Source organism: Lissotriton vulgaris, chromosome 7 (genome assembly GCF_964263255.1).
Source record: "Lissotriton vulgaris chromosome 7, aLisVul1.2, whole genome shotgun sequence".
Lineage (NCBI taxonomy): Eukaryota > Metazoa > Chordata > Amphibia > Caudata > Salamandridae > Lissotriton > Lissotriton vulgaris.
This window is the reverse complement of record NC_141695.1, coordinates 1,077,402,746-1,077,691,103: the sequence shown is the minus strand read 5'-3', so window position 1 is coordinate 1,077,691,103 and position 288,358 is coordinate 1,077,402,746. Positions and strand designations below refer to the sequence as shown.

General features: G+C 46.2%; 1 protein-coding gene across 1 annotated transcript; it reads left to right on the top strand.

Annotated features, from left to right (window-relative positions):
• Positions 1 to 59,848: 59,848 nt before the first annotated feature.
• On the top strand, positions 59,849 to 281,617 carry LOC147702947 (serine/threonine-protein phosphatase 2A catalytic subunit alpha isoform). The gene is made up of 7 exons (XM_086931523.1): positions 59,849 to 60,130; positions 139,093 to 139,302; positions 162,381 to 162,554; positions 185,844 to 185,933; positions 226,290 to 226,451; positions 247,959 to 248,077; positions 280,895 to 281,617. Exons 1-7 carry the CDS (start codon positions 60,029 to 60,031, stop codon positions 280,965 to 280,967), a joined length of 930 nt encoding a protein of 309 aa, XP_086787649.1. The 5' UTR covers positions 59,849 to 60,028; the 3' UTR covers positions 280,968 to 281,617.
• The last annotated feature ends 6,741 nt before the right edge of the window (positions 281,618 to 288,358 follow it).

The following is a 288,358-nucleotide window of genomic DNA, read 5'->3' as shown; positions in this document are numbered from 1 at the left end:
CACGCAAGTCAGCACCATCTTTAAGTAAAGATAAGTGTTGCATAATTTCTGCCAGTGTGGATGTTTGTAGCCATTCAAGGCATAGCTTCCCTACACTGTATGTTGTTACTATCCATGGATGTTGTCTCTGGGAATATCTAGGGTCTGGTCTGGTCATTTTTAACCCCTGTATTTTGTTCAGGAATCTGTCTTGACAGATATTTGTGTCTGTAGGCCAGATTAACCACTTTTTCCAATCAGGATGTGCTCTGTTTTCATGTAAAACTTGGGATACGTCTACCTCAATATCTGTGGTTGCATTATCAGGTATTGGCTTTGGAATAGACGGTTTGTTAAGGTCTTTAATCTTGGCTAGGCCAAGACAGGTAGTTTGTTGAATTGTGTCATTCAAGAACATTATTTGTTCTGGGATCATGCGGGCTCGAAATAATGCTTCTAGGCCTTGTACCTGCCAATCTTTTGTACCCCAGATGGTTTTTGTTTCAATGTTGTTTTTCCAGAAATCAAAACCAAATGTAATCATTTTTTCATAAAATGCTTCTGAATATATCAATTTAGTATTTGTCAGCAGGGTTTTTGTCCCTGTTTTATCTAACAGTTTATAATAAAATGTTTCTGCATCACTTGTGTTAAACCCTGAGAAGTATTGGAATTTCTCATAGAATGTTTTTGAACCTGCATGATCCCAGAACAAATAATGTTTTTGAACTGCTTTTAGGTGGAGTAGCACAATGTTCCCATTGGTTATATTTAAAAACATTTCTAGGTTGAGTAGATTTATGCAAATAGTGGTCTGCATAATGGGTAAAACAATACATCTGTTCATAATTCTATGAACCTTGCAAATAATCATGTTCTGTAAATTTTGCTGACAAAACTAAATCTGACATATTATTTATGCTTTCAAAGTCCCAATCATCAGAGAATGTACTTGGTTTTACGAAGTCACTTAATGAAACCTTAAACTAATGAGGATAGTTCAAGAGTTCGACCGGTCCATATATTTCGTAATCTGTTTTGTCCCAAACTACCCCGCCGGGTATTGGAATGGCTGTGACATTCACTGATGATAGTTCTCTTTCCTTGATGTGAGATGACTTGTGTGGCTTCAGAACTAAGTTGATGTTCTGACTTGCTGTGTCCATTGTACTGTATTTTCCTTCAATTAATTTTCCCAAACAAAGTACCATGATGAGCCAAAGCAGGAGGAAAAGTACACCTAACACAGTCCAAAATTCAATCCATGGAGAACTAAGATATGTTTCTTTGAATTGGAGCAAGAGTTTTGTTGCTTAGTCTTTAAATGTTTTTGTTTTTGGTGTTTCTTCTTGTTCACTTGGATCTTCAGAAAAGTTATCGAAATTGATAAAGTAGCCAGATGCAGTTCTGTCAATTGTTGGAATTGTCTTTTCAATTTGCCTTTCATTAGCTCATTCTGATGCTACATCATTGTAGACTGGTGTTTCATGACAAACTGTTTCAATTTGGGTTTCAAAAGGCACAAGTTCCATGTCATTTCTGCATAGTCCTTTTTTGTTCACTGTAGGTTTATCACATGTGATTAGTCTTTCAGTTTGAACCTCTTGGATACTAGCAAATTTGGGTATTCTGTTATTTCTTGGGAGTCCACTGGGCCTACTACTTATTATGGGCCACATGATTGTGGTTTTACCAGGTCGATTGATACAACTTGGTTCTCCTTTTTACCAGCAAGGGGCGGTAGTACCACTGATCTTGTTCCGTTGATTTCTAAGACAGGTACCGCTTTTCTGTAAGAAGGCCCAAATTCCTTCTTAACTGCTATTTTCTCTCTGACCAGATCCCCAATCTTTGGAATCCAGATAGGTCTTGCTGGGACAGGTGGTGTGTCTTCAGTGGTTGTTGGCTGTTGTTTTAACTTTATGTTGCTCAGGGCTTTTCTTGTTTCATTTAAGTCCTGTAAAACAGCCAAACGATCTTTGATGTCAAAGCATTTTTTCTTATTTTCTACCACTGAAGCATGACTATCTAAGTCCTGAAAATACATTCTAGTTCCGAACAATAGTTCGTACGGGCTGAAACCTTTTAGAGAATTTCTTTGCAAGTTATTAAGACTACGTTGGACACTTGTTAAATGCTGGACCCACCCATCACCCGAACTTAATACCTTTGCCGTTATAGATTGCTTTACGTCTCGTTTTTTTCTTTCCACACCCCCGTTTCCCTCAGGATGGAAGGGACAAGAGAACTGCAACCCAATGCCCATGCTGGTCATGGCCTCCTTATAAGCTCGAGAGCTAAAAGCAGGACCCTGATCAGAATGAAGCATGGCAATTGCGTATGTGCCAATAAAGGCTCGCAAATCTTGTATACCAGTTCTGGCGTCAGCCGAGCGCTGGGGCCACATTTTTAAGTGAATATAGTCTTAAAAGAAATTAATAGGACGCTGGATTTCATGAGTAGATAGCCCTATGCTACCTACAGAAACGGCCATGGCATTACTCCGGTTGGTTCGTTACTGCGGTCTCTGTTGCAGTCTGGACAGCTTTTTGCAAATTTATAATGTTGCAGGCTCATCCCTGGCCACCAGTAATTCTGTCAGAGATTCCTTCATCTGTTTGTGCCTTGGACCTACACCCATGTGTGCGTCTGCAATTAAAAAGATTCTCCGGTTCGTGTTTGGGATTACCCTATCCCCCACTCCAGGGATTCGAGCAAAAGGAACAGAGTTTGCATCAATTACGTATGTATAATTGAGTGGATAGTTCACAGGTAGTGCTGCACAGTTGCCTTTTGAAGACGTTTTTACCGCCAGCATGGTTTTCCCAGTCTATGCTTTTTTGTGGCTACGGAAGCCGGTTTAGTTGCTTCCGCTGTGGCTGTATTAGCCAATGAATTCCCTGCAACGTGAACGCCATCACGTTGATGACTCAGAGTGTGTATCACATGAGTCTTTTGTAGTTTCCTTCAGTAAAAGAACTACTTGTTTCCAAAGCATTTTATGCTTGATTGTGGCACCTGTGTCATCTTTGTAATAATTTTGAACCCAGTTCTGCAAATCATTATTGTAAGAATTGACGCAAAAATGCGAATCGCACACGATTAGTGTTGGGAATTCACATTCTGCATTTTCAAGCGCCATTTTTAAAGATCTGATTTCAGCTCGCTGAGCCGAACATTTTCTCAGTGATTCCGTTTTTGTTATTTTCGGTCTGAATTTACCGCTGAGCCAGCGACCTTTAACAATCGCACAGGCTGCATTGTAAGATTTATCATCTACATTGTAATGCTGTACAAATCTGTCTGTATAGATTATACAAGAGTACTGTTGGAAAGGCAGAATTTCGATTGGCAGAGGATATTCTTTTTCATATTTTAAATCATTCAGTTTTTTCATGTTCGGGACAAAATAGTATGTCTGCAGCAAGAGAATTTTCCCACTGTATCCATTTCGGATCTAGTGCCACTGTTTTTAGATTTACTGGGCTGAATAGCGCCTCAAAGGCTGATTCTGCTGTAAAAACAGTTATTCTTTTGCCTTGGGCTAGGGCTCGTTCTCTTGCTACAGCAGTTTGAACTGCCTTTACAGTATTTTCTGTGAGACTGAATGTTTTTTCTGTTTGTGTGTACAAATGTGATTTGTAAGCTTTTGGTACCGTTTCTCCCTCATTAGAGGTCAGGTACGTGAATCCGCATCTTCCTGGGATGACCCAGATTACAAGGTTGCGTGTATTGTCTCGTGTTTCTAATTTTGTTTTAGCTAACATGTCTGTTTGCAGTGATCTCAAAATTTCTGTGTGTTTTTGAGTCCAGTTGATTGGTTTAAAATCAGGTTTTATTAATTTATAGAGAGCTTTAATCCTCTCTGCATAGTTTAGAATGTAAGTTCTTCCGAAATTCAGAAAGCCTAGAATCGATTGTAAGTTCTTCAGCGTTTTCGGTGCTTGGAGTACAGCGCACTTCTCTAAGAAGTTGTCTGCTAGGCTTTTTTCTTCACTTGATAATTCGTATCCTAAAAATAAGTCAGTTAGATGGGCAATTCGTGACTTTTTAAAGTTGAATTTGTAACCCTCTGCTGCGAACCCAAGTATTATGGTGTTCACTCTTTTCAAGTGAGTATCCAAGTTGTCGTCTGTGAGATAAATGTCATCGACATAAGATAATGCCTCATCATCATACATTTGTAGTAACTCTGTTACTCTGGCTGAGAATAGTCCTGGGCTGTTCTTGAATCCCTGTGGGAGCCTACAGAAATTTTTCTGTGACCCCATTATTGAGAAAGCGGTCAAGTACCTGCTTTCTGGTGCAATATTTTGACAAAAGAACCCATTAGAAATGTCTAGTGTTGTTTTGTATTTTTTGAGAATTTGAATTTATTTGAATTTAAAAACATTTCTATAGCGCACTTTTACCATGCGGTTTCATGGCGCTGTTGGATTGTGAGAAGCTGGCAGGAGCAGAGGGGGATTAAGCATTGTAGGCTCGAGAGAAAAGAAAAGTTTTGAGACCCTTCCGGAACTCCATATAGGAAGATGACATGCGGAGTTCCGAGGGGAGGGAGTTCCAAAACGCAGGAGCAAGCACTGCAAATTTCGTACCACCAGTCTTTTTCTTGCTGAAGCGGGGGATAGTTAACAGAGCCTGATGAGTGGACCTAAGCTCTCGTCCAGGTATGTAGGGGGTGATGGCAGAACAGATGAATTCCGGGGCGGTGCCTGTTTTAGCCTGGAAGGTGGTGCAGCCAAGTTTAAACAGGGCGCGCTCTTTCACCGGCAACCAGTGCAAGGCCTGCAGTAAGGGAGTGGCTCGATGGTATTTAGGCAGGCCATGAATCAGGCGGGCAGCCTGATTCTGCACTAGCTGCAGACGGCGAATGGCGTAAGCTGGAGCGCCGTTATAAATGATGTTCCCATAGTCAAGGCGCGAGAGCACCATGGCCATCACTATAATCTTTAGGGCGGGTAAAGAAAAAAACCGAGAAATCTTCCTGATAACTCGAAGGGAAAAGAAACAGGAGGAAACAACTGAACTGACCTGGGAGTGAACGGAAAGTGAAGGATCCAGGGAGATGCCGAGGGTCTTGACCTTGGGAACTGGGAGCGGGGGAACACCAAGTGAGGAGGGCCAGTGAGAGGGGGACCAGGGGCTGCAACCACCTCTGGTCAAGACTAACTCCGTCTTGTCCGGGTTGAGTTTGAGGTGGTTGCAGTTCATCCAATCCTGGATGAACAACATGACGGATTGGACATTTGAGGCAGAGGAGGAGGGGTGGGAAAGGTTAAAAATTAGCTGGAGGTCATCGGCGTAGTTGAACACCGTGACCTCAAGCTGCTGTAACATAAAAATGAGGGGGTAGATGTATAAATTAAACAAAAGAGGGGAGAGGGAAGAGCCTTGGGGAACTCCACACGCGACCTTACGAGAGGCAGCGGTGAAACCAGCAAGATGGACTGCCTGAGCCCTGTCACTCAGGAAGGACTTGAGCCAGGCGAGGGCCAGGCCCTCTATGCCCGCCGCCTTGACACGGGTGAGGAGGATGGAGTGGTCCACCGTGTCAAATGCGGCGGATAGATCTAAAAGAATGAGGGCCTGGGGGACGTTGGTATCAATGCCCTCGCGTAGGCTGTCCATCACTGAGATCACTACCTTCTCCGTCGAGTGGAGGGGGCGAAAGCCCGCCTGCCGGGGGGAGAGGCAGTGGTTGGCTTCCACGTAGGTACTCAGGGCGCTGGTTACGTGGGTCTCCAAAACCTTAGCCAAGTAGGGTAGAAGGGAGATGGGACGGTAATTTGAAGGGAATGAAGGGTCGGCACCAGGTTTTTTTAGAATGGGAATAACTGCCGCAAATTTATGGGCAGGGGGGACAACTCCGGATTTAAGTGAGTCATTTAATAATGTGAGGGGAGGGGTAGGACAGTGTAGGAAGACTTCACGCAAAATACGAGCGGGGGCAAAGTCTAGGGGGGAACCGGACTTTACCTTTTGAAGCAGGGGAAAAAGTGTAGCTGTGGTCAGAGGGGGGAAGGAAGTGAGTTTGGAAGTGATGACAGGGGGGGAGGGATTGATGAAGGCCGGGGAAGGGGGAGAGATTTTAGCCTTGATCGTTGCGACCTTGTCAATGAAAAAATCGTTGAGGGAGTCGCAGAGTGGTTGAGAAGGGGGGATCAGGGCCGTGGCTCTGTTAGATGAGGCAAGCTCATGTACTGTGGCAAAAATCTCTTTGGATTGAGATTCAGCTGCTAGTATCCTGTTTGAGTAGAACAGGGTCTTGGCATCAAGTATGCTTTGTTTGTAAACTTTGAGCACAGAGAGGTAGATGGTTTTTTTGGCGGGGCAGTATTCTCTTCTCCAAGCGCGCTCTGCTCTGCGTGCGGCTAATTTCTTCTCCTTGAGGTCGGGGGTAAACCAGCGCTTGGCCACATGGGCGCGCTTCACCGTGATCCGTCTCAGGGGAGCGAAGTCGTCGCCTGCCCGGGTCAGCCAGCCATCGATGGTAGTCAGCTTGTCTGGGGCGGCGAGGCCCGAGAGGTCAGGGCAAGAGTTGACCAGGGATAAGCAAAAGGATGGCATATCTGCCTTACCCCATTTTCTAGCCCAGGTGTTCTTAGGGAGAGGAAGTTTAGATACTGGGGCTAGCGCGAGGGAGAAGGAAATGGAAAAATGGTCCGACCAGGAGCAGGGGGAGATGACAGGAGGAGTAGTAGGGATATTTAGGGTCCAAACCTGATCAAGCGAATGGCCATGGACATGTGTGGGGCTGTGGACGAGGGAACAAAAATTCAGACTAGTCATGAGGCTGGTAAAATCTTTAGAAAGGGGGGTTTCGGCGGGATCGTTAGGCCAAAAGTTGAAGTCACCCAACACCAGCACTGAGGAGTTGTTAATAACCAGTGTGGCGAGGATGTCTTGAAGGCAAGAAACAAAATTGGAAGTCGCATGAGGGGGTCGATAGATGAGAACAGCCGTGAGGGGGGTCGAGTAAGAGCTAGCACGAATTATTAGGCAGTCTACCTCAGGGATAGAAGGAGAGGGGAGTATTTGAAAGTGGGAGTCAGTATGTGTTATCAGGGCTATTCCGCCGCCTCTCCTACCCTCCGGGCGATCCGCCCGAATGATGGAGTAAGAAGGGGGGAGTGCGGCTAGGACATTGGGAAGGGAATCTGCCTTGAGCCAGGTCTCTGTGAGAACAAGAGATCCGGGTGGTGGGAGTCAAGGAAATCGTGTAGCTCATGCAGATGGCTGATAACAGATCGGGTGTTGAGGAGCGTGGCAGTGGTATTGTAGGACGGCGTGGGGGGGGCAGGCAAAAGGGAGCGAGTAGGCGCAGCGGCACAAGGCCGAAAACAACTTTGAATAACGGCGGGGGGGGCAGCAGGGGGGCTCGTAAGGAGGTTTAAGAGCTGAAGTGAGTTAGACACAGTAGAACTAATAGTGCCAGGGATCCAATGAGAGAGAAGCTCAGAAGAAGTATAAGGCAGCGGGAGGGCATAAGGGGAAGCCCCCAGCCCCGGCCTGCCGCGGACGGGCGCAGGCGGGCAGGACTCTGGCTTGACTCCGGCGAGCCTACGGCGCGCCCGCTGCGCTCGTCCGCTGCGCTGACACATGGGGGACATTTAGATAGAGGAGCAGCGTGGGGGGAGTGGCGTGGAACTATGTTATTCATTAGTGCCGCACTGTGCGAATTTTGTACCGCAAATGTTTTGCAACATGAGTTAAGGTGTCTGTAGTCCAAGACTAAACAATATGAATCGTCTGGTTTGGAGACAGGAAACAAAGGATTGTTCATTTGAGAGGTGCATGTTTCAATCACCCCTTGGTATTCAAGTTGATCTAAAATCTCCCTGACCTGTTTTTTAGCTTCTTGCTTAATTGGGTACTGCCTTTGTGCAGTTGGTTGACATTTTAACTGGATTTTGTGAGGAGGAGAGTCCTCATCCCATCCTACATGATTCTTATATAATGCAGGTGCTTGAGCTACTGCCCATTTCCTTGCATGTATATATTTAGTGTGAATTGAAATATGATTTGAGAAGGCAGGCATAATCATTTCTTCGCCATGAGGGCACTCCCTGACAAACTCTGGTGGCCAGTCTTTTTCAGCTAATAAGATGTCATAGCCTTTTGAGAGGTTATCCCAAAACATTATTTTCCTAGTCTTATCTCCCTCTATATGCAGTGTTATTTCGTATATCTTATGAGGTTCGCTAACTCTGGTATCTGCAGTTTCCACTTGAATGTATTCATTCGTGTCCACTATCTCCAGATGATTCATCAGGATCTTGCGAGCTATGCTGATTTCTGCTGCGCTGTCTAGCATTGTCTGTGCCCACTCTCCGTTTTTCAGCTGTGTCCTCAGTATTCTCGGCATGTTCGGTTACTCTAATACTGGCTACCTTCTTTCTTGGAAATTGTAATTTTTTACTTTGAGCAGGTTCCTTGTCTTTGGACTTGGTGTGCTCTTCCCTTGGTTCTGACCGTCCTCTTCTTCCCGATTTCTGCGAAAAAGATCGAGAGGGACGTGCATCATTACTTTGATATCTATCAGGCTTTTTCAAGTTATCCCTATTTCTAAGGTTATATCTTTTTTCAGAGGGCTCCCTCTGGGGGGACTTGTGTTCTCGGTTTGGAGTTCTTTCCCTCCGTCGAGGAGACCTTCCTCTGGACTGGAATCTTTCTCTTTAGGACTGGATTGTTTATTTCCATCCCAGCTCTTTTTTGGAGTATTTTGATTATTTTTAATAAATAATTTTTCTGGATTTTCAAGTAGTTGGGGTTTTACTGGTTTCCCACCCAAACTATCTCTACCTAGTTCTTCATAGCATGTTTCTATGATTCTTGCATGCTCAATTGGTTGATCTGTTATATCTGTTTCTTTCAATTTTTGGCGGATCGCTACAGATGCTGCTTCTCCTTTTATGTTGGCTAATAATATAGCCGTACCTGCTTGAAGTCTTTCAGTAATTTCATACCAAGAGTTAAAGCAGGTTCTGGACCGTATTCATTCTGAATTTGTTTTAGCACATCTGGTATTACCGCCATGGACGGAACACCATGTGTTTTTGTGTAAATGGAAGCAAAGACTGTGCCCAAGTGTCACAGTCCTCCACATGTGGTGCGACCCCCCATTGGAAGGCAGATAGTCAGAATTCTGTGTTTCTCAATAGGGGTAGTATTCAGGAATACTGCCTCTATTTGAGTTATTTTCTGTGCTAACCAGAATGGAATTTGTTCCCGTTTTGCTGGTGTTTTTCCCAGTATGTTCTGTGGTGTAATTTTATTTGTGTTCCCCTGATGAGGGGTCAGCTGTTGAATGTTAACTGCTGGTTGGACTGTTGCTGTCCGCATTACATATTGGACTAACTGTCTGTGAATTTTAATCAGTAATTTTAGCTGTGCTAAAAGTTCTTCTCTTGACATTTTTTCAATGTCTGGATGTGGTGTGTAGCTGGCTAGAACCGGCCACGTTGCTCCTGGTCTACCTAGTGGACCGAGCCTGGTGATGTGATCATTATGTTTTAGGCCGCCTTTAAACCAGAGCAGGTGCGTTTGGTATTTTAATGGAATTTCAATCTCCTCGAAAGGAGTATATTCTTCTGGTGGTTCCTCTATTTTGTAATAGTGGAACTCGTGTGTTGTAGAGTTTGCCGCTGGAAAGTTTATCCATAAATAGAATACTTCTGTCTGCCGATATTCGTGTGCCTCTATCACGAAAATGACTGTACCACCTCGCGCTTTAAGTCCATTTTCTATACGTTTTAAAGTTATAGTTTTTCTTATGTTGACCGGAATGAGGATAGCATTCCGATCATTCTGTAGGAGACTCGTGTCATCTTCCATTAGTTGGGCTGCTAATCTAGCTGCTTCCCTTTCGTCTTCACTATCTGGCATTTTACTGTCAGAAAGGTTTTTGTGTTGCAGATCAAGTTTCAAGGAGACAAAAGTTTAGGTGCACTATAATTTGGAACACTGTATCTTTCAATGTTGACTGTACCATAAACTCTACATAGGAATCTCTTCCTACTAAGTTCCGGCGGATTTTAACCTTTCCCTCACTCCAGACGTCTATTGGAGTATTTATGGGAGAAAGGGTCTGTGTGAAAAAGCACGACTGAGTTACTCTAACGTCTTGCGTTAGTTTTATCGCCTTACCAAACGTTGCGCGCCATGTAGTGTAGTTCCTATTTTCCCTATAGGCCCTGCGCATTGGAATAACATAAACAGCAGTGTAGACGTAGGACTGTGGTCTTCTAGGTCTCTACTGACTATGTTAGACTTAATTTAGGTTTGCGCCAGCTAGCTCAGAGGTCACTGGAAACTTTCTTGACTGAATAGGAAGTGATCAGCTTCCCTGGCTCAGAGAAGAAGGGATTCAGCTTCCGACAACCGCATAAACATGACAACTTTGCTCCCCAGAATAAGAGTCAATCTCTAGAGTCGTGTGAAACAATAGACAGCTATTTCACTCAGTCAGACGTGCGTTCTTAGTTTCACCAGAGTGCAGAGAAGAGAGAGACGGGCGTTTTCAATAAAGGGTATAATTTATTGAACAGTCTTCCTTCTCATGCAAGAGAAATGGATTGCCACAATTGCAATACTTAATATAAAGTAAATTATGTATAGTAAAAGGAGTATTATGAAATAATACTGTAAAAGCATTGATATGGTTTCTTAGCCAAAAGCTACTTAAAATGAATAAAATATATACAATATATACATTCATATATACATTGGCTAATGACTTCAACTGGTGCTTCTAACTACGCCTACCCCGGTGTACCTGACCTAAGCCTAATACGTGGGAGGGAGTAAGTAAGTAGCAGTTTAAGTTAAGTTGGTTTTGCCAAGAGTCTGATCCAAGAATTCTCTCTAAGGGTTTAGTCAGCACTGTACCTTTGGAATAGAATGTAGGAGGTCTGGTATCTCCCTCTCAGGACCCGATATCCCAGTCACCCGCTAGGGTAGGCTGGAAACGCCGGAGCTGGATTTTCTCGGCAGGAGAAAAGACAGCGTCTTTCTCAGCGCGTCAAAGAGGAGGGGCAGCGTCCGTGGGCTTCTCGCGTCTGCTGGGCTCTCTGCAAGGGGACAGCTGTTCTGCTCCAGAATTCACCACCATGTGTTTGCTTAAGGCAACGTTGGTATATTTATACCTGAAAGGTGCCGAGTTTGACGTAAGGTTTGGACATAAGACGTCAATAAAGATGTCACTAAGAACTGGTCGTTATTACAGTGCTCGCAGGAGTTCTATTACAAATCAAAACAAAGCAAGCGGGGCTTTCCCAGGTTGCTGGGGGTTTGGTGTGTCGAAAGAACTCGGTGTGCTCTCTAGGAATCTTTAAGGAAGTAGATTCTGCTGTGTCATGGACTGCAGAGGCGAGTTACTGAAATATGGCTCTGATTATTATGCCATTATAGGGATATTTATTGATTATAGCCGTATAGGGGCATAAGGTCACAATATTGAATCGGGTTCCTAGATAAAACACATCACTTCAAAGGCGACACTTTGAGTCAATGTACCTTAAGATGCGCCACGCAGGGCAACAAAAGTGTTGCAAAGATGGTGATGCGTTGATTCCTTCCTGCATTTCCGGGGCGATGGGGCGAGCAATAAAACTTTGGTGGAAAGAAATAAAGACGCGTTTTTCTTCTTCATGCGGTGCAATTCTCTGATGTTTCGAGAAGTCTTGACTCGATGCATCAGCTGCTGCGGCGACACCCTTTTTCCGTGTTGCGACGACTGTGGCTTTGGCGGTGACACTCTTCTCTGACGATGGAAGACGCTTCCGCTCGATGCGAAAGCTGCAGCTGCGACACCCTTGTCCCTTGATGCGACAACGGCTGCTCTAACGGCGGCACGCTTCTCTGTGGATGCGAGGCGCTTCTCTTGATGAGGTGCAATGCGACAGCTACAGCGGCGACATCCACGATGCGATGGCAGCGGCTGTGACAAGGTTCTTCTTCGTTGCGAGATGCTTCTCTTGATGCGGTGCAATGCGATAGCTACAGTGGCGACTTCCGTGATGCGACAGCAGCGACTTCGACAAGCTTCTTCTTCGTTTGCAAGACGCTTCCAGCTCCTTGTGACACGCAGTCCCTCAGAAGGCCCAAAACAGCAGCAGGCACTTCCAAAGAACTCTTGGGGAGCTGGTGGTTGAAGTCTGTTGTCCCTGAGACTTCAGCAGGAGGCAAGCTCTTCTCTCGCGCCTTTGGAGATCCTTCACAAGTTGAATGAAGTGCACACAAAGCCCTTTCTCCTTTCTTTGGCAGTCAGGCAACCACTGCAGCCAATCCCCCAAGCAGCACTTCAGCCTAGGGATAGTCTCTCCTCTGTTTCATCAGGTTCCACTCCTCAGCAAAGATTTCTTCTTGTTGTCCAAAAGTGTTCTAACTGTCTGGGGGTTGGATCCCCTCTTTTATACTACTTTCCTCTTTGTTCTCTGAAGGCAGAGAGGCCTTTGCCTAATCCAAACAAGTTCTGGTTAGTCCTGGAGCACTCTGTTAACATAACTCCTTCTTTCCTTTCACAGTGCAGGGCAGAAACATCAGACACCCCACAGGAGGTGGAGCCAGCATTGTGGAGGGAAGGCACAGCCCTGGAGTACTCTGTTGACATGACTCCTCTCCTTTCACAGTGCAGGGCAGAAACATCCGATGCCCCACAGGAGGTGGAGTCAGCATTGTGGAGGGAAAGCACAGCCCTGGAGCACTCTGTTGACATGACTCCTTCTCTCCTTTCACAGTGCAGGACAGAGACATCAGACGCACCACAGGAGGTGGAGCCAGCATTGTAGAGGGAATGCACAGGCCTATTCAGGTCCCAGGTGCAACTCCTCCCTCCCATCTAGATGCAGATCTCTCTCTTCACCACTGGGCTGACTCATTCTGTCTCCTGGAATACCCCAGCCCCTGTCACTCAAACTCCAGACAAGGAATATACAACCTATCAGAGGCAGGCTTGGATAGTTAGACAAGAAACAAGATTTTGCAATGCAATATGTCTCGCATTAGGAAAGTTTGAGCTATTGGTATTGTAAATTACACATTTTTAAATTGTGTGTTGGTTTTGAAAATAGCGAAATTAATCGCTTTGTTATTTACAATGCCAATAGTTTTAACTTTTGCAAATGTGACACCTGTAGCATTTGTAATGCAATATGTATTGTATTTACGTGACTTAGATGTATTGATATTACAAATAACAATGGCTTTTAATTTTTTTAAATAATTAATACTTAAAAGTTATTGTAATTTATAATGGCAATAGCTTAAATGTTTGTAAATAACTTTTGTAAAGATTATGTTCAGTGTATTTTATTGTGACGAAAATCCAAGAACAGAAGTGAAATATTAACATCTTTTTGTGACATTTGTAATAAAGCTTGAAACATTGAGAGGACATATTTGAACCAGTTTTTGTTGAATGGTTGCACAGATTGATGCTGTGGTGGCGCTGAGTGATGTTGTGGTGGCGACGAGTGATGCTGTGGCGTTCAGTGATGCTGTGGTAGCGCATAGGGATGTTGTGGTGCCCTTGAGTGGTGATGCTGTGGTGGGGCTGAGTGATCCTGTGGTGATGCGATAGATTGACAGAGTGAGTGCGATAGATAGATAGAGGGAGGGCGATAGATAGATAGATAGATAGATAGAGTGAGGGCGATAGATAGGTAGATAGATAGATAGATAGATAGATAGATAGATAGATAGATAGATAGCGACAGTAAACATCCCGTATTCGAGGAATTTACTGTGTGCAATTTTAATTTTGAATCAACGTTTCGATGTGCCTACTCGCGCACCTGTGTTATGCTACTAATATAAATGAATTTGCAGATGTTAATCACTGTAACCAAACAAAAGGAGGCAGACATGTGGCCTCTGGCTTCAAAGGCACAATACCTGAGTTAGGATCTTAGTTCCTGCACATAGGCAAAGCGTCTTATCTGACAGTTTTGTGCTTCCTGAGCGGGCGGGCACAGTGAGTGCTGAGAAGCCAGACTACCAGTGTGCTCATTGTTTTGACTGCCTCCTAACAGTTTTTTTCTATCCAGCCATTAAGTGAAGGCACCTCAGCAATTTAACTACACCACATATTTCTGCGTGCAACATGAAGTATCTGGGGTCTGATTCCAGTCGGGACGAGTTAGACGTTTATCCTTTTTTGACCAACAAAGTCAGTTTTGAAATGGACAGTAAAATAAATAAAACACACAGCACGCCTTCTGCTGTGGGCTCAGAGACGAGAATGGACAGGGAAGGAAGGCCCGGCAGAAGAGCTGTTATGTCTGATGCTTGTGGATGCCTGACGCTTGTGGATGTCTAATGCCTGATGTTTGTCGATGTCTGACGTTTGTGGATGTCTGACGCTTGTGGATGCCTGACGCTTGTGGATGGCTGACGCTTGTGGATGGCTGACGCTTGTGGATGGCTGACGCTTGTGGACGGCTGACGCTTGTGGATGCCTGAAGCTTGTGAATGCCTGAAGCTTGTGAATGCCGGAAGCTTGTGAATGCCTGATGCTTGTGCATGCCAGACCCTTTTTGGATGCCTGACGCTTGTGGATGTCTGATGGGTGCTGCTTGTGGATGCCTGATGCTTGTGGATGTCTGATGCGTGATGCTTGTGGATGCCTGATGCTTGTGGATGTCTGATGGGTGATGCTTGTGGATGCCTCATGCTTGTGGATGCCTGATACTTGTGTATGTCTGATGCTTCTGGATGTTTGTTGTTTGTGGATGTCTGATGCTTCTGGATGTCTGATGCTTGTGGATGCCTGATGCTTGTGGATGCCTGATGCTTGTGGATGTCTGACACTTGTGGATGTCTGACGCTTGTGGATGTCTGACGCTTGTGGATGTCTGACGCTTGTGGATGTCTGACGCTTGTGGATGTCTGATGTTTGTGAATGCTTGACGCTTGTGGATGTCTGACGTTTGTGAATGATTGACGCTTGTGCATGCCTGACGCTTGTGGATGCCTGGCACTTGAGGATGCCTGATGCCTTTGGATGTCTGATGCTTGTGGATGCCTGACATTTGTGGATGTCTGATGCCTGATGTGAGGGTGAGGGGGTGTGAGGGTGAGAGTGTTGTGAGGGTGAGAGTGTTGGGAGGGTGAGTGAGGGTGTTTGAGGGTGTGTGAGGGTGAGGGGGTGTGAGGGGGTGAGGGGTGTGAGGGTGAGGGGGTGTGAAGGTGAGGGTGAGTGAGGGCATGTGAGGGTGAGGGGGGTGAGGGTGTGTGAGGGTGAGTGGGGTGAGGGTGAGGGGAGTGAGGGGTGTGAGGGGGTGAGGGGGTGTGAGGGTGAGTGAGGGTGAGGGGTGGTGAGGGTGAGGGGGTGTGAGGGTGAGGGGATGTGAGGGTGAGGGGGGTGAGGGGGCGTGAGGGGGTGTGAGGGTGAGGGGGTGTGTGAGGGCAAGGGGATGTGACGGTGAGGGGGTGTGAGGGTGAGGGGTTGTGAGGGTGGGTGAGAGGGTGTTTGATGGTGAGAGGGTGTGTGAGGGTGAGAAGGTGGGTGTCCGTGGGTGAGAGGGTGAGTGAGCGGGTGAGTGAGGGTGAGAGGGTGAGTGAGGGTGTGTGTGAGGGTGAGGGTGTGTGTGAGGGTGTGTGAGGGTGAGGAGATGTGAGAGTGAGGGAATGTGAGGGTGAGGGGGTGTGAGGGTGAGGTGTGAGGGTGTGTGAGGGTGAGAGGGCGAGTGAGGGTGAGAGGGTGAGTGAGGGTGAGTGAGAGGGTGTGTGAGGGTGAGTGAGAGGGTGTGTGAGGGTGAGTGAGAGGGTGTGTGAGGGGGTGAGGGTGTGTGAGGGTGTGTGAGGGTGAGGAGGTGTGAGGGTGAGGAGGTGTGAGGGTGTGTGAGGGTGAGGGTGTGTGAGGGTCCAAAGTAAATGGTGGCAGGGCAGACATCATAAGACAGAGAGAAACACAAATGTTAAGATAACAGTGCTCGAAGGGGTTGTGAGAAGGTGGAAATAGGATTAAAGGAGAAAGGATGAAAGTTAAGTAGGAAGAGGCCAGAAAGGAGACACAAAGGAGTGGATATTGCAGCACGGGGAAGCAGCTTGGAGTGCAGCACTGCACAGCAGCTTACAATGGAGCACGGCGCACGTGGCAGTAGATTAGAGTGCTGCTGGGCATACTGGGCAGCAGCTTAGATTGGAACACTGGACACAGGGCAGCTTATAGTGCAGCGCCGCACACAAGGCAGAAGCTTGGAGTGCAGCACCGCGCATGGGGCTACAGCTAAAGAGTGGAGCGCAGCGCACGGGAATTGCTTGAGGACCTTGGCAGGGAGAGAGCCGCAGTAGCCTCACATGCTGCTCTCTAGGATCGGCCTCATTGATGCACTACTCTTTATGAGAGCCGTGGCATGCCCGAAAGCTGCTGGGTGACACCAGTCTAACTGCACTGACAGAAACACTCAAGTGCGCAGCTTCCAAGGAACGCATGTTAGTCTCCCAACAAAGAGTCAGACTGTAGCGGCCATTTGCTATCTTTTCTGCTGCCATTGTCATGCTCTGTTGCTTGCAGATAGTCAGATGGCAATAGAGGCACTGTGAGAGCTGGGGTTGGCGATTAGGGAGGTGGTGGGGAGGGGTTAATTTGCAAAGCGTGATGGTTTTGGAAGACGGAACGGGGACCCCCAGAAAACAGCGTGGTGCCTACACAAATGCTCAACTAGTATTGTCTGCAGCTGCACTGGCGAAATATAACTCACACCACGTGACTGGCTGCTGGCAGAACAGAGTTGACATGTCACAGGGGACCGTACAGTGGACTAGATGATAAACAAGCCATCTTACTGTCTGTGGATATGGGAAAAATTATTTTTAAAACGCACGTGAACATCTTCAAAATTAGGTCACATTTCGAGCGTAAAAAGGAAGCAGGAAGAAATAAACGACGTTAAACACAGGGAATTGTGGAACTGTTAGCCTACACTCCAGCTCCATGAAGTCCTGTCCGCCGTATTTTTCACCCAAATGTGTGAATTACTTGATACTCCCAAAATAATAATGTTAAAAAACACATGAAATTGTACGAAAACAAAAGAATTTACAACGCGCATTAGATATAAATGATTGATAGTCATGATCACGGAAGGTCTACAAAATCGGAGGAGCACTTTTTGATGCGCATTCGCTCCAAGGGATTGCTCGACCAATTGATGAAACTGTCCCATTTCAGACTACTTTACACTTGGAACATGCTTCTCTTTGATCTTTCGACTCACTGTTTACTATTATCAGTGTAAGGATGAAACGCAACGTCTTCACGATGGAAATACTGTATAAATCGTATTTGTGCAGAGTGACTGAATATTATCACTACGAGGAAAGACGAAAACGTGTTTAAGAAGGCAACAGGAAAGAAGAATTAATGAATGGAGGGAAGGAAGGAATGCATCAGGGGACTGAAGATATAGAAGGAAGGATTTAAAGAACAAGGGTGTGCGTTTTAGGGCCTGGATTAAAGGGGGAGCTGCCAAATCCCTAAAAGCTGAGACTGCGGGATACTGTTGTAACATTAGGGAATAAATTAAGGTTGTTGCATTTAGCTATATTACAGCTAACATTAAATTATATGAAAAAGTATTGTCTCTGGGCACAGTTAAACGTGTTTTATGTAAAGTGCTCAGATAACCTTATTGTGTAACACAACTCTATCAAAACAAGCATTGGCGCCGCACGGCTGTAAATCTGACGCCGCGCGGCACTGAAAAAAACAAGTTGGATGGGTTGGGGGCGGGGGAGAAGGGGAGTGAGGGAGTGGGAGGGAAGCGCTGGCTCTCGGCATTGCGTGGGCGGGGGCACATTCCTTTGAAGTGTGAAGCAGGCAGGCGACTCGGGAAGCAAATGGAAAGCGCGTGCACGGACACACATTCACTTGACGCAATCCGCCTGGTTTAGCTTTCCTGGTTTCAACTCAATAGTCGCGACATCTGCAATGCGCAAGCGCATTGGCAGAGGTCGAGACCTAAAAACCTACTTTCCGAAAGTGGCATTTTTGAACACAGTGTGAAAATCAACTTCACTAAAAGATGTATTTTATCATTCTGAGTTCAGGCGTACTAAACTCAAATTTCTACCAGGTTCCCTGAGTCAGATAGGATTATAAAATGTAATAATCTAACTGCCCATTCCGGCCTATGGAGAACAGGTGGCCTTGCAATAGTAAAAAACAAAAATGGCTGTAATTCACTATGAGGACATGCCACACACACCAGGGGTTGTCCTACCTTTTACTTACAATGCACCCTTCCCTTGGGCCTACCATAGGGGTTTCTGATATGAAGAAAAGGGAAGGTTTAGGGACTGGCACGTGGAAGCACTTGCCCAGTCTGCATGGCAGTACCAGACTGCACACAGGCTCAGCAATGGCAGGCCTTAGACACACTTTAACAGGCTGCTTCCGTGGGTGGCACGATCAGAGCTGCAAGCCCACTAGCAGCATTTGGATTACCAGCCCTGGGCACTCCTTTTACACTGTACTAGGGTTGAACAGGTAAACCAAAGCAGCCAATCATGGAGGCACTAATCCATACATTAATTTACAATAGGGAACACTTGCACTGTGGCACTGGACAGCTGTAGCACAGTGTCCAAAGCATCTAACACCAGCAAAAACACATAAGGTAACAGCAAAAATGGAAGGGAGGCCCACTCCAAGGTGCCAGGTCTAACAGGAATAGATAGAGATTTAGAGTTTGGAGTCTCTGGATTCACAATTTAAAAATAAATCTTTTGGTAACGCTGGTTTTTAATTTACTTGTCTGAAAATGCCACTATTAGAAAGTTGCCATTTTCTAGCTTATCCACTTTGTGCCTCTGCATGTCTGCTGAATACACGTCTGGGTTAGGATGGCAGTTGGGCTGTTTGTGCACTCACTCTAGGCAGTCACCCAAAGGGAGCTGAGGTGTGCCCTGCATATCCTGATGGCCCATCATCAGGCTGATGGGTCTTCCTGAGCTAGAGTGGTGGGAGGAGTTGACCCTGCTGACACCTGAATATGGCTGGGCATGTCCTCACACAAAGCTGTCTACCAACCTTAAACAAATGCATCCATTGATTTTGATGGACTAAAACTTGCTTAATCATTTAAACGTGATACTTTGACTTGTATATGTTGGATTTTTGTTGTTTTAGTCTTGTTTTATTTAGATAAATATTGGTTATTTTTCAAAACTGGTGTGGATGCCTTTTGTAGTGGGTTCACTGTGTTACGGGTACAGGTAGAAAGGACCAATATGTTCATTTCTAAAAGTTTGGTGGGACCCGAAAGCAGGTATTCTGTGACTGAGTATTCAATAAATCAATCAAAATATTTAAAGAGCATGTTATTCACCCTTGAGGGTCTCAAGGAACTAGGGGGGGATGAAGCAGCTACTGATCGAACAGCCAGGTCTTAGGAAGTCTCCTGAAGGTCAGCAGGTCCTGGGTCTGTCCCAGGTGGATGGGGATGGGGAGGGTGTTCCATGTCTTGGCCGCGACGTGGGAGGATGATCTGCCGCCGTTAGTTGTTCGGCGGATGCTTGGGATGGGGGCGAGGGCGAGGTCAGCGGAGCGAAGCTGGTGGTTCAGGGTGTAGAAAATGAGTAGTTCATTGAGGTATGCTGGTCTGGCGTTGTGGAGTGCTTTGTGCGTGAGGGTGAGGATCTCGAAGGTGATGCTCTTGTTGACCGGGAGCCAGTGCAGGTCTCTCAGGTGGGCAGTGATGTGGCTGTGGTGAGGGGTTCGGAGGATGAGGTGTGCAGAAGCGTTTTGTATGCGTTGGAGTCTTTCCTGGAGTTTGGCCGTGGTTCCAGCATAGAGGGCGTTTCCGTAGTCCAGCCTGCTGGAGACGAGGGCTTGGGTGACCGTCCTTCTGGATTTGGTGGGGATCCATCTGTATACCTTGCGGAGTATGTGGAGGGTGTTGAAGCAGGAGGAGGAGACAGCGCTGACTTGTTGGGTCATGGAGAGCGTTGAGTCCAGGATGAAACCTAGGTTGCAAGCTTGGTTGGTGGGTGTCGGGTAAGATCCCAATGTTGCCGGCCACCAGGCGTCGTCCCATGCAGAGGGGGTGGAGCCGAGGATGAGGACCTCCGTTTTGTCAGAGTTCAGTTTCAGACAGCTGGTCTTCATCCACTCTGTAACTACCTAAATTCCCTTGTGGAGGTTGGATTTGTCGGTGGCCGGGTCCATGGTGAGGGAGAGGATCAGCTGGGTGTCATCGGCGTACGAGATGATGTTGAGGTGGTGCGCTCAGACAATGTTGGCAAGAGGTGCCATGTAGATGTTGAAAAGGGTCGAGCTGAGGGATGATCCTGGGGTACGCCGCAGGTGATCATGGTGGCTTCGGATCTGAATGGGGAGAAGGACTCTCAGGGTTCTGCCGGTGAGGAAGGAGGTGATCCAGTTCAGGGTTTTGTCACGGATCCCTGCGTCATGGAGGCGTGTGCTCTTTCTACTTACTGGGCAATAAGAAACTGAAGAAATTTCTCTGGGGATGGATTTTGTGATGAGGGCAGACAATAACCCCCTCAAAGATGTATTTTGTAAGAAAACATTGGATGCAGTATTGGGTTGTATTTGCAAATGGGCTGTTGCCTTTCAAAACTATATTTTCAAGGTCGAATACATTCCTGGGGCAGAGAACAAAGTAGTGTATTGTTTGTCACGCTTAGTTCCAGGACAGGCTTATTCTGAACCTGAGGAGGAGGGTGACATTTGGGATTTAGGCAATTGCAAAGTGTTTGAAGTCACTGATGGTGTTGTTAGTGAGTTAGAATAGAAACCTCTTTTAAATGAGAATGCAACTTTACATGAGGTGATAAAGTTAGTAAGGACAAGTTGGGACTCCAAGAAAGATGTGAGTGAAGAAAGTTTTAAAAAGTTTTGGAATGTGAAGGATGAACTGTCTGAAAGTGATGGGATTCTATGGAGGAGTATGGGGTTAATTTCTCTTGGTAAAGTTAGAGAGAGAGAGGATGTAGCCTAACTGCTAGGATGATCGACCTCAAATCTGGGGAACCTGGTTTGAGTCTCGGCAACAAATCTCAATATCCTGTGATTCGGGGCTAATCACTTAATCTTCCTGTGCCTAACAAAAATGAATGTGTCTGTCTGTAACGAAACTGGTGCTCATATAAAGCACTCTGATACCCGATACCTTCGGGTCAAGTTTGCGCTATATAAAACTCTGAGAAAAAAAATCTCATACAGCTGGATCATAAAGGACACTTAGGAATTTCTAAAACCAAAGAGAGGATCCAGTTGCATTTTTGGAGTCGGGGAATGGACATACAAGTTGAGAGGAGTGTCAGGGAATGCATGGAGTGCTGTTCTAGTGACAGGATTTGCAAGATGAGGGTTCACCAATGATATAGAGAGACACCCCTGAAAGCGTATGGCAGGAAGTAGCATTAGATGTTCCAGGACCCGTCGGAGGAAAGACTCGTCAGTCGTATGTTTTAGTGTTAATGGAAATGTTTTCAAGCTGGCCACAAATATGCATCACACAATGTGTAGAGGTAAGTACAGTAACTGCCTTTTTCAAAGAGGTTTTCAACAGACAAGGACTTCCGGATAGTATTTTAACAGTTAATGGTGTCCAGCTGGTGACTAAGAAAATGGAGAAGTTTTTATCCCTCAGGGGGATTAAACATATAAAGTGTTCTCGCTATCAGCCCGAGGCTAATCGGATAGTAGAGAGATTCATTAGAGTTTTAAAGGAGTCTATTCAGATTTCTAAAACACAGAACAAAGATTGGAAAAAAGACTTATGTGAGAGAGTTGAAGTTTATCATTTGACACCTCATTCTGTCACAGATAGAGTGCCCTTTGAGCTTTTTAGGGGAAGGGCATCTAACATAATGGTTAAACTGGCATGGATGCTATGTAAACAGTCTGCGTGTGTGTTACCTGTCGAGGATGAATGAAAGAGAAATCAAAAGGAGAAAGTTAGGAAGAGGAAACAAAACTTTGACTTACAAAAAGCTGTCAGTCACATGGAGATGAAAGTTAAACTTCCACAGAAAAACTGAACTTGTTAATTTTCTTCACCCTCTGGTGAGAAAGGCTAATTTTGCCGAAACGTGTCTGACGCTTTTAGAGTGTATCAGCCAAGTCAATAAACTTGAATTCCAAGCTACGAGGAGTGCTATTCCAATTGTTATTCACGAAGAAAGAGTCAATTTATTTAAACACGCCCGGGCGCAGGTGCTTTGCGAGCACCCCTGGCGTTTGGGCTGCACGCTGCCATCTACCCAGATTTAGAGGAGGAATATATATATTTGGGATATAGAATGTGAAACGTATGGGAGAGAAGGTGAGAACTGCGAGGAGCTGGTGTACATCCTTGAGTGAAGATTGATGCAATAAACATCTTGGAACAACACTGTTGTATATACATCCATACTACAGCTCCTTTATGTACTTGGAATAAATTGGTCTTATTCTTACCTTCGAGTCTGATGAAGCATGATTTTAAAAATCATAATACACTGTACATTTACTGATTAAAGACAGGAAAAGCTGAAAGAGCACTTTGCACATGTCAGACACAGTGACACATAAAACTGAGATAAGTGTAGTAGGAACACCATAAAAGCGTGCTTTAAAATGCAAGATGAAGAAAACATACATACAAAGCAACACTAACACATATATATATTCACAGAAAAAACCATAAGTTTCAGGCACGTTATAGTTAGGAATTAGCATATTAAAAAAACCTTAGAAATTCACGGAAAAAAACAAAGGTTTCAGGGGTGTTATAGTTAGCTGGACATTTCACTCACACAAAACCATTGAAATTCCTCTGTTATAGTTAGTTCTACTAGCTATAACTCGTGCGCCCACAATCCACTGCTGATGATGTCACATATTACATCATTCATTACATGGTCAGTGACATCACTGATGACATCTCAAATGACATCACTGATGACATCACTGATGACATAATCCATGTGACAATCTGATACACCTTATTACACAGTAGTATAAACTATAATCACTCAGTATAAAATAAAAAGTAAAATTTTTGAAACCATTAACACACCAATACAAGTTTCTAAAAACCCACTTAGAGATTCCTAGGTCTACACACACATCTAAACACTCATCTAAAAATTAACTCATACAAGATGTTACAAATCAATAGATCACTATATCAACATTGACACACAAGCGCACATCCTACTCACTTATACAGTCATCCTACTCACTTATGTAAACTATTGATCACACTTACATTTACTCAGCTACACACTTACACAAACACTACTTCATTTATTTATATAGATAGTAACTCGTATTTAGTGTCTTATAAAGTCACTATTACAAGTATACAGTCATCCATACAGCCATTTGCACAATCACTGACTCTTATGTATAGTTTTTTATATACAATAACTGTCACATACACTGCCTTTTATTTTTTCTACTTCGTTGCACAGGTGTCACTAAGAGATATATTTGCTCATGAACACAGTTATAAACATACTCACTCACACAAACAACTGTTTCCACATGCACTCTTAACCTCATATACCTAGTGAATCATCTATGCACACATCTTTGTACAGTCACACACCCCCCACCCAATCACACACACATTCACTGTCCCATACAAATACTCACCTAACTAATCAATATCGAATATATACTTTCATGTAGCTAGTAACCAACACTATAAATTAGTCACTTAAACAGTCAATCACACTGCTACTAAATTATCCATCTAGATATGTATATATACACTCATTCTTCAATGCAGATTGCTATATATATATAATACATATTTAAATATCGAACCAAACCACATTCACTGGATGATGTCATCAGTGATGCCATTTGAGATGTCATCAGTGATGTCACTGACAATGTCATGAATGATGTAATATGTGACATCATCAGAAGTGGATTGCGGGCGCACGAGTTATAGTTAGTAGAACTAACTATAACGAAGGAATTTCAATGGTTTTGTATGAGTGAAATGTCCAGCTAACTATAACACCCCTGAAACCTATGGTTTTTTCAGTGAATTTCTAAGGTTTTTTAAATGCTAATTTCTAACTTTAGCGTAACTGAAACCTATGGTTTTTTAAGTGTATTTCAAAGCTTTTTTAAATGTTAGTTTCTAACTATGCCTACAGAGGTAGGACATGTGAAGAAAGAAGAAAAAACACACAGTAAGAAGAAAAAGAAATGCAGAAAGAAGCAACAGAAGAAAATGAAGAAAAGTGCAGGAAGAAGGAAGACGTGCAGAAAGAACAAACAGAGGAGCAGAAAGAGGCTTTGTTGCAAAGTCATCCGGTAGCCTCAACTTTTTCAGATGGGTACTGGTGGTAACTGACTCTGACTAACCAGTCCTAGAGACAGTGCTATGCTAAAAGACACTTAGAATACAGTTAAAACACCTACATACACTAGGGAACACTATGCGTTGGGGTACCCCTGTTATTAGCATGACCTCCTCTGTAAGCCCCTAGTATATAATAGCGCAGGGGAAATAAAACTACCTCTTAAAACGCGCCACTGGGCGCGTTTGCACACTGGTGATAGGAGGGGGGCTGAGCTGATGTGTGCAAACACACCCTGTGGCTGTTTTAATTTGGGGGATAAAGTCCCCTTGAATCCTGAGTGTCCCTTGAGTACAACTAGCCCATCAGGTATCTCTAGTTAGCACCACAGAGCTGCATTGCAGAAAAAATGGGCACAGCCTTGACCACCACTCTGCAACCCAGCTCAGTGGCGCCTACTGGAAGCACCTGGTGGACTAGTTGGCCCCCATGGGCCCTCGGGATTGAATGGGAATAATTTCCCCAACTTAAAACGCGCCATAGGGTGTGTTTGCACACGTCGCCTCAGGCCCTGTCCCCTCCCTTTCCTGTTGTGTAACACGCCCTGTGGCCGTTTTAAGTTGGGTGTTAACTTCCATGAATCCTGAGGGTCCCTCGGGGCAAATTAGCCCACTAGGTACGTCCAGTAAGCACCATTGCAGATAGGTGTAAAAAGGGGCACAGCCTGCACCACCTCTCTGCAACGCAGCGCAGTGGTGCTTACTGGAAGCACCTGGTGGGCTAGTTGGCCCCCAGGGTCCCTCAGGATTGAAGGGGAATTATTTCCCCAACCTAAAATGCGCCACAAGTCACGTTTGCACACGTCACCTGAGGCCCCGTCCCCTCCCTTCACCGCTGTGTAAACGTGCCTTGTGGGCGTTCTAAGTTGAGAGATTATGTCCCCTTGAATCTTAAGGGTCCCTATGGTCAAACTAGCCCACTTGGTACCTCCAGTAAGCGCCACAGAGCTGCGTTCCAGAGAGGTGTAAAAAGGGGCGTGGCCTCTGAACACTTGTCTGCAACGCATCTCCGTGTCACCTACTGGAGATATCTGTTGGGCTAGTTGGCCCTCAGTATTGAAGGAGTTAATCCCCCAGCTTAAAACGCACCACGGGGCACGTTTGCAGAGTTTGAAGGAAAGGGGCGTGGCCTGAGGCTACGTGTGCAAACACACCTTGTGGCGTGGATTAAGTTTGGGAATTGATTTCTCCTCAATCCTGAGGGTCCCTGGAGGCCATCTAGCCGACCAGGTATCTCCAGTATGCGCCAGAGAGCTGCGTAGCAGAGAGGTGTTCAGAGGCCACTCCTCTTTTTACAACACTCTGCAACACTGCTCCTTGGCGCTTACTGGAGCTACCTGGTGGGTTAGTTGGCCCCCAGGGACCCTCAGGATTGAAGAGGAATTCATTCCCCAACTTAAAGTGCGCCACAGGGTGTGCTTGCACACATGTCAACTCAGGCCCCGCCTCCTCGCGTTTTAATTTGGGGGATTAACTCCCCTTGAATACTGAGGGTCCCTGGGGTGCAACTAGCCCACCAGCTACCTTCATTAAGCTCCACAGAGCTGCATTGCAGAGAGGTGTAAAAAGGGGCATAGCCTCAGACCACCTCTCAGCAACGCAGCCCCCTGGCGCATGCTGGAGGTTGCTAGTGAGCTGATTGGCCCCCAGGGACCGCCAGTATTCAAGGGGAATTTGTTCCCCATCTGCAAACACGCCAGGGGCGCATTTGCAGAATACTCAAAGGAGGGGGCGTGGACGCCGGTGGGATTCCGGTCTTTTTTTTATTTATTTTTTAAGAAGGGGGGCTGTGTGGCCCCCCCTTCTTTTCCTAATTGTCTTGGCCCTGGAAACCCCATCCCCCAGGGCCTGCCCTGAAATGTTTTTATTTTCATTACATTTTGGGAAGGGGGCGGTGTGGCCGCCCTTCCGAGGCCACAATCTGGATGGGGTCCCAGAGGCATGGAACTCAAACGGTGGAGAGTTGAACAGCCAGTATATTCAAGGTATTTTAAGTGAAATTTTTGTCAATGTTATTAAAGTGCGAGGATGCTGCCTGGGTGGCGTCTCTTGTCGTGGACGTCAATTAAACGTTAAGAACTGTGATCCCAACGGATGTTGGAAGCATCCCCTGGCACTACACTCATATGTGGTTAGAATACTCCATATCAGTTAATGTAAATACCGGTTCATACTTATTTTCGTGAGGAAAAATCTTATTTTATGGTCATAAGTTCAAATTTCTTCTTCATACAGTTCATTTGTACAATTCGTTGTTTTCAAATGAAAATAAACACTTATTCAGTCCAATGCATTTCGGGCTGAAAAGCCCTTCATCTGGGACATAAAACTAGAAGCAAGACAAAGAAAAATGTGCTATTCAAGTCACCATACATTGTCAAAGTCGAATATATATATTCAAAAGTCGAATAAACAAAGTGAAAGTTTGTGGCAAAACCATGGTGCAACCCAATGTGCGCTTAGTGACATAAAAAAGCAAAAAACAATCAACATCACTTACGTGTTATTCTTTCAGAATGACTAAGTCGTTTCAGTATGCCAATACTGTAAAAAGGAAAGAATATAAATGCCCTTGTCTTTTGTGTTATAGTAAAGGGTAAAAAATGAATCTACGGGCTTCTATTTAGACTGTCAAAACTTACTTAATGGACGCTCAGCGTCTCTTCGACATTTAGACGGTCCGCAAACACTTCCTCTTCTCCCGCGAAGCAGCCAGAATTGGCGGTCTATCGCGGTAGATGTAAGAAAAGTCTGCGGTGTATCCTTTGTGTAAGCTAGCGCGATTGGTTGGAGTTCCGATCACGTGGTCGGGAGTCCACCAATAGGAGGCTGTTCTCAGTGGAGAGACGCGCTGGTCTTCAGTGTGAATGAAAGGACATAAATAAAGTTATCGCGTATGCTAGCGAAACGTAAAAGTAAGAAAGTGATGTGTGGTAACCAGTGTTAAAATTGACACGTCGTGCGAAATGAAGAGATGAATATAAATTGTCTTTTTCAGCTGTTGTGGGGATAGATAAATGCAAATGATTATGTGTTGGAACATAAATAAACAGTAAATGTTCAGATCGGCCAAAAGTTTACCAAACTGGAAGCAAGGCAATGGGGACCCAAAAAAGGGGCCTATGTAATTATAACACATTATAAGTAACACATAAATTCAGTTCGGTCATTCAACCCATTTGGTTTGCTGGAATTCAATAAATAAATTTTATGATTCTCTCTGTAATAGAAAGCGATTATTGTCTCTGCCTTCTTGTTTTTCCACTGTTTCTAGTACCACAAATTGTAATTGGGAAACATTATGATGCGCTTCCCAATGGGGCTAGGAGGGCTATGAGCCCCGCACAATTTTTTTTAAGCCCAGGGGGGTGGCTGTCCCCCAACATTATATTAAGAAGCTCCGGGAGTGGCGGTCCACTTGCTGGGGGGGTCTTTGAGCCCCCCCACCCAGATATGTTCAAAGCCCCGAGGGTGGTGGTCCTCGGGGCTGGGGGCTGGGGCTGTTGAGAGCCCCCCCCCCGCACCTATTTGAAAAAAGCCCCGGGTGGCGGTCCCCTGTACATTACATTACCAATATTGCCCCTGGGATTTGGCCCCCGGGGGGCTCAATAGCAACGAAGCTCCGGAGCCCGCGCTTCGTTTTTTTTTTATCTGCAGGATCCGCGCCCCCTACGCGGACTTTGACGATTTAAAAAAAAAAACATTTGGGGGCCGTTGGGTTCCTTGTGGGACCCCCTAAGCAGGATAGGGGGTCAGTGTATTTCTACACTGCCCCCTTTTTGCGTTTTGCGCATTTGTTTTGCGCAACTAACTGGAGTGGAATTCTATATCCCGCCACCTCGGCTTCCCTTTCCGCGGATCGGGTTTCGCTCATGGCCCTGGAAATCGGCAGGATTTATATGCTGGTTTCATTCACAGGAATGCAGCGCCAGGGCAGTTGTAGTCTGTAATAACTCACAGAGATTCGTGGAATAGATTTGACTCCATATGAGGCCTTTCGACTTAGAGCTGCGAGCTCTTAATATTGCATGCAGGCAATGAAACAGCATCATAGTCTGTAAATAGTTATTAACCCGGAGGGGATTACGTCACGTCACGCTGTCGCTGACCCACGAGGGGAGCCGCCTGCGTGCGGACACGGTATCACCGGGAAGGCTGTAGGTCTCTGCACCGGCAATAACGCCCTCTCCTGCTATGTATGGTGTCCATGCCCCTGCACCGTTGCTACACTACTCCGCACTGTGCCAGCACTACTGCCAAACAATGACTCACTCTTCACAGCGTGCAGTGTACCCACTATAACCACCCATGCACTGTATAGTGCAATTACTACGCTTCCCTTGGCACAGTATGTATAGTGCCCACGCCATTGCCAAGACCCGGTCCCCCCCAGTGTGCAGTGTCAGTACTCCTGCACCCATATTACTATATCTCCTTTACTTTATGATGCCTGCACCATTACTACACCACCTCCTCGTCCAGGTATAGTGTCCTCTGGAATTAACTCCTCCAGGCTGTAGGTTCCAACACCCCTACATGTTCCTTCACAACTCAGTGCACTATCTGTTGCTGCACCCTGAAACAAGCACTGACTTCCCCTGCACTGTGTATGGTGCCAGACCCCTGCACTGTTACTGTACCACCTACGCACTATATAGTGCCAGCAGCCGTTGCACAAGCATTGATTCCCCCCCACTGCATGATGTCAGCGTCCTCTCATAATTACTACAGGATCACCTTTACTCTGTGATCCCAGAACGCATTCACCATTAGTGACTTCCCCCACTACATTGCGTGGTGCCAGTGCCTTAACACCAGTATCACACTACCCCTGCACTATATGATGCCGTGATCGTTGCCACATCATCCCCAAACTTTCAAGATATGAGCGGACCGGAGCACCCCACAAGTTTTGAAAATTTTGCGAAGATTCGTCAACCGGCGCCAAAGTTATTGCAAATAGAATGTTGCGGATTGGAAAATAGGTCCTAACTATAACTACCTACTGGCGACCGCCAATAGGTAATAAACAAGTTGCAATTATAAGAGTTTCTTATGAAGATTTTGTTTATTTACGTTTACTGATTAAATCTGATATTAATAAGTGGCTTAGTGTTTCTAATGCTTTTTGTTAGCACACACCATTTTGAAAAGTCAGTGTGTCGAAACTAGGTATGATTTTTTTATTTCGCATAGTAATACTACAGATTCTATATGAAAAGTGAAAAACAAATTTTGTAGTATATACTTAGATTGAATGTTGTGAACTTACATGAATGTTGGGAAAAACATTGGAAGTAGGGTATATCTAAAGTTAGCTAGTTTCATGTAATAATCTCTGGTGAAACTTCTACTTATTCGCTATTTGAATTGATTTTATTACACTATATTTGATATTGATTTAGAGTGTATTTCATTTAAAACGTGTGATACTAACTTAACAGCTTTTTTTCGAAAACGGTTTTCCTCTAATCTTGACCTTGTCCCTGATCTAAAACAATGGACCATTTACAAAAAGTGAAATGCTGCTTTATTTGTTCTGGACATGTATAAACCTTGACATTCCTAAATGTTTCTTCAATGTTCACAGTGAACTATTCCTGTGGGAACAGGATTTCAGCTGTTGCTATAGATGGATACTTTGTATTTCTTTTTCACCAATATTAGGCCTATATGGACTCACATATCTTTTGTTTCTCAAGACCAGCATGAGAAAGCATCTCACTGATGCAAGTGTCCATAAGTGACATTATGTGAATTTGTGTAGTGGTGGGCCTGCACACCTAGTTTTATCAATATTTCACCTAAAGTCTGCACTATATGTGAGTTTTTGCGTGCTGACAAGTGTGGGGACCCGTGCCCGAAGCCCTCAGATAACCAATGAATCGCTAGAGAGCGTAAGGAAGACCCTACGCTACTCGTCGCACAGCTATGGGCAGGGGGCCTCTGTAAAGTATTCAAAGATCAAACATGAAAGTTATTCATTTTACGTCCTGGTTTATTTTTTTGCAATAAACCATGATTTATCATACAATTTCAATACCAATGTATGTCATATAATTTTCTAGTCCATTAAAACAAGTTATACATTGAACTTGTGAGTTCTATAGTCATAAACTCATTTCTATCAGTTGAAAACATTTTAGTTTACAGAGCTCAAAGTAATACCAAATGCATTTCGGTTCTAAGCTGAACCCTTCATCAGGTTATAAATATCACAATAATACAAGGTTTCTTGATGATAGTTGTGTGGTTCCTGTTCGGATCTAGAACACAGAAAACAGAAAACATTTTTTATTGTTACTTCACATTTCCTCAACATGCAGTTACTACCTGCTCTATGTTGATTCAAGATAAAACTGGGGAATGACACCGCAGACACCAAAGGTTAGAAAAAGGTTAAGAAAAGACACCTGGTACTAAATGAAATAAACAACGCCACTCGTGTAAATCGAAAATAACATTCTAAAAAGTGCATCACTACCGATATCTGAAACTGATAATCGACAAAAGGATCTGTGTGATAGTGAAAATGTAATGTAAGAGAAGTTTCCTATATTTCACCTAACGTGAAAATAAAACTATATTAATGTGATTATCACAGTGCTCGTGCTCATAGTAAGATAGTTGGTCTACTAACACATGCAAGCAAAAAGTAACCCAATACTCAAATATCTCTTACCGAACACTCCGTTTAAAGTTTTCAAAGTATTCAATATATGACCGCAAAGCAAACCATTGAATGAGACAACAGAAGTCCTGAAATAAATAAACACTACGCATAAGAAAGTACCCGAGTACTCTAATGTTCTCAACTGATTGCGAGACAAACAAAGGTGCATACCTGACTCTTCTTGAAAAAACCTTTAGAGATTCAGCGCACTTCTTCGTAAATAATAATCGTACACACGAAAGGAGGTTAATTCACCATCTACCCTTGTTATCTTGGTCTGTCAATCCAAACCGAGAGAATACTTTCATGGGCACTCACCAAATTACGCGGAACGCCGCCATAACGTCTCCTCAAAGGCTTAACTCGTAACCCAGGTCACATGATCGGAAGTGTTTAAAAGTTCTACCTGGGAGCCCCAACATCAAAAATGGACTAGGTGTCCAACAACACTAAAACAGGACTACTTACTCAAATACTCGAAGGAATTCGAGTGCAAGTCTACTATGTTTGAAACGAGTCAACCAGCACTCAGTATTTCATAGAAAGAAAGATTATACGTATGGTGACCAGTCACGATGTGCAAGCGTGCGGAAAAAATAAATAGTTAAAGAGTCCATGCAAGATGAATATAAACTGAAGTAGAAGAGAGTTTTAGAAGCCCAAAAAGGCAAACAAGTCCATTCTCAATGACTGTGCGTCATCTTGGTATTTTGCTAATCCTTACGCAAAATATTAATACTCTTGAAATACACAAAGTCAAAAATTAAATTAAAGAGAAGAATAAAAGGGCAGTGCATTCCCTCACAATCTAACAGGTATGACAATGCAACTAACATTTACCGGTAACATAATAGTTCATAGTGGTCATTAAGACCTCCTGGTATCACAGTTCCTAAAAAATGTTTCCAGTGGGTTACCCTACGTGCCAGCATTGTATTATGATCTATACCTGTGTCTGGTGGGATACATTCTAAAATTGTGTATCGCAATTGTGGGATCGTGTGAGGTGTTTCTATCCAGTGTCTTGCCAGTGATGAATTAGTGTTTTTTTTTCGGATGCGACTTTTACGTTCCTGTAGCGATCGCCCTTAGCAGAACGGCAAGTTGCCGCAGACATCATGTTTTAGGTCATCTACGGAAAAACTACCAGTCCCAGAAGGCCAAGCGGCGCTGGGAACAGGCACAATGGGAAGAACTTACTTAAGCTCCGCCCTTGGAACAAAACGGGGCTTGTCAATCCTGTTCCTGGTTCGTTCCCTGTATGTTTGTGCAGCTGGAGTTCTGTCCTGGAGGAATCGTGACTAGCCTACTTGTCAAGAGCAGAGACCCGCCACGACGACGAAGTGCCTGCGTGGTCAGAAGAGCAAACACCCGCCGCAACGACGAAGTGCCTGCGTGGTCAAAAGAGCAAACACCCGCCGCGACGACGAAGTGCCTGCTTGGCCAGATTATCAGTGATTCAACGCGTTCCTGTGAGTACAACAGATCCGCGCTTGTTTGGAAACATCGAGGAGAGCGGGCTCGCTCTCTTCTGCTACCTTTTATCTTTTTGTCCGTTTAAAAGCCTAAGTTAATACTTGTGCAGGTTGCACTACTCTTAGTTGTTATCATTTGGAATCCTAGAACTACAGGCGTGTTTGAGCCTGCCACAACGCTATTGCTATACTTACCCAAAAGGAGTATTTTGGGTTTATATACAAACATTGCCTTGTCTAAAAACACTTACCGAGGAAAGAAATACTTACCAGATTTTCCTCGCTGGATCCGGGTTGGAAAGTGCGTTAACTTTTCACCACCTGTGGATCAGACAAATCTTCCCAGTATAACCTCCAGACTTCATTTCACGGAGTATCCATTCCCAACAGTGGTAAGTCCCGGAACACGGGGGATGTTGGGGTTATTCGAGGCAGTACAGAATTACAGATTTTTCTCTCTGTCTTCTCACCCACCTCCAGGGAGGTCGTCCCAGTAAAGCCGCTGAACCTAGACACCGAACTGAAGGGATCCGATACCCCCACATCCTTCTACCTAAATTCCTTGCGGCCTCCGGCTGTGCGCGCTCCAATAACGTGATTGTCCCATTGTTGGGTGTTGTGCAGTGGGAGGTAGCGAGAACAATCATCCAGTCGTCCCTGCTGGGCATTTTATTCAGGTTAGTGGCGCATGCGATTTCTTGCGCTGCTTTCAATCGTTACAGATTGACAAGCCCAAGAACGCTAACCAGCCCGGACGATGGATACCAATACTGTCCTCACTTCCTTGTTGGAAAGTTTCACAGAGTTACAAACCGAGGTCCAGACATCTTGTGCCGAGAATCAAGCCTTATATAAGGAGGTGTCGGACTTGCGCAGAGAAATGTCCGATCTTGCCCATAAGGAGCCGAGTGCCAAACCTTTGATTCGGCCTGCTACCTTGTCTCCTCCTCCTTCATTTCAACCTGGAGGAACGTTTGCAGCCCCTTCTACGTCCACGGACGCCACCCCCACGGTACACATACTGCAGACCCATGGCATACCTCTAGCTCCTCCCGAAAGGTATTATGGAGACCCCAGAAAGTTTGAGACATTCCTAAACCAATGTCGCCTTCATTTCCTCTGTAAGCCTCAAGTCTTTCAGGAGGAATCATCCAAGACCGCCTTCGTAATGTCCTACATGGGAGGAAACGCATCCAGTTGGACCATTCCTTTGTTGGAACGGAATGATCCTGTACTACACAATTTTGCCGATTTCTGTCTTGAATTGCGAAAACTGTTTGACAGAAAGTCCCACATGTTATCATTAGACCGGGAGTTGATGACATTACGCCAAGGATCACAGGATCTGTTATCTTATATTACGACCTTCAATTGTCTCATAGTAGAGACAGACTGGCCGGCCCAGAAACGGATCTCTCTGTTCTATCAGGGCCTTCGGGGGGAACTGAAGGACGTACTAGCTCAGGTGGTGCAATTGCCTTCTACATGTGAAGAACTTATTGATTTAACAGTACAACTGGACCACAGATTGTTGGAACGGAGAGGGGATCGGAGCAGAGGGGACGCTAGGTATTCCTATCCTCTAGTCAGACCCCGACAAACGGGTGAGGAAAAAACCAAGCCCCAAGAAGGGCCAGAACCCATGCAAATAGGAGGAATCCGGGGGCCCCTTACCAAGGAAGAAAGGGACCGGAGAAGAAGACTCAAATTATGCATGTATTGTGGGAAAAACGGACATTTTATTAATGAATGTAGAGCTCGGGTTTCTACATCAGGGAAGAACACCTTTCCCAAAGCGCAGGCCACCTTGAGGATGGAGGAGCCGTCGGAAAACTGAAGGTCTTGGATCAGACAGAGACCACTGATTCAAGACTCCAGTCCACTCCGGTCTCCCCTTATGTAGCTAACACCCTTCACCCTGCAGTAGCACACATGAATATTAATGTGTCTCAACAGGTGATCAATCAGAAACCCTTCCAGGTTGACGCCCTGTTGGATTCGGGGGCCACAGGAAACTATATTGATCAAGCTTATGCCATTAAAATGGGTATCCCCTGCGACAAGAAAATAATGCCCGAGATGGTCAAGGCAGTGGATGGCACAGTCCTGTCGTCAGGACCTGTGACTCAGCATACCCTGGCATTGTTAATGGAATACGGAGCCAATCATTATGAATACATCCAATTCGACCTCATAAACGCCCCTCAATTCCAGCTCATTCTAGGCATGCCCTGGCTTACCTTACATGACCCTTCCGTATGCTGGTCAACTCGCACGGTAAGGATGACGTCCAAATACTGTCATGAACATTGTCAGAACAGGGAGATTCTCCACAGTTTTTCCGAACCCTCGCCTGCCTCTTACTTAGCGGGGGCCTGCTCAGTCGACAGATTCTGCTGTGCCACGGTCTTACCGGCTAAGTACCATGAATTCGCTTCTTTATTTGACAAGAAAAAAGCTACTCATCTGCCTCCACATAGGGCATATGATTGCCGTGTGGACCTTGTTCCAGGTGCAGATCTCCCCTGTAGTAGAGTGTATGCCTTGACAGAAAAGGAGACACAGTATCTGAAAACCTATATCGATGACAATTTGGCCACTGGGTTTATCAGACACTCCACCTCCCCTGTGTCTTCTCCTATGTTTTTTATTCCCAAGAAGGATTGTGAGGAGTTACGTCCATGTATAGACTACCGAGCCATCAACAGGGTGACAATTAAAAATCGTTATCCATTGCCCTTGATTCCCGTTTTAATGGACCAACTCAAAGGGGCACAGTACTTCACTAAACTCGACCTTCGAGGGGCCTACCATCTTGTGAGAGTAAAAACCGGGGATGAGTGGAAAACGGCATTCAGAACCAAATTCGGCCTCTATGAATATCGAGTGATGCCGTTTGGCCTCTGTAACGCCCCTGCCGCCTTCCAGTTCTTCATGGACAAGGTGTTGCGGGGGTGTTTAGAGTCTTTTTGTATCGTCTACATCGACGACATTCTGGTTTATTCTGCCACTCTCCCAGAGCACATCATACATGTCAAGGAAGTATTGGAGAGGCTGCAACGAAATTCTTTGTATGCCAAACTTGAGAAATGCCTTTTCCACGTCCAACAGGTGGCGTTTCTGGGCTATGTGATCGATGCCCAAGGGTTTAGGATGGACATGAGAAAGGTCGAGGCCATTCTTACTTGGAAAACACCGCAGACCGTCAAATCCGTTCAGAGCTTTCTTGGCTTTGCCAATTATTATCAACGCTTTGTTCAGGATTTCTCCAAGATAATACATCCAATCACGTCCCTCTTGAGGAAAAATGTTTTATTCCGATGGGGGGCAGAAGCAGAAAAGGCTTTTCAAACCCTCAAGGAGAGGTTCACTCAAGCACCTATCCTTCGGCATCCAGACCCCCAGCTGCCTTTCATCCTCGAAACAGATGCCTCCCAATATGCTCTTGGCGGAATACTGTCACAGCGTCACCCTACCACCGGACAGCTTCATCCAGTGGCGTTCTATTCAAAGAAGCTCACTCCTTGTGAAATAAACGATACCATCACGGACAAGGAGCTCCTGGCCATTAAAAGAGCATGTGAGGAGTGGAGGCATTACCTCCTTGGGGCCGTGCATACCGTGGAGATCATTACAGATCATCGCAATCTCCTGTTTTTGAAAACAGCAAAGGCCTTGACGCCTCGTCAGTTGAGGTGGACCCTTTTCTTTTCCGACTTCGACTTCGTTATCAGATATAGACCTGGAACTCGGAATGGTAAGGCAGATGCTCTCTCTCGATTGGGGGAGGATGACACATTAAGTCCTGTTGAAACACCTTCTATACTTCAGGGCATAGAGAACACTGAGGCCTCCTTTTCGTTGATCACCTCAGACGACTTCCTTGAGGACGTCAAAATCGCCCTCACAGACCTTGACATACCCGCATGGGTACTTGAAGAGCCAGATCATCGCTGCGAAAAAGATCAATTAGCGTACCATCACCATGCTTTATACATTCCCCGAATTGAGCTGCAAAACAAAGTGATGGAATGGGCCCATGACTCAGTACTGGGAGGTCACATGGGGGTATACAAAACAATCGCTACCGTGGAACGATCCTTTTGGTGGCCCAATATCCGTACTGATGTGAAGGAATATGTAAAAAACTGTGCGGTTTGTGCGCAAGGTAAATCGTGTCATGCTAAACCAGCAGGGTTGTTGCACCCTTTACCTATTCCGTCCAAACCCTGGCATATCTTGTCCATGGATTTTATTGTAGAAATGCCTCCATGTGAGAAACAAACAGTCATCTTAGTGGTGGTAGATCATCTCACCAAGATGGGACACTTCATCTCTCTACCGGGTTTGCCTACCTCCGGAGAATTAGCGAAGGTATTCTTGCAAAACATTGTTCGTCTGCATGGGCTACCAAGTGTGGTGATAACAGATCGGGGTACACAATTCACCTCTCGATTTTGGAAGGCGCTATGTACCATCCTACAGATAGACGCTCGCCTATCATCCAGCTACCATCCGCAAACGGATGGTAAGACAGAACGGTTGAACCAAACCCTAGAACAATACCTTCGATGTTTCACCTTACAAAACGCCACCGACTGGACCACCCTTTTATGGTTGGCGGAATTTGCGTACAATAATGCAGAACACTCCACTCTGGGATGTTCTCCTTTTTTCTGTCTGAACGGATTCCACCCGAACCTACTTCCCTTTGAATGGCCTGTTAATTCCCTAGTTCCCGCCATCCAGGAACACCACGCTCATCTCCGGGCAATCTTGATAGAGGCTCGGAACAATTTGAAAAAGGCTCAAGACGCCCAGAAAACTTTCGCTGACAAGCGAAGGTCCCAGGAACCCGAATATAAGGTAGGCGATAAAGTCTGGCTTTCTACTCGTAACTTGCACCTGAGAGGAGTGAATAAACTGAAACCTAAATACATAGGTCCGTATGGTATCTGCGAGGTGATAAATTCAGTGGCCATGAAACTCTCCTTGCCTGTGTCTTGGTCCATACATCCAGTTTTTCACGTATCACTCCTACGGCCTTGCCTCCCTAGTGTCCGGTTGCCAGAGCGCCCTGGCCCTGTGGAAGTGGAAGGGCAGGAGGAGTATGAAGTAGGGTCCATCCTGGATTCTCGTATATTACAGGGTCGGGTCCAGTATTTAGTCGAGTGGAAAGGCTACAGGCCCGAAGACCGCACATGGGAACCTGTGGATCATTTGCATTGTCCTGATTTGGTTGCGCTTTTCCATGAACGTTATCCCGGTAAGCCAGGACGACCGCCGGGACGGCAGTCCTCGAGAGGGGGTTCTGTAGCGATCGCCCTTAGCAGAACGGCAAGTTGCCGCAGACATCATGTTTTAGGTCATCTACGGAAAAACTACCAGTCCCAGAAGGCCAAGCGGCGCTGGGAACAGGCACAATGGGAAGAACTTACTTAAGCTCCGCCCTTGGAACAAAACGGGGCTTGTCAATCCTGTTCCTGGTTCGTTCCCTGTATGTTTGTGCAGCTGGAGTTCTGTCCTGGAGGAATCGTGACTAGCCTACTTGTCAAGAGCAGAGACCCGCCACGACGACGAAGTGCCTGCGTGGTCAGAAGAGCAAACACCCGCCGCGACGACGAAGTGCCTGCGTGGCCAGATTATCAGTGATTCAACGCGTTCCTGTGAGTACAACAGATCCACGCTTGTTTGGAAACATCGAGGAGAGCGGGCTCGCTCTCTTCTGCTACCTTTTATCTTTTTGTCCGTTTAAAAGCCTAAGTTAATACTTGTGCAGGTTGCACTACTCTTAGTTGTTATCATTTGGAATCCTAGAACTACAGGCGTGTTTGAGCCTGCCGCAACGCTATTGCTATACTTACCCAAAAGGAGTATTTTGGGTTTATATACAAACATTGCCTTGTCTAAAAACACTTACCGAGGAAAGAAATACTTACCAGATTTTCCTCGCTGGATCCGGGTTGGAAAGTGCGTTAACTTTTCACCACCTGTGGATCAGACAAATCTTCCCAGTATAACCTCCAGACTTCATTTCACGGAGTATCCATTCCCAACAGTGGTAAGTCCCGGAACACGGGGGATGTTGGGGTTATTCGAGGCAGTACAGAATTACAGATTTTTCTCTCTGTCTTCTCACCCACCTCCAGGAAGGTCGTCCCAGTAAAGCCGCTGAACCTAGACACCGAACTGAAGGGATCCGATACCCCCACATCCTTCTACCTAAATTCCTTGCGGCCTCCGGCTGTGCGCGCTCCAATAACGGTGATTGTCCCATTGTTGGGTGTTGTGCAGTGGGAGGTAGCGAGGACAATCATCCAGTCGTCCCTGCTGGGCATTTTATTCAGGTTAGTGGCGCATGCGATTTCTTGCGCTGCTTTCAATCGTTACAGTTCCACTATTCGTGTTTTTACCTTCCTGCTGGTTCTGCCCACATATACTAGCCCACACAGGCATTTTATGGCATGAATATGTGAATTTGAACATACGACTGTCTTTCAATGGTAGTGTGATGGTAGATCACATGAATTTGCTAGAGACTTTATAAAAGAGGAAACCCCAAAAGAGGGCTTTGCGATACGTTTTCTTTTCCCCTTGAGAGAGGATGCTATGCTGATCGATATTTGATGATTACTAAGTACTTTTTGCTTACTTTGGACTATCTTGATAATGTTACAGCTGGTAGCTGATAGACTGGAACCTTCTTTGCCAAACCATTTTAATTTCCTTTTTTTATCCTTGTTTATGCTAATGGGCTTGCCCTTAATAGACTTTAAATCTGAAACCTTTCCCCTTCCTTGTAGGATTTGAGCTGTTAGACAACGATCAATCCTTCCACTTTGATGGTAGTGGGACTCTGTAAACTGATTCTGATAATAACAATCTGCTAAAGCCTTGCCTAAATGCTTAGAGCCTTAATGCAAGCTTAGTATTCTTAACTGAAATTCTCAAAAGCTTGTTTACGGCTATGAATTTTGGTTCTTTAATAAAATAACCAAATTAATCTAATATCTGTCTGAGTCTATTATAGGTTAGGAGGTAGAGGAGGTCATTGAACAGAGCCTGGGATCTAAAGCCCCCGGGCCTGACGGTCTGCCTATTGACCTTATCAAAAGCCACCCAGATTTTTGGGCGCCACTACTCTTAAACGTTTTTACCAATTTAACCAATTGCCCTATACCCCACACTTGGTCCTCCAGTATTATAGTGCCGATTTTTAAGAAGGGGACCGTTCAAACCCAAGTTGCTAAAGGCCGATCTCCCTGATCGATAATACCTTGAAAATCTTAGGGAGGGTACTGTAAACAAGATTAGGTCATGGGCCGATGAGTGTCAGATTTTACATCCGTGTCAGTTGGGGTTCAGGAGTAACATCAGCACTGTGGAACAATGCCTTAACCTCAACTTGATTATTAGCAAATATAACATAGCTAAGAAAAAGCCTGTATATCTGGCATTCATGGACCTTACGTCGGCCTTTGACTTTGTTAACAGATCTCGACTGTGGATAACCCTTTCAAATTATGGATTGGATGAGCCCTTGTTTCTTTTTTAGCTTATTTGCACAAAGATCTACACGCCTGGGTGCCTATTAGTAAGGATGGTGAGGTCTCATCATCCAAATATGCTAGCCATTGTGAACTCAATCTTCCATATATTGAAGAGTACATTAAGGCTAGCCCAACCCTATTTTGGTTGAGAATTTGGAAAAATCCCGCGGCTCAACTAACCAGAGAGATAATCTCAGATTGCTTGAAATGTGAAAGGGGGATGGATATACCATGGTTGGCTGCGGTTCACAAAAGTTTAGTTAGTGTGAACCTAGAATCTGTATTTTTAAACTCCTCAGACCTTGGTACCATCAGTAGTAAATCCCTTCAAAGGACGCTCTATTCATCATATAAAAGTGCTAGTTTGGCCATAGAATGTAAAGAAAATGTCAGTGGCTGAATACATGCATATTGAGAATGCTATTCCTGCGGTTTCTAGTTATCTGTTAAAACCGATTGGCCGTTGGGAAAGGGGTTTACTCTTCTGGCTGAAGACTGATACTATGAAATGTATGTTATATTTTCCTGTGGGTTTTACTACTAACCTTGACCTTCTACCCTGTCCATGCAATAATCAACACAAACAATCAATGCTGCACTTTTAATTTTTTTTGTTCTTATTATCTAATTCTCACCAAAAGGTTTTTGATCCCATATTTTAAAGCTTTACCTGTGAATGATTATAAGGCAGTTTATGGGATGCTGATCGAATGAGTGAACAAACTATCATTCTTTCTGACCACCTTTTAAAAGACTTACATTTTAAAAGTGTTACTGTGTGTTTATTGTGTACTTAGCTTTTAAAAGAACTAATTTTTAAAAGCGTAATTGCGACTTGATAAAAAACCTAGCGAATGCTCACTTAGTCATCAAGTTTCACTCCCCCCACTGTCCCCGCCCCACGAACCCTGCCCGCCCTACCACAGCCGACTTGGTGCTGCCGGGGACTAGAATCTAAAACCACCATCTTTGGTGAGGAGCAGGCGAGCGGCACAGTGTTCGGCCCCTCCCACCTCTACGGTTACAAATGAACACCCCTCGCAGGAAGCGCAGCGGACGAGCGCAGCGGGCGTGTCGACGGCGCGTCGAAGACGCGCCAAAGACAAGCCCGTCTGTGCCCGTCCGCGCCTGCACGGGACTAGGGGCGAAAGACTCAGCCTCACCGGCTAGGGATAGGCCAGATATATTGCGACTGACCTACTCAAAAGACAATCTTCAGCTTCTCAATACAAAACCTCCACAGGGCCATCCTCTATGTGCCAAAGTGGAGCCTGCCAACATCATGGGCCCGTTCGGCTGTCAGACTTGCAGATGGGTTAATAAACCTAAAGATGATCTAACACCAAGAAACTCTTCTAATCTTGAAATATCTTGTATCTATTTGAACACAAGATCACTCCCTAAACATTCAATTGAACTCTGGGACACTCTATATCAATTGCAACCGGATCTAGTCTTCCTCACGGAGACCTGGCTTGACACCCACAGCACTCCGGATATTGCAACAGCGCTCCCCATAGGGTATAAAATCTTAAACCTCACCAGACCCAAAAAGAAGGGAGGAGGGGTAACCTTGCTATTCAAAGAGAAGTTCACTTGTATCCAAGAAGCAACCAAACAGGATGGCAAACATGAAGTAATGATTTATTCAATCTTTTTAGGCACCTATCTACTGATGGGAGGAGCTATCATTTATAACCCTCCAGAGAGCACAGTTGAATTCAGTACTCAGCTTCTCTCTCAGATTCTTCCTGCTTGTCTAAAACACAAAAACATCTTAGTATTAGGAGATTTTAATGTACACTTTGAGTCACATACTAATTCACTTACCAGGCATCTTGCAGATAACATGAAAATACTACAACTAACACAACTAGTCAACCAGGACACACATAGAGCGGGACACAGGCTGGACCTGATATTTACGAATATCGAGACCACCACTATTAATAATATTGTGCCTCTTACATGGACCGATCACTATAGGATAGATTTTAATATCAGCCTACCAATTAAAAATACGAGACCAATGACACAAACTCCAGCTACAACTAAAAACTGGAGTAAATTCTCATTGGAGAAGTTCCAACAGCAGAAATACACCAACTACAAAAAAGTATCGGTGAAGCACTTGAACATTGCTCAATAAACTCCACTAAATGTAAAACCAAGCGAACAATGTCGGAGAAGTGGTACGGTCCAGATCTCAAGGCACTTAAAAGAAAATGCACTATGCTGGAACATAAATGGAGGTTAAGTAAAACTATAATTGATAGATCCATTTATAAAAAAGAACTGAAAGCCTATAATGCAGCTATACGGAAAGCAAAAAAAGATTACTTTTCACAGCAAATATTAGAACACAAACACTCCTCTAAAGAACTTTTTAAAATTTTTAGAGAACTCTGCAACCCCCCCAGCCTCAAAACAAATCTGTCACCCTCACAGGAGGGATGTGATAAAATTAGCAATTACTTTTTTGATAAAATAGATCAAATGTATTCATCCTTCACCAGTAATGACCAGGAATCGACCAAGCACCATGCTGATGCAGAGCCTTTCCCACTGGCCACCTGCTCTGCCTTTGGCCCTTTTTCAGAGGAAGAAATAAACAAAGTTATGTCAGAAATTAAATCGGGTTCCCCATTAGACCCATGCCCACACCACATTTTCTTACAACTAGTTCCTCTAATTGGTCCAATAGTGACGCAAGTACTAAACCAGTCATTAGACCAAGCGGAATTTCCAGCTATCTGGAAAACAGCAGTTGTGACTCCCTTACTTAAAAAAAGTGGGTGCGGACATAAACAATCCTGGCAACTAACCGCCCATTTCGCAGTTGCCATATCTTTCAAAAGTATTGGAGAAACTGGTGAACAAACAGTTATCAAACTATCTGGAAACTAATGACCTGCTTGATGTTTCGCAGACAGGCTTTAGGTCGAACAACAGTACTGAGACAACTCTCTTGGCAGTACTGGATGATATCAGAAGTCAGGTTGACGTAGGTAAAACGGTGGCCCTGATATTGTTAGATTTATCAGCGGCTTTTGATACCGTATCCCATAACCTTTTAATACAAATGTTAGCCGCAAAAGGACTACAGGGAAAAGCCCTGACCTGGTTGAATTCTTTTTAATCCGACAGATCGCAATCTGTCCAATTAGGCAGCTATACCTCTACACCTTGTAAGATCAAGTATGGTGTACCACAGGGGGCATCATTAAGCCCAACATTATTTAATGTTTATGTATCATCACTGGCCACTATTGGGAAGAAGTGGGGCGTTAACATCTGCTCATATGCCGATGATACACAACTAATGATTGCCTTAAATGGTGAAGAAGATCCCAAAAACAGACTGCTTAACTGCCTCTCCGAACTATCCAGCTGGATGCATAATCACTGTCTGAAACTAAATGCCGATAAATCTGAGATTTTATTGTTCGGCGGTTCCCAAAAACTTTGGGATGACACCTGGTGACCCAACATTCTTGGCACCCCCCCCAAACCAACTCAGACGGTGAGGAATTGGGGAGTTCACATCGATAATGTACTGTCAATGAAAAACCCTGTGACAACTATCTGTGGTAAAGGCTTTGCACTACTGAAAATGCTACGAAGAGTGTTTCCATGGATTCCCCTGGAATGTAGAAAGATCTTAGTATAGTCACTATTAATTAGTAGACTTGACTACGGGAATTCCCTATTCGTTGGCATGGCGGATTACCTATTTTCAAAATTACAGCTTGTTCAGAATGCGGCAGCAAAAGCGTTATGCAACAAAAGAAAATATGACTCCGCTACAAGTTGTTTGAGAGCCTTACACTGGCTGCCAATGAGAGAAAGAGCCACTTTTAAAATACTGTGCATCACCCACAGAGTATTGCACAAAACCGGCCCAACCATCCTAAAAAACAGAATCAATTTCTATGTACCAAATAGAAATCTTCGCTCCCAACACACAGCAAGAGCGATAACTACCCGAATAAAGAAGGTTAGGACGGGTGGCCGTGCCTTCTCACACTTAGCTTCAAACCTGTGGAACAATTTACCGACAGATCTGAGACTTATTGACAACTACCTTACCTTTAGGAAAAAACTTAAAACCACACTGTTCCCTAACACTCACTAAAATTATAAAATTATCATCGACCAATGCCAGCTTTATGTACATTGTTTATTTTAGCGCCATGATATCCTTTTAGGATGAATGCTAGCGATTTATAAATACTTTTACCATTACCATTACCATGGTCATTGCTCTTAACAATGATGAACTAACCTTTCGGGTTGGTTCTTTCCTGAATGCAGCCGTGTGCATCCGTAATTCAATGTGCCCCTGCTGAATTATAGCACTTTATCTCTTGTTTTTAACCTGAACCACTATATGTTTTTTTCTTTTTGTATCGATTGTCTCATTATGAGTCTGTGCACTATATTACTGGAGGCCCAATTTTAATCTTAATGGATGTCTTAATTGATTTTGTGTTTTTGTACTTTTATGGATATGTATTTTTATCCGAATAAAGTTTATATTGATTGATTGATATTATAATTTTATTGATTCCTCCATTAAACTACGCTATTTTACAAATGCTTTAAAAGTATTGCAGGGCAAATCTGCGAACTCTGCCCGATGAAGTATTACTTCTTTTGTTCTGTGTTGCTATTGCAAAGCATTTGGTCTGCATAATTCTTGCGGGACAACTTATTTGCTATACTTTGATTCTTCAGCTTTTGGGAGTTGTGTACCGGTTAGACCTGGCACCATTGGCGTGGGTCTCCCTTCCATTTTTGCTGTTGCAACATGTGTTTTTGCTGTGTTAGATGCTTTGGGCACTGTGCCACTGCTATCCAGTGCCACAGTGCAAGTGCTCCCTATTGTAAATTGATGTATGGATTAGTGATTCCATGTTTGGCTATTTTGGTTTACTTGTCAGACCCTAGTTTAGTACACTGAGTGTGCCAGGGCGTTTACTCCAAATGCTGCTAGTGGGCCTGCAGCACTGGTTGTGCCACCCACAGAAGCAGCCTCGTAAAATGTGTCTAAGGTCTGCCATTGCAGAGCCTGCGTGCAGTCTGGCACTGTCATGCTGACTGGGCAAGCGCACCCACTTCCCAGTCTCTAAACCTTCCCTTTTCTTCATATTAGTCACCCCTATGGCAGGCCCATGGGCAGGGTGCCTTGTAAGTATAAGGTAGGACAGGCCCTGGTGTGTGTGGCATGTCCTAATAGTGAATTACAGCCATTTTCGTTTTTCACTATTGCAAGGCTACCTGTTCTCCATAGGCCAGAATGGGCTGTTAGAATTGTTACATTTTATAATCCTAACAGGCTCAGAGAACATGGTAGAAATTCGAGTTTAGTATGCCTGAACTCAGAAAAATAAAATACATCTTTTAGAAAAGTTTATTTTAATATTCTGTGTTTTCAAATACCACTTTTAGAAAGTAGGTATTTGCTTGTCTAACCATTCAAACCTGCCTCTGCTAGTTTGTGTATTCCTATGTCTGGTGTCTGTGAGTGACAGGGCTGGGGAATTCCAGGAGACAGGCTGAGTCACCCAGTGGTGAATAGAGAGATCTGCATCTTGATGGGAGGGAGGAGTGCACCTGAACTCTGAAGAGGGCTGTGCCTGCCTTCCACAATGCTGGCTCCACCCCCTGGGGAGCGGCTGATGTCTCTGCCCTGCACACTGAAAAAAAGAGGAGTCCTGTAAACAGAGTGCTCCAGGACTGTACTTGCCTTCCACAATGCTGGCTCCACCTCCTGTGGTGCGTCTGATGTGCATGCCCTGCACTGTGAAAGGAAAGGAGAAGTCGGGTAAACAGAGTGCTTCAGAACTGGTTTGGACTGGGCAAAGGCCCCTCTCCCCTCAGAGAACAAAGGATTTCTGGGTATAAGTATTGGGACCCTGATCCCATGAAATTAGATCACTTTGGACTACAAGAAGAAACCTTTACTGAGGAGACGAACCTGAAGAAACTGAGGAGAGACTATTCCCAAGCTGAAGTGCTGCTTGGGGGATTGGCCTGCAGTGGTTGCCTTACTGCCAAAGGAACTTTGTGGACTTTGCTTTCAACTTATAAAGGATCTCCAAGGGCTTGGAAAAGAGCTTGCCTCCTGCTGATGTCTCAGGGACAACAGACTTCACCCCCCAGCTCCCCAGAGTTCTTTGGGAGTGCCTGCTGCTGTTTTGAGCCTTCTGAGGAACTGCGTGTCGCAAGGAGCTGGAAGCGCGACTCAACGAGAAGAAGCGGGTCGCCATCGCTGTGCCTGAAGTCGCAACTCCAGAGAAAGGAGGGTGTCGCCGCTGGAACTTTCGCACTGCACCGCATTGGAGAGAAGCGTCCTGCAATGAAGAAGAAGTGTTCGCCGTCGCAACTCAGAAGGAGGGTGTCGCCGCTGGAGCTGTCGCACTGCACCGCATCAGGAGAAGAATCTCGCAACGAGGTCGGAGCGTGCTGCCGTCGCTGTGCCTGCCGTCGCAACTCCGGAGGAGGGTGTCACCGCTGGAACTGTCGCACTGCGCCGCATTGATCAAGAGCACCTCGCATCCCCGAGAAGCGCGCCGCCGTCGGAGCTGCTTCCGTCGCATCTTGGATGTTGCCGCTGTAGTTGTCGCTTCGAGCGGAAGCTTCACGCATCGTGGAGAAGAGCATCGCCGCTGGAGCTATTGCCGTCGCATCGTAAGGGTGTCGCCGCTGCAGTCCACGCATCGAACCGAGAGCTTCTCGCATCCCCGAGAAGCGTGCCGCATCTGGAAGATCTTCACGTCTTTACTTCTTTGTATCTGAACTTTGACGCATTTTCCATCGCTGCGACATAGCTTGTCATGGAAGCGCAATGCAACTTAAGGTGCATTGACACAGTGTCGCATCTAAGAACTGAACTGAATGAAGCTTAAATGTACCATCTTAAAGTAATCATAGTGTGTATTTTTGTCATTTGTGGTCCTGTGTTAACCCTATATAAAGTCTACTTATTTTTTATATAAAACCTGTGTGGTGTCCATTTGTAGTGTTGTCACTGGGTTACTGTATGTGGTCACAACTGCTTAACTTACAACGCCTCCGAAATAAGCCTTGACTGCTCGCGCCACGCAACCTAGAGGGTGAGCAGGGGTTATTTTAGGTGTGTAATCCCCTTTCCCTGACTAGAGGAGAGGGTTCCTATTTGTCACAAGTACCTATCTGTGCCAACCAGAGACCCCCAAATCTAACAGTACTGTTGTGAAGTAGATTCGCCGTAGAATGAATATATTATTTAAATAAAGGAAGTCCACAAGAATATAATTATTTGTAAGTTTATTTCTAAAGAAAGGAGCTTGTGCGGCAGTGACTACGCAGAGTCACGGAATGACAATGGCACCGGGTGACGTCAGCTTTATACATACTTTGCATACCTATTAGCGCGTGCCTAACAACCAATGGGAGGGAATTCCTGATCACAACAACTAGACCATAACATCTCCTTTTCTTAAGGGAAAACAAGGTTGAACATCAGAAAACTGTAGGTGGAGGACTAACTAGTACAGGGGGAGTTGCCCAGAATTAAGAGGGGGATGATGGATGTGATGACCACATTACTAAATAAAATGATCTTGCTAGTACGGTATATAAGTGTAATGCAGAGGCTACGAGGAGAAGGAAAACATGGGTTGTAAACAATACTAATGAAATGTGTAACCTAAATAAAAAGTTAGGTTTATGTACGAAATGAATTATGCACAATATATGGCAATTACTATATGTGTATAATCAACAGAAAATAAGAACTGACACACTTCCTATTTGACAAAAAAAAATATAGGGTGCATTAAATAAGTGCATTATCAGAAAGCTACATTTTTTATATAATTAATGACATATAATGAGAGGGATTCCTCTCTGCCTTGGACGCTGTTGCTACATCTTGCAGAGCCTTTTGTTTTAATTTCCTTCAACCCACTTCTTGCGGTACCCGCTCCGCGGGTCCCGCTTCGAGGAAGGCGGACTCACAACCTTAACGAGGGAAAGAGAGAGAAGCAGGGCTGCGAGCTGTTGCTGGCGAAGGACTACCTGTCCCAGGAGCGCCAGCAACCTCCCCAAATTGAGACCAGCTGGGGCGCTCTCCCTGCCGGCTCCTCCCTCGCACCAGCCGTGCTGAAAAGCCTTTCACCCTCAGCTTACCGGTGGATTCCTCTCTGCCTTGGACGCTGTTGCTACATCTTGCAGAGCCTTTTGTTTTAATTTCCTTCAACCCACTTCTTGCGGTACCCGCTCCGCGGGTCCCGCTTCGAGGAAGGCGGACTCACAACCTTAACGAGGGAAAGAGAGAGAAGCAGGGCTGCGAGCTGTTGCTGGCGCAGGACTACCTGTCCCAGGAGCGCCAGCAACCTCCCCAAATTGAGACCTGCTGGGGCGCTCTCCCTGCCGGCTCCTCCCTCGCACCAGCCGTGCTGAAAAGCCTTTCACCCTCAGCTTACCGGTGGATTCCTCTCTGCCTTGGACGCTGTTGCTACATCTTGCAGAGCCTTTTGTTTTAATTTCCTTCAACCCACTTCTTGCGGTACCCGCTCCGCGGGTCCCGCTTCGAGGAAGGCGGACTCACAACCTTAACGAGGGAAAGAGAGAGAAGCAGGGCTGCGAGCTGTTGCTGGCGCAGGACTACCTGTCCCAGGAGCGCCAGCAACCTCCCCAAATTGAGACCAGCTGGGGCGCTCTCCCTGCCGGCTCCTCCCCCCTTAGCTCAAATAGTTTAATAGCAGTCGAAGGGTCCCGCTGCGCGGGAGGGCGCCGGGAGAAGCCCGGTACAAGGGCGGGACCGACTGCGACCAACAGAGACTGATAGAGGCTGGGCTGGGTCACATCCCTTTTATCTCTTATTTAGGTTAATTCTGGTAACATTTATAACATTTATTACTATTCTCACTGTTCAATATTATATTATTGTTATTCATTGGATTGTATTGTGACCCACATTTGTCCAATCCCCTCATATATAAGATGACTACTAAGAAACTAAGATCCGGGCGAGTACTAGTCGGTAGAGCTTGTTCTAAAACCAAATCAAATCCTTTGCGAAATAGAAATGGGCCAGCTCTACAAGTAAAAAGTACATGCCAGTTATATTCATTATGGGATAAGGGTAAAGACAAAGTGGATCGAGAAGAAGTCATTTCTGAAAATACTATTATTAGTACTAAAGGTCAGGTACAAGACTTCTATATGAATAAGATAGATAGTATCTCGCCAGCTGTTACAGCCCCATTTCACCCTGAGGTGTTAACCTATAAGAATCAAGAACAAGATATAGTTTTCCCTCCAGAAACTCAAAATTTGGCAACCAAAGTGGTAGATCAAGGTTCCCCAGTAATAGCTATAGTTCATAATCCTTCTCCCTTTTTAAATAATGATCAAAATATATGTCCTGGTTCGTCTACCCCGCTGCATATTCCTTCAGAGGACTACACTCTTCCTGATATTAATCTTGAGTCCCAGAAAGTTTTAATTCAGAATCTTACCACACGACAGGATATTATGGCTACTCCTGTGTTGCATTTATACAGCAGCACACCCTCTCATAAATCTGATTTTTCTACCCCAGAAATGAATCTATTTGTTAGTCCCTCCCACGACCAAAATCAAGATAATGATCGACATAATTCATACGCACGAGAAAATAACGTAATCTCCGATTCCTTAACTACCCTAGAGCGACTAATTTCTTCTATTTTAATGCTTTTGGAAAAATTAGTAAATGGATCAGACAACGTCTTTGATACAGTAACCCTGATCCTAAAGGCACTATTGAGTAATCATACAGGACTGGAAGATATCATCTATCCAAAAATAACAAATTTCCCTAAAAAATTAGGTGAGGAACAACAATACGAAATAAAGGATAAAATAATTACTGATCTGCCTACTGCGTCTGATCCTCTGGGTAAGACTAATACAGACCTTATAGCCCCGATCCACTCTTCCATTCAAAGGAATGAGAATCTAATTAAAAATAATTGTGCTGCTCTTATTGGACAAGAGATTAAGATATCTCCACTTATGGAGAATAAAGAGTGTAATACCTTACCTCCTATCTTTCCTATTTTTTCCCCCAAACAAATAAAGAAACACTAAATCAGTTGGCTTTATCGGACAAAGCTCCTCCGTCAGATGAGAATAAATCCGAAATAATAGTATCTAAAAAACAACGAAGGAAAAAAAGAAAATTAAATCGTAGATTTTATAAAAAGAGGCAACGGAAAATTTTTTTTGAAAATGTTAAAGATTCTCTAATGAACAACTCCAATCTTGTGGATTCGGATCCTAATTTATCGCATGAACAAGTGGCAAGTCCAAAGGTAATTTCTACAGTAGTACAACAAGAACTAATAAGCCATATAAATCAGCAATATACTGATGTTCAACGCACTATTGTAAATGATTTAAACTTAATCCCCGCCTCTGATTCTGTTTCAAGAGCAATTCTTGATCCCTTGGCTATTCCTTTTCCACAAGTTGTTGTATCTGAAACTACATGTAAGACAGCCCCCAAGATCAGAGAACATGTAGATACTCTCTTTCTTGATTTTATTCCCATCTTTGATCCAGACCTTATTTTAAATAGATCTGTACTAGTTAATTGCTTTCAGGAAATAGAGAGTTTAAAATTAATCCATTCGGCAGATATAGACGTTGTAAATCTAATAACTTCGAAAAATGGAAAGATAGCTCGTGTGAAATTTTACTCTAAATTGGTATTAAATCATATTCTTCAGTGGGCAGAAGAATTTCAAATAAGAGGAATCAATGTTGATACCTACATACCGGCCAAAATAGTCGGCCAAAATTGCAAAGGATTGTTAACCTATCAGGGGTTAAAAGCCTATTCTTCGGACAGTCTTCCTGTAAAGACTGAAGAGTTGAAAATACGGATACTAAAAAATAAGCGGCAAGTGACAGTTAATAATCCGCTCCCGTTAAAACAGACTAGGGTAAAAGATGCCGATTTTGAGTGGAGTTGGTTACCCTCTATTCTGTCGAATAAATTGGGTCTTTCATCCGGAGTAAATCCTAATCTTTAGCGATAATTTAAAAATAATTTCATGGAACGTTGCTGGTTTAACCCAGAGTTCCGATAAACTGCTATTTTTAAACTCTTTAGATACAGATATAATCTGCTTACAGGAAACCTGGCTGATAGGGAACTTACCGGTTGTGAAAGATTATTATGTGCTGGAGAGTAGTGCCACTCCCTCCATAAGAGGCCGAGCGAAAGGTGGGCTAGCTTGTTTATTATCAAACAAAATTAAATGGAATTATACCCACTTTGTAGATTCGAACAAATTATTCCAGGCGATTACTTTAACAAATTTTGTGAATGATGGTTCGAACAAATCAGTCATAATAATAAATGCTTATTTACCTCCTGACTTAAAATATAACTGTGGTATTAAGAAGATCTGCTCTTTTATCCTCAACTTACAGGAATCTTGTTCCCCCCCATACATTATACTGGTGGGTGATTTAAATGCAAAAATATCCAATGGAGCTTTAGAGTTATTTAGAAATAAAACAAAGGAGGAAATGTTCCAGATACCAAAAGCCATATTCCCAAAGAACATTAAAACAAATAAAAGAGGGAAATTAATCCTGGAGAGCTTAATCGAAACAGACTGTATTATAGCTAGGCTTTCCTGTTTTCAGTTTCTATTTTTGGTAAATTCTGGTGGGGTTTTTTCAGTGTTTTCAATATCTTAAAAACAGTTGTTATCAGTGGTTACACATTTTTGCGCCACAAAAAACAACAGAAAAAGTGTTTTTCAGGTGTTTACGGAATGTTTTGCTTTTATTATTGCTTGCTTTCTGCACTGAAAGAACATGGTATATAGACATAGTATGTATAGTGTATGTGAGGACCAAATAGATTTTTGAAAATGAATCTTATTGTAGTACACCATACAATACTAATTTGGGTCATGTGCGCTCGCTCTTTCCTTCCCATGTAAACTTCGGTGAAAATGCCTTTCAGCATTCTTAGCCCCTTGGGCTGAGAACCATCAGCTAATGGAAACAGTTGGGATGATTCTTTCTTTGATGCCACATAAAGCACAAAATGATAAATATTTGCGTTTTAGTTCATGTGCATAAGAAAACAGTGCACCAGAATGGACTAAAAAGTCAATAGCATCCCTCATTAACTCTGAAGATTGTAAAGATGCTTTCAGCAGGATGTATGTCAGTACAACGCGATCTTTTAGATTGCGATACTTGACAACGCTGCCATTACAACGCAAGTCGTTACAACGACTTGAATTGGAGGGCGTGGATTGTGGAATATTATAATTTTATATTTCAACACCAGTCCACGTAACAGTAGGGAAGGTGTTGGAATGGAATATAAAAAATTACAATATTCCTTAACCAACAGCGCCATCCAGCGCAAGTCGTAGTAACGACTTGCGTTGTAATGGCAGCGTTATTAAGGTAGTGAGGTGTAAACACCGCATTGTAAACAATGTTCCCCTTTCAGCATACCATCAAACAAGTGGCAAGGATCTCCTACAGGGAATCACTTCAACTCGGGTATCAACTTTGACAGGTCATCACACAACTTTTTTATATATCTAGCTGGATCACTGCAAATACAAACAATATCACTCCAATCTTTGTTGACTTGGAAAGAACTTTTTTTGCAGAGCATTACAAGTGACACTGTTAATGTTTTCCAAACGTCTTATGTCATGTTTTCACCACTATCCCAGATGCTTGGTGATATATATACCTGTCACTATACCTTGCATTGAATGTTTAAAGCATGAGGTGTTGGAAATTCACCTAATATCAATTCTGACCCACTAGAAACTATGGTCTGATGATTTAAGAGTTTTTACCCATTCTCTGTGGGTAAATGTGATGACACCTATTAGGAAAGTTTTTTATGAAACCAGCCATTTTACCTATCAGTGAAAGAATCAAATGCAGCCAAAATATCAAATATGAGTTTGATATTTCCTGATTCTCTGCAGTTTATAAAATAATTAAACTAGACCTAAAACATGAAACTAAACCATGCATCTTCAGACCAAAGGCCACAAAACTGAAAAAAGTAAAAGGAAGAAGAAACAATATTTTAGTGGCATCCCTAAAGAACAAAACTCAAGCAAAATAATGTTAGCCAGTCTTTCTTACTGCTAGTTGTATAACAAAGTTACATTGTATTGACCCCTTCAGGAAGAAAAAAATGACTCATTCACTCTCTTTTTCCTTTCTTTCAATGGCATTTAGTTTGTGGTTGTGCAGGTGTTTTTTCAGTGTTTATATGTTTTCACCGGTGAGGGCTATTTTTCTTTCAGTGGGGTTTTATCAGTTATTATAGGTTTAAACCTAAAACCCCCACAGCCTAATTATAGCCAATGGGAGGTTTTCCTCTGACAGCCCTGCTCATCTAACACATAAATCAGGGAATGGTGGTTCGATTTTGGATTACGTGATTGTCGATAGCACATTTTTTAGTTTTTTGAAGGACTTGATAGTGTTAGCCACCGATCTTAGTGATCATAATGTTTTGGGGATGATTTATTGAACTTTAATATTAAAAACAGGAAGTGCTACTGGAATTCCGTGACTATTAAAAATCTGTCCAATTTACTGGAATATACAGTAGATAACTTAACTTTATGGGAAGGCAGAGAACTAGGCTGCTTTACGTCATTTTTACAAATCTTAAAACTAAAAGCTCAAAAGCCTCTAACAGCTAAGGTAATGCCCAAAATTCCCTCTGATCTTCTTAATTTAAATAAGGAAATTAATACGTTGGTAAGGGCCCAATACCTTTTTCCCACCCAAGACCGTAGACAAAGAATCTCACTTTTGAAGAGGAGAAGAAATAGGCTGAAGGTCAGATTAAAATGTGAGAAGGAAGATGCTCTTTGGTGTAAACTTCGTGAAGCAGCTAAGAGTGGTCGAACTAAGACTTTTTGGTCATTAATCGGGGAGGGTTGTGGGGTGAGATCCAGACCTTCTCCGATATCAATAAATGAGCAGACTTGGGTAGATTTTGTTCAGGGCCTATATAGTAGTAATGGTGAGGAGTTTGATCTTAATAAATTGCAGGAAGATTTATTTCCTTATGATCCCCCTTCCGAATTAGAAATTGAAGCCGCAATTAAAGCTCTCCGTTCGTCCGGTGAATTAGGCCCAGATGAAATTCCAATTTCAGTATTGAAAACTCATAGTGCCTTATGGGGGAAAATTCTATACCCTGTTTTTAAAGCTTGTTATAATAATGGCATTGTTCCACACTCTTGGAAAGGGAGCTTGTTAATCCCTATCTACAAAAAGGGCGCCAGGGATTCACCTGAAAATTATAGACAAATAGCTCTCCTAGACGCTATAGGCATGGTCTTCACCAAATGTCTATTGAATTCTATAAATGACTGGGTGACCATGTCCGCAATTCTCCCATTAGAGCAGACTGGCTTTAGAAAACAACACGGTACCTTAGATAATTCTACCGCTCTCCAAATCTTGATCGAAAAATATGTCACAGTCCGTAGAGGAGGTATTTATGGAGCATTTATTGACTTCTCTACGGCCTTTGATAAGGTGGAAAGAGTTTTGCTTTGGAGTAAGCTAATAAAGTTAGGAATGCCCCCGAGCTTATTGAAACTAGTTATCGCACTCCATACAGACACCTGGTGCAGAGTTTTAATGGGTGGTGATAGAGGACTTTCCAGGATAATACCTACCAATAATGGGCTTAAACAGGGCTGCCTGTTGGCGCCCCTGTTATTTTCCCTATACATTGCTGATTTACCTAAAGCCATATTATCTACGAGCAATGGTATTGCCCCTGTATTAGGGGGATCACCCATTGCATGCTTAATGTATGCCGATGATATTTTAATTCTGGATCTCACCCCAAAGGGTTTGAATAATCGTTTAAAAAGTTTGAACTCCTACTCCGAGGCCCACTTTTTAAAAATGAATACCTCAAAAAGTAAAATAATGTTCTTCTGTGGAAGGAGAAAACCTAAATACATCGATTATTACTGGTCTGTCGGGGGTGAAAGACTAGAAGTAGTTAAATCCTACCCCTTTCTTGGGAAGATAGTCACGAGTAATCTATCAGAAAAAACCCATACAGAGAAAAATGGTAGGAAAGCTCTCGCTCAAGGGAAGAGTCTTATCTCCTTATACAAAGCGACAGGTCGGAGGCATTTTTCCATATTGCTCGAAGTCTACCGGGCAAAAATCCCCGCATCTCTAATCTACGGACTGGAAATAGTGGACATGGCATGCTGGAAATTCTTGGATTCTATTGAAGGAAGAATTCTTCGTAATTTAGCCTCTGTAAATACTGCAAGCTCTACGTCTTCGTTAAGACAAGAATTTGGTTTGCGTAGTGCACGGTCCCAGGCAGTAGCGAGTGTGGTGCGATGGGTTTTTAATATTGCTGAAGGAAAGCCTGGCACCCTGAGGTTTCAAATAAAGAATGAGTTGTTGGGTTCCTATAATGTTTACTCCTCTATTGTAAGGAACTTCAGACAGGCAATTTCTTTATTACAGATAGATGAACAAAGTCTTTTTACACTATCAGCTCCCCAACTAAAGTTATCTTTAAAGACCTCGTCTTGGGAGTTGAGTTTTAGAGCTGACAGTACGATCCGAAAAATCTAAGAGAGGAATGTTCCCCCTCGGTAACTCTTGTGAAATTAAAAAACTTCAACCATATTTAGGTTGGAATCTTCCTCATGCAGTTAGGCGATTTATTTTTTTGTTGAGATATGATTTACTTCCATTGAATTGTTTATTGTTTAAATGGCATGGTGGTACAGATATCTGTGATCTTTGTAAACTTCACTCCCAGGATTTATACCATGTTGTTTTTGTTTGCCCAGCCCTTATGGTACACAGACAAAAATGGTTAAAACCTTTGTGTTTTCAGCTGGGTATTTTTACTGCTTATGATTTCATTGTAGCTATGTTTAATCCTCCAAACGAAATGTTTTGCTTTAAATTGTTCTCTTTCTTTAAATGTTTTTTAACATTGTATTGACATTTCTATTTAATTATGTAATTAATGTTGTTTTTTCTTTTTATTGATAAACTGTTATGTGGATCTCGATAGAGTTCCGTTATCATAAAAAATAAAACTTGAAACTTGAAACTTGACATATAATGACAGTATGAATGAATAGGTAATATAACGTCGAAAAGTTCCATGACTGTAAATAGCCCGTAAAAATTTGAGTGGCAGAAAGGTGGTTCTGCTGGGACAACCAACTGGAAAGGAGCTCCACATTTTGGGATGGTAATAAAGTCCTTGCAAAAAAAATACATAAGAAGATACTGCGGAGGAGAAAACCGAAGACTGGTGCCACCTACTAGTGTATATTATAGCTGGAAGCTTGAATACTGATACATGAGTAAAATATAACAAAAAGGGTGATGTATAATATCTACATGCCCGATATACACACCTCAATGGCTGCAATAAAAATACATGTAAGAAAACTTAACCTATATTGCATAAATCTACTGTATGTGAGTAGGACGATAATTAACACTTTATAGAATACATTCTATATTATGTAGAGCCACTCCAGTATGCGAAATATGTAACGATAGATGGATCTCGCCCTTCTGTTCTTAATCCCTAAGGTCGAACATTTGAACCGTGAAAATACTTACGCAACAAAATGACTAATCCAGCTTCTAATAATAAAAAAAATATATAAGAATATTGTCAGAAATATAAGAACTTCAGAATTTAGATTCCCTTCAGTGTATTCTCGGAAGAGCTGCCAGTAAAATATTAGGGTAAGCTAAACCTAACTACCTATATAACAAAATAATATGTGCGAAAAGGGAGGAAAATATGACATGACTTATTATTTATATGCAGGAGAAAGAGTTTAGATCACATGACCTTCAATAACTCACATTGAATATATATATATATAACATGTATGCAACATCTGACTGTATACTTACTTACGTGATGGCTTCTAGTTGAACACCTATAGGAATGAGATAACAGAAACAGGAAACATACCCTACTACCCAATAGTACTCTGTAAGTCACCTTTAAATCCCTTTAATGACAGATGAAAGGTGTGAACTATGTAGATGATTATATTAGATAACGATATTAAAGCACATATCCTCCTCCAACTCATCCACCATATTAATCCTTGCATCATCATTTCGCCTCTGACAAAAATTTCCACAGACCTTAGGAAAATGCCCTATTTTTTGGCATTTGGCACATCTTTTTCCTGTAGCTGGACAATATGTGGAATCGGCCTTATGGTTCGGGGAACCACACCTGAAGCATATTACAGGGGAAGGATTAGAAGCATAGTTAGGGTTGCCATTTTTTCTAATATTACTATCTATCCTTCTTCTGTCATTTACCAACGCTATTTTTGAATTAACTGATTCATTTGTTTTTGCCAATTCCCTTCTACTTTCGAGTGAACGTTCGATACCCTTGGCGATATCGACAACCTCTGCCAATGTAGGTTTCTTGCAGGCCAATAAACGTTCCTGGATCTTGTGCTCAAAGCAATGGAACACAAATTGATCTCGGATGTAGATATCGGTCATGTTATCAAAATCGCATTTTATGGCTAATACCCTTAGATTTCCTATGTACTCTTCGACATTCTCGGACTCTAATTGTTTTCTTAAGGCAAAACGATGTCTGCCCACCATAATGTTTTCATCTTCATCAAATTGTCTCTCCAACCTCTTAACTGCCTCCTGGAATTCATCCAGCGGAATAAATTGACCGGGATCTGGTTCATATTCAGGAAGACTTACAAACATTTCTTGACCAGCCACCCCCAACAACCCAAACAGAATAGCTTTTTTTCTTTCTGCGTCAAATTTCTTGCCATTGATGGCCACTATATAATTCTCGAATGCCCTATACCAGCTCTTCCACTTCATAATTGGTTTACCAGGAATTTCCAGGAAGTGGGCAGGAGCATTGAATATATTTTCATTAGACATGACTTCAACTTTGACCTCCTCCTCTTTCTTAATAGATAAATTAATGGTGATACAGACACAACTAACAAAACTGAAATGAACTGACAAATGCCAGGCTCAATAATGTAAGAGAATGTTGAAAATGCTAAATATCGGCACCTGAATCATAAAAATAAATATGACACTCTCTATAAAATACTTATAAAATCTTGTGATATGACAATTTAATAAATATATTCGATGTCGGAAATTATTTCGATTAGTTCATGTGAATTTTCTTAATGTTCCTGTGCACTGAACCGGCGCTAGTGAGCTCGGTGAATATACCACTATTCAGTGCTTGAAAGAACCTCTGACGAGAATTGGAAAAAAACTTGTCGCTCAAAATGGCGGCACGTACTTACGTCAATGACGTATCGACGCGCTATGACCAGCTGCTCACACTGAAGCGGATAACTGAATGCGGATGAGGTATGCGTCACCTCCAGCTGACAGTTGGAAGTAAACTGTCAATTACGCTTAACAAACAAATTCCCTCAAACGCCTCTCAACACTTCTTGATGTTCTGAAAAATACGTCGGAATCTTTGTAATGCCGAATAATTTAAGCACAAAAACTTCACAAACATCCGCACTTGCCTTTTAGTTATCTTTCAGACGCCGCCCCGACAATGAATTTTATTTCAATATCACGACACCGCTTTCCCTTCAGAAATCCTGTTATAACAACTCGAAATGTAGAAAGAAAGAATTACCGATCAGCCTTGAATTAGCTTAAGAAAGAAATGCCTTAACTTGCCTTGAAATGAAATGTAGAACTCCTGACGAACTTCGAAACGAACTGTAGAACCTCTGAAGAAATTTCCACACAAGCTCCTAGTGAAATCGCATCCCGTACCTCATCGCCATTTGTTGTGAAGTAGATTCGCCGTAGATTGAATATATTATTTAAATAAAGGAAGTCCACAAGAATATAATTATTTGTACGTTTATTTCTAAAGAAAGGAGCTTGTGCTGCAGTGACTAGGCAGAGTCACGGAATGACAATGGCACCGGGTGACGTCGGCTTTATACATACTTTGCATACCTATTAGCGCGTGCCTAACAACCAATGGGAGGGAATTCCTGATCACAACAACTAGACCATAACAAGTACCTAAATCTGATCTCCAATTTGTGAGTTAACTGTCAAATAATGGTCCTCATCGGACAGCAATGTGGTGTTTTGGCCACCCTAGTTTGCACTCCTATGAGTAAGATTCATCAGTGGATAATTACCTCTGTGGTAAACGAAAATGCTGCAGGTTGTCAAATCCTAAAGAGCCCAGTAAGTAGAGTAAGCTATAATAATTTCACCACGCTTGCGCTGCAACAAGTGTTTAGCAATCATTCTTTACACGCGTACTCTCCCTTAAAAATTGCAAGAGCATACACTACAGCACGAGTTATCTACTAAGTCTTGAATGAGATGTGTGTACCAAAGAAAGGAATGGAATAGTACAGGACTTTCCGTAACCCCGAAAAGGACAAACGAACGAAAGTAGCTCGACTTCAGTGCGGCAGCCATTATAGAACAGGTTTCTTCCTCGTCTTAGTAAACAGCCGGAACGACCGAAGACGAGGACAATTTATTGATTCTTGGTTTTCCAACGTTTCTTTAGAAAACGGTCGTCTCTGTAGCGTTTGCTGTGTACTTACGCACGATATCAAAGTCACCCAAAAACAGATATCCCTTGTTTTTCCAACATTTGGGCGGTCTACTGAGTTTCCAGTCTTTCGTCTATTTCCTTTAACAGAATTGATTGTCCCTTTTCGCTGTCTATAGCTGGACGGCCTTTGGCACTGGGCTTACGAAGGAAGGGCGCTGCTGACGCATTAGAGCCACGCCTCCTTAGCGCTTTCCGGCCTTGCTGGGGCTGTCTTTCTTCCTCCTCCTCCGAGCTCACGGAGGGATCGGCGCCGGAGCTTAGTCCTCGGAGAAGGCGCCGTGTCACCCTCTTTTATTTGAATCGAGAGCTAGACGTTGACCGCCATGGACGAGAAGGTGTTTTGTAAAGAGCTGGACCAATGGATAGAGCAGCTCAATGAGTGCAAGCAGCTGTCCGAAGGCCAAGTGAAGACCCTATGCGAGAAGGTGCGAGGGAGGGGTGGGTTGGGGGCAGGGCGAAATTGCGCTCGGCAGGCGAGGGAGGGCCTAAGGAATGAATGCACTCTCGGAGTAGTAAGGTTAAGTAGGGGAGGAACCCACTGCGAGAATAGGAAAGATTGTTTGCGCCAGCTTATCGAGGGCCTTATGGACAGGTGACACCAGTAGGCTTGAACTGTTTTCACCTCCGGCTGACACTGAAGACAATCGCACACCAACATGTCACACCCACCGCGTTCCTTAACGACGTAGGCAACATTTCCTGAGCTCACAAACTGGCGGACCCCTCGGTGTCGGGGCAGTTAATTGCTTTGGGCCATTGACCCGAAAATATTCTTTTTCCTTTGGCCTTTTATTACAATGCACTAGACGTGAACGAAAGCTTTAGCATAACTTCAAGAAAGTGGTCTAATGCATTTGAATACTTGTCAAATATTTATTTTCTAAAGCAACTGTGCTGTGTCACGGGATTGGGAGTCCGGCTTTGATGCGATTGGGCTGTCGTTTGCTTATGAGAGTAAGCAGGTGACAGGCAGGTTATGGGACTGCAATCCCTTTGATCGGGATCTGAAGGGTGAGTGGTAAGGTAAGACGAGAAGTGAACTGAATTTCTCCTGTGGAGTGAAGGGGCGGCCAGTCCACGCTGCCTGTAACCCGTCTCCCCATTAATGTTGGGCGAATCGTGGCTCCTCCACCCGTTTCACTGTCTCCTTGGTTTCGTTGTGTTTTCTATCATGCTCTATGTCCGCTCATCCTCAAGTTCGTACATCTCTTGCATAAATCTCCCTGATTCACTTATTTCTAGGCTTGGTTCATAGTTTGACAGCAGAGCACGCGAATCCTTCCATCTTAGATATCCCTTTAGGTTAGACTGCATTACCACACTTTGGCCATCATTACAGTGATCCGGTAATTAATTGATGGGAAAGTTATCGCACCTGATAACATCCGAGTCGGAATGTGATAGTGATAAATACCACATTTATTTCTCTGCGAAAATAGAACGTGGAGTTTAATTCATGCCGTTGTACCACATAAATATGTTACAGTAAATACTAAAAAAGAATCCTCCGATAAATCTCGGTTACTATTGCGCTATTTGCATAACAGCAGAGACCACACATCGCAATTCGCCGGGCGCTGTAATAAGGGCCATGAAAACAGTCAAGGGCAGCTGTGCTCCCCTCCCCCTGCTTTGGTATCTGCTCTTAAGATGGCGCTGCTGTTTGGAATATTTCGCCTGCAGCTCGGGGCTGCTCGGCAACAACTGCCTCCTCAACGCTAGGACAGGACTTCCCTTTAGATGATCGGTTCCCGTCCTCGTGGTTAGGTAAATGCAACAGTAAATACAGATGTTCAGTGGCCACAATAACATGCATAGCCGTGCATTGTAACTTCGTTGGATACTCTGTCGGATTAATGCTCGCATTTCTTCGATTCTCTCTCCGATACTTTCAGTGAAACTACTGCAGTAAATAAATGTGGTCACCACCACCCTTTCTACAAGCTGAAGAAACTTGCAGCAAACAAGACAACCCTTCCATTAGAGATGATTCAAATTGGTCGTATCGTTGCGTTTTAAAGTGCTTTTCTAAAACGCGTTTCATTTAAACGGTGCAGTTCTCTTAGCGAGGTGTTCAACAGACTGACATGCACGTCTTTAGCTATATCCAGAAGAAATATCCATCTTTATCATATTTGTTCAGTGAATGGCTATACTGTAACCATGTAAACTGAAGTTCTTTATTGTGTTTTGAATCAAGGTTGATGGCTTTTTTTGTATTTGCCAAGATGTATTAATTGCCTATTAGACAGTTTGTTATTCGAAACAGAATCATACTAATTTCTTTCAAGTATCCAGTGGTAGCACTTGACGATTTTGGACAGGTGCCGTGTAAGAGGAAAACTGTGGTGAACAATATTATTGCCAGTGATATTCTCCATGAGTGAATATGTTGGCAAGCTCCCAAATATTCACTATAGTTAATTAATATTCCAGAGTCCTTCCTGTTTTGTAGACTACTCATGCTTTCTGTGGTATTCGAGGCGTTACCAATTTGTTGCAGTGACTGCAGGATGCATAGGTAGTTAATAATGCTCCTAAGATGACTTAATTTGATACAAGAATATCTGCTCCCCAGTTCCCTATTTTTTTTTTTTCATGAAGGAGGAATGTGGTACTGGAAGCACCCAAATATCGGTTCCATACCTACACTTGATTTTAAGACCAAGAGCTTGGTTGCAGCATACAGAGGGTGTCTTTTGACATTTTGAAATGGTCTTACACTAAATGTGATTATCAGCAATTACGTTATCTGTTTGTGAAGGTCTCTGCAGTGCTTGACAGAACTTGAACCCTCTTAAGGATTTTGCTTTTGCTAAAAGGGTTATTTTCTTAACATTATATAAAAGCATTTGGTGGACACACAAGAGTAAAGTCATGGAAAGAAGCCAGTAGTTCTGGTCTCTTTCTCTTGAAATGTGTGTTTTTGTTGTTGTTGCACAGACAATACTGTGCTCTTAAACAATTTACAGATAACTAAATTGTCCCCCGTTAAACCTTTGAAATAGGCAAGTTACCTTTTCATTAAATACTGGTTAAACCTCGCATTAGAATTAGTTATGTGGATGCAAAATAGACCATGCCACTTAAGGGCTGTGTATCAAGTTCGTTCAGTTACTTACAAGTTCCTTGGTAAGAGTGCTTTTTGCACAGATAATCACAAGAGGTGTGAGGAAATGTTGAAGAAACAGGCGATTACCACAAACGGGTGAATGGGGTACAAGGAGGAGTGGTAGAGTTGGAATGTCAAGTGTTATGTTTGAGAAGTTAGGGGTGAATGTCAGGAATCTGTATACTTTCGTGGATGGAGGAGAAAATTGCCTCAATGGAATAAAAGAATGGGATGGCTCTAGAACGAAATTACATAGAAGGGTTTAACATAGAGGACAATGTAAATGGGTAGCTTCTGAAACCTTGATATGGAAACTAGATTTTAAAAAACCTACACAGAGGGGAAGGTAGAAAGGAACGAGAAGGGGCAAGGAGAAAGAGATATGGCTAACCAGGAAAAGATTGGGACCGAAAAAGCAAGTGTCATAAATTGAAGGGATTCACTCACTGAGAAATATGGGTAAAAAGACTTAACAGGCATGAAATATATCCATTAGTGCCAGGACCAATATTTCTTAAATTACCACTCCCAGCTGAGAGCACCTAACTAGAACTCAGAAAATTATTAGCATGATGATATCCACATTGCTGATGAGTGGCAATAATGCTCTATTAATTTGTTTTTTATATATATCAGATGTGTGTGGTGTTGCCTTCCTATGTTGTCATTCTACAGTAGCAAGGCACTTTATACACTTTTGATAACCTTTTGGAGAATGACCTACATATGCACCCATTCCTTTCCTAAAAGATTTGTAATTCCAGTGAATAGCTTTTAGGTTTTTACTAAGGTTTCAGCCTCATAAAACAGGCAGCAAGTGAGATGCTCATATTAAAATGCTTGTCGGCATGAAGGTAAGCAATGGTATCTTATTTTCAAGTAACAGAAGACGAAATGTAACAACATTTCTCAAATAAATGCTCCTGTTGCCCAAACCGGATGACTTCCCATTATGCCAAACTGAAAATTACTCTTCACTCCCCCGGTATTTTTTCTCACCTGTTAAGGTTGGTATCGTCTTAGTGGGGAATGCATAGATTAGATTGTTGTAAATTCAAGGTGCACAGGAGATGAGAATACCCGTTCTGTATATAACAAAATATTGCCTTCCTTTTATATATTATTTGTTCTGCTTTGATTTATGGTGCAGTTGTTCTTGTTAATTGAATGCAATTGAATGCTGCCCTGCTGTTCTTGTGTGAGGAACGGGAACTTGAGTTTGAACATAAATATACATTTTTGTCTCCAGCAGATACGATGTTTGAGGTTCATATTGTAATAACTTGATATAAAAAGTAGTCCACCTCAAACTCGGTTTCGTTTTACAACATTGAATCATTTTGATTTTGGTGTTCCATAGAATTCTGTGTTCTTTGGTTTACCGGCTGAAATATGTTGCCCTTTAGGCTTACCATTAACTATATAATTCCGATATTTTAATAATTTCACATCTGTTACTTGTGTCTTAACCGCACATTCTGGCATTGGGCTCGCAAACAGTTCTGGGCAGATCTCATCTAGTTTTTTCTGATGGTTTTACACGACTTTAGGGTTTGGGCCTTGGTCCTTTGTGAGTGGACTCCATATTTTAAATACCGGTGACTTAACAGCACTTTTCGGGGTTGGCTTACTGTCACTGCAGGGTTGATTATTTTTCGCTATAGGACTGGGGTTAAACAATGTCTATACGTTTTTTTTAATTTGTTTGCTCTAGAGGAGACTCCTATCAACCCCCGCCCTCCCATTTTTCGAAGTTATCACTGTCCATTCATGCAAGCCTTGGTACATATTTCGAAAAAGAATGAGATCGTTGACTGTTTCATTGACTTTGAGAACGGCAATAAGACTTGGCTGCTTGCAGTTCGGAGCTGAACTGCAGGTTTTACTGGTTTGTATGTGCTACCATCGAAACCATGCCTTGTGCTCCCAGATTCTGTTCTCAGCATATGATGATGCTACATTTGTTGCTCAGGACTGCAGCACGCTCAGGACTGCAGCACACTCGGACTCATGCCTGACACGAATCCCCTTAATTAATAATGCACAACTGTAGTAATACCCACTTACAGGATCCACCAGAAAGAGCGTTGAGAACACAACCAGAGAGAGGCTAGTTCTATAGGAATGCAACACTATTATACCTGTTATACAACTTTATTGAGAGACATGTTTTAAGGGCTGTTAATAGGCAAACTGCTCAAATTGTGTAATGATGAGAACTTTTGCCTATCTATTCAAGTTACTTGAACCTGACCAGGTTTGTGGCTGAGAGATGGAAAACATGGATTTTGCTTACGTAGAACACACCTGACCATTGTTTCTAGATTAGCTTTGTAACCTTGATACTGTTGAACGCAGTAAATATTTTGAGTGCAAGCCCATTGTTGGAATATAGTCGAGTTTCTACAATTATTGTCTTAAATGCTTATTGAAAAATGTACAATTTAACAATTCATTTTAGAAATATGCATTTTGTTAACATTATTCAGCTTTTTTTTTTTTCCTTTCAACTCCAGCCCCACACACGCACTACACTCACTCATACAATAAATCACATAATATACATTCTATGAAACTCAGAAACCAGGCAGTCTTAAAAAGCATAGTGTTCCTCATTGGGTCATGCCAGTGGACCGTACAGCAAAGAACAGTTGATGCACATTTCATGGATTATATTTTCTTACAATCACCGACCTCAGGACCGACTAAAGTTAAAAACCTTTATACATCTGCTGCAACGAGGACCTGGGATATCCAGACAATACAGAATATTTACAACTTGATTATACCCAAATGAACACCAAGTATCCCCACTTCTGTGTGTGATAAAAAGAAGGAAGGAGTGTAGGCCTTTAGGACCATTTCCCACATCTTACCGTACTCTGAACAAATACTTATGTAGTGCTTGATCAATATATTCCCACAGTTCGTCATGACCTAACAATTTTCTCATTCATACTTTTAAGGAGCCATTGTAAGTCTATGAAAAAAGGAGAAAAAATCCATCCACTAATTCATTAAGACATTGCACATCTTTTACCATATCAAATGACTTTAATATATTAGACCTGCTGTGTCTCTGATGCCAGTCGCCTGGGTCAAGGGGAGCTGTCGTGGAAATCTGGAGGAGAGGACGACTACATCCCCAGCCTCCCTAGTGGCTTAGCGTGCCGCCGACGCCACAGGACCAGCTGTGCCAGCAGTCTACAAATTCTAACAGGGGCCCATTTGACCTGCTATGCCCCTGCTGCCGGTCGCCCCTCGCCTGGGGCAATGAGAGGTGTTTGTGGAAATCGGGAGCAGAGAGGAAGAAGACTACATCCCCCAGCCTCCCTAACTTGCCACCAACGTCACAGGACCAGCCTCGTCAGGAGGCGCCTACAAATTCTAGCAGGGGCTCCCGCAGCACAACCTGCTCGGGGGCGTGCCCCGGGCTGCGCCCAGGCCAAGGGCGGGCCTGTCTGCGGCCGGAGGAGGCCAGGCGGGGCCAGGCCCCTTAGTTAGCTCAATCCAGATACTGCCTGGTCGTATGGAGATCAGTGTGAAAAACCTTGCCACCATTACTGAGGTACTTTCTTTTTTCCTGCTGCCCTGTTTTGTCCACTGTTTTGCTCTTAAGTAGCAAAAAGTGCGCCATTGCCCCTCTATGCTCATTAGCCGAGGTTGACCTCTTCTCACTCCGTGAGAAGAGGTCGCTCCCCACGCTCCCTGCCTGGATATCGCAGCGCTTGGCTCTCACTGCTTGCCTTTAAAAATATTGCTGCTTGGGTATTGTAGCGCTTGTTAGCATTACTCGCTAAGATCTTGTGCCTGCTATTGTCCTTTGCTCACATTTCATTACTCGCTAAGATACTGTGCCTGCTATTGTCCTTTGCTCGCATGTAATTTTTGGCGCTCGCATTGCTGGACTTTAAAATTAATTATTATTGCCTGATTGTGCTGGTACCACTGCCCATAGCGTCATTCTTCTGTGTGCCCCAATCTCATCGTGTTTAAGGTTTGTTTTCGCTGCCATTTTGTTAACCCTCTCAGCTCTTAACCCAGGCAGACTCCCAAACTGCTACGCTGCCGCTCCAGGACACAACCATGGACCCTTCACCTGCCTCTCCTGCAAGTTCGACTGCATCAGGATCCACACCAAATCCACTAACTCCAAACAGAGCTCCAACACTAACCACCTGAAGTGCATCCTGCTCAACACCCGCTCGGTCCACAGACACGCCATTGAACTCTGGAACCTACTCAACACTACATCGCCAGACGTCGCCTTTCTTACAGAAACCTGGATGAACGCCTTATCAGCGCCCGACATCGCCATAGCCATCCCGGACGGCTACAAGATCATCCGAAAGGACTGCACCAACCAAACAGGAGGAGGCATCGCCATCATCCATAAAAACACCATCCGCATCACGACCACTTCAGACGATGACCTCACTACCGCCGAACACCTTCACTTCCAGATCCACACCGACCCCAAGACCACACTCAGAGGCACCCTCATTTACAGGCCACTTGGACCCCGCACACAATTCAGCAAAGACATCACTGACTTCCATCAGCCCACACGCCCTCCCCTCCGAGGACTACATTCTACTGGGAGACCTCAACTTCCACCTGTAAAAGGAAAACGACCGCAACACCACCACCCTTCTGGACAACCTGGCCAACCTTGGACTCTAACAACTTGTTGAAACCCCCACCCACTATGCCCGGCACACACTCGACCCAATCTTCACCTCCAGCAAGCACATCTCCTTCAACCACACCACAGCTCTCCATTGGACAGACTACAGCTGCGTTCACTTCAACTACAAAAAAACCTCGACCCACAACCTCCCACAACCAATTCCCCGAAGAAACTGGAACAAAATTGCCACCGACCAGCTCTTCACATCGCTTCACCAAAACCCTCCCGCCAAGTCATCGGACCCAAACCAAGCAGCCACCAACCTCACACAATGGATCACCCACAGCGCCAACGAACTAGCACCCCTGAAAAAACATCAAATCATGCAAGGTAGCAAAAAAGCCCCCTGGTTCAACGATGACCTTAAGAAATCCAAGAAGTTCTGTCGCACCATCGAGAAAGCCTGGCGAAAAAACCCAACCACTGACAACCTGACCACTTTCAAGAACGCCACCCGCAAACACCACCAACTGATCCGATCCACCAAGAAAGCAGCATTCAAGGATCGACTTGACGACAATGTCCACAACAGCAAGGAACTATTCAACATCGTCAAAGAATTCACCAATCCCACCGCCGGCACCAACGATATCACTCCCTCCCAAGACCTCTGCAACTCCCTAGCCTCATTCTTCCACAACAAAATCGCCGACATACATAACGGCTTTGAAAACCATTCCGAAGACCAGTCCACTCCACCCACCTGCGAACCAAAACCCCCCTCTAACAACCTTTGCGCCTGGAACCCAATCACCACTGAAGACACCATCTGCCTGATGAACTCCATCCACTCAGGATCGCCAACCGACCCATGCCCGCACCACATTTTCAACAAAGCAGACTCCATCATTGCTCCCCATCTCCGAGACGTCATCAACTGCTCCCTCAACTCCGCCACCTTCCCGGAAAGCTGGAAAACATGCCGAACTCCGCGCCCTCCTGAAGAAACCCATAGCAGACCCCACTGAACTTAAGAACTACCGCCCAATCTCGCTCCTCCCATTCCCTGCCAAAGTCATTGAGAAAGCCATCAACAGTCAGCTCGCCGCCTTCCTCAAATCCAACGGCTCCCTCGACCCATCTCAGTCCGGCTTCCGAGCCAAACACAGCACCGAGACTGCCCTCATCGCAGCAACAGACGACATTTGAACACTACTGGACAACGGAGAAACAGTTGCCCTCATCCTACTTGACCTCTCCGCAGCCTTCGACACAGTCTGCCATAATACCCTCATACAACGCCTCAGCAACGTCAGAATACAAGGAAAAGCATTGGACTGGATCATCTCGTTCCTCGCCGGAAGAACCCAGAGAGTCCGCCTCCCACCTTTTAGATCAGAGGCCACCGAAGTTGTCTGCGGCGTACCACAAGGATCATCCCTCAGTCCCACCCTCTTCAACATATACATGAGTCCCCTCACATCCATCGCACGCCAGCACAACCTCAACATAATCTCCTACGCAGACGACACCCAGCTGATCCTCTCCCTCACCAAAGACCCAAACACCGCCAGAACCAACTTACACGAAGGAATGAAAGATGTAGCCGAGTGGATGAAGAACAGCCGTTTAAAACTGAACTCGGACAAAACGGAAGTCCTCATCTTAGGCTCATCCCCCTTTGCCTGGGACGACTCATGGTGGCCACCGGCCCTGGGAACCGCACCCATACCAACAGACCACGCGCGCAACCTAGGCTTCATCCTAGACTCCTCCCTCTCGATAACCAGACAAGTCAACGCCGTCTCTTCATCATGCTTCAACATCCTACGCATGCTCAAAAAAATCTTCAGTTGGATCCCCGCCGAAACAACAAAAACGGTCACCCACGCACTGGTCACAAGCCGACTGGATTACGGACACACCCTCTACGCCGGAACCACAGCCAACCTACAGAAAAAACTCCAACGCATCCAAAACACCTCAGCTAGACTCATACTAGACCTCCCCCGCCAAGCTCACATTTCCGGTCACCTGAAAGACCTCCACTGGCTCCCCGTCAACAAGAGAATAACGTTCCGTCTCCTCACCCACGCACACAAAGCCCTCTACGACCTAGGACCCGAATTCCCCACCCGCCAACTGCGATCGTCTAATCAAGCCCTCGCCGCAATTCCGCGCATCCATAGATCCACCATGGGGGGAAGATCCTTCTCCTACTTAGCGGCCAAAACCTGGAACTCTCTCCCCACCCACCTCCGCCTTACACAGAACCACCTCTCCTTCAGAAAGCAACTAAAAACTTGGATATTCGATAAGTAAACTACCCCTCTCAAGCTCCTCGAGACCCCCTGGGTGAGTAGTGCGCTATACAAATGCTAAACTTGAACTTTAAGATCAGGACCCTTTTGTACCCTTATGTAAAGACTGCAATATGGGAAAAAGGAAAACACCAGCCTTTCGGGGGAGAGGGTGTCCTACGGGATGGAGTCTGTATGGTTGGGAGTCTGTATGGTTGGAACAATTGTCTCTCTCTTTTTTTTTTTTTTTAAACTAAAGCAGCACACGTGATTACACAGGAGTTGACAGAGAAGATTATCATTGGAGACTGGAAAGCGCTCCCAGGAGTGTGCCACTGACAGGGATGAGGCACAAGTAAAATCAGCGGACACTGTGGGTCCCTTCGATGCCGTATTAAGCACCCTTGATCATGTGTCTGTAGCCCCGATGGGCCCCCGACAAACTTGAAATGTCCCCCAATACCCGGACAGCTACACCAACAGAGGAAGATGATTTGGTATTAGACTTCCTCCCGGCCAAGGGAAAACAAACAGTCTGTAACCAGTCAAGTAGGAAGTCTCCACGGACAAAAACTTAATTATTGATTGCTGCAAATCTTGAACAGTTATTGGACTGTTTATTTGTAAGACTGGAATCAATGACAAAGGCCCTTTAAGCCCCAATAATATTGAAGGTGGAAGAGGTTGAGAAATTAATTCATGATTCTATTGTTACATGTAATAAATATACTGTGATGCCTGAGTTAGCGGGGGTGTTGGATGCTCCATGCTTAAGGTCTTTCAATTCGAAGCAAACCATACCATGCTGATGTCTCAATGGCCCAATAACCGAGGAAGCTCGTAGTGGTAATAGGAAGTCAAATCTGACTAAGGAAAAGAGTATTGCAACCAGAGGAGCCCAGGCAGCCCAGTTGAGTGTGCCTCCTAATTGGCAATGGCAGCTACCTTTAAACCCAGGTAGGCCTGACAACATAACCAACACAGACACAATTCTACCATTGAGTAACCACTTCCAACCCCTAGTTAGTCCCCAGGGCTTGGATGAAAACGACTAAGGTGTGAGCACAAAACCAGCCAGGGCACATATTTGGCCAACATGGCTCAACACAAATCCATTTTTCTAGCCCAGGAACCAATTGATAATTACCCTTGTATTCTTCCTACTTCAACCCCTCTTCCAGCTGTTCGAAAAAAGGTCTCTTGTGGAACATAGCGGGACTAAGGACAAAAGCATTTTCAATGCAATAGGTCTCGCATTATTAAAGTTTGAGCTATTGGTGTTGCATTATTTAGCAATGCCGATAGCTAAAATTTTAATGATGCAAGACCTATGGCATTGCATATGCTTGCTCTGCATGGTAGCATGTTCGAGAATTTTAGGTGTCTGACTGCACAGTCGTAGATGGTCTGAGTATTGTACTAGGACGTGACCTTTCTCTTTATATTGTTGCAAGTATTGATGACTCGGTGCTAAGTCTGTTTAATGTGGGTCTAACTTGTTTATTTAAGATGTAGCCCAACACTACTTTTGTTCCTTGCTTACTAGGTAGCAAAACGTGCAGTTTTAAAATAAAGTAGGGTTCATGTTTAATGAATGACAGTATCATGAGTTTACAAACATTTTTTGACTCCATGTTGATCTAAGAAAAAATCTGTTTGTTACAGGAGTGATCATTTTTTTGTGCATGAGCAATAGGTTTACAAACAAACTGCCTTAGATAAGCGATAGCGATCTGACATTCACCTTTACAGATGGAAGTAACTGATTTTGGGGGAAAATATTTTCTTTCATTTTGGTCCCTAATGAACATTGGATTTAACCGTAGTGGCCTCCTAACATTTGTAGAGCGGAGTGGGCCTAACGACTAGGGCGGTCGTCTTTGAATCTGGGGAACTGGGTTCGAGTCTCTGCAACAACGCTGAACAACCTGTGATTCGGGGCAAATCACTTAATCTCCCCGTGCCTAACCAAACAAGTTTAAGTTATTGTCATTGTAAATGACTATGCCTTTTATGTATGTTTTGAAGACAAAAACTTAAAGGCATAGCCATTTACAATGGCTCAAACTCGCGTAAATGCGAGACCTATTCTTTAGAAGGTCAACACAGCCAATGTGGGAAGCTCTCTGATTTGTTAATGGTGGCCCACTTTATTTTGGTGCCAGAGATTACTTTCTGACCCTGACTGGATTGCCCATTTAAACCGCATGCAGACTGCTAAAAGTATTTTACTAATGCCCACCCATTGACACATTCAGGTATTTACCCCATTGTATATACAGCGCGTCCTACCTTGAATCTTAAAAGGTCATAACAGGTGTGACTATTACCCCCCCCAACTTGGATGTATTAGCAACTCGGCCAATCACCCGCTTATCTAAGTTATGAACTACATGTATTCTTCGGCAGAGGTAACCTGGCGTGAGCAGCCGTTTAATCAGCAGTATTTTAGAAACTCAGCAGACTGGGAGATTTCAAAACTGTGGAAAATGCAACACGACATTCAATGTGTAGAATTCAAGGGCACATGTCAGCGTGGAACTGCAACCACCTCCATTATGGGATCAAGAGGTTTTATTAACCCCTTCAGTGCTCATGACGAGCCTAGGCTCGTCATGCAGCACGGTGCTCGTGTGCTCATGACGAGCCTAGGCTCGTCATGAGCCGTGGAACGCTCACACGCGGGGCTAATTTCCCCGCTGTGCTGAGCGTTCCATTGCGCGGGTGGGTTCATGACGAGCGCGGCCCCCCTCCCCCCCGCACCGCGGGGAAATTAGCCCTGCAGTGAAGGGGTTAAAGCCACAGAAGAAACTGCAGTCAAAACTGGATACTGACAATATTTTAAAGTTTGTCCTCACAGTGGCGATAGACGAGGTGTTTTATTGTCTCTTTTGAACACCTGAAAGATGTTTTGCAAAAAGAAGCACTGGCCTCAATGTGTGTGTTTGTGTGCGTTTGTTTGTGGTTGGGGGGGGGGACAGGAGAGAGGGGGGGGGTATCACGATCTCCACTAATTAAATTAGAATTTCAGGAACAATATATTTTGTGTACTTTCAGGAAAGCAAATTCCTTCCAGGCTCGGGAACAGCTGGGTGAAGATTCATGGTTTTGCACCCAGCTTCATCTCAAACATGCTCGACAAACCTGAAATTGAGCAAAACGACTGTTCAATGTTTCCTCCATGGAAGAAAAGGCAACCTAGGCTCCGATAGAACAATGTGAATGAGACATACCAAATGTATGGGGGGGGGTGTCAGCTTCTAAAGGGCATAAGGGGCACAGAATGAAAGGAATTGTAAGCCAGTAGTTGTAGGATCCAGGAGATAGTAGGATCAGCCCCCTGAGACATGGTGGACAGTAATAGCAGTCTCCACTCTCAAGAGATCAAAGGTCAAAGAAAAACAATAACATTCTGTAGTAGACCCAATGCTAAATTAAGCGCCAAGCATTGGCTTCTGTGGTTATTTTCTACTCTCTAAAATGATTTAGGTTTCGGGGTGCACTGCACCTTGTAAAGATACCAGGGTGCAGAAACCCTCCATTGCATAGGCGGAAAAAGCTGCATCTGTAGACAAAACACTGGAACCCCCCGAGAAATGCAAATGACACTGCGGCCCAATGGGTCCTAGATATGAAATCTGGCCCCGTGCTTCCCAGCGCGTTTGTTTTATAAATGACTCCAACCCTAATCTGTCCGGCTGGTGCTTAACATCCTCTTCATTTATATACACCTCCACCTGACATTCTCCGTGCTGCAGTGTCGCACAGACGGGCGCTTAAAGTCGAGGACCGCATGAGTCAGCAGATGCAGCGCAATAATGATGTACAGGGCTATTCAAGGCCAACCAGGATCTTTGAGACAAAAGACTTCAACAAGCCAAAGAGCAAACATGAGCCCAAGTTCAGCCTCTACTAGCACTGGGATGGCTGTGTGGATGCTGCTAGCCCAGGCTTCTGAAGCTGCAGAAAAATCAGGTGTGACCCCGATAACCTTTAAATCGCTGCTTCAGGAGTGCGCTGTCAGAAGCTATGGCTTTTAGAAAAATTAAGAGAAAGCTTTGCTGCAAAATGCGTGGGTGATGACACCTGATAGCACAAGAAAGAAGGCGAGAGCGCAGAATCTGATCTAACAATAAACACAGAAGAGCAGGGGCAAGGGAGCTGCGTGCGCACCACAGAGGGGCGAGGGAGCGCGGCAGCTAGGCAGACGTGCGCTGCTGAGCGTGCTAGCCACCTTCGGGAATGGGCGGAGCAAAGGCGGGACATGCGCCCGCCTTTTCCCAATTGCGTGCTGGCTTTTTGAAAAAAGCACACGATAGCCAATGGCAGCAACGGAAAGCAAAACCACATGCAGCTTTCAGAACCCCCCACAAAAGGGCTCTTGCTGCGCACTGCAACGAAGGCGTGAGCCCTGAAAAGGGCAAATCCAAATTGGGAAAACTTTCTCTCTACATACCATATCCTTGCCCTTCAAGAAACGTGGGAGGCCAACAATTGTTTTTATCTAGATGGTTTTAAATCGTTTTGTAAACATGCTATCCCATCGAGTATGGGCAGAGCTAGAGGGGGTTTGCTTTTAATTTTTTCACTTAAACTTTCTTGTAAAGCTCATATGATGCAATGTAAATCACATAACTTGTTAGCAGTAGGATTATCTTTTAAGAATCGTGCTACTCTGTTAGTGGTACATTTTTATAATTCTTTTTCTAGAGAACATGAGTTAGAACACTTGTCAGATTTTAGAGAAGTTCCTTGAACACTATGAGGAGGGTAAATCCGCCTATTATGATTTAATAATTTTAGGGGATTTTAACATTCATCAGTGCTATTTAAATTGCATTTTAAAGCCGGACCAGAGGGAGTCTTTCCCTTTATCCAATCATTTTGAGCATACACCCTCGTTTATCTTTTTGGAAGGCACTCTTTCAACTCGTAATCCATATTGCCTTCAGCAAATAGATAGGCTAGCGTCATTACCTACTTACATTAGAAATGAAAGGCCCAGTACTATTGACTATATCTTATTGTCTGCACCATTAGTCCAGACCATTGAGGAATTAACTGTTAACCCCTCACACTTATAATTCCACTTTCTGCCATTAAAACTGAGGAGACCACTACTTGTATCACAAATAAGGTTATCAGCGCCAAAGATCAAGCTTGCAAGTAAAAGTGGGAAAGGATCGTCCCATATAGCTTCCTGGATAATTTATAAATTGTTCCTGCCCTTGAAATTCAATTTTGCCTAGACCCATCTACACATGGCTGAACTATCTTAAAAGCCTTTGAAATATTAACTAAACAAATATCATCTGACCTAACTGTCATGAGTAGGATCAGATGCTCGAAGGTCGAAAGGTGGTTCGATGGCATATGTTCAAAGACCCATAGGGAGCTTTTACAGGCCATAAAATCCACCCCAGAGATTAAGCAGCAATTGGGGGCAAAAGAAAGGCTTATAAATTAGCAGTCCAGAACAGAAAGAAGCAGCTGAGAGAGCAGGCATAGGAGGCTCTGGGTCAAGCCTGTGTGTTGAAAGATAGTTCTAATTTTTGGTCGGTAGTTAACAGTCCTTTCTTCTCTGAATCTCCAAATTCAAACAATGACTGTTTAATTTCGGCCGACCAATGGGTACAGCATTTTGGTCATATTTTTAGCGACACTAACTTTGGAAAAATTGAGGAGCACAGGTAAGGTGAGCAAACTATCACATCTCTCCATTTTAGTATAGAAGAGGTCTACAACGCAATCGTATCTACATCGGTAGGAAAGGCTCCGGGCCCTGACGGGGTCCCAGCAAACTTGTACAAGGCCGACCCCAATGTCTGGGCTAGAATCTTAGCACATGTTTTAATGCTCCGTGTTCACATGGTCTTCCGATAACCTTGAAGAAAAGGCAGTCATCGTTCCCATTTTTAAAAAGGGCGCACAAGATGTGGCTGCATGTTACAGACCGATCTCACTTCTAGATTCTGCGGCCAAAATAATGGGCAAAGTCCCATTAGACCCCCTAACGACCTGGTTGGACCATTTAAATGTCGTTTCAGATCTGCAATATGGCTTTAGGCCGGGCAAAGGGACTTTGGACCAATGCCTAAGTTTACATCTAATGGTAGGAAAGTAACCCATTGAAAAAAAGGGAATATTACATTTGGCCTTCATGGACTTGCCACAAGCGTTTGTGTAAATAGATCCTAATTATGGTCAATTTTAAGTGACATGGGTCTTGACCTGGAGCTGATGTCCTTTTTACATACTATTCACGAAAAGAACACGGCTGGAGTGAGATACAATAAAAATTGAGATTTGTCATATTCTTGGGATGTGAAGAGAGGGGTACGTCAGGGTTGCATTCTGGCCCTCCTCCCATTTACGCTCTTTATAAATGAGCTAGGGTTTTCTTTAATAGCTAGCTTACAGACATCCCTAGGGTTTGTGACAAGAGGATCCCTGCATTACTATATGCAGACGATACGGTCCTGCTAGCCAGAATTGCAGTAGACCTCCAACGACTTTTAGTTGGTTTTATAATTTTTATGGACTCTTTAGACCTGTCTACTAATTTTAAGAAATCGCATACTATGTCCATTGGCACTCTAAAGCGCAGGTCATGGGGTGCAAAAATTATGCAAAAAAAGAACACTCTAGCGCCAGCGACAGGAAATCACTAAATATTGCCAAAAAACTAGGGTCCAAACCTTTCCCTGCCCTGATGAAGATATATAAAGAAAAGTGCATCCCTATGGCAACCTACGGCTGTAACAATTGGGGCTAAAAGGAAGGAAAGGATATTCAGAGAGCTGAAGGTAAGTTCTTACGTAAGCTTTTGGCAGTTCCAACCACCACCCCGGCATTTACATTACACGAAAAAGTTGGGTTGGGTTACATCTCGGATGAGTTGGCAGTAGCCCCCTTGTTATGCTGGCTGAGAGTATGGGCCAATCCTATTAACTTAAACCAATTAATAATTACTCACTGTGTGGCACTGGACAGAGCCGTGCATATCCCCTGGATAAAGCATATAATGGACTTGACAAAATGGCTCGGTTGCCCAGACTTATACTATAGCCCCAAACCTATGGGCAAATCTACACTTAGGGCCATTAAACTACAGTTTTTAGACAAGCGTCTGGGTCTCAGGGAAGAAAAGGAGTTAGCAAAACCAACGGTGAGAAGATGCATCACATTACCTTTGTGCAATCAAGTCCAACCATATCTACTCGCCGTTAGTAATGCCTTTCATCTCTTCGTGCTAATCAGATTTCGATTACATTTGGTTCCCTGGCTTCTAGCTGTACCCCAAGGATTTACCTGGCACCTTAAAACCTTGTCCTTGCGACAATTTCTCTGAGCAAGATACCTTACATTTTTTCTTCTGTGATTAGTATGCTTTGTTGCTTAAAAAGTTTATATTCCCATTACTCAGAGATTAGCACTTTCCTCAAGTTAAGCCCGTTTTGTTGTACCTCTAAAAGCCTCCCCTATGGTCTGTTTTGGTGTTGCAAGTTTTGTAACAGGAGCCATGAGTGCAGGATAAAGTTGTCATTTTAGTTATTAGTTTTTAGCAGTTTTTTATTCTAGTGCACCTTCTATGTAAGTATTGGTACTTATGCGCACATATACTTACTTTCTAAAGCGGAAGGGGCCTCAAGGTCACCCTTCCAACTCCTCATTAGGTGCCGAAGACCCCATTCCATGGGTCCTGTCTTTCTTCTTGGTGAGTGCCCACCCCCAAACATTAAAGTTGGGGGCTGCAGGAAGTGATAGCCCCAGAGCCTCCTATGATTCAGCTGGTTCCCTACATGCACCCATCCTTGCTGTTCCTGCTTACGTTTCTGGGGGCAGGGAAGGCATGTCTGCTCCCACCTGATGGTAGCTTAATAAATGCGCCCGCTGGGTGGGAGCAGACACGTTTCTCTGCCTTTGCTAAAGCTGGTAGGGAAATTAGTGGTTCACTGAGGTGGGCTCCCCGGGACACAGTAATTAAGCTAACTACAGGCTATGAGGTCCCTCTCCCTTACTGTGGCATTCCGGCCCCAGAGGAGGGTATCTCCTATTAAGCTTTGGGGAGGAGGACGCACATCCCACTCCCCTGATTAACATTTAGCTTCAGTAGGTGCCTGGGCATATTAAGGCTAAGTGAGTGGGCAACTCTCCCCCACACCTTATTTTAGATCATGGCCCGGTGTATTTTTTCTTTTTTTAGGACTTTGGACTGAGTCCTAAGATGACTGCCACCACATCCTTATTGATGTGGCAGCAGCCTATCAGATCTCATCATGAGTCTGTTGGCTTACGGAGCTTTAATGGTGCAAAATATGTGACGTTTTTGAGCATTAATTGTTCAAGAATGAATTCACATCAGATCCCAAAAATCGCTCTTTTTGGACAAAATGTAGCTTTCTACCAGACTTGGTGTACATCCGTTCAGCTGTTTGGGCTGGAGATGTGACTAAAATTCGTCGAATAGCGCTAAAGTTATTAGCAAACCAAAAAATGCTTTAGTGGTCCCAAGTAGAACTACCCAGTGGCAAGCACCACTGGGGTGAGTAACTGGCTTGCTTGTTTTGAGTAAATTGTGGTTTTAAAACTCGTTTTTACTACTTCAGCGCATTAAAAAAATGTATTTACACAATCTTCCTCTTACCCGCAATTTAAAAATCAATGTGTCACTCGAGAACCTTTTGTTCTCCTCTTTCGGTCATTCACGCTGGTCTGTTGCCGGTTTACCTGCCTCCAGTGAACACTAGTGTAGTCTTTATTCGTATTAGGCTACTACCAATATGGCGGCGCTTTAACCCCACGTCCTGTCATCCTAGACTCACGAGGAGCTCGCTAGTCAGGGCGACATTCTTGCCGCATTCTCGCTGATACTGACACCTTAAATAACGACCTGATGCAAGCGCGCAGCGCACACGCCGCAGAGGCAGTCCTGTCCGCGACCAGCACCCAGCTATTATGCTGCAACTGATATAATTCCGTCTAGCTACCGTAGGTACACCGCTGAGGAACTTATGGTATTCAGAGGTAAAACCTCTTCATCCTGTATTGTGTGCAACTCTCTTCTGCATAGATTCAACTGCCTTAGTTGCCGTTTTAAGTTGAGACCTATTTACTCTAACTCTGCCACACCTTCATCTAGAGGCAGAGATATTCCCGTAATGGAAATTTTCCCCCCCAAAGGTAGGCAAACATCTCAACTTCTGGAGCAACAATTGTCGCTCCCTCTCAAACAAAGCACACACATTCGACTTTCTGTCCTCAATGATGCCCGATGCTTTGTTCTTGACTGAAACCTGGCTTCACGCCAGTTCAGGTCCAGATGTTGCCAGCGCCCTTCCTCCTGGTTATGTCATCTCCAGAAGTGATCGAGGAATTAAGAAAGGTGGTGGGATCGCTGTAATTTTTAAAGACATCTATTCTTGTAAAGTTGAACCTCAACCTTTTCCAGATTGTGAAGCTGCTCGGTTTAAACTGGCCTTTTCCCCTCAAATGACCTTATCGTGTTTGCTTATTTATCGCTCTCCGGGGAATCCTAAGAACTGGTTGTCTACATTTTACGACGTAGTGGCCCCTCTGGTTATGAAGGCTGCGAATTTTACTATCTTGGGGGACCTCAACTTTCATCTAGAGGACTCCCTGGACACTGGGAGCTCCACTTGGTTGACTGATCTTGACACTCTCAACCTACTGCTGCATAATCGGGGTCCTACTCACCAGGCGGGTCATTTGCTGGATCCTATGATCTCCAACTTGGTGTGGGACTGTGGTGTACCTGCACTTCCTCTGGGATGGCCTGATCACCATGCCATCTCATTCAAATTAGTCACCTGAGGGGATATCTGGTTGACCAGCAGTGATGACTTGGGTAGTAGGCGGCCCTGGAAAAACTTGGACTTGGACTCCTTTAACAATTTGCTAAGGGTAAATCCCCCGGACACTAACTTACCCTGTTGCTCTTTGAACATTGCGGTATCGGACTGGCTAGCCAAGTCTATTGACATATGTCTGCGTATGGAAGCAAAACGAAGTTCGACTCGCCATCCTCCTGCCCCATGGTTTAATAATGAGCTAAAGGACATGAAATCAAAATGTAAACACTTAGAAAGAAAATGGCGTAAGACTTACTCTCTAAATGGTAAGTCTGACTATAAAGCCTCTTTAAGCAAATACCATCTGGCATGTAAGGTGGCGAAAATATCTTTTGTGTTAATTGCCATCTCCACCTCAGTGAACCTTCCACGGGCCTTATTTTCCATGGTCAAGAAGCTGGCAGGATCTAACACGACTCCACTGCCTCCAGCCTTAGATATACCCAATGCAATGATATTGCAAATTACTTTACCGCAAAGGTTGAAACAATATATAGTTCATTAAAGACCCCCAATTCTGTGAATATAGTGAGTTCCCTGACCAAGATGGCAAGCGGGAGTCCTCATTCTTCAGCAACTAAGATCTCTACATGGTTGCCTTTCAATGATGAATCCTTCTTGGACTGTTTAGCCAGGGTAAAATCTGGCTCCCCTTTAGACCCTCTCCCCGCAAATCTTGCAACAGCTTTCTCGAGAAGCACATGGTATTCTCAAAGCACTTTTAAATGCTTCTTTACGAGAATCGTGCATTCCCCTTGAATGGAAACGTGCAATGGTAGTTCCTTTTACTGAAAAAGTCGGGAGCGGATCCCACGGTTATGACAAATTTCCACCCTTTCTCACTGCTGGCGGTCCTTTCCAAGATACTGGAAAAGCATGTTAACTGTCAACTATCAGCCCATGTGGAACGTGCAGGCTTTTTGCACCCATCCCAATCTGGGTTTAGAAGTCATTTTTCTACTGAAACCACTTTGCTGGGGGGTCACAGAAAAGTTGCGCTCCTGCTTAGACAGAGGGGAGACCACGGCGCTCATTTTACTCTATGTCACATTCCATTCTTTTTAAGTTTCTCCAGTCAGCAGGAGTTGTAGGGCCTGCGTTATCTTTGCTGTCCTCCTTTCTTAGCGACCGTACATTTCAAGTTTTCTCTTATAAATCTTCATCTACCATCAGGTCATCTGCGTACGGAGTTCCCCAGGGGTCCACTCTGAGCCCTGGGCTCTTTAACATCTATGGGAGACCCCTGGCATCAATTGTAGAGGATGCAGGTTTATCCCTCTTCTCGTACGCCGCTGACACTCAAATCATCTTCTTCTTGTCCTCTACCAAGGAAGGGTCTCCTTCTTCCCTTTAAGTTGGTTTACGGCGGGTGTCGGAGTGGATGAGTGCTAACTTGTTGAAATTAAATTGAGAGAAAACCGAGGTGGTTATTCTAGGTAAACACAAGCACCTCTGGGGGCCCCAACATTGGCTATTGGAAATGGGCTCTCTCCCTCAAACGGTTACCCAAGTTCGTAACCTGGGGTTTATCCTCAATAACACCCTCTCAATGCGGCAACAGGATGTCAGCATTGCTTCCACATGCTTTACTATTCTAATATGGTTGCGGAAGATCTGGATGCTCCTGAAGGACCGGGTTTTAGAACCCAGCGGTGTCGGGGAGAACGCCTGAAACCTTCGAGTTCCCCTGTCTTGGCAAACAGAGACACGGGATACTTCTTGATGACTTCAAAGACCAAAGTTTATTGGCTGCAACCAGGAACAGAGATCTACGAAGCACACACGGGTGGTTCGTCAGAGACTGCACAAATTCAATAAGCGGAGCATGGTCTTTTATGCCAAAAATCAAGCCTCAGGCAACATTACAAATTAGCGTTCGGTGCATACAAACTGACCAATGACAGTGTAACATTTTGAAAGTAGCTTATGACGGCAAACTCAGACAATCCCTTTTTCTGTTGTCCAGCCCACCAAAAGTGACCACGTACATTCCAGATTTCCTGTTCGATCAGGCCGGACAAACCCATCATAAAGCCTCCAACCCAAATCAATGATTGTCGTAAAGGAAAGGCAGAAGCAGTTTGGAAAGGAGATAGAAAGGTGGGAGCAGTGTACCATAAACTCGGGCACGTCCTGCTTTTCGAACTTTCAGACCAGCTGCTGAACAAGGAACTGGCTCAGCGAGGTCGGCCTCTGGCAAGGAGTCACGGCCAGGTCATTCAGAAGTCAGCTAAGGCGTACGTGTCTCAAGGACTCGTTCGGCCACAGTCATTGGGCCTATGTTAGGGCAACCACACAAAATGGCTGCCGTGTACAAAATGGAACCCGGAGGTTCAAACTAAATCCTTAAATACAGAGTGTTCTCCTATATCGATTCATACGAAAACACTCAGACACGATACACTCGCCATTTGCGGTCTGCTGACACCAAAATCGTCCATTTCCGACTATCTTTAGTGAACGGGTTCGGAACCATCGAACCCAGTTCGCGAATCACGGAACCACATGCTCTCTGACTCCACTAAAAGAACTGTGGTCCAGGCGCTGATCACCTCACGCCTGGACTACGGAAACGCTCTGTACCTGGGGGGAAATCAGGAGGTGCAGAAGGAACTCCAGGTTTTCCAGAATTCGGCTGCCCGGCTTGTATGTCAGATCCCAAGGAGATCATCCATCTCTCCTGTTTTGCCGGATTTTCACTGGCTCCGCATTGAGAGCCGTATTAAATTTAAGACCTTGTGTCTTATTTTTAAAATCAACCACGGGTATGCCCCTCTATATCTTAAGGAGATTATCCACCCATATGTCCCTTATCGGCCCCTACGCTTTAACACCTAGTTGTAGACTATCCAAAATGGGTGGTCGTTCCTTTGCGTTCCTCGGCCCTAGATTATGGAATTCTCTTCCCTGGTCAATGAAGCAGGAACCGTGTTATCTTAGGTTCCGGCGAGATTTTACGACCTTCTCTTCTCTCAGTGATGAGTGATCTGGTTATCCAGTTGCAGTAGTTTAACTACCTGCGCCGGGAAACCCTGTCCAGGGTAGCTGTGCGCAATATGAATTTATTTAATAATAATAATAATAATAATATATTTATAATATATTTTGAGGATGTGTAAAGGCTGAATTAACTAACAAATGTCTAGGTTCAGCATTTCTAACTGTCCTTCAATGGTCTTCTTACAAGCATGAATGAGAGATGCTTGGTATAATATGATGAATAATAAACCCATTATCAAGCACTACATAAGTGTTTGGAGCAGGCTAATGTGTGGGTGATAGTCCTAAATCACTGATTACTTTTCTTCTATGTGTCACGCAACAGTGGGGCTACTTGGTGTTCACTTGGATGTAGTCAAGTTGTTAGAATGTTTCAAATGTCCATAAAAGAGTTTAAATGAAAAGTATTCTGTATTCTCTAGCTACCACATGTTCTTGTTGCAGCGATCAATTAAGGTTTGCAAACTGTTTTTCCTGAGGAAGGTGATACTAAAGAAATATAATCTATAGAAACATTGTATGGTCTTCTGGCAATGAACCACTGTTGTGAAAAGAAAAATAGTTTATAACTTTCCTAATTGGTGGTGCAATATGCTTTTTTTTGACCACTGTTTCTGATTCTTTAAAAAATTTTATGGAATGGTATAAGGTTTGATTGGGATGTGAGTAGTTAGTGTGTGGGGCTTGTGGTGAAAGAACAATTCAATGTAAAGAAGGTAATACTATTTTTATACACACAGTATAATTAAAAGAGTATTTTGTACATTTTGGTTCCTAATAATATGCAACAATCATAGAATACTTCTCAGAAAGCAATATAAGTTGAGCGGGGTTTGTGATATGTTGTAGGTCTTGCTTTCCAGATGGGATTAGCTGTCTGTTTGCAAAATATGTTTTGTTGGGCCATACCAAAAACTAGCAGTGGGATTAGAACCTGGCTTTTACTTACTGTTGGATTTGTCACTCATTTGCAGCCTTCTTATTCATTGGCTTTGCTCTAACCCTCTCCTCGAGCATTTCCTCTATACCTTCAATTTGATTGGCTGGTGTGTCCTTCCACTGCTCTCATTTAGGAAACTGCGTTTTTCTTAACCCCTTCCATGCTCATGACGAACCCCAGCCGTCATGCACTACGGTGCTCGTGTGCTGATGACGGCTGGGGTTCGTCACGGCCCGCCCCTGTTCGTGCTGTTTTACAGCACACCAGGGGAATCGCGGCCGCATAGAAGGGGTTAAAGTGCTCACCTCGTGAGAATGCATGTGTTTTCAAGATCTCTCCCTCATCTAATGCCTACTCCCGCATATCACCTCCCTGAGAGCTCCTGGTCATTCCCTCCCCCCCCCCCCCCTACTTGCTGTTGCCATGGTTTGCTGCTATTTCAGGATGAGCAATGTTGCTCCAGCTACCACCTCTATGCCCCCAACCACCACCATCGGGTTGCCTCTATGCCCCCAACCACCACCATCCGGTTGCTTCCTGATCCTCCTTGGCTTTAAAAAAAATATATAAATTGCTTCTGTCTGGTGTTCTTCCCTTCTACTCTCCATTGCTTCAGAAATCAGTTTTCCCTTCACTTTTGCAAAGTTACTCCCCATCAGTGTTGCAAGCTCATCTACTTACTACCCATCAAGGAAATGCAGATCTGTCTAACCTCTGTCTCTGTGCCTTCACACTCATGGATGTGGGATGTTTTATGTGCAGAACCTTGGGAAATCTACTCTCTGATGGCTTGATGAGGCCCAGTTCCTGGCACGGAAGCTTTTGGGTTCTCTCGCCGCTGGTCCTTGTGCCCTCTATCTTTGAGGGAAGCTGGAAACATGAAACCTTTTGACTTTAATGTGGAGTAAATGCTTCTACCATGCTTCTGTAACGTAATCATTAGTACAAACTTGTGAACCCAAATAACTAATACAACACAGGTTGCATTGAATAGTTTAGTCAACACACTAGTGTGTTTTGTAGCAGTGCGACCTTCTGTCACGCAAATGGGTAGAAATACACCCAACACGACTGCATGCTTCTTTATGCAGATCTTGTACACAATACTTTACTACACTCTTGTATCTCATTGCTCATGCTGAAGAGGTACACCAGACAGCTGCCAACCCTGCCTCATCGCACCCATTAAGTGCAGCATCAGTGCTAGTGTCTGTGGGCTGTCTGTTCATTCGAAAAGCACATTTGTCATTCTGATGTTCTGGTCGTATTGCTGCTCTCTGGCCATCATGCACTGGACTCATGATGGTCTGCAGATAGGTCGAAGCCTACTAGATAGAGTAGCTGTATGATATGCTAACATTTACGTGACATTTGGAAAACTTCACTGGGAATGCCTTCCGCCCATTGCTTGTCATTGGATTTTTGGTGTGTAACTCACATTTGCTAGCTTTATTTGTTTTGGGCTGTCTAGCTTGTTATTCTCTTCCCCAAACCTTATTTATTGTATTTTTTTCACCAGTACTGAATTTTTGTAAACAGGCTTTTAAATCATGTTCTTATCTTGTGACATTTGCTGTGCATTCAAAGCTCGAGGTCAACGTTCAGGCTACGTCTTTCGGGGAACTTGGTGTTTGCTTTTTTCCCTCCAACTTCAAAATGAGAAGATTTATTCATGCTGGCTGCACGGGGTGTGATGTACAAGTTCATATATATTTTTTTCTAGCACAAAACATTTAAACGTCTGTAAATGAACTGTGCAGATGTTTCAGAAAATGAAAAGCTCAAATGAAGCATATTTTTGGGTTATTCTGAAGTGTAGTGGAATCAAATATTTTAATACGATCAAAGCAAATCACTATACTAGGTGGTGACATTTCCACAGTGTCTTTTTGTTCTCTGCATAATATCTGTCTGGGCAAATGTAATAGTCACTTCAATTGGAGATGTGTTGTCTGTAATGGCAATGTGCTACCATACCAAGCATTCTCCACTTTACCTCACACACTCTGCACCGCTCCCCACTGTGCCACTGCACTCTACTCTGCCACACTCCACTCTACGTCACTTAATTCAACACTTCTGTACTCTACACCACTCTTCTCTGTATCCATGCCCCCTACACTACCATTCACCTCTGCACTGCACTCTATGCCAATCCACTCTAAGCCAATTTCCACCACTGCACTCTACGACACTGCATTCTATACCACTTCACTCTACTCTGAAACCATTTACCCTATACCACTCCCTTACTCAAAACTAATACACTGTTTGCCACTGCACCCTATGCCAATCTACTCTGCATCCTGGCACTGTACACCACTATACTCTACCACACTTTATGCCACTGCACGCTGTACCATTGCACTACTTTACTCAGCACCACTCTACGCAACAGCAGTCTACATTAATGCACCCTGCACTACCATGCACCACGCCACCCCACGCTAATCTACTGTTCACGACCACACCTGACCCTGCACTTTACGCCACTTCACTCTATGCCTCTGTACTCTACTCTCTGCCACTGCACTCTGCGACTGCACACCACACCCCTGCAATATATGCCACTACACCTCACAACACTTTGTGCGCCACTCTAAATCACTTTACTCTTCACCACTGCACTCTACACGAATGCTCTTAACACCCCTCTATTCTAGTTCACTCTATGCCACTCTACTCACTAGTACTAGCAAAAATGTGGGCAACCCAATAGACCCTTGGAGGCTTGGGTAAATTGAAATCAGTAGTTGGTAAGAGTGCCTACAGGGAGTTTTTTTTTAACTTCTAAAATCAAAAAGATAAATTTATGAAGCCCCACTTTGGCTTATTACAAGTGAATTAACAAAGTTAATTATATTTATCCAAGACGGATTTATCTACAGCAAATGAAGAGAAACGGTAATATGTAAACCGGGTGTAGACTTTTGGAATACAAATTTATGTAAAAGATTCTGTTACAAAAAAGGGTACAAAATGTGAGATACATCGATTTCACAGGAACTGTTTTCTCAGACACTTATGTTATAGCCCATTTCAAATATTTTCAGATGAGTAAAACCTCATTTTTTGAATAATAGAATCTTATAGTACTTATGCTACTACTGGGATATTTTTTAACCAATTAAAATAACAAACCTCAGCATATGCAAAGCTAATAGCTCAAAGTTTCACTAATGTTAGACCTATTGCATTGCAAACTCGTGTTTATCTTGCAAACACAATCTGCAGAAAGTTGTAAAGACCTCTTTGAAAATGGATATCTGTGTTACTGGGTGCAGTCGCCTGTTTTCCTGTGAAGGCCTTTCCTTGGCTCTCCCATGTGAGTCGGCTCTTGAAAAGGCAGAAGGAGATGTGGTAGATGGACTATAAAAGGTTGATCTTCAAAAATAAAAAAAGGTGCATTCCCTTTTATACACGCCTCAAACTGTACATATTTTCAGTATGGAAAAAACAATTCTAAATCCTCACATTGGCAAGAAAATAGTTTATAGTACCTATTCGATACGATGTTCCTACAGAAAAATTAAGTGGCTTGACTGAAAGAGCAGTGAAAAAAGATTGAATCACGATTGATCCTTATTCAGTAAGAAAAGGAAAATTATGTGACCGGTTTCATTACCTCATTTCGGTCTTATTTTTACTCTGGTTGACGCTGTCAGGGTACATATTGCACCTCAATAGAAATGGTTTAAAACCAATATATAGCAATAAGCAACAAAATGGTGACCAGTGAACCTTTGCAAAGCCCTTTCCTCTGCACAGCAGCATGCGATGCTGTGTTTTTAGTAACTTTGAACCGAATGAGCTAGAGACCATTTTTTTGTTGTTGAAATCTGCGGATTATGCAGTAGATAATGAATTGTGTGGCAAATGCAGCGAATCCAAAATTACATGAAAAATGCCATGGATAAACGATCTCATAATTCCAGTGGCCGTGCTGATCACCTGTTACCACTATCAATTTTTTTTAAACGGGGGTGTGTGTAAATAGCTTCATGAAATACTGCAGGCCAGGCCGCTCCCCTCCTGCCGCACAGCTCCACCTGTCTGCCTCTCCCCCCTGTGCTGCCGCTCTGCCGTGAGTTCAATCCTACTGTTGCCCCAGTGGGATAAGTGTCTCCGCTTTTGTGCCGTTTTTGCCTGTATTCTGTGATTGTGTCATTTAATTGCTGTACTGTTCTGTCTCTGCTCTCCATTTCGTTTTTCCCCCCGTTTGTTCCTCATTTCCCCCTCCTCCTTTTGCCTTCTGCACCCCTCGCTCCTTCCCGCCGCTGCTCCCCGGCTGCCCCGCCCCCTCGCTGTCCACTCGCTGCCCCGCTCCCGCCTCCCAGCTGCTCCTCCCTCCCCTCCTTAAATGGCGGCCGCTGCGCGGCAGTGTGAGCGACCCCTGGCCTTGCTTGCAGGCCCGGCCGCTTCCCTCCTGCCGCACACTCCACCTGTGTGCCTGTGCCTCCCCCCTGTGCTGTTGCTCCGCTGCGAGTTCAATCCTGCTGCTGCCCCAGTGGGATAAGTGTCTCCGCTTTTGTGCCGTTTTTGCCTGTATTCTGTGATTGTGTAATTTAATTGCTGTACTGTTCTGTCTCTGCTCCTTTTTGTTTCTCTCTCCCCCCCCCCCTGTTTTCGCTGCATTCCCTCCCCTCCTTTTTTTCCTTCTGCACCCTTCGCTCCTTCCCGCCGCTGCTCCCCTCCCGCTGCTCCCCTCCGGACCAACCCCCTGGGTGTCCCGCCTCCCAGCTGCTCCTCCTTCCCTCCCAGCCTCAAATGGCGGCGGCTGCGTGGCTGCGCCGCTGGCGTGCCAGAGGCAAGCCTGTCTGAGCCTGGACCGCGCCTAGCGCTAGAACCCCTGGCCCACACTACAGCCACGCCACCAGACCCCGCTACGACGCTAGCACCCTCCATGCCGGCCGAGACCACCGCTGCTTCCAGGCCAACCCGAAGCGCACCCACGGACCCTTCTCCTGCCACACCTGCGACAGAACCACCAAACGCCCCAGGACCGGACCCAACCACCTCCGCTGCATACTCCTCAACACCCGCTCTGCTCGCAAACACGCCGTCGAACTCTGGGACCTGCTCGACTCCTCCACCCCAGACTTTGCCTTCCTGACCGAGACCTGGTGGAACGACTCCTCGGCGCCCGACATCGTGATAGCCATCCCGGACAGCTACAAGATCTCCTGCAAGGACCGTGCCAACAGAAACTGAGGAGGAATAGCCATCGTCCACAAGCCCTCCATCAAGGTCTCCACCCACTCAGACAACACCCTCAACACCGCCGAACACCTGCACTTCCGGATCCACACCGACCCCAACACCACCCTCAGAGAAACACTCATCTATAGGCGCCCCAGGCCCAATTCAGCGACTCCATCGCTGACCTCGCCAGCACCCACGCACTGGCTTCCACCTCGAACAATAACGCCAACTCCGCCACCCTGATCGACCATCTCGCCAACCTTGGCCTCAGAAAACTAGTCACTGCGCCCACCCACTCCCCTTGAAAACACACTGGACCCCATCTTCTCTACGAGCACCCACATTGCCTACCATCACATCACCGAGCTCCACTGGACCGACCACCGCTGCATCCACTTCACCTTCAAGAAACCAACCACGCACCACCGCACCCAACTGTTACCCCGCCGCTGCTGGAGCAAAGTCACCAAAGACCAGCTGACCACCATCCTTGCCTAGAACCCACCTACTGAGCACCCAGACGCCGCCGCCCGCAACCTCAGAACATGGATCAACGACTTTGCCAAGACCCTCGCACCACTCAAGAAACCCTCCAACAGTCACACCAGCAGGAAAGCCACCTGGTTCACCGATGAGCTCCAGACCTCCAAATGCGCATGCCGGAGACTTGAGAAGAAATGGCTACACGAACGCACACCGGACAGCCACGCAGCCCTCAAGGACGCCACCCACAGACACTACCACTCCTCAGACTAGCAAAGAGATCCTCCTTCACAAATCGCCCGGAGAACAACGCACACGATAGCAAATAGCTATTCAGCATCGTGAAGGAACTCTCCAACCCCAGCGTCAACACCAATCACATCCCGCCCTCACAAGAACTGTGCGACTCGCTGCCACCTTCTTCCTCCGCAAGATCGTTGATGCAGCGAGGTCTAGGCAAAAGACTGCGTACTACAAAATATGCGAACTTGGGGAGCGAACAAGTCAATTGTTAGGTTGGCTCGAAAAAAGCGAGCAGGAACAGAGATGGGTCCGCCAATTGAGGACAGATGAGGGAGCAGATATAAAGTACTTGCAGGAAATAGCGGAAACCTATGCTGACTATTTTGAAATGTTCTTCACATCCGTTGCGGAAACCACAGCCCTCGATGCCTGTAACCTTTTTGGCACTATTCAGGTATACTGTCTCTTCCCAGCTGATTGGGACTCTCTCGAAGACATCACAACTGAGGAAATTCAGATAGTCATCCAAGATATACGGTCGGATAAGGCCATGGCCCCCAATGGGCTTCCTATCTAATTATTCAACATGGCGGCAACGAAAGTGATGCCCCACTTATGCCAAATGTATCTAGATAGCTATAATAAAGGACATTTGTCAGCGTAGATGCAGCTCACCACAATAGTGGTCATACATAAAAGTAAACCAGCAGATGACTGCAAATCCTATCGACCCATTTCACTTTTGACAGCAGAAGCAAAAATTCTTGCTAAAGTATTAGCTAACAGACTCATCCCCATAATTTCTAATTTGGTACACCCTGATCAATCACAATTTGTCAGGCCGCAACACTGCCTCCAATCTACGCTGCCTTCACAGGGTGATGGGTAGAATTGGCATAATGCGCTAAGACGCAGCCTTGCTAACGCTTGACGCCAAGATGGCTTTCGATACCATTGTATGGTCTTTCCTATTCACGGTACTGGAACGCATGGGTTTCTGCCCAAACTTTATCACGTGGATCAAGCGCCTGTATACCGAGTCGCAAGTGCAGATCATAGTAAATCGACATACATCAAGACTAATTCACTCGGGGAGAGGAACCAGGCGGGTGCCCCCTATTACCTTTAATTTTCGCGCCGGTACTGGAACTGCTGACGACATGGGTAAGAGAGGACTTAAATGGACAGAGGAACACGAAGACAAGATCTCCCTCTATCCAGACGACCTACTCTTATATATGGCATCGCCCATCCACTGTATACTGCATATATTTCGAATTTTTTTGGCAGCCACTCAGACTATACAATAAATCGGTCTAAATCCCTCCTTCATATTATATGGGTTAAAACCTAGGTTAATACAAATATATGGCATGCCCGTGGCAACAGACTGGTTCCGATACCTAGGAATTTATGTCCCCGCCGACTCCATACGGTTTTATGACCCCAATTTGTAAGGTCCTTTAAGCCAACTACGAGCCAACGTCTAGCACTGGCGCACCCTGCTGCTCTCCCTCCTGGTGCGAGCTGCGCTTTACAAGATGCTGGCTCTACCCATATATATTATATATATATATATATATATATATATATATATATCTCATTCCCGGATTCCTGATTTGTGAATATTGAAGGTGATGTGCTCACATTGCTATGGGATAGGAGGGCACCACGGATCGCCATGCCGAAAGTAATAGCGAGATGGTATGGCGGTGGGATCGCACTACCTGACCTCATTGGGCATCCCAAATGACAATACTTAATCAATGGGTACACGGCCCGCAAAATGACCCGTGCCTTAGTATAGATAGATGGCTAATGGGACCGGGAGGATACTGAAGAGTACTGTATACTAACCCTAAAAACCTACAGCTCACTGGTCCAACAGCTCGCACCGTAGAAATTCAGCATTTAGTCACACGATCGTCACACAAGTAACCCCGTTTTGGGAGACCGAGTGGCTCGGCCACCTTGGCACTTGCCCCGGATTCAATAAGTGGGATCTGATGGGTATTTCGGAAGTGAAAGATATGTGGACTAAAAACGAAATGGTAACCTTTGCAACACTGCAAACGGAATACCAGCTGGCGCAGGCCGAAACTTTTAGATACTTACTTACAAATCAGTCCTGCCCTAAAAACAGCTATATGAGAGGGGGGGATCGATACCCGAGGCATCTCCCCTTGAAGATAGATTACTGTTAGATCCTATGCCCAAGAAAGCCGTTTCCCTAACATATAAAAAGCTGCTCAGTAACAGACCAGGCCCACTGGCACGCTTAAGGGAGCAATGTGAGACAGACCTGGGTAAAATTGAGGACGATGACTGGCAAGATGCACTCGCCTCACCCAGAGAAATTGCAATCCCCATGAGACTCCTTCTAATGCAGCTTAAAATCCTGCACAGTCTACCTTACAGCTATAGTACTGGTTAAAATTAAGAAGAGAGCTGACACACACTGTATACGTAAATTGCATCCTGGAGGGAACCTTCTACCACACGATTTGGGAATGCCCAATTATTCACACATATTAAGCAGCAGTCCCTTCAAAAATGGAAAGTGCGGGGGGGGGGGGGCGGGTGGGTAGAAACTCCACGCCAGCCCTAAACTTTGTCTATTAAACATATGGGAAGCCACTGACCTACACCTACACACACACCGCCACACCCCCCCAATTGCAGACTGTGTGTCTTGGTGCAGAACTAATTGAAGAGGCAGCATGGCACACATCCCTGTGTACCATGCCTACAATCCACTGTCCTGTCGCAGGTAAGCCACCCCTCGGTCTGGGTGCCCTATACCAGTGGTGAGGGTACAGGTGCATGAGCCCTGCCCCCCTAGAGTGACTAAATCAATTATAGGACATTGTAAGTGCAGTATTGCCATAAAGCGCATTTGGTCCAGGAATTTATCACTACGAATTCCACAGCACCATAATGGCTTTATGAAAACTGGGTTAGGTATCAAACTTCTCAGTACATTAAACCCACACTAATACCAGTGTGGTATTTAATGAAAAATGCATTCGGACGGTGTCTTAGAGATGCCCCCTGAAAACAAACTAATTCTAATGTCCTGGCTGAGTGGCTCCTCGCCAGCTGCCACCACCAGACATGTTTCTGGACCCCTGGGTTGAGAGCCTGCTGCTCTTGAGGTCCTGAACAAAGCAGATCCTGGGGCGAGCTGCCAAGCCTCCTCACCCAGGATGGGCAGGGTCCACGAAGGGGAAGCGTCAAAGGACTGCCGCCTTTGTAAACTATCCCAGCCATTTGCTGTTCCTGGCAACTGGCCCCCGCTGGTTCCGAACCCAAGTTTGGGAGGGAGAATCGGCACAAAAACCAAATTAGGAGGAGAGGTGTGTTCACCTTTCCCAACCCCACCCCTCAGGTGGGCGAGGAGAGTTGAAGTACAACACTCAGTCCCTGCCATCTTGCAGAGGGGTGCGGGGGAAGCCAACCAGAGTAAGGCTTATGCCCCCCTCCCACTGGGGGTGTGGCATAATAGGGGGTGTATCCACCCCAAGTAAGGGGCCTATTTGTCCCGACCGGTACACACTTGTAAACACCCCAGAATTTAGTATTTAGGGACGACCCCGAATCTTGCTCTCACCAGAGCTGAAAAGAAGAAACAAGAAGGACTGAACAGTTGTGCAGAGGGAAGAAGAGAACTACACCAACTGGCTTGGCCATAGTCCTACTAGCCTGTCCCGACCTCAGACTCCTACAACAGAACCTTGGTATGTCCTGAAGTCCGCTGTCCTCAAAAACCCAGAGAACCTGTCCTGCCTTAGTGATCAAAAAAGGCTTTTTCTCCCATTAGCACCGGACTTGCTCAAAGGTAACAGACTCTGCCCGAGTCAGTGAGTCGCTAACACTCAGCTACTGGCACCCGTACCAGAGTTAACCAATACCTTAAGGAGGCCTCCCTATCAATCCTAGCCTGGATCTCAGTGACCCCTGAATCTCAGCAAGCTCCCAAATCAAATCTGCAGCCAACATCCGGAAGGTCCCCTAAATGGCGACACAAGGCGACCCCCTTGACCGACTCCATAACCGAAGCGGTCCAGAAAGAGCAACCGCGATCGTCTGACTCTGTCACTGAGTGCTTTGGGTCACAGGACGTCGTCTCCCAAAGCCCCCATTCTCCTAATCAGCCCCTGACCCGAGACTGAGATATCTCGGACTGACAGCATAGTCTTCCAAGACCGCATCCTACACCCGGCCGCCTCTGAACCAGTGGTGGTGTAGTTCTTGTTGGCCATTGGGCCCTAAAGTGCTGATTTCGACCCCAGGAGCTTTTTATTTCCTAACCTGGTGGCCTGCTTGCCGCAGTCCCCAAACCCATGACCATGCTTAGCCTGTGTGCTCTCTTCACTCTTCACCCAGCCGCCCCTGTGCCACTGGTGGTGCAACTTGGGTACCCATTTGACTGAGTCCTACTCACGGATCCGTAACCCTCATTTTGTTTTCTCAAGACGAAATGTGTATTGTGAGTTATCTTGCAAAACCCTAATTATATTGCTAAACATATTATCCTTGTTTCTTCATCCTAGGAAAAGCACCAGCCTAGTATCTAGAGGTAATTGGCTGAGTAAGAACAGTAATTGCACTGCAATTATAAAGTAATGCTATTGTAATTAATTCACTGCATTCAAACTGTATTTAAATTGCATATAATTGCAAAGTGGTTCTATACTTACCTGTACCAGGCCTGGCTTGATTCTAGAAAATAAACCTAACTAAATCATATTTTTATATAAACTAATTGGTCAGAGTTCAGTCTTTGAGTCTGTGAAATCATTTCTTGCCTGAGTGATGCAATAAATGATTAGTTTTACCTTCGGATAAGGCCTTACTGCTCGTCCACACTACTACAAATAGAGAGTATGGTATGATCTACTTTTACCTCAGCCTACCTTTGGGGTTGCACTGGACTCTGTAAACACTATACCTTCCTTTGGTATAGTATATGCAGAGCCAGCTTTCTACATTGGTGGATCAGCTGTGGGATATACAACTTTGCATTTGTTGGATTGGCTTGGTCAACACCTGTTCACAGAACTCCTAAATTGTCTTTAAGAATTCAGATATTTGAATTGACATTTTTTTCCAAATTACTAAGTCTTTTTTGGTCCTTGGTTAAATCCCTTCAGAATTTTAGAAAAATAAAAACACTATAGTTAAGGGTAAGAGGATTAGAATCTTTTTGTAGAATCTCTTTAACCAGAACACAGCTATTAGTGAAAATATAACCAATGACATAGAGAACATGGTTGAGGAGCTCGACTCACCCCTGATCTCCATTTGGAATTTAGGGAGTTGCGGTCTCTATGTAAACTTAAAAGCATTACCATGGGGTCCCATCCCTCCAAACAAAAGCTGCAGGAGCTGTTGACCGGTATGTCAAGGACCACCCCTTTGAGCAAGGTGAAGTATTCTCAGATGGGAAGAGGATGGAGGGGATGAAGATACTTTCCAACCCCCCTCGTGTCTTAGGGAGAACTGTGTACCTGTGCCCCTGACTCTAAGAATACAACTCAATGCAACTAGGTCCCACACAGGTGGGATAGGTACTTCCGAGTCCATTGAGGACCGCCTCAATGAGGAGACCAACCTCTTAGTGAGGTTTGCCGAGAGATTGGATCTAGAGACCAGACTCCTGGCTCTAGAAAAAGAGCAGAGATGGGCTTATCTCCCGTCAATGATGGTAGCAACCTACTAAATATGAACTGAGCGCAATCTTATGATCCAAAAATCCACAAACCGATTGTCTCCAAATTTGAGGAAGGTGATTACATCACCAAATGGTTCACAGCCTTTGAGAGGGCTTGTGAAATGAGTAAAGTGAAGAAGTCCCACTGGGGGGGGCACTCCTTTGGGAGCTGTTCACTGGTAACTGCAGGGACAGACTCCTGACCCTTACAGGGGCAGATGCTGGATGTTATGACCTCACCAAGAACACTCAGGGCTTTGGACTCACAACTGAGGAATATAGAATTTGATTCTGGGGGCTCACAAAACCAATCCTGGATTGACTCAGTTGACTACTCAGTTAAGACACTAGATTGAAGGTTAACTGGAAACGATGTGCATGATTTCAGTGGGATTAACAATATTTTTATGAATGATCTTATTTTGAGTATTTGTACTAATGACAAATTACATCAACATTTGGTAGACATGTTTTATTTCTCCCCAAGATTTAGGAAAGAAGGCAGACCACTGGGTCAAGACTAGGTTAACCAAAACAACCAATGGGGGTGACCAAAAGAACGGGGTTACAAAACCTCCCCAGGGGAAAGGGTGTGAGAACCCCAAAGACAAAAATACATTCTTCTCAAGGACTCCAAAAACCTGCTTAGGGGTGTGGGTCCCAAAACTCTTTTGAGTGCAATGGTAGGTACAAAGTGAAGAACTTATATCCCCAGAAGGCCTGGTATTTCAACTGTGAGAAGTTAGGACACTTTACTGGAGATACTGCTTGTCCTAGCAAGAGACCTCCTCATCCTTCTCCGGTTACTAGTGGTGTAGCTGATCTCCAGATGAGATCAACAGTGTGCCCAGAGCAAACCAGGGTTCCCCATGAAACCGTTCTAGTCACTGAGGGTGAAGTTGATTTTGCCACGTTAGCTGTAAGGCCATCCAACTTAAGGAAGTATCTACAATACCTCTGGATAAATGGGACTAGAATAGAATCCCTGAGGGATGCAGGTGCCTGTGTCACTATGGTGTGACACACTGGTTTCCCCAGAGCAATACCGGATTGGCAAATCTTATCCAGTCACCAAAGCTGGCTGTGTTACTACTAACCATGCCATGGCTATAATGACCAACTTTGGGGGGTGGGGGGATTGGGGTTACTGGCCTGAAACAGGTAGTGGTCTCTCCTAAGCTTCCAGCTGCCTGTCTGCTTGGAAATGACTTGGAGACCTCTGCATGGGCTGAGGTAGAATTGAAAACGCATGCAGCAATGCTGGACATCCCTGAGATTGTGTGTCAAGACTAAAGCACAGAGCTGAAAACGGGGTGAAAAAGAAGTGTTGGAGCCTGGAAGAATGGCCTAACCTTCCAAGAGAAAAGGTCAGAATACTGGGAAACCAGCTTTTGAACAGCAAAATATTCAGGACCCCTCTCCTCAGGGAAGAGACCTGGATGCCCCAGAGGGAACTGAGCTCATTCATCTTGACCTTTACCAGGTTGAGCACTTAGTCCCAGGGTGACCCTCTAGGGATTAGCTGTGCCTTGGACAGCAGGCCTGTCCAGCTCTAGAAAGCCTGAAGAAGTAAGCTGGAAAAGGGATATGTCAGCGGTACCCCCAGAGCCTATTGGGAGGAGGGACTCCTGTACGCTGAGGCCAGAGACCCCAATCCTGTTGCAACTAGGAGAGTGGTAATGCTTCAAAGGTATATGGAGTTCTTACTCACTTTGGCTCATGATATCCCCCCCTAGCTGGGCATCTCGACCAGACCAAGACTTCAGAGATGCTAGGTAGCAACTTTTACTGGCCCCCGATGTCCCAAAAAGTCAAGGAGTTTGTCAGCTCCTGTGTCACCTGTCAAGCCAGTGGTAGAACAGGTGGATACCCAAAGGCCCCCTTAATTCCACTACCAGTGATTGGGGTTCCATTAGAGAGGGTAGATGTGGATAAAGTGGGTGCACTTGAACCTCCCACAGCACCAGGAACAAATTCATACTTGTATTAGTCGATCATGCCACCAGGCATCCTGAATCAATTCCCCTTAGGTCTACTACAGCTTTTGCAATCTTCGCCAGGGTAGGGTTTCCCTAGGAGGTGGTTTCAAACAGAGGGCCAAACTTCATGTCTACATACTTCAAACATATGTGGAAAGAGTGTGGAGTGCAGTACAAGTTTACTCAAGCCTATCCCCTACAAACCAATGGTCTTGTTGAAAGGTTTAACAAGACATTGAAGGGCTTGATCATGGGGCTCTCTGAAAAGCTCAAAAGCAGATGGGATGTCCTCTTATCATGCCTGCTTTTCACCTGCAGAGAGGTGCCTTCGAAGGGAGTAGGGTTTTTACCCTTTGAACTTCTGTTTGGCCATCCTGTTAGGGGACCACTCTGTCTTGTTAAAGAGGGTTGGGACAAGCCTCTCCAAGAGCCCAAACCAGGATATTGTGGACATTGTACTAGGCCTAAGGTCCAGAGTTGCAGAGTACATAGAAAAAGCGGCCAAAAGCCTTCAGGCCAGCCAGAAGCACTGGTATGACCAAAAAGCTGTGCTGGTTGAATTCAACCAGGGCAATAGGTGTGGGTTATGGAGCTTGTGGCACCAAGGGCTCTCCAGGAAAATGGAGTGGCCCTTACCCTATCTTACAAAACAAAAGCAAGGTCACCTACTTGATATACCTGGACACAAGCTGGACCTCCAAAAGGGCGCCCCATGTCAACTGCCTTAAGCTTTTCCATGACAGAGCTGACCTCACCATGCTGATGGTGACTGATAAGGATCAGTAGACCGAGAGTGAACCTCTCCCTGACCTTCTCCTCGCTTACAGCCCCAAAGATGAATCAGTTGATGGAGTTGTCTATTCAAACACCCTCTCTGCCCAACAGCAGGATGACTGTCAGCAAGTCTTAGAGCAGTATGCTAAGCTCTTCTCCTTGACCCCTGGGCAGACCAGCTGAGGAACCCATGATGTGGACACCGGGGACAGTGTACCTGTCAAAAACAAAATCTGTCGACCGTCTGATCAAGTTAAGATTATCAAAGCTGAGGTCCGGAAGATGCTGGAGTTGGTGATTATTAAGCCCTCTGAGTCCCTGAGCCAGCCCAGTGGTTCTAGTCCTTACACATCATCCACAGGGTGGAAAGAGAGAAATGAGGTTCTGGGTGGACTATAGAGGACTCCACTCTGCCACTAAGACAGGTACTCACCCTATGCCAAGAGCTAATGAGTTAGACAAATTGGGTGCAGCCAAATTTGTAAGTACCTTTGACTTGACTCCAGGGGCCAAAGAGAAAACAGCATTCTCCACACCTGATGGGCATTATTAGTTTATTCTTATTCCCTTTGGTCTAAAGAATGCCCCTGCAACCTTCTAAAGATCGGTAAACCAAGTCCTTGCTGGATTGGAGACCTTTAGTGCAGCATATCGTGACGCTATTGCTGTCTTTAGCTCCACCTGTGTGTGTATAGGCATTTATATAGCGCACTACTTACCCGTAGGGTCCCAAGGCGCTTCGACCGCTGCGAAACCCTTCCTGGCTTCCCTGAGAGATGGTCCCTTAATGGGTATCTCCAGGGTGAGACCAGGCATCCCCACCTGGCAGGATCACTTGATTCACCTGGGGAAGGTTTTAAATGCCCTCAAACTGCAGGGTTAAGTATCAAGGCAACCAAATGTCAGAGAGGGCATGGAACAGTTGTCTACTAGGGCCACCTTGTAGATGGAGGCCAAGTTCAACCTTTACAACTCAAGATCGAGGCTATCCTGGACTGTGAAGCTCCAACAACACAGACTCCAGTCAGGATATTCATTGGCTTTACTGGATACTACAGGAGGTTTGTGAAGGGGTATGGATCCGTTGTGACACCCTCACAGAACTCTCCTCCAAGCAGATGCCCAAAAAGGTAAACTGGACAGTTAGCTGTCAAGTCTTTTGACACCCTGAAAGTGGCAATGTGCTCCAGACCAATTCTCAGAGCTCCAGACCATACCAAGCAGTTCATTGTGCAGACTGATGCCCTTGTGCTATGGATAGTAGCGGTCCAATGCCAGACCATTGATGAAGGCGAAGACCCCCCTGTTGCATTCAAAGCAGGAGGTTACTCCCCAGGGAGCAGTGTTGGAGTGCCGTTGAGAGCCTTTACTTTGGTTTGGTCCCTGAAGAAGCTGAAACCATAATTGTTTGGTACTCACTTTACAGGCTAAACTGACCACAGACCTCTCAAATGGCTAATGCAACGGAAAGGCTAAAATTCTAATCTTTTGAGGTGGTCCATCTTCCTACATGGAATGGCCTTTACAGTGGAACATTGTCCTGAGACTGCCAATGCAGATGGACTTAGCAGGTTCTTCTACTTATACACTGAAGAGACTCTAGGGAAAGGATAGTCTCATCTTTTGTTTGGGGGGGGGGGTGTTTGTATGAAAGTGCCCTCATTTTGCATGGTTGCCCCCACTTTTTGCCTAATGTTGATGTACTTTGACTGAGTGTGCATGGGTCCCTGCCAACCAGGTACCCAATGACAGCAGAGAATACAAGCCAAACTTTAAAATGAATGGCAACAAAGCTGTGCCACAGGACAATAACATAAGAGGTAAGGCAAGATACTGAATAATCTTCAAGCAAATAAGAGTGACAAAGCCAACTAACGGTAAGCAGTCTGCAGGCTCAAAGCCCACTAAGTTTTTGTCATGATAGACAACCAGCTTTCACCTACAGGTTAGCTGAAAGCTGTCTGACAGGAAAGACATAAGTGCCCTACTTTCAACAACAGGGCTTATAGCAAAAGGGTACCTTTTAAAAATGTCAGAAAACCCTACATTGCCCCACGAAAGAAGAGGGCTCAGGCAGGCAAGCAAAGATTATTATTCGAGAGTTTGAAGAACAATAGAGCTCAGCTATCTTTGGTATCTGCCTGGCATACTGCTCACGTCATGACCAGTGTTCTATATGACATGTTTTATTTAGCACTTGGCTTCAATTACACCCATACTGTGATCATCATAAATCCTTAAAATTAAAATTATTGTTTAACTTCACTGTGAGTGACCGCTTTCTACCCTTTCAAAAAGAGCATATTCACAAACAAAATAATTCCCCTCTGTGCCAGGGACTGGTTTGGGAACATGTGCCTTTTGAGACCAAAAACTATTTTTTGCTTGTAGCCTTATTTTGACAAGTACGGGTCGGCTTCCACAACAATAAAGTCTGGCAAAATCCATGACAAAATAAAACCATCTTTGTCAAAGCCAAAATGCTGGAAGCCCAAGCCAGATTAATTGGCTTTGCCAGTGCTTGTTTTATATTTCAATGGTTCTTCGCCAAATAGACAAGCTAGTATACACTATGCAGTAGCAATATCAAACCATGCAGGACTATGCAACGCATCTCTCTGCATTTACTGAGTAGAACGAGACCAGCTACGTGCATCATTCTATGCAATCTTTTTCAGAACAGAGTGTTTGTTGGAACTCTGCAAAGCCTATTGTGGTCAGATCACTAACATGGCTCTAATGTGAAGGCTTTTCAAATAATTTATAAAACCTGGGTGAAACATACTTGAAGAAATTGAGAGCAGCAGTCGGTGAAGGCATATTTTCACGTCAAGCCTAACAGTGAATTAAGCTTGGTATAGTGAACGACTACTAGAGTATGTCGACAAGGGATTTTCTCGTTTGTGAAATTTCCACACAAGAAGCATCTTGGAAATATCCTTTCAAAGGCTAAGTACAGTTTTATTAACAAGGTATACGAGGCAATTAATGCACAAGCATCTAATATGCTTAAGGAAAACACTTAAGATACCCCGGGCCTTGCCGCTCACATTGTGACAAAGTAGCACACACAGAAGGCTGGCAATAAAGTTCCATTGTTTACTGTAAGAAAGATAATCGAGGATTTCATCATGACTGTCACTGCATTTTCTTGCGTCTGACAGATTCGAAGGTGTGGACTAAACGCGCTCACTCAGGTATGGCTATGTGCTTATGGTCAAGGGACGAGAGAGGGAAAAAGAAAGGGCTTACGTAGCACAGATTAATGATCTGATTGCCTCTATGCACTGGACAATAGACACAAAGAGGAAGGAAACCAAATGCCAGAGAGGGCTTGGGGTGGGTACACCACCTATTACGCCATCCTCCAGTGTATTCTCTGATGTCATTTAGGAAACTTTTGTTTTCTTTTCTGTAAACACCCCATTAGAGTGCATGTGTGTGCAGGGTCTCCCTCGTGCTGCTGCTTCCCCCTTTTCCAACCAGATTTCTGCTTTCACCTCCCAGAGTGTCCTGTTTTATGCTCACCCCGCTCTGTTATTTATGGTCTGCTTTCAACACTCATTGCATGTTGCTTCCTCTTCCATCCACCTTGTTCATTGCTTCTTTCTTGGCTTTTTAAAAAAAAAAATTCACTCCCTCCTGTTGCTCCCCTCTCTCCCACTCACTCCTTTGTTGCTCCTCATCATTTAAAGTGTGTGTGTGTGTATATATATGTGTGTGTGTGTGTGTGTGTATGTGTGTGTGTATATATATATATACATACACCCCAGTACAGCGGTTATATAGTGAAGCAACCATTGAGTCCGCGAGAGATGCGGCGAACAAAAAGAATAGCAAGGACCTTATTTAAAGAAACACTAAAAAAGAGAAGGTAGAGCCTCAGATGGGTTTTCTAACTACAATACGAAATTCAGAGATTTGCTTAACAAAAACTGGCATATCTTTAAGACGAACCCACTGATTGGTCAGTTGATTCACAGTTATCCACCACTCACATCACATATCGCAGGGCACCCTCACGAAGAGATGCAGTGGTCAAACCCAGGAAAGGATAAGGACCTTGGTGGTCTAAGACCTTCCCCTGGATTCAAAAAGTGTAGCAAATGCACAGCCTGTAGCATAGGCATAAACACAACTACATACTCCACCCCCTTAGTAGCAGGGAGATGAAGATCAGAGGCACATATAACTGCAAGACAGAATTTGCAGTATATGTCTAAACATGCACCTGTAATCTTCAGTACGTAGGTAGCACCACGCTCCAAGCACACAAGAGGATTTTACAACACATGAGCGCTATAACGAACGCGGATAGATCATATCCCATAGTCCTCCATTGTGAAATTGTACATAAAAAAATACCGCACAAGTCCATTATTTTGTAATATATGCGATTGCACCGAACAGAAGAGGGGGAGACAGTCTGGGCGCTATGTGAACTCAAGGCAAGGTATATCCTTTTACTCAATAGTAAAACTCCTCATGGGCTGAACCATGATGAAGAATTTCACTCATGTCCATGAATACACACTGGCTAGTTAAAGAAGGCTCGCAGCAGAAAGAAACAATAGTAATGCACCCTGAGCAAGAAACAATGTAGAGAAATTATCGAAACAAATAATGAGAGAAGTAGGACTCCTTGTATAGCTGGCACATATCATGTAGCATTCGGGCAATTGTCATTATTCGGGCACTTGCAGTAAATTTTATGATGATTGGAGGGTTTGTACAAAAAAAAGTGTTATGTCTAATAGACACCTGCCAGTACATGAACAGTTGTGAATTACTGATGCGCTATTTTTCAGGATAAGGTAATGTTTAGACACATGTCGAAAAATAACTGTGTATTTTGTAGTTAATATTGTTTCCTTATTGCCCTTGGGTAAATCAATATCTCTTTAGTAACCGTGACACTGGTCTGAGTTGCAACAGTATCAGCGCGATGCCAATCTATAGCAGAAAATGCCTGAGATGGTTATAAATAGCGCAACTTACTTGCAGTTTAGTCACGAAAGACCAAACCACTCTACACATTCACAAGTGTTTATTTAACTTGTTAGGTAATAAGTGTTAACATATACAGAAATGTAAACAGTGTGAAAAGTTACGCGAGTCTGTCCTCGTTGCCTTTCCAGCATGTGTTCACTGCTCTCCCCTCCCATGCTCTGTGGGATTTACTGTGCTGGCAGCATGAATTAAAGTGATTAGACATATTATTTTCTCGTGATGAGATACCCAGTTCCCTCCCATGTTGTATAAGGTTCTGGCAGGCTTTCTTAACCTGGGGGCTTTGACTTCTGTTGAAGTGGATTATGGGTGCAAGGAGGAGCATTTTATGCAAACCTTCTCCGGTCTCTGCTGACCTGTAAGCTTGTATCTTTGCGTTCATTCTATTCCACTAGTATCTTAACTGCAGATGGATTTGCAGTGCACTGTGATTGGGTATCAAATTACTCCTGTGCAATGTACCTGCATTAACCCTTCCAGAACACCCTTCGTCCTCTTACACTTCTGATTCCTCTGTATCACTAAGGATTTTGTCTGGCTACCTGGGCTTTGTAGATATGAATTGGTATACTAGGCTATCTCTGTGTTCTAGGAATTTTTAAGGACTAGTAAGGAACAGTACACAAGTGTAGTTGAGAAGACTGGCCCCGGAGGGTAAAAAAAGGCAGATGGATAAAATTCTTACAAATTTTTTATTTTGTTTTATAAAGTTTTATATAGCCCGAACTTGACCCAAGAGGGTTTCTGAGCGCTTTACATTTAGGATTGTTGCGTTACAAGTTACATCAGATACAAGAGCATAGTAAGGTATGATTTGTGGCCCTTCGGCTGCTTTGGAGATTTGCTGTTTTCGCCTCCATTAGATAATGTCCTAATGGACCAACTGCTTTGTCTACTGCCAAGAGCTTACAAGCTTATTGCCTCATTGTGTAGAGGTTTTGAGCCTACATCACCCCTTGCTTGTTCATGTAAAACGTGGTTGAGAAGTTATATGTAATTATCTGGAACGGTTTCTTTTGGGGAAGGGTAACTGTAGGCTGATACCTACAGTTCTGATATTCAGTGTTTTCTGAGATGACGATAAAGCATTCACTGTCTCCTTAGACAGTGAAGAGTGAACCCAGACCATTAATTTCTTATCTCCTGCGTTGTGGCACTTGTTAGCATCAAACATTTCAGTCCGGGGAGTAGGACTTGTTCTCTCACCAAGTTGGATAGAATTGCCCACAATATTAGTGCAATAAAGAAGGTGATGTTTGGCTCTGATCTTTCAGATGACCACGGAAGTGATTCCATTGCTCCAGACTCAGGATGCAATCAAACCACAAATCTGATTGTGTAGTCCAATTTCGTTTACTAAATCATAGATTTAATTTAAAAGATAACATTAAAAAAACAAGTTAATTATTCAGGAAAGCATATCTAAAAAGTGATGAGACCAGGTGGGTTCTCTGCTCTTGTGCTATGTAAAGAATTCATCTTTGCAGGGCACAGAGACAGTCTAGAATCTTGACGGATTTGAGACTTCACTACAGCTGTAGGAGCTGTACTCTGGAGACAAAGGCATATTCTGTTCACAGAGCACATGGGCAATGTTTACTGTAAACTTAGGCTTTCCTGCTTTTTCACTCTAATTTCCAGATGTTACCAAAATGCTGTCTCTATTTAAAATAGATGAAAATAATACAGCCAGATAATGTTTTGCATTTTTTGCTGCATTATTTAGATAATCATGACTCCTAATATCCGTAGCCCTAACTATGCTAAAGCTTGCAGAGTGGTTTGTGAGCTGTCGTCCTGAAATCCGCATTTCACAGCAACTGTGAAATACTATCCATATTTCATTTTCCTGTGAATTATGGCTTTTATAACTGCCAAAATGTTAAATAAAGAACCAGTTACTGTGTAACATAGTCCTATATTGCCGTCAAGTGGTACTGGAGAAATTATGAAGTATAAACTTCATCTGATCCCTCAGCTGGCAGTATCTGCCCATATTCCACATTTTGGTCTTAATGTATTTTTTATTTCCAGATGACTTATTAATTGATTTTAATACTCGTAAGAAAGATTTGAAATATTTGCTTGTTATTGGTTTATTCATTGTCTGCCTCGAATGTAGCTGTTTCTCACATTGTTGTATGAAATATTGGGGCATATTATGGTATTATTTAAAATTTGTTTTATGCAATGTATGTATGTATGCATCGCCAATTTATATAGCGCTAACTTTCACCCAGAGGGTATCCTGGCGCTTTGACTTTCCTGAGCATGCACGATGTTACAATATAACGATGTTACTCTGTCCTAGGAAAAAGGTAAGATTTTAGTCCCTTTTTAAAGGTGGTAAGTGCCTCTGCACTCCTTAGAGATAAAGGTAAGGAGTAAATCTAAAGGAGCGGCCGCCCATCCGACTCCTATGAATTCTGGGAATTGCCACCAGGCATGCAGAAGAAGATCGCAAAGATCTAACTGCCGTGTACCATAGAAACATTTCCTGCAACGGCACAGGCCCCAGACCATGCAAGGCCCTAAAAACTATGCAGGATGCTTTAAAATAAATACCCTGGTGGATAGGCAGCCAGTGGAGGTCAGTGAGCGCTAAAAAAGAGTCCGAGCACAGCCGAGATAAAGCCACCTTGGCTGCCATGTTCTGTATTCGCTGCAGCTTACCAATCAAGGTGCTGGGTGCGCCCAGAAGTAGTGCATTGCAGTAATCAAGCCTACTTAAAATGATACTGCGCACTACCTCTGGTCTAGCTTGGACTAGAAGAATTGGAAGGATCTTACGCAACGTGCGAAGCAGCATCATGCATGTGGCGACTGTTTTATTCACAAATACATCCAGCTGTAAATTCGGTCCAAACATGACGCCCAGGTTACGGGCAGAATCTGCTGCTACAACTACACCCTGGGACGAAGTGGGCCAGAAGTCCGCCGGCAGGGTGCGGGGGGTACGGGCCATGGAACAGTGCAGTACCTCGGTCTTAGAGCTGTTAAACTGGAGAGTTACAGTGCAGCCATTCCGCAGTGGCTGTCGTGCAGCGATGAAAAGTCTCCTGAGACACAGCATCACTTCCTTCAAAGGAGAAAATTAGCTGCGTGTCGTCAGCATAGTTGATGACCGAGATACCAAAAGACTTAATCCGCATAACCAGAGGACGGAGATAAAGATTAAATAAAATAGGGCTGATTGCAGACCCCTGGGGGGCACACCTTGCTCAACTTTTTTGATCTCTGATCTATAAGGCGGCAAGGCTACTACCTGATGTCTATCATGGAGATAGGAAACCAGCCAGTCCCAGGCCAGGCCGGTTACCCCAGCTTCCTCCAGTCTGCTGATTAGAATAGCGTGACTGACCGTATCAAACGCAGCCGACATATCGAGCAGCACTAGGAAGGCTGCCCGACCAGAGTCGACTCGCGAGCGAAGATCGCCCAGGACGGTTACCAGTGCGGATTCGGTACTGTGCGCTGGCCTAAAGCCGAACTGGGCCACTTCCAAACAGGTATTAGTTTCTTAGAAGCTGGACCGATGTTTTGTGACCAGCTGCTCCAAGATCTTAATGGGGAAAGGAAGCAGTGAGATTGGCCAGTAGTTCGCCGAACATGTGGGATCTAGCGTTGCCTTCTTCCAAAGAGGAGAGACCACTGCCGGCTTCCAAGATTCGGGAACCCTGGCAGTACTAAGGGACTGGCAGCAGATGGCATAGAGAGGAGGAAAGAGTTCCTTTTGAAACACCTTCCAGAATCTGAGGCAGCGGGTCCAATAGAGAGCCCGAGGACACTCCTTTAGCCAAGAGGAAAAAGTCCTCTAAGGAGGGAGGAGGAAAGCTGTACAGTCGTGCCTGTATCCCAGCTTCTCCACGGACCCCAGAGATGATCGAAAATGCCGAATTCAGCCGAGACTGAGGGGTAGCAGTGGCCGGGTCACCGAGATTGCTCAAAATAGTGGCAATCTTGTCCTCAAAGGCTATTTCCAAAGAATCACATAAAGATTGAGAGGCCGGGATGGTATTAGTGGCACAGGCAGGATGGGAGAGATCCTTAACGATTTTAAATAAGGTCTGAGACTTATTCACTGCCTGCATCGGCGTCTCCTCGAGAAACTTGGCTTTTGCGCACTTAATTTGCCCTTTATAGTCCAGCAATGTCTGTTTAAAGAAAACTCTATCTGGCTCCAAGTACTGCTTTCTCCAGGCCCTTTCCGCCTGCTTACACCGAAGTTTCAACTGGAGATCTTTTGAATACCAAGGCATGGCAGGTTTAGACCTATCCCTTGCCTTCCGCCAGGGGGCCACTTTGTCCAGAGATTCTGTAATTTGCTGGCTGAGGCACGCATAACTCTCCTCCACATTCCCTCCTAAGGTAAAACACCCTGATAGTAGGACTGGTAGGCTAGAGTGTTTCAGCAGCCTAGACCATTGCCTACTAAGTTTGGTGGAAGCTTCCGTGGTCCCAATCCTCAAGGTGTCAACAGGGAGGGATAGGGTGAAATGCACAAGGGTATAATCCGTCCAGCATTGGGGAGTTATGTCCCTGATCACTACCTGCCTAACATCTGCAAATACCAGATCCAAGGGATGACCCTTTAAGTGAGTCTGGGAGAGCACCAGCTGCTGGTGATGAATATTACCGCACGCCTGGGTCAGATCTCTATAAGCTGAATTCAAGGGCCCATTTGGCCACAAATTGAAGTCTCCTAGCACTAAAAACCTGGCGTGAGTGTTAGAAAGATCGTAGATAAGATCTACCAGTTCAGGTAGAGCTGTCCGTGTTGGCAGGGGGTCTGTAACACAGCAACCCAGAGTGCAGAGCCCCTCCCTGACCTTTCAAGGAAAAGCCCATCGGCTCAAACCCACAACTTCCTTTATATCCAGAAGAGAAAAATCCAGTGTGTCCCTAAAAATGAGACCTAAGCCCCCCCCCCCTCTATTCCTTACACAAGGATTATGCCTGATTTTATAGCCCGGAAGACAGGCAAGGCCCAGTTCCACCACACTATCAGCTCTAGTCCATGTCTCCGTCATGAATAGGACGTCTAACTCATGTGATTCAATAAGGAGAACAATTTCCACATGATGCTTACTGAGAGATATGACATTAAGCAAGCCGCAGTACAGTGTCTCCAAACGGCTAGCGGTGATATTTGAGCAACCGCTCGTGTTGGAGCGCTGATCAAACCGGGTAAGGTCATCTCTGGAATATACTAAGCGGGGCCAGGCGGAAGAGGCAGTATTACCGGCGCCGGACGCGATCTGTGCGCGAACGGGCGCAAACTGGTTAACCTCTGGCGCACCTCTGGCGCGCCCACGGTGCGTCCTCTGCGCGCTTGAGAAGTAAGCATCTTAAATAACCGTAAGTGCGGGAGTCCTACGAGGAAAACCTCTAGCCCCACAACAAAGATGGCGCCCGTAAATCGGCACCCAACCTAGTTTTCCCCCACCTAAGATGGCGGCCTGAATCGCCGCGACATGGTGAGCAGCGGGACCTAGATCGCCCTAACTGCAATAATATGTTCTTTGAGTTAGAACTCCGTAGGAAAAACAGAAGACAAGAGTTGTTTGGCAAAACCCGTACAGTTTATTTAATTAAGTGTTGCGGCTGGGAGAACAGATACAGGCACAAGGTCTGAGGACTGTCTTAACCCACAACCGACAAATATCCTTCTTATGTACAAAACACGTCCGGTCATAGAGGTTTCTGGCGAACCATATATGGTGAGGAAAGTTGATTGCTGCCTTTTAGAGTAATAAATGAATGGTCAAATGGTTACTACAGATGGGTCTCGACCTCTTGTGGACACAATGTGACCAGTGAATGCCATGGGGAGCGTGTGATCACTACGTTTGCTAGGTCCTGATAGGCTATGTGTTCCTAACTCATGTGGTATGTGACTTTATGTAGTTTTTGGAGCACACTTACCCCATGTGTGCTTTATTGGGGCAATCTCCCCGGACCACTGTGAAGTTGCTGCAGTTATCTGTGGTTTGGTCGAGTTTTCTGTAACCTATCAATCGGTAATCTGGGTCTCGGGGCCTGCTTGACTACATAATTATGAGCCAAGGTTGATGTGAAGTTCAGAACGGGTGATTCTATTAAGGATGAGTTTTTTTTTTTTTTATCGATTAACTCTTAGATTTCCAGAGTAACATTTCCCCCACCAGTTGATTTTTTTTCAACCTCACTATCTGATGCGTGCAGTTGTACTTTTACCTTATTTGGGGCCTATTTTCCTTCTACTCTCGGACTACTGCTATCTACTAATTATATGCATTCTATCCAGTTTGAGGAGTGCATTTTTACAGCAGGTGATCCCCCGATTGTATAACCCGAATACCAATAGAAACACAATGATAACTGGCAACAGTGATTTCCATAAACCGGATAGCCTTCATGGGAGCCAGGAGAACCAATTTGAAAACCACTCCTCCTACTCAGGGGCACCTCCCTCTTCATGGATGCTTCTTTGTAGATTATGCAGTGGTCGAACGGCAAGTGTCCGTGTTTCCTTGTCCCCGTCGTTCTCTGGGATGAACATGCAACAGGCGGCTTTAATCTTGGCACAGACCCTTCCCTCTATTTCAATCATTAGACCCAGTACATTACGGTGCTGTGTTACCATGAGGCGAATTGCTTCCGCCCCCGCTGACATACATCCAGGTCCAACAACATGACGCAGAAAAACCATCTATCAGGTAATTAGTAGTTAGGCAGAGGCATGTACCCACACATCAGTACAGCTATGTGCAATACACATGCGCATAGACTAACAACAAGGAACTCAAAGTAGCGTAGTTCGTAACGATGCCCCACCATTAATACTTTAAGTTCTTTATATAGAAGAGGAGAAAAATGTTTTATTCACCCTGTTACATCAATGTTATGTTGCAAACTGTTTAAAAAACAAAAAAGAAAAATTGTTTTTATGTAATCATAATATGTATGACGGCTCAGACTACCTATTGATGTAAAAAGGAAAAACAAAAGGGGTATTATGTAACTACTGAACAGTTGCGTACTATAAAATGAGAAAAAGCAATAAACAAATGTAAACAAAAAAATATGAGGGGAATTGCTTGCATTTTTTTCCTTGATAGAATTGAGGCAGAGTTCAGTACCGTTCACCATTTTGAGCATTTCCCACTGGGTAATTTGTAGCCAGCTATCGTTGGCTTTTGTCTGCAGGGTGAAAAGGGTATTTACAACCCACTGTTCCCCCTCCACCTCCTTATGTGCTTCTGTGAACAGTCCTTTCTTCTGGAATGCCTTTGAACTGACCCTAGCCAAAATATTCCACTGCTTTCCTTTCACTAATTTGGTGCAACAAGGTGGTCTTTTTCTATAACTGTGCTGGTACAAGTCTGTTAGCTGTAATCCAAGAATGATCAGGGTCTAGATGTCCATGGTGACCATGGAACCCAGTTCTCTCCAACCAGGAACCAACTGACCGTAGGCATGCTTGCCGCATTGCCAATAATAATCCTGAAGTGTGGAGGTGCCCCATTGCATATCCGGAATATGTTATATCACTCTGCAGTTAACGTTCGAGCCCATCAGAAGCATTTCTTTTCCCCTGATACATAAGGAATGCAGTGTAAGTTTCCGTACAATCAGGAGGTTGGTATTTACCTTCAGAGTGTATACAGCCTCCTCGGTTTCCAAAATTCTTGACGTAGGATAGTCCTATTTTCATTAAACCCACCCCAAGCTCCAATTCTTCCCCCCCCCCCCAGCTGGACGGCCCATTATAGGAATTCTATGTCAGGAGGCCACTTGTTTAAGACCACCACCCTGGATACACTAAGCCACTCTGGGTCCACAGATGGATGCTGGAGCATACGTGTTTGTGCACTACCTCCAAAAATCTCTTCTCTGGAAAATCTTGCTGCCATGTGATATTTTCCATTAAGATACCCTTGCTACGCATCCTGTCCAGCGAGGTTTGGATTTCATTGGTTTCGATCAGGATGTATAGCGCTGTTGGGCTGGTGTCCGATTTGGTTTTGTGTCCAACTAACCTGTGTGGTTCTATCTTTTTGTGGTGGATCTTATTTCGGTAAGGTAGAAAGGTGAATAAGGCATCTTGCTTTCTCGAGGGCTACTTCTTGGGAAAAGTAAAGCCTATCTGCGCCCACAGCGTGTGTGATCAATGAGCAGACATAACATGACCTGGCTGGTGCTTCAAAGCCGGCTGTGGTCATGTGCTGGTACCATATGTTATGCAAAAGGACGCAGTGCATGTGAGATGCTGGTGTTCTGTTTAATGTAATTGTTGGGGACCAAATCAGGCTCTGTAGTTCCACATTAGTAAATCTCTTTTGACTCAGTAGTTCTTCGGTAGTACTCAAGTGTGGGTCTACTCATAATAGGCAGATTGCACGTAACCATGTAAATATACATAACTTTAGTTGCGATACTACAGTTGAGGTATCTCCGGTGATCGTGTTTCTTCTGACCGTTTAAACATGTTTGCAGAATTTAGTTCAAGAATGTAATCACCATTGAAGGGCTCGACTGCATGTTAAAATGTTGTACCCACATTGGTGTTATGCAGACCCCTCGCTGAGGGCCCAATTGGAATTTCCTCCTTCCATTGATGCAAGTTTTGAAATGTTCTCCCCCTCGCCCCCCTTTCCATTTGGGTTGTGGGGGTTGAAAAGTCGGCGTTGGTGCACTTTGTTGTCTTTACGGTTACCTGTGTTTGAAAGAACTTGGTTGAATCTTAATTCAACTAGTTACTTATGCTCCGTTAATAATGGTTTTGGAGACCCTAAATTTTACCATCGACCTACTATTCATGATCTAGTGCGGCATTGGAAGGCAACACCCATTAGAAACGTCTTTTAGAATTGTTTTGTGAGTAAGTATGATAATTATCTATCTTTAGAAGCTGATGCCCACCCCCCAGTCCTCCAGTGTGTTACGTTCCTCAACCCCCCCCACCCCCCTCCCTCCCACGGTGTTTTGTGAACTCTGAGATTTTGGTTCTGGGCAGTCAGATCAGTGGTGGGTAGGTTTGTGTAGTGGTCTCATGAGTAGAAGGGAGGGATAGAATTGTGGTTTTAGCAGGTTTTCTATAGGTGTCACTAGTTTTACCAAAGGCGTGCATAAGAGCGCTGTTGCTGAGCGGCCCCTTTCCCAAGGCTATTTTCCTGGTGGGGGGCATTACCTGGTTTTAATATTGCCCCCAATTGCTCTTGCTATGAATTATGTAGTTCAGTCTTTATGTGATCGCTGTATGTGTGTCGTAATGTGGCATGTTGCCGTTTGGTTTTCCTTGTGTTTGCCATGTGCCCCATGAACACATTAATTTTTTGCTTGTACATCTACCTGTTCCTGGCACGTGGTGTGCAACGTGGCCCTTCGTGGCCTCAGATACCTGTCTTTGGCTAAACTCAATTCACCTTTTTCTCTGGGATCTTCTTTTTGGGCGTTTTTTCTTCTAGTTTTGGGCATTTCCTTGAGCCGCATCTTTAATTGTGTCCCTTGCCCCGTGGGGAGAGGGTCAGAGGCTGCTCTCTGGATCCCCCCTCTCCTATACAGCTCGCTCCCCCAGGGGGTTGGCTAAGGGGCCGACTGTTTTCTGGATGGTGCCTGCAAGGTTGTAACAACAAGAGTGGACTATATTTGTAATTGGGTTGTCAGGATGGGGTGCACCCAGTGTCCTAAGATCCATCTCGAGCAGGAGAAGAGACTCCGAAGCCTTGTCCCTGGCACCCCCCTTTTCCTTGGGTCCTACCTCGCCTTGAATGTTTGGTGAACTCCAAACTGGTGTCTCGAGCCCGGCATCCTGCCGAAGTAGGTTGACCAGATTTCTAAAGCAAAAAACGAAAAAAATGCCATTTCACAAAAATATAAGAATGACTTAAAGTTCCACATCACAGAGGGGTGCAGAATGCCTTGAAGACTGCGCTCACCAATGGAGCAAACGCAGACCCCTAAGCACTACAGGACATATTCTAACTAACATAAAGGCTAGTTCAGTGGGGCTTCCCAAAAACCTTGGAACATTTCCTGGGACTTAAGACCAAAAGAACCGGTACTGTCCTGGCAAATCTGAGACGTCTGGTCATACAGCACGGATGCCTCTTAGCTTACTGACTTGCATGTGGGGATAGTGCAGTTGGAGTCCCATCATTCCAGGCGCAAGAAGAACATTGTTCCCCCTCACCGAGGATGGCTTCATTCATAGAGCGAGACCTCCTTTTACTCAGAGGCTTTAAAGCATTTGAGGGTGATGTCAGGAGTACACTCCATAAACAAATTGAGCGTGGGCATCATGTCTGAAAATGGATAGCTACCTGGTCTGTGGTTGCTGCTGACACGTGCTCGCCCAAGTACTTGATTTCTGCTGTGATTGTGTGGCGACTGGGGACCTCCCTGCGACTGAGTATGATCCGTTGTGATTACCCTGTGCTCGTTACTGAGGAGGCTCCTGTGGAGAAGATACTTATTAATAGAATCGAGAAGAGGTAAAAAATCGCACGCATAGGCAGGGTTTAGGTGAGATGTCAAATAGAACAAACAAGCCAAAAACACAGATTCACGTTTTTCAAAAAGACTGTATTTAGGTATGAATATACAGTGAAAGCAATTACACTTAATAACAAGGGTTATTTACAGTTGTGTAATGTGTCCCAAGTGAAAATATGAACCAAAAACATAGAAATAACGTTTGTGAAACAATATGTGAAAAGGTTTCACATGAAAGTTTTTGTATCCAAAAAAGCGACTGCTATCATTTTTCACAATACATAACATCTATGTAGTTATAGAGTGCCAGTGTCAGCAGTTCACTTTTCTTAGTTGTCGACGGCGTTTCAACCCTAATATGGATGTAGGGTCTCTCAGGACCTACAATTTTACGGGACATCTGATTGTCGAATAGCTAGACTATTAGTGCTGTAAGTGAGGAAACATGTGAAGGTGATTAATAAGTATCTTCTCCACAGGAGCCATTGTTTTTCTTATAATTCTTACTTACCCAGGCCTGCTGTGAGTTGGGTTCCCTTGCTCTTTCGTTTGGTACTGAGAAGGGGCCGATGTGGGGGCTTGTGGTAGCTGCCCCTGGTTCTCTAACTTCTGCTGCTAATGGTATGTCTTTGTCCGGCATTTCTACCAGGTGACCCTGCCTACTGCAAAAGTAGCATTTTCTAATGTACGGTTGCGACCACCCTCCCTGGCCTTCTCTAGCATAATCTGTTTTTACTCCTGAACTACCTGTTAGGAGCCCGCTAAAGTTTTACGGTAGAACCCCCATTGTGTCATCTGCATGGCTGCGACTGGTGCCCTTTGCATGACTGCGACCAGTGCTGCTCCCTCTAGGGAACTTATTTTTCAACTTTTGCTGCAACAATTTTGCTCTCTTTAGGTTTGCTCCTGCTTCTCTCTATCCTCTTTTTTTTTTTTTGTTTTTTTTTTTAAAATATATATTTATTATATTTTGTCAAAGATTATAAGATCCCCCCCCCCCCCCCCCCCCCCCCCCCCCTCTCTCCTGGTCAGACAAGTAGACAAACAATAGATTCTATACATAATCGGCAGATCCCCACTTTGGCAAATTCATGAACATGTCATACACATTAAGACATTCCCCAAACAAATTAATCAAAACATTGTAGATCTAACGACCATGTGCATCAGAAAATATAAATTAGGATACTATTTTGGGCTTAACATAAACAAGTTCAAGAGGAAATAAAAGAAAAAGTTAGCATATTTACTATACAGTTTAACCAGCAACATAAATGTATATCAAAAGCGTGCTCCTCCCGAATCAGACAAAACTATTTTTGGGCTTGACACCAGTCCATTAAGGGGCCCCAAATTCTTAGCCCCCATTTGCGTCTCTTCTTACCCTTTCTTTTATAAATCGCAGTTTCTAAATTACAAATAGCAAATAGCCTCGCCATCCATTGCTGAAAAGAAGGCGCAATCGGATCCAGCCAAGCCGAGGCTATACAAACCTTAACACGGCCAGAGCAATAAAAACAAAATTCGCCCCTGTACTGGGAAGACTGGAGTCAGTGACCCCTAATAAGATTATTTCCTCAGACAAGATAACAGATCTTTTTAAAACACCCGAGAGGAATTTCTCTATCTCACGTTTAAGCAGGGTTAATCCGTCACATGTGGAAAAGATATGTACACAATCCGCGTTAAATAGTTGACATCTGAGGCAACATGTTCCTTTTCCTGACCCCCATTTGGCAATTTTGTCAGGAGTGTAGTATAAAAAGAAGCATGTTTTATAAAATTGCGCCTGCAGTTTGGTGGACATGAGACATGTTTGTGACATTGAGTAAGATTTATGGAGTTCATCCAGAGTGATCCCTATTTTCCCCTGCCACTTCTGGGCGGTTTTCTCTATATCATCTGGAAATAGCATATTCACCAGGGAGTATATCCCTCCAATGGTGTTCTTGTTCCTATGGATTAGCATTTCTACAAGTTTAATTCTCAGGTATAGCCCCGCCCGATACTCTTCGTATAATATAATCTCGGATTTGGAGATATTTTAAAAAAATCCCTCCTGTCCACATGGAGTTTTCCTCTTAATTCTTCTAACGATCACATCCCCACCGTAGAAAACAAACTCCCCACATGTGAAATTCCAGCCATAACCCATTTCTTCATACAATTGTCTCTAAATATCTCTGGTAGTTCGGGGTTATCCCATAAAGGTGTGTAGTATGAAACTCGCCCAATGCCCAGAATTTTCCTCAATGTTTTCAAAGTTTTAAAACTAGAGAGTAAAGTCTTGAATTTGAGTTTCTTATGGTAACTAACGTGGAGATGTCGCCATAGATAGCCGAGGCTTTGATTACCTATACTTACTTGAAATATAGAAGGCTGGACATCCCCAAAGCCTTCCTCATCCCTTATATTTTGCAGCAGTTCCTGACTATAGAGCAGGACAGAAGCCCAATAGTAATCTTAAAGATTCAGGAGAGCAAGCCTGCCTTTTTCTTTGGAAAGGGTCAAAGATTTATAGGCACGCCAGGGTTGTGCGTAGGCCCAGATGAAGCTAGAGAAAGTACTTTGCATTGTTTTGAAGCATGGATCAGGGAATTCTAAACAAATCGCTCTAAAAAGATAAAGGATTTTTGGGGAAAAAAAACAAATTCAAGGCGTTAAAGATGTAAATTGTCTAACCGCTGCAGATCCTTTTGCATAACATCCAATATTGGTTTCACATTTAAATCCACCAAACACTCCAGTTTAGATGTAATGGAAATACCCAAGTATGTTGCCTCACTAACGACCAAAGGGTTGTTCATCTCTATTTTCGAGTTCACAACGATCTGAGTCTTCCCCTGGTTGAGTGCGTATCCTGAAATCCCTCCAAATTTAATCGCCTCACTAGTAATAGCAGACATAGCTGTTTTTAGGTTTGTGGTCACAATTGCTATATCGTCAGTGTAGCCAAGGTTTTGGTGGTATAGTCTTGTGATATAATTGGCTCTATCTCTCTCTTCCTTTCCAGTCTTCGAATTTAAGGTACAAGATACAGCGCGAAAAGTAGGGGGGAGCAAGGACACCCCTGCGGGTTCCTCTAGTTATAATCAATTCCTTTGTAAGGCTACCATTCACCATTACCATAGCCTAAGGGGTGACATATAATTTTTGTACCGCTTGAATGAATCCCGAAGGAATACCCACCCTGGACATGGGATATTTACAGATAAGTGGCACAAGCATGGGATTCGGGGGAGCTCAAACATACGCCAATATTTTTATGGCTGCTTTTGAAGAACACCACATCTTGAACATCCGAGAGTGGAATCAAAACTTAGTTATGTACTGACGTTTTATTGACAATATTTTTCTGATATGGTCAGGAACCGCAGCATCCCTTAAAGACAATATTAAGATCTTGAATCAACAAAACACCAGAATCAAATTGACATACCAGATCAATGCAAACAAGATATCATTCCTGGATGTAATGATCAAGAAGGAGAACAACATGATGCACACAGACATTCATTAAACCAACAGACCGAAACACCCTCTTGTACCAGAGCTTTCGTTCTCCACAACTTATTAGTAATCTTCCATTTTCACATATGCTTCGCAGCAGAAGAATTTCTTCCACTACAGAAGCATACCAACAAGATCTTCATCGTTTACGTCAAAAATGTATTGACAGAGGTTATACCGAAGATTGCATCAATGGAGCAGCAACACGAATGACAAACATCAGCCGGACTGATCTACTTAAATCCAAACCGAAACAAACCACCAAAAATTGCAATGTATTTGTTTCTAAATTTTCCACTAGATCAGCAAGCATCAAGAAAATAATCATGAAAAGATGGGAGTTGCTTCAAAAAGACCATGATCTCAATCAAATCTTCAATGAACAGCCCATATTTGCATACAAGAGAAGCCGTAATCTGAAAGAAATGCTCTCTTCAACCAAAAAGACTGATAACATGGTACATAAAGGAATGAGAAAATGTAATAAGTGCACGAATTGCAATAACGTTATACAACAAAATTTCATAACACCACAGAACCGGCGAAAAAACGATACTACTGGGTTATCTATAGCATAAAATGTCCATGTGGACTGCTTTGTATCGGCAAAACTGAGAGAAAAATTAAAATAAGAATAGGAGAACACAAAAGTATGATTCGCAACAAAAACACCAACTCAAACCTCGTTGTTCATCGGCTTAAACACCAACACAACATTGCCCAAGTCAGATTTATGGTCATTGAAAACAGAGAGGGGAGGAATGCTAGCCAGCACTTATCACAACTAGAAGTATTACTATTTAAAAAATTTCAAACAATGGAACCTCGAGGGTTAAACGAAAAATTAGATCGGAGTTGGTTTGTATAAATTCAGCTTCACTTATAAATCACAGCACTGAGCTTAGCTTTGAGATAAGCGTGCGCTCATGAACATGTATGGAGTCATAAAACACACTTCACAGATCACGATTCGCAAGGATGAGCTGAAACCAGTCTAGATATTCGCAAGATAGCACACACACCTTTGTGCATGCATGTACACAAGTATGAATGTTTAGGCCAGTCACGTTTGTTTTGGGTGTTATATTTTCTTTCTTGAGTGTTAGTTGCATTCGATTTTCATACAGTCAGGCCCTTCAGGCATAGAGGTACTATCCTGTTCCAATATGGCCCCCACATTCACTAGCTTTTGTGTTAAGATAGTCCTATGTCGATCTCTAGTTCACCCTGACGCCGGACCGGCACGTTAAGTCCGTGACAAAAGTTAAGATTCTCCACAAACGTTGTCGGGAAGCTTCAGACTAGAATCTTTGACTATCCGCAGTGCATTAATCGAAGGTGAGCTAGATTTTAATGGATACGTTATTCCATTGTGTTTTGTAGACTATCGTTGTTACCCCGGGCGATATCAGTAATGGAATTGTTCTTTGTTGCAGGCTGGTATTCAACGTCGATCGTCCGGCAGCATTCACTTGGGTATTAACATTTTAGTCCGGTTAGAGTCTGACATGTAGTACACGTTTTTTTATCTCATGTTTTTTTATAACATGTTTTATCTTGTAGATCATTGTAATCCTTGGAGTAGTGCGTGTAGCTTTAAGCTATCTTTCTCCGTTGCTCCGGCACAGGTCAGCCATTATATCTGGAACTCTGTACGATCTGGTGGCACCGTGGAAAGTTTCAATAGTTTAGCACTTCACTTTTTTTTGGCTCTTTCATTCATGTTTGAACCTTCTGTAGCACAAATTTCAGGTTTCAGAATTCACCAGCGTGATATGCACCCCCCATCTGCAGCATTGTATAGGTTTGTTGAATGAATGAAAACTCAATTGTGAATCACCCCCACACCTCACTACATGGTCCCTTAGATTACACAGTTTTTGTGGCAAGAGTCATTTATACATCAACAGAAATAGGAATGTTGAATGTTATATGATATCACTGATGCAGTTCTATTGATGTTTTTTATTTTCAGTGGCCCCGAAGAAGGGACCATTCGGTCCCGAAATGCCTTGGGCCTGCCTACAACCATTGTATTTTTCGATGAATTTCGATTATTTTGCACTATTGTAAAATGTTTATGATATGAAAAAGTTTGAAGTACATGTCATGAAAATAATGAATGTATGATAGTTACGAAGTTTATGTTTGGAAATTCGATTACATTTGTACAATATGATGATTGACAAACAAATGAGATAAAATACAAGTATTCTATGATCAACATTATGATTCAAATATTGATTTAATGATTCAATTGTTTATATTCTGAGAAGATAGTGAAATTACAGTTCAGCTGTGCTTTGGGATAGGTCGTCATAGCACATCACCTTTTCAGTTTAGACCACAAAAATTGCCAGGATACCCTATCGAAGGCCTTCTTTGCATCGAGAAGGACAAACGCCATAGGGTCTCCTGCAATCTTGTAATGGTCAAATAGGGTTATCACCCTTTGAATGTGATTTACGGTAAATCTTCCATGCACAAAGCCATGCTGGTAGTTGACTATGACTTTGTAGATGATAGGGGAGATTCGGTTTGCCAGAAGCTTTGGAAAGATTTTGGAATTTGCATTGATGAGCGTGATCGGCCGATACGAGCCTAGCTGTTCTGGTGGTTTATTTTTATAGGAAAGATTACTATCTTTGCGCTAGACCATGACTTGGGGATGACCACCTTTGAGTAAATAAGTCCAGTAAGATCCCTTTCAGCTGGTCCAGAAAAACTAAATAAATTTAGATGGTAAGCTATCTAAACCTGTGGCTTTTCCTCTCTGTAAGTTTTTAATTATAATCCCAATTTCTTCTAGATTGGGGTCTTCTAGTATATTTTGTTCTGTTTGGCTAAACCTAACGAGATCACTGCTATCTAAGTCATTTTGGATCTCTATAACATTTCCTCCCCCCTCCTCCTATAAAGGGTACTATAAAATTGCCAAAAAGCCTCTCTAATCAATTCTGGGTCAGTAATTGGGCCTTTCACAGGATCCATTATTTCCCGAATCAGGTTAGCTGATGCCTGCTGTCTCATACGGACAGCAAGCTGGTGACCAACTTGCTCGTTAACCTCATAGACCAGCTCTTTATTAGCTGTAGCTTTTTTAATGACTTTTTCAGTGAAAATATCCGTAATGGCAGCCTTTGCAATAGCAACTAGATTCTGTTGTCTATCAGTCTCTTCGGTCCCTAAGTTCCCTATAGTTGCTCTTATTAACCCTTCTTTTGCCACCCTAAGTACTCCCTGCAACTCTCTCATTATCTCTTTGGCGGTTTTATTCATTTTTAGTGAAAATTGCATAGTTTCACCACGTATCCCCGCTTTTAGGGCATCCCACACAACTTCAATAGAAACACTCCCCATATTCTCTTTTAAAAAGGTAGGAATCCATTCACGCATATGTACCCAGTATAGATGATCAAGAAGCAGTGACTTCTCAAAAGTTCGACATTTTGAAGTTGGGTACCCTTGTGTTAAGTATAGTATACACATTAGAGGGTTATGATCTGAGAGAATTCTAGGTAATTTCTAGATTTAGGACTTAGATTTTAATGAATTAGAGATTAAAAAATAATCTATTCTGACGTGCGTATGATGGGGATTAGAAAAAAATGTATATCCAGGGTCATTAGTATTAGAGCTCTGCCACCCATCAATTGCCAGTGCATGTAACACAGATGTTTTAAAGCCTTAAAATCCTTGGCCTTTCGGCCCTTGTACACCCACTCCTCCTTAATAGACCTAGGTAGATTAATATTGAATTCCCCGCATATCACTAACAGTAAAAGCCAGTGCACGAGTTCATTGGAGATATCATTAAAGACAGTTGGGTCGTCCGTATTGCTCCCGTATATGGCACACGTTAAATTCTGCCCCGTCTATCCTGACATTCGGTGATTGCCCAGCGCCCGAATTTGTCACTCTTGCTGCGGGAAAAGCTATATCCTGTACCCTTAGCTAAGATGGCAACACCCCGGACCCAAGCCCCTTGAGTTGTTGAACATAGCAGTTTATAGCCAAGTGATCTTAAGTGAGAGCCCTCAATGTGACTTTCCTGTAAACAGACAACAGTTGCGCCCATAGATTGCAATCCCATGGCTACATTTTGACGTTTCCTTGCATCTTTTAAGCCACATATATTTAAAGATAGTACCCTTCGTGCCCCCATTTTTTATATTCCTTTTTCGCCATTTACTTTCTCTGGGTTTACCACCAGCCTCATCTCGTACCAAATTTTAAAGGTTCCTATATACCATAAAGCCCACTTTTGCTTGCTTTTGTTCCCCCATATATTGAAAACTTGCCTGACCTGCAGCACTCCCCTGCCCACCAAACCCACCCCCCTTTCCCGCCTATTCTGGAGGTTCCCTGGCCAGCTTGGGCCAGGGGGTGATGTCCGTCATACAATACACTAGTGAGTCCGCTGAGACAGCCCCCCACCCCCCCTAAATAATACTAATCATAGAGACTCCAAAAGAACAATAAAGAACAAACCTAAGCATGCATGAATAACGCAAAAACTGCAGAGCTGTACCTACACCCCAATCTATAGCCCTGCTCATACATACCCCTTTTTTATAACATTCCCCCTCTTTTTTAAATTTTTTTTTACTTTTGTCCCGCTATTTCTTCTAAATATTTGAAAAAATTAAGCTACAAGTGTTTCCTTGAGTAATTTTCAGTCTTGCGGTGTTCTGCAGATATACTGTAGCCCCAGTTTTTGAAAGGGATAAAAAAGTTGTCTTAGCCTCCACCTACGCTCCACCGTGGCGTGTCCGAAATTAGACCGAGTAAAAAAAGTAATTCCATCATATACTCTCTTGTTTGTGGGTCTAGCAAGATCTTAAAACATTTGCTGCAGCAGAAAGTTGCTGAAGAACAGGCGCATAGCCCGGGGGTGTGCCTGCGTAAATGAGTTGCGCTTAGCAGGAGTTAAAGGAAATCTATGTGCTCTCTGGATTTCCTTGTCCCATGACTGTAGCTCGGGGAATGCTCCCCTAAGAAGAGACCATAAACCTCGTAGGGTCGTCCTTCTCGACACCCTCCGGAATCCCCAGGAAGCGGAGGTTATTCCGCCTTTGCCGATTTTCCTGTTCCTCCAGTTTCCACAGGTAATCTTTTATCGCCCCTTCATGCTCTTCTGTTTTGATTTTGAGTGAGGTAACCTCCTTCTCCAGTTGTTCAGTTCTATCTTCGACCGCTGTCATACGGTCCGCAATTTCGGCACAGGCATTTCCCACTGCACGTTGCAGTTTTTTAGCTGCCAGACGAGATCTGCAGCTATCCGTTTTAACTTCGGCTTGGAAGTTTTTAATAGATTACAAAATGTCGCTTTAATGCAGGTTCATCCCTCTGGGGCCACCCCCTGAACAGCACCTGTGTCAATAGCAGTTTGATTACCTCCTATATGCCGGAGGCATTAGGACATATTATTAATGCTGTGTCATTATAATCCCATTTCAGCTCAGTATCCACTCTGTCAATGAGTTCATTAGCCCTTTTGTGGTGATCTCTCATGTTCTTCTTTTGAGCTTTTTTAGAGCGATATTTGTAGCTCTGCACTTCTGACTTAGAGCTATTGCTCCATCTGCCTTCGTCTTCTCCACTTGACAGAGATATGCTCACATCGGATAGCTCAGAGTCGTCCGTGAGAGAGTAGAATTGATCCTGACTGTCCGGGGATCTTGGCTTTAAATCCTACAGGGTGGTATTGGGATTCAAATGTGATGCTGCGGCCACAGAACAGTCTATTTCCTAAAGTTGAGGGTTTCCAGTGAGGAAGCTTTGGCTTGATTGACCTAATCTTTCTCCAGAGGAGTGCTTACCAACTGCGTATGAGGTGCAGATCCGCTTGAAATAGCCAAGGGGGCTCAGAGCACAATGGAGTTTTAAGCAAGGGAGCCTGGGCTATGTCAGGGAAAAGAATCTCTGTACTTCTGTCTATTTTTGGCTCGGGACTCACAGTAGTTACATCCATACATCGCCCCCCGCTTTTGGGGTCACTTTCCTCTTTCCTCATGGTGGCCCTTGCACTAAAGCTGTTGGTAATCAATGGCTGCCCACCATCTGCGGAGATATTGCTCGCGATTACGGGGCTTCTCTCCGGGCTTTCACCTCAGTCTTTTTTTCCCATGTTTTTATCTCCTCCGCATCTACCTTTAGCCCCAATAGACTCCGGTTTCCTTTGGCGTAGGGTCGTCAGGGTAGTGTTTCCAGGTATGGTATTAACAGCATTTCTTACTTTTATAGAACGGCCCCCCTTATTCGCCATACTTACTTGTGTTTCCTGAGATGTAAAAGAGATCTGCAGCGAGAGAACACTGTTTCCCGAAAAGGACTGCTGGCACTTCAGCGTTGTGGAGCTTGACTCTCCGCTCTGTGCTCCCTGCTGCTCGGGGCCCGCTGCCAGATTTGCCGCCTCGTGACCACCACAGATCCTCCAGGTGCCGGGTGGAAGCCTCGGGATTCACCAGACCCCAATCCCGGGCGGCGGCCTCCTCTCCGCACTCCACAGCTTCCCACCACAAACAGCCGATATCCTCGGGCACGCAGGTCAATGTCAATCAGGGAAGTCTGAGTCGGTACGCCGTCCTCGCAGCTTGAAGGGTGGTTCCTCCTAGGGTGCTTCCTCCCAGCCTGATGCCGCCAGAACAGGTACGAGAATAGCAGATTTGCTTGTAAATTAGTTTGGGGAATTTGCAGTATGTTTGTAGCAGTTTTCCCCGAAGTTTGGAGTTCCTTTCGGCTTGTATGAGGCATTCACGAGGGATGCTCAGCGGAGCATCACACAGGTGCTGCTAGCCGCTCGCCATCTTGCCTCCCTCTCTATCCTTTTCTTGTGGTAGTAGATTATGTGAGTTTGTATCTCACGCCAGGGTATGGGATCCAAACTAACTACGCTGTCCAGCCCCCTCTGTATCTCGGTGGGTAACCCTTTCTTCAAAATATTATAGAAAATTTGACTTAATTGCCCATATCAGTCCTTGGCTGTCTGGTTTTTTCAGACCCCATCTTATCCTCAGTCTATTTAGGGAATCATTTATGCTTTCCTCTGGCTTCATGGTCTATGCCACAATCCTTCCTACATCTGAGTGGTCAAGGAATATTTCTCTTAGGGCAGTCCATATCCAGTGCCTGTGCATTTCTAAATGCAGCCCATCATGTTGGGTATTTGTTAGCGTGAGAGCTGGAATGCGAGTTTAGGGATATACGATGTTAGTCTGCTCCCCATTTAGACTGCCTAGCAGACTCTCAATGTCACCTGTCGCTCTGCTGATACCTGCAGTGTTGTTCTCGTAACATAACTATATCCCTGCCCCATCCAGCAATGATGGTAACTTTATTTTCAACCCCTCCTTGTCTATCTGGGACCATGACACATATACAATCCCCACCGCAACATTCTGCAGTAGCTGGCATACTGTAATTCTAGGTGACTCTACGGGTTTCTTCTCAACATAGTGTTCCCATCTTGTGAGGCATTGCTGCATGCAGTGGAAGACCTAAATAGCGTTTCCTCCTTTATGCCTGATGCAATCCTCTGCTACTGCATTGCCCTCTAGCTCAAACGTTCCTTCCCTTGGCCAAGACCTGTCATATTGGTCCCTCTCCTCAGTCCAATCTGTGTATAGGCTGCAAGATGGGTACGCAAAAGTCTTGCCACCTTTTTGTAGCGATTATCTCCCTCGTGATTAGTTTCTTTGTCTTGCACCCGTGAGGAGCAACACGTATCCTTGTCGCTGCCTTCTTCACAGTAGCTATTTTGTTTTTCCTCTGTCGAGGGGAGATAAGCACCAGGCTGCCTTGTTCCTTTTTTTTCTTGGTAAACCCCTCTCCTATGTCGACTACGATGTGGCTCTGAGCCCTGCTAGTAACCTTTCTTCTACCTCTGACTCTTCTAACGCTGAGCCCTGTACCTGGTTTGTCTCACGAAGAGGGTGCTGTCCTGTACACTCTCTCTAGCTCATGGTTGCACGCCCTTTCTCTCTTGAGCATCAGCTTATGCCTCTCTTCCTCACTCTGCCTGGCTTATCTATTGGGCTCGGAGCAACGTGCTGCTTTTATTAGCCGGGCTTCACTTTTAAATTTGTTTCCTCCTCCGCTACCTGGGCTCCACCTGTAGCCTCACCCTCTTCATCGGTTCTCAGGGGACTGGAGCTCCCTTCATCTCCTGAGCTCGCTAAGTTGCTATCCAGAATCGTTACCAACTTTCCTGTCACTCGCTTACGCTTGCCTGTTTATTTTTTCTTCTGTCAAGGTGTCACCTGCTGAGTGTGGTGGATGGGAAGTCGAGCTTTTGGGTCCTTCCCTAGGGACTTGGGCTGTGTTGGAGGTGTCTGGGTTCGATTGCTTTTGTATATCCCGGGTTTAGACCTATTTTTTTTGAGAACTTATTTTATTGGCTTTTAAACATACGGCAATCATATCAACAGCTCACATCTGAAATACCAACCAACCCATTATTATCCCTACTCCTGGGTTCATCCTACCATCTCTGTCAACATTAATACTGTTCCACATGGAGACTAAAGGTTGCGCCCAGCCCTGCTGGATCTCACCAAATACTAAGTCCAGCCTCTAATTCGAACAACCCCCCTACCCAGTCCTCCCTCCTCCCTCTGCACCAGTGTGAGTAATTGCTCCCAACGTCACCTATCTTAAATTGCTTAGTAACCATATGCAATGTCATTCCTCTGCGTACCTGTTGTCCCTAGGTGAACCCATCCACCCCCGCCCGCTCATGTTCAGCACCCTCTCGCTGGGTCTCGATCAGTGACTGCACCAATGCCTCCCATGCCTTAGCAGAGTCCAGCGCCTTTTCATTGTTCAACCGTCTCGCCTGTCGATACCTAATCTCACCCTCACTACTTGCCCATTTTAAAAACTCGGTTCTCCATTTCCCCCCCTGGTACCCTCTCTCGCCTTCCACCATCTCGTTATGTCCCTTTTTGCTAGGATTAGCCCCATGTCCACAAATTTGCTAGTTATTTTTGTTTCAGAAGTGTGCGGTAACAAGTGCAATATGCAAGTTGCAATATCAAAGGTCAGTTGTCGCTCAGTAATTTCATTCAAGGTGCCGCCTACTTCTTCCCAGTATTCCCATAATTTAGTGCATGACCACAACATGTGCTCCAGTTCCACTCCTTCATGTGCACTCCGCTCCTTCTACCCTAAAATATTACCTAATTGTCCCAGGGGTCAAATACGCTCTGTGAAGTATATAAAAGTGCACCAACTGAAATCTTGCATTTCTCGTGCTGTTCCAGGCCCTCCGCAGTATGTGTGCCCAGGCTACTTCCGGTATGGGTTTTTCTATGCCCGCTTCCCACTTTGCTTTTAGGTTGTCCAATGGCGCTAGGCCTTCGTTCAACATCCTAGCGTACAAGCAAGTGACCGCCTTAAAGTCCCAGCTGCCATCATCGTATTTTGACACACCATTGTCGTTTTAGGTTCAGTAAGCCCTTCTCTCCAGTGTGTTTGCAGCGCACCATTCAGCGCTGCATGCAATAAGAAACCCCCTCTAGGCAGGTCATATCTCTCCTGTAGCGCCTTGTAGGATAGCATTTCCCCATTACGTGGATCCCTTCCTGCTCCCAGCCCTGCAATGGTGTCCAATCACCTCCATGTGGTAGCGCTGTGGCCATCCCCAGCGGGATTTCAGGCGCATAGGGATGCAATACTCCCTCTCTACGCTGAGAGCGGTTCCAGCATAGCCTCAGTGTCTTCTCCTCCAGGGATAGATCTCGAACAATCAACTTTTGTTGCATTACTATAAAGGAGAGGACATGGCGAGGGATCCCTCTCCCTCTTAGGTGCTCCGGGCCCCTGAATTCCTTGGCCACTGCATGTGTTAACACTTGTAGCTGTGCCGCCAGATAATACAATTCAAAATCCGGTACCTCTAATCCGCCCTCAGCCTTAGGCCTAATCAGCGTCGCCTGTGCCACTCTTCTCCGACCCGACCCCCCACAGGAATCCCACTATCAGCGATTTCAACAGCTTAAAAATCGAACTCTGGATCCAGATCGGCTGTGTTCTAAACGAATAAAGGAGCATAGGTAGCCCTACCATCTTTAATAATGCTATGCGGCCTGTCAGACAATGGGAGCGCGGCCCAGAAAGCCATACCACCCTTCAATGCCCTCACTCCTCTCCCAACATCACCCTCCAGCATGTTAGTTGCACTGTGATAGACATGTACTCCCAGATATGCTAAGCAAATTGGTTCCCATCGAACCTCAGAAGGCCGTCTGCATATAGCGAGAGAAACTGCCTTTCGCCCCTGTAACACAGGCCCCGGTAATCCTCACCCAGCCTGGCCTTCGCCGCCAGTGGTTCTATTGCTAAACCAAACAGAGGGGAGAGCGAACATCCCTGCCTGGTCCCCCGTGCTACCGGGTACTGGGAGGATACCAGTGACCCAACCCGTACTCTCTCTACTGCTGACGTGTACAGCACTCTTGTCCAAGTCACGAAATCAGATCCAGTCCCAAACCTTTCTAGCATTTTATACAAGTATAGCAACTCTCGGCTATCAAATGCTTTCTCGATATCCACTGACCCATCCACCGGCTGCTGCGCCCCCAGCTGTTCCTCTTCCAACATCCTTATCAATCTCCGAAAGCTAAGGAAGGTATTCCTGATTGGTATAAAACCAGCTTGATCCTCATGGATCAATCTGGTCATATGCTGCGGCAGGCGGGTTGCCAGTATCTTACTCAAGATCTTATAATCCGTTGTCAGCATCGACAATGGGCGATGGGAGGCCGTATCCGTCCCCGCTCGTCCAGTCTTCAATAGTGGGATCACAAGCGCTTCTCTCATGGAGCCAGTTCCTGCGCCTCTTTGTAGACCTCCAATAACCTCGGGGCTAGCAAGTCCACATAAGCCGCATAAGATTCGACCGGTATCCCATCAGTTTCTGGCGTTTTATTTCGAGCCATATGTTTGATAGCAATCCTAACCTCCTCCAACTGTAAGTCCTGGCCTAGACATTTCGCCTGCTCCTCCTCAAGTGCTGGAAGTGTCACCTCATCCAGAAAGGAGTCGATCTCTGGATCCCCCGCCCTCAGTGAACTACCATACAGTGTCTCGTAGTACTGCCGGAATCGGTGTAATATCTCATTCTGTGTGAAGACTACCTCCCCTTCATCACCCTCCAATGCCAATATAGGCGAGCCCCTTTTCAGCGGGTTGGCCAGCCAGGCCAGCAACGTACCTGCCTCATCACCCTCCGCGTGTGTTTTCGCAAGATCAGCCTTGTAGTCGAAGCAAAGTAATCTCTCCACCTCTGCTGCCACCTCCTCCTTCGCTTCTACCACGTCCTCTTGAGCCTCAGGGTGTCCTGGCCGTGCCAACTCTGCCCTCCGCAGCCTACCCTCAGCCCGGTCCACATCCTGGAGTAGTACCTTCCGTACACCTACATATTTACGTATACAGAGCCCTCGTATCACTGTATTAAAGGCATCCCATTCCAGCGCTCTCTTGGAGGCCGTGCCCGCGTTCTCAGTGAAGTAGTGCAATATCCCATCTCTCAACTCTTTCTGGAAAACCGGGTCTTCCAGTGTCTCAGGCCGTAAACGCCTAGTGGGAACCGCCGGCACCGCCAGCATCCAGTGCATGGCAAGGAGCAATGGGTTATGATCTGACAGCGTCCTGGCAAGGTACTCTGCACTCACCACCGAAGGCCCCACCGAGGGAGAGCATAGTGTTGTATCCAGGCGAACATGTAAATCATGTACCGCCGAGAAATACGAATAGTCCCGGTCAGAAGGGTGGTGCGTACGCCACACATCTACTAATGCCCATCTGTCCTGCCAATCCCGCCTACTTTTAGCTAACCTATTTACCGGATAGTCCCGCAGAGGAGGGTGCGATCTGTCCAGTTCTACATCCGCTATACTACATCCGCTATTGTATTAAAATCTCCCCCCAACATCAACAAGCCCGTGAAATAATGTGCTAACGTGTTGGACAAGCGCTCCAAAAAGCTTGTCTGGTCAATGTTTGGCGCATAAATGCTACACAGAGCTATATCCTTGCCCGAGAGTCTCCCTTCTACTGCTACTAATCTACCTTCCGTGTCTATCGTCTGCCTTGTCATCTGGAAAGGAACTACGGCTCTAATCATATCAATGCCCCCCTTGCAAACTCTGAGTATGTAGTGTTAAATACCTGGCCTCTCCACCTTCTGCAAAGCTACCCCTTTCGCCTTGGTGAGATGAGTCTCCTGCAACAGCGCTATGTGGACCCCCCTTCTAACTAGGTATGCATGGACCTTATGGCAACGTGTCATGGTATGGAGTCCCCAAACATTCCAGGTTATACAGCGCAGGTCAGCTACAGCCCCCATCGCTAGTGCGTACTGTCATTCTCTCCCCATCTAACTCAAATACCCCACCGGTGCACCCCTGAACCCAACTCCCTTCCCAACTCCCCCCCCCCCCCCCCCCCAGAACAGGACCTAGAACCCAACAGCTAGTCCCCGTCCAAACCATTGCAACAAATACCACACAACTAAGCCCAACAGCGATCTCTGAGGGCATGCCTTTTGAGCAATGAGGGGAGCTCAGTGCCGACGGCCTGCTGCTTGTCCGCTGCTCACCTCTCGCCCTGAAAACCCCACTCAGTTGGACGCTTCATGCCTGCCCCCCCCTTCCAACCATCACCTGAAAACTCAATGAGCATTAGCGTATGCCGCCCCCGCCCTCCTCTTGCAATATGTCCAAAGCCTCAACGGCCCCCGTAACTGTCCATGCTCCGTCCTCATTGCTTCTATTCACTCATCAAACATCCCATCTGCCGTCGCCGGGGTAATCTTCGGCACCCGTACACCGTCCACCTCCGAGACCTCCGTATCCAAACGGTCCTTGTCTTTTTCTGAATCTGTGCCCATCGGAGATGCATCCTCCACCCCCCCCCCCCGACAACGCGGTCACCTCCTCCAGCGCTCCATGTCGCTCCACCTCAGTCTGTGATACTGAGGGCCGCCACAAGCTCCGCCCCCTGCGCCGAGGTCGTATTGATTTGCGCTGTGTCAGCCCCTCTGAGGTGCTTCGAGTTCCCGACTTTTGTCCATCTTTCCCAGCTCTGTAGGATTCCAACCACACGCAAGCTTCATCTGGGGTTTCATGAAAATACGTCCTGCCATCAACAATTATTCTTAGCTTGGCCAGGAACAACAAGGAATACTGAAGCCCTTCTTCTCTCAGCTCTTTTAATGGCAAGGAATGATGCTCGACCCTGCTGAATTTCGAAAGTATAGCCCGGGAACAGGTTGACCCTGCTGTTCCCAACATGATAGGGGCCATCCGCACACGCTCTCTGAAGTAGCAAATCTCTATCCCGGAAGTGCAGCAGGCGGGCTACCTCCGGTCTTGGGGTGCCCCCGGCTGTGGAGGTCTAGCAGGCACTCGATGGGCTCGTTCAAGGGTTTAGAAGGTAGACTGTTTCACTTCCGCTCTCAACCAGTTCTCAAGGTACTGCACCATGTCTGCTCCCTCCGCTTTTTCCGGCAAACCGACTATGCGTATGTTATTCCGCCTATTTCTGCTTTCATCATCCTCTGCTCGCTTTTCCAAAGCCGTAATGCGATCCAAGGCACCCTTCATTCTTTGCCTTTAGTGCTATTTGTGCCGGTTCCACCACTTAAAGCGCTTCCTCTACAGTCTTCACCTTGTCCACTAATTTAGAGTGGTCTGCCCGCAGAAGCCCCAGCCCTGTGGCCACCTGCGCTATGTCTTGCTCGAGAGCCGTACGAGAGTCGGCAATCGCTGTTAAAATTTTGTCAAACTGCTTCTGCAAGATAAGGTCCTGAGTCATTTCAGGCGCAGTCTGCTCCACCTGACCAGTGGTTTCACTGTCCGATGGCTGCTGAGCTCCCTCCTTCTTCCCCTTCAGTTTCCCCATGGGAGCGGTCGCTGGCGGCAGCCTGCCCAGTTCTTCACAGTCCAGCAATAGCCCCCCAAGCAGATCGGGAACAGCACATCGCTGCAATCCAGTATCGGGGAGAAGTAATCGTGGGATTCTCGTCTTGAGCGACCTAGGTGTATTGCCACTCCCCCAAGATCCGTTATGGCCAGCAGTTCTCATCCACCTTCGGGGGCAGTAGTGGCATCTTCCCTTTCCGCTGTATGCTGCAGTCGTTGCAGCTTGTCTCCGAACACCCAACTTCACTGTTCACCTTGATAGATTCGAGACCCAGGCCCCCTAACTGTTTCCACACTCAGTCCTGGCCCCATCCACTCAGCACTGCACCTCCTCCCGTCAACGTGAAGGCGCCAACTAAGATGATGTTAATCGTGGTTGGGCACTGCCAAATGGTCAAAATCCCAGCGCCAAGCAACTCTCCTTCACCCAGGCACCGTCGCAGATAGTTGTGGCCCAACCCAGGTTCCGTTCCCCTCGCTGGCGAGTGTCGTTCGTAATGTGCTGCGGTCTACGGCCCTGTGGGTGCCAGCTTCTTAGTCCCCACCTCGGCCGTGTTTTCTACCAATTGTTCCTCCCGACCCCCGCAGACTTCCCTGCCCTTCCGCGCCTCAGCTCGCAGAGCACAGCAGCCCCAGGACCCAGCGCCCACCTACGCAGTTCGGGGGCACAGGGCCCCCACACACCAGAGCGATTGCAGGCGCCTGCCGTCCGGGCTCTGTGAAAGTCTCAGCCTCCACAAGGCGGTCTGCCTCTTGAGTCCTCCATCCGGCGGGGGTCCAACCAGCACTAGTCAAGGGCAATCCACCCCCTGCGCTACTCTCTGCTCAAGGAAAGCGCTCCCAACCGCCGTCTGTCTATCGCGCCCCTCGGGCAGCTCCGCTCTGAGACCTCCATCGCCACCTCTCCAGTTCTCAGCGCCATAGTCATCTCCCAGCTGCCATCTTACAGTCTGCTTCCCATTACCATTTTGTTGCCGGGGAAGCAATGGGTAGTCCCTGCAGTTCCTGCTATGCCGCTTCACACTGAGCTCTAAGCGGCTCTCCCTGCTCCACAGTGCCCGTCTTTCCCGCGCCTGGATCTCGCAACGGCTCCGGCTCTGTCTCACAGTCTGCCTCCCGGTAGCCCCATTAGCAAAGGGGCCGCCGTGGCGCCAGCCAGGATCCGCTCCGTGCCGCTCAGCTCATCTCGGCGGCGTGCGAGGTTCCTAGCCGCCCCCAGCGCCAGCCCCGTTCCTCCTGCAGCCGTCCCCCGTTGTGCCGCAATCGTCAGAGTTCGTTCCTCGGAGCTATTATCGGGACCCAGCCGCCATCTTGCCCCTGCCGTTCCGTCCGCGGCGTCAGCCGCAAAACCACAGCTGAGCTCCCGGATTCCACCCCTCTCCGTTCCGCCGGTAGTGCCCAGGTGAGCACGCTCCGTCCCCTTATCGATTGGTGGGGTCAGGGGGTGCGAAGCCTCAGTAGGTCAGGATAAATCCGGGTTTCGATGGTGGAGCTAGTCTCCTATGCATCCCCCGCCATCTGCTGCCAAGCCGCGCCCCTCCCGAGTTTAGACTTATGACAGTCTTTTGTTGGGGGGCTAGTCTGGTTATACTATTGAGTTTGAATCTTAATGCAGGGGAAGCTGGTGTGAGTACATCCATCCCTGCATATGGTGGGGGAGGTGCAGAGGCTTGCTCTCTTTTGGCAGTGTGAGCTTATTAGTTTGAACCTCCTTAAAGATGGCCCATATGTCTAAGACTGTTTTTTTTTTTTTTTTTTTTGTCCTTCATCAATTCACTTTATCTGTTTCGACAACCTAGTTTCCATATGCTTTAATGGATAATCCATGGGAATTTTAGATAATTTGGTTAAATACAACTGAAATGAAATTTTTTCTAGTTTTGTTTGTCTAATCGTTGGAGCAGTCGTACGTGGTGCACTCTTACAAATTACATACCAGGACCTCAGTTCTTACAAGATTAGCATCAAACAGTTTCAATAAACAAGATAATGCATATGTAGTATTGCAACATAGAATGAATATGAGATGTTAGAACAGCAACTGCACAATTTAAATGTTTCACACTACAGTTTTTAATAAACAATCAATGCAACATCACATACAATAATAGTTCAATAATTATTGCGAGAAAAAATTACTTTGTCGAAATAAATGTAGTACTTTGTCATCACATATTATCCTCTATCAAGAGAAAACAAGCTTTGAATATGTTCCTAAGTAAGCAGGATAGTCTACCACTATCTGCTTCTAGACAAAGGTGGTAATCATAAAAAGTGTATTGTATTAACTCGGGACTCACCGGCCCCTCTTGGTCACATAGAGGTTGTGCCCAGTTTCCTGGGTCCAATTTTTCCCTATCCCAGTTCTGCCCTGTAAAGCCCAGGGTCAAGCCAAATACACCTCACACACTCCTTCCAGATATTATGGTTGTTTAGAAAACTCATTAGCACTGGTAAGAAGTTAAACTAAACAACAGACTATGGTGTCAAATAAGCCCAATCAGAATAGCTATTTCACAAAAATCAGCGTCCTGGGAGGCCAGGGCTATATTCACCTTAGCTAGTGTCGGCTATTGAACAAAGGTTACTTCCGCGGGAACGCCTCTGAGGCCGCCTTACAACTCATTCCGGTAGGACATATTAAATAGCTAATATGCCAGGCCCTGTCAGTGACAGGGTGAGCAGATTATCTTTTTATGCGTCTCCCTAGTTTACCATATGCCAAATGCTTCAGACTGTTTTGGGTTTAGATGTAGTCTTACCCTCTGTGAAGGCTGCTTCAGGACAAACCTCCACCTTGGGGATTCAGCATAACTTCTAGTCAATTGCTGTGGCTTCCCACCTTTCTCGTTGAGCAAACGTGAACCTATCCGGGTGGGGTCTCCTTTCTTCGGCTGCAGTTAAATTCGAGGTCCCAAACCTCCTACGGTGGCTCGCAAAAGTGTTGAGTTAAAACAGCGTAGTAAAAAGAGAAGAGGCATTTTGCAAAACAGGAACAGTTTAATTAAACGTTATGGCCTGGGGCACAGTTAAAGATATGAGGTCTGAGGACTGTCTCAATTTACAATCGGTAGATGTCCTCCTTATATTAAAAATTCCTGACTAGTCATAAAAGTTTCCGTTACTGTATATGATGAGTAATATTGGTTGCTGCCTTTGGAGTCATAAATGAATGGTCAAATGGTTACAAGTGGGTCTCTACCTCGCATGGACACAGCGTGGCTAGTAGACATGGTGTCCAGAAGTCCGGCATGGAAGTGTGATTACTACGTGTGCTAAGTTCTGTTCGGCAAGGATTTCCTAACTTGTGTGGCATCTGACTTTATGGTGGATTTAGTACTGCACATACCTTTTCCGGCCTTGTATGCTTTATTGGGCCAATCTCCCTGGACCATTGTAATGTTGCTGCGCCTATCTGTGGGATAGATCAAGAGTTTCCTGTCCGTGTTTGCCTGACAGCTATGCACCCTCTCGCCTGTGACCTATCGATCCGTAATCCTGGGACTGGGTCTCTGGGCCTGCTTGGCTACATATTTGCAAGTCAAGGTTGATGTGGAGTTCAGAACGGACGATTATATTAATAAGGATGAGATTTCGTTTTATCAATTAATGCATTTATTTCCATATTAACAAATATGTATAAGTCAAAGTTTAAATGCAAAGCACATTGTAAAAAAGTTAAAAACGTACATTAACACTATGTTATAGGTTTTACGAGACCTATACAGAGAAAGAAAAGTATTATCGGAGAGTAGCTTTTTAGGTCTCGCCTGTCGATGCGCATGCGCATCGAGCAAGGCGAGAGTATTGGGACTTATCCGCTCTTTATCCACACTGCAAGGAATCGTGGCGATTCCTTGCAGTGCCCGTGACTTTTAAGCTCAATGCGCATGCGCATTGAGCTTAAAAGCGCGTGCACGTCCGTCTTTGTTTACCCGCTCCGCCCCCTCCCCTTCCCGCCGTGTCGCATTTCTCCTCCCCCCTCCCCTCTCCGTCCGTCCGTCCGTCTTGTTTGTTTGTTTAATTTAATTAACCCGCTCCGCCCCCTCCCCTTCCCGCCGTGTCGCATTTCTCCTCCCCCCTCCCCTCTCCTCCGTCCGTCCGTCTTGTTTGTTTGTTTAATTTAATTAACCCGCTCCGCCCCCTCCCCTTCCCGCCGTGTCGCATTTCTCCTCCCCCCTCCCCTCTCTTCCGTCCGTCCGTCTTGTTTTCTTTCTCTCCTGCCTCTTGTGTTTTTCTCCTTCACTGTTGCCTTTTCAGAGTTGCCTGTGCGCCCTGAGGACGGTTAATCACCCCGGCTCTCCCCTGCTTGCACCCCTGGCGCCTGAGCCCACAGAGGCCCATTGAGTGCCGACCCTAATTGGTGTGCGCCCACTGTCTTCTCACCGGCGTCTCCAAGCACTAATTGGACCGGTCTCCCCCTTTCCTCGCTGCCTTGGTGATTAATGTGTGCGCTTTCGAAGCAATTGATCCAGGTTTAGGGTGCACTGAGGGGGGGGGGGGGCTTTTAAGCACTGTACCCGTCCTGGATGGGGCTGCTGGCCCATCACAGGGCACCTCCCCGGCCAAGCAATTAAGTGCCCTCAAGTGGAGGCTTTCAGCTCTTTCTATTTTAAATAAACATTCTGCTGCGACCCCAGCACTGGGTTCAGATCACTTGACTGGGCGTTTCCCGGCCTCCGAGGACTCTCGGTCCTGACGTGAGTTTCTAGAGGGAAACGTAACACACACACAAACATAGGTTTTGTGTCCCTTCAGGTATGTCGTACTTTGGGTGAATTTCGGTGCGCCGTGTATTGGAAGAGCTTGCTTCTTTTGACCTCCTTTGACTGCAGGGAACAACAACCTCTCCCAGAGCTGAACCTACAGACAGTTTATTACAAGTAGACCGAATATATTTAATTGGCTTCACAGGTGTGAAAGGTGTTGCCAAAGTAAACACTTTGAGTACGTGCTGTGGTACAGTCTCTCCCGTGGTGGTCAGTCACATTTGTTCTCGGTATCTTTCGAAGCACGTTTTAGGCATTGTCTCTAGTTAGTGACGTAATTTGCTGCCCTCCCCTGACCCCCCACCCTGTTAATGGTAAGCCTCCTTGAATCATGCTCAGTGTTTACTTCACTTCAGTGCTTGGAATGGGAAAACAGAAGTGCAGGTACTCAGTAGCAGACTCGGAGTGCCTGCTTGTTTCCTCAACCCCTCACCCTCACCCTCACTCACCCTCAACCCCTCACCCTAACTCACCCTCACCCTCACTCACCCTCAACCCCTCACTCACCCTCAACCCCTCACTCACCCTCAACCCCTCAACATCAACCCCTCACCCTCACTCACCCTCACTCACCCGCACTCACCCTCACCCTCACTCACCCTCACTCACCCTCACCCACCCTCACCCTCACTCACCCTCACCCACCCTCACCCACCCTCACCCACCCTCACCCACCCTCACTCACCCTCACTCACCCTCACCCACCCTCACTCACCCTCACTCACCCTCACTCACCCTCACTCACCCTCACTCACCCTCACTCACCCTCACTCACCCTCACTCACCCTCACTCACCCTCACTCACCCTCAACCACTCACTCACCCTCACTCACCCTCACTCACCCTCAACCACTCACTCACCCTCACTCACCCTCACTCACCCTCACTCACCCTCACTCTCATTCACCCTCAACCACTCACTCACCCTCACTCACCCTCACTCACCCTCACTCACCCTCACTCACCCTCACTCACCCTCACTCACCCTCACTCACCCTCACTCACCCTCACTCACCCTCACTCACCCTCACTCACCCTCACTCACCCTCACTCACCCTCACTCACCCTCAACCCCTCACCCTCACTCACCCTCAACCCCTCACCCTCACTCACCCTCAACCCCTCACCCTCACTCACCCTCAACCCCTCACCCACCCTCACTCACCCTCACTCACCCTCACTCACCCTCACTCACCCTCACTCACCCTCACCCTCACTCACCCTCACTCACCCTCACACAGTGCAATAGGTCTCGGAGCATTTGAGTTAGAGCTTTTAGAAATGTTTATGGCTTTTTTTTTTTAATTCTTTAGCATTGGCTACAGGAAACAAAAATGCTAAAGATTTACAAAAAAACCCATAAACAATTCTAAAAGCACTAACACTAATGCTGCGAGACCTATTGCATTTCCAATGCTTGTTGTAGACTGGGTTTGTTAGCAATGTTTAATTTCACTCATTGGGAAGGATTCCTTGGCAGATGCTTTCATCAAGAATGGTCCTGCAAGGGTAGTCCAAGAGCCAAAGCTGTTTTTTTGTTTTTATCCAGCACTGAAAGATAGTGTTAACTATCCCTCTGCCGTTTTTTGTTTGTTTGTTTAGGGAAGTTAAACATTATGCAAATGAAGAACTGTGAATTGTGCAAATGTTTCTGTGATATATTAGCTTTTAAATCAGCGGCTTTTAAATCAGCGGCAAACATTTCAGAAGAAGGCTTACTCAAGATATATATTCACTGTTAAAGAATCAGTTAACAAGGAGTTTTGGTTGAAACTTATCAAACTACTGAATTCTTGCATCTACGGCTACCAATGCAAATCACACACGACCTAACTTGCGCCACCTACTATATTCTCTTGATTGCTCTTTTGTTTGTTTCTGTACATTTGCCAAATTGGTGTTTTGAGCACGGCAATGTCGATAGCAAATAAAACTTTGTTGACCCACCCCCCACTAAAAAAAAAAAGTTTATTTAATGATGGCCCCTGCCTTGTTGGTTCTGCCTAAACTTACTAATACTAAAAATAAAAGGTTGAACGTGGTAAGACATTGCCTGAATAGATGCATCAAAATGTGCCAAAGTTATTAGAACATTTAAATTGTTTTTGCCAATCCACCACCACCCACCCCCCACATTCGATCTTCTCTTAACCCAATGTACCTGGTCTTGATGTCGCTTCCCAACTACTTGGTACCGATTATCAAACTGCTGAAAAGTTCTTAGCAGGTAAAAATTTTACTAACCTTCCTCTTTCAGCTATGCCCCACCAATTTATGGATTGGCAGAAAACTTGAAATAACAATATAAAACGAATCCTTCGTACCTTCTGCCTAATTTTTTTGCCCCCCTTTCCTTGTTTGTGGACATGAACAAATAAGAAAATACCAATATTAATTTGAACGTACTTCAGACTTCAGGCATATTCAACAAACGGTGCCTGAGTTATAAGAAAATTTAAGTTTTTCAACTGACAAGATAAACAAAAAAAATATGAATGCTTTACATCCTGCCTGGCCTCCTCCTAAATTGTGAAAGTCTCAAACTACTAAATAAATGTAAGCTAATTCAAAAAAGCATGCTTCCTGAGTAAAATTCTATTTTCTCACCGAGTTTGAAGTAAGATCCACCAATCTCCAACTGCGCAGCAACGTTGCTTGTACACTTTAACATTAAAAATGTTTATTTCCCCAGCCAGTAAGTTTACCGTAAACTGTCTTGCCAACTGTTTAAGAGTACTGTTTATTTCCCCAGTCAAGTGGGAGGCAAATAAACTGTATCTGGGTTGCTTGTGTTCTGGCTCAGTGGGGAGCTAGCCTGTAAGTTTAGGCTGGCTGTTCTGTTGGAGCAGAGTAAAGACAGGCAAATGGCAGCTCTAAACTGAGGTGACCTAGTGGGCAAAAGAACGATGTGTTGGAATGCTTCCATGAACGATTGCCAGTAGTTACATATTGCAAGCATTGCTCCCATCAACTTTGTGTTGGATTACAAATTCTCTGCCACCGTCCTGAAGTAAGTTGAAGATAGTTTTCTCAATGATGAAATTGTCTTGTGTTTAAGGGACTGAATATCTCATCTCTTTCAAATTCTCCTCTTTCTCCAGCATCAACGGCGTGGCTTTATCTAGATTTGAAGTTTTTGGTAGCTTGACCTGGGCTTAGTTGTTAATCTTGACTGCCTAGAATGTGTTATAAGTGAATATAGAAGTGTTGGGAGAGACACTTGCACACACATTTTCATTTAAATAAACTACGTGGCCCTCAACGTTAAAGGGTGTCCCTTTGAGTGCCTTGGTGAACACATTTCAGTTCTGAATTGCTAAGTATCTTTAACCCAAGATAATGTGCTTGTCTTGAATGGGGTTGCTTGGACTTCACCCCATCCATTCATTATTAGTCTTTTTTTTTTGTCATACTTCATGTTGATGTGGGGATTTCTTTTCCTTTTCCAGGCTAAAGAAATTTTGACAAAGGAATCCAATGTACAAGAAGTGCGATGTCCAGTTACAGTCTGTGGCGATGTTCATGGCCAGTTCCATGATCTGATGGAACTCTTCAAAATTGGAGGCAAATCACCGGACACAAATTATTTGTTTATGGGGGACTATGTAGATCGAGGCTATTATTCTGTGGAAACCGTCACACTGCTGGTTGCTCTTAAGGTAATTTCTTATCAGTATGTTTTAATGTCTTTTGTAAATCTTAAGTTGATGCGGATTGTAATCCAACGAGAAGCAGCTGCTGAAATGCTTTGTTACCAGTATTTCATTTCATGTTTAAAAGCATTGAGCTGAAAATCGTGAAACCTGTATGACTGAGATCACAAGCTTTAATTTTATTTTTGATGGCGAACATGCATTAGTGATTAGCTTGCATTCTGGAATCATGTTGCGTTTTGTACATGAGGAGCAACAAAGTTATGCACATTAACCCCTTAACTGCCAAGCAACACTCCGCCCACCCTGTGCTGAGCCCTTTTTAGGTCGAGCATTCAGGACCTCTTGGATATACTTTAGTATGTACTTATATATTAGTACATACTTATGTGTATGTACTTTGTGGGCTCTGGAGATCAGCCCTAGGACTTGTCTGCTTCCGCTTAGGGACTTTTTTCTGTTTAACTGCCTTCATAAACCAGCATTGGCATAGCCAATAGGTCTCGCCTTTGGGACCGTATAAGTGTTTAGCCATGCAACTGTTGATGTGGTTGCATCAAGGATATTATGCTGCATAACTAAATACTTATAAGGTGCCAAATGCGAGACCTATTGGCCAATGTTTGTTTAGGCTTTGGGAGATGAAGTGACATGCCCAGAATCAAAGGATCTTGGTCCGACACGGAGACTCGAGCCTGGTTCAGCTTCAAAGTTGGCAGTTCGGGTCATTACATCACATCCTCTCCCGGGGACGTCACTTCTATTGTTCCTTCTTTTGATGTGAATCGACGTCCTGGTATGCGGGTCCTGAGGCACCCTGAGTGTGCAGCCGCTACCTCACACGCAGGGCAACATAGAAAGGACATCATCCTAGTATTGCCCCCCAGTTAGGGCCAGAATGTGGAGAGGGCTGACCACCCCTACGTTTTATTGCCCTGAGCCGCAGGAAGAGATTAGTAAGGCCTATTGGTCTTATCAAGGGTCGTCTGACAGGGCAGGGCCTCTGTGGTAAGAGACATACCGTATCCACAAAGGGCGTCAATGTCATTTATTAAGTCGTATGCATTGTATTATTGCAGTTTCCAAGGGTCCGCACATCCTCAAAGGGCCAGGGGTAGCAATGCTATGTAAGGGCGCGAGACATCACAGACGATTTTGCAGGAAGCCCCAGAGCTATCGCAGTCCCTTAAATAGTAATTCCGAACGCCTGAGCAAGGGGACACGGGGATGCCCCTCCCCATCCCATGCACCAAACACGAACAGCCCTTTAACAGCCTCTTATGAGCTGCTCTGAGGCCTGTTAGTCCTGGAATTTAGTAATGACTAACCCCCCCCCCCCGCCCAATTAACTGGTGAATAATTAAGAATGTGAAGGAGATAAAGAATGTGTGGCACCGGTGCCGGCTCCAAACTTCAAAGGCCCAGCTGGGCCCAGCCCCTGGGGATGGGGGCAGTGGGGGGAGAGCAGAGACACAGGCTGCCCAGCACTTCAAAGCCCGGCTCAGCCTGCACTCCCAGGGCCCTGTCACTCAGGCTCTGGGCACCCACTTCAAAGGGAGAAACGCGACCGAGGAGAAAGAGAAAAGAAGGAAGGGCACAAGCGACATGATGGAGACACCGAGAAGAGATTGGTAGAAGCATGGAGGTGGGAATGGACAGGAGAAGAGGGGCAGAGAGGGATAGAGAACCCAAGGGCGGCTCCCTACGCTCTTAACTCTCAGGTTAAAAAACACGTGAGCTTTTTGTCTCTCTTCCCGTGGCGACGGCCAGCAGGACCCAAAGCTGGGGAGTGGGGTCAGTGCTTTACATGCGCATGCACTGTCTAGTACAGAGTACCTGCACTTCCTACGTTTGAAAGAACGAGCCCCGTCACTTCTCAGGAGTGGTGCAATACATCAGCGCTCCACTACATTTGGCTACACCTGAGCTCACTGTACACACATCACATACATCTCAGCAGCGAACAGGCACTCTAGAACAGTGGAAATTGGCACCTCTATATTTCCATTTCAGGCATGGTAAGGATGGCGGGGGGACGATAGGAGAGCAAGAATGATGGAGTGGGGGTGCAAGCACGTCTCTCCTTTGAGCGCCGAGTGTGAGAGAAAGAAAGACGAACATGAAGGCCAGCAGAGTGACATGGGCATTGAAGCGAGGCGCTCGTGGTAAGGGAGGGCCTTCACACGCGCAATAAAAGAAGGCAGATGGCAGCTGTGCACAATGGCAGCTGTGCAAGTCACGTGCGCGCTTGTGCACGTGATAGTAAGCTGGTCGCTGGGAAAGTAGCACTTTTCAAAGCAGCTACTAAATGTCTCGGCCAGAATAGCGCATGCGCTGGATCAGGCCGAGACCTAAAAAGGACCAGTAGAAATCAGTAAAATACCAGAAATGCTTTCTGATGAGGGACTTTCTTTTAAAAAAATTTCTGGCAACTGTATCTATTTAACTTTCTTGATAGAAAACGACCAGCAGAGGCCAGTAAAATACCAGAAACGCTTTAGTATTCTCTAGATTAAAGTCCATAGAAATGGTCTTCCACGAGCACCCGTAAACCATAATCTTTTTTTTAAATCTTGTATTTTCAGTGATATGACCACCGAAGGCCCTGATATGTTAAAACAAGCATTGGCATAGCCAACAGGTCTCGCCTTTGGGACCTTATAAATGTTTAGCCATGTAGCACACTTTCTTTGGTGCTACATCTGTTACTTCATGTGCCACTTGTGAACGGCCACACACCCAAGGTTGGTTGTCCATGCTTAAATAATGCATTAAATAAATACATTAAAAAAAATAAAATGCTATTTAATACACAGTGGAAATGCAATACATGCCCAGATAGGACAAGTCTGCATGTAAAGGAATTGAAATGATGCATAAAAGTAATGTTGCTTTCAGTAACTGCACCAGTCGGGGATTCAACGATCAAGTAAAAAGTTCCAATGACGGACCAACTCAAAGGTAAGATTCCTCACTTGGTGCACAGGCAAAAACTCTGGTCTCTGATATCCCAGCTACACCTAAAGCAAATTGGACATGCTTGCAAGCAGCAGTGGAAGGTGGAGCATACAGGCACTAATGACCTCACCTGCATTAATAAACCTGTCGGACTGGTCTGCTTACATCATGCATGGCAGTGAGTTGGGTTGGTGGTGTGTGTGTGTGTGTGTGTGTGTGTGTGTGTGTGTGTGTGTGTGTGTGTGTGTGTGTGTGTGTGTGTGTGTGTGTGTGCGCGCGCGCGCACAGCCACTTCCGAATTATGTTACCCCAAACTCCTATAACAACAACCCCTTTCCAAGGCCTCCATTCTGAAACCCATATGAGTGTTAGGCAGACACTTGAAAGGAAGGTTTGGCGCCCTCTTGCAGGGGCAATTGAAAGCACTGCTGAAAGTGATTTAAAGTAGGTGCTTCCAAAGTGTAAGATATGTGAGTGTCCTCCCCGGGAAGCATACTTGTTGAGCACAAACCCAACTTGCCAAACTATTACACTGGACTGCAGCATTTGGAAACAAGATGGCTGGAGCTGTTTAGGAATGCATATTAATTGTGCGTTCCAAAGCAGTACAATCATTTTAAATGCTGATCTTGTGTATGTGAGGAAGGCTCGGAGGCGCAACTAGAGGCAAATTTTGGAGGGGGGGGGAGAGAAACAATTTCAGGGCGGGGGCTAATTCTTCACGCAATAGGCAGAGTGAATATGTCGGGGCTCTAAGAAGGGGTGAAAAACAGCGCCCAATTAACAAGCAAATGGTCTTTTAAAGACCTGAAGTGCTTGGGTGCGGCTGTGAGTGTGCCCGGGAAGATGTCTCATCCTGGGCTACCACACACAAAGGGGGGGGGGTTAGAAACTGAAGCACTTTGAGGCCATTGTGCTTTGCGTGCCTGGGAAGGCTCAACACCATCTGTGGGTAAATATGCAAATGTTGTTTGTGTAACATGCTCCGATACCTTGTGGTGGAGTTCGTGCTGTTTTAGATATATAGATAGATATATAGATAGATAGGTAGGTAGGTAGGTAGGTAGGTAGGTAGGTAGGTAGGTAGGTAGATAGATCGATCTATATATCCAAAAGCATTTGAGGACGCACTCCCAGTCCGTGAAATCTTACGATTTATTAAAAGGACACCAGCAGCTTCGGTCCGATTTTTGGATCCATTTCTTATTTTCTCTTCCTTATTTGGATCCATTTCTTGGTTCTTTGTTCTTTTCCTGACGCGTTTCGAGGCTACAGCCTCTTAATCATTGGGAACTGCACTGAAAGACTCTTGATGCTTTGATTATTTGCATGCTTTTGAACCCTCAGTGGGCGGTGTCATTAGTCTTGCATGTCAGGACTTGTAGTTCATTCAAGTCAATTATTTTATCCTATAGTAAGTTCCGTCTTATTCCCAAAGATTGCAGTGTATTCTTTACCACTCGATAAAATAATTGGCTTGAAAAAAGCATGCAAAGCATCAAGTCTTTCCGTGCAGTTCCCAAGTTTCCTATGATTAAGAGGCTGAAGCCTCGAAACACGTCAGGAAAAGAACAAAGAAGCAAGAATATATATGTATATGGGGAGCAACTAAAGGTCTGGGAGAGGGGCAACATCCCCTTGACATTGGCGCTGAAGGTCCAAAAACAGCAGAAATGCAGGCGTTCATTCTGGACCCAATACGGGTGAAAATGTAATCTTGTATGTAACATGGAGGAAAGATACCTAGCAGATGGTGAAAAGCATTAAAAAAACTACACACCCCAGCATGCACTAACAAATTTAAAAACGGACTGGGGTTCGAAGGCACACCGGAGGCCAATAACAATTAATAAAAGCATGCAGTAGGGGTGTGTCTATGAGAAGCGCTTTCCTCATGGGGCCTCTGAGAAGCACAAGGGCTTCGAAACGCGTAAGACCGGAGATAAAGCAACGAAATGGGAAACTGCAAGTCTGGGGAACAAAGATTTCACAAACCAACCTACAGTGGGGTGCGACTTCAAATCCGAGCACCTGGAGAAGATATATGTAAATATATATATATATATATATTTAACATGTACATCACAAATGCATGAACACCATAAAGCCTTGCTGGGGGAGAGTGGGCGTGGTAGCTACCGTTGTGTGAACGTGTTAGTGGTGAAAATTAGACTCTTAGCTAAAGGTTACTGAAGAACAAAACACTAACACGAGCAGAGGAAAACCAAGCACGAGCCGTGAAAATCAGATGAAGCGCTGGGAGCCACGAATGTGCATCACTGAAATACAAAGGTGATGCAAAAAATATAGAGATTATTACCATTCACGGCTCAGCAGCCATTTAGACCCACCCCACTGCAAATATCCATAATTTAGCCATCTCTACTTGAACAGAATTTAGTATTCATCTTCGCAATACAATGACCATGACTCTTAAACCTGCCAGCAGCCACAAAGCAGACCAGCAAGGAGGAGGCAGCACATGTTTCGGCAGTGCCCCCTTCTCGATGGTTTCTGGAATGATGTGGGTAAGACATTGGATGAGGCACTAGGAAGACATCTGAATGCAAGTATGGACATTATCATTTTTGGGGTAATAAGTTCAAATGTCTTAGAAAAATTGTCAAAAACACAGGAAAATCTTCTTTTCTTATTGATATTACTGGCTAGGAGAGAGATTTGTGTGAAATGGGTCAGCCCAGTGCCCCCGTTACATAGAGAATGGTTAAATTCAGTATTAAGAATATACAAACTAGATGAAAGGAAAACACCTAGTAAAAAGCTCAAATTTTGGGAGATCTGGGAAAACTATCAATTGGGAATACCTAGATAGCTTTGGGGATAATACTATGATTAATGCTTGATAGATGGACCGGCTCGAACCTGTTTTACCATAGTCCAATGATTATGTGTGAGCATTGGAAAGCCAGGAGAAGGCCTGCAAGAGTAGCCAGAATGGCTAGCTCCCCCCCACTCAGTAAATCCTTCAACAAAGTAATGGAAATAAGGGGACCCTTCTATCTCCAAAGCTCTACAGGGGTACTGCCTAGTCCCACACACCCAGAACCATGGCAGTGAAGGCAAAGGATAAAGATATATTGGAGCCCCGACAACTCCTAACTAAAATGCACAAATGAGGACAAAAAAAAAGGCAGCAGGGCCTCCAGACTGCCGATTCTAGGATTGGAGGTTGGGAGCGCGGCCGCAAAGTTGCGCGAGTGATGCGCGCGCAACAAGCAATAGCTGTTTTGAAGCACGCATGCTCGTGCTGGCCTCCGCTTTGCTCCCGCAAGGGGGATGCCAGCCCGAGTGAAAAGGAGCAGACCGATTTCTAAAGGTCATCTCCGACCTAAAAGGTTACTTAATCCGGGGCTGATATCCGGGTTTGAAAATGCACAAAGTGCTATATAGTGGAAAAAGCGTTAAGTTCCGAAAGAGAAGGCGCCTATGCCCATTTTTGCGCAATACCTTCCAGTGGACTTTCACAGGACCCCTTGCATGGTTGTGCAATGCTTTCTGAAAAGGGAGGGGGGGGTAACCACAAGCTTTTGGTGATGCAGGGGGGCAGCTCTGCCCCCACGAAGCGCTGTTGAGCCCCTGTCCTGCCGCGCTAGGTGCAGGGGGACAGCACAGGATGTCATTGTCCTCATTGCGGCCTCTGCTAGGGGAAGAAGGTGGAATCGGACCCGGAATCCTGACACTCTGGCTGAATGAGTGGGACTGTGATAGTCACTCAGGAGAGAGCCAAGGAGCCCCGCCCACTAACAAGACTGGACGTACAGCAGGCAGACTGTGCTGGGGCACGTGCACTCTCAGTGACATCACATAGCAGCCAATGAAAAACTGGCAAGCACGTCTCTCAAAAAATCTAAAAACCATAAAGCTCAACAGCCAATGAACAATGAGGAGTTATAAAACACCCTTGACAAGCCTCCATACAACCAATTTGCTGCAAAGAAACTTCTTCTAGGCTCATAAAATATTTTTTTCCTAAATTTCACCACGCTTGTGAGAAGCATTTGGATAGCAATGCTGAGCTCGGCTCTAGGCAAATGTGGCTGGGACAGAGGGTGTCATAACGTGACAAAGGACCGCAGTCTCATTTAAAATACGGTCAGTAAAAATCTGCGCTGATATTCATTGCTGGAAATGAAATTTATTCTGGTGTCCCATAAATTTGTGGAGAGGTGGGAGAGCTAGGATTTAAGCGAGTCACAACATAAAGTTAGCTGAGTCACTCTGCCGATTCTTAAATTGGAGGTTGGGAGCGTGGCCGCGAATGCAGCTGCATCGGCCCGCGAATGGTGCGCGCGCTGGTGCAACAAGCAGCAGCTGTTTTTAAGCACTCGTGCTGGCCTCCGCCTTGCGGGAGCGAGCAGCGTCTGCGCGAGCGCCATGTGTTAAATTAGCACGCGCGCCACTGCCTGCTCCCACAAGGTGGATGCCAGCACAAGCACAAGTGAAAAGGAGCAGACTGATTTCTAAAGGTCATCTCCTAGACCAGCGCATGCGCGCTGCCTAGATGAGACATAAACAGAGCTTTGGACTATACCATTTCCAGCTTAAAGGGAATATTTCTCTCCATGTGTTCCCATATCTGGCATGTCACGCAGTTTGGTGCTTACTTTCCACCATGTGAAAGAACAGTAATGTGCTGCATAGCTAAATACATATAAGGTCCCAAAGCCAAGACCGATTGCATTGCAAATGCTTGTTTGGCTATTGGGTTAGTTTGTGCTTAGGGCTTCATAACTTTTTTCCTTGATAAGGTATACACGATAAATATGCATCCTTTTTTTCCAACATCCTGTGGATTCTAAGAGTACCCTGTGGATTTCCCTGGAGGGGACCGAGAAATTAGCCAAAATACAGTAAAATGTTGGTTTTGGTGGTAGGGAGGTATGGGGGGAAAAAGTGCTGAAAAGAAAGCGTCTTTTTCTCCCAGCAAATGGTATCAACGAACGATTTGCGGTGTTACATTCACCATCTTCCCAGCTTTCAGGAACAAGTAGACCTTTGTCAGAAAACCAAAACGTTCTACAGTTTTGGCATCTTAGTGGACCTAGCCTATTCCTATTTTTTGTCCTTTCAACCTCCTTCCCATTAATGGTAGAAAGGGGTGTGAAACCAATAATGGATTCCTGAAAGCTATAAATTTCTGAAAAGTAGGCACAATTCTGAAATAAACAAGAAGTCATTTGTATAGATCCTTCAAGGTTTTCCTATAGAAAGTTACAGATGGCAGAAAAAAATATTGAAAATGAGTAGGAAAAAAAGTGCCATTTGTACCTGCGTTTTCACCTGTAACAACTTGTACGTATGGCAGATTTTTAAAAGCTATATACCGTTACGTCCGCTGGGCCCTCTGGTTGCAGCGATATATAGGACTTGTAGGGTCACAAAGAACCTGAGGTGCCGTGCCCAGTGCCAATAACTGAGCTGCGCCTTACAATGGTTTTTCATTGTGTACTGAGTATACAGTAATTAATTTGGTAAAATGTAACAACATATAGAGTTTAGAAGCAGTGGTTATTTGCACATCTTCAATTTGTGATTACCCATACTAGCATGTGAATTAAAGGGCATTTTTCAAAATGTTTTCTTTTTTACACACGGTCTTACCTTTTGGAAGGCAGAAATGCATAGAATGTCCATTGGTAATAACCCTTGTTTTACTATTCTGTGTTCACCTAAGTGATAAAAACGTTACCTCACTTGTGTGGGTAGGCCTAGTGCCCGCTACTGGAAACGGCACAATACACAACATGTACACATCACATTTTTACACAGAAAAATTATCCTTTTTTGCAGTGTGCCTAGCTGGGGATTTTAGACCCTAGCTCAGCCAGCACCTAGGGAAACCTAGCAAACCTTTACCTCTTTAAAGACTAGACTGCCTGGGGATTCCAGGATGGGGTGACTTGTGTGGCTCTGTTACCAAGAATCCCTTGCAAGCTTTGTAAAAAAATAAATAAAAAAACAACCTAGTTTTCCTAACATTTCCAGTTCTGGAAACTAAGGGACGCCACAAACTTCCACCCACACAGTGTTCCCCAAGTCTGATAAAAATGATACTTCACTTGTATGGGTAGGCCACGTTCTGAGAGCCGGTGCAGGTGAAGAAGTCCATGATTTCCTGAATTAGTGGATCTAAAATTCTAAGGCTGCTTGCCTTGCGAAGTTGTGGCCCACAGACCGTGGGTATCCATTCACAACAATTAAAAGGTTTACCTAATGGGAGCTCCATCTCAGACAATTTCCCAGTACTTTGCTTTAGTATGATGCAACATAAAGCAAGTAGGAAAACACAAGGCGGGCTAGGATGGGCACTAGTGACAGTAAACACGAGTCTCGTTCCTCTTTGCTTCCGTCAAGCATACTTGACGACGACGACCTGGTCGCTCCTTTTTGTGTGTTGCAGGAATTATATCAGCAAAGTGTCCTTCCTGCAACCTTCCCACGTCCTCCAGAACGCATGAAGTGGAGGCTGCTGCTTCTGTAGCAGTGAGACTTTTAATCACAGACAACTGAAAGTCTAGGAAAGACAGGAGTCTTCCTGTGGTTGTCTGACAATAAACAGCATATGCATTGTATGTTGCCATTTGGATCAGGTGGGTAAACAGTTTCTTATACTAAGTGCAAGTTTTATGACTCGCATTGTATGGCTGAAGAACCTGGTCATTCTTATCCACGCCACCCATATACTTGTTGTAATCAAGTATACGGGTGGGCTTGTGGACTTTGGCCATCTGATCCCAAACCATGATGGAGGAAGTGCTCTCATCATAAAGTGTAGCGAGCACATACGTATCACGCCTATCTGAGAACTTAACTGTGAGCAGTTTGTTAAAACGCAGCACAGTGCTCTGGGATTTCTGGAGCTTCTTGCAAACTAGCACATGGCGGAAACCTTTGCAGCGACAACGAATCGTACCGCAGGCAACAGTGCGAGCTTTGTAGAGCTCACTGAACAGCTCTACTTCTGTATAGAAATTGTCCACATAAAGGTTATAACCTTTGTGAAGGCGTGGCTGAAAAGCTCCCATATGAACTTTCCTGTGACACCTTGGGTGGGAGGGCAACCTACATGGTTTAGAGTTGAGCCCTTCCCTGTATACACTCAAGCTGTACACATAGCCAGTCGAGCTTTCACACAGCAAGGACAGCTTGATGCCATGGCGAGCTCGTGTGCTCGCAATGTACTGAAGAAACAGCAGCAGCTCTTTATACTGGATCAAGGACTCCTCGATGTCTATATTCTTCCTAGGAGTATAAAGCTCTTTATCTGGGCAAACAAATGCTCCACGACAGGCAGAAATTTGAACAACATGTCGTGGTCTTGATGGTCCCGAGTCATTGCAGCAGAATTGTCATTAAAAATGCTGCAATAGTAAAAAACGCTCTCTGTTCTTGTATGGTGCAAAGATGTGGGCACCTGAACCGTGAGAGTAAACCAGTAGGACAGCTAGGTTGGTTCATGCACTACACCCATTTTAAGCTAAAGGCCCAAAAAATATCTTCAACTCCCCTATTGAAGTGGGAGTCCACTTGCGTGCCTTAGAATGAGGCCAGAGATGCCTCCATGCTCCCTCAGAAATTGTTTGGCACAAGGCGCTGGTGGTAGTGAAATAAACAATACTTGAAAGCTTATTGTTGGAGTGTTGAGTTCTTTTGTGCTTAGAAAATGAATATTGGGCTGGATACCACCCGTTCTTTGCCTGCACCAGACGATTAAGCGCTCTGACACAGGGGCATCGTATTGGCAATTTATAGACATTTCAGCAGCGCCCAGTCTCAATTACAAACGTGGATATTTCGATACTTGCCCGTACTAGAAAAAAAACTTGATACAAACTCTCCAATAGTGGTTTCTTTTGTTGCTGCTTTTATAGGGGAGGCTCAAAAAGTACCTCCACATATGCAAACAATTCTTCCTACAAGAATCAAACTCCATCCTCCCCCTCTTGAGGATTTTATATGGGAGGTTATAGAGTAAACCATTTTAAAAGGAAGGGTAGAAGTACACCAACGTGTACCCCTCCATCTTCCAATAAACAGTGACTTAATAACATTCCCCGCTTCCATCATACACCTATCGGGGGAAGACTGCACAAGTTTCTTCCCATTTGGCGATCAGTAACACCAGACAAATCAGAGCAATTCCATATGGTCACACTGCAACAAGTGCTTCCCCCTCTTAAACAAAACTACTTTGTCAGCACTAGACTTAAAGGATGCCTACTTTCACATCCCTATTCACCCAGCACATTGCAAATACCCAAAATGTGTGGTAGCAGGAAAGATTTATCAGTTCAAAGTGTTCTCATTTGGAGTAACTACAGCACCACACATTTACCAAATGTCTAGCAGAAGTAGCAGCTCATTTATCAATTAGGATATATCTCCTTCACCAATTGGGATTCACAATCAATGCGCAAAACTCCCCTCTCCAACCTACATAACTGCAACCCTATCTCGGAGCTATCCTAAACACTCAGGTAGGTTTAGCCTATCTCAATGCAGCCAGAATTCACAATTTCCAAACACTGCTACTGCAGTTTCAAAGCAACCAACATCTAACAGTAAGAACTTTCATGCAACTGTTAGAAATAATGGCATCTTGCATTGCCATAGTACCTCATGCAAGATTAAACATGCGTCCTCTATGGGAGTGCTTAGCACAACAATGGAGTCAAGCACAGAGTCAACTAAAAGATCTAGTGTTGGGGAAACAGCAGCACCCATCGCTCTCTGCAGTGGTGGAACACCCAAAACTTCAAAAGGACAGCCTTTTATCGACCCTGTTCCACAAGTCGTGCTCACAGCCGACGCATCTTATAGGATGGGGTGCCTATCTTCAACATCTAGTAGTTCAGGTTCTCTGGAACACCAAACACGAAAATCACCACCAACTACCTGGAGCTTCTAGCTCTTCATCTAGCACTCAAATCGTTTCTGCCTCACCTGATCGGTTAAGTTGTTTTAGTCTGGAAGGACAATATGACAGCTTTGTACTACATACAAAAACAAGGAGGGACACATTCTTCAGGCATCATGCCTCTCTCAGACAATTTGGCATTGGACAATACCATCACAAAATCAAATTGTTAGCAGAACACCTTCCTGCAACGGACAACCAATTTGCCGACTTACTCAGCAGAATGCGGCAAATCCACGAGTGGGTCAACATATATACAGGACCCCCTCTTAGAGTACTTTTGGGCCAGGGAAAAGAGAGGAACACCATAACAAAACAAAGAATAATTCCTTCGTGGCCTGAGTTACTTTACAAATGTCACAATTTCTACTTGCAAGGAAGTCCTTCAAAGCATGGCAACCACATGTTTTTTTCATATTTATAACTTTTCTTTTTTTCTTTTTATATTCTTTTTACAAAATTATTATTTTTTTACTATATTTCTCTAACTTCATCATGATCATTTATAATAAAAGGTAATACATTCATTTAATTGACAATACATTTGTGAACAATAAAAACACCATACAGAGAACACATCTAACTCGCCCTCACCAGTGACTCATACATACACTATCATACACTCCACATTCTATCTTTATTCTGTGTCTAAGGAGTCACAGATAATTATGTGAACTATCACGCTAAGTCGACGCGTTTCGGTGGGATGGAACCACCTTCCTCAGGACCTTTAGCAGAACAAAGCTCTTAACAATTTTTGGACTCTGTATGGATATCTGTAATAATAAATAGAATATAATATATCTGTGCCACCATTTGAAAACAATAATTACATAATATTTTAAGCTAACACGGATTATAATTAACACTGATCACCTTGTGAAGGACCAACAATGTTAACATGATTCAATTCATTCTGCAATTATTTTTTGACTTGTCGTTGCCTTATCGAAGTCACAAACCAACACTGACCCCACTGAGCACTTGCAGTGGAATAGATTGCTCCTCCACTCAGTTAAGGTGCAGGGAGCTGATAGAAACACAGAATAAGTGATGAGAGGAGTTAAGGGTATGAAACAAGAGCAAGAATTAGTTAGAAAAAGAAAGACCACACATCAGTCTAAGAGATCCTACAATTCAGTTACATTGAAGAAGGAAGCTAACTCTGCATGGATCAGGAAAGTATATACTGTTTGTTGATAAATGCTCTTACCCTAACAACAAATCTGGGAAGGATCTTTATCTCGGTTTTCAATCATCAGTAGATTAGGTAGATAGTCCTACAATGATATATGGAGAGTAGGTTTTTTATATATGTATGTACATACATTATAAAGGTTACATTGTCTATCTTCCAATACCACTTACCTAATATGTAATCTCATTGGCAATGTCTTTATCTAAACTCAATTTTGTGGTCAGTCGCCCCCCATATTATATATACATCATAGTCTGCATATTTCTCTGTAGGTGCGTGATAGTTCACATAATTATCTGTAACTCCTTAGACACAGAATAAAGAGAATGTGGAGTGTATGATAGTGTATGTATGAGGCACTGGTGAGAGTGAGTTAGATGTGTTCTCTGTATGGTGTTTTTATTGTTCACATATGCATTGTCAATTAAATGAATGTATTACCTTTTATGATAAATGATCATGATGAACTTAGAGAAATATAGTTAAAAATAATAATTTTGTAAAAAGAATATAAAAAGAAAAAAATAAGTTATAAATATGAAAAAAACACGTGCTTGCCATGCTTTGAAGGACTTCCTTGCAAGTAGAAATTGTGACATTTGTAAAGTAATTCAGGCCACGAGGGAATTATTCTTTAAGTCCACGAGTGGGAACTCCACCTTCAAGCTCTCCTCCCATACTTCCGCTAATAGAGGTTTCCACATATCGATCTCTTTGCAACATTAGATAACTTAAAATGGCCGAACTGCACCTCCAGATTCCCAGACCCTCTACCTGAAGGCAGTGCCCTATGGATGTTTTGGTCAGGAATATTTGCTTACGCTTTTCTGCCTCACTCTTCTTCCATTTCTGGTTTGGAAGCACAGACAAGCATCTCTTATCCTCATTCTAGTAGCTCTCGCATGGACTCTTCAAACATGGTTCACCACTCTTCTAGAACTTGAAGTAGTTCCACATCAGAAGCTTCAGCTCACCTCAGATCTTCTGACAGGTTAACCATTGAGAAACCAGACATCCAAACCCCAGGGATGCTCAACCAATGATTTGGCTACTGAAGTCCTAGAGTTTGGATATTTAAATCTACCATCAGATTGTATGACCACTCTTAAAGAAGAAATAAAGCCCACTACTAGAGCATGCTATGCCACAAAAAGGAAAAGGGTTGTTATATATTGTACTTATCAAACCATTGATCCATTAGATGCTTCGATACAACAGATAATGTTATCTATTGCATCTACAACATGCTGGCCTTGCCTGCAAATCCATATGTTTACACCCATGCAGTAATAGCAGCATATCTTCAAAACAAACACTTCTCTTTATTCAAAGTACCAGTAATAAAAGCCTTTATGGAAGGCCTTAGAGTGATACCACCAACAGTGCCACCTGCACCTGTATGGGATCTAAAAGCTGTTCTAACAAGGCTTATGGGTCCACATTGCATAATTGTCCGCTACAATTCCTTTCTTGGAAAATTGCTTTCTTGATTGCTATCACTTCACCCAAAACTTGTCAGTGAGCTCCAGGCATTAACTTTAGAAGATTGCAAAAACCACAGTTGATGGACAGAATACAGAACAATGTCATACATTCACCCCAGTACAGAGATCTGGGCTTAAATCCATCGTTTTTTTGCTCTCCACACCACCCCAGTTCAGACATGGCTATATGCAAATCAGTCTGACCCTGTGCCTCATGGGAACAGTCCAGCCCGAACTGCCAAGCCATACCTTCCCTTGCCCGGAAACAAGCTTCCGAGGACTGGTTCCTGGCATTCCAGCTGTCTTCAGCCCGGCTTGCTTGAATCCAGTGGTGTGGAGAGCATGGGACTCGAGTCTGAGCATAGCCATCCCACTCGGGGTGACAATTGCAAAAACCACAGTTGATGGACAGAATGCAGAACAATGTCATACATTCACCCCAGTACAGAGATCCGGGCCTACATCCATCGTTTTTTTGCACTCCACACCACCCCAGTTCAGACATGGCCATATGCAAATCAGTCTGACCCTGTGCCTCATGGGAACAGTCCAGCCCGAACTGCCAAGCCATGCCTTCCTTGGACAGGAAAAAAGGTTCTGATGACCGGTTTCTGGCAATCAAACAATCTTCAACACGGCTAGTTTAAATCCAGTCGTGTGGAGAGCATGGGACTCGCGTCTGAGCATACCCATCATCGGGCTGGACTGTTCCCATGAGGCACAGGGTCAGACTGATTTGCATATAGCCATGTCTGAATGATGATGGATTAAACCCAACAGGGTATTTACTTTGGAAGAACCATTCTTCCAAGTTCATTAAGACAGTGGTTCTTCGGACTAGCCCGTAGAAGTTCCTTCCAAAAGTAGTTTCTGCTTTTCATAGTAACCAATCAGTTGAGTTACCAGTTTTTTCCCCATAACCGGATTCAGTAGCAGAAAGGGCCTTAAACACATTAGATGTTAAAAGAGCATTATTGTATTACATTGATAATACAAAGGATTTTCGAAAAACAAAACTGGCATTTCAAGGTGGATTGTTAAGTGCGTCCAAACATGCTATATTAAAGCCGAAAGAACTTTATCTATACCTCCTACAGCACATTCTACTTGTAAAATATGAGCATCCTTGGCCTTCTTAGATAACATTCCTATAGCTGACATTTGTAAAGCAGCTACGTGGATTACACCACACACATTTACCAAATATTGTGTGGCTGTATTTACATGTCAACAAGCCAATGTAGGAAGAGCAGTGCTAAAAACACTTTTTGAAACCACTAAAATGCATGCTGGTTAGCCACAGCCTTTGGAGTGTACTGCTATACAGACTATGCAAAGCATGTGTATCTACAGCATACATGCCTCCAAATTAATTGTTACTTACCCTGTAAGCATCTGCTGTTGGCATGTAGAGCTATAGATTCACATGCGTCTCCCACGTCACCAATGATCATTGCAGTTCTTATTATTACCATCATGCACGCATGGACATCTCTATACTCCACTTACTTACTCCATTCATACCCTTTTGTGGAAAAAAAATTCTAACCATGTAGTTGATGCCCATGCACACTATCACCGAAATGAGGAGTACCTTTACCTTGTGACTGGATAACAATCCTTCAAAGAAAAACAACTTGCTAAAATCCGGACCCAAAACTAGATGGCAGGAGTATGCAGAGCATGTGAATCTACAGTGCTATATGCCAAGAACAGATGCTTACTGTGTAAGTAACATAATATATATATCCATAGATCTATATAGCTAGAGATAGTTGTAATGGAGATATAAAAATATATATATCTCTATATGTAGATCAGGGCTCGTGAATCATTTAATTTTTACTAGACCTACAGGTCTAGTAACCTAAACAATTTTCTTGACCTAACTGAAACGCACTTGACCTTAGTTTCTGAAAGTGGAGCAAATGTGTCAAGATTTAAAGGCATTTTTACTTCTCATTCACTTTGTTAGCAATAAAGATGCCTATAAACCGTGCTATCTTGTCACATTTCCTCTGCTTTCAGATACAGAGGTCAAAAGTCAGTTTGTCTTACTACGCGCCAGAAAGGGCGAGTAGGCCCTGAAAATACCTCACCCTAATTGAATCTGGCTCGCAAATGGGAGCGGGCGAGTGGATTTTTCGATCTCTCTGTAGATCATTTTTAGGTCGAGGCACCGTCTCACTGCGAAGCAGTGGGCGGAGTCCCGAAGATTTTGTTTTGGAGTTAGGGGGCTTTGAACACGCCCCTCTCCTCCATTGGCTGGCTTCCTAAACGGAGGCCAGCCATTGGAGGAGAGGGGCGTAACTCCAATAAAGCCCCGTCTTTCGGATTCAGGGGCGTGTTTTTTTGAGTTCTTTCGACTGTGACAACACCAGTCACTCAGAACGCCAACAACACGCCCTCGAATCGCGAAAATGGCGGTGCTTTCTCCGAAGCATTTCTTCTTGGCCTCGGAGAAAGATGGTTGGCCCGGCTGGTGCTGCTGCCTCCTTAAGTGCTGCGGTGTGGGGCGCTTGTTCCTTTTTTCCTTTCCAGGGATTCTCCAAAAAGTGTTACTGGCCGAGGAAAGTGGTGCACGTTATTTTTAAAAAGCAGCATTCAAATAGTCTGCTCGTATGTTTCCCTCATTACCCGCATTCACAGTCTCCGCAGAGCTAAACAAACAGAGGTTCTCGGGTGCCGGGTTTGGCGTTGGTCTGTGCCTCTGACGCTGCCTCCGCAGCGCCCGGGTCACAAACTTGTACACTTTACCCAGCCCCCTACTCACCTCTGATGTTTTCGCCAGCCGCCGCGTACGTTAACTCGTACTTCCAGACGCGTGTGTGTAACTCTTCAGTCTACCAATGAAGAAACCAGAAGAAACGTGTGGCATTTTTTAAGTGGAGCGCTTCTCGATTAGAATATTTGGCAGCCGGCTTCAAGTCGCGAAAATTCTTTCTCACTGAAAAAAAGCCTTGTGAATCAGGGGGCATGTTTTACTCCTGCAGATACGGGAGTAAGTCACTCCCAAGGCAGGAGTAAGACCCGTCTAGTCACAGGAAATGCTTGGTGAATCCAATCTTGGTATTCAGGTGTCCAACTTTGTGACTCAGGCCCCAGTGACTCTGAGTTTGCTTTTAGTATACTGAGGCGAGACTGGTGTAGACAGTCAGGTTTATGTGTATTCGTGTAGCGTAAATCCTCAATTCAATTGCTTCACAGCACTTCAGAGCGCTGATAGGCAGGTTATAGGTGTAGGGTGTGCATTGACTGGCCTAGGAGCTATATTTCACCAACCCAGTTTCACGAACTCTTTTCCCACTGTTTGTACCAGATTTTTAAAAAAATGTGTACAGGGGTATTACGTTTGCGCACTTCTCCCCGCCCATCATTCACACGCTTTGGCATTGTTCCGGCCCCGATCCTGAGCTGTACCTACGCTCCCCACCCACCCCATCCTTCACACCCTTTGGCATCACTCCGGCCCCGATCCGGAGCGGTCCCTAAGCTCCCCGCCCACCCCCATCCTTCACACCCTTTGGCATCACTCCGGCCCGATCCTGAGCCGTCCCTACGCTCCCTGCCCACCCCCATCCTTCATAAGCTTTGGTATCACTCCGGCCCGATCCTGAGTTGTCCCTACGCTCCCCGTCCACCCCCATCCTTCACACCCTTTGGCATCACTGGTGGAGAGCATTGTCTGGAACAACCGCGTCCCCCCCCCCCCCCCCCCCCCCCCCTTACACTTCCTCGGACACCAGCCCCAGTTCCACGCCTCCACCAAGTGCCGACCTACACCTGCCTACGGGATGAATACACTACTACAGGCAGCACACTGAAGAGACCGAGTGTGCTCCGCCCAGACAGGACCAATCCAAATGCTCTTTATTGAATATTTGCAAAATGTCACCAATACGTATTTTTTCGTTCATTGTTTCTTAATCTTAGTCAACATTTCAAAGGGCACGGTATTTCACTAAATGTCACAAAGATTCAGATATCTGTACGTACACGTTTTAATGCACAATTAATTTTTAAAGGCGCTAATAATGCTTTAAGGTGGCATTAATTAAATATATTTGTCTCCTTGTTCCTTAAGTTCACACTCCTGTCTGTGTGTGGGGCTCTGTGTGTGGGGTTCTCTGTGATTTTGTGTGTGTTTGTGGGGTTCTCTGTGTGTGTGTGTGTGTGGTTCTCTGTGTGTGTGTGTGTGTGTGTGTGTGTGTGTGTGTGTGTGGGGGGGGGGGGCTCTGTCTGTGTGTGGGGGGCTCTGTCTGTGTGTGGGGGGCTCTGTCTGTGTGTGGGGGGCTCTGTCTGTGTGTGGGGGGCTCTGTCTGTGTGTGTGGGGCTCTGTCTGTGTGTGTGTGGGGCTCTGTCTGTGTGTGTGTGGGGCTCTGTCTGTGTGTGTGTGGGGCTCTGTCTGTGTGTGTGTGGGGCTCTGTCTGTGTGTGTGGGGGGCTCTGTCTGTGTGTGTGGGGGGCTCTGTCTGTGTGTGTGTGGGGCTCTGTCTGTGTGTGTGTGGGGCTCTGTCTGTGTGTGTGTGGGGCTCTGTCTGTGTGTGTGTGGGGCTCTGTCTGTGTGTGTGTGGGGCTCTGTCTGTGTGTGTGGGGCTCTGTCTGTGTGTGTGTGGGGCTCTGTCTGTGTGTGTGTGGGGCTCTGTCTGTGTGTGTGTGGGGCTCTGTCTGTGTGTGTGTGGGGCTCTGTCTGTGTGTGGGGCTCTGTCTGTGTGTGGGGCTCTGTCTGTGTGTGTGGGGCTCTGTCTGTGTGTGTGTGGGGCTCTGTCTGTGTGTGTGTGTGGGGCTCTGTCTGTGCGTGTGGTGGGGCTCTGTGTGTGTGTGTGTGGTGGGGCTCTGTGTGTGTGTGTGGTGGGGCTCTGTGTGTGTGTGTGGTGGGGCTCTGTGTGTGTGTGTGTGTGTGTGGTGGGGCTCTGTGTGTGTGTGTGTGGTGGGGCTCTGTGTGTGTGTGTGTGGTGGGGCTCTGTGTGTGTGTGTGTGGTGGGGCTCTGTGTGTGTGTGGTGGGGCTCTGTGTGGGTGTGTGGTGGGGCTCTGTGTGTGTGTGTGTGGTGGGGCTCTGTGTGTGTGTGTGTGTGGTGGGGCTCTGTGTGTGTGTGTGGTGGGGCTCTGTGTGTGTGTGTGGTGGGGCTCTGTGTGTGTGTGTGGTGGGGCTCTGTGTGTGTGTGGTGGGGCTCTGTGTGTGTGTGGTGGGGCTCTGTGTGTGTGTGGTGGGGCTCTGTGTGTGTGTGTGTGGTGGGGCTCTGTGTGTGTGTGGTGGGGCTCTGTGTGTGTGTGTGTGGTGGGGCTCTGTGTGTGTGTGGTGGGGCTCTGTGTGTGTGTGTGTGGTGGGGCTCTGTGTGTGTGTGTGGTGGGGCTCTGTGTGTGTGTGGTGGGGCTCTGTGTGTGTGTGTGGTGGGGCTCTGTGTGTGTGTGTGGTGGGGCTCTGTGTGTGTGTGTGTGTGGTGGGGCTCTGTGTGTGTGTGGTGGGGCTCTGTGTGTGTGTGGTGGGGCTCTGTGTGTGTGTGGTGGGGCTCTGTGTGTGTGTGGTGGGGCTCTGTGTGTGTGGTGGGGCTCTGTGTGTGTGTGGGGCTCTGTGTGGGTGTGTGGTGGGGGGGGCTCTGTGGGTGTGTGGGGGGCTCTGTGTGGGGGCTCTGTGTGGGGGGCTCTGTGTGGGGGGCTCTGTGGGTGTGTGGGGGGCTCTGTGGGTGTGTGGGGGGCTCTGTGGGTGTGGCTCTGTGTGGGTGTGTGGTGGGGGGGCTCTGTGGGTGTGTGGTGGGGGGCTCTGTGTGGGTGTGTGGTGGGGGGCTGTGTGTGGTGGGGGGGCTCTGTGTGGGTGTGTGGTGGGGGGGCTCTGTGTGGGTGTGTGGTGGGGGGGCTCTGTGTGGGTGTGTGGTGGGGGGGCTCTGTGGGTGTGTGGGGGGCTCTGTGGGTGTGTGGGGGGCTCTGTGGGTGTGTGGGGGGCTCTGTGGGTGTTTGGCTCTGTGTGTGTGTGTGGGGGGGGCTCTGTGTGTGGGGGGGCTCTGTGTGTGTGGCTCTGTGTGTGTGTGTGTGTGTGGGGGCTCTGTGTGTGTGTGTGGTGGGGGGGCTCTGTGTGGGTGTGTGGTTGGGGCTCTGTGTGGGTGTGTGGTGGGGGGCTCTGTGTGGGGGGGCTCTGTGTGTGGGGGGGGGGCTCTGTGTGTGGGGGGAGCTCTGTGTGTGTGTGGCTCTGTGTGTGTGTGTGGGGGGGCTCTGTGTGTGTGTGTGGGTGGCTATGTGTGGGTGTAAATGCAATATGTCATGCATTATGTGAGCGATTAACCTATTGGCATTGTAAATGACAAGGCCATTTATTTAAGATGTAAAAAAAAAATGTCATGCGCAATACCAATAGCTCTACCTTTAATAATGCCGAGACCATTGCATTGTAAAGGCTTGTTTTTATAGTTGTGGTTTATTAGCAGTGAGCCGGAGGGCCGATTTACCCCTCTCCCCCCCTTCACCCCTCTGTCAATTTCATTTTTTTTTTTTTACATATTTAACATCCCTTCCACCCCTCCACCCAGAGAGGGTAAATATGATACAAAAAATATAGATAAAATTGACACAGGTGATTTTGTATGGTGTTTGGAGAAGTCCCTAGACCTGTTACATGCCAGGAAGAATTGCATTATCATTATGACTACCTTTTGTAAAGTCCTTAACTTGCCTTCTGTAAAAGTGCACCACGCCCACACCTCTTCGGTTGCAGGTACAATGTTTTTTGAAGGGGGTCTTGTAGATTTCTTTCTCCATCAGGGATCCTTCTCTTCCATCTCGTTTGACCATTTTCTGCCAAGCTGGTAAATCCTCTGTTTCGGCTTGTGCACAAGGCCACATCTTTACTTCAGATTTGATTGCCAAGCTGCTATGCGGACTGCAGTGTTGAGATGTCTGCCTGTGCTGTCTTGGGTATTCTACTATATTCAGTAAAACAGTAGCTGTCTTAACTAATTCAATCTTTTGTCCTCAAAATAGCTAATTTCCAGGTAAATGAGTACATCACTTGAAAGTCTTTTTATTGTTTTATTTTAAAGAGCTATCTCATTTCACTCTGTGAAAAGCGCTCCTCAAAATTACCTAGGCAAGTAAGATGCAGATGGAATGCATAACAAATAGTCCATAGCCCTTCAGATTGTTGCCTTTATTGTAACTTGCAATCAAAAGGCAACTAAATCTGAGGCCAGTGCCTCCGAAAAGGCCATGCAGCTACCGCTAAAGTATACCAAACCTTTCTTCAAAACCTGCTTGGTTAGTTTGCATTCTTTTCTGTTTGGCCTCCTCCTTCCCAATCTTAATTAGATTTTTCTTGATGGGGAAGAGGTGCTTGCTATTCCATTTCGTTTTGTATTCCTGAATATTTGCGAAAAATCAGATGAATGTGAAAATCATTATTTAGTATAAACTTTGCTGCTTTTATGAAGAGCTGGTATGCTATCTTGGGAAGGTCAGAGAGCTCCTAGCTTGACCTCCTCAAATTTGAATGCCTAAATCAGGCTTCAAGCTGTACCCGCGATAACTGCTTATCTATTTTGCCTTATAATTTTTCGATTGTCAGTTAAAATTGTAATTGGTTACAATAAATAATGGTGCCTTTTGGATAAGCTGAATATGCAATTATGTCCTAAAAGATTTTCTCTTATAAAATCTGCATTGATCCAACACATTGGCAAAACTCTTCAGTGTTAATAAATTATTGCAAGCAGATAACTTCTTTGCACTGCATGAGGGCTCACTTACCTAGTTATTTGTATGTATTGAGGACAGTTCGTTACAAACCTACACCGACCGGTCATCCTGGTAATTTTCTCCAAGCCAGAAGAACTGGTGGTATAACAATGATTGTTTCTAGGTCATTAAAGGGTTATTATGTTTCTAGCTCATTAAAGGGTGATCATTGTTGTAACTGGTTCACCTCCTGACCTTCAGTAAACCATGTGGAGACGGAGGCTGCTCTGTCGAATCATTTGAGGGCACCTCTTTCCTTAGATCTCTCAAACAACTAATCTAGTATTCAATATGCATTTAACCCAAGAAGTCTAACCTCGTTATAAGCAATAGTTTGATGCACCAATATAGTTCCTGGTGAGAAATGCCAGAAGCTTGCCACGTCCATGACGACATCTGTGGTTTTTATGATGATGTGAAAGCATCCATGTTTTCTCCAGTGTTGTACCTACATGTGAACTGCTTCCTTTGCTGGTAGGAAAAAAATAGTTATTCGGATATTTCTTGTGAAGATTTTCTAACTTATGTGGCAGGTTTCATTTCTTACAACTTAAATTGTCTAGCAAGGGGGCAATTTTTAGGCTCCTGCTATGAAGTGTTTGTTTGAAACCCATTATAGGTTCTAAGCGCAACAAATACCTTGTTTCCTACTTTCAGATCATAGATATAGTGCCTTTTTATAACATTTTGCATTGGATATGTACGACACAATACATTTCTTTTTTCTAGTTTTAAGTAGTTTAGGCCAACCATTTTAAAAATGTTTTTTTTTTTTTCCTTTCAGGTTCGATATCGTGAGCGCATCACAATTCTTCGAGGGAACCACGAAAGCAGGCAAATCACCCAAGTATATGGCTTCTATGACGAGTGCTTGCGGAAATATGGAAATGCAAATGTTTGGAAATATTTCACAGACCTTTTTGATTACCTTCCACTTACTGCCTTGGTGGATGGCCAGGTATGTTAGTTGTGTTACAGCTTTACTGTTTTTGAATAGTTAATTCAGCAGATAATGCTGTATGCATCAAGATGTTCAAGTCGAACTTTTGACAAGTATTAGGGAAGAATAATTACCTTGCTGATGTTACTTTCTAAAACTGTTTTTCCCCATGCAGGTTCTGGAAGTAGCCCACACTATTTGGATTATTTAAATTGTGATTTGTAAGTCCCTTATAGGGAGGTGGAAGGATTCAACAGTTGGTGCTTAAGATTTGGTGCTTTTAAAAAAAAAAAAAAAAAACTAATAAGCCAGTCAAAAGCCACCACATGCTACTAGTATAGACCTACACTGTAGGACCCTGCATTATGGTAATCATGAAAAATGGTTTTGTTATATGGTTGAAGTAAATCACAGCCCTCTGAAACATCACAAATGGCATTCCTGACTAGGCATGCGATTTGCCACACCTTCTCACTCAAATCCAAAGACATAAAGGCAGTAAATAAGGGTATGCTCACCGCAGTTTATAGCCCCACCGCTCATGTGGCTAGAGGACTCTGTCTCACAGATGAGGCTGGTCCATCGCAATGCCGGACATCACTGAACAGACCAAGAAGTCAACATCTCATAAGAAATGGTGTGGTCAACCTTTCACAGCAGCTTAAAACCCGGGCCACTGGAACTATGCGATTCTGCGGCCCCAGCCTGTCAGTATAAATATTGATGTGCTGCCACCCCAGTTCAGACATGGCCATATTCAAATCAGTCTGACCCTGTGCCTCATGGGAACAGTCCAGCCCGAACTGCCAAGCCATGCTTTCCTGGGGTGGCAGAGTGGGCTAAAGAACGGTGATGGATTAAACCCAGATCAGTTGACTGGGGTGAGTGCTTGTATTGTCAACGCTCCGTCCATCATTTCCTTTGGTTTTGCAAAAAAAACCCAGTCAGTGCATTGTTACACGTTTTTTACTTGTAATCAACTTGAATCCAAAGCTCAAATTTCCTCAAGAGATTGCCAACTTTTTTTTTTTTTTTTTTTTTTTTTAAATTATATTTTTATTGCAGAGTTATAAACAGCAGGAAAAGGTAAGCAGCCAGTGCACTTGTGGGCTCCCCCCGTCCAATGACAGTTCACAGTTGTACACAGCCATTCAGCCCGCATCCCGGAGGCCGGGCGGCATATCAGATCGCTCGAGAGGAACACAACACAGTGTACGTCCCATTGGGACCCTGGCGGAAGGTCGTTTTACGTATCTGCTTTTACCCCCCCACCCGCAACAACATTCCCGTCAGCCATCTCCGTGGAATCAACGTAATTGCCCCCGTCGGGGCCTACTCTAGGCTATTCGGGCCTTCGTGCCAGGCCGTCCCACCCAATCAGTCTGCCCGCCACTCAATACCCCCTGTCCCAGTAGTTCCAAGGCCTCCACCAGCAACCCTCCAATGGCTTCCGGCCCTCCCCAAGCCCCTCTACAACTAACCCCCCAACGCCCCCCCCCCCCCCCTGGCAACTGCTAAGGTGTGTGCTTCGCTCTACTGAACTGGATGGTTCCACTACAGTGCGTAGTGAGATACTTCTGTGTTCGCCCCGCGGTGTCCAGCGGCTTAGTTCTCGCCGTCCTCATCCTCAACCAAAGCATCACGCAGAGCCTGTACCACTAACTCCCATGCACGCGCCGCATCCAGAGCTTTCTCATTCCCCAACTTCACTGCTTGCGTCATCCGGAGCACGCTCTCGCAGTCAGACCATCGCAGCAACTCATTCTTCCATCTACGCAGTGAGGGACCCCCCCTGGCCTTCCAGTGCCACGATATTTCCCTTTGAGCCAATATCAGGCCCAGATCTATGAATTTACTTGTCACCTTGGTGTGCTTAGTATGCGGGAACCAGAGCAATAGACACGCCGCCATGTCGAATTCTACCTCCCTGTCAGTCACTTCATTCAGGAGTTCCCCTACCTCCGCCCAATAAGTTCCCAGTTGTGGACACCCCCAAAACAAGTGGTCCATGTCCGCCCCAAGGGACGAGCACCGGGGGCAACAGGCATCCGGCACCCGAAAGTGCCGCTGTAGTTTCTCTGGAGTTAAATAGGCCCTATGGAGCACATAAAAATGGACCTGCTGAAAGCGCGCGTTCCTGGTGCCCTTCCACGTGCGTCGCAGGATATGGCCCCATGCCGTATCCGGTATAGGCCGGCCAACGCTCCTCTCCCATTTAGCTTTGAGCCCATGGAGTGGTTCCAGCCCTTCGTTCAGCATCCTATTATGGAGGCACGTCACAGCTTTGAATGTACCAGCTGCCATCACCACATATTGGCATGCCATAGTCGTCGCGGGCTCCAGGAGCCCCTCTTTCCAGTGCTTTTGCATGGCAGCCACTACAGCCGCGTGTAGTAGGAAGCCCCCCTCAGGCAGTCCGAACTGGTCCCGGAGCACGTCGAACGGCGCCAACGCCCCATCTATATACAATTCACCCACCACCTGCAACCCTGCGTCCTCCCAGTCCATCAACGGGGACCAATCCCCTCCGTGCGGCAAAGCCGTCAACATCCCGATCGGGATCTCCGGGGCATAAGGCCGCGATGCCCTCGCTCTCCGAAGGCTCCTCTGCCAGCACAGCCGGAGCGTCCGCTCCTCCATGGTGAGGGCCCGTAACTCGAGCCGTTGCTGCATAATGATGTACGACAGCACGTGGCGCTGTATCCCCCGACCCCGGTCTTCCTCCGGCCCCCGGAACACCCTGGCTACGTTCTGCGTAAGGACCTGCAACTGCGCCGCTAGATAATACAGCTCAAGGTCGGGCACGGCCATGCCCCCCTCCATCTTGGGGCGAAGTAGCGTGCTCAAGGCTATTCTGCGACGGCCATGCCCCCACAGAAAGCCAATAATCAGTGACCGCAGTTCCCTAAACACCCCCTGGGGAATCCAGACAGGTAGCGTTCGGAAATAATAAAGGAAGCGGGGGAGCGCCACCATTTTCAACAATGCTATCCTGCCCAGAACTGTCAGCGGGAGGGTCGACCAGAAAGACAAGCTACCCCGCAGTGACCGGACACAACGGCCAATGTTACCCTCCAAAAGGTCAGCAGCCGAGTGGTAAATGCGGACACCCAAGTAGGTGATGCAAGAGGGTTCCCATGTCACACCCAAGTCGCTGCTAGGGGCTGGCGATCCCGTTCTCAGCGGAAACACGCAGGTCTTTGCCCAATTGACCTTAAGGCCCGACAGTCGGCCGAACTCGGACAGCAGATCCATCGCTCCAACCAGTGCCCCCGAAGCGTCAGCTAGGTACAGGAGCAGGTCATCTGCATAGAGCGATATATAATGCCATTGCCCATCACTCACTATTCCCGCGTATCGGTCGCCTGACCTCGCATGGACCGCCAAGGGTTCCATCGCCAGAGCAAACAACAGAGGGGAGAGAGAGCATCCCTGTCGTGTTCCCCTGCCCACCGGATACGCGGCAGATACCAAGCCGCCCAATCGAACTCTCGCCGTCGCCGAGGCATACAAGACCCTCGTCCACCTTCGAAACCCATCGCCCATGCCGAACCGCTCCAGCACCCCATCCAAGAAAGGCCATTCCAAACTGTCGAAGGCCTTCTCGACATCCACAGACAGAACCGCCGGCGTTCCCTCCCCATCCAAGATGGCGTCCATTATTCCCACCAGGCGGCGGATATTCATCGCCGTGCTCCTCGTGGGTATAAACCCGGCCTGATCCCTGTGCACCAGGCCCGTCATGTGGGGGCCAATCTAGTGGCTAGGATGCGACTCAGGATCTTATAGTCCACCGTCAGCATGGACAGCGGGCGATAGGACCTCACGTCCGCGGCATCCCGGCCAGGCTTGAGGAGTGGTACTATCAAGGCCTCCCGCATGGAGCCCGGCAATGCCCCCTTCTCGAAGGCCTCCGTATACACCACCAGCAGCCTGGGCGCCAGAGCGTCTACATAGTGCTGATAGAACTCGACTGGGAGTCCGTCCACCCCGGGCGTCTTGTTACGGGCCATATGTTTGATAGCCACTCGAATTTCCGTAAGCGTGATCGGGCTACCCAGGACCTTCGCGTCGTCCTCGTCCAAGACCGGAAGCGGCCTCTCCCCCAGGTACTCCACGATGTCCTGAACCCCCACTCCCAACTGACTCCGGTACAATTCCTCATAGTAACCCCTAAAGCGGTCCAATACAGCTGCCTGGGAGTACACCATCTCTCCCTGCGCGTTAGTAATGCTGAGGATCGGGCAACCCCTAAGTTCCGGGCTAGCTAATCTGGCTAAGAGGGTACCCACCTTGTCCCTTTCTGCGTGTGCCCTGATAATGTACTGCCTATAGTCATAACATCTCAAACGTTCCGTCTCCGCGGCTACCACTTCCTTCGCCTCCAATAGCTGGGCCTGTAAACCTGGCCTAGTTGGCCTGCGGCGCTCCAAGTCCCTCAAAGTTTCCTCCGCTTTCATTAAGTCATTCAGCACAGTCGTTCGAGCATTCGAGAACCTGCCCAAGCACACCCCTCTCACCACCACTTTCATTGCATCCCATTCAGTAGACCTACTCGTCGCCGTTCCTTCATTCACACCGAAATAACTATCAATGCCCTGCCGGACCGCATCGTCGAACACAGAATCCTCTAGCGTCTCCGGACGAAGCCGCCATGTTGGTATTACTGAGCGCTCCCTCTGCCATTGAATATGCACCAACCGGGGGTTATGATCGGATATCGTCCTAGCAAGGTACTCAGCATGGGTAATCAATGGGGCTAGGGAGCTCCCGCAAAGCACCGAATCAATCCTGACATGTAAATCATGGAGAGCGGAATAAAAGGAGTAATCCCTGGTTCCCCTGTGCCTCTCCCTCCAGACATCCAGCAACCCCCATCGTTCTTGCCAGTCCTTCCTGTGCGCGGCCAGCCTGCGCACAGGAGAGTCTACTAGGGGGGGATGGGACCTATCCAGAGCCACATCGGTAATCAAGTTGAAGTCCCCCCCTAGCACTATCGGTCCCGCCAGGAAAGAGGCCAAGGACCCCGAGAGGCTATCAAAGTATCGGCCTTGGTCAGTGTTCGGTGCATAAACACAACAGAAAACCACATCCCGTCCATACAATCTCCCCTCCACCGCTACAAACCTGCCATCCGGATCTATTACCTGATTCAGCACTTGAAAGGGTATCCCCGCCCTCACCCAGATCAAGACCCCCCTGGCATACGCTGAGTAAGTGGTGCCAAAAACCTGGCCCCGCCATCTTTTCTGCAAGGCAGCGCACTCTTTTTTGGTGAGGTGAGTCTCCTGGAGCATAGCTATCTGAACCCCCCTGCGTACCAGGTATGCATGTACTTTGTGACGTTTCACCATAGTCCGCAGCCCCCGGACATTCCACGTTAGGCATTTCAAATTAGGTAATGTCCCCATTCCAATTCCGTACAGTCCGAATCAAACAACAACAGTCCATGACCCCCCCAATGCAGTTGCCCCCCCCCAAACAACCCCAAAACTGAAACATTCCCCAAACCCCACTCCCCAGGACAGAGCACACGAACCCAATGGCCGCCCCCATCCAAACCTTGATCCAACTTCTCGCACACTTACCCTGTGGTCTCCACCACAGTCGACCTTAAGGGCCTAGGGGGGGTGAGTCGCCGCCGACCCCAGCTAGCGGAGCCCGCGTCCCGCCCTTCATCCCCTCCGATACACTCAGCTCCCCCACCCGGCAACCCGCCCTCCAACAACAGGATATCACCCTACCATGAAGTCCCGATCTAGTCCCAAGTCTATCTCAGCCGCAGAAAATATTATCCGAAGTCTGTGGGGTCACTGTCGGCCCCTTCTGGCTCTCTGCCTCCGAAAGTTCCTCTCCTGTCCTGCTGCCTTCCCCTCCCGAGTCCGTTTCGGCCCGTTCACTGTTCTGTTGCGACCCTGTAATGGCCGCCGTCGCCGCGAGTGCATCCCTCTTCTCCGCAGCCATTTGAGCCTCCCGCTTCTCCCGCTGGCGCCTGTTGCGGGACCTGATGCGTTGTGACTGCCGCACCCGGGCTGCTTGGGCTGGTCTCGCCGACTTTGGTGCGTCCTATCCGTCCCTGCTCTGTACGACTCAAGCCATTGCCAAACTTCGTCCGGAGTCTGGAAAAAGTGTGTGGTGCCATCCAGGATAATCCTCAGCTTGGCCGGGTAGAGCAAGGAGTACTGAATGCCTTCCTCCCTGAGCTCCTTCTTCACAGCAAGGAACGATGCCCTGTCCTTCTGGACCGCCTGCGTGTAGTCCGGAAAGATCGTTACCTTGCTGTTCTCCACCTCATAAGGGCCCGACATCCTGGCCTGCTGGATGAGGAGGTCTCGGTCCTTGTAGTGGAGGAGCCGCACCACCATTGGTCGGGGGGGGGCGGCCAAGCCCCGGCGGGCGAGCGGGCACCCGGTGAGCCCGCTCCAGAGTGAAAAATGGAGTAAGCCCCTCCGGCGCCACCACAGTGCGGAACCAGTTCTCCATGTAGGCCACCGCATCCTCCCCCTCAATCCGTTCCGGCAGGCCTACGACCCGCACGTTGTTCCGCCTATTGCGGCCTTCGGCATCCTCCGCCCTCCGCTCTAGAGTGTCCAGTCGGGCCAAAATGTCTGTAATCCTGTGCTCCGCGGTCACCACCGATGGCTTCAGGTCCAGCAACAGTTGGTCATGATCCTTGACCCGATCCGCCAGCTTCGCGTGATCCGCGCGTAGCAGCCCCAGGCCCGTGGCCACTTGGGCAATGTCATTGTGCAACGCCTCCTTAGTGGAGGTGATCGCCTCAAGGATGGCATCCAAGCGCCGGTTCAGCCGCTGTTCCTGGTCAAGCTCCGGGGGAGGGACACTCATTCAGCTGGGTCGATGTCGCCGCGTCCCCCTCGCGGCTCCCGGGCATCGGCCCTCCGATCGCCGCCATGTCAGGGCGCTGCGTCACAAGTCCGGCCACCCGTACTGCGGGTTCCCCCGTGGGTCCGTGCCGGTCACCGGGCAGTGCTATGTCACCCCCAATGGTCTCAGGAGCAATGACCAGGCGGACGAGCTCCGTTCCGTCACCCCCACTGGGCCTGTGGGGGGAGGATGAGTCGTAGGGCGGTGGTCGACGAGAACCCCTGATCTCCTGGGTGAATCGGGCAGCGTCCCCCGGTCTCAGGGCTTCGCGCCGCCAACCCAGTGCGTTGGGCAGCCGGGTGCAGGGTCCCTCTCTGCTCGGCGACAGCCGGACTCAGGGCTGAAGTTCGGGACCGTCCGACCACCTCGCCGCCATTTTCTTCACACCCCGGACTACACCTCGGCCGCCTCTTCCTCGATCTCCTCGGGGCCAGCAGTCCCCCAGCGATTCACCGATTACGTCCAGCTGTCCCCTTACACTTCAGAGGGCAGGAACGTCGTCTCCGGGTCGCCTAGGGTCCCGAAAAACAGGAGAATTAGCGGGATTCCGCGCGGAGCTGCGAGCTCACGCCGCCATCCCGATCGGCGTCCAAGCCACGCCCAAGAGATTGCCAACTTCTTAATCAGGTTTTCTTTTTTTCAAGTGCAATTTTCCTGAATGCAGGCTCTTCATACCCCTTCCCCACCGGCCCCTCTAAAAAAAAAAAAACATCCAGGGGTTAAATCGTGGAAGATACGTGATGGACAGATGTCCATTATAGACCCACCCGAAATTTGCCTTTTGTGCTTTGGGTCAAATTGTGATGTGAAGCTTTGTGGCTCTTGTTGCAGTTTGCACGCCAAGGTCATTAACCCCTTAGCTGCGGCGGCTATTCCGCCACAGCGCTAGGGGAGAGGTGGGGCCGCACGGCGCTCCCGTACTCGTGACGGAACCACTCCGTCACGAGCCTCTGGTGGGCTGTGCTGGTGACGGAGCGGTTCCGTCACAGCCCCGCCCGCTCAATAGAACGCACTGCCCAGGTGCGAAATCAGCGCCGCGCAGGCGCAGCGAGCGGGCCGTGACGGAACCGCTCTGTCACCAGTACAGCCCACCAGAGGCTCGTGACGGAGTAGTTCCGTCACAAGCACGGAACGGGTTAAGGAGCGGGAGTTGCTGCTGTTTTCAAAAAGAAGAAACCCAAGAAGTGACAACTCCAATCCCTACCCTCAAGCATCTGCTTTGGAGCTGAGACTAATTGAAGGATAACCTAACACCTGTTTCTCCCCTCTAACCCCGCCTCTTTCCCAGGTACGCTTCTACCTGTCATGGACCCAAAGCCCCAGTCTGGTCCGCTTTACCCGGAATTCCTTACTCCTAGTACTGACCCAGAAGTCCTTCTAAATGCAATGTAGAGAGACATGGTCCCCTCTGGAGCGTCACCTGACTCCCATGTGTCCAATGGTATTCATGTTTGGAGCGCATGTGACTGTATCGTCCTACTCCCTTTGCTACATTCCTCCCTCTCTACATGTGACGTGGGCTATGACCCCAAACACTGCTCCAGTGCCACCTGCAGGCTACGTGCTGTAGCACTCCCAATTCCATCAAGATCTTTTACATCGGCGCAATTTTCCCATTGCCTTACCTATGCAGGAGGGGACTCCACCAGCACTGCAAACAACTCAATCTGCGCCACAATCCATGCTACCGGCGACGCAACCTCCTCAACCAGAAATATTACCCCATCTCAATTCCCACAACACATATCACACAGGAAGGCTCTGCGCATCAAAGAGGGAAATGCTTTTTCAGGGACTCTCATCCCCACGAAGACCCCAGCCAGAACAAAGTTGAGGGAACTGACATTCCGTGTCTTTGGACTCAGACTTTGCATTGTTGAAAGACAAAAGTGGATTCGATACATTGCCAGAATAAAAATGTTCCCCAACAGGGTAGCCTCTATATGAGGTCACTAATTATCATTCAGTGACAAAGAAGGTTGTAAAGATGTTATACCTCCTTCTTTCTATGGCTGAATCCAAGCCAACATTCTTACTAAGGCTCTGCATGCTACTTCAAATAAGACAGAACCCCGGCTCTCCTTCGATGGGGCCTTCGCAGAGCTATCCTGACAATTTGGGAGAAAACCACTTCTTCCCCCGCAGTCCACGTAGCGATTAAAGATGCTGCATATTGGTCCCTGGAGACTTGGCTTTCCTTTCCTCCAATCCATCACAGGAAAGCCTGGTGGCTCAGGCATCTTCCCTTGCAAATCTTTCACCAGGCACCTTCCCTGCTACCCTGTCTGAGGGGGAATCCCTCAGACAGGGTAGTAGGGAAGTAGCAGTAGGTAGGGTTGAAGTAGTATGCAGAGCCCGTGTAAGAGCAGTAGGCAAAAAACACAAAAAAAGCCTCTCAGTGAGTAGCATGGCCCTCTATTGGCAAAATCTCCTTGTTATGTACCTACTTCTGGGGGGGCAAGATGGCGTCCACGCTGGACGTGTGAGTAAGCTGCTCCTGCCGGACCTCACGGTACATGATTCTGCTTGAGTAAGGAGCGGGCTAAGGAGGCTTATCTAAACATAGTCTTGTCGTCTAATCGTGCTGCGAAAACGACCAGAGCTTCGCTATACTTTGTTTTTAAAATTTTTTGATTTGATTAAACACTCACCGGTGAAAATGCTGTGGATGCGGGAAGCGGCAGCAACGGAGTCGGACTACGGAACCTGCAGTGGTATCATTGGGCGGTGCTTTGGAGGCACTTCACTCGGCTCACCTGGTCAGGAGCCAACGGCGCGGCCCCTGGGATTAGCGGTGCGGCCATTGGAGACACGAGTGCCGTGAAGGGAGTGGGGGGAAGGAGCAATGGCTCCTAAAGGTCGGAGAGGACGCGGACAGGGAAATGCTCCTCCTGATGCAGAGTGGACAAGAGGCACCGAGCGCTGTGAAGGCTGCTGCTGCGTGGACTGAAACACTCAGCAAAACGGCGACTCGAGGTAAAGAAATTGCGGAATTAAACGCTGTAAAATATGTAAAGGGGATCCCGGGATTATTTTCATCTATGAAGAATAAGGAAAAACAGGGTCTACTAGGCTCTGATAAGCTCGGGGAGAGTGCTGCTGAAATGACTATCACTGAGTGGGGGGTCTGACGCTGGGCAGACAAGTGAGAGTGGAGAATTGGCAGCAGATGGAGTTCAGGGAACCGAGACAGTGAGTGGCTTGGAGAATGTGAACGACTCAGCTACTGCTCAGAGTAATACTGAAGTAATAAATGATATAACTCTACATGAGAGCGAACCAGAACTGTTGCCAGACCCTGAGCTCACTACTAACCTGATCCCAGGCTATCATGACTTTGCCTAACATGGAGAGCCCCTTGATAGAGGGGGGTTTACAAGGGGGGGACCTCACATGATCCACTGGTCCCTAATGTTACTGAATCTGACTCTGCCAATTTATTTTCTCTTTCGGAGCAATCTGTCTTCCTCCGAAGACCTTGCACAGCAATATGCCTTCCTCCGAAGACCTTGCACAGCAATATGCTACTTACATGAGTATGGAGGACGGCAGCATTCATAGTAGTTTTGATGTGGAAGGCTTCGACCTTCCTACTGTTCGTAGACTCCAATTAAATCAGACTGGAGAAACAAAAATAGGAGAAACCGACAAGAAAGCAGACAAAATAGCAGCACAATCTGGGGTGGAGGAGCCATCAGAAGAGATATCATTAGGGCTGATTTATAAGACCATGATGCAGCACAGGCATGAAACTCGTGAAGATAGTCTGAGAGTGCAGAATTCATGCAAGAAGCTCCAGAACTCAGTCAGGCGCCTTGTCAAGTCACACTCGGTTTGTTGAGAGAGCTAATGAAGCCGAGGCACGTATATCTACTCTCGAGGATGAACTTGTCCAACAAAAGAAAGTAATGGAACTACAACTTGCTCATAAGGAGGACATTAATTGGAAACTGATTGACCTAGAAAATCGGTCACTTAGAAATAACTTTAGGTTTTTGCAGATTCCGGAGGGCAAGGAGGGGTCAGATCCTAGAGGATTTATAATTGAATTGTTAAAAAAAGCCTTTTCAGAATCTACTAGGTGGGACTGGGACAGGGAGGTGGAGCGGGCACATCGGTTTCCATTTAACATCAAAGCTAACCAACGGGACCAGAAACCTAGAGCTATATTAGTAGCATTTAATAGCTTTTTGGCCCGTGAGAAAATCTTAATGAAAGCACGGCCAAATAAAAAGAGAAGTGGGCTCGGCTGTGATTTTTTTTTTTTTGTCTGCCCTGACCTTTGTAAGCAGTCAGTTGATACACTATGGCAGCTCCGGCAAATTATACCAGATCTCCAAGCCAAGGGTGCACAGGTGTTCTTGCTGTTTCTGGCTAAAATGAGTTATTTTTAAGGAGCGCACCCATTATTTTATGACTGCCTCAGCCGCTAAGGAATTTTTGGGTAAAATGTAACCAGTATAGATTCTTAAACCTGTAGGTTATTTGTTTATGTTCAGGTACTCTCTTGCCTATGCTCTGCTTCTCCTTGAGTAGCAGTGGATTTTTTTTTCTAGTTTCTAAAATTTTGAAGTAAAATGCCCCGTGGGGAAAAGCAGGAGGATGGGGGTAGGCTTGCATCTAAAGGACCATAAGTCCTAAAGCTTCTATTCAGGGTTGGGGGGGGTGCTTGCTGGGTCTGGGGAGGGGTGCACAGGGGATTAGGTACAGGAAGGGTAGGTGTTGGGGGGAAGCACAAGGGGGGTGTGGAAAAAGGGGAAAAAATGTTCACAGCAAATTGCGCAATAATTGTTTCTTAATTGTAATCATTAGATTGAATTGGGACCCACTTGAATTTTTTTCTGAATTTAGTAAAAAGACGATGTCAGAAGAAGTTTCTGTATTTCTAGGTCTGTTTTTTTCATTTTTGGTCATAAGTAAAAAATGGCAACAAAAGGGTTAAGGATCTGTTCCCTAAACGTTTCTGGATTGAATAACGTTATAAAGAGACAGAAGGTTGCAGCGGGAATTAGATATATATCACCACATATACTTTGTATACAGGAAACTCCTATCCCATGGTCGAAACGGGAGGTGTTAAAAGAACTTGGATTTTCGCTAGTGGTTGCAACAGGGCAATCTAGTATGATAAAGTGAGTGACTATTCTTAGTAAAGGAAATCATGTTAAAACTGGGCGGAAATTAATGGATAAGAAAGGACGATGGGCAATAGTAGAATGCAGCTTTGAGGGAAAAACGCTATGTACGGTCTATGGAGCTAATTTAGACGACCCTGAACCTTTAATTGAAGTAAATTTGGAATTGGCAACCTGGCCCCAGCAGGTGGTGGTCTGTGGAGATATCAATATCAATCTGACAAATAGGGCATTACAGGAAGGGGCGGCCACATACAGGGGGCGTAAGCCAAAAGTATATAAAGTTTTGCATAATTTGGTGCAGGATCATGGGTTGCTGGATGTGTGGGGTAATTTGAGAGTACAGGACAGTGGGTATACATTTTATTCTTACCCTCACAAGAAATTGGTTAGACTGGACTATTTTCTTTTTACCCCAGCCTCATTATTGGAAGGTGCAACAGTCCGAGTTTATCCCAGAATTACTTCAGACCACGCACCTATTGTATTAGAGATACAGGGGGGCTTAATCAGACCAAAATGCTTAAATTTTACATTTGATAGGAAGTTGGGATTAAATAATTATTTTGAAGCTCATATGGGAAGGTGGATTCAGCTTTTTTTCCAGGAGAACAAGGGGACGGCCACCCCAGGCACAGTCTGGGATACTTTTAAAGCCGGTTTTCGTGATGAATGTATGAGTTTCACGTTTCGGCAGCAAAAGAAAGCTAGACAAGAGCTAGGTATTTTATAAAATAGATATTGTCCCCAAGCACAATTTCACAGGTAGCAATATTTTGTAAAGTAGAAAAACCAAATTCAAATATTTGCTTTTCAAATTCTTTAGCACTTTATTATTTTCTTTTTCTTTTTTCTCTTTTTCTTACACTGATTAGAAGTTCATCATTCCATATTTCCTAAGTCATACAGTACACAACGAGCGTAGCCAAAAAACAATGCCAACACGTGTTTCGTCACGGGAACAGTCTCCCAATGACTTCTTCAGGGCTACAATAAAGTGAAATAAAAAATATATATAAGTATATAAACAATACTTTATATTTTTAACAATACTCACCAACATCTATAGTGATTAAGAAGACACAGGTTTTCACCATGTCTTTAAGTCAACCAAAGGTCCCAGACAAGAGAGAAAAGCGGTGCATAGAAAATAGTAGTAACCAAAAACACCAGCCACCAAAGTGCAAGAGCGAAAAAATAAATCGATAGTAAGTTTCACTAGTGTCCGAAAGGAGCCTAATTTTAAACTATGCCATTGCAAGGAACTTATTCATGAGAACCACACTCACCGATGGAAACGATTGTCACAAATATCTCTATCATTCCAGTATATTATCAATCTTCTTATGGTTTTAAGAATACTGCAATTAAAATAGATAAGTTTTAGTTGTATCCAGAGCCAGAGTATAAACTTTAAATATTACTTTCCATTCCTAATGCGTAATCGGTCAAATAAGTCTAGAGGTTAAATCACTAAGAGAAATTAGGTTCACATCCAAATTTGATAAGGCACTATATATCACCTAAGTCCAAATAGCAGTCCTATACGAACCACTATTATATTACCTCAAAAGGGCTCCATAAATCAAGGATTTCACAGAAGGAATACAATTTTATTGTATCTGAAAGGAAGAACAAATGTAATTAAAAAGAATATTTATTTTATTGCCTAATTCGTCTTAAAGAACATATATTCAAGTACATTTTTTAGCACCCATGGGGGGAGAAACACAAATGTGTAAACCCCCTACATGTGGAATCAGATTGTTACTAAAATATAGCCGGAGTTCGTACAGAGTCAATATAAACGAAGAGGGGCAATTCATTAGTACCCCAAGTATAAAACCACTAGTTTGCTAAAAATCGTCGCACCAGTTTATTCGAAGCTAGGACATTTTAAAATTATTACGGAAAACACAGGAAATAGTAAGTTATAACCCCGGATGATAGCAGCCTAAAATATTTAAATCACTACGGGAAACCGGCATATTCGGCTATAACATTCATCTTCATAGTGGTTCAAAAACCCGCTACAGAGAACAAAACATATTCAACTGAAAAAGTCTCTTCAGACTGAGCCGCGTGCTCACCCCTTTTAATACCATATATCTTGGTGAGCCTTATATATATTTTTACAAAAGGTGTATCACATAAGGTAACTTAAAGCACATATCCCAAGGCAGTTTACTCGTGCTCAGGTACGTCTTCCACAACTGTATACAGCTAAAAACAGTACCGGCCCATAGTCGACCCACATGTGTAATTCACAAACTCTGCCCCACCATTATCCTCACTTACCGGGAGAGTGCTCCCATCCCCTTCACGTTTAATTCGTCCGGTGTAAACAATCGTAAACGCCATGATTCGGCGTTTGAATACACACGAAGGAACTAGCGTTCCGATTTCCCAAACATCAAAGAAGGACATTGACAAAGTTTCAGCTGGCCGTTCTGAGTTAGTGGAGCGATTTGTCTGGTTAATTCCGATAACGAACGAGACTCCTCCATGCTAACTAGTTACGCGACCCCCAGCTGAAACTTTGTCAATGTCCTTCTTTGATGCTTGGGAAATCGGAACGCTAGCTCCTTCGTGTGTATTTAAACGCCGAATCATGGCGTTTACGATTGTTTACACCTGACGAATTCAACGTGAAGAGTATGGGAGCACTCTCCTGGTAAGTGAGGATAATCGTGGGGCAGAGTTTGTGAATTACACATGTGGGTCGACTACTATGGCCCGGTACTGTTTTTAGCTGTATACAGTTGTGTAAGAAGTACCTGAGCACGAGTAAACTGCCTTGGGATATGTGCCTTAAGTTACCTTATGTGATACAACTTTTGTAAAAATATATATAAGGCTCACCAAGAGATATGGTATTAAAAGGGGTGAGCACGCGGCTCAGTCCGTGAAGAGACTTTTTCAGTTGAATAGGTTTTGTTCTCTGTAGCGGGTTTTTGAATCACTATGAAGATGAATGTTATAGCCGAATATGCCGGTTTCCCGTAGTGATTTAAATATTTTAGGCTGCTATCATCCGGGGTTATAACTTACTGTTTCCTGTGTTTTCCGTAATAATTTTAAAATGTCCTAGCTTCGAATAAACTGGAGCGACGATTTTTAGCAAACTAGTGGTTTTATATATTTTAGTAACAATCTGATTCCACATGTAGGGGGTTTCCACATTTGCGAATCTCCCCCCATGGGTGCTAAGAAATGAACTTGAATATATGTTCTTTAAGACGAATTGGGCAATAAAATAAATATTGTTTTTAATTGCATTTGTTCTTTCTTTCAGATACAATAAAATGTTATTCCTACTGTGAAATCCTTGATTTATGGAGCCATTTTGAGGTAATATAATAGTGGTTCGTATAGGACTGCTATTTGACTTGGGTGATATATAGTGCCGTATCAAATTTGGATGTGAACCTAATTTCTCTTAGTGATTTAACCTCTAGACTTATTTGACTCGGATTGCGCATTAGGAATGGAAAGTAATATTTAAAGTTTATACTCTGGCTCTGGATACAACTAAAACGTATCTATTTTAATTGCAGTATTCTTAAAACCATATGAAGATTTATAATATACTGGAATGATATTGAGATATTTGTGACAGAATCGTTTCTATCGGTGAGTGTGGTTCTCGTGAATAAGTTCCTTGCAATGGCGTAGTTTAAAATTAGGCTACTTTCGGACACTAGTGAAGCTTACTATCAATTTATTTTTTCTCTCTTGCACTTTGGTGGCTGGTGTTTTTGGTTACTACTATTTTCTATGCACCGCTTTTCTCTCTTGTCTGGGACCTTTGGTTGACTTAAAGACATGGTGAAAACATGTCTTCTTAATCACTATAGATGTTGGTTAGTATTGTTAAAAATATAAAGTATTGTTTATATACTTATATATATTTTTTATTTCACTTTATTGTAGCCCTGAAGAAGTCTTTGCGAGACTGTTCCGTGATGAAACACGTGTTGGCATTGTTTTTTGGCTACGCTCGTGGTGTATTGCATGACTTAGGAAATATGGAATGATAAACTTCTAATCACTTGAAGAAAAAGAGAAAAAAGAAAATAAAGACTGCTAAAGAATTTGAAAAGCAAATATTTGTATTTGGTTTTTCTTTTTTTCTTTACAAAATATTGCTACCTGTGAACTTGTGCTCGGGGACAATATCTATTTTCTTGTATCCTCTGTTTTTACAGAGAAACCCTGGGGACGCTAGTGGCCGTTTTTCCCCTGCTCCCTTGAGCCACTGATTTGAGGCAAGATAAGAGTAAGTGGTGTTGCGCAAAATTAACCCAGCCACTAATTCATAATTGTTCTAGGTATTTTATATCAACGCTTAGTACAGGCTGAAACTTTGCTAATGAATTGGGTAGTCAACGGTCTGAATGACTTAAGTAACCTTGAGGATAAAGTAGCAAAAAGCAGAGCTAAAGTGGTGGGCTATTGGAGTGTAAAGAATGCAAGGAAGTTTTTAACATCAAGGATGGAAAAACATGAGTATTCTGATACAATTGGTAAAAGGTTGGCGGTACAGCTTCTCATGAAGGAGTCGGCCAGAAACAACGTGGCAATGAAGGATGATATGGGTGTGTCTCACTCTGACCCTCATGAAATCCTTCGGATTTTTCAGCAGTTTTATACTGCATTATATGCAGGGACCGACTGTGCTGGGCTGGATTGGCTAGAAATGTTTGAAGGTGGTTTAAAAAAGCTGGATCCTATAGTGGCGCAGAGTCTGGAAGCTCCAATTACAGAGGAGGAGCTGTAAAGGGCCTTTGAATTGGTAAGGCTGCTGGCCCTGATAGAATACCCAGTGAGGTTTATAGACAATTCTACAATATTATTAAAAAGGAGTTGCTACTGGTAATATAGAATGCCCAGCAGGGAGTTCCTCCTAGATCTTGGTCAAACGCTACCATAGCGGTTTTTTGTAAGAAGGGTAAACAGCCGGATCTAGTAGGATCCTATCGACCAATATCGCTATTAAATGCTGACAATAAAATGTATTCGAAAATACTAGCCAATCGACTGTCTGACTGTATGGTTTCCTTAGTCTCACATCAACAGCATGGTTTTATACCAAATAGAGGGACGGTAGAGCACGTTAACAAGGTCATTACATTATTTGACATTGCTGCTGTGAAAAAAATGACCTTGCGCTTATCTTACTAGACACAGAAAAAGCGTTCGATCGGGTGCAATGGGGTTATATGTGGAAACTAATGCAGAAAATGGGGTTTGGACCAACATACATAGTTGCTATTGAGTCTTTATATCAAACACCTACTGCCAGGATTTCTGCTATGGGCCTACTCTCTAATTCTGTGAATATTACACGTGGTACACGTCAGGGGTGCCCGTGCTCCCCTCTTTTGTTTGCTTTATACATTAATCTTTTTTTAGAACAACTAACTGGCAATATCCTGATCCCACCATATCAAGTGTCAGAGTATTTTTCTGTGTTCGCTTACGCGGATGATATCGCGGTGACAACGTTAAACCCTGGTACCGCCATCAAAGTCAAGTCAAGTCAGAGAATTTATATAGCGCACTACATACCCAGAGGGTTTCAAGGCGCTTAGAAAGGGGGGGAGGGTTACTTGTCAAATATCCACGTTTTAAGTTGCTTTCTGAATGCTAGGTGGTTCTGGGTAAGGCGAAGGTAAGCGGGGAGTGAGTTCCATGTTTTAGCAGCCAGGTATGAGAAGGATCTACCTCCCATGGTGGACTTGTTGATGCGAGGTACCGTGGCGAGGGCTTGGCTGGAAGAACGTAGTTGGCGGGAGGGGGTGTAGAAGGACAGTCGTGAGTTGAGGCATTCTGGTCCGATGTCGTAGAGTGATTTGTGTGCGTGGGTTAGCAGTCGGAAAGTGATCCTCTTATTGACGGGTAGCCAATGGAGGTCTTTAAGGTGACCAGAGATGTGTTCGTTGCGTGGGATGTCTAATATGATCCTGGCTGAGGCGTTTTGGATTCGTTGGAGTTTCTTCTGGAGTATAGCGGTAGTGCCTGCGTAGAGGGTGTTTCCGTAGTCCAGTCGGCTCGTGACCAGAGCATGGGTGACTGTTTTCCTTGTTTCGGTGGGGATCCAGCGAAATGTTTTTCTGAGCATGCGAAGAATGTTGAAGCAGGAAGAGGATACGGCGCTGACTTGTCTGTTCATTGATAGTGAAGAATCCAGGATGACGCCTAGGTTCCGTGCGTGGTCTGTCGGGATGGGTGCTTTTCCGAGGGCTTCCGGCCACCAGGAGTCGTCCCATGCAGAGGGGGATGTACCTAAGATGAGGACTTCTGTTTTATCTGAGTTCAGTTTCAGACGGCTTTGTTTCATCCATTCGGCAACTTCTTTCATTCCTTCGTGTAGGTTAGTTTTGGCGGTGCTGGGGTCATTGGTGAGAGAAAGGATTAGTTGAGTGTCATCCGCGTAAGAGATGATGTTGAGGTTGTGTTGGCGGGCGATGGCCGCGAGGGGGCTCATGTATACGTTGAAGAGGGTGGGGCTGAGTGAGGATCCTTGTGGTACGCCACAGATGACTTCAGTGGCCTCGGACTTGAATGGTGGGAGGCGGACTCTCTGGGTTCTTCCGGAGAGGAACGAGGTGATCCATTCAAGTGCTTTTCCTTGGATTCCGATGTTATTGAGGCGTTGTAAAAGGGTGCTGTGGCAGACTGTATCGAATGCTGCAGAGAGGTCGAGGAGGATGAGGGCGACTGTGTCTCCATTGTCCAGTAGAGTTCGAATGTCGTCTGTTGCTGCGATGAGGGCGGTCTCAGTGCTGTGTTTTGCTCGGAAGCCGGATTGTGAGGAGTCGAGGGATTTGTTGGCTTCGATGAAGGCGGCGAGCTGGTTGTTGACAGCTTTCTCGATGACTTTGGCCGGAAATGGAAGGAGCGAGATGGGGCGGTAATTTTTGAGTTTGGTGGGGTCCGCTGTGGGTTTTTTCAGAAGGGCGGTGAGTTCAGCGTGTTTCCAGTCTTCCGGGAAGGTGGCGGAGTTGAAGGAGCAGTTGATGACGTCTCGGAGGTGCGGTGCTATGACGGAGTCTGCTTTGTTGAAGATGTGGTGAGGATATGGGTCTGTGGGGGATCCTGAGTGGGTGGAATTCATCAGGCGGATTGTGTCCTCAGTGGAGATTGGGTTCCAGTCGTTAAGGGTGTTCACGGGGGGAGAATGTTCAGCAAATGGTAGGGTGGGTTGGTTTCCGGGTTGGTTGTCGAAGCTGTTGTGGATGTCTGCAATCTTGTTGTGGAAGAATGAGGCTAGGGAGTCGCAGAGGGCTTGAGAGGGGGTGATGTCGTTGGAGTTGGCCGAGGGATTGGAAAATTCCTTGACGATGTTGAAAAGTTCCTTGCTGTTGTGGGCGTTGTTGTCAAGTCGATCCTTGAATGCTGTTTTCTTGGCCTTTCGGATTAGTTGGTGGTGAGTGCGGGTGGCGTTTTTGAAGGCGTCCTTGGTGCTAGTGGTTGGGTCTTTTTTCCAGGCCTTTTCGAGGGAGCGGCAGAGTTTCTTGGACTTCTTAAGATCATCGTTGAACCATGAGGCCTTTTTGCTGCCAGGTTTGCTTTGACGTTTTTTCAGTGGTGCTAAGGTGTCGGCGGTGTTGGATAACCATAGGGTGAGGTTGGCGGCGGCTTCGTTTGCGTTAGAAGAGTGGGCTGGGGCGTTTAGAAGGAGCGAGGCGGAAATCTGGTCCGTGGTGATTTTGTTCCAGTTTCTTTGCAGAGTTGGTTGGAGGTGGTTGGTGGGTTTCGGCTTGTTGTAGGTGAAGTGAACGCAGCTGTGGTCAGTCCAGAGGAGATCCGTAGTGTGGCTGAAGGAGACATGATTGCTGGAGGTGAAGATGGGGTCGAGTGTGTGACCTGCGATGTGGGTGGGGGAATTGACTAGTTGTTTAAGTCCGAGGTTAGCGAGGTTGTCTAAGAGGGTGGCGGTGTTGCGGTCGTTGATCTTTTCGAGGTGAAAGTTGAGGTCTCCCAGAAGGATGTAGTCTTTAGAGGGGAGCGCGTGTGGGGTGATGAAGTCCGTGATGTCTTCACTGAATTTTGCGCGGGGTCCTGGGTCAAAGAAATTGAGAGGTTGGCGAAGGAGTTTGGGCGAGTAGCAGGATATAAACTAAATGTGTTAAAAACACAGATCATGTGCTCGGAGTCTGTAGTATGGCAAGACAGTAGAGTGGTGAATGAGGCTACATATTTAGGTATTCAACTGCGGTCTAACATGACAGAATTAGTTGAGGTTAATTGGACCACATTAATGACTAAAATCAGGAACTCCTTGGATAGGTGGGAACGACTATATTTAACTATTATCGGACGGTCGAATGTTATAAAAATGAATGTCCTACCAAAAGTCTTATATCTATTTAGGTCAATACCCTTAGAAATTGCAAAAGATAGGATACAGGCTCTGCGCAGTCGAGATGTGGTAAATTTATTTTGAGGCCAGGGAGACCTAGACGGGCAATGAAGCTTATGACTTTACCAATTGCTAGGGGAGGGATGGGGGTGCCAGATTTTTTTTTTTTATTATGTAACTTGTTTTTTATTGAAGATGATGTTCCTGTTAACTGGGGAGACTGAGCAGGATAAGGCTTCTGCCCCTTCTATTTTTGAAATGCAGCTAGGGTCTGTAGCAAAACAATCACTATTCAAGTAGATTGGTGGGAGTGATTACAAACGGACTCGTTTTAAGGTAGGGTTGGGCGCATTTAAGGTATGGAAGTGGGTTGCTAAGACAACAGCGATAGGGAAAATATCTTATTATACACCCTTGAACACTTACAGACTTCTACCTGGCATATTTTCTGACGACATGACAATAAGATGGCAGCAGAAAGGGGTTAGATGGCTAGGAGACCTGTATAAGGATGAAGGGATTTGTAAATCTTTTGATGAGCTAAAATCAGTTTTTCTTTCCTAGAAATTTTTGCAAATACGACATTACTTATTCCATCGAAAAGCTGCGCTTCAGCCAAATAAAGTTGTGGAAGGAATTAGGAGGCTAGTAAAAATTGGAATGCTTTACCAATTGCTACTTGGTGATCGGAGTGACGATTTAGAAAAAGTAAGGATAAAATGGGTGGGTGCATTAGAAGATCAAGAATTAGATATAGATGACCTACTTTTATTATCCAAGGAGGCACTAATGTCGGCTAATTTAAAAGCCCAATTTTTTAAGACTTTGTTTGACTTGTACTACACCCCGGTTCGAATGGCAAAATGGGGTGGAGGGAACGAAGGCAAGTGTTTTCGGTGTAGTGCTGATGATGCGGAAAGTGTCCAGATCTTTTATAGTTGTGTCAAACTCCAATGTTTTATTACTGATCTTGAAAAGTTCTTATCCCTTGTAATTGGAATGCCTTTAGTTATCACTCCGGCTATGTTGTTGTTGGGGAAAATACCAAAGGACTGAGCAGCTGAGCCTTTATATCAATATCGGTATTTCATTTTCTTTGCAATGACTGCAGCACGTTTATGCATAGCCACTGAGTGGCTTCAGGAACAACCACCGGTTTTTCATCAATGGCGTGCTAAAATGCTTTGTATGTATAATTTGGATTGGGGACTCTTTTCTATCAAGGGTGTTAGGAAACAAAGATTGGGCATAAAAATATGGAGTGCGTTTCGTGATCATTACGAGGATTAACCCCTTCAGCTCTGCGCGAATTCCGCTGCGGTGCTGAAGGTTCTAAAGAACCTATGGAACCATGACTGAACGGTTCCGTCATAAGCACAGGCCAACCGACGCTCATGACAGAACCGTTCCGTTATGAGCATGGAAGGGGTTAAGAGTGGAAGATGAAATGTTTATGAATTTTTGATGGAAAAATAGAAATTGGTCTGCTTTTTTTTCTTCTTTTTTTCTCTTTTTCCTCTTTGGTTTATAAAATTGCTGTAATGTGTTTGTAATGTATTTGTATTTTGAACTTGTCAATTTTTATTTGCAATCTTGCTGTGAACGCTTAAATAAAATAAAAAAGTTATGTACCTACTCCTGGGAGATGGCACAGACTGATCTGCCTCAACTAACATATCAGTTTTCTGAGTTAATAGGGAGTGGACAAGCTATGGCAAAACAGGTGATGCATTCTGGCTTGGACACTACGGATTCTGGTGCCAGATTTAGTTTTATAGTAGTTCCTGTGTGGTGTTCTTTTAAGTCTCTCCCTCAGTTATGTTAAATAGCAGTATGTTGCTGATTCAGTGAGTGGCCATTTGAGGTGCCTTATGCACTTCAAGGCTGGGTGGAAGAACATTTATAACTGTTTTTTTCACCTTTATATTGGTAGTAACTTTAGAAATCTAGTTTGTGAATGGGAATAGGCTTACTCTTTTGTGGGTGGATGTTTGTAATAATCCCCTTCCATTTTGTAGTAGATAACCCCATTTTCTCTCCACCACTCACCTGGCACCTCCCAAATTTGCTATTGCATAGTAACTTCTATGTGTGGTGATCTCTCCATAGAAAATATGAGCGGTGAAGGTTCCGATCTCCACCTATGTTTGTGAATTTCATTTTATAGTAAGTAGGTAGTAGTCTTGTAGTATTACGTTACGTACAACAAAATGCAGTGTAATACTGACAAACCTATTTACAAGATATTCTTCCAGCCACTAAATTTCACAACAATGGACATGTGAATGTCGACAAGTTTCAATCTTTAAACCTGTTGTTGCAGGAGCATTACTATTTTTTTTTCTGGCATTTCAATACCCCTACAATTATTTTAATATAGACTTCAGATTTCCTGGCATGGAGTGAACTATATCCACCTTGCAAAGTACCTCTGTGCAGTCAATTCCCAAACTTATCAATGCTAAAATTGCAATTCATTTTTCTTACTTATGGTGCTCTGATCTATGTATGGAAGAATAATATTTTTTGGATGCAATTGACCGTAGTCCTTTGTGCATTATATTTTAATTACCAAATTGTATTTCCATTTACAAATATATTGAAGTTCAGCTCTCAAAAATATGCACAAGTAGTTGATAATAATAAAGAATTTTCTTTAACCTCTGGTAAAAAAAATCTGAGCTGTTTGGTTATTTGATTTGGGAATAAATATTTAAATCTGCCAGTGTTTGGTAAGTGCCTTAATTGGCAGTCTTGAGGAGCTACGATTGATTGAATCTAGGTACAGCTTGTTTACAGATGTACTGATATTTTTTTAAGCCAATTTTATATTCAGCTCTTTGTTTTTTGGGTATTAATGCCATTACTGTTGATGATGTTATTTCCTGTGGCCTGTAACATAAATTGTTTTTCATTCAGATTTTCTGTTTGCATGGAGGATTGTCACCATCTATAGACACACTGGATCATATTCGAGCACTTGATCGCCTTCAAGAAGTTCCACATGAGGTACTGCTTACTTTATTGAGAAGCATTTGGCTTTTGTTGACGTCTGTTAGGCACATTGGTGAAAAATGGAGCAATTAATTGCAAGATATAAATTCCTTAATTGCCAAATCCAGTTTGTTTCATAAAGTTGTACTGCAATCTAGTCTACTACATTTGGCACATGTTTATTTTTCAAATATTATGAACAGGACTATTGTGCAACGCCAAATGTTGACATCTTGAAATTGAGAAAACACATGGAAAATATAAGTGTTGGCTAATGCTAAATGTTTAGGGTTGACCCACCTAAAAATTGTCCTTTTGAGTCCTGCATGGTGTTAGTTTCTGGTACCTCCAACTCTAGCCAATTACAATGATTCTGGTAGTCTGGGTATTCGCCGATCTTGCTTTATGGAGGTGTGAGAGTGTGTCTCTCAGGGTAGCTACGAGGCGCTGTTTTGCATGTATTGTTCATACCTTCACCCCCTACTGGTCTGTCGTTGGGAGTATTCCTCCATTTATGTGCTATCACTAGTCGAGCTGCCAATAAAAGTGGAGCTATTGATTTTTCCTTGGCCCGGAATAGTAGGTATGGTTCATCAACCTCCATATTACCCAAAAGCAATGTTTGGCAGTGCTGGTAAGTCACTGTTTGTGATTCCATTAACTTAGCAGCAGTTCACCATTTTGGCCATTTACATTAGCAGTAGGTGGTCATTAAGGTAGACTCAGGAGGGCTAATAATATCTGGAAGGCAGAGTTCTGCCTATAAGATAGTGGAAATGGAGATAGATAACATTGACATTATGGCAATACTCATCTGCTTTAATCATCCCCCAAACCTACTTATAGTTAATGTATATACTAGGGGCTTGGGTGGCAGGTCATCTAAGACCATCATTGACCTTAACAGTTTTTTAGCCAGAATGGGTGAAGGGAACAACATAATCATAGCAGGAGATTTTAATACTCCATTTGAGCCTTTGGATTCTGAGGATAGCAACCTTAGCGCTGATGAAGATGCCCAGTGGGGTACATCCCAACTGGAGATACTACCAATTAAAAAGTGGACCGAGGTAGCGCTCCAGCTGAAAGCTTTTAGCTTAGAAAGGGGAGTTAGGGCAGAAAATGGCCGTACACCCTCTGACCGTTTAGGATCTCATACATACAACAACGGTCTGAGAAGCAGTCGTATAGGCTACAACATCTGAAAGAGACACGTTAGTGATAGATTCCTTACCTCAGAACAACCCCAGGCGTAAGACTGGATCTGGAAACATTTGCGTAGCAGTACCCTTGCGCGTCGGTAGGCGTCTGCGGCTCCGCGTCCGTCGTCGGAGTACTTAGACGCCGCCTCCGCGTGCTGACGTCAGTTCTTTTTTCCGCGCCAGCCACGCAGATCTGGAAAGAGCAGTTTCCTAGTCACTTTTTGACTAACTTTTGGTGATCTTTTGATCCAATTCGAAGTCTGTACGCCTCCGACGGTGCCTGTAGGGAAGCCCGGATTCAAGCATTGCGACGAGTGCGACCGTACCATGTCGGTCACGGATCCCCACCGCCTGTGCCTGACGTGTTTGGGCGTCGACCATGACGACGAGGCCTACCCCGACTGTCGGGCCCTTTCGAGGAAGGCCAGGCGGGAGCGGTCCCGCAGGCGACTCGAACTCCGGCAGTCGGCCCCGCGCCGTGTGAGGTCCCGGTCCCGGTCCCACAGGAGGTCGAGGGACAGGTTGCGGGGACGGAGCCGTCACAACTCCGGGAGTCGGCACCACTCCTCCGGGTCCAAGTCGTCAGGTAAGAAGCATAAGAAGTCGAAAAGACATAATCGCTCTTCTGACTCCCCCCGACGCTCTCACGATGCGGCCGGGGGTTCGGGTGACACCGCCCACGCGGCTCCTCGGTAGTCGCGGGCGCCGCGTTCGGCCCCATACCCCCCGGTCCCTGGGCTGAAGGCGACGCCGGAGGAGATTGAGCGTTTCCTCAAGGCCATGAGGTCCCTTTCTCCTCCGACGGGTTCCGCGGCGCCTTCGGGCCCAGTGAACCAGTCTGTGGGCCCTAGTGGGTCGGGGGCTTCGGGCCGACGCCGTCTGGTGCTTCGGCCCCGATGCCCCCGGGCCCCACGATCCCGACACGGCCGGTGCCCTCGGGTCCGGCACCGCAATGTACAGCGGCCCCGGTGTCGTCGGCGCCTTCGGGCCCGGCGTCGCTGGACCTTCCTCGGGCAATGGATCGTCACTGGTGGACCTTACGACCCCCCCGGCGTCGGTCCGTGTGATGTCCCCTCCGGCGGCGCCGTCCCCGATGCCTCCTTTCAATCGGTTCCGACGTCGGGACGACGCCTATCGGCGCCGATCTCGACGCCGTTTGAAGATTTTAGTTTCTATGAACCGACCTCATTCAATTACGACCCTGAATCTCAGGAGATGAGGGATGAGGAGGATTGGGAGGGGTCTGAGGACCCTCTGGCCAGGGAGTGCCAGTCTAACATGGACTGGGCAGGAGACCTTGGGGAGGCCAGTGGCTCGGACACCTCTCCAGACACTGGATTTGTCTCTCCTCCTACCGTGGCTTCGGAGGAGGGAGCTACCTATGGTGTGGTGTTGATGAGGGCTGCCAAGGCCTTGGGCTCCCCGTCGCGGCCGTGAGGACTAACCTCCTCACCGAGGTCCTTAAGCCGCAGTCATGCTCCATGGAGCCTTTGCTGCCGTTTAATGAGGCCTTGACGGACGTTCTTTTGGACACTTGGTCCAGGCCCACTACAGGTTCGCCAGTAGATAGGAACGTGGCCAGACGCCACCGCCCGGCTCCGGGCGACCCATGTTTCCTGTCCTCCCACCCCACCCCGAGAGTCTGGTCATCCAGGCCTCTAACTCCCAGACCGCCTTCCCAGCGGCCCCGCCGGACAGGGAGTCCAAGAGGTACGAGAACTATGGTAAGAAGATCTTCTCGTCCCTTAGCTTGGGACTGCGCTCTTCCAACACCGCATGCCTCTTGGGCCGTTACACCCACTCTCTGTGGGAGACGGTGGCGGAAGTGCTGCCAGTGTGCCCGTTGGAGGTACGGGCCAAACTCGGCCAAGCCCTTGTGGAGGGCCGAGACTTAGCCAAGTATTCAATCAGGTGTGGACTGGATACTACTGACTCGCTGGGCAGAGCGATGGCTACGACGGTGGCGGTACGATGCCACGCCTGGCTGAGATCCGCCAACTTTTCGGCAGACGTCCAAAACACCCTCATGGACATGCCGTTCGATGGCCTTCGCCTCTTTGGCGACAAGGCAGACCACAAGCTTGAGCGCTTTAAGGACTCCAGGGCTACGGCCAAGTCCTTGGGCCTCTCGGCCCCGCGCCAGCAAATGGGTGCCTTTCGCTCCTTTCGTGGCCAAGGAAGGGGCGTCCCCACACGTGCCGCCAGCCACTCGCCACAAACTGTCGTCCAGCGCGGCGGCGGCCGTGGAAACCGCCGTGGAGGTGGTCGGGGGAACAAGCGGAGTCAGTCCACACCTGCCCCCGCAGCTTCCACCTCTAAACCCTCCTAGTCCGTGCTTTTCGGCCCATGTGACGCCAGTGGGAGGCAGGGTTCGCCATCACCACTCTCACTGGCGCAAAGGTGGGTGCTGCAGATCGTCCGAAGGGGCTACTCCCTCCCCTTCGAGACGACCCCTCAAGCCATGCCACTGCAACACCACCGCATATCGGGGGATCATTTGCGGCTCCTGCAGGAGGAAGTTTCGGCCCTCTTGGCCAAGGGGGCCATCGAGTGCGTTCCTGGGCCAGAAGTAGGACGTGGTTGCTACTCCCACTACTTCCTGGTACCCAAGAAGGGCAAAGGGGGCCTGCGCCCAATCTTGGATCTGAGGAACGTCGACGGCTTCCTCCAGAAGGAGAAGTTCAAAATGCTGACACTGGCTCAGGTCTTGACTGCCCTAGACCCAGGAGACTGGATGGTAGCGTTGGACTTGCAGGACGCATATTTCCACATCCCCGTCCTGCCGGCCCACCGGCGTTACCTGCGGTTCACGGTAGGCCTCGAGCACTTTCAGTTTACCGTGCTCCCCTTCGGCCTTACCAGCGCCCCACGGGTGTTCACGAAGGTGATGGCGGTGGTCGCAGCTCATCTGCGCAGGTTAGGGGTCTGTCTTCCCCTACCTAGACGACTTGTTGAAGGCGGGCTCGCCCCAGACAGTCGTCCGCCACCTCCAGACTACGGCGGATCTCCTGCACCGGCTGGGATTTTCCATCAATGTGCCAAAGTCACACTTGTGCCCCTCTCAGAAGCTCCTGTTCATCGGAGCGGTTCTCGACTCGGCGCAGTTTCGGGTTTACCCGCCCGAACAGCGGGTTCGGGATATACAGGCTCTGATTCCGATCTTCGTGCCGTTATGCCGAGTTTCGGTCAGGTTGACGCTGCGGCTTCTGGGGCTGATGGCCTCCTGCATCCTTCTGGTGCATCACGCACGGTGGCGGATGCGGGCTCTGCAGTGGGACCTGAAGTTTCAGTGGGCCCAGCACCGAGGCAACCTGTCCGACCATGTCCTGATCTCGGAGGGCACTGCGAGACAGCTGCAGTGGTGGCTCACGGACTGCGATTGGGTCAACGGCAGATCCCTCTCCCTTCCCCAACCGGATGCGTCCCTCCAGGGCTGGGGAGGCCACTTGGGAGAGGCGGAGATCAGAGGACTCTGGTCTCCGGCGGAGTTCCGGCTCCATATCAATCTATTGGAGCTGCGGGCGATTCGTCTGGCACTGAAGACATTCCTCCCGTCTGTCCGAGGGAGTGCAGTGCAAGTGTTCACGGACAACACCACCGCCATGTGGTACTGCAACAAACAGGGCGGAGTGGGGTCGTGGACCCTTTGCCAGGAGGCTCTGTGCCTGTGTCAATGGCTGGAAAAACAGGGCGTGACTCTGGTGGTTCAACACCTGGCAGGTTCTCTGAAAGCCAGGGCGGACGAACTCAGCCGTCGGTGCTCGATGGATCACAAATGGCGTCTGAACTTGGACGTGGCGCAAGGCCTCTTTCTGCGATGGGGAGAGCCTTGGTTAGATCTATTCTCCACCGAAGAGAACGCGCGATGTCATCAGTTGTGCGCGTTGGAATTTCCAAGGCGGCACTCGCTCGGCGACGCTTTTCGTCGCGAGTGGAGCTGCGGTCTGTTGTACGCCTTTCAGCCTATACCACTTCTGCCCAGAGTGCTGAAGAAGATCAAGCGCGACCGGGCACAAGTCATCCTTGTGGCTCCGGACTGGGCACGAAGGTACTGGTATCCCGAGCTACTCAGTATGTCAGTCGATCCCCCGATTCGTCTGCCTCTTCAGGAGGACCTTCTGTCGCAGCAGCAGGGGACGGTCCTCCACCCGAACCTGTCCAGTCTCCACCTCCATGCTTGGAGATTGAGCGGCGACAGTTGAGGCCATTTGACTTGCCTCCGGAAGTTTGCAACATCATTCTGGCAGCCAGGCGTCCCTCCACTAAGACGGTATACGCCTGTAGGTGGAACAGATTTGTGGCATGGTGCACAGCAAAGGCTGTGGATCCCCTCAATGCCCCTCTCTCTGAGGTTCTCCTCTTTCTCCTCTCTTGCCCAGCAGGGCACTGCTCTGGGCACTATCAAGGGCTATCTTTCGGCTCTTTCAGCCTTTCTGAGGCGCCTGACCAACCTTCTTTGTTCAAGTCCCCTATCGTAAACAGATTCCTGAAAGGCTTCACTCATACCTTCCCTCCAGTTCCCTTCGTGATGCCTCAGTGGGACTTGAACCTGGTTCTAACGTTTCTGATGTGTGCTCCCTTTGAGCCACTTCACAACTGTCCTCTTTGCCCTCTTTCTCTGAAGACTGCCTTCCTGGTTGCCATCACCTCTGCCAGGAGAGTGAGTGAACTCCAGGCTCTGTCTTGTAAGCCTCCTTTCCTTTCAGTCCATCCGGACAAGGTTGTGTTACGGACAAGGCCTTCCTTCCTTCCCAAGGTAGTCACGGCCTTCCACATTGGGCAATCCATCACATTGCCCACCTTCTTTCCGCCTCCGCACCCCTCGAGAGGAGAGGCTCCACCGTCTCGACCCAAAACGTGCGCTTTCATTTTATCTTAACCGCACACAACAGTTCCGGGTGGATGATCAACTCTTTGTTGGGTACGCAGGCGCTAAGAAGGGGAAAACGGTGCACAAGCGGACCATCTCCCGGTGGATTATCTTGTGCATCCAGGCGTGTTATTCCTTGGCTAAGAAGGAACCCCCTGTTGGGCTGAGGGCTCATTCTACTCGAGCCACGGCCACTACAACTGCCTAGGGCTGAGGTGTGCCCTTGCAGGACATTTGCCAGGCAGCTACGTGGGCCTCGCTGCACACGTTTGCAAGACACTATTGCCTGGGCAGTCAAGTCCGGAGGGACGGCTACTTTGGCCGTTCCGTCCTCCAGGACTTTCTGGTGTGATTTTTGGTTCGCAGACCCACCACCACGGGGATGGTATTGCTGGGGTATCTATTCTAAGGTAAGGAATCTATCACTAACGTGTCTCTTTCCGATGCACAAGTTACTACTTGTGTAACCATATATCTGTAAGAGACATTAGTTAGTGATAGATTCCTTACTGACCCACCCATCCTCCCCGTTCTGCGAACCGATATCTAGGGTTAAGGTCATCCCCTTTCAGGGCCCTAGTTTCTTGGCACCAGTGTTGGTATTTGTCATGGCTCTGCTCTTCTGGTGCGGAAAAGCTGTGGCGAACAACTGACGTCAGCACACGGAGGCGGCATCTAAGTACTCCGACGATGTCATCACGGCGCCGACGGACGCGGAGCCGCAGACGACGCCTACCGACGTGCAAGGGTACTGCTACGCAAAAGTTTCCGGATCCAGTCTGACGCCTGGGGTTATTCTAAGGTAAGGAATCTATCACTAACTAATGTCTCTTACAGATATATCGTTACACAAGTAGTAAATTGTGCTTTAGTAATATAGAGAACTGGTCATCATTAGTCGATATGGAGGTATGTGTAAGGAATGAAAGTGACCACAATCCATTGCTCAAAGGCTTAGTTTTGCAGCGTGAATCTTTCTGGATTCACTATGCTGTGCATTATTCCGTGGTCTAGTGGTTGGGTCCGGAATCGTAGTCTTTTCTTTGTGTTTTATTTTTTCGTAGCCCAGGTGGCCGTCTACGTCCCACCTTTTGGTGTCCTTCCTGTGACGTCGGCATGCTTCCTGCGGAAGCTCTCACCCTTGGGCGCCATCTTCAGATTCTTTTTTCCACCGTTGGGTCTGGATCGTTCCCGAGAGGGCTCCAGAGATTAGGAGAGAAGAGAAGCAAAACTCAAGTTTTTTTGGAGAAAAACATTTGAGAAGACAAAGGAAGACTACACCATCGGAAGGACGACTAAGAAAGAAAAAACTTCGACACAATTCAACGTCCAGAGGAGAATGCGCAACCAAGGGGCACCCTGAACGCAAGCCATGGACAACACACCATTCAAATTCTGCCGCAACTGCCACCATAAGTACGCGCAGAAGGACCAACACCCAGTATGTAACCTCTGCCTGCCGGTCGACCACGAAAGCAAGGACTGCAACGCCTGCTCCGCATTCACGCCAAAGACCCTTCGAGTGAGAGAGAGGCAAAGAATAGCAAACTACACCATGCAGGGCAAGGGCCAAACACCGTCCCTTCGAGACCTGGGACTCTCGACCGACGAGGAGGATTACGCCGCCGAAGAAGACATAGACTACACGGTTGCAGAGACCGATAATAAGAAGACTACAGAAAAGGTAGGAGACTCGACGCCCCAAAAAGGCCTGAAAGACTCTTGACAGTCTACCCAAGACTCTCGAAAAAACGAGGGCAAGACCCCGAAAGCACTGACGCCGAGAACTTCGGCGTCCACAGCAACATCCAGGCCCCAGCGGATCCTCACGGAAGGACTCCCTGGCGCCGAGGGACGGTGACCAGCCAAGTCGTCTAAGAAAAGGAACGCTCGACTCCGAAAACCACTTCGAAGTAGACGACGAAAGACGCAAAGCCAGTCTCGACGCCGAAACCCGTCTCGACGCCGAAACCCGTCTCGACGCCGAAACCCGTCTCGACGCCGTCTTGCACGGCAAAGAGAACGGCACAACCACTCGACGCCGACCAGGCGGCGGCGATGGAAAGAAAGAAGAGGAGACTCGAGGTAGAGATGGAGAACATCCTGCAGCGAAAGAAAAATTTCGACGAAAAAATGAAATCTTACACAATTCCGTCGAGGCCCAAGTCACGGGTAGCACAGTTGGTTGAGGAAGAAGAGGAAGGATTAGAGGTCGAAGCAGCGTCGGAGAGCTTGGAAGATCTGGCATATAAAGAAGATGATACCCCCTATTACGAAGAGGAGGCAGATGACGGCCAGAGGGCGTACCAAGAATCGACATACTCGGATACACCGGAGGAAGAGTGCCAGGACATTGAAGCTGAGAGTCCAGAAGAGGGAGTGGACACATATCCAGCGAGGCCCTCTCCCCCTGACGACATTGGACTTTACAATGAATGCATCAAGAACGCAGCAACAGCGTTCAGAGTCCAGCTCGAGGAGGAGTTGCCGAAAGGGAATTTCCTAGTAGAAACACTACTCCCAATGCACACTAGGAGCCAGTACCTCCCAATGCTTGAAAGCATCAAAGGACAAGGAAGAGAGGCATTCAAGGAGCCTGCTACTTGTAAACCAGTCACGCCAAGGACGGAGAAAAAATACAAGCACTCCTCAAAGGACCCACCCTACATACAGGGGACTGTCACTGCCGACTCCATCACTGCAACAGCAAGGAAAAGGGCCAATGTCCCAACTACTTCAGGTCCACCCCCAGACAAAGAGAGCAGAAGGATGGACCTAACGGGAAGAAGAATCGAAAGGAATGCCGCTATGCACTGGCGCATGGCTAATTCCAACGCACTGCTAAACAGACGCCATTACCAAATCATGGACGAACTGGGACAGTTGGTGAAACACCTCCCTCAGGAATACCAACAATGGGCTTCACACCTGGTAGAGGAGGGGAAGAACTTGGCAAACTCTTGCCTAAAAACAGCACTGGACGGTGCAGACACTGCCAGCAGGCTTTTGATGCTGGGCATCACAGAAAGAAGACCAGCCTGGCTCAGAATATCGGGCTTTAAACCGGAGGTGCAACACAACATCCTGAACACTCCGTTCAACGGTGAAACACTGTTCGGAGCACCAGTGGACGACAAGCTCTCACAGCTCAAAAAGGATAATGACACCGCAAGATCCATGGGGGCCTTGCAATTCAGGGGAGCAAAGAGGGACCCCGTCACGGAGACCACACGGGAGAGGGGGGAACCAGCCGGGAACGTCGCATCAGTCCTTCCAACATTCCCACCAAAGCGACACCCATACGCAACAAGGCCAGCAAAAAACAGCACTGGCAATATCAACATAAAGGCCAGTCCTTTCGCGGGAGGGCGAGTGGACATGGAAACAATAGGAGGGGTGGACAGCAAACCACCTCCAAGTGACTCGGCCACATTGATAGTGCACACCCTTCCAAAAACTCCAAGGGTGGAGCACAAAAACAAGAAACAGGAGTGTCCTGCACCGAAAGACCACAAGCACGTAACACCAGTGGGAGGAAGAATAAACAGTTTTCTCCAGGAGTGGAAGAAAATTACAACAGACAAATGAATCATCAACACAATACAGTACGGGTACTGCATAGAGTTAGAAAAGACCCCACCAAGCAGAAAACCAAAGAAAAGAGCACTAGCAAACAAGGAACTAGAGCTTCTTCAGAGGGAGGCAGAGGAACTCCAACTAAAGGAGGCTATCGAGCCTGTACCTCCCATGGAAAGGAACAAGGGGGTGTACTCTACATACTTCCTAGTACCCAAGGTAGACGAAACAATGAGACCCATCCTGGACCTAAGGTTCCTCAACAGATCATAAAGACACAAAAATTCAAAATGACATCCCTGCAAGAAGTACTTCCACAGATTCAAACCGGGGACTTCATGGTCACCATAGACCTAAAAGATGCCTACCTGCACATCCCTATAAACAGACTGCACAAACATCTGCTACGATTTGCAATCAACTCAAATCACTATCAATTCACAGCATTGGCCTTCGGACTAAAATCAGCACTGAGGGTATTCACAAAGTGTCTGGCAGCAGTCGTAGCGCACTTAAGGAGGGAAGGGATACACGTACACCCTTACCTAGACGACTGGCTAATAAAGGCAAAGTCATACAACACGTGCAAACAGCAGGCTCAAATAGTGACAGACACACTGATGGCCCTGGGTTTCTCCATCCACTGGAAGAAATCCTCGATAAACCCAGAACAGGTCAAGCTATTTCTGGGGGCAAAAATCAACACCCTGCAGGGGAAGGTGTTCCCCAGCGAGAAGAGAACAATGGCACTGTTGAAGGAGGCGCGCCTCTACCAGAAGAGGCAAGCTCTGACATTGAGGACGGTGAGCAAAATGATGGGCATGTTGGCCTCATGCATCCACATAGTACCAAATGTACGACTACACATGAGACCACTCCAGGAGTGGCTGCAGGACCAATGGTCACAAGCGACAGGGTGTTGGGAGGACCTAGTGGTTGTAATGCATGCAGTGCACGAGGAGATATCATGGTGGAACAAAGGAAACATAACAAAGGGGAAGCTTCTAACACCACCAACACCAACAGTGACCATCACCACAGACGCATCCCAAAAGGGATGGGGAGCACACATGGAAAAACTCTGAGTGAGGGGCCTGTGGACATAAGCGGATGCGGTCAAACACATTAATTACCTAAAACTAAAGACCGTTCTCCTAGCTATGAAAGCTTTCCAGACGAAGTTGTACAACCAAACAGTGTTGATCCAGACGGACAACACAACAGCGATGTTCTACATAAACAAACAGGGAGGAACACAATCAGCCCCGCTGTCAGAACTAGCACAGGAAATATGGAAATGGTCAATACCACTCAACATAGATCTACTGGTGATACATCTGCCAGGAAAGGACAACGTGGAAGCGGACTGGCTCAGCAGGCCGACATCAGCCTCACACGAATGGAAGCTAAATACACAAGAAACAAAAACTGTTGGACAGGTGGGGAACGCCGTCAATAGACCTGTTTGCAACACACCAGAATGCAAAATGCCAACACTTCGCATCGAGGCAACCAGGGGAAGGGTCCCTAGGGAATGCCCTATGGATAAGCTGGTCAAAGACATTTGCCTACGCTTTTCCGCCGATTCCCCTGATACACAAGGTACTCAGCAAGTGCAGGACAAGCAACATGACCCTGATACTGGTCGCACCCCAGTGGGCCAGGCAGACATGGTACTCGCAGATTATGGAAATGACAGAGTGCACCACACAAATTTGGGAGAAGGAAAGACCTACTCTCCTTGCAAAACGGAAAGGTGTTGCATCCAGAGCCAGAAAGTCTCAGCCTGGCTCCTGAGGGCATAGTTCGCACACCTAAAGCTACCTGAGAGCACCCTGAGGGTACTTCGAGAGGCAAGAAGACCAAGCACACGTAAGTGCTACGTGGCCAAATGGAAGAGGTTCACACTATGGTGCAGAAAGGAGGGACTGCAAAACAAAATGACGAGACTCTACAGTGCTTAAGTACCTCACGCACCTGCTCGAGACTAACTTGAGCTCATCATCGCTAAGGGTACACCTAGCAGCCATTGTCGCTTACACTAGAGGAGAAACAGGCAAAAGCTTCTTTCCTTCTATGATTGTAAAAATGTTCTTGGAAGGCGCAAAAAGGATTGCACCGCCTAAAAGGTTACCTGCATGGAACCTCAATATAGTGCTAAAAGAACTCATGAAGGCACACTTTGAACCAATGCATAAAGCTTCACTACAGATGCCAACGTTAAAAACAGCATTCCCAGTGGCAATCACCTCGCTGCGCAGAGTAAGCGAGCTACAGGCGGTGACGCTACAGGAACCCTACATACAAATTCACTACGATAGGGTGGTGATGAGAACGGATACTCACTTTATGCCAAAGGTGGTGCCCAAGTTCCACATCAACCAGGCAATTTAAATACAGAGTTTCTTCCAGAAACCAACAACAAAAGCAGAAAGGGCACTGCACACTCTGGACGCGAGACGTGCAGTCATGCATTACATAGAGAGAACTAAAGACCACAGGAAACGACAATTTGTTGAAAGTTTCAAGGGCAAAGCTTTTACTAAAGGGACAATTGCACGATGGATCGCACAAGCTATAAAATTCTGCCACAAACAAGCTGGACAAGAACTAACAGAGGGGCCACAGGCCCATTCAACAAGGAAAAAGGGAGCTACAATGGCCTTCTTGGCAAACACTCCCATTCAGGACATATGCCTGGAGGCAACATGGGCTTCTGTGCACACGTTTACAAAACACTACTGTTTGGACAAACAAATGAACAAGGAAGCACAAGTGGGACAGAAAGTGCTTCAGCACATATTCAAGACCCCAAGCTCATCTTCCACCCAGCTGCCACAATAACAACAAACCGCTACAAAGACTATGCACAGCAAAGTGAATCCAGAAAGATCCACGCTGCAAAACGAATAGTTTCTTACCTGTCGGTGTAGTTTTGCAGCTTGAAGATCTTTCTGGATTCACTAGCGAACCCACCCACCTCCGCCAGAAAGATGAGGCTGGAGAAAAGAGGTGGTAAACAAAAAAAACAACAAAAAAAGACTTTAATGGAACTTCAAGGAAAAGAGCGTAAAAGAAAAGATCGAAACATTGCCATACAATTCGGAAACAGAACACAAACGGAAAAAGAAAAAAGAATCCGGAGATGGCGCACAAAGGTGGGAGCTTCCGCAGGAAGCATGCCAACGTCACAGGAAGGACACCAAAAGGTGGGACTTCGACGCCCACCTGGGCTACGAAAAAAAACCAAGAAAAGACTACGATTCCGGACCCAACCACTAGACCGTGGAATAATGCACAGCATAGTGAATCCAGAAAGATCTTCAAGCTGCAAAACTACATCGACAGGTAAGAAACTATTTGTTTCACAACATCCTTGCCCTCCGTCTGTGTAATTGAGACTGCTGATGCTATAATCAGTAATGACATGAGGCGGATCAAATTGTCCAGGATTGTTGAGAATGAAAACTCCCTTGATAACACGAAAGCAGAGGTGATGAACTCTCTTGACCTTATTCAAAATAAGTCTGGGTGAAATCAACCTTAATATCACTCAAATCCACGAGCCCATTTTTGAGAACATCAGGTGTTTCTTTGTTAAACCCTTTAAAATCCCTAAACGATCTTCATTCAAGCATGACCACTGGTATAACAAGGCTTGTACGGTAGCATACAAGCAGTTGTCCCAGGCAATAAAAACCAATGACCTAGGCATGATAAGGACAGCATGCAAAGAGTATAAATCCACACAAGCTTTAGTAAAAAAGGATGGGGATGAACAACAGTGGAAGGAACTTTTGCAAGCTAGCAAATTGAAAAACATGCAATCATTTTGAAATCTTGTCAAATAGGGTAGAGGAGGCCAAGGCAGTGCCCCCTCAAACAACATTGCCCCGGACCAATGGGTATCTTTTTTTGAGAATCAATTTGCAGTTGCTGAGAATATACACCCCCCCCCCTTCCTAGTTCCAAGTGTAGACTCACCAGTAATCCTTTTCCTTAAGGGAAGTTTTAAACTGCCGTGAGTTCAGCACCAAAGGGAAGGGCCCCCGGTCCTGATAGACCTATTCTTATCCGATAAAGATAATTGGCTCAAGTATATTCTGATTCTCGAAGTGCGATTGCCAGAGGAGCTCCCATTCCTGACTCCTGACGAGGAGCCGAAATCTTACCTATTTACAAGAAGGGGGAACATTCCAGCCCCAGTAATTGCAGGCCAATCAGCCTGTTCGATTCCACCCAGAAGATCATGGCTAGATTCGTTCTGAACAGAATTCAGATCTGGATAGCCGAGAACAACATATCTCCCTTCTGATCAGGTTTTAGGGACCTTGTAAGCACAATTGATCAAGTCTTTTATTTTGTCTCAATTTACTGGTGTGTTGTATTATTAGCAAATGGAACTATTTATGCCACCTTTGTAGATCTCAAAGCAGCATTCAACATGCTCCCGAGAAACAAACTCTGGCTCGTACTGAATGACCTAGGATTACCCTCCGAGCTCTTGCAGCTTGTAGTTAAACTGCATGAATCTAACTACGCGCAGGTTTGTTGGGGTGCTCAAGGGAACACTACCCCCAAATATCCAATTCTTAAAGGGGTACGTCAAGGGTGTGTACTCACCCCCACCCTGTTTTCAGTGTTTAGAAACGGTGTGGTCAATTACTTTTCAGAGTACTCCACTCCCTAAGTCCCAATACTCATGTTTGCGGACGACACCCTAATTTTATCAAAAACTCAAGTTGGGTTGCAGAGAGCATTGACCCGTTTTGAGTTGTTTTGTAAGGAACATGAGTTATTGGTAAATGTGGATATAACTAAACTCATGGTATTGTACAAAGTAATTAAGTCAAGGGTTGTTTTGAATAATGAGCCATTGGAACAAACAGATTTATGTACTTACCTTGGAGTAAACATAGGTTGCAAACTAGACTGGAAACCTCAGATTAAAATTGTGGTGTTAAGTCGACCCTGTGGGTTTTACGTGGCGGAGTGGTTGCCGACCCTTGGGCCGCCGACCTACGCGTGGCGACGGACGGCCTGAAATATTTGGGTGTTTTCCTCTCGACTTCGCGAGCCGTGGCCTGGACACGCAGTGTCTTGCCGGTGTGGGAACGGGTCCAGACTGATGTTAAAACATGGTCCAGAATGCCACTTACAATCTTTGGGAGGTCGGCCATCTTTAAGATGGTGGCGCTGCCGAGACTGTTGTACCAACTTCAACATTTCCCGCACCCTATTGGCATGGAGTGGTTCCGCCAGGTGAACTCAGTGCTGAGCCGCTTCCTGTGGGATGGCGGAGCAGCCAGGGTGGCCCTGAGGACGTGCTTTCTGTCCACCTACTGTGGTGGTTTGGCCACATCCGACCTCCTCTCCTACTACCAGGCGTCACATCTTCTTGTCCTTAATGAATGGTGGTACGGGGACAGGAGTGACCCGGCTTATGCCCTGGAGAGACATCTCATGGGTGACCGTACGCTCCACACCGTTCTTTACTCGGCCCGTATACGCCGTGGGTTGCCGTCGGTGACAAAAGTGGTCTTTGCAGTGTGGCGGCAGTCTTTGCGCCGCATGGGTTGGTGGGGCAAATTAACGGCTGAAACGCCGCTGTGGCACAACGGTTTGCTCCCAGAACTGGCGGCCCTGGCCGGGTTCGAGGGTTGGGAGGCTATTGGAATTACACAACTGGGCCAGGTCATGTCAGGCACAACCCTCAAGTCCTTTGAGGAACTCCGAGTGGAGTTCCAGATGCCTCAGTCCCAGTTCTTCCGTTACTTACAGCTGAGACATGCCCTCGCCCCAAGCATTGCCGGCCTCGACTCCCTGCCGGAGTTCAGCCCGATTGAGGCGAAAGTGTTTATGGGAGACTTGGGAGACAAGAAGGTCTCTAGGATTTATCAGTCCCTTGTTACTCACTGCTCATCTACTCTCAGCTCCCTTCGGGAAGCCTGGGAGGTAGACGTGGGCGCCTTGGACGAGGACGACTGGAGGGAGGCACTGGAGTCCCCGCGCGCACCGCTATCGCGGTTCGGCTCCGCCTGATACAATTCAAATACCTGCATCGTGCCTATTACACACGTGAACGACTGTGGAAGGCTGGCTTGATTGCGTCATCTGAGTGCCTGCGCTGTGGGGAAGTGCCTGGCTCCCTGTTGCATACGGTGTGGTCGTGTGGTCGCCTGGCTGGCTTCTGGAGGGGCGTATGGAATTGCCTGGCTGAGGTCCTGGGCTGGGATCTTCCTCGAACCCACCGGCTAGGCCTGCTGCACATCATGGAAGGGGTTGGGGGCAACGTATATAAACGTCATCTGTTGCTCCTGGGCCTGGTGGTCGCTAAGCGTGACTTGGCTCGGGCCTGGAAATCTGTGAGGGCCCCCCCCCTGTCTGCGTGGAAGGCTGGGCTGGACTACTTTATGGGTCTTGAGAAACCGGTCTTTGAGGCGCGGGGCTGCCCACGCAAACACTTCAAGATCTGGAAGCGGTGGGCCGACTACCGTGGCCTGTCCTTGGAACCCCCGGCGGAGCAGGAGGAGGACATTTGAGCGCAGGGACTTTTCTGGCCCCAATGGCAAAACCCAGGTTGCACTATGCCTGCTTCCTCTATGTGAATCGTCTTTGTGTTGCTTCTGTACATGTGTGGCGGGGGGGGGGGATGGTGGGTACGGGTGGGGGTGTAGTTGGGGTTGGGATGGGTTGTTAGGGCATTTTTAAAGCCGAGCTTCATTGATATTTGCTTCGCGAATGCTATGTATGTCATCATTGCATTGATACTGATGTGGTGATCTTGGTGTGTGGAGATGCCACATTCTTGATACTCTTTTGCTCAATAAAATTGGTTGTGAAAAAAAATTGTGGTGTTAAGCATTCCCAGCTTGCAGGAGTGATTTTGAAAGAACACAGGTTCTCCCAGACCAAGCCGGTCGGTACTGCACTTAAGATATATAATACCAAGAATATGGCTTCTATTCTGTATGTAGCGGAACTTTCGGGATTTGATAACCTGTCCTCACTAGCCCAGGCCCCAAAAAGATTTTTGAGAGGTTTGGTAGGACACGCCCTCCCCAAAGCAAACCTCTTATACCATTATATTTTGTTCGCTGTGCCATTCCCTGGCAGAGGTTGCTAGGTTTAGACCATTGGCCTACTGGAGAAAATTTTGGTCTACCCTGGAATTAGCCCACTATGCCCTAGCTCTCAAAGACATCAGAGATGCAGATACCTCATATAAGATCAGATGGTTACAACAGGTGAAAGCTACCTGGTGAATATGGGCATGAGGCATTTATGGGAAGACCCGGTGCATAATACTTTTCCTCCCCAAAAAATATTTAAAGAAGCTTACTGGGCTATGATTAGAATTGGTAATCTGTGTCATTCTAACCCATCAACTCTGACCAGTACCTTCTTGGACCACAAGCCGGAACCCTTGTATGAAGACTTTTGGGACTTTATAACCAAGCTCATCGACAGGAAATATTTTTTCCAGTTCCTGATTGGAACGTTACCGACCAAAGCCTTCAACAAAACTTGGCCCGATTCTCAAGATAGTAAATGCCCACTCTGTCAGAGTATGGATGAAACTATCCCTCCCATATTATTTGTATGCCCAGAATATAGTTCACCACTGAGAAAATGGCTCAAACCAATTTGTCTGAACTTGGGTACTAGGTAGAGTGCTACTGCTTTGCGAATATTGAAGACTAACACACGAGGCAATTGTGATGGCTATAGCGAAGTTTTTAGCCTGGGTGTGGAGATTAAGATGCTAGATTGAAAGCAAGCAGACTGCGACAGTGCTTAGTTACACTGTTTTCTGCTTACCTCTCCAGCCCAGTTATTTCTTATACTTCTTATCCAGTATTGGGATCCGCTGGTATAGATCATTATATGAATTAGTAGCCTGCACCGTTTTCTTTTTGTTTTTAACCGTAACAAAGCCTGTATAAGCTTTTTTAATTGATTGCTTGTCTTTACATGTTTCATCATATTTTCATGTATAGTCCTTGTTGAGAACTGGATTTTACACTTGTACTAGAGGTGATGTTAAATATTTATTGTCTTTTATGATCAGTGTGGTCGAAATAAAAACTAATAAACAAAATGAAACTATTCCCTTGATGGGTTCCAAAACTTGCCCCCAAAGCTGCTGTATTTTTGGACAGTTTCACTACATTTGAATATAGGTCATCCGTGAATTGCAACCCTTCCAACATTTAGTTTGAGCATTGCACACCGCTTTCAGGCGGACAGGGGTCCGGTACCACCACAATATTAATTTGAAATCATTCGCCCTATGCTGGAGACAAGAGACGTCACCGCCCTGCCTCAGATTTGTATCCAGTCCATCTCAGTCAGTGTGAGGGCAAGGACTGATTTTAAGTGACTAGTTTTGTTATAGGACTGGCTCTATCTAGAGCATGGTAAAGACTTGAAAGTGCTTTTAATGTCCCCATCTACCATCATATTCTGCACCCATGTCTCTCTTACCCCCTATTCCCTTTGTCTAGGTTGTCTGGCCCAGTGTAGGTGTTGTGTGATACAATGGAGGCCTTTAAGGTGCAACTGTACATCATTGGCACATTGTCCTCTGGCTGATCTTAGGGGTGCCATTGGAATAAAGGTGGCAAAGATAGCTCGTTGCACCCCCGCCCAAGATCGGTGTCCCAGTCGGTCATATCCGGTGAGAGATAGGGGGTTCTCTAACACTGTTGTCTGTGGTGAGGGGTAGGTGCTGACTTGACCTTTGTAGCTCACGCCAGAGTCCTCTGAGAGGGGTGCTCGTGATGCACACACAACAACTCAGAGGGAGCTGGTACCGTTCCTGCTCCAGGTGGCCCAGTGTTTCTTTGCATTGTGGGTGCACCAAGTGAGGGCCAATGTGAGCTGGGCCGCCAGTATGAGTTGTTCCATATCCAGGGCTCCCATTCCTCCCACCGCTGGGCTCCTAGCCATAACAGGGTGGGGGAGGTGGGGAGGTGGAGGTGGAGGGGTGGGGGGCAGGAGGGGAAATCTTCAGTGCTAGGCATCCATAAAGGTGAAGGAGGTGTGGCAGAAAACTCATTTTGATGCAGTTGCTCCTGCCCATCCATGAAATCTCCTATCTGAAAGAAAGGTAGTTATAGATTCCTTACCTCAGAATTACCCCCAGGCATCAGACTGGATCCAGAAAGTTTTTTCGCCAGCAGTACCTCTGTGCGTCGGAAGGTGGTGTCGGTCGGCTCCGCGTTTGTCTGGAGAGAGCAGTACCAGTCAGCTCCGCGCCGTCTATGCACTCCTGGTCAAGTAAGTCGAAGCACAAGAATAAGTCGAAGAAGCATAGTTTCTCTTCGACTTGTCCCCGTCGGTCGGCTGACGCGACAAGGGATGCGGGCGGCGCCCCTCCTGCGACTCTGCGTGAGGAGCCTGAAGAGTCGACTCCGAGCTTCCCTCCCTTCCCAGGACCCGGAGCGACTCCTGCACAGCTTCGTAAGTTTTACGAGGCGATGCACGCCATCTTAGGGCAGCCCGATCCCGCCGGCGTGTATTCTGGCCCTGTCGACTTGTTTGAGGGGCCAATTACTTCTCCGGTGCCGCAGGCCCCCTTGTGCATCCCTTCTGGGATGGGACAGCCACATGTGAGAGGCGGAGATAAGAGGCCTCTGGTCTCCGGCGGCGTCCTGGCTCTACATCAGCATTCTGCAGTTCGGGCGATTCGTCTTGCACTGAAGGGAGTTCCTTCCCTCTGTCTGGCGAAGAGTAGTGTAGGTGTTCATGGTCAACACCACCACCATGTGGCACTGCAACAAACCGGACAGGGTGGGGTTGTAGACACTGTCAGGAGGCCCTTCGCCTCTAGATATGGCTGGAACATCCAGGCATTTCCCTGGTGGTTCAACACCTGGCAGGTTCCCTGAGCGCCAGGGCGTACAAACTCAGCCACAGGTGCATGATGGATCACGAATGGCGTCTTTACTCTGAGGTGGTGCAAGGTCTCTCTTAACAGTGGGGAGAGCTTTGGTTAGATCTATTTGCCACTGAAGAGAATTCGCAATGTCAGCAATTCTGCACGTTGGAATTTCCAAGGCGGCACTAGCTAGGCAATGCTTTTTGTTGCGAGTGGAGATGTGGTCTATTGTCCGCCTTTCCGCCTATACCACTTCTGCCCAGAGTGCTGAAGAAGAGCAAGCGCGACTGGGCCAAAGTCATTCTTGTGCCTCCTGATTAGGCACAAAGAGTCTGGTATCCCGAGCTACTCAACATGGCCATTGATCTTCCGATCTGACTTCCTCTTCGGGAGGGTCTTCTGTTGCAGCAACAGGGGACGGTCCTCCAGCAGAACCTGTCCAGCCTCCACCTCCTTGCGTGGAGATTGAGAGGTGGCTGTTGTCTTTTGACTTGCCTCCCAAAGTTTGTGATGTAATCTTGCAGCCAGGCGACCCTCCACTAAGACGGTATATGCCTGCTGGTGGAACAAATTAGTGGCATGGTGCACAGCAAAGGCTGTGGATCCCCTTCCTGCCCCTCTTTCTGAGGTTCTCTTTTTCTTTCTCTCCTTGGCCCAGCACGGCTCTGCTCTGGGCACTATCAAGGGCTATCTTTCGGCCATTTCTGCCTCTCTTCAGCTCCCTGATAAGCCGTCTCTCTTCTAGTTCCCGGTTGTAAACCGTTTCTTAAAAGGCATAACGCATCTCTTTACTCCTATTCCCTTTGTTATGCCTCAGTGGGACTTGACTCTGGTTTTAACCTATTAATGTGCGCTCTCTGAGCCGCTTCACAACTGTCCTTTGAGGCTTTTAACTCTTAAGACTGCATTCCTGGTGGTCATCACATTTGCCAGAAGAGTATGTGAGTGAGTAAGCTCCAGGCCCTTTCATCAAAGCCTCTTTTTCTGTCTGTGCATCTGGACAAAATTGTCCACAGGACTCTTCCATCCTTCCTTCCAAAGGTTGTCACTTCCTTTCACATTTGGTTAACCAGCACTTTGCCCACTTTCTTTCCGCATCCTTCGAAAGAGGAAGAGAGGCTCCAAAGTCTGGACCCAAAACGTGCGCTTTCTTTTTATTTGTATCGCACCAAACAGTTTCGGGTGGATGACCAGCTCTTTGTTGGCGCCAAGAAAGGTCGGGCCATACACAAATAGACCGTCTCCAGATGAGTTGTTTGGTGTATCAAAACCTGCGATTCTTTAGCAAAGAAGGAGCCTCCAGTGGGGGTGCACACCCATTCCACCAGGGTGACTGCAGCCCCTACTGCTTTGGGACAAGGAGTTTCTCTAAATGATATCTGCCAGGCAGCTACGTGGGCTTCGCTGCACACGTTTACGAGACACTACTTCCTCAATGGCCAAGTTCGGATAGACTGCTTCTTTGACCGTTCTGTTCTCCAGGACTTTCTGGTGTGAACTTGGTTCGCAGACCCACCGCCGGGGTTGGTATTGCTGGGGTATCAAATCTAAGGTAAGGAATCTATAACTGTTTCTTTCAGATTAACAAGTTACTTCCCTTCGGTAACGATATATCTGTAAGACACATAGGTTAATTATAGATTCCTTACCGCCCCATCCATCCTCCCTGTTCTGCAAACTGACTTCTAGGGTTAAGAATATGCTTTCAGGGCGCAAGCTTTGTGCATCAGTGGACATTGTCTTCCATGGCTCTGCGCAAAAAGTTGTGTAAAGAACAGACGTCCGCACACGAGGGCGGTGTCTTGAGTAGCTACAGCGACGTCATCCCTGCGGCACAATGCCAATGACTAACGCGGAGCCGACCTACGCCACCTTCCAACGTGCAGAGGTACTGCTGACCAAAAACCTTCAGGATCCAGTCTGACGCCTGTGGGTAATTCAAAGGTAAGGAATCTATAACTAACCTATGTTTCTTACAGATATATCGTTACCTAAGGGAAGTAACTTGTTTGCCAGCTTCACTGGTAAAGATCTTTGGTCAGGGAGTCTTCTAGATGGGGTGGCATGTTACTGTTATGTATCTCTAGTATTGGGACTAATGGATGGCTTCACTCAGTTGGCTACCTTCTTGATTCTTTGCCCATTGCTTTAGATTTATGATGGTTATTCTTGAACCCACCCTTTGGAAGTGATCCAATTCTTCCATCAATGATAAGAGTGAGGGAACAGGATTAATCAGAAAACATACAATGTCGTAATCAAAGAGTGCCATCTTCACTTGTCTATTTTCAGTCTCTAGACCAGTGGTCACTGGGTTAGCTTGAATATCTTGGATGAAATGTTCTAATGTCTGAGCGAATATTGTAGAAGAGACAAGGCATCCCTGGTGTCACCCATGTCTGGCCTATGGGGTTTGAGAGGCTTGATTGTATCTGAAATCTAATGGATGGCCTCACTTAGTTTGACAGTATCAAAAACTTCATCTGAGGCTCTAGTGTATTTTTGTCTATTTATGAAAAATTAAAACAAGACACAAATATTCCTCTAAATCTACATAATTTGCAGCATGAACTTTGCTCATCGCACTCCCCTACCCAACTCTACTTTTCTACCTTTCTTTCCCTCCTTATCTCACCCCTCCGACGTAGCCACTAACAGATCTTTATACATGTACATCAAGGTCCCGATTGCTCTTTTTCATTATTGTCTCCACTTGTTAAACTTATTGTTCGAGGCATGTGGGCTGCTGAATTCATATCTGTGCATAGACCGCCACCTAGTGTTGGGTCCGGATGATTGCACATTGTTGTCCTGGAAGAGTCTTCGAAGTATCACGAGATAGGTGGCTCCTCCCCTGGACTACAGTGCGCATGGGCATCGCCTCCATCCCCAGATTGTTTTTTTCCGCCATTGGGTTCGGATGTGTTTCGGTTCCCTCTGTCGGAACCGATAGTTGTTCAACTTCTACTCGAGACCAAAAGGTCTTTAGGCTGGGCGTCGGTATAGTTGCGTACGGGTTTCTTTCTGACTCTCAGCTCCTATCTCTTGCTGCCCTTCCACGTGCCTTCGGCGCGGACGGGCCTACACTACAACTTTTATTATGGAGCTAACTCCATTCAAAAAATGTCCGCTGTGTCACTCCAAATATTCACACCTCGACGTGCACCCTGTGTGCAATACCTGCTTGTCGCCGGATCACCGCGAAGACACCTGCATGGCGTGTTCGAAGTTCCGAAGCAAGAAGACTTTAAAGATTCGCCGGGCCAATCGGCTCCAGGCTCAATTGTCGGTTTTCGGCACCCCCACCAGATGACATTTTCCAGGAATCTGTCGAGGGAGAAGACGATGTGCGGGAGTCGGACTCTGGCCCCGCGTCCGAAGAGGAAAACTGCGACGCGGGTGACGCGGACCTTGACTAAGTCTCCGACGAGGTAGGGGACGACGATCAGGCTTGTGCCACGATGGGGGATAGCTCAGAGGACGAGCATCCCCAGTCGGACTCGGGGTCTATTCCCCTTCATACGGCCCAGGTCGAGGGATCGCCTTCGGGCCTTACCCAAGATCTGCCTATCAGTCCTACGTCCCCGCCTCCGGGCCCGGTCACGGACATTTCTAAGCCATCTCTTCTATTGAAAAAACCAAAAGTGAAACCAACTGGTCACGCACCCTCGGATGCGAAACCGAAACTGAAAGTTGCGTTGGTGAAGAAGGTTCTGGAGGCGTCAACTTCCAAAACATCCAAGATGGCCGACTCCAAGAGCCACGCCAAAATGGCCGACCCGAAGCCCTCGGGGTCGACGCCAAAGGCGAAGGTCTCCGACGCGACCGCGTCGGCACCGAAAGGGGTCGGGGACCCGAAGAAGGTTTCGAAGAAGCGTCAGGGTGACGACGCGCCTAGGCATGGGGCGTCGGCCCCGAAGAAGAAGCCTACCGGCGATCAGGCTCTCGAAGATGAGGGGTCGCTCGAGCAGGTGCAACCCTCGACAAACCTTACAAAGAAAGTGGAGGAATCCTTACAGCGGATCTGAAAGACCACAGTGGTTCCCACTCAGGACACTGTAGTGCCTACGCTCACGCCTAAGCCTACTAAAGAGAAAACGCCTATTCGTTTCGTCCTTCCACCCAAGTCGGCGCCGAAGGCCTTCGCGCCGAAACAGGGGGGACATTCAGGGGAGGTGTTAACGCCGAAAGCTGCCTTGGTGGTATCGAAGCTTCGGCTCCAGCCGCTTGCGGTAGAAGAGCGTCGTGAGGTCATTATCGACGCCAACACCGGGAAACTGTCGCTCCTCAAACGAAAGATCACGTCGGAGCCGGCGTTGGAACCTTTTAAAATCCCGCTCAAGAATAAAAGGTGCTCTGCGGACTCTTCGGCTCTGGTGGAACCTGTGTCCCCACAGGCCTTGGAACACTCGCCGACGCATTTCCCCGCGGCCGATGCGGGCGAGGAGGATGCCGAGTACACCTATCCTGCGTACTCGGATCCGGAGGAGGAGCATGTGCCCTGGGCCGGGGGAGGCGACCCAGATGACCCGCAGTCGGGTCAGGACACTCAACTTTTCACCGCCAAGACGTCCCCGACAGAGGACTCGGCGGCCTTCAATGCTTTGATTGAGAGAGCCGCGGCGAACCACGACGTCGAGCTGCACTCGGACCCCGTGGATGCGGACTTCTTATTCGACACCTTCTCGGTAGCCGAAAAGCAAGTCAAAACGCTACCGATGCTTAAGGGGGTGCTTAAGCATGCACCGGAGGTTTTCAGAGAGCCCACCCGGGCGCGGGTGGTCAACCCTCGCATCGACAGGAAATATAAGGCGGCACCCACGGATCCCACCTATATCAAGGGACACTTTCCATTGGACTCCCTGGTTGTTTCCAACGCTCGAAAAAGGGCGAATTCTCAAACTACTGGTGACGCTCCTCCCCCAGACAAAGAGTCCAAGATCTTTGAGGCCTCGGGCAAACGCATTGCTGCACAGGCAGCCAACATCTGGAGAATATCTAACACCCAAGCCCTGCTTGCACGTTATGATAGGGCCCATTATGACACATTAGAGGCCATTCTGCAACACTTGCCTGACCAATACAAGGAGGCAGGAGAGATGCTCATTCAGGAGGGTAAACTCATTACAAATGCATCCATCAAATGTGCTCTAGACGTGGCGGATACAGCCTCTAGAGCCATCAATACAAGTGTGTTACTTAGACGTCATGCCTGGCTTCGTATTTCGGGGTTCAAGCCCGACATCCAAACCACTATTTTAGGGCAAACAGTTAACCCTGACCATCTGTTTGGCCCTGAGGTGGATGCCTCACTAGAAAAAATGAAAAAGGATACCGAAACTGCAAAGTCGATGGGGGCTTTACAAAGTCAGCAGTTTCGGGGTGGTTCCTTTCGCCGTTCAAATTCAAAAGGCACCTCCCGGGGACAGGCATCCCAGTCCGCACAATACTACAAGGGTAACACCCAGCCCTCGTATAACAACAAGGGTAGAGGCGGTTACAGAGGCAATAATACCAAAGGCAGGGGACGTGGAAACAATGGCTCCAGGTCCACCACCACCAACAAACAGTGACGTCTTGTCACTGCCCCCCAACCATGCAACACCGGTTGGGGGGAGACTTCAGCAGTTCCTGCCGGCGTGGAAGAACATCACCACGGACAGGTGGGTGAGGTCCCTTATCCAGTACGGGTACTGTCTAGAGCTTACTTCCATTCCACCAGACATACCCCCAAGAAGCCGTCCTATGTCAGGCGAGCATTTGACCTTATTGCAGCAGGAAGTTCTAGTTATGCTGCAAAAGGGGGCAATAGAGCTCGTTCTGTTGCAAGAACGGGGAACAGGGGTTTACTCCCTCTATTTCCTGATTCCCAAGAAGGACGGATCCCTCAGGCCTATCCTGGACCTCAGGCCCCTAAACTGGTACATACTCTCAGAGCACTTCCATATGCTCACGTTGCAGCAAGTGCTTCCCCTGCTTCAGCAGGGGGATTTTCTGGCTACACTGGATCTGAAAGATGCCTATTTTCATATCCCCCTACATCCTTCCCACAGGAGGTATCTCAGATTCACGCTCTTAGACCAGCATTACCAGTTCAAGGTCCTGCCGTTCGGGGTCACCACGGCACCAAGGGTGTTTACGAAGTGCCTAGCGACTGTGGCGGCGCATCTCCGTCGCCAAAACGTCCATGTCTATCCTTACCTGGACGACTGGCTCATTCAGGCAAGAACAGAACAACAGTGCGCAGACCATGTGTCACGCACCATTCACCTCCTGCACGATCTGGGCTTCTCACTGAACTACCCCAAGTCCCATCTCCAGCCCGCCCACGTGCGACAGTATCTGGGCGCCACGATCAACACTATGGCGGCCACTGCGCAGCCAAATTCAGTGAGAATCGCCAGTATCCAGGCGCTGATCCAACGGTTCAGACCCCAACACTCGCTTCCAGCGAAGGTGTTCATGCAGTTGATAGGCATGATGGCCTCCTGCATCTCCATTGTCCCGCACGCGAGACTACATATGCGTCCGCTTCAGGAGTGCTTAGCACGTCAGTGGACTCAGGCTCATGGGCAACTGACAGACCTAGTGTTGGTGAGCGGTCGGGCATACAACTCTCTGCATTGGTGGAATCCACAAAACCTTTGCAAAGGCCACCATTCCAAGAGCCTGTCCCACAGATTATCCTGACGACGGACGCCTCTCTCCAGGGATGGGGAGCGCATGTACTCCATTACACTGTGCAGGGACTATGGACACTACAGCAGAGGAAGATGCACATCAATGTGTTGGAACTGATGGCAATCTTCATGGCCTTAAAGGCGTTCAAAGTACATCTGTGCAACAAGGTCGTGTTGATCCGGACGGACAACATGACGGCCATGTACTACATCCAGAAGCAGGGGGGCACACACTCTCCACAGCTGTCTCATCTGGCTCAGAGCATGTGGAAGTGGGCCATTCAGAGGAACATCTTCCTCATGGCGGAGCACCTCCCGGGCAAGGACAATCAGATGGCGGACCTCCTCAGCAGGCACAGCCATCAGATGCACGAGTGGGAGATACATCCATCAGTACTCCAACCGTACTTCCAAAAGTGGGGTCATCCAGAGATAGACCTGTTCGCCACAAAGGAGAACGCAAAATGCCAAAGCTTCGCCGCCAGGTTCCCACACCCCCAATCACAGGGCAATGCGATGTGGATGAACTGGTCAGGCAGATTTGCGTACGCTTTTCCCCCAGCACCTCTGATACCGCTGGTGGCACGCAAGCTCAGGCAACACTCGATGACGCTCATCCTGGTTGCTCCAACGTGGGCTCGCCAACCATGGTACACCACGTTTCTGGAACTCTCCGTGGTACCGCATCAAAGGCTTCATCTCACTCCCAGCCTTCTGACGCAGAGCCATGGCGACATTCAGCACCCAGATCCGCAACAGCTCAACCTGGCGATCTGGCTCCTGAAGTCCTAGAGTTTGGCTACCTCAATCTTCCTCCCAATTGCATGGACATCATTCGGGAGGCAAGGAAGCCCACTACTAGAGCTTGTTATGCGGCTAAATGGAAGAGGTTTGTCATCTACTGTCGGAACCACGACATTAACCCGCTAGATGCTTCCATTCAAAACATCATCTGTTACCTTTTTCACCTGTATCGATGTAATCTAGCGTACTCTTCCATCCGCATTCACCTGTCTGCTATGGCAGCATACCTCCAAAACAGGCAGCACCTGTCACTCTTTAAGGTCCCTGCTATCAAGGCCTTTCTGGAGGGACTCAAAAGGGTCATTCCACCAAGGACTCCCACCAGCTCCGGAATGGAACCTCAACGTGGTTCTTACAAGGCTGATGGGTCCTCCTTTTGAGCCACTGCACTCTTGTGAGCTTCAGTTTTTGACTTGGAAGGTGGCTTTCTTAGTAGCAATTACATCGCTACGGAGGGTTAGTGAGTTGCAGGCACTCACCATCCAAGAACCTTTTTTCCAAGTACATGCTAACAGGGTGGTGCTCCGCACTAACCCTAAATTCTTACCCAAAGTAGTCTCACAATTCCACATTAACCAAACAATTGAATTGCCAGTGTTTTTCCAAAACCCAGAGACGCTGGCGGAGCGCATGCTCCACACCCTTGATGTGAAAAGGGCCTTGATGTACTATGTGGACAGGACTAAAGATTTCCGCAAAACAAAACAGCTTTTTGTTGCTTTTGCCACACAACACAAGGGAAACGCTATCTCCAAGGCGGGGATTGCTAGATGGATAGTAAAGTGCATTCAGATCTGCTACGCTAAAGCTAAGCGCACTCTCACTATCCCACCTAGGGCCCACTCCACTAGGAAGTTAGGGGCCTCTATGGCTTTCCTAGGTAACATTCCCTTACAAGATATCTGTAGAGCAGCCACATGGTCTACCACACATACTTTCACTAAGCACTACTGTGTAGACGTGCATTCCAAACAGCAGGCAGCTGTTGGTCAGGCTGTTCTAAAAACGCTTTTTCAGACTGCTGCAGCTGGCACGGGCGGCCGCCGTTAATGGAGGGACTGCTATGTAATCTATGCACAGATATGAATTCAGCAGCCCACATGCCTCGAACTGCAAATGCTACTTACCAGTATGCATCTGTTCTTGGCATGTAGGGCTGCTGACATTCATATCGCCCAACCTCCTCCCCGGCGCCTGTAGCAGCTGCAGTATTTATTCATACAAACACATATGCTCATAGCATGGTCATCACTCACATTCTTCACTCCATCTCTGCCAATGGCTAAAAACAATCTGGGGATGGAGGCGATGCCCATGCGCACTGTAGTCCAGGGGAGGAGCCACCTATCTCGTGATACTTCGAAGACTCTTCCAGGACAACAATGTGCAATCATCCGGACCCAACACTAGGTGGCGGTCTATGCACAGATATGAATGTCAGCAGCCCTACATGCCAAGAACAGATGCATACTGGTAAGTAGCATTTGCATTATGACAGATGCAAGATAATTGCTTTGCATCCATTACATGTACATGTAAATCTTAGTATTCATCAGAAGCTGTTACTTACCTTTTTAGTAAACCTCTTTTGTGTGGATACTCTTAAATAACTGCAGATTCCTCATTGCAGTCCCACCTCCCTGTTCTGTGGAATGCATCTTTTTCAAATGTAAAAAGGTCCCAATTTAGGAATTTGCACATAGGTACCGCTGATTATTGTTGGCCTCTTCGTCTAAGGCTACAGACGGTCAAGAAAAAACTGATTTCAGCACACATGGGTGGCGTTTTAAATCTTTGGGATCCAGTCTGGCATTTGGGAATATTAGATAGGTGAGCAATATGTGGTTAAATATCCACCAGAACAAGCGTTACCTAAGGTAAGTAACTTGTTATCTTGACAGTTCCCATGACTCCTCAATATTTCATTCAGTTGAGAATAGCAGCTTCCAGTCAATCGAGTCTTGATCACATCTATCTCATTCAAATCCAGCATTTGTCCGGGAGCAGTTTGATGCCTAAAAAAATGTGTGTATCCTTCAGGTCATAGTTTGAGCCATCTATCATAAGTCTTGCACTCTGTTAAATATTTCATCTGTTAGTTTTTCAGAACTGATCTCTTCTATAGTTGTTAGAGCCTTGTATTCCCCTGCTTCCTCATGAGACCCCTGCAGCTTTGCATGGCAGATCGAAGGTCCCAGTTCTGTGGCCACTAAGAAGACAACCTCTTTTACAGGCAGCAATCCGTTCATTCATTTGGTAGTGTTAAGCAGAGAGGTTGGTAAAGAATGTCCCAATTCACCAGGATATTCAATGCCCGATGATTGTGACAGATGCTTCCCTTAAAATGCTGGAGACTTATATGGGTCGCCTTACTATTTAGTGAATGGTCATAGAATTTAGTTGCTTACCTGGCTCTAAAGTACTTTCTTGGAGAACTCCATCCTGGTTCTGACGGAGAAGGCAGCAGCAGTGTATTGTTTGAACAAGTGAAAAAGCATTAGATCTAGATTTCTTCCTCACGAAGCACAGACAATCTGGAAATCACTTGTAGTTGTGAATCTGAAAATCAGCGCTGTTCACCTTGTATTTGTTCTAAACCTGCAAGTAACCTCCCTCTACAGAACCTGACAAGACCGCTATGAATGGTTTGTAAATGACTAGGTTCTAATCTGAATCGTCTGCTAGTAGGATTTTTCACAACTAGACCGGTTAAGACAAAAAACAGCAAACCAGTTGATTTCACCTCTAGATTATTACCAAACCGTAATGAAAGGGAATACATTTTGATTGACTGCTTAGAGAAGCTTTTTATATATTTGTTCCAATAATCTTTATACCATCAATTATCTTGAAACTTGACATACTTCAAGATAATTATGATCCTCCTAGCCTGGCCACAGCAGTTGTAGTTCAGTGATCTCCGTATCTTCTTTACCACATAGAAGACTGCTGTACAGACTGGATCTCCCTCCAACGTTTAGGGGCCAGATCCTGCTATGCTGTATCCTCTGCTACGCTGTATCCTCCCTGAGCTTGATGGCAGGCTTCGGACATTCTTCCACCAGGACTTCTACACATTTAGATGGGCAAGTTTATTCTACATCTTATAAAGGAAAAGATAGACATTTTTACACACACCACCCCACACCCCCACGTAATGTCTTAACACCTTTTCCGAAACATTGTCAGGGGAGTTTCGGTTCTCGTCCTTAAAGGTATCATTTTCAGCTGTTGCTGGTTACAGAAACCGCCTTTCACAAAATTACTTTTTTTTAAAGTCCTGTTATCAAGAATTGTTTTGAGTGAGTTATTAATGTGCTTCTTCAAGTTAGAACACCATCTCTTCCTTCGGAGTTCACAGGCTAAGCTCATAGGTCCTCCCTTTGAGCCTACCCATAAGGCCTATTTGCAGGCTTTAGCAAGCAAAGCAGCTTTCCAATTAGTGGTCACCCCTGTCTGTAAGGTTAATTAAATTCAAGCCTCACGTTGTCGTGAACAAGATCCAATACACCACAAAACATATTGCCTAAGAAGACACTCCTGTTTCCTCCCAAGGAGATTTCCAAATGAATCGACCCTTTACTTAGGGTATACATTCTATCAAGAATCTTTCTTCTATGTTAGAGAGGTCCCCATGCTGGATATCAAGAGTGTTACATTTTACCTAGACAAAAATAAATACCGATAGGAAAGCAAAACATCTTTTTGTCAGCTACTGACCAGTAGGAAAATCTTTAGGCACAGCAAAGCAATCAATTTCTAGATGTGATAGTTTCCTACTTTCTACATTGTTTCTCCCAAAAATCCTATATCTGGTGCACCTAAAGCTAACTCCACTAGTAGAAAGGCTATTGCGTTGCTGCAAAACCTCCCCCTTGCAGAGATTGCAAAGCAGCTACCTACAAGTTTATTTAGCATTCAATAAACATCTGTTAGCGCCAAGATACCCTCTTGGGTAAACGTGCGCTTCACAAATAAAGATGTTATGTTAATGAGACTGTCCTGAATCACACTGCAGTAGAGGAGGCTTCCTTGAAGAACCTTTTCGAATAGGGCACTACTTACCTCATTCTTTCTCTTGCTATCGAGTTTTTGGACTAATGCCGGTTTTTTGACTGTGTAGTAGTCAAGTCAAGTCAGAGAATTTATATAGCGCACTACATACCCAGAGGGTCTCAAGGCGCTTAGAAAGGGGAGGAGGATTACTTGTCAAATATCCACGTTTTAAGTTGCTTTCTGAATGCTAGGTGGTTCTGGGTAAGGCGAAGGTAAGCGGGGAGTGAGTTCCATGTTTTAGCAGCCAGGTATGAGAAGGATCTGCCTCCCATGATGGTCTTGTTGATGCGAGGTACAGTGGCAAGGGCTTGGCTGGAAGAACGTAGTTGGCGGGAGGGGGTGTAGAAGGACAGTCGTGAGTTGAGGCATTCTGGTCCGATATCGTAGAGTGATTTGTGTGCGTGGGTTAGCAGTCGGAAAGTGACTCTCTTATTGACGGGTAGCCAGTGGAGGTCTTTCAGGTGACCAGAGATGTGTTCGTTGCGCTGGATGTCTAATATGATCCTGGCTGAGGCGTTTTGGATTCGTTGGAGTTTCTTCTGGAGTTTAGCGGTAGTACCTGCGTAGAGGGTGTTTCCGTAGTCCAGTCGGCTCGTGACCAGAGCATGGGTGACTGTTTTTCTTGTTTCGGTGGGGATCCAGCGAAAAGTTTTTTTGAGCATGCGGAGAATGTTGAAGCAGGATGAGGATACGGCGCTGACTTGTCTGTTCATTGAGAGTGAAGAATCCAGGATGACGCCTAGGTTCCGTGCGTGGTCTGTCGGGATGGGTGCTTTTCCAAGGGCTTCCGGCCACCAAGAGTCGTCCCATGCAGAGGGGGATGTACCTAAGATGAGGACTTCTGTTTTGTCTGAGTTCAGTTTCAGACGGCTTTGTTTCATCCATTCGGCAACTTCTTTCATTCCTTCGTGTAGGTTAGTTTTGGCGGTGCTGGAGTCATTGGTGAGGGAAAGGATTAGTTGAGTGTCATCCGCGTAAGAGATGATGTTGAGGTTGTGTTGGCGGGCGATGGCCGCGAGGGGGCTCATGTATACGTTGAAGAGGGTGGGGCTGAGTGAGGATCCTTGTGGTACGCCACAGATGACTTCAGTGGCCTCGGATTTGAATGGTGGAAGGCAGACTCTCTGGGTTCTTCCGGTGAGGAACGAGGTGATCCATTCAAGTGCTTTTCCTTGTATTCCGATGTTATTGAGGCGTTGTAAAAGGGTGCTGTGGCAGACTGTGTCGAATGCTGCAGAGAGGTCGAGGAGGATGAGGGCGACTGTGTCTCCATTGTCCAGTAGAGTTCGAATGTCGTCTGTTGCTGCGATGAGGGCGGTCTCAGCGCTGTGTTTTGCTCGGAAGCCAGATTGTGAGGAGTCGAGGGATTTGTTGGCTTCGAGGAAAGCGGCGAGCTGGTTGTTGACAGCTTTCTCGATGACTTTGGCCGGGAATGGAAGGAGCGAAATGGGGCGGTAATTTTTTAGTTCGGTGGGGTCCGCTGTGGGTTTTTTCAGAAGGGCGGTGAGTTCAGCGTGTTTCCAGTCTTCCGGGAAGGAGGCAGAGTTGAAGGAGCAGTTGATGACGTCTCGGAGGTGCGGTGCTATGACGGAGTCTGCTTTGTTGAAGATGTGGTGAGGACATGGGTCTGTGGGGGATCCTGAGTGGATGGAGTTCATCAGGCGGATTGTGTCCTCGGTGGAGATTGGGTTCCAGTCGTTAAGGGTGTTCACGGGGGTAGAATGTTCAGCAGATGGTTGGATGGGTTGGTCTCCGGGTTGGTTGTCGAAGCTGTTGTGGATGTCTGCAATTTTGTTGTGGAAGAATGAGGCTAGGGAGTCGCAGAGGGCTTGAGAGGGGGTGATGTCGTTGGAGTTGGCCGAGGGATTGGAAAATTCCTTGACGATGTTGAAAAGTTCCTTGCTGTTGTGGGCGTTGTTGTCAAGTCGATCCTTGAATGCTGTTTTCTTGGCCTTTCGGATTAGTTGGTGGTGAGTGCGGGTGGCGTTTTTGAAGGCGTCCTTGGTGCTAGTGGTTGGGTCTTTTTTCCAGGCCTTTTCAAGGGAGCGGCAGAGTTTCTTGGACTTCTTAAGATCATCGTTGAACCATGAGGCCTTCTTGCTGCCAGGTTTGCTTTGACGTATTTTCAGTGGTGCTAAGGTGTCGGCGGTGTTGGATAACCATAGGGTGAGGTTGGCGGCGGCTTGGTTTGGGTTAGAAGAGTGGGCTGGGGTGTTTAGAAGGAGCGATGCGGAGATCTGGTCGGTGGTGATTTTGTTCCAGTTTCTTTACAGAGTTGGTTGGAGGTGGTTGGTGGGTTTTGGCTTGTTGTAGGTGAAGTGAACGCAGCTGTGGTCAGTCCAGAGGAGATCCGTAGTGTGGCTGAAGGAGACATGATTGCTGGAGGTGAAGATGGGGTCGAGTGTGTGACCTGCGATGTGGGTGGGGGAAGTGACTAGTTGTTTAAGTCCGAGGTTGGCGAGGTTGTCCAGGAGGGTGGTGGTGTTGCGGTCGTTGATCTTTTCAAGGTGAAAGTTGAGGTCTCCCAGAAGGATGTAGTCTTTGGAGGGGAGCGCGTGTGGAGTGATGAAGTCCGTGATGTCTTCACTGAATTTTGCGCGGGGTCCTGGTGGTCTGTAGAGGAGGGTGCCTCTGAGTGTGGTCTTGGGGTCGATGTGGATTTGGAAGTGAAGGTGTTCGGAGTTGGCGAGGTTGGCGTCAGAGCTGGTTGAGATGCGGATTGATTTCTTATGGACGATAGCGATTCCTCCTCCTGTGTGGCCGGTACGGTCCTTGCGTGTGATCTTATAGTCCTCAGGGATGGCAATGGTGATATCTGGGGCGGAGGAAGCGTTCATCCATGTTTCTGTTAGGAAGGCGACGTCTGGAGAGATGGTGTCTAGTAGATTCCATAGGTCAATGGCGTGTCTGTGGACCGAGCGGGTGTTGAGAAGGATGCATTGTAGGTGGTTGGGGTCGGGAGTCTGTGGAGTGGTCGTAGCGGAGTAGTTGTCGGTGCTGCTGAATTTGCAGGAGTAGCAGGAGAAAGGTCCATGGGTGTGTCCAGGAGCTGCTTGGACGCAGTTGGGGGCGCGACCGGGATTAAGGGCTAGGAGGGTTGCGGCATCGTAGATAATGCAGGAGGGCTGGGCAGCGCGAGGGGCAGGGGGTCTGGCGCTGGGCGCGGACGGGCGTAGACGGGCTTACCTTTGGCGCACCTTCGGCGCGGATTGGGCGCGGTCGCTGCGCGTTATATCATTGGTCATAAATGGATGGTGGAGGGGGCGGAGCGTGGGAGGGGCAGCAGCTGGGAGGCGGTGGCGGGAGGAGGGGCGGACCAGGGGAAAACAACACAAAATGGAGGGTCAAAGGCAGGCACAGCCAGGGGCAGCAAATGCACAGCGTGTTGTAGGGAGAGAGCCTTACACGCACAAACCAGGTGTAAAGTCGCCAAAATCAAAGTTACTGCCACAGCGACGTTGCGCTGCTATTTTGATAAATAATAAATAAAGCGACAGTGCAGCGTAGTTGTAAGAATAAATGAGACAATGCAGCGCTATGAAGCGTCCTTGCAGCGCTATCAGTAAAATAATCAAATGAGACAATGCAGCGCTATGAAGCGTCCTTGCAGCGCTATCAGTAAAATAATCAAATGAGACAATGCAGCGCTATGAAGCGTCCTTGCAGCGCTATCAGTAAAATAATCAAATGAGGCAATGCAGCGCTATGAAGCGTCCTTGCAGCGCTATCAGTAAAATAATCAAATGAGGCAATGCAGCGCTATAAAGCGTCCTTGCAGCGCTATCAGTTCAATAGACAGATGAAACAATGCAGCGCTAGGAAACAGAAAAGCAGGAGACCAACGATACCAGCGTGCAGGACAGCTGGAGCGTGTGGGAGCAACCGGACTGAAGGAGGGTCCAGGCGGTCAGTACAGTGGATCCTGCTGTCCAGACCCAGTGCATGTTCTTTGACCACCGCAAAGTATGTGTATAATTATCATAATACCCGATTGCCTCTATTAGCTTACTCACAAGTCCACTGTAGAGGGTACAAGAAGAACTTTGGGCTGGTAGGTTAAATTTCACTACTGCAGCACTTAATTGTGACATCATTACAGTGACAAAGTGAAAACAACTCAGTCCTGTCGCCGCAGCCTCTGTTCAGCTTTAACCCTGCCTACTCAACATGTCAGACTAAACCCTTATGCTAGGTCAAAATCTGTCTTTTTAGGTTGCCCACCAGGCAGAGTGCTTCGTATTTAAAAAGGGTACATGTTGCTTTTGCATTTAACATGCTATGACAGTGAAAAACAAAAATTGACCTTATCCTTTTAGCAAGGCCGGTGGTCCCGTTGTCTAACATGGAGTTTCACTAGACACCGTGGCAAGTGCTAACTTCCATTCGGGACCACCAAAGAGATTACTCCAAGTTATCAAACTAACTGTTCCATTAAACCAGACTTATTGCTGAGTTGGAATTTAAGGTAATGTGTAATAGAAAATTGACTTTTAGGAAATCACCACTTTGTTGCTCACACCTTCAGTAGCCTTTTCTGTTTGCCTGAATCACCTGTCATCCAAGACTGCATGCGTGGTAGGTAAATCATGTTTTATCTTTACATTTGATGTGCATTCAGAGACTGGGTTCCGAGGCAACCGTTCCTGCCCCCGCCCCCTCACTCAATCCATGTTACTGTTGAAGCTGTACACTTGGCTCCTACACATAAGCTGTAGGCTGGCCTTCCTCAGAGTGCGGCTCTAAGGCGTGAGGTGAAAGTCTCAAGACTCCCTTCTTTCTCCCGCTCACAGTTTTGAGTTTTGAACACCTGCCTGCTCGCTCTCTGTCTACATTGCAGGAATGTTTAGAAACCCCCGAGATGACCAATGAGAAATGCAAAACCCTGACTGGAGTCGCTCTGGGTCGCTGCCACATACGATTGGGATTCAACGCCCACAGTAAACCTGTAGGTGGAAGATAGACAAAACCTGCGCTGAAACTTTAACGATTTGCGCTAGATTACACAACACCCACACACTGCAGTTGATAGATGATGAGAGGCCAGGCCGTGCATGAGGGGCTGTCTCTTTCATCTGGATTTTAAATGATTTCGGGCGTCAGGTGTTGCATTTTTATGTTTTCTCCTTAACTGGGTCATTACTCGTCGTGCCAGGGTAAACCCCTCCAATAGTGGGACTTTTGACTTCACCACCTTTTCCTCTTTTTATCCTCTTGACTTTTTACTCCAATCCTATTTGTTCTTTCACTGCACAAAAATGTATTTTAAAAAAACTCCTACTCCACCTTTCTCTGTAGTCCTACGCTTTCTACAGCTGTTCTTTGAATTTGACATCTAGATTGTGTTAAACTAAACCCCGTACAACACCCTCTTAGACCAATCCCTGTACGTTGAAGGCAGTTTTATGCTGGTCTGTATTTAAATGCTGTACTGTCCCTCCTAAGGGTGCAAGTTCTGTCAATTGTATCGCACCTCATGTTGAATAACTACTTTTTAAGGCCCTTCAGTGACCAAATTGGCCATTTTTATAGACTTTCCCCCTACTCAGAAGCTTGTATTTTGCCACAATTCTGGGGACAGTAAAAAATGTTTCCTAATCGGACACACTGTGCCATTCTTTGCCATGCAAAGCCAAACAGGGTGCATGCACCGTTGTGCAGACGGGGACATTACACCACATATGTAAAGCATCACTTGTACTGCAAAGTGTGATTCAAAATCAAACACTTAAGTGCAGAATAGCTCATAACATAGCCGTCTAACTTTCATTCAACTATTCATAGTGTTAATTGTTGACGTCTTTTGCATTGAGTGGAATGCGCAAATGGAATACATGGTTGGGGCCTTACTGCCTCAGTGGGAGTATGGGTGGCTTGGTGAGGGGGGAAATGAATGGATTGCTATACAGTAATGTTTACACACATACTTAATTTTATTTCTGATGAGAGCTAGCCTGTGCTTAATTTGAGCCTGTTTGCTGTTGCTCAGCACTGGAACTAATTTTCGAAGATGTGAACTTATTTTGCAGGCTCTCACTGATTGTGTTTCGGCTGAGCTACAGTTCCTCTCACTGCAGTGCAGACGCTCACTATATTTCTCATCTTTAATGAGCAATTTATCAACACTTTTTCTGTATTTTGAGTCGCCTGCTGCGTTGGCCCAATGTGTCGAATTGAAGAGGTTTGCGGTGGCCTCTGATCCACTTGGCTTTGATTGCTAGTCTATCCTGCAGTCAGCTGCCATGCTCCCAAGCAGAACCACAGTGTAAGGGCACCCCAGCACTTTCCTCCAGCTCCATCCTTAATTTCTGATGAGGGCTGCATGCCCCATGGAGGAGCTCAACTGACCTTGAGATGCACCACTGTCCAGTGCTTCCGTGCACCAGGTCGTGCTGCAGCGTACAGCCTGGATGAGCCACTTGAGCACAGGGTGCCCACCTTTACACAGTGTACTTCAGTGGCTGTTCTACCTAAAGCCAGCTCACGCCTACTGAACACAGCGTGCTGTGGGTATTTGGGATCTCTTCTTAAACCTACAGGTATTCTGGATACTTGAAGGAAATGTCTGTTGTAAATAAAGGCAGCAACAGCTGACACCCCAGCTCTAGATGGAGAAGCTGTGATGGGTTCTTGCTGTGATGTTGCTGTTGGGTGCTTATGTGGGTCCATCTCTTGGTCGTTGTTGTGCAGAATGGATTGTCTTCCGTTGGAAAACTAAGGGGAGAAGCTTGTGGCTAGATGAGTTCAGCATCTGGAAGATTAACATTTTGCAGGAAAGAGCAACATACCTATTTCTTATCACCATCTTGGTGAACTGAGACTGGCCTCCGTGCTTCCACGGCTGAACCATTTCAAGACGGGAGTGGTGCGGTTCATCTGACAGCCACTGTAGTGGGATTTGACCATAGTTTTCAGCCTGAGAACCTATGAGTAACGGACCCAGCACATATTAATGTATTTAGTTTTACAAATCAAGCACTGTACGTAAGCCATGCTTGTGCTTGTCTGTATCTTTGTACAATAAAAGACATTTAAAAAAACTTGGATGTCACATGTTATTTAAGCTGGACTTGCTTGGCTTTCATCCTTCCCAAGTCAGTGAAATTAGTACATTTTGAATAACCGTGATGAGAGATTTTAGAGCTATGCAGCGGTATAACTGTGTTTAACCAGCTATTCTCTTAACACAGCCTTGAGGCAGCCTTTTCCACATGTTTATAATTGGTTTAGTATTATACGAAACAATACACCCCTTTGGCTTGATTAGAAAGGATACAACGCTGGCAGACATGCCGAAAACTTGCGTGGGCGCTAACATGCTTTGGATGTGATTTAAAGGACCGGTTCGCTCAACTGTCCTATTCAGCTGCATTTTGTTATGTTTCTTTTCTTACTTCCTGCTTTTTCCGCAAAGCACCAATCAAGCCACATTTACTTATGTATTCGTTGTGACATTTAAACCGTCTATCTGCCTCCTAACCACTATTGTACTCTAGCACAAATTGAGAAGAGGAAGCATAAATTGTAACTTGCAGGTACTGGCTACTTGTGAATTCAGCAATGTTGAGCCCTCTAGCACATACTTGTTTGGTGATAGGTCACTAATCCAAGACAGCATTATGAAAAACTAAAGACTGGAACTGGAATTGAAGACCACACAACGCTAATAAAACATTCAAAATTCAGCCTCCAGAATTACCAGGTATCAGGTTAACTGAGATTGTGAGATTATAAGGGACTCTAATATCTTTTGAAATAACGCAAACCTTTTACTGCAAAAATATTTAATTTGGTGCGTTTCGAACTCCCCAAAAGGCATATGCAACATTTCTTAGCCCAAACAACAAATAATTTGCTTCTCAACGTTCTGTTTTTACACAGTAATCCATATATTGTTCATTATTGAATTTCTTACAAATGATTTGGTGTGTTATAGAGTGTTCAGTATGTTACAAAACAGCTGTGCATAATAGTTCAAATAGGCTTTGGTTATTCAGTTTTTTCTTAACATTCTTAATCTTATCTTACTCCCTATGCAAAGGCTTCCTGGAATATGTCCCTCAAACCTACCCTAACCTCCTTTACTCTCTTCCACTTTCCTCCATATATCCTTCCTTTGAACCCACTCTTCATTCATTATAACTTGATGTTTACTGTAACACACACCACCCAGCATAATTAAACTACATATACCATTCAGCACAAATTAATTCAACTCCACAACTCTTCTCACTACCACATAAATACATCCTACATATAACAAATTATACCAGATCGCAACAACCCACTTCAATACACTCCACACCATGACACAATTCCAATCAGCATAATTTCAATCCACGCCACACAGTTCTACGCCACACATCAACTCAACCAGTTTCCATTCCACACCACATAATTCAACAAGTAACCACATAATACAAATTAACACAATTACATAACACCTCAAATACATACAATTTACCCCACAGAATTCTCCTTCACTCCAGAAATTTCTACAGCACACCACATAATTAAACTCCCCTAAATAATGCGCCACAGCATAAAATACCGTACCACATAATTACTCTTCATAACACACAATCCCACTCCACATAATTCCAGTACACTTGATACAACATAATTACTATCCACAATTCCACTGCACAACATACCACACAATCCCACTACACACCACATTCATCCACTCCACACCAAAACACATGTAAAAAACATTGACAACAGCAAATGTGAGACCTATTGCACTGCTCTTTTAAAAACTGTAAATACAGCTAGTTTAAGGCAGCAACTCTGTGTATTTTTAATCCTCTTTTAATGTTGTTGAGTTTTCTGGTATTTTTCGATGTCGTCCGACATTGAGTGTTTATATACTTATTGAGGATAACCTTGGTAGAAAACTGGTGTTATGTAGTTCAACATTTTTATCTTCCATAGATCTGCGTGCAACCTTTTTCTTCCCATCCTTGCTTGCCTCCCACAGATTGAGACAATTTGGTTATTCTGACTTGCTGCTAAAGGTGGCCTCCTGGACCTTTGACTATACACCTCATTAGCTGAAAGTGGACTGAACAGCATTGATGCAAATAAACTAAAACACTTAAATATCAATCTGTTTTTACTATTTTGTTTTAAATTGAAGAATTCCCACTGATTTGGGTTGTAATACATGAAAGCTACGATGCTGCAGAAATGTGCTTGAAAGTGAGTGTTTTTCCCAATTTGCAAACGTAATGCGAGTGTTTTTCCCAATTTGCAAACGTAATGCAACATTTTGTTAATAAACTGTTTTTTTTCTTTTATTAGGGGCCAATGTGTGATTTGCTGTGGTCTGATCCTGACGATCGTGGTGGGTGGGGCATTTCCCCAAGAGGTGCTGGCTACACTTTTGGACAAGATATTTCAGAAACTTTCAATCATGCTAATGGCCTTACTTTGGTTTCAAGAGCCCATCAGCTGGTGATGGAGGTGAGAAGTGCAGATCTTTTCTTATGACTGAATGTTCATATCTGTCCAAATGGTGCCTGCCAGTTGTCTTAACAGTAATAATGTCTGTTCCCTAATAAATGAAAGCCTCTAAAGCTAAATGCTGTGTTAAATGGACTTTCCCGCATCGAGATGCCGTGAGGTGATTCTGTAACTTTCTAAGAAAACAGTGGCGGACTTCTTTACTTCCTTAATAATTAATCGTTTTGGAGTCCCAATAGAGGACTCTTAGTCCAGGTGCTGAGCCCGGAACAGGGTTGCAAGTGATTTTAATTCCTGCCAACTGAACAGCATTCTGATATCAGAACCACCTTTCCAGGTCTGATAGCATTTCTTTTTACAATTCACTATTATGGCCTAAATCCACAATGCACCTGGACATAGACTGCACCTCTGATTCAATTTTTTGTCACTATCAAGGTAAGATATCTTTAATGGAGCATAGAATATAACACCAAAGTTCTCATACGGCATTTCCCATTCGTGTCCTTGAAATCTAGGAAAGCCATTCTAGTGCTGAATGGGTGATGGGTGCCCTTGTGAACTCCAGACCTTCAAGGGACAGAACCCTAATTATATGATCTTGGCGGATTCACACTTCAGAGGACATTTTTCTCCAGGGCCCATAAAGAAACGCTTATGTAGGGCAAAGAACAGCAACCTGCACTTCACACGCAGTATACTTCAAGGATCTTGTCTCTGGGGCTGAACCACAAAAGGAGTTCAATACCAGCGTAAGAGAGCCCAGCCTCAAGCCAAGAACAGCACACTGAAAGGCTACAGCAGTCGGAGGCTTGTTGCTCCTTAGACTACTCAAAGACTTGTTGAACACGACCTTTGACACTGAGCCTGGCCCGACCTTGATAAACAATCCACAACTCCTTGGAACGGAGTTAAACCCCGATGTGTACTTCAAAACTATCATTGGTTCTGAGTGACCCAAAGCCGCAGGTTAAGCATGAACATGAGGAAATGTACAGATCTGTTTGAGACAGTGTCCTGGCTATACGACCGTCAACACAGACAGCACCCACTGACCAGCCTGACCCCAAGAAAGGAAAGCTCCTATTCAGAGAGTCCTTCTTAGAGGAGTTCAGGACATAACCCATCCTTAAAGCACTAAAACTCAGGGAAGACCACCTGCCACCCAATGTCCTGCACAGCCTTAGCAACTGTACATTCTGCACACTCTTTAAATCAGGGCTCTACTCTCTACTACTTGTCTCTACTACCTTTTGAACATACTTGTTCGTTGGTGACCCAGTGTAGTAAATGCTTTATTTAGAACTCCTCATGCTTTGTCAGGACGAACTCCTCCCTCCATGACTGCCAATCTAGTGGTTCACCAACCTCCTGCAGTTCCCCCAGTCAAGGTTGATTACCATCTCTCCAACAGTTAAAGTGGTTATTTTTGAAGTCTTGTCTGAAAGTCAGAATTGTACAGTATCTGGGAGGGGAAGGGGTGTGAAAGGATGCACCTTGCTGCCCGCATAGTATGCCCAAGTAACGGAGAACTAGCTCCATTATGTGACGCAGACCTTTCTGCTTGGGTCCATGTCCTCGTGGTTGCAGTCAAATTAAGTAGTGTAACAGCACTGAGTAATGTCCTTGTTCTAAGATTTTCACTGGTTTGGTATATGAAAGGTGTAGGCAGTCAAGGGCGGGGCGTAGTTGGGCTGTGTGGATGTAATTAACAATATTTGGAAGGCATAGGCCACCCATTGTTTTTGTACATTGTGGCGTGATGAACTCTAATGTTTTGTTATTCCACACAAAGTGGAGCAACTTGTGTTGGATCGCAGTTAATCTTTCTGTGGGGGGACCATAATACTTGTGTTTGAGCAACATAGAGTAGTCGAGGCAGGAAGTTCATTTTTATACTATTAACCCGGCCCAGCAAGGATATCTCAGATTTGCCCCAACTATATAGGTCTTTGAACAGGATGTCCAGAAGAGGAGGAATGTTGACTTGAAGTAGCTAGTCTATGGCATTCGTGAGGATGACTCCTAAATAGTAAACCGAAGACACCTCCCAGGATAGGGCCCTGATCGTTGGGAGCGATGGGCAACTCTGCTGTGGGTCTATAATGCTCATACCATTACATTTTTGGAGGTTAATTTTATAGCCTTAGACTGATTCGAAGCAATGGAGCATCGTTAGCAATGCAGGTAGGTATGTCTCTGTATTGATTAGAATGCAGAGCATATAGTCTGCAAAAAGGGCCAGTTTGTGTTTCACCATCAAACTGCAGCCTATGTCTTGACTGGCCTCCATATGCTGGACTAGGTGCTCCATGGTGAGGGCAATAATTAAGGAATGGGGTATCCTTGTCTGGTCCCTTGGTTCAGTGTTCTAGGTGGGGAGTAGATACCATTCACTTTTATGCCGTCAGTTGTAGCCCAGTTATTGGCTAGAATTGGGGGCAAGACTTGTCGTATGTATTCCCGGTCCATCCATTCGAAGGCCTTCTCTGCGTCTAGCGAGAGAAGGATGGTCTTGGTTTTGGATCAGGAGGGCAAGTCGATGGAGTGTACTGCCAATCAGACGTTATCACGGGCCTGACATTTGTGGATAAATCCAGACTGGCAAATGGAATCTAGGAGTGGGAAGATATCGCTAAGATGGAAGGGAAAATCTTGACATCGAAGTTGAGCAAGACCATGTGCCTAAATGATGTACCAGTGGTGGGATCTTTGCCTGGTTTAAGTAAGGCCGTTACTAAGGGCTCTCTCATAGTTTGGTTCTCAATTTATGAGACGTCCGGATTGATTTGAGTACATTGCAGAGGGGATCTGCTATGAAGTTGCTAAAGTCTTTGTAAAAAGAAACCAAAAGCAGTCTGGGCTCGCGGATTTATTTTGTTTGCGGTGCGATATCTCCGCTCACACCAAGTCCGGAGTGGGTTCTTCCTGGGCTGCAAGCATGGTTTAATTGAGATGTTGGAAAGTAATGTCAGTGAGTTAAGACTCTTGGTGGATTGGGACTAGGAGGTTGGCAATAAATTAAAGATAGCTGATGTCTCTGTATGGGTGTCCCCCTCTCTCGTGTGTTGTGGCATACATGCAGTTGCAAGTTTGTTTTTGTCACAGTTTGTAGACTAGAAGCCGGTCAGCTTCGTCACATTTCCCCTAGTATTGTTGATTTAAGGTAGAGTAGCCCAAGTGCAGGGTCACCGGCAGAGGTGTTCGAATTTGCGTGTGTTTTGCGTAGTGCCCTGTAGACCCTAGTAGAGCCAGTCTCTTTATGTTGTGTTTGAAGTTTCCGAAATTAATCTTCAATCTGACTCCTTGGCCAGAACAAGCTCTTGGAATTGCGCTGTGTGGGAGAATACTTCGCCTCAGATAACCTCCTTCGCTGCATCTCACACCATGTCCCAGCCCACATCCCCCATGTTATTTAATACGAAGTAATGTTCTAAGGCTTCCCACACTGTCTGTTACCACGGGGTGCTACTCTATTGATGTACCACATTCAGGATGGTGGCCTAGGGAAATGCTGGCATTCTGAGTCTAGGTAAACCGGGGCATGGTCAGACAACCGGGGGACCCCGGTGGTGACGTCGAAGATATGGCCTCAGAGCTCCGAACTAAGTTGAATAGTGGATGTAATCTCTTTAGAGTCTGTGGGAATCCGACCACGCATCAACAAGACTAACATTGTGGATGCCTTTAGCCACGGAGGGCACAGTGGCACCGAGAATGAGACTCTGATTTATCTAGTGCTACATCGAAGATAGCATTGATGTCAACCCTATTAATGAGCCAGCCAACTACGAAATCTGCATAAGGCCATTAATGTTTAAACAAATGCATTGTTTGCGTTGTTGGGGCCTTATATATTAAAGAGAGTTCATTGCTGAAATGCAGTCATGCGCTGGAGACCCAGGACTTTGCCCTCTCGGTCTGCGTGTTGATGAGCAATTCATAGGGGCGAGTTGCAGTGGATCAAAATGGACATGGTTTTGGTGGGGCTCACAGTGTGATATTGTATGAGAAAATAATACGATTGTAAATGTGTGGTGTCAGCCTTTAACAAGTGTGTTGCCTGTAGTAGGGCAATATTAGTGGCATGGTCTTAAAGCCAGCTTTTTGTTTCCTATGAGAATTTAAGCCTTGCACATTGAGTGTGACTATTTTAAGCTGTTTCGTCTAGAGTATGTGGTAAAGTTTGGCTAGCACAGTGCTTGGGACCACCATGGTGGCATGTCTCGGGTATAAGGAAGTAATGTATATATGAACATGGAAAGGTGCATTGGGGCAGGTCTGACTAACAAAAACATAGAACAAAACACAATAATACAGAACAAGCACATGAACAATCTGGTAACTCACAGTTCGATGTTGCCTGAGAGGGCCCAAATCCTAATGGTCCGTGACCACAGCTCAGCCATTCGCTGGAGGGCAGCTTCCTGAGGCTGTTGTGCCCCACCACCCGTTCTGTCATTAAAAGTGCAATTTAGTGGGACCACAAGTGCAGAAACTTCAAAGTAAGCTGGCCCTTTGATGGGGGCGGGGATGCCACATGTCGGCGATGTCATGGGGCCCCTGCAGGGTGGAGGAACCCATGTGCAGGCCAGCAGCATACAACAGATGACTGAGGTACATTAAGGTCCTCAGTCCTAGTCATGGTGTTACTCGACGTCTGTCGTGGGTGAGTGATCTGTGCAACACATTCTGAAGGTGGCAGTCCTGGCTTCCTTTTTTTTCTTTCCCCCGGTTTGTCTTGAGAGCACCATGTGCCAATGTGGTGGACCTTTTACTGCACTCTGAGGGCCCCTATGACCCCTCTTCTCCCTTGGCAGGGGCAATCTGCAGGATAACATTGGCTTCTTCCAGGGACCTTGCTGCTTGTTGTTCAGAGTAAAGAGGAGGCAGTGGGGAAAGCCCCAGGGATGAGGAATTTTTCTGTATATGGAGATGGGCTGTTGCAGAACTAAACTTGTGACTTCCTGAAAGTGCAAGGACAGAAAGGTCTTCGAACGGAGAGGATATCGATTCTGAAGTAAATTGTCACGCTTCTGTGCCGCGCTCAGGTTTTTTTTTGTCTGATTGAAGTGGACACTAGTATGGACATCCGACAGCTCATTGTTGGGTTGTTGGTAGGTCGTATTGAATCGATGGTGTGGTTGAAAAATTAGCTCATTGCTCGTGTTGTTTTCTAGGAGCTCGGACTTGTTCTTCAAGTCATGTTGTGGGTATGGAGGCATCGATGGCTCAAATCGTTATTTTGTCATGAACTGTTTTCAAAGTCCTCTGTGAAAGATAAATGGTTATTTTCTAGAGCTTGCATCTGAAAGAAACAGGTTAGTGTTAGATTTCTTACCTTAGAATATCCCCAGGCATCAGACTGGATCGGGAAAGTTTTTGTCAGCAGTACCCTTGCGCGTCTGTAGGCGTCTTCTGCGGCTCCGCGCCCGTCGTCGGCGTTGTGATCGCTGGAATGACGTCGGAGTACTTAGAAGCCACCCTCGTGCGCTGACGTCCGTTCATCTTTTTTCCGCGCCAGCAAGCGCAGATCGATTTCGACTCGCGGTGCCGTTAGGGATGCCTGGTTTTAAACCTTGCGACGCCTGTCACCGCCTGATGTTGGTGACCGACCCCCACCTTCGGTGCCTTTACAGCCTCGAGGCCAACCACGATGACAAGTCGTGCCCCGATTGCCGGGCCTTGGCAGTCTGCTCTGCGCCGCTCGAGGAGGAAGTCGAGGGACCGGTCGCGGAGCCGTAGTAATTGCTCCAAGTCCTCTGGTAAGTCGAGGCATTCGAAAAAGAAGTGCAAGAGGCGTCATCGCTCTTTTCGACTCACACACCCCCCCACACCCCCCCCCCCCCCCCCCCCGCCTCCCGACGCTCTGCCGGAGCCACATCCAGCTCCATACCCGCCAGTCCTCGGCCTGCACGCGACTCCCGAGGAGTTACGTGACTTCCTCGTGGCCATGAGGACTCTCTTCCCTCCGTCGGAACCTGTTGAGGTGCCTTTGGGCTGGTGGGTCCGACTGGGAGTCCTTGCGGGCCGGCAACTCCCGCCCCAGCGGCGTCTACTCCGGTCCCGACGCCGCAGGGCCCCACAAGATCCAAGCCTGGATCCGGGTCATCGCCAGTCGACCTAACGACTCAGCTGGCGCCGACCCCGAGGGTGTTGCTCCCGGTGCAGTCATCGGGCAACACCGTCCCGGTTTCAACCCCGGTCCGGGTTCGACGTCTGAGCGGCGCAGTCTCCGACGCCGATGGGTGAGCAATTCACCTATGACCGGGCTCCATCATTTTTGCCTGGTTTCCAGGAGATGGATGATAAGGACTGGGAGGGGTCTGAGTTAAGCCAGAACTGGGCAGTTGAGCTGGGGGAGACCAGTGGTCTAGACACTCCGCCTGACACTGGATTAATCTCTCCTCCCTACGTGGCTTCGGAGGAGGGGGCTACTTATAGCGTGGTGTTGAACAGGGCGGCCTAGGCCTTTGCTCTTGAGCTACCTGTCGCGGCCGTGAGGACTAACCTCCTCCCTGAGGTGCTCAAACCGCAGGTAAGCCCCTCTGAGCCTCTACTGCTGTTTTAACGAAGCCCTCACCGACATTCTGATGGGCACCTGGTCCAAGCCCTCTACAGGCCTCCCTGTGGATCGGAACGTGGCCCGACACCACCGTCCGGCTCCAGGCGACCCGTGCTTTCTGTCCGTTCACCCCACCCCCGGAAGCTTGGTGATTTAGGCCTCTACGTCCCAGACCCCATTCCTGACTGCTTCTGATCGGGAATCCAAAAAGTATGATCAGTTTCTCCTCTCTGAGTTTGGGGCTGCGGTCTGTCCACACCACCTGCCTTTTGGACCGTTAAACCCACTCTCTGTGGGATAAGGTTGCGGAGCTGCTGCCACAGTGTCCGGAGGAGGCCCGGACATAGCTCGCCAAAGCCCTGGCGGTGAAGCAGGATGTAGCACAGTACTCGATAAGATGTGGACACCACGGACTCGCCGGGCAGAGCGATTTCGACGACGGTGGCGAATCGTCGCCAAGCCTGGCTGCGGTCTGCCAACTTCTTGGGGGATGTCCAGGCCACGCTCATGGACATGCCCTTCGTTGGCCGTCGCCTCTTTGGCGACAAAGCGGATAGTGCGCTAGAGCGTTTTTAAGGACTCCAGGGCTACGGCCAAGTCCTAGGGCCTGGGCTAGCGCCAGCAACCTTCCGCTTTTCGCCCCTTTCGTGGACAAGGAAGGGGCGCCCCCACACGTCCGGCCAGCCACAGGCTGCAGAACAAGTCTCAACGTGGACGTGGTTACCGCCGTGGCGGTACCGGGGGACAATGGCAGGGTCAGTCCACATCCGCCCCCCAGCATCTGCCTCTAAGCCTTCCTAGTCCGGCATTTCAGGCCCATTGGACGCCAGTGGGGGGCAGGGTTCGCCATCACCTCCTCCATTGGTGTACCATCACGTCGGACAGGTGGGTGCTGCAAATCGTCCGAAGGGGCTACTCCCTCCCCTTCGAGGCGACACCTCCAGCCATGCCACCACGATAGTACCACATGTCGGGGGATCACTTGCTACTTCTGCAGGAGGAAGTTATGGCCCTGTTGGCCAAGGGGGGCAGTCGAGCGCGTTCCTGGGCCAGAAATAGGACGTGGTTGCTATTCCCACTACTTTGTGGTACCCAAGAAGGGCAAAGGAGGCCTACTCCCTATCTTGTACCTCCGGAGCGCAACTGCTTCCTCCGGAAGGAGAAGTTCAAGATGCTGACTTTGGCTCAGGTCCTAGCTGCCCTGGACCCGAGAGACTGGATGGTAGCGGTGGACTTGCAGGACGCATCTTTCCGCATCCCCGTCCTGCTGGCCCACCAGCGCTACCTGCGGTTCAATGTAGGCCACAAGCACTTTCAGTTTACCGTGCTCCCCTTCGGCCTTACCAGCGCCCCTTGGGTGTTCCCGAAAGTGATGTCGGTGGTCGCAGCTCATCTGCGCAGATCAGGGGTTTCAGTCTTCCTCTATCTCGACGATTGGGTGTTGAAGGCGGGCTCGCCCCAAACAGTAGTATACCACCTCCAGATTATGGCCGTTCTCCTGCACTCTTTGGGGTTCTCCATCAAAGTAGCGAAGTCACACCTGTGCCCCTCTCAGGAGCTCCTTTTCATCGGAGCGGTTCTGGACTCGGCGCAGTTTCGGGTTTATCCCCCGAACAGCGGGTTCTGGATATTCAGGCTCTGATATCCGGCTCAAACAACTTGTTGACATCCCCACCTATGTAGCCGGACATACGCTCGACCCAATCTTCACTTCCAGCAAACACATCTCCTTTGAACACACCACAGCTCTCCACTGGACGGACCACAGCTGTGTTCACTTCAGCTACAAAACCACCCTGACCCACAACCGCCCACAACCTATTCCTCGGAGAAACTGGAACAAAATCACCTCCGACCAACTCCTCACATCACTCAACCAAAACCCTCCCACCCTCTCATTGGACCCAAACCAAGCGGCCACCAATCTCAAGCAATGGATCACCCACAGTGCTGACGAATTAGCACCCCTGAAAAAGCACCAGATCAAATCAGCCAGCAAAAAGGCTCCCTGGTTCAATGATGACCTTAAAAAATCCAAGAAGCTATGCCGCACCCTGGAGAAAACATGGAGAAAAAACCCAACCACCGACAACATGGCCACCCTTAAGGCAGCCACCCGCAAACACCACCAACTGATTCGATCCGCCAAGAAATCAGCATTCAAGGATCGTCTCGACAACAACACTCACAACAGCAAGGAACTTTTCAACATCGTCAAAGAATTCACCAACCCCACCGCAGCATCTAACGACATCACTCCCTCCCAAGACCTCTGCGATGCGTTATCCTCCTTCTACAACAAAATTGCTGACATCCACAACAGCTTCGAGACTACTCCCAGCGATCAACCCTCCCCACCCCCCTCAGAACCTACTCCGCCAACTAACAACCTTAGCGCCTGGAACCCAATCACCACTGAAGACACCATCCGCCTAATGAACTCAATCCACTCTGGCTCGCCAACCGACCCCTGCCCCCACCACATCTTCAACAAAGTTGACTCCATCATCGCACCCCATCTCCGTGATGTCATCAACTGCTCGTTCAACTCTGCCACCTTCCCAGAAAGCTGGAAACACGCCGAACTCAGCGCCCTTTTGAAGAAACCCACAGCAGACCCCTCTGAACTTAAAAACTACCAACCCATATCCCTCCTCCCATTCCCGGCCAAAGTCCTTGAGAAAGCCGTCAACAGCCAGCTCGCCGCCTTCCTTGAATCCAACAACTCCCTTGATCCATCTGTCCGGATTTCGTGCCAAACACAGCACCGAAACCACCCTCATTGCAGCAACAGACGACATCCGAACACTACTGGATAACGGAGAAACAGCGGCCCTCATTCTACTCTACCTCTCCACCGCTTTCGACACAGTCTGCCACAGCACCCTCATACAACGCCTCAGCAACATCGGCATACAAGGAAAAGCCTTGGACTGGATCACCTCGTTCCTAGCTGGGAGGACTCAGAGAGTCCGACTTCCCCCATTCAACTCAGAGGCCACTGAAGTCATCTGTGGAGTACCACAAGGATCTTCACTCAGTCGCACCCTCTTCAACGTTTACATGAGCCCACTCGCATCCATCGCGCGCCAACACAACCTCAACATCATCTCTTACGCCGACGACACCCAATTAATCCTTTCCCTCACCAAAGACCCCAACACCGCCAAAGCCAATCTTCACGAAGGCATGAAAGAAGTAGCCCAATGGATGAAACATAGCCGCCTGAAACTCAACTCAGACAAAACGGAGGTGCTCATCCTAGGATCTTCCCCCCTCTGCCTGGGACGACTCTTGGTGGCCTTCCGCTCTGGGCACAGCACCCACACCCACAGACCATGCACGCAACCTTGGCTTCATCCTAGACTCCTCTCTCTCGATGTCCAGACAAGTCAACGCAGTCTCATCCTCCTGCTTCAACGTACTTCGCATTCTCAAAAAGATCTTCCGCTGGATCCCCCTCGGGACAAGAAAGACTGTCACCCACGCACTGGTCACGAGTCGACTGGATTATGGTAACACACTATACGCCGGAATCACAGCAAAATTACAGAAAAAAATCCAACGCATCCAAAACGCATCAGCGAGACTCAAATTGGACATCCCTCGCCAAGATCACATCACCGGACACCTAAAAGACCTCCACTGGCTTCCCGTCAACAAAAGAATTACATTTAGTCTTCTCACCCACGCACACAAGGCCCTCTACAATCTAGGACCCGAATGCCTCAACACTCGACTGTCCTTCTACAAACCCACCTGCCAACTAAGATCGTCCAATCAAGCCCTCGCCGCAGTCCCGCGCATCCGAAAACCCACCATGGGTGGCAGATCCTTCTCCTTCCTGGCTGCCAAGACCTGGAACTCACGCCCCACTCACCTCTGCTTTACTCAAAACCACATCTCCTTCAGAAAAGAACTTAAAACCTGGCTATTCGACAAATAATGAACCCCTTCCCCAAGCACCTTGAGACCCTCTGGGTGAGTAGTGCGCTATATAAATGCCCGAACTTGATCTTTGGACCTTTATCCAGAGTTTCGGTCAGATTGACGCTGCGGCTCCTGGGGCTGATGGCCTCCTGCATCCTTCTGGTACATCACGCCAGGTGGCGGATGCGGGCTCTGCAGTGGGACCTGAAGTTTCAGTGGGCACAGCATCAAGGCAACCTGTCCGACGACCTCGTCTTGATCTCGGAGGGTACTGCGAGTCAGTTGCAGTGGAGGCTCACGGACCGCGATTGGGTCAGCGGCAAATCCCTCTCCCTACCTCAACCGGAGCACGTAATAGTGACGGATGCGTCCCTCCTGGAATGGGGGGGCTACATGGGAGAGGCGAAGATCAGAGGCCTCTGGTCTCTGGCGGAGTCCCGCCTCCATATCAACCTTCTGGAGCTGCGGGCGATCAGACTTGCACTCTAGGCATTCCTTCCCTCTGTCCGGCGAAGTGTAGTGCAGGTGTTCACGGACAACACAACTGCCATGTGGTACTGCAACAAACAGGGCGGGTGGGGTCGTGGATCCTTTGTCAGGAGGCTCTGCGCCTCTGGCAATGGCTGGAACACCAGGGCATCACCCTGGTGGTTCAACACCTGGCAGGTTCCCTGAACGCCAGGGCAGACTAACTCAGCCGCCGGTGCATGATGGATCACGAATGGCATCTGAACTCAGACCTGGCGCAAGTTCTCTTTCAGCAGTGGGAAGAGCCTTGGTTAGATCTATTCGCCACCGAAGAGAACACACAATGTCATCAGTTCTGCACGTTTGAATTTCCAAGGTGGCACTCGCTCGGCTAAGCTTTTTGTCGCAAGTGGAGGTGCGGTCTGTTGTACGCCTTTCTTCCTATACCACTTCTGCCCAGAGTGCTGAAGATCGGGCAAGACCGGGCCCAAGTCATCCTTGTGGCTCAGGACTGGGCACGAAGTTACTGGTATCCCAAGCTACTCAGCATGTCAGTCGATCCCCCGATTCGTCTGACTCTTCAGGAGGACCTTCTGTCGCAGTAGCGGGGGACGATCCTCCACCCGAACCTGTCCAGTCTCTACCTACATGCGTGGAGATTGAGCAGCGACAGTTGAGGCCATTTTACTTGCCTCCTGAATTCTGTGATGTGATTCTAGCAGCCAGGCGCCCATCCACAAAAACGGTATGCACCTACAGGTGGAACAAATTTGTGGTATGGTGTACAGCAAAGGCTTTGGATCCACTCTCTGCCCGCCTTTCAGAAGTTCTCCTCTTCCTTCTTTCTCTTGCCCAGCAGGGCTCTGCTCTGGGCACTATCAAGGGCTACCTCTCAGCCATTTCAGCCTTCTTAAGGCTTCCAGATCCGCCTTCTCTTTTCAAGTCCCTTGTTGTTAATAGATTCTTAAAAGGCATCACACACATGTTTCCCCCTGTCCCTTCGTGATGCCTCAGTGGGACTTTAATCTTGTTCTAACGTATCTGATGTGCGCTCCCTTTGAGACACTTAATAGCTGTCCTCTTCGTCTTCGGACTCTTAAAACTGCATTCCTGGTTGCCATCACCTCTGCCAGCAGAGTGAGTGAGCTCCAGGCTCTATCTTCTAAACCTCCTCTCTGTCCATCAGGACAAGGTTGTTCTGAGGACTCGTCCTTCTTTCCTGCCCAAGGTGGTCACAGCCTTTCATATCAGGCAGTCCATCTTGCCCACCTTCTTTCCGCCTCCGCATCCCTCGAAAGAGGAAGAGGGGCCCCACCGTCTGGACCCAAAACGTGCGCTCTCCTATCTAGATCGCACAAGCCAGTTCCGGGTGGACGACCAGCTCTTTGGTATGTGGGCGCTAAAAAGGGATGGGCGGTGCACAAGCGGACCATCTATCGGTGCGTCGTCTTGTGCATCAAGGTTTGCTACTCTTTGGCGAAAAAGGAGCCTCCATTTGGGCTGCACGCCCATTCCAATCTGGCCACGGCGGCTACTACTGCCCTGGGTCGGGGAGTCCCCTTGCAGGACATCTGTCAGGCAGCTACGTGGGCCTCGCTGTACACGTTTGCTAGGCACTACTGCCTGGACAGCCAAGTCCGGGGAGATGGCTTTTTCAGCCGTTCCGTTCTCCAGGACTTTCTGGTGTGATCTTGGTTCGCAGACACACCACCAGGGTTGGTATTGCTGGGGTATCTATTCTAAGGTAAGGAATCTAACACTAACCTGTTTCTTTCAGATGCACAGGTTACTTATCTTCGGTAACAATATATCTGTGAGAAACAGTAGCAAGGGAACTGCTGATGAAAACTTTGCGGATCCAGTCTGACGCCTGGGGCTATTCTAAGGTAAGGAATCTAACACCAACTACTGTTTCTTACTGATATATCGGTACCGAAGGTAAGTAACTTGTACAATCGGTCTTCTAAGCCCTCCTGCTCCTGAGTGTTCTGCCAATGAAGCTTCCACAGCATCCCCCTTCAGTGTAAATTTCAGCAGGTCAAAGCTGCTTGGCTCCTTGGTCTCAGATTTGAATGGTTGTGATGAACCAAGAGAACCATGAAAATCAGGTCCCTTGTCTGCCTGAAAAAGTCGAAAGGGAGTTGTAGGCTGCTGGCAAATGGGGCATGCAGTCATGGCAAGGTCGGTGAGTGGAAATAAAAATGTGTGATTCTGGGCTTATTTTTAACCCTGCTGCGTTTGCCAAAGATGAGCAGAAGCACGGTTTCCTACATCTGTGCCTTGTGAGGGGTGGGAGCCGGGGGGCTTTAGTCCTCTGTGTGATCAAATATGATGCAGAGTGCTGGGAGAGGGAAGGGAAGTGTGCGCATATGGCAAGCTTGAGGGGTTGAGCGAAAGTGCCTGTGTACTTTGTGTGTCTAAGAGAGAAAGAGCTGTACTTCATCTTGGAGTGTCCATGCGTATGTTCTGTGCGTAAATTGAAAAAGGATGTACTGTGTGCTTGCGTGCGCTATGTCTGTTCAGAACTGGTTTGTTTTGGGTACATGCTATGCTTTCGTGTGTGTGCGTGGTTGTTTGAGCAGTGTGTATGTTTGAGTTCAGGGGTACTGGGTTCGGGGTCAGCAGGTCCCTTGTCTCCCTTAAAGTCAGAGAAAGTGGTAGGCTGCTGGGAAATGGGGCATGCAATCATGATAGTCGGTGAGTGAAAATAAAAACGTGAACACTGCTCTGCGCAAACATCCATATCCATGTAGCAAGCACTACACAAAAAGACATATATTATTTGATTTTAATTGGACCCTCGCTCCCTGAGCCCCGGTGGCCCCTGAGGTGGTTCGGTCTCGCTCGCTGCGCTCTCATTACTGTGTCACAATATGAAGATTGTTGAAAAGGTGTGTCGCCAACATTAAAAGTTTGGAAAGCTATGCCTTAAGGAGACACTCAAGTCCCATTACAAGGGCTTGCTATTATCTATCTATCTATCTATCTATCTATCTATCTATCTATCTATCTATCTATCTATCTCCTCAACGTCGGTTTACCTATGTAATATGTCCACCTTTTTGAACTGTTACTCTTCTAAATTTGAATGCTGCATTTGATGTTGCAGTCATCTCTTTGGACAGTCTGCCAACTGCAAGCTCTAGCAGTGAAAAGGCAATTTTTCTATGGTGTACGTAGACTGGGTTATTTATAGAAGCAACCCTTATGTCTCCCCAAGGTATTCTCCCCTTTCCATGTGAATCACACAGTTGACCTACAAAACTCCTCCCCCCCCCCCCCCCCCCCACACACACACAACTTCAAACTGTTGCATAAAGTGCTTTCCATACTTTAAATGTCCATTTATAGGGTTTGCCTGAACCAAAACTGCTAGAACGACTAAACTGCTCTTTGTAACCTTTTGAAAGCCATGCTTAAGGAAGCATTGTTCAAAGTCTGGCATTGCTGATTTATTTATTTGTAAAGCGCCTGAATCACCCCCCAAGGGGTATATCCGTGCTGTAGGATTGCTACCACCAGCCATAGAAAAGAGACTGATTAGAACAGTGAGGTTTTAAGGAGCCTTCTAAACTGTAGGTGATCTGGGCATTGTCGCAAGTGGATTGGGAGTGGAGTGCGTTCCAATAGAAGGGAGCCAGGTGGGCGAAAGCTTTACCACCAAAGTGCGATTTTTTTTTTTTTTTTTTTTTTTTTTTTTTTAGCGAGGAACAGAAAGGAGAGATTTGGATCCTGATCTAAGAGACCTGAGCGGCATATATTTGGCAAATGTATCTGCTAAATAACTGGGACCTTTGCCATTCAAAGATTTATGCACAATGAATCAGATCTTAAACCTAATCCCCATCTGCACCGGAAGCCAATGTAGCTGTCGCAAAAGGGGGAGGGGGGCAGTTCGAGGTGGAGGATTGGATACCAAGCGAGCTGCAGTGTTCTGGATTCCTTGCAGTCTGTTTAAGGACGTTTCATTTGCTGAAATCAGCAGAGCATTGCGATAGTCCAGGCGGCTTAACACCTGTGCCTGGATAAGTGTTTTTCGTGTGGTTGGAGGCAGAAAGGGAAATACCTTCCGGAGAAGACCTAGCACATAAAAACTTGAACCAACAGTAGATGTAGCGTGCTCCTTCATTATCTGTGTCTGATCCAGCCGGACAACCAGATTTTTAACCACTAGATTAGGAGTTGGCGCAATGCCCAATCCCTCAGGATCCCACCTAGGAGACCACTTCAGCGATGCTTCTCAAACAACATGATCTCAGTTTTCCCCGCATTAAGCGGAGGAAGTTATCCCTCATCCAGCCAGAGATGGACATTCTACCCTCCGAAAAAGTGGACTGGGCATTTGGATTGTTCTTATCAAAGAAAATTAGGAGTGGAGTATCATCAGCAGAAGACTTTGGAACAAATCCTAAATTCCTTAGTAATACCGCTAAGGGAGCAACATAGATGTTAAATAGGGTGGAACTCAAACAGGAGCCCTGCTGTACTCCCTTAGTCAGTTTAGTAGTCTTTGAGCGGAAAGGGCCAAGATTGATAGTCTGAGTTCAGTCAGACAAAACGCTCCCTTGAAGGCCAATTTCTCGAAGTCTCCTGAGCAGAATCTGGTGGGAAATCTAATTGAAGGCTGCCTATAAGTCGAGCAACACAAGAAGCAACACTTTTCTATTGTCCAGGGACATTCTAATGTCGGTAACCTCAATCAAAGCAGACTCTGTACTGTGTCTGGGTCGGAAGCCCGACCGAGAAGGATCAAGAGAGCTCGAACTTCCACAATATCAGACAGATGTTGATTTATATGTTTTTCTAGTATCTTGCTCAGGGAAGGTAAAAACCAGATGGGAAGATAGTAGGATCAATCCTCAATAGGGGCTTTTAGATTTTTGCGGATGGGGATTATTTGTGCCGCTTTCCATCCGGAGGGAAGGAGACCCTTTTCCATGGAACAATTCAGGATTGAATAAATAGGGGCCGCAAGTTATTTGGCAAGCAGTGCGGTGGTCTTAGCTGGAATAATGTCCAGCGGGTGCCTGATTTTAGGGTATTTAGCATCAACTTTACATCCTTGGGCTTAAGTGCCATGAATTATCTAACCTCTTTGCATCATCTGTGGCCACAGAGTGATTTGCCAAGAATTCAATCTGAGGATTTCCGGCTGAAGTTATTTTATTGTAAAGCAATTAAATTTTCTGGGTAAAGTGTATTGCTACTTTGTCACATGGGAAACGTTGGGTGTCAGTGGAGAGGTAGCTCCACAGATGATATTAGAGAGTTGGTTAAGATAAGATCGAACGTATGGTCAGCTGAATGGGTGGGGTCATTGTTGCTCTTATCTAACTCAAGTGAGGTTAGATCTGCCAGAAGTGTAGAGGTATCTTGGTTTGTGATAAGTAAGTGTATCCAAGTCGGTAAAAAAGCAAACCCCAGGAATTTCCAAGAGCACATCCCATTAATAAGCATTGGCATAGCCAATAGGTCTCGCCTTTGGGACCTTATGTGTATAGACATGCTGCACATTTTCCTGGCTTAAACTTGTGTAAATGTGAGACCTATTGCATTGCAAATGCTTGTTTAGACTGTATTTGGGCCTGGTAAATGGTCTGCTGGCCTGTTTTTTACCGTTGATTTTCAAAACAAACATTGCTTGCAGCAAGCACAAATCCATGAGGTCTTTCATACCTTGCAAACCACATTTACATCATGTTACAAGTTCAAAACTTTCCCACTTTACAGACATGCCACTTTTATTAGCTATTTGATTTACTAACGGGGCACTTGATACGGGCCTATTTTTGCGTCCAGTCCGACCCGGACAGACTGCAGGTGCTTGCCACACTGGCCACCACCTGTGTGTCCACGGGCGTTTTAGCCCTGTTGCAGTTGTGGGTTTGTGCACAGCAAGGCACTAATCTTAATTACCAGTAAATGGCTGCACTGAAGGCACTGGTGAAGCTTTGTTAAACTCGTGGGATGTACCAACCACACTCTGAAGCCACGTTTCAATACACTTTTGGGTCGGAGTATAACCTTTTGTCCACCTCCCTTTACTACTGCAGTACAAGTTCTCAGTTTTGTCAAGAAGCTGAATATTATTTGCCCATAATTGTGCTCGCTAGGCCTCGAGGAAGAACACTTTGTTCAGCTTAAACGCCATGCTGACCGGAATAAACAGCGATATTGACCTGTGCTTACAGAATATAAGAAATGGGCTTAATTAACATGGTATAAGACGCTATCGTCGATACTTCCACACCGAGCCTTCTACACGCCGACCGGTATTATCCAATACTCTCTGATAGACGTACAACCTAATTATGCTCTTTAGCAGGTAACAGCCGCAAAGGATGCAAAGGGTGTGGCGTAACAAACAGATCTGCCAACATTGGAATTGGGGAAGTGGGTTTGAGTCTCTGCTCGGCTCAGCATTGTATGATTCTGGGCACATTACTTGATCTCCCCAAGTCTACAAAACATGAATGTGCTCTTGTGTAACATAAAGCGCTCTAATAATTTCAGGTTGAGTTTGAGCTACGTAAAACTGCAACAAATAAAAAGTAAAAGTATAGTCTTTGGGCTTTCCTACAGTATTGGGGCGACCACCCCAGACCTCCCCCTCTCACCCCCAAATGGGTACTACCTCAGCTTCCTCTTATGTTTTTGTCAAACGAAATCACTTTCATTCTTCAGCGCTCCAAAGTAAACTAAACTCAATGTGCGGAGCTTTCTGAAACTACTATCCGAAAAAAGAAATTACAATTATTGTATGCCAGTGTTTTACTTGCTTTTCTTTACAAAGACTGCAGAAGCTGGCAGCCGCCTCCTTAACATCATAATTCTGTTTTCTGCCGTTTATTTCGCCCGCCAGTCCTAGTTCACCTTCTAAGATGAATATTCTTTCTCCTCTGCTGCTTCTGCTCAGTGCGACTAGACAATGGAGCCTGGTTGGCTGAAAGAGTCAATTTGTTTCTAAATGGAGCTTTCAGAGCTCCTTTGAATCTGTGATTTAATCAGCCTTTCGGTGCAATAGATATCCTGGTGAGGTTTTGAAGCAGTGCTTCCAGACTACCTGGAACGAGATAAGAACTAAATGGACTCTCTCCCTCAACACGCAAACAAACATAAACCAGCGCGGTCGCAAAAGTGTAAGCGTCCGCGTTGTGTTAATTAGTAACTTGATCCAGGAATGCATCTCGCACCTTGCGCTCGCTCCTGAGACCCAAAGGCCATGGGAGTGAACGTTTACACAAAAGGCGAGACATGCACCCGTCTTTGGACATTTGCTTGCTTTCATTATTGAAAGCCACACGCAAAGGCCATTAGAATGTGTGGAAAATTAAAAGCCACACGCGCGAGTGTAGCAAAAGTCTGGAGTGATTCCAAGAGGCCCTTTCCTAGAGCAGCCCATGCGCGCTGTGCTAGGCTTGACCTAAAGATGGTGCTACTGTAGCTTTGCTTGGCAGCATTCCAATTGCAAACATTTCTAAAGCTGCAACACGGTCCAATATTGACACTTCTACCAATCACTATTGTTGATCATGTATGCCCACCAGGAAGAACTAGCTGGGAAAACTGTTAATTATTTTTTTTTCCCCCCAAAGATTTTCTACAGGAGCCTGCAGGCCTCCCCTGCCATGAGAAGTAGTACTTTAAGCCCTCCCAACTCACCTAGATGTGAGGGCATTCTAGGATGTGTGACGAATTTGCAACAAAAAAAGTTCACAAGTTATTATGGTTTACCTATACACATAAACTGCCTTGCTTTGCTCTTCTACACTTACTCTCACCCAAAGTCTGTGTCCTGATACATTGTGGGGTTGGGGGGAGGCGGCATAAGACGGATCCACCTGCAAACCGAAACCTTTAATTTGATTAAAAACATGTAACGTTTGTGCCTAATATTAAATGGCAGGAGTCTGCATAGCATGTGATTCTGCCGACTACCAGCTGTAATTTGATGGTTACACAAAAGTAACATTACTGTTATTGTAATCTTTCTTCAGCATCCGATATGTCTTAAGTGACTCGTGTGTATTTCACCCCCGAAGCCTAAAATGCAATGGCACACATACATTGCCTTAGTTTTAATTTTTGCCTCTGCCTGTTTTTGATTGAAATTAATATAATTTGTTCCAGGTGATAGGAGTGAAACTTAGCAACTTTTCCACAGAACACTCTGATAAAGGTACACAGAGACCGCGGCACTGATTGGAAAGTGACATATTCTTATTTATTTTACGGGCATGGACACCAGTGTATTCTGGCATTAGACATTTGCTCTTTGGGCAGAGTTGGAGCGTGTCGAACATGGAAATATGTCTTCTTCCTCTGTATAATATCTGAAGGACCAGTAAAAGGAGAAACCAGCTTTCACCGATTTACACTATTGGAGATTTCTCTCGAGTCTTCCCCCTCATTCCCCCTTAGAGGCGATAAGGAAAGGTTTGAAGCAGGATTTATTTAAAAGACTTAGTAGGACTTTTTCATCAATGCACAGTAGTAGTGGATGAAGAGATCTAGAGCCATATGTGAAAGTATTCTTCCAATGACGTGTAGACCTAGGGATGCCCTTCAAGAGAACCGATCCACTCAGACAAATGTTGAGACTGAGGAAAAATCTTCAATGTCTTCCCAAAAGGACATCTCATGATTGGAGGTTTTGGTAGCCTACTTGGTTTGTTGGAAGACCAGTCAAAATTATTGTCCAGGCAGCAATCTATCATTCACATAGGCCCTAAAGCTGGCCACCTCTGTTTTGCTGATTACTGAAAAGCTACTCTTTAATTAAACTTTTGCACTAGAAATTCAAGCTTTTTTAATCCCTAAAAGGACAAATGCTAAATAGGTGTGACTATTAATTCATCACCTAGAAAGGAGGAGGGTTATACCATACCCAGTTTGTATCATTAAGGTTTGTGTATAATTCCTGCAGTGGAAAATTGTTCTAGAAGAGGAAACCTTGGCTAAAGATGTATCTTCAGGTTATTGTAGATTAGTGGTTCTGCTCAGCAATGCACACATTTATCATCTTTGTATGAGGAAGTGAACTCATTATAAAAACTTTGAGTAAGGATTGATAGAATATAAACTGAGACACTTCACATAGCTTTTTGTACTCTGAAGGAAAGTTTAGGAATGATCGGGCAAACTCCATTGGGGCTAGTGTGAAGGGAAATCATTGGTAGGGGCCTTGAGGCTGACTTAGTTCATCTGACTATTGAAAAGTCAAAAACATCATGCTGAAGTGTCACTCATTAGTTGTGGAGTGAAAGAAGGTCTTCTGCCCCAGATAAGATAAATACAATTCTGTTGGCTAGCTGGGTTGGCAATAATGTTATCTAAACGATGGCTAGCAATGATGTGGAAGAGTGATTCCACCCCCCATCACACCATCACTGTTACAAAGAGATGTGAAACTGGATGCAGGCAAAGGTTAGCACTGGTATTTTTGAGGTGGGGCCATAGACAAGGCTTGTGTTAAGGAGTGGGATATGTTCAACTGAAAATGGCTGAGAGATGGCACTAGATCACTTTAAATGGGCAACGCACTGAAGTATGAAATGAAATGAAATGAAATTTGATTTGTAGAGCGCATGGCTGCCCGAAAGCGTCCCAGCGCTTGCTTAGGGAACCCGTCCTGGTATTCCCCTGCGAGATAGCCCATTACTGGGCATCCCCAAGGTGAAAGCCAGGCATCCCGCTGCGAGGGGCCGTTGTGGAGATTAAGCAAGCTATTGCCCAGAGTTACAGAGTGGGACTCCATGATTGGAATAGGCACCGAGGCGAGAATTGTCAGGTCCGGGGAAATTTGAGCCCAAGACCCGCCGAGGCAGGGAATTGAACCCTGGTCCGGGCCAGACCTCTGCATCAGGGTCTGCCGCTCCAACCATTTGAGCCACACTTCTCCACTGTACAGGAACTGATGTAATAGAAGCATGTGAATATGTGGCCGCCCATTATCAAATTGTGTATATAGTGTAGTTATTTTAATAAGGTGTGGATACTGGATTGATGTTCAGAGTCCAGTTGTTTGAAGTATCCGCCCCTACACCTGTACTAAAAAAAGTGTATTGCAGATTTAATTTGTACATAGTTTTAACATCCCTGTTCATACAGTATATGAGATGTGCAGAATAAATGCAACCTGTAATTGGTTTGCTGCTATAAATGTTTACCTGAATTCGAATGTTACATGTTGGAAAAACCAATCAAATAAAAAAAATAGAGAGCTGCGAGCTGTTCATTTTGAGCCCTCATACGATACTTCTGCATTGCAGTTGTATGTACTCTTAAGGGAGCCTATGTGTTGGCATGGCATCACCACAGGTAATTGACACATTGTGCGCTACTTTACATGCCCCTACCTTTATTGCATTAGTTTAACATGGAAATATTTGGATAAAAATATTTTATTTTTAAACCGCTACTCGGCACTACTATCCTTAATAACTTTTGCTTAAGTGTTGTATTTCAGCAATGTGTTCAAGAAAATTGTACCATGTCCTATTATTCTGATTTACTGAAATTGTATTCATTTTTCATCTCTTTAGGGGTATAATTGGTGCCATGACCGGAATGTAGTAACAATTTTTAGTGCACCCAACTATTGTTATCGATGCGGCAACCAAGCTGCAATTATGGAACTTGACGACACCTTAAAATACTCCTTGTAAGTAATGTTTTGATATTCCTGTATAAACGTAGAGATTGAATGAAAGCTTTTTATATTTTAGTGATTGTTTCAAGAAAACCTCTTTTTGCTAAACAGTAGACACTACACAGCATCATAAGGCATTGTAGAAGAATGCTCATAAGTGGGTATGGTATCAGTCATAGAGCACAATGAGTAACCATCTTGCCTCTTCATAAAATTATTTGAAAGTTTGATGTAATTTAACATATGAGTGATGTAATATGTGAGGGCATAAGCTGTGCATGATGAGGGTGCAAGATATAAGTTCACTAAAAAATAAATAGCAAATGTCAGGTTTTTTCTTTTATTTTCTTTAGTGTGTTCTTATCACAAGCTAAACAACCCTCCCCTCACCTCTTATGCCTTTAGCCATATGCGGGGTATCCCTTTGCAGACCACATGGAAACCCAGCCCCCTGCAGGACACTGCCTTAGGCCATGTGTAGCGAGACTGGTCGCAGGCCTTCAGCCCAACCCCATCAATCAATGTAAGGAAGTGGGTTATTAGTTGGGAAGGATATGGGTCTTAAGTAATAATGCCACAACCTTCTGTCTACTGGGAAACAAGTACCATGTTGTAACACTATTCTCCCAAGGTAGCGAGGCAGAGCAGCCTAGGGCCTACTGGGAGGAGGTGTTGTAGGCTAATATCCTGGCCTGCAGGTGCGCAATGAAGAGTGCGTGGTAAATCATTGTCCAACAAGTGCTTTTACTGATAAAAAGGAAAAGTATTCAGTTGTGCACACTCTGCTTAATACTGTACATATTCAAATATGTCCAGGTAAGCAGTTAGAAATGCCTACTGTTACCCTTGTAACAGACCTTACCCTTAGAGGGCCCTGAACCCTAACCTCATGATATCCACCACACATGCTAGGTGCAATTTAAGGCTGCTGCCTTTCTCCAGGTGGTACCATGTTAAAAAAAAAAAGCAGACCCATATAACTGACCAATGCAACACCATTAATAGTTTAGATGGTACCACCTTACAATTACATTCGTTAGAGCATGTTGTGACTCACGGTAAGCCTGTTTATTAATCAATAAAACATTCCCATGACCTTCATCAAAACATCACTAATTGTCAAACTTGTCAATCGGGCATTTCAGTTTCAATAAAATGTGTGCATAAGTCTGTCTTTGACTTTTAGCATGCTTTAAGTACAGCCTTAGTACCCACTATCAGGTGTCTCTGTACTTCAGAGCCTTCTAGCAAAGGTTCAAGCTCCAGAAGAGCGTGAAAAAAGAAAACATATGTTCGAGGCACATGAGTTGCAGATTACACACTGTGCATAGATCGCCACCTAGTGTTGGGCCTGGATGTTTGCAGTTTGTTTTTTTCCTGAAAAGTTCTTTGGAAGTCACGAGATAGGTGACTCCTCCTTTGGACCACATTGCGCATTGGCATCGGCTCCATCCTCAGATTGTTTTTTTTCCGCCATCGGGCTCGGATGTGTTTCTTGAGCTCCGGTTTGGAACAGATTTTCCTTCGGCACGCAATCCTCACCGAGTTAGACTGTATTGTTTCGACCGCGGTCCCCATCGGCGCAACTCTTTACGACTTGAAGTCTTCGATTCCGGTAGTCAACGAAGGCCTTTGGGCCTACCTGGGCCTCACTCTCTGACTTATGGAAAGGACGCCATTCAAGAAGTGTCCTCAATGTGGGTCGAAGTTTCCCCACACCAATCTACATGAGGTGTGCAACCTTTGCCTCTCCCCGGAGCACGAGGTCAAAGACTTTTCCGCTTGTGCATCCTTCCGCTCCAAGAAGACGATTCGGGACCGACTAGCTCGAAGAACAATGGCTCGCTCGTCGGCTTCGATCCCGGACAACATCTTTGAAGAGGGCGTCGACGTGCCTGAATAGCAGCGGGCCGAAGAAAGCGCCAGCTCCTCTGATGCCGAATACTCGACGTCGAGGACATCACTCCAGCTCAATGGGTAAGTAAGAACATCGAACCCGACCCTTACTCGACACCCTCTAAAAAGGCTTTGATCACACCCTCACCATCGGGCCCGGGTGCGCACCGAGAGACTGCTTCCCACGCCCTGCCTTCGGGCCCGCAAAAAAGCCTCCTATGCCTTCAGACGGCTCTGGCTCGAGTCAGCCTATTCCCAGGGTCGATCCCATACTGACACCGAAAAAGAAGCCATCTTACTCATCTACGCCGACCGCTGCGTCGACACTCAAGCGCTCAGCGCCGAAGACTGGCACCGGCTCATTGACGTCAAAACTGCACGCGGAGCCGAGTAAAATACTGCCTAAAGGTCCCGACTCATGCTTCGGAGATGAAAAAAATCCCGGAACCGAAAAAACACGTTCCAGTTTAAGACATTTCAAAAGGTCACAGTTCTAAGCCGAAAGACCCTAGAACAGCAACCGAGTCTGTGCCGAAAAAACCTCCGGAACCGAGAACTTCGACACCGAAGGATCTGCCAGCCACAGAAGAGCTTTTTACACCAGATCCTACTCAAAAGACTCTTGTAAAGGATCCTAAGACTGGCCAACTGACTCTTAGCTCCAAGAAGAGACCACTAGAGGTGCCTGCAACTCCTCCTCCTCCAAAGAAGAGACATTGCAACCTCTCCATTAATGGCCCCTTCTCCACCACCTCCCCTTACTCTTCCTCCTCCTCTACCTCCTCCACCACATCATTCTCCTACACCATCCCCTAATCAAGATGATTATGTAGATACAGACTCTGATAACACAGGTGAAGGTGCACATGACCTAGTAGTGACCAATAGTCCCCCTCAGTCACCTAATCCATTGGATGATTATACCACCCCTGATGTGCCTTAAGTCCCTCAAGATGATGTATATCACTCCAGGCCCTCCCCCCAAGAGGACACTATAGGTTTCAACCTACTAGTCCATTGAGCTTCCCAATACCATGGGGTCGACTTGCACACAGACACTGTGGAGGAAGATTTCTTATTGGACACCTTTGACACTACACAAAGGTCCACTTCCATTTTGCCAATGCTTAAGGGGGTCATTAAGCATGCAACAGAAGTATTTAAAGATCCTGTCGGGGCTAGAGTCCTCAACCCCCGCATTGAGAAAAAATAAAAAGCTGCCCCTCATAGCACAGTCTGCCCTCATTGTCGTAGCTAACAACATCCGCTCCGAAGTGAACAGAGGGCAGACCGCATTACTGGTGCTACTCGATCTTACAGCAGCATTTGTTACCCTATCCCCATCCATCCTGGTAGATTACTTGAAGGTAATAGGAGTAGGGGGAACTGCTCTGAGCCTCCTCTCGTCTTTTTTTTTATCTCGGAGACAACAGAGGGTCCAGCTTGGTTAGCTTCCTTTCCCCCTCCCAGGCCGTACAATGTGGGGTTCCTCAGGGCTCCTCCCTGAGTCCCCTGTTATTCAACATCTACGTAACCCCACTTGCAGAGGTAATAAGATCTTTCGGGTATCAAGTTCTGTCTTATGCAGATGATACCCAGATTATCATCTCCACCACCCACCTCACAGGCCTCAGCGGCTGCCTCCAAATTTCGATCTTGTATGGAGGCAGTTTCGCAGTGGATGGTGCGTAACTACCTAAAGCTCAATGGAGAGAAAACAGAGGTCCTAGTCTTGGAGGTAACCACGACATTTGGTCTGAAGACTGGTGGCCCCCCTCTCTTGGTGACTGCCCTAAACCTTCTAACTCAGGCAGAAACCTTGGTGTCCATATAGACTCGGCCCTCTCTTTCGACCTACAGGTCAATAGAACGGTTTCCACCTGCTGCAATACCATCCACATGCTGAAACAAATTGCCCCCTTTTTGTCACCCGACGCTCGTAAGCAGGCCACAGTCGCCCTGGTATTGTATCTTCCAGGCTCGACTACTGTAATGCGTTATATGGAGGCATAAATAAGAAATCCCTACATCGCCTCCAGGTAGTCCAAAACTCCGCTGCCAGGATGGCCCTAATGCTGCCCAGGCTCACATCTGCAACACAAGCCAGAAGGGACCTCCATTGGCTTCCCATACATGCCAGGATTTCCTTCAAACTTCTTTAACTCACCGGGCGGTGTTCGGATCTGCCCCTGAAGGCATAAAGAGTCTTTTCAGTCTTAACTCTCCTAACAGATCCCTACGGTCATCCTCTCGATATCTGCTTGTCATTCCCAGATTCAAAAAGGCTAGATGGGGTGGACGAGCCTTTTCCACCTTAGCTCCCAAACTATGGAACAGTCTCCCTCCTGAACTCTCTAACCAACCCTCTCTGGCCATCTTTCGGAAACTTTTAAAGACTTGGCTCTTCTCTCAGGCTTATCATTAAAGCATTTTGTTTTTTTTAATGAATGTATAAGTACGCACTGCACCTTGATGCCCGCTGGGCTAAGTTTGCGCACTACAAATTAAATTTCATTCATTCATGCATTCTACAGATCCAGTTTGCATTAGAGGCCCAGCACCGCTAGATTCCTTGGTATTCTCCAACGCACTTAAACATGCCAATTCACAAACCTCAGGTGAGGCCTCACCACCAGATAAGGAATCTAAACTCCTTGACTCCTCCGGCAAACAAATAGCGTCACAGGCAGCTAACATATGGCGCATTGCCAATACTCAAGCGGTATTGGCAAGATATGACCGGGCACATTATGATGAACTTGAATCCATAATGCAGTATCTACCAGATAAATATAAAAACGGGGCAAATAAACTCGTACAAGAAGGTAAAAATATCACCAATACTTCCATTTGTTGTGCCCTAGATGCCGCAGACACTGCCTCAAGGGTAATTAACACCAGTATCCTTTTATGTAGGCATGCCTGGCTGCGTATTTCAGGTTATAAACCTGAAGTACAAAATTCCATCCTCAATCAGCCATTTGATGAGAAGCACCTATTTGGCCCTAATGTCGATGTATCTTTAGAGAAAATGAAAAAATACACTGACACAGCTAAATTCTATGGGAGACTTGCAATTGCAAGCTCCCAGACGTTCTTTTCGTCGCTCATCATATAGAGGCAACATAAGAGGCCACTTCTCTGATAGCCCCTCCACTTCATACAAGACCCCTAGTCAATCCACATTCACTAAGGGCTACCAAAGAGGGGGTTACAGGGGTAACAGCAACAAAGGCTGAGACAAAACCAGCAACTTCCCCTCTGCCTCCACCCCTACCCAATGACTTTCCTCATCTCGTGTCCGAACCACCCCCCCCCCCCCCCCCCCCCCACCCCCCCATCCATTCCATTCCTGTGGGGGGAAGACTACAACAATTCCTTCCTGCCTGGACCAACATCACATCAGACAGGTGATCGCGACAAATTATTCAATCCGGTTACTGCCTAGAACCAGCATCTACCCCCCCAAACATACCACCCAAACAGCGTCCAATGTCACAAGAGCATCTATCACTGCTAAAGCAAGAAGTAATATCTCTGCCGGGAAAAAATGCAATAGAACCAGTTCCTCTGCACCAACAAAACAAGGGAGTCTACTCCCTATACTTTCTTATCCTCTGTGATGGACTCTATAGAATCTTTTTGCCCCTCATGAGAATGTACATTGCCCTTGGTTCAGTGCCCTCGAGTTTGTTTCTGCGCAAAGACCTGATACAAGTTATCTAGGTGTCTCTGGCGTGACCAAGATGAGCGTGGTACCCAGTCTAAATGATACTCTCCCTGTGGCCCCTGCTTTAGCTTCTGCTCCGTGTGGATCTCTTCTGTCAGGGGGCAGTTTATACATCCAAAACACGACGGCCTCCCCCTTCATTCCTTGAAATAGAGTAGGAACAGCAGAGCTCCTTTCACTTGCTGCGGCAAGTGGAGGTCCTTCTTTCTGCACGTCTTCCCCTCCACGAATTCTGTTTATGTTGAATGGTGGAATTGCTTTGCTGCTTTTTTTGCGAAGGTGAAAATTCTTCCCCCAAAGGTCCATTTGTAAGATGTTTTGCATATTGTGCTTCTGTTGGCCTCGCATGGTTGTGTAGTTGGCAGAGATAATGGATATGTTGCAGTATGATCTATGTATAATACCCAAGATGGCCGCCTGGTAGGAGCTCTAGTCCGGAGCTCCTAGTGCTTGGGATCCCTTTCGTGGAATTATCCCTGTTAGCACTCATCTACAGCGAGGAACACGAGTAACTGGATTGCCTGATTGCTTGAGAGTAACTGGATTGTATAGTGTAACACACGTACCTGAAGCACTGGCGGCGGGGACCCCTGCTACTTTCACCGGATCATCACCATCGGCGGAGACCAGGACAGTGGATGTGAGCCTGCTGTGGCTTCTGCGGTCACCGAGGAGGATCTTCGGCGGAGGGTTGGAGCCTGCAGCACCTGCCTGCCTGCCTGCCGTGGCTGCGGCGTTCACAGGACACAAGCGGTCACTTTTCTGTGGTCACTTTGATGCGGTCGCCGGTCACGAAGGGTCGCTCTGAGCCTGCAGAGCGGAGCGAAGTGGCGAGGCTGCCCGCCGTGGATGCTGCGGTCGCCGGTCACAGGTCGCTCTGAGCCTGCGGAGCGTAGTGGCGAGGCCGACCGCCCCATGCGGAGTGCCGACGTGGAGACGACTAACACTTCCGGCGAGCACTGCGAGCGCCCTGGAGGTTTGTTCCCTTCCGCGGGAGCGCCAAGGCCTGGTTCACAGGGCTCGCGGCGGAGGCACCTCTGGCCTCTTACCCCCCTCCCCTCACCGGAGTGATCACCGGGAGCTATTGCGGTGAATGACAGCGTAGCCCATGCTCAGTAGCGACTGGGGAGAGCTTCTGCAGTGATTCTGGGGAGAGCTGGGCGGCGTGTCGGCTGGATCGGGCTTCGGCGGTCCCCGGGAGGACAGCGCTGCTACCAAACAAAGAGAAGTCGCCTCATAGCCCCGCCCCAGGAAATGCACGGAACAAATCATAACCACGCCGACAGCACTACCATCGGCTATCATTCATGAATGGGGCTCTCTATCTCTATGGAAACCAAAACTGGAAAAAAGGAATCTACACACCGACAACGCGAAAAAAGGACGTGCTGAAGCCAGCAGATAAACCATCCCATACAAAAACGACCCCAGGACTATGGCAAGGTATCGTGCCTCCTGCTCAACTTTTTTCATTCTTATTTTCGCACCGTTTTTAATCTGATTTACCTGACTGTACTTTTTTGATCCTCTGCCCAAAATGGCTGGGGCCATACAACTGTAGTCTTTACTCGACTCCATTTCCCTGACTTCCCCAAAAAACAGATCTCCCAAAATGGTTGGGGTCATAAACCTGCAACAACAAACTGCCAGGCCCTCACAAAGCTAATCTAAAAGCACTGCCGTCCCCTTGACCCTCCGAAATCGACATAGGACTCACCGCCTCCCTCCCAGTAAAGACAGAAACAGGACTTCCTCGAAACCTGTCTGCATCCCTGATCTCAGGACATAATAACAAACCTAGGACTACTATGCTCTTTCCTACCTCTTTCCTGGCGGCCATCTTAGACTAGTCAATCCTCATCTCTTCCTAATGCCTAACGAAGCGGCCATCTTAAGCTAGTCAATCTCTCTACCCCACACACACTTCTTTCCTACTTCTTCTCCCACCACTCCCCGCACACAACATAGCTCTGTTCTTCTTACACCTACCCTCACAGCCCCCCTCACCTACTTCTTCCCCTTCATCCAACATGGAACTCACGGGCAAGAACACTTATTAAATTAATTACCCCCCAGAGCTCTCCAAAAAAAACGCAGAACGTTTTAAGCACAACTTCCTAAAATCCCACCCTGAAACCCCCTTTCTAGACACCTACTACTCCCTCATCAATGGAGCTAAGAGCACCGATATCATTCTTTACACGCAGAGCACAATGGAGAAAAGCATTCATCGCCCTACTCACCATTTCGACCACCAGGAAAACCGCCCATGGCATAACACTTGCCACCACACCATCCCAACTCTACCCAGCTAGAGCATCCATCACTATCTACAATAACAGCACTATCTTAATTCAATCCACAGACCGAAACCTTGACCTATTTGACAACCTGTTCCCCACCCTCAAAGAATACATCTCCAACGCTCAGATCCCACACCATACGGCATCCAATCCCAACATCCTCAACCTCACAGCACCTCCTACCAGTAACACACACCTCCTCCCTCCCCCCAGTACTCTACTCCATCACCCCCCGGCTACATACACCTCACACTCCTCAATCCAAGACGTGGATCTTCCCCCCCATCCCCCCCCCCCCCGTATTCACACGTCCCACAACTGCCTCACCCCACCTATCGTCGATTCCCTGTCCAATAACACCAACACCATTGCCAATCCTATCACTCCCTCCCCCCCAACTTCCTGGCCTACCCTTACATCAACTCACTCCCTAACACCTCCAACTCCAACTCCGACCCCAGCCACTCCAACACCCCCACCCCTCTCCACCCCCCCCTTGGTCAGTAACCTAGACACTTTCTCTCCTTCAATGCCCACCCCCAACTCCTTACCCAACCCCACGCTGGACACGATCATGTCCACCCTCCTCTAAGTGAAAGAAGAACTCCGCACCCTCAAAGAGTTACTCCTCACACACCCCAGACACCCCCCTCCCGCCTCCACTTCTCAACCTAACAACATTTTCCCCTCACATCCTACTCACCCCCTACACTGGACCTCTATCCCCTCTCGCAATACCTCCAACCGCCCTCGATGCACCACCAAGACTCTTTCGGACCACGACATACACACCGTACTCAGCACATATGCCCCGACTCGCCAAAACTACGGCTCGCCTTCCCCCTCCATCTTAGCCACCACACACCTGTCCATTCCTACGATTCTCTCCAACCCTCTCAGACACCCCACGCATAACAGAAGCTCCGTCCCCAACAACCTCACAAAAGTCCCCCTCACTCGAGATCCCTCCTCCTCCCTCTGCTCCCCCAGACTCAAATGCACACTTCTCAACTGTAGATCGGCCCAAAGACACTCCTCGGAGGTCGCTGATCTCATCATTTCCTTGAACCTTGACCTAGCCATCCTAACGGAAACATGGTTAACTGAATCTTCTACTCCTATCATGGATATCCTAGTCCCCCCCCCCCAACTACTGCATCATTAGACTTGACAGGCCCAGGAAGACAGGCGGTGGAATCGCATGCATTTACAAGAGCAACCTTTCAATTAATAAAGTCACCGCCCCTTCTCATACCTCCTGTGAATACATCTGCCTTGATGTCATCAGTGAAAACAAACCTGTATGTACACTACACATCATCTACCACCCACCGGGGGACAACCTCACCTTCTCCCAACAACTCATGGACACCATCTCAATCAACTCAGGACGGCAAAACACACATTTACCTTGGTGATTACAATCTTCACGGGAATGACTGTAATGACGCAGTGGTCAATAGCCTCAAAAATTACCTCAACGCTTCTGACCTCACCCAAATCTGCAACAGCCCGACCCATGACAAAGGCTCTATCCTCTACCTTATCTCCAAAGAAGGAACTACTCAACTTGATTCAATCCAGCCCTGTGACTGGTCAGATCACCACATTGTCACATTCTTCATCAATGAGAAAGTTAAACGTATCCCGGCCCAATCCTCCAAGCCCAAAGTATGGAAAAGAGACTTGAAGAAACTCAATCCAAACTCTCTACCCCTAACAGCTGCAATCTCCTTCTTCCCCCTACCGGCGTTACTGATGTTCAGTGCTTAACCGACCACTATCTCAACGCTATGACCACAATAATCAATGAGGCTGCACCGCTGCAACTGAAAAGAGTCTCCTCCAAGATCTCCAATCCGTGGTACGACGGGAGCCTCAATGAAGACAGACGGGCCATGCGATTGGCAGAGCGCACTGGAGATCTGTCCCCTCGGCTCTGCACCTAAAAACTCTAAAGAAAAAGAGAAACGCATACTTCAGGAAAATAAAACGCTCAAAGTCAGATTTCTTCAGACTCCAGCTCGACCAAGCAAAAAACCGCCCACGAAAACTGTTCGAGCTAATCCGGTCACAATCCAAGGAACAATCCCAAGCAGTTGACACTTTGGGCAATGCACCCTCCTGTGAAGATTTTCTGCTTTCTTTAGCCAAAAAACGGACAACATAAGGAGCGATCTCCTCATTGACGCAAGCCTTTACTCCAAACACCCGATGAACCAAAAAACAATGCGACATGGTCATCCTTTGATACCTACTCTGAAGAAGAAATTGACAGACTACTCAGCTCCCTGAAACCATCCAATCACCTCAATGACCCTCTTCCTGCTAACTCTGTAAAAGACTTCACCCCTTTGCTCCTCCCACTCTGGACTAAAATTATCAATAGCTCACTTCAACAAGGATCCATCCCTGACTCCCTCAAAGTTGGACAAGTTACACCTTTACTAAAGAAACCAACAGCCGACCCCACTGATCTAAACAACTACCGTCCTATTACCAACATTCCCACTCTCGCCAAACTGTTGGAAAAATGCGTTCAACTTCAATTGACAAAGCACATAGAACAGTTTGATCTCCTCAACCCTCATCAATCAGGCTTCAGAGCAGGGCACAGTACCGAAACTGCTATGACTCACATAATTGACAACGCCCTCCAAATTTTAGATCAAAATGATACCTGCCTCCTCATCCTTCTTGATCTCTCTTCAGCATTCGACACTGTGAAACATGAGAACTTACACGAACTCCTAAACACTAGAATGGGTCTTTCTGGGACTGTTCTTCAGTGGTTCACCTCCTTTCTACACAACAGGTCTCAGAAATTCAAGAGCAACAACCTGATGTCTGCTCCTGCACCGGTATCGTTAGGAGTCCCTCAAGGTTCCTGCCTATCCCCTACTTTGTTCAACCTAGTTATGGAACCTCTCACCGCATTGCTACAAGCATCCAACATACACTTTCACATGTACACCGATAACACTCAACTATATCTCAAACTGCAATCACCCAAAGACATTATGCGCCTGAACTCAACGATCAGAAGCACACAATCCTGGCTGGCCGATAACCACCTCAAACTCAATGCTATGAAAACTTAGTTCCTTCCTCCCGCGTAAATCTCTACCACCCAAACCTGGCTTAAACACCTAACTGCACTTAATGTCCAATCTTTTAAGACTGTGCGTCGATCTGTACTACTTGTTTGATCCCTTGCACTTGTATTTTACTTGTATTACCCACCCTACCCCTTACCCCTTGCCTATGTAAAGCGCTCTGTTATCTGCAAAGTTCTTATTCGCGCTATATAAAACTTGAAAAATAAAATAAATAAATAAAATAAATATGTGGTGGCATTTGTTTGTCAAATCAACATTCTCTACTAAAGTCCTAAATAGTCGTAACATTTTTGGAGGTTCTTCCAACATGTTTTTCTGTCCCCTTTCTTTATGCTCAAGTGGGATGTTAGTCTGGTTGCAGGATTTTTGATAGCAGTTCCAATCTAAACCCTTGCATAATTGTCAGCTGAGGCACCGGACTTTCAAGACACTCTTTTTGGTGGCCATCACAGCCTAGATTGTCATTGAGTTTCAAGTGCTGGTGATCTGACTGCCCTTTACCCAAAAAATCTGCCTCTCAGGACTAAAGCAGCTTTTGGCCAAATGTTGGCCTCATAAAGGGCAGTCTGTAACGCTTCCTAGATTCTTCCCTCTGCCCCCTCTCCCCAAGAACGAAGAATGACTACAAGGGCTGGACACTCTTAGGGGAATCAGCTTCTACATAGACACAGCCAAGGACTTCAGATCCAACTACTTTTTTTCAGATCCAACTACTTTTTTTTCATCCGTGTAGGCACCAATGAAAGAAAGGCGGTCCAGAAAAGGATTCTATTTTGGGAGAATATTCTTTGTATCAAAAAATTGTAACACCCTTCCAAAGTATGGGAGAGTGCCTTTTGTAGAAATATACCATTCAGCAACATGGGCTTCCCTTCATATGTTTGCAAAACATTACTCCTTGGAATTCGGAAGTTAGAAAGGATGGGCATTTTTGTCACTCAGTGCTCCAAGACTTGACGGTTTGACCACTCTTTCAGACCTACCACCATGGTAGGCAATGTTGCTCTGGTATCTTCTAACTGAGGAATCTGCATGTATCCATCAGAATAAAGTTAACTTACCTTTCATGACTAATTTTCTGATGGGTACTTTGTTCTATCTGTAGATTCTTCACATTCCCATCTACCCGTTATAAGAGGTGGTGATGGCTTTCTATATGGTAAGATTCCAAGTTGGAATCTAACTCTTCACTTCCTCTAAATAGCTCAGCAGAAATGACCTAATCATTGAACCTAATGGTCATAGTATGTGGGTCTGGTAACATGACATCTTGATACTGACATTGAGATGAAGCCAGCTCTATGTAATGGTGTCAGATTATAAAATCGGTGCAACACCTCTTCCCCAATGCTGGTACCAGGAGGAGTCGCCGCCACACATTTTTTTGTTTCTAATTCAGCCCCAGTGCAAGACATAGAGCATGAAGAGCAAGGGCACTGGGTTCCTTGTACCTTTTTATACTGAGGATTCATTGTATATAGACTTCCAAAATGCCAGTGGGCTAGAAAACTCTCCGGCAAATAATCTAGACACTCCAATAAGTCTACCAATGCAGGAAAGTCCTTTTTTGCACTCCTTTTCAGAGTGAGGCTGAAATCATTGCGCTTGATGGTATAGGTAAAAATAATCATAAACTCTGCATTACTACCAAAACTAGGTTCCCTATAGGTTTCAGACCATCTCTGGAATCCAGCAGAAAGACAAAATGTAGCAGGATTGCTGGTTGATATTCAATAAAACTTTATTGAACACACAAACAAAACTCTACAAAGCAGTACACCACATACACTTAAAAGGTAGGTTATAACCGGGTCAATAGAAATGCTCGTTAGAACTAACCTACCCACATCCAAAACACTGGCTGAAATAGTAGATGGATGTTAGTTATTTACAGCAAAAGGCTAAATGAGACTATACTAGCCAGTAGGCTAAGGTAAAAATAGCACGTAGGCAGCAGCTAGTTTGGAAGTATCCATCCAGCCTAGGTAACCAGACTTGTGGAAAAGGACATTTGGTCATATTGCTATATATTGTAACAAACCTAGCACTCATCCACGTCCCTGGCTGAATAACCAAAGTATACCCTTCAAATGGGCAAAATACAGGCTGGCTACATAGGTCTTATGGCCTGCCCAGGCTCGTCCTTGGGATGTTGTTGTTCAAGCCTATCTCATGACTCCGTATCTTGTAAACCCATTTCTGTTTGCGTATGAACAAAGTAAGAGTTGGATCCCTGGTTTTGGATTAGATGTACGGTTTATCCAACACGGGTCAGTGCACAATCCTCCACCGTGTGTCCCTTCTCTGCTTAATGTGTTGAGACGTGTGCTGGTCCTAGCGCAGCGGATGTTACTATTGTACTCCATGATTCTCACTTTCACTTTTCTGGATGTCATCCCCACATAGATTAAACCACATGGGCACCTGATCATATAGAGCACATTTGTGGAGTTTCAGTTGTTATGCATTCGTTGTTCCCATTGCTAACTTAGACCCACGTATACACTCTTGATGGTGGTTAATCTACAAGCATCGTTATCAGGATATCCCTTAGTTGGTTTTAATATTCACTGTCTGCGCCAATTTTGGATCCTTTTCTTTCATTTGTTTTTATTGTCTCCCCTACCTTATTGTTCGGCCTCCGCATTGGTCTGCGCTGAGGCGTTTTGCAGCAGCCCTATGATGAAGCATGCCACAACACGTGGGTGAGGGCAGTTTTTACAAAGTGAATGTGCTCCGGATACATTGTTGTATGAATTGCAACCTGACAAAAATTGCGACTTGAAGTTGCCTAACTTTCTTTTGTGTGTATGTATTGACTTTGAGGAGGGTGAAGTAAGGCGTAGTCCTTCTCCCCCTCATCTTGTATACAGTATACCACCTCTTACCATGAGGTCATTCACAGGGTGACAACTTTCCACAAGGTAGACCTATAACCATTGCAGGAGAAGATGACGTACTGGTAGAAATGCCTTCACACTCCGTCATTGTTTTTGCCTATGGTTAAGGGGATGCTTAAGCCTATGCAGAACAGCATGTTGTCAAAGACCTAATTAATGCAAGGAAAGACGCAATGAGTTGACAAAAAAAATACAAGCCCTCCTGTTTGGACCCACCCTACATCAAAGGTCAGCTCCCGCAGAGTCATTGGTAGTGCACACTGCCTGTAAAAGTACAGGGTACTGTGGATGTTCTTTTGGACAAAGAAAGCAGGAAAATAGATGAGATGGGAGACATGATCCTGCACCTCCCGGATCAGTACAAACTACTGCCAGGAGATTGTAGCGAAAGGGCAAACAGTCTCCAATAACACTACCTAAGGGAGCCTAACCCGCCAAGCAATGACTTTCGGGGAACGTCTGCAAGGGTTCCTTGTGCCATGGCAAACATCACTTCAGTACAATGAATTCTGTTCATTATAGAGCAGGGGTTACTACCTGGAACTCACTGCCCCACCAAGAAATGTTCCTCCACCTCAAACACACTTGTACCAGAACTCCAGTAAATCCTTCAGCAAAAAGTAAATGCACTCCTACTCAAGGGGGCAATAGAGTTTGTGCCACTAGAACCTGACAGCAAAGGAGAATACTTCCTGTACTTTCTAATTCCCAAGAAAGACTGCCCTCTCAGGCCCCTCAACAAGCACATTGTCAGAGCATTTTCAAATTGTCACTTTCCAGGACATCATTCCAGTATTGCAGCATGGCGACTTGAAGGACTTCTATATTTATATCCCAATCCACCACGCACATCATGGCTACCTCAGGTTTATGGTGAGTGGACAGCACTTTCAATTAAAAGTTTTGCCCTTTGGGGTAACAACCGCCCCCAGAGTCTTCACTTGACTGGCTGATAAAGATTGCAAGCAGGCAGCAGTATTTGGCTCACATTCAGATCACCTTAGATCTGGGTTTCTCCATCAACGTGGGCAAGCCGCACCTCTAAGCACTGCCAATGCATCCCCTCCAAGGAGCAATTCTAAACGACAGTGACTGGAAAAGCTTATCCCATGCCCCATACGGGTACAAGCATTTTGGCTCCTGCTGCCTCTTTTAGCCAATATATTCAGCTAACCGTGAGAACAGTAGTGTGCCTCCTTGGCATGCTGGCCTCCGCCATCACCATCATTCCCCTCATCTGTTTACACACGTGTCTGCTCCAACAGTGCCTGGCAGCACAGTGGTCACAAGCAGAGGAATCGAATGGAGCATCTAGTGTTGATTTGGGCCAGCACCCCATACTCTTGGGAGTGCTATCTGTTGCAGTGCAGGCCTTTCCTCGAATCAGTCTCCCTGATGACCATCTCCATGGATGCCTCTCTCACGGGTTGGTGGCAGGGGGAGGAAGAGGCCTTGTACAGAGCATGACCACATGATTGCCACGAATTCCTGCAAAAAAATAGGGAGCACACACTCTCTCCAGCTCTTCAGCTTCAGCGCAAAGCATATCTGCTAGTGGAGTACTTCCAGGTGCCTCTACAACTTCAGACATTCTCAGCAGGATGTAGCAACAAATCTACATGTGTGAAATCCATCCTCAAGTTTTGCTCCTGTACTTCCAGTGCTGGGGGTTTCCTGAAATACATTTGTTTGCAGCTACTGAAAACGTTAAATGCCTAAGCTTCGCCTTCAGGTTTACTCACCCACATTTGATGGGCTATGTACTATGGATGAATTAGTCATGGCTATTTGCCTATGTTTTTCTGCCTCTTCCAGTCCTTATGTGATTCAGAAGCTTCGGCCGACATCCCTCGTTCGAGTAGCCCCAATGTGGTCCAGGCAGCCGAGGTTCACAACCCTTCTTGAGTTGTCTGTAGTCACTCACAAAAAGCTCCCCAACAGGTCGGAGCTTCTCACCCAACACCAGGGCAGTTGGGCATCCCAATCCTAGGCATATCAATGTGGCGATCTTTCTCCTGAGGCCTTATAGTTTGGTTACCTCAGTTTGCCTCCTGAATGTATGTCCATCCTCAAAGCGATCGCTGCCCTGCTACCGGAGCCTGCTATGTGGCAAAGTGGAAGATGTTTGTCCACTACTGCCTACCCAAACACAATGATATACTAAAGTCAACAGTGCAAGATATAGTCTGTTACCTGTTTCACTTGCAAGACTCAGGCCTGGCTTACACAACCATTCTTTACATTTGGCTGCAGTGGCAGCATACCTACAAAATAGAAAACTTGTAGTTAAAGAATTTTTGAAGGACTTCAGAGGGTTATCTCTTCCAGAATACTACCTGTCCAGTCAGGAAACTCAATGTGTTCCTTACAAGGCTCTCTGGACTCCCCTTTAAACCCCTTCATTCTTGTGTCCTCCAATTTTTGTCTTGAAAAGTAGTGTTTCTAGTCACAATTACTTCTCTCAGGTGTGAGCAAGATCCAAGCTGTAAGAGCCCTTTTCAAGGTTCACGCTGACAGGCTAGTCCTTAGAACTAACCCAAAGCATCTATCCCAGGGGATCTCTCCTTTTCACCTCAACCAGACAGTTTAATTCCCGGCATTCCGCTCACACCCATATTCAGCGGCAAAGAGACCCCTTCACACACTAGATGTAAGGAGAACCTTCACGTACTACATTGATAGGACAAAATCATTTTGGAAAACCTATGCTATTTATCACCTACACTAAACCACACAAAGGCAATGCCAGTTCAAAAGCAGGGGTAGCTTGCTGGCTAGCCAAGTGCATTCAAACCGGCCCGCCAAAGCCAAAAGGCAGCTCCATGCTACAGGGCCGCACTGTACCCGTAATAAAGCGACCTCCGTGGCCTTTCTGGGTAATATCCCAATAGCTGATATCTGTAAGGCAGCCACCTGGCCCACACGACACGTTCATCAAACACTGCTGTGTGGATCTTCTCGAACGGCAACATGTTCCAGTAGGTCATGCTCTACCATGTACACTTCCCATCTCCTGCAAAGTCCTCTGGCTAGCTACTGCTTTGGAGGAAAACTGCTTTACATTCTATGCAGTGTGTAGCTACAGCTACACATGCTACAAACTGGAAATGTTACCCTGCAAGCATCTGTTCGTGGCATGTAGTGTTGTAGCTTCACATGTGCCCACCCATCTCCCTGGAAGCCTTTGGTTGTTTGTCCTTTTTCTTTCCTACTTTTGTTCTTGCATAGTCGTCCATGTACATTTTGTTCGAGGCATATGAGCTGCAGATTACACACCGTGCATACATGGCCACCTAGTGTTGGGCCCGGATGTTTGCAGTTTGTTTTTGTTGTAGAAAAGTCTTTGGAAGTTACAGGACAGGTGACTCCTCCTTTCGGCTCCATCCCTAGATTGTTTTTTTCCGCCACCGGGCTCTGGTGTGTTTCCAGCGATCCGTGTTGGAACCGATTTTCCTTTGACGCGCAATCCTCACCAGTTTCCAGAATTTACTTTCGAACATGGTTCGAGTCGACCCTACTTTTCAACACCGAATATTTCGATTCTGGCTGTTGTCGACGGCCTTCGGGCCTAACTAAGCCTCTACTCCAGCTCATGGAAAGGACGCCATTTAAAGTGTCCTTAATGTGGGTCGAAGTTTCCCCACACCAACCTTCATGAGGTGTGTAAATTTTGCCTTTCCCCGGAGCACGAGGCCAGAGACTGTTCCGCTTGTGCCTCCTTCCGCTCCAAGAAGACGATCCAGGACCGTAGAGCTAGGAGAACAGTGGCTCGATCTTCCGCTCCGATTCCAGATGACATCTTCACAGAGGGCGTCTACGTCCCAGGAAAACATGGCGTCGACAGCAACTCCGAGGCAGAAGATTCCGAAGTCGAGGACATCACTCCAGCACAGCGGGTCGTAAGTAAGACCGTCGACCCTTCCTCAACACACCCAAAGAAGGCTCCGGTCACGCCCTCGGGCTCGTGTGCACACAGAGACACTGCTTTTACTGCTCCACCTTCGGGCCCGGCTAAGAAGCTAACTAAGCCTTCCGGTGACTCGGGCTCGAGTTGTCCTCCTCACGGTGCCGGCGCACACCTACCGGCACCGAAAAAGACAACATCACCTACCACGCCGGCATCGAAACCCAGGTCGGAACCAAGCAAACACGCTTCGGATTCAAAAAGACCACCGGAACCGGAAAAAACATTGAATCCGAAAAATGCACCGAACCTGAAAAATGCACCAGAGCCAAAAAATGCACCTGAGCCGAGAAAACCATCGGAGCCGAGAGAACCATCGGAGCAGAAAAAGACTCCTGCTTCTCCTGTTAAAGACATTGCCAAAAAACCAAAGGAAGCTACTTCAGTGCCGAAACCTCCCTCCGCACCACAAGATCGGCCTCCTGCAGAGGACTTCTTTCACCTAGACCCTGCACAAAAGATAAAGATTCAATCACTGGTCGATTAACTCGAAGTTAAAAAAAAAACTACCACTAGATACACCTGCACCGGCTCCTCATCCAAAAAAGGACATGGCTACCTCTCCTCTAAGAGTTCCTTCCGCTTCTCCTCCACCTATGCCATCACTACCTGTGCCCCTACCACAACATTCCCCTACATCCTCTATCATACCAGATGATGACAACCGGGATGATATCACAGATGATATAGGGGGTAATGCAGATGATCCATCTATTCCTCCAGGCTCACCTGACCCGTGGGATGAACACCCCAGACATCCCAAATGTCCCTCAGGACGACATATACCCCTCTAGGCCTTCCCCACCAGAAGACACTATGGGCTTCAATCAATTAGTACACAGAGCTGCGTAGTATCATGGGGTTGACATGCATACAGACCCTGTAGATGAAGACTTCCTAATGGATACCTTTGATAATGCACAAAGATCCTCATCCATTTTACCCAGGCTTAAAGGAGTGATTAATCATGCTCCTGAAGTCTTTAAAGACCCAGTTACAACTCTGGTCATAAAACCACGAATAGAGAAGGAATATAAAGCTGCCCCTTCAGACCCAGCATATATTAAAGGCCCAGTACCACTAGACTCCTTTTTGGTTTCCAATGCACGCAAAAGAGCAAATTCACAAACATCAGGTGAAGCTCCCCCACCAGATAAAGAGTCTAAACTTCTTGACGCATTGGGGAAAAGAACTGCGACTCAAGCAGCAAACATGTGGCGTATTAACAATACACAAGCATTATTGGCAAGATATGACAGGGCACATTATGACGAATTAGAATCGTTAATGCAGCACCTCCCTGATGAGTACAAAGAGAGCAAATGAGCTTATCCAAGAAGGGAAAAATATTACAAACCCCTCCATTCGTTGTGCACTTGATGCAGCAAACACTGCCTCCAGAGTAGTTGTGTTTTGTTGCGTAGACATACCTGGCTACGCATGTCAGGGTTCAAACCTGAAGTCCAAAGTGCTATACTTAACCAACCCTTCGATGAGCAACACTTATTCGGACCCAAACTAGATGTATCCCTTGAAAAGATGAAAAAGGATAGATACAGCCAAATCTATGGGAGCCCTGCAGTCGCAGGCTCCCAGACGTTCATTTCGCCGCTCATCTTAGAGGCGCCACCAGGAGATACTCTTCAGACAAACCTTCTACCTCGTACAAAGCCCCCACACAATCCACCTATAGTAGGGGCTACCAAAGGGGTGGTTACAGAGGTAACAAGGGCAGAGAAAAAAACAACAACTCCCGCTCTGCCTCTACCCCTGCCCAATGACTCCCCTCCCCTTCCCCTGCCCCATTCCACTCCTGTCGGGGGAAGACTACAACAACACTTACCAGCCTGGGAAAACATCACATCAGACAGGTGGGTGCTTCAAATAATTCAATCACTTTACTGTCTAGAACTAACATCCCCCCCCCCCCCCCCCCCCCCCCCCCAAACATACCACCCATGCAGCGTCCAATGTCACAGGAACATTTGTCACTGCTCAGGCAGGAAGTGATATCCCTCCTGCACAAAAATGCAATAGAAATAGTCCCAATGCATCAGCAAAACAAAGGAGTATACTCCCTATATTTCTTAATCCCAAAAAAGGACGGATCTCTAAGACCTATTCTAGACCTTAGACCTCTAAACATTTACATACAGTCGGATCATTTTCATATGGTCGCACTCCAACAAGTCATTCCGCTCCTGTTACAAAACGACTTCCTTGTCACTCTAGATCTCAAGGACACCTACTTTCACATTCCTATCCTCACAGCACACAGAAAATATCTCCGATTTGTGCTGGACGGGCAGCACTACTAGTTCAAAGTGCTCCCATTCGGAGTTACAGCAGCACCAAGGGTTTTTACCAAATGCCTAGCAGTGGTAGCAGCACACTTAAGAAGACAGCATATTCACGTCTTCCCATACCTAGACGGCTGGCTCAGAAAAGCCAGCTCATACAGCCAGTGTGTACAACACTCTCATGCTACCATTCAACTGCTCCACAACATGGGATTCACAGTAAATCACACCAAGTCACATCTGCAACCTTCGCACATACAACAATATCGCTACAATAAACACCCAACTAACTCTAGCCTATCCCTCTCCAGCCAGGATAACAAGTGTACAAACTCTCCTAACAAGATTCAAACTACAACACTCTCTTCCAGCTCGAGTGTTTTTCAGCTCATAGGAATGATGGCATCTTGCATATTTATAGCAAGACTGCAAATGCGTCCACTTCAAGAGTGCCTAGCACGCCAATGGAACCCGGTTCGTGGCCAATTAACAGACCTAGTGTTGGTAGACAGTCTGACTCATCGCTCTCTGCAATGGTGGAGCACCAAAAACCTTTCAAAGGGCCGACCGTTTCTAAGAGCCATTTCCTCAAATAATCATGACAGCGGACGCATCGCTCTCCGGCTGGGGAGCTCACCTACTGCATCACACCATGCAAGGCAGGTGGACATCGCAACAAAAGTTACTCTACATCAACCACTTGGAGTTACTAGCTGTTTTTCTAGCCCTAAAAGCATTCCAAAAACAATATCGGGCAGAGCTGACATAGTCCGCACAGACAATATGACAGCCATGTACTACATAAACAAGGGGAAATACTCTGCAGCTCTGTTAGCACAGCAGATATGGAGATGGGCTATAGCACTAAAGATCTTCCTCTTAGCCCAACACGTTCCAGGAGTACAAAACACCATGGAAGATCTGCTAAGTCGACAGACACAGCAGATCCACGAGTGGGAACTTCATCCGCAAGTTCTTCAACCGTTCTTTCAAATGTGGGGACATCCTCAGATAGACCTCTTCGCCACCCATGAAAACGCAAAATGCCCAAACTTCACCGCCAGATATCCACACCCGCTGTCCAAAGGCAATGCGATATGGATGAACTGGTCAGGACAATTTGCGTACGCTTTTCCTCCTCTCCCACTACTTCCGTTAGTGGTACGCAAGCTACTGCAACATTCCCTAACCCTCATTCTAGTTGCTCCAACTTGGGCCAGACAACTGTGGTACACCACGCTGCTGCAACTATCTGTGGTACCACACCAGAAACTAAGCCTATCTCTACGCCTATTAACACAGAACCATGGAGAGATCAGACACCTGGACCCAGCTCAACCTAGCGATCTGGCTCCTGAAATCAAAGTTTGGTTACCTCAACCTTCCTCCAGAATGTATGAATGTTATTAAAGAAGCTAGACGTCCCACTACTAGAGCATGTTATGCTGCTAAATGGAAACGGTTTGTGATATACTGTCAAAACAACCACATAAATCCTTTAGATGCGTCTATTCAACACCTCATAGGATACCTATTACACCTTCAAAAGTGTAATTTAGCCTACACGTTATCAGACAACACCTTGCTGCAATTGCAGCATATTTACTAAATAGACAACATCTATCTCTTTTTAGAGTACCTTCTATGAAAGCTTTCAAGGAAGGACTCAAAAGAATAATCCCTCCCAGAACGCCACCTTCACCAGTGTGGAACTTAAACATTGTTCTCACACGGTTAATGGGACCTCCCTTTGAACCGTTACATAAATGTGAATTGCAATTCCTAACTTGGAAAGTAGCTTTCCTAGTAGCGATTACTTCTCTCAAAAGAGTTAGTGAACTACAAGCATTTACCATTCAAGAACCTTTACTGCAAATGCATCATATCAAAGTGGTTCTACGTACTAATCCTAAATTCCTTCCAAAAGTCATTCCATCTAAATCAATCTGTTGAGCTGCCTGTATTTTTCTCGCAGCCACAGTCACAGAAAGAGCTCTACACACCTTAGATGTCGAAAGAGCATTACTATACTACATCGAAAGGACACAAACATTTCGTAAAACGAAACCACTTTTTGTGTCTTTTTCACCACCACATAAAAGCAACCCCATATCAAAATCGGGGATAGCTAGGTGGATTTTTAAATGCACACAAATGTTACCAGAAAGCCAAACGTACGCTAATAATTCCTCCAAAAGCCCATTCTACAAGAAAAATAGGGGCTTCAATGGCATTCTTATTGAACATTCCCCTAGATGATCTATGCAAAGCAGCTACATGGTCTACACCGCACACATTCACAAAACACTATAGTGTAGATGTGCAAACTAAACAAGCCACTGTGGGCCAGGTGTACTAAAAACTCTGTTTCAAACAACTGCAACAGTTATGGGTAGTCGCCGCTAAAGGTGGGTACTGCTATACAATCTATGCACAGTGTGTAATCTGCAGCTCATGTGCCTCGAACGGAAAATGCTACTTACCAGTATGCATCTGTTCTTGGCATGTAGAGCTGCAGATTTACAAATGCCCACCCGCATCCCCGGCTGCCTTTATCTGTTCCACTATTATCTTAATTAGATACAATTCACATGGACATCACTACTTCTTGTACCGCTCCATCACTTCCCTAATGGCGAAAAACAATCTGGGGATGGAGCCGATGCCCATGCACAGTATGATCCAACGGAGGAGTCACCTGTCCTGTGACTTCCAAAGACTTTTCTACAACAAAAACAAACTGCAAACATCCGGACCCAACACTAGGTGGCCATCTATGCACAGTGTGTAATTCTGCAGCTCTACATACCAAGAACAGATGCATACTGGTAAGTAGCATTTTCCTTATTCTCCATCCTCACCCGCTGTGCAGGAAAATATTAACAATGGAGCCGATGCTTGTGCACATTACCAGTCATACGGGGAGTCACTAAACCTTCTGACCCGAAAGACTTCTTCAAAGAAAAACAAGTTGTACGTGTCTGAGCCCAATACTAAATGGCAGGTGTATGCAGAGCATGTACATGCCATTAACAGATGCTTATAGAGCTAGTAACATTTTCTTTTCTACCATTGATCAGAGAACAGTAGGGCTGCTGTCTCCTCCAGTATATGTAATATAGTAAACTCTTTAAAGAAAAATAGTTACATAGTGTAAATTGATGACCACGCCCGTAACCATTTACACTTTTGAGAATTCCTCAATCATCATTAGTAGAGCACTCTAGCTCAGTCTTCTGGTTTTATATTTCATTATTAGTGTGTTTGTCCAAGAAATTTTCCTCCAGATTTCCCACCTTATGAATTATCCTTTCTGGCATCACTTACCCTGAAATATGTCTCCCAGCAGTGTCTCCCAATCGCCATAACTCTGGAAAAAAAACTACACTAGCACTTTAGAGGTCAAACTATATGCTCATGCTGTGTTTTCTTTCGTCTCAACCACATGGGTCCAAAGCTAACTTTGTCTCACTGACTGACTTCTTCAGCAGGAGCTGGGTCAAATATCTCCTCTGGAGGTTTCAGGGTTCAAGCCTGTTCAAAGGTGCTGCAAGACCATGTTTTCTTTGGATCCATATTGAATCTGAATGTGGTGTATGGATTGAGAACACAAGGGTGCATTATGTAACTCTTGTTCCTATGTACCCTTAAAGGCAATCAAGGAGTGGAATGCCAAAGACCCAAACAATCTCCTTTGCCTAAGCAAAAGTCACAAACTATGGATCATTAGCCTAAGGAATTTTTTCATATCAAAACAAGAGGTGCAATAGGAAGGTTGTCATCTTCCTTTGAGGAAAATGATCCACTCCTGAGACCTTTTAGGGGCTAAATGCCATTGTCTAACACTAGACTTTCTCGTCATCAGATGAGATTTTGGGGCCAAAAAAATATGTACTCTGGGTTCCTTGGTTCACTCGCACACAGTCTAGGCCTTCCAGCTGTTGTTGCTGGATATGTTCAGGATGACTTAAGCTTTTTAAGCCACTCCCCAACGAGAAGCATATCCCTGCAGGCTTGGTGCATATCCATGGGCTCAGGCACCTAAGGGTAAGTTGGAAGCTAAAAAGAACAAGCATTTGCAATGCAATAGGTCTCGCATTAGGAAAGTTTGAGCTATTGGTCTTGTAAATGACAATTTTTTTTTATTTATGTGTTTTTAAAAATAGCTAAATTAATAGCTTTGTCATTTACAATGCCAATAGTTATAACATTCGCAAATGTTTTGTACTAGGCACACAATTGTCTTACTGACATATAATTTGTATAAGACTGTGCTGAAAATGCACGGTGTTGTCCTACTTTTCTCTACACTTCCTGTGAAGAGACCCTTTTATCCCCTTTAATGACCTTGAGAAGGTCAGGCTTGCTCACTGTGTTATGTTGCTGCAATTTGTTTTGAGTTCCCTGTCCATCCCCGAGTACATTAGATCATACAGAGGTACTAAATTACATTTAATAAAGAGAATTGTTTTGAAACCTGAAACATTCACAAAGCCCATCATGCCTTCCTGATGACTCCATTAGTTTAACAAGGAGACATGTCCATTTGGAATGCCCACATATGACTAAATAATTAGAACAAGTGTATTACATGGTAGTAATATTATGGTCTAATAAATCTGGTTAGTGCTCGCCCTCAGCTGAATGACTTCAAACTGCTCTCAATTGCGATGGCACTGAAAATTGCAGCCTGGTAAAGCGATTTGCCCAAAATCACCCAATCTGATCTAACCAGGAAGCTGGGATTTTGATCTCTACTTCCCGAATCCAACATTGCATTGTGTGGATGGTCACTTCTCTAATATTTCACACCAAAGACAAAGCTCTGGGCTTTTATATTCCTGCGAGTAATTTGCATAGTTTTCAGTAAATTCCATGTTACATCAATGTGACGGAAAAAAAAATTCTTAAGAAAAGGACAACGTTAAGGGCAATCAAACAGAACTATTTGGGAAGTGTCAACACATTAGTGGAAGCAACTATAAACATTAGCATAACAAGGAGGTTTAAGAGATCCGACAAGCATTCACAGGGACAGTCGAAGCACCGCCTGGTTGCAGACAAACACGAAGGCACACTTTCTGCATTTAAACTCCCAGAGCAAGTGCAAGCAGTAAAGTAACAGTGGGGGCAGAGAGGAGTGTGGCCCTGCACAGGAACAGACTGCAGGAGGCCAGCACTGCCTGGCACTGGTTTCAACAGCCTGCTTTCCGTGTGGCCGCTGCCTGCTGCCTCGAAGTCTGCTGATTTCCACCTGCACAGCAGCAAGAAGGGGGGACTGAGGCGGAGCCCACGGTCCTGGACTTGGGGCCTCGGTTTCACCTACGCTAACTACCCTCGCTTGATACCCCTGCATTAATGCAGAAAGGAAGACCCCACCTGCATGTGGTGCGGTGCACTACAGAGCATGAAAACTCGCACTTCAAAAAGAAAACAACCTGTTGTAGGCCGACACGAAATTGGAAAACGGCGGCCCTGAGCACTCCCTGCAAGTGTGTGCGCAATCTACACGTCTCCAGCATTACCTCGTTCCGAATTTAATGAAGTGTCCCTTTTGGGGTACGGAAATCGTATTTAGGTACAAGATGACTATTCATTCGGCAGTCACTTTTTGCAATAGATGGCTGAACACGTGGAGGGGCCTCTACGCCACCCCCATGGACACCAACACAACCTACAACAATGACAAACATTCCACCGCAAAAATAACAAGTTCATGTTGTAGGGTGCTGACGCGCTGCCCGCGGCGACCCGGAAGCTCTTAGCCGGCCGGCCAATCCGGTCGCGGCCGACCGGAAGTCCCGCCTCCCGAGGTCCGCGAGCTGCCGGCGCATGGAGCGCCCTGCCGGTCCGAATCAGCCCGGGTCCCCAGGAGGGGGCCGGGGAGGAGGAGTGTGGCGCCTGTTGCGGGGCTCCTTGGACCTGAGGGAGCCCCGATTGTGAAGAGGAGACGAGACCCGCCGTGCAGTGAGGAGCGGAGCGCGAGAGGAGCCCGCCGGAAGAGCGCAGTCGGTGAGTGGGGCCCAGGGCTGAAGTGAAGTGCGTGCGTGCGTGCCTGTGTGTATGCCTGGGAGGGGTGGGGGGGGGGGGGGGGGGTAGTGTGTGTGCGCGAGGGAATGTGTGTGCGCATGCGTGACTGTGATTGAGAGAGAATGCGAGGTAGGGGATAGTGTGCCTGTATGTGTGCCTGTATGTGTGTCGTATGCCTGCGTGTGCATGCGCGCGCCTGTGTGTGTGTGTGTGTGCGTGCATGCAGAGGGGTGGGGGCTTCCTGTGTGTGTGTGAGCAAGGGATTTGCTTCGCGCATGCGCAGCTACCAGACGCTCACTCCCGAGGTGAAATCTGACCTCGTCAAAGCGCGCGTCTGGTAGCTGTCCACATTCCTAAATACGGGCCACAAAAGGTCTGAAGCAGACACTCTCAATGCTCACGCATTGAGAGTAGGTCTGCTCGACCTAAAAAAGCGGTGTGCCCCCTGCTCAGTCATAGCCCCTTTCGGCACAGGAAACTCCCACAGACCTACTATACTGCTGTTAACTTTCCCTACCCCTCAGGCCCTCCTTGAAGATATTTCTTCTTTTACAACAGTGGTTTGTACATTGTCTGAAACCTTGGAATTCACGTTGCCTTCTGCCGATGTGAAGTTAACATTGTAACTGATTTTGCTCAGTGGTACAGCTGTTGCTTCCTTTCAGTGAAGCCTTCTTGGACACCAACGTTGTTGCATGAGAGAAACTCCTTTCAGGTTTGGGTGGGCATAGGCAGATAGCCAGCGGCCAGCTCTGGGTAATGCCTCACTTGTTTCTTCTCTTTTTCACTGGAAAGTCTGGTTTTCTGAACATTCTTCTCAAAGTAGAACCCCAATGCCTTCCAACATCACTTCACAACAGTCAAAGAAACTTCATTGTATGGGCCACAAAGTCTGTGCTTCCAACACAGAGCAGTGCTAATGCCGCCTACCTGTTGGGACAATAGATGCATGAACTGTAGCATTTGGTAAAATCTTATGGATGAAGATGCCAAATCACAAGAAAAAAAAATGTAGTTTGTATCCAACCAGTTACAATCTGGCATAGGCTCAGCAGACTTGTAGCTCGAACCATGAGCATGGCTGTTACCATGGCACTGGTTTCTCTGGAGATGTGGATGACTCTCCCCCCCCCCCCCCCCCTCCCCCCTCCCCCATGCATCACCACCACCCCGCCCCCAACATTGCTGCCGCTTCCATTTCTCCCCTACAGCTCCACCCACTCTGCTAAAAAGCTCCAATAAGTGCGCTTATCAAAATTGATGGTATTGCTTACTGTGCATTCAGAGGAGTTACATACCTTGGCTAAACAAGGATGGGGGAAACAATTTAATGTTTAGCAAACCCCCTCAGAAATTAGGCAAATGTCCTAATATGTGAAACTCTGTAAATTCCACAAAACTATTTTTACTCAGTCTCTTAGGAAGATTGCAATGTTCAAGGTTAGTAGCTCTCAGTGGAAACAGACTGCCTAACTTATTATTATTATTATTATATGAAATTTGTAATGCGCTCAGCTTACCCGGGGGCATCCCGGCGCAACAGACCAAAGAAGGAGGAACTCGATAACTCACTACTGTGGAAACAAGTAGGTTTTAAGAAGTTTCCTAAATGTTAGGATCTTGTGCTCTGAGCGAATCTTAAGGGGCAGAGAGTTCCACAGAGATGCCACCTGAACCGAGCTCTCCTGACTCTCGCAGATTGCAAAAGATGTTGCTGGTCTGAGCGCAAAAGGCGTGGAGGTTTATAGGGACGGGCCATATTAACAAGGATGGGGGGGCCTTTGCCATGTAAAATTTTATGGGCCGTACACAACGCCTTAAATTTCACCCGCTCCTTAACGGGGAGCCAGTGAAGTGCTTTTAGGGCCGGGGCAGCGGACTGCCTTCTAGGGATCTCCATCAAGACTCTGGCAGCTGCATTTTGCACCTGTTGGAGGGTTTTAAAGGTAGCTTCAGGGGCACCAAGAAACAGGGCATTACCAAAGTCAAGCCTAGAAAGGATTAAACCCCGCATCAAAAGCTTCTTAGCTGGATCCGGAAGCAGTGGGAGTACCTTTCGGGCTGATTTCAGTAGACCGAAGCAAACCCCCGCGGTCTTTCTGGCGTGGGTCCTGAAGGATAGATCTTCCTCCAACCATACTCCCAAGGACTTGATCTCCTTCTTGGGAGATGGAGGGTCGCCAAGAGACCGGGGCCAGCAGCTGACAATGATGGAGGGACTGGAGTTGCCCAAGAGCATCAACTCAGTTTTTCCTCCATTAAGCTTAAGAGCCGAGTTGGACATCCATTGGTAGACATTAGCCAGGCAGTCATGCAACAAGTTGGGTTGTTCCGCCAGCTGAGTGAGGCCCACCACCAGCTGAGTATCATCAGCATAGCTGATGATCTTCAACCCCGAAGGGGCTACCACTCTTTCAAGTGGAGTCATATATGCATTGAACAAAGTAGGGCTCAACGATGAGCCCTGAGGGACTCCACATTGAAGAGGGAATAGGGAAGACTGCTCTGCCCCTTCCCAGACTTGGTAGAAACGGTTGGAGAGAAAGGATCCCAACCATTTCAGAGCCGTCCCTGAGACACCTACCTCTGACAGGCGTTGGAGGAGCACCTGATGACTCACGGTGTCAAAGGCAGCACTCAAGTCCAGGAGGATCACTGCCACTGATCCTCCGGTGTCAAGAGTGCTCCTTGCTTCCTCCACTACTGCCAGCAGGGCCGTGTCCGTTCCTTGGCCGGGACGGAAACCAGTCTGAGAGTCTCCCAACAGGTGGTTGGACTCAAGATAGTAAGAGAGCTGACGGTTAACCAGCTTCTCGGCGATTTTAGAAAACCCCGGCAGAAGCGAGATAGGCCTGAAGTTGGTCAGATTGGCGGGATCCAAGCCTGGTTTTTTCAGTAAGGCTTTTACTACAGCCCCTTTCCATCTCTGAGGGACTATGCCACGAGAGAGAGAGAGGTTGATAAGGTCAGTGAGCGGAGCTGACAGAGTCTTAGCCACAAGTTTAAGATGTTTCATAGGCACTGGATCACTCGGAGATCCACTCTTCATCTCCACCAAGACCTTTGTAACCTCCTCCTCCGAGAAGGGGCCAAAAGAGACAAGTTCGGTCGGGCAGCTTATTGGACCAGTAGCCGGCTCAGAGATGTGAGGCATAGCGGGCAGAGAGGATAGGATTGTGTCTATTTTAGAATGGAAGAAACTAGCCAGTTCTTCACATTTGTCTTTAGGATTAACGTGTACGACTGGGGGGACCGGGGCTTTCAAGAGTTCTTTAAAAATTTTAAACGATTCTCTTGGAGAGTTACTTGCCCTCTCAATCTTATCACTAAAGAAAATCTTTTTGACATCCTTCAATGCACTTTTGTATTTTCTCATCTCTCTTTTATAATTAGCCCGGCTTTCTTCCGTCTGCTCTCTCCTCCAGGCACGTTCAAGCCTTTTGCAAGAAGTTCTGCAACTCCTAAGTTCCGGAGTATACCAGGGGGCAGAAGCAGTTCTTCTCTCCCTGATAAGCCTCCTTTTTTTAGGAATCAGTAGATCAAGGGAGTTAGTAAGCCAATTAGCCAGGTGTTGATCAGCAATATTGGGGTCATCTACAGGGTCAGGACGAGTTATCGCTAGCTCTTTAACCCAACTGTCAACTGGCAGCTTCGACCAGAGTCGTTCCACAGTGTATTGTCTAGGCACGGGATCTCCCCGGTTCTTCAACAACCAGCTGAAAGGAATAAGATGGTGATCCGTCCAGGGAAGGGCCAGCATCTGGAGGGCTTGCAGGTTTGCAGTATTAGCAAAAACAGCGTCAAGCTGATGACCTCTGTTATGAGTGGCTCCCAAATGAGCGAGGTGAAGATCGAGAGCATCAAATGAGCTCAATAAATCTCTTGCCACCACGTCATTGGGGTCATCAAAGTGAAGATTAAAATCCCCAAGAAGTACAAAGTTGCATGAGGCAGCGGCTAATGGAATAATGGCCTCAATAATAGAGTCCACAAAATTCCCCAGCGCAGCAGGAGGGCGATACAAAAGGAGGCCGGAGATGGAAGCGGAAGAAGATATGCCAAGGGAGAAATGACAGCCTTCAGTGTTGGTAATACCGCAGTCCACAGCTTTGCACACGAAAGTATCTCTATACATGATGGCCACTCCACCCCCTCTCCCATCCGGCCTATCAAGATGGAAAATGAGGTAGCCCGGTGGGAGAGCATTGACAATATCGGGACCTGAACACGCGGTCAACCACGTTTCCGTCAAGAATAACACATCCAGACAGTGGTCCAAAAGGAGGGAGTGTATTTCTATCGCGTGACAAGGCAGTGATCTGCAATTAAGCAGAGCCATAGTGAGTGAGTTTAAAGCCACACAGTTATTAGACACAGGACACCCAATACAGTGTTTAAAGGCAGTACCCTCAACCCAATTGTAATGGCAGCTAGGCAGTTTAGTCGCGCGAAGCGAGAGCAGAGAGTCTCGTGAATACCTGAGGGGGGGGGGCCAGATGTCTAGATGGAATGAGCAGAGTGGTATGCCCTGAGCCCGTCTGGGCCCGGACGGGCACAGACGGGCTTGACTCTGGCGAAACTCCGGCGGTATTCCGGCATCCCCGCTGCGCGTCTCCGCTGCGCGTGGGCATGGCAGCTTTTAAGCCCTAGTCGCCTCCTAGAGAGAGGACTAGCGCGTGCACCCTCTTCCCCTTCCCCAACCAAAGATGTCCGCCAACAACCAGCAAACAAAGGCGAGGGACCGGCAAAAAGCGGTGATTACACCGATTACAGTGCTCGTAAGAGGATGCAAATACAATGAGGCATGTGCCAGGTGATTTTACAACAGGGTCAACAATTTTAATTAAAAGTACAAAAAATTACGAAAACGAGTGATTTTAAAAGCTCAGAGAGCAGCTAACAAGTCAGCATGGAGCAAGGAGTAAAAGCGCTGTATGTAATGCGCTGGTGGTCAAGACGATCTGCCTAATTTGTCTGCTTTTAAGCCCTAGTCGCCTCCTAGAGAGAGGACTAGCGCGTGCACCCTCTTCCCCTTCCCCAACCAAAGATGTCCGCCAACAACCAGCAAACAAAGGCGTGGGACCGGCAAAAAGCGGTGATTACACCGATTACAGTGCTCGTAAGAGGATGCAAATACAATGAGGCATGTGCCAGGTGATTTTACAACAGGGTCAACAATTTTAATTAAAAGTACAAAAAATTACGAAAACGAGTGATTTTAAAAGCTCAGAGAGCAGCTAACAAGTCAGCATGGAGCAAGGAGTAAAAGCGCTGTATGTAATGCGCTGGTGGTCAAGACGATCTGCCTAATTTGTCTGCTTTTAAGCCCTAGTCGCCTCCTAGAGAGAGGACTAGCGCGTGCACCCTCTTCCCCTTCCCCAACCAAAGATGTCCGCCAACAACCAGCAAACAAAGGCGAGGGACCGGCAAAAAGCGGTGATTACACCGATTACAGTGCTCGTAAGAGGATGCAAATACAATGAGGCATGTGCCAGGTGATTTTACAACAGGGTCAACAATTCTAATTAAAAGTACAAAAAATTACGAAAACGAGTGATTTTAAAAGCTCAGAGAGCAGCTAACAAGTCAGCATGGAGCAAGGAGTAAAAGCGCTGTATGTAATGCGCTGGTGGTCAAGACGATCTGCCTAATTTGTCTGCTTTTAAGCCCTAGTCGCCTCCTAGAGAGAGGACTAGCGCGTGACAAGCACAGGGAATGCTGGGTAGATCAGATTCTAGAATCCTTATACAGACCATCCTTGCATTTAAAAGAACAAAAAAAACTATGGTAATCAACAAAACTTCATGTTCCTGAAAGCTGTGAAAGGGTGGATATCTGCACAAGACAACCTTTTGTTGATGCCATTTGTATTAGAAAAAGATGCACTTAATTTTTCCATGTAAAGAAAAAAAAAACATTGCTAGATTTTTGTCCATGTTCTTGATTTCCTGCACTAAAATCAACAAACCATGGGTACCTTTAGAATCTCCAATATGAGGGGAAGCATACAGCTTTGGTTTTGATACTTTTTTGTTGGAAAATGTTACAAAAGTTGAAGTGTGCAGTGCCTTGAACTTCAAGGGCTCAGCACTGGCAGGAAAAGGGTCTAAGATAACATGTCAGAATTCATAGTTGGTAAAAACAAAAAAAACCAGTGGACCAATAAACATTAAGTGAAGCATGCTGCTCATTTTCTAGTAGGGTATTATTCTTACCTGGAATTTTGTGATAAGGGAGAATGGTGATTTTATCGTCTGCATCTTGGAGCACTTGCTACATATTCATTGTACCGTAACACTATCCTGAATGTAGCAATTTGTATTGTTAATGTATGAACATTTACACTTAACAATCCAGCATGAAGTAAATATGGTCTCATCTGATTATAAAGCAGAAGTGTTAAAAGGGAATATCTGATTTGTGTACCGACATCACCAGAAACAAGGTTTGACATTTGTTAATCACAGTGCAAGTACAAACATGGATGTTGGGGTGCCAGGAGGGACCACACCTTTGTTAGCTTTTCTTACTTTATAATGCATTGACAATGGCATGTCTTCACTCAAAAAACGTTGTCCTTTGTTTAGTTTGCAGTTTGATCCAGCACCCCGCAGAGGTGAACCACATGTTACTCGTCGCACCCCGGACTACTTCCTGTAGAAAGATTTTACACTTGTACAGTATTGAAATGAACCATTCTTCGACCTTGCGAAAATGAGAAGAGCAACAGTAACTCCAAAGTGTCAGAACATATCTTAACATTCATAAACTGACTGTTTTCACATGGACCAAAAGATGTGCCATATTAGAATGCAAAAGCTACCTGTCAACAGCTGCGACTCCCTTAGGAAGAACCAGACTATTGCATGCTGAAGTGTGACATTGTTGGTCAGGAAAATAGTTTCTGGCACAGCACTATTTGTGGTTACTTTTGCGTTCTCAGAAAAGCTGCAAAAATTAAGATGTAAACATTAACACCTTGTGAATACAATGAATTTTCCATTTAGCTATACTCTGCATGACATAGGTAAGGATAGCGTCAATAAATCATTGGAGCCTAAAGAACATTTTAAAATACACACCCAAGGCCTCCTCATTGACTTATGATTTCTTTTTGTTTATTTTCAGGGAATTCTATTTAATTGTGTTGGTTTCTGTTTCCACTCATTGTTCATTTTCTCTTCCTTAAGTGTTTTTTGTTGTTCTCGTCAAAGCCCAGAACATGCTTTGATCAGAACTGTTCTTTCTGTAAGGCAGTATTACTGCAGACGTTCTGCAGTATTTTTTTCATAATAAACTTGTGAAGAAAACCACTGAATAATTTAAATCTTAATTCTACCATGCAAGTCTGCTCCATTTTGCAATGTATCTAGTTGTCCTGATTAATTTAAAATGTACTCAATACTCCTGCTGAAAGCAGTTTGGTTGCGAAAGTGTTTTAAACTTGTGCTCTCTGCAAGCTGTATAGCCTCTACCCACGTCTGTCCTCATATGATGGTAAAAGCTGTGTGTACTCTGATTCTGAGCACATCAATAAAATATTTCAGGAGAGCATGACCTCTTTAGAACAGGTCATGCCAGAGAGGATCTCCTATGTCTTTTAAATGCACTTCATTTCTAGTATTTAACACCGGAATGTACTGGCATTCTGACTCTCCCTGCTTCCTAAGAGTTTGGAATGCTTCTAGTGCAGGCAGAGATGCTATTGCTTTAAGAATTTTGCAGCTCGACTGACTTATTCACTGACGCATCCTTCTTCCTTTGTGTTGACTGCACTAGTGCCCTCTTATGTGGCTCTTATCACACTTATTTATCTCATCTGGATTGTGCCTCGGGCTCTACTCTAATCTGGCTAGTAATTGACATCCACATCGTTTTGCAGCATATGGGGATTTACGTGCTGTGCATTATTCTGTCATTTAGTGGTTTGATCCGGATGTTTCTCTTAGACTTACTCTTTTTTCCTCTCTGTACTCTTTGACCACCGTTTGGCAGCCACAGTATCTTGCACCACAGAACTTGCAGGTAGGTTTCATTACCATGCCAGCATTATAGAGATTCCTTGAGTGGATCAAAGAAGGTTGCTCCAACCAGTGCTGCGCCAAAACCATTGTGGAGTTTGTACACCATGCTCACAGAATTGATGACCTGGCCCTTGATGTCCATCCTGTGCATGGGCTCGAAGTTCTGAACAGTAAAGACTGTGTTCCCAATAGCCATCACATGACTGCACAGCCAGCAAACTACAAGCACTTACTACTTAGAACCCTGCCTTCAAATTCATATGGACAAGGTGGTGTTGAGAAAAATCTCATTCCTGACCATAGTAGTGTTTAAGTTCCACATAAACAAAATATTTCAGCTGCCCGCCTTCTCTCAACTGCGTAGGCCGAAAGATCCCTGCATGCTTTAGACATTTGTTGAGCACTCCTGTACTATCCCTAAGTGACAAGGACCTTAAAGGGATACCAACCTTTTGGCTCTGCTGTTAGAGCAAGTAAAGGTACACTAGTGGCCATGGCAACCATCACACAGTAATTAATACAAACAGTTCAGACCTAGAAAAACCACTGCCATCGTGTCCGAGAACGCACTCAACAAGGAAGGAGGCAATTCTAGTCTCTTTGGAAAATGAGCCCATTATTGACATCTGCATGGTGGCTACATGGGCATCCATACACCCCTTCACAAGACACTGTGGACTTTCGGATAAACAAGGAAGAACGAGTGGAGACAAATGCTACAGCACCTGTTTTTTAACTCTAGCACATTTTTAACCCAACCTCCCCTAAGAGAAAGACACCTATACAGAATCAACGCACAGCATGCAAATCCAGAAAAGTAGGTTTGAGGCATGTGCGCTGTAGATCACATGCTTTGCATACTCCTGCAATCTAGTGTTGGGTCCGGATGTTTGCAAGTTGTTTTTGTTTGAAGAAGTCTTTCCAGTCACGAGGTAGGTGACTCCTCCTTTTGGTGATTGTGCGCATGGGCATCGACTCAATAGTTTTTTTTTTTTCCGCCATCGGGTTTGGACAGGTATTGCTGCGTTCCGCTTCGGAATCGATCCTCTGGTTCCCCCTCCATGCGTGTACTCTACCTCCAATGGTATTGTTTTCAAACTTGTTTTCTCTTTCCGCAATTCGATTAGAATTTCAAGAAACTTCGACATTTCGACCGGAAGATCTGCAGGTGGCCTTCCGGCACATCTGTGTCCGATCAGCTCCTCTTTGATGGAATGGACTCCATTTAAATTCTGTCTCCTTTGCCACGTGAAATATCTGCGTGTGGACTGTCATCCGGAGTGTAATTTGTGTGTCCCCCGAGCATAAAGAGCAAGACTGCGACACATGGCGATCCTTCAGGTAAAAAAAAACTCTGTGATCGTCGGGCTTGATGTACAGAGATGCAGAGGTTGGATGTCACACTGGACCTTTTCGGCGAAGACTCCAAACAAGATGTATCAGCGGCCGTGGAGGAGATGGCTTCAGCTACGTCTGTCTCTGGATCAGACTTAAAGATCGACCTCCAGGATGGTGATGTGCCGCAGGGACAAGGAGACATGAGCACCGAAGACATCTTCTCTCCCCCCAACGTCCGTTAGAAATCTAAGGCTTCAGCACCACCTCTGCCTCAAGCCAAGGTTGGCACTGAGAAGAGGTTGCAAACTCTCCACCTCATGGCTTGGCACGAAACACTCTGAAAAGCCTTCCGGCTCGGGTCTGAGTCGGCCAAAGCCCACTTCTGAGCTGAAATCTTTTAGCTAGAAATCCAAGATGTGTCTGAACCGAAACCTTCGGAACCGAAAATTAGTAAACATCCCTCGGAGTTAAAACCCTTGACACCGAAAGGACATTGTGGCTCGACTCCGAAAACTTCAGTGCCGAAAAGCAAAGACTTGCCTACAAAACAACTGGATCCAAACATAGACACTGCACCGCCTAAACTGGATCCAAAACTGAAAAAGCTGTACATTCACCCTGACAAAGGGCATATTCATGCTAAAAGTCCATCCAAGCACAAGATTTCTGATAGACCATGCAAAATTCCTCTCAATAAAAAGTGTAGGCACTAGTCCTTTCCATACACTTCCTCCTCCCTCTCCACCACAGCTTGATCCATTACAAATTACACCGAGTCAGTCTACTCTACCTCATTTTCACACAGGTGGCACTTACAATGCACGAATACCAAATCCTTGGACGGACTACACAACGGATCCCCTACAGGAGACGGAGTGAGATCTTTATCCTGCCAGGCGTTCTCATCCTGATGAACCTTTCTTACCAACAGCTTATTGCTAGAGCACCAGAATACCATGGGGTGGAGCTACATAAAGAGTCTTTAGAGGAAGATTTTTCTCTTTGACACTCTAGGATCCCATAAGTCCAGTCAGACAGTACCTATGCTCAAGGGGTATGTAAAGGCACATTTTTAAAGATCTTGTCCATGTCAGAATCCTTACTCACCGAGAAGATGAAAAATATAAATGTTCCCCCGACAGATCCTATTTTTTTATTAAGGGTCAGTTACCACTTGATTCCTTAGTGGTATCAAATGCTAGAAAGAGGGCCAACTCTCAAGCATCTGGGGATTCCCCTCCCCAGATAAAGAATCAAAGCTTATCGATCCTTCGAGTAAACGGGTGACTGCGCAAGCACCTAACCAATGGTGTATCGCTAGTACACAGGGCTTACTAGCAAGGTACGATAGTGCCCACTGGGACAAAATGGAACAATTACTTCAGGTTCTCGCAGAGGAGATAGGCCAAAGGCTCAGGATTTAGTCCAGGAAGGAAAACTAATTTCTAATACCTCTTTTAGATGCCCTTTAGATGCAGCTGACACACAGCTAGAGAAGTAAATGCTAGCATCTTACAACGACGTGCATGGTTGCGGATATCGGGGTTCAAACCTGAAGTCCAACGATCCATCCTGGCTATACCCTTTGATAAAAAACATCTTTTTGGCCCTGTAGTCGATCTAGCGCTCAAAAAATGAAAAAGGACACAGATGTAGCAAAATTGATGGAAGCGCTTCAACCTCCCTCCAATACAGGTTCCTTTTGGTGCTCCTTTTATAGGGGAGGGTCCAAGTCCACAGGCACTGACCAGAACACTTCCTCCTACAAAGGCCATTCCTAATCCTCTTTTACAAGAGGATTTCTCAGAGGAGGCTATAGGGGAAACAGTCCCAGGGGTAGAGGTAAAAACAACACACCTCGCACTTAACCCCTCCTCAAGCAAACCGTGACTTCCAAACACTTCCCTTTTGACTATTCCACACCTGTCAGAGGAAGACTTCAAGACTTTCTCCCCATTTTGAAATCAATGGTGGGTTCATGGAATTATCCAACATGGTTATTGCCTGGAGCTTATCAACAATCCTCCAACATTTTTCCGCAATCTCACAAAATATCACCAGGACACTATCACTTGCTTCAACAAGAAGTGCAATCTTTATTACTCAAAGGGGCTATAGAACCAGTCCCACTTCAGTACCAAGGGTCAGGTGTTTCTTACCTTTACTTTCTAATTCCCCAAAATGACGGCTCCTTGAGACCTATACTATATCTCATAGAGTTAAACAAATACATATTGTCAGAGCACTTTCACATGGTAACTCTTAAACACATACTTCCTCTCTTGCAGCAGGGCAACTTTGTCTACTCTAGATATAAAGGACGCCTACTTTAATATTCCAATTCATCCCCCTCATCCCAAATACCTCAGGTTTGTGATTGCAGGCAAACATTACCAGTTGAAGGTACTTCCATTTGGCCTCACCACAGCCCCCTGAGTGGTCACCAAATGGCTCACAGTAATAGCTGTTCATCTCAGAAGGCAATGCATGCCGGTCTTCCCTTACCTGGACAACTGGCTTGTCTAAGAGGGTACTTACCAGAACTGTATTCTACGCACTCAGACAACAGTGCACCTACTTCACCAGTTAGGTTTTACAATAAATGCACAAAAGTCTCACCTGTGTCCGGCACAAGTGCAATCTTATCTGGGAGCTTTCCTCAACACTCTCAAAGCTCTGTCCACTCCCAATGTAGTAAGAATTCACAATATTCAGGCCACACTAGTACAATTCCAGCCCAATCAATCCTTACCAGCCAAAGTCTTCATGCAACTGCTGTGAATGATGGCATCCTGCATTGCAATCGTACCTCATGCAAGGCTTCACATGTGTCCTCTGCAAGAATGTTTAGTGAGTCAGTGGAATCAGTCACTGGTTCTATTAATCGATCTAGTTTTGGTAGACAGCTGCGCTCATCACTCTGCAGTGGCAGAACCCTCAAAACTTAGCACTGACTATACTGACAAGACGCATCGTTAACATTTTGGTGTGCCCATCTTCAACATTACACAGTATAGGGACTGTGGTCGGACAATCACAAACGTCTCCACATCACCTACCTGGAACTTCTAGCAGTGTTCCTAGCACTCAAAGCTTTTCTCACCCAACTTGTAGGCAAGACAGTCTTAGTTTGCACAGACAACATGAAAGCACTGTACTACCTACAGAAACGGAGGACGCTCGCTTTCCAACTGTCGCGCCTTGCACAAAGCATTCGGAATTGGGCGATTCACCACAAAATCTATCTCCTAGCAGAACACCTTCCAGGAGTAGACCATCCTATTGCAGACCTGCTTAAGCAGGCACAGGCAGCAAGTACACAAGTGGGAACTTCACCCCCAAGTTCTTCTTTCTTACTTTTAAAATGTTGGTTTTCCAAAGATAGATCTGTTTACCACAGTACACAAAGTAAAATGCCCAAGCTTTGCGACTAGGTTCCCACACCCATCTTCCAAGGGCAATGTTCTATGGATGAATTGGTCAAGCATATTTGCTTACACTTTTTCGCCTCTCCCTCTAATTCCATTACAAGGTCAGAAGCTCAGAAAAAAACGTCCCTCACACTAGTCTTCGTAACCCCTACATGGACTCTGCAATGTTGATACACCACCCTGTTAGAACTCTGTGGTACCACATCAAAAGCTACATCTCACACCCTGTCTTCTCAATCAGAGCCATGGAGAAATCAGACATCCAAATCCCAGAGAACTCAACCTAGTGATTTGGCTCAAGACGTCCTAGAGTTTTATTTATAAACTGCCACCCGACTGTATACATTTTCAACAAGAGGCTAGAAGACTTGCTACTAGAGCATGCTATGCAGCAAAATGAAAACGGTTTGTTGTCTGTTGCACACACATCCATCCACTTGATGCTTCTGTACAGAACCTCATTTGTTATCTGTTGCATTTACAGCAATGTGGACTAGCTTACACATCCATTTGTTTACATCTAGCAGCCGTAGCTGCATACTTGCAAAATAAACAACACTTATCTCTGTTCAAAGTGCCATTGATTAAAGCCTTCCTGAAAGGATTAAAAAGGAGGGCACCATCAACAATTCCCCTGCTCCAGAGTGGAATTTAAACATAGTCCTAACAAGGCTAATGGGTCCACCTTAAGAAGCAATGCACAGATCTCAGTTACATTTCCTCATAGCGATAACCTCACGAAGGAGACTTTTTGAACTTCAGGTATTAACTTTACAAGATTGCTTAGGAATTAAAAGTCTGAATCCATGGCTTATTCGCGAAAAGTGTTTAAATCCATAATTATCACAATGCAATATATATGTTCAAGGCATATGAGTTGCAAAATTCATACTTTTGCATAGATCACCATCTGGTGTTGGGCTCAGATGCTTGCAAATTGTTATTGTCTTGGAAGAATTCTTTTTAGTCACAAGATAGGCGACTCCTCCTTTGAACGATCGTGCGCATGGGCATCAACTCCATCCTTAGATTGTTTTTTTTCCGCCTTCTGGTAACTTAGGTGCTCCGGTTCAGTACTGTAATTCCAAAACCTTCGATGCTGAAAACATCACAAATCGACGGTATTGTTTCGTTCACGTGCTTTGACGCGTTAACTCAAGAATCCCCGGTTCCGGTCGTCGACTTGGGTCATTGAGCCTATCGACTCCATTCAGGCTAACGGAAAGGACTCAATTTAATAAATGCCCCCAGTGTGGAG

Bases quoted from the DNA above. Each gene is read 5' to 3' on its own strand.
- LOC147702947 (XM_086931523.1), top strand. From the start codon at position 60,029: ATGGACGAGAAGGTGTTTTGTAAAGAGCTGGACCAATGGATAGAGCAG. The intron at 139,303-162,380 runs GTAATTTCTTAT...TTTTCCTTTCAG, and splicing joins CACTGCTGGTTGCTCTTAAG to GTTCGATATCGTGAGCGCAT. The intron at 226,452-247,958 runs GTGAGAAGTGCA...TCATCTCTTTAG, and splicing joins CCCATCAGCTGGTGATGGAG to GGGTATAATTGGTGCCATGA.